This window comes from Melopsittacus undulatus, chromosome 2, assembly GCF_012275295.1.
Source record: "Melopsittacus undulatus isolate bMelUnd1 chromosome 2, bMelUnd1.mat.Z, whole genome shotgun sequence".
Taxonomy (NCBI): Eukaryota; Metazoa; Chordata; class Aves; order Psittaciformes; family Psittaculidae; genus Melopsittacus; species Melopsittacus undulatus.
This window is the reverse complement of record NC_047528.1, coordinates 102,863,497-103,151,854: the sequence shown is the minus strand read 5'-3', so window position 1 is coordinate 103,151,854 and position 288,358 is coordinate 102,863,497. Positions and strand designations below refer to the sequence as shown.

The 288,358-nt window shown below is 38.9% G+C and overlaps 2 protein-coding genes across 10 annotated transcripts; one reads left to right on the top strand and one right to left on the bottom strand.

The window, feature by feature from the left end:
- The first annotated feature begins 78,427 nt into the window (after nt 1-78,427).
- On the top strand, nt 78,428-236,450 carry ABI3BP (ABI family member 3 binding protein). Of its 5 annotated transcripts, XM_034074406.1 has the most exons (55): nt 83,220-83,358; nt 104,818-104,997; nt 111,424-111,492; nt 114,294-114,426; nt 122,951-123,132; nt 129,921-129,982; nt 134,206-134,257; nt 135,320-135,382; nt 136,460-136,555; nt 138,874-138,951; nt 144,139-144,219; nt 145,537-145,611; nt 149,717-149,791; nt 151,006-151,074; nt 154,269-154,337; nt 156,800-156,862; nt 157,965-158,030; nt 158,419-158,484; nt 160,671-160,727; nt 161,920-161,994; nt 165,672-165,737; nt 166,126-166,191; nt 167,839-167,913; nt 168,949-169,023; nt 170,904-170,978; nt 171,525-171,599; nt 172,724-172,789; nt 173,283-173,363; nt 175,836-175,904; nt 177,880-177,927; nt 178,421-178,495; nt 179,856-179,903; nt 180,401-180,475; nt 182,828-182,902; nt 183,662-183,736; nt 184,956-185,030; nt 185,709-185,783; nt 187,222-187,296; nt 187,940-188,014; nt 188,494-188,568; nt 189,711-189,785; nt 190,250-190,324; nt 191,430-191,495; nt 191,773-191,847; nt 196,038-196,133; nt 200,870-200,983; nt 204,232-204,315; nt 205,690-205,758; nt 207,014-207,226; nt 211,874-211,985; nt 226,166-226,245; nt 227,721-227,750; nt 228,738-228,899; nt 232,695-232,808; nt 235,141-236,450. In XM_034074406.1, the coding sequence occupies exons 1-55, from the start codon at nt 83,280-83,282 to the stop codon at nt 235,254-235,256; spliced, it is 4,590 nt and encodes a 1,529-aa protein (XP_033930297.1). In that variant the 5' UTR covers nt 83,220-83,279; the 3' UTR covers nt 235,257-236,450. The 5 variants fall into 5 exon arrangements, with proteins under 5 accessions (XP_030907125.1, XP_030907126.1, XP_030907127.1 ...); XM_031051265.2 differs by lacking the exons at nt 83,220-83,358; nt 157,965-158,030; nt 158,419-158,484; nt 175,836-175,904; nt 178,421-178,495 and adding an exon at nt 78,428-78,533; XM_031051266.2 differs by lacking the exons at nt 83,220-83,358; nt 156,800-156,862; nt 157,965-158,030; ... (1 more) ...; nt 175,836-175,904; nt 178,421-178,495 and adding an exon at nt 78,428-78,533.
- On the bottom strand, nt 236,133-268,830 carry TFG (trafficking from ER to golgi regulator). Of its 5 annotated transcripts, XM_005151583.3 has the most exons (9): nt 268,693-268,830; nt 265,352-265,432; nt 255,429-255,637; nt 251,282-251,365; nt 250,252-250,398; nt 248,761-248,928; nt 246,590-246,730; nt 240,154-240,243; nt 236,133-238,032 (listed from the first exon to the last, which is right to left on the bottom strand). In XM_005151583.3, exons 3-9 carry the CDS (start codon nt 255,610-255,612, stop codon nt 237,662-237,664), a joined length of 1,185 nt encoding a protein of 394 aa, XP_005151640.2. In that variant the 5' UTR covers nt 255,613-255,637; nt 265,352-265,432; nt 268,693-268,830; the 3' UTR covers nt 236,133-237,661. The 5 variants fall into 5 exon arrangements, with proteins under 5 accessions (XP_005151640.2, XP_030907132.2, XP_030907130.2 ...); XM_031051272.2 differs by lacking the exon at nt 265,352-265,432; XM_031051270.2 differs by lacking the exons at nt 265,352-265,432; nt 268,693-268,830 and adding an exon at nt 256,795-256,816.
- Nucleotides 268,831-288,358: the final 19,528 nt, after the last annotated feature.

Here is a 288,358-nt window from a genome sequence, read left to right as displayed (position 1 = left end):
GGAAAGGAGGAAGAAAGCTGTGTTAGGAGCAACAAAGTAAACAAACAGGTTATTTTTAGGTTTCTATTTAATGAAGAGGAAAAATATCCCATAATCACTTTGATATATGTTCAAGTCAATAAGCTACTCTTTTCTGAGTATCCTTAACATTGCTTTGGAGAGGGGAGGGCAGAACTTTGACCATTCTGCCCAGTGAGACCCTCTGAAACCTACCACTGCCACATCCAGAGATAAGGAGGAAGGATTAAGTCCAGTGTATGTATCTGGCAAAGAAGGTTAACTGGAAAATTTTACTTCTGAAATATTGGTGAGGGATGTGACCAAGCACAGCTGATATTTTGCAGCTTCACTGCTCAGCACCTATGCGGAAACTGTCTTCTACCTAGTACTCCCAGCTGTCTGTGAACGTACCATCAACCATTCCTCTCCAGATGGAGCATTGCACAGTTTCCTACTGTCATGATATAAAAACCCAATTAGGTGTGATGACCAGCATATTCCAACAAAACTTCACACTGTTCACTTTATTTATTCACTGTGTGCAAAACCCAGACTATTTTACAACATGAAAAACTTGATCAGGCAGATCATGGGAATATGATCCTTTTTTTGTGAAAAGCCAGCAAGAAGAGATCTGTTCAGTCCTATAATACAGAAAAACAAATACTCAAATTCTTCAATCTTTGTGTGACTCTCTCATGAATATTTTTAAAACCAGCTCTAGTTAACTGAGTCTCCTGATGTATGATGTCAAAATAGTCATGCACAGTCCCTGTTCCACTCTGGGAAATGGGAAACCTCAAATCTAGCAATTATCAGGCAGCTAATGGAGGACACATTCAGGGATCAAATCTGAAAACCAGAAGTATGCAGTTTGAAATATCAGACCATACAAAGCCTATGTGCAATTAATTCTGAAAAACACATCCTAGTACAGCAAAATACAATTACTCTTCGATGGGATTTTTCTAGGATCATAAGCTGTCTCACTCAGCCCCAGTTACTTGATCACTTCAGGACACTGTGCTTGCCTCAAAACCCTGCCATTCTGAGCTTTCTTCCCTCTACTTACTGGAAACTGTGTCAAAGGGCTTCACCTTGGAAGGGCCTAACTGGAACTTGTTTCAAATTAAAGCAGCGTTAAGCTCAGTTTACTAGCAACAGCAATATTAACTGCTTCACATAGTTGTCATCTGGATCCCACTTCAGGATGCTTTTGGGGGTGGGTAGAAGGGGCATAAGAAGGGGAGGAAAATGGGCAAAAGACAAAGGTTAGTTGAAGTCTGGGTCAGCAGCAAGTCAGAGACAAAAGTCTAAGTGAAACTGTAGAATGGAAAGCAAGCAGTCCTGTCCAGCTCCTGTCTGAAAGACTTACTAAGGAAGAGCAGGATAAAGGACAAAGGTATTTTCATAACAGGTGTGAAAGGTGCAGAATTCCTTGAGCTATGGAGGAAGCCTGGAGGGGCATCTCCACTGTGGGATGGGAGACACTAGTAAATACTCATTTCAACTTTGTGTCTGCTTGGTATGTGCACTGAAATATCTGCTCTCTATTTCCACTCCCAGAGCACGGTAAAACTGGAGTTAAAAAATCTAACCTCTGAAATGAACTACGAAATTAACTGGAGCCAAGGCAAAGAATACCTTCAAACAGGGGGAGGAAGGGCTGCAGGGAAGAGCACTCAAGTTTCCTACTAGTGCCAGAACTCACAATTTGAAATCTCTCTACTTTTCCACATTTTTCCCATGAATACATGAAGAAAAAACAAGCACTGTTTCATATTTTTCAAAATACAGTCTGTATTTCCTCAACTTCCCAGATTAACTTTGCTGGTTTTATTATCCCTTATCCATAATTACCGCCTACTCAGACACCTACCCCCAAACTCTAATGCTGCATGCCACTATGTCAAGCCTTGCATCTGTAGCAGCTTCCATATACAACTCTGACTCTACATTTCCTTTATCCAGAGGCTGAGAACAGAATGTCCTCCTATCAATCTACTCATGTTTTCATGGTCAATCTTTCTGTAATAAAATACTGCAAGAGCTTTTTCCAAAGCAGGTATAGTGTGTTTTGGTTTATTTTTAAAACCACAATGCAGCAGAAGACCTCACTAAAAGACAGGATTGTTTTGTCAATAACTATGTAAGATGCCAGATGTATGAAACCCTTCTCATATTCATTCCAATTCAAGGTAATGGTTGACACTCTGCACCTGTCAATGTGAGGAAGAGATACTAGACTTTGTCCACTTTTTATGGTACCAAAAGGTGACCAAATAGTCATGTGTGGAGTCTCATTCTCCATCCCAAGAAGCAAGAAGAGATGTATCAACCTACTTCAGTTACAAGGTTTTTGGTTAACTCAAAATGAATAAATCTTATTTGCAGCCGTCTTCAAAATACCATATGGACATAAGTGGTTATCCTGAGCATCAGCAAGAAAGCCAGAATCAATTGCAGCCTGCCAAGCAGCTGTCAGGAAAGCTGCCATGAAATATGCAAACCACAAGCAGTCACCACCACACTAAATGTGAAGACTACTAGCTTAGCTTGGATTCAGGCCCATGATCCAGGTAAAGATCCTGTGCAGGGCAGTACACAGAAGTTCAGTGCAGGGTAATTTGTCTTCTTGGGTAAGCTATTGTACATGGACTCTGAGGCCACTCGAGCTGCTTCCAGTCCTAAGCTAAGTCTGTACAGCAAAGCTGGCTCCATGCCCGCAGGAGGGGAGCACACAGGACAATGTAAGCAATAGCTTGATCAGTGATGATTTGTTCCCTCGATAAGCTACAGAGCTCTGGAAAACCAGACCGGTGGCAGCAACTGCTGGACTGGAAAGGATGGTCCCACATGGCAGTCAGCATCCACCTCATTGCACCATCACTGACAGTGGGTGTCCTCTCAACAAGACCCCTTATCTACGCCCTCCCATGAGTATGGAGGCCAAGCCTGCTTCACCAGTTCAGTTTGGCTGGGAAGTGGTGTGCTAGCTTTGGTGGGTGCTATAAGTTTGTGCGTACTCACTCTTGGCAAACTTACAGTGCTGTGCTGGTTCTCCAGACAGGGCAGGCTGGAAGGGTGCTGGGCACTGCTCACTGCCAAGGATGCTAACTGTGAACCAGCAGCTGCAAAACTGACATTTTCCAGTCTCTCCTGAGCAGACAGAACCACAAAGACAAAAGTGTTCTCTTGTTTCAGGGTCTGAGGACAGCTCTCCTCACATCTTACTACAGAAACTGCTTCCATGACTGGCTGTCCTCCACAAGACATTAACTACTAGTACAGTCTTTCTTTCTTAAAGGAAGACTGAATAAATGCAGTTCTATTCAAAGTGTCAGCATAAGCTCTGACAATTTTTTTGCTTTGTAATTATTTCTTAAAATCATACTGGAATGCTTAGGCCTATCTTTTAATAAGCAACATTAATGTCAACTCAGATACTGACATGTTTTAAATACGCGCTGCAAGGTGTTTCTGAAGATTAAAAGATTCTGGTTCTGTTTCTTTATACATAAATTGTATTTATGACTATGCTTTTATGATATAAAACATTCCCCAGAAGACAGAGTTGTTCAGCCAAAAAGTCTTAATTCAAACACTGGTGTTTTGCCGCTACCACTGCAATATTTGCTGAAGCAGAAGCTGTTTCAGTGGTGATGCAGCCATGTTAAAAATACTTCCTCTTTATGATCAAATTAAACATGCTTCAGCCCCAATTCTAGAGACAGTGTGTTGCAGTCAGGATGATTTCTGCAGAAAGCTGGCTGAATTTCCCCCTTCGGACATTTACTAGCCTGAAGAACATCCAGCCATTAAATCCATGAATGTGTCCTATTGCTCCAGAGTTGATCATGGGCCAGTCTCAAAATCTTGTGGTCTGGGTGAACTCCTTCAATGCTGATCTTTTCCTTAGCATCTCCCTCCAAAACTGCCACCCACTCAGGCAGTCACCAAGGTCCAACCCTGTATCTTAAACAAACCCTGCTCCCAGAGCCTCAGAACAGTCTCAGCTCAGTCTGGCAGATTCTTGCCAGCACTGCCAATAAGCACTGGCCATTATTCACAGTAAAGCATTCTTGTAGTAATGATTAGATATTATCCACCAGGACACCTCCCAGGTTATCACACTTAACTGCAGTTTGCCTCTCTGCAGAGGCTGCTAGTGGCAGTCTGTACCCGCTGGAGACTGCAATGAAAAGACCAGCTCATTCCACAGAAGTCCCCAACTTGCTCTCCAAGCACAACTAATTTTCTAGTAGGCACCGAATCTCAGGAACACTCACATAAAAAGAATGTAAACCCAACTACTCTAAGTTACACTACATCAGAACATTGTCCACATAAATAAGCATGGACATTAATGAAAGAGAGATGTCAACACCACAAGGTGTTGAAAATTATTTCAGGAATAATGAATGCTTTGGGGATTAACAGTACCTTATGGCACCTTTCACCTCCAACTTACTGGTACAAATCCAGCTAGAGCAGCTTGGATAAAAACCTTTACCATCTGGTGACTTACTACATTATGGAAAATAAACAGGTGTTTGTATCTCTCACACTCACACAAAATCCACCACCATCACTGTAAGTCTTGTTGGCTTTCTCAGTAGAGAGATCAAAGAAGGCCAGAATACTCTTCTCTCTCCCCACAACTAGTACAAATACTCTATTTATGTGAGGAGTGAGGACAGCTGGATGCCAAATACTACCACTGCCCACTATAAGAAATTAAAATATGATCTACCATGTTTCTAGCAACAGTGTTTTCCAGAGAATAGGAAGATTTATGGCTCTCAAATCAAAATTTCATCTGCTGCTCTCTCTTCCCTCCCCACCCTAAAGCAGCAAGTGTAACAATGCTCTCCTTCCCTACAAGATTTACCTTGCTTATATTCTTAGACCACCACTGCTATGACAGCTCTACTAGAAAATATTTCACATTTAGCATCCCAACAAGGAAGCCTGTAGTAATCAGCATCCATACTTCAGTGAGTCCATTTGAACATTATCCTTTCTTATTCTGAATGCTGAGTGCTGCTACTTGGTTTGTTTATCCATTTGCTCTTCTATGCTCCAAATTCTCCCTACAAGTTAGAAAGGCTATATTATTACTATTAGTAGTATTAGTATTGTATGAAACATTCAAGCAGTTACTATTAGTTTTAAAATTAATAGCAACAGGTAAAGAAATAACGTCCGATTTTCCTCTTCTCAGCTTAGGTGGTAATAACTTTTTGCATAGTAGAATTTACCAGCTCTTTAATACATGTTATCTTTGTTAGTGGCATATGGAAGTTTCTCTGAATAACTCGAGACAGGAATAGCCAGAAGATAGTTTGTTTGCCCTCATTAAAGCTCTACTTTTATCCTGCAGCAAGTAGTGGGTTTTTTTGCTAAGGCTGAATGCAGCTACTTTCACATCACATAATGACCAGGAGCACAAATCACATCAGAGAAATCTCTCAAGTTTCCTTGACAAATCTGCGCCTGTTGTTTTGTAGCCTCACAATCAAAAAGTATTCCCATTTCATTACCCTACATACACTTTGGATAAAAGTATTCATTACCCCACATACTACAGATCAAAGGCATGGGAGCACAAACCAAAGCCTTTCTACTATTCCTCCCTTTATTGTTCTGTCAGTATCATTAACACTCAACTAAGACAGAGCTAGAAATAACTGAAAGAGATTTGTTAAACCAAAGATCTTCTAGAAGCATCATCCTACAAATTATATTTGTCTTTTCATACACCAGTCATGCTAGCTCCCTGTCTCACCACCCGTTGTCTGTATACACTGTATGGCAGGGCTCCCCAGGGCAAATTTTCATGCATCTATAAGACTTTCAAGGTTTCTTTGAGCTTTTATCCTTTCTCTGCCAAATAAACACATACCAAACCAAAGCATTGGTGACCACTAAGTCACCAAATATCCAGGGCCAAAAGTTGCCCTATACAATGGAGAACAGTTTGCATCACTTCAAAATGACCAAAGCTCCAGGTCCTAGTTCAAACACAGTGTGCACCTAGGTCTCTGTAGCAACTTCTCCATTCACTTCTGGGTTTTGTATGCTTCTGATTACACAGCTGCTGAACCATAGGGAAATCCTGGGTGAATTAATGGCCAAGGTTTCAAGGGATGCTTTCTCTGAAACTGAGTGCAATGTGTAACAGTTACTCAAGAATTTCAAAAGGACCAGAAGTTTACAGACACAGATGCTGTCATGTCAGTCTCTGCCTGCTAGAAAGACTTAACCCAGTTTAGGATTTGCTTGGCATTTATCCATTTAAGATTTTAATCCACATCCTTTATCCTTTAGATTCTTCTGTGTATTTGTGGCACAGACAGAAGGCAAGGCTGCTTAATTTGAGCCTTGCTTTCAGATAACCTTCATTGTTAGTCCTGACAGGTTTCCTGTCTCTCATCAAAATGAACAGCTTCTCTTTGTCTGCTGGTGGACTGCTGCAGTGTGCCTCCCCAGGACAAGGCCAAAAGAAGCGCCAGCCATTTGACATATGTTTAAATGCAATTATAAGCTGGCTGAAACTGGACAGACTCCTGAAACAGAGGTAAAGGGGCAAAGTCTGCTTGAAAAGGACCACAAAACACCACAAGCTTGGACTGCTCTAGCAAAAGATAAGCCAGGAGCTACTGGAGGTACTAGGAGCCATGCTTCATTCCCACAAACCCAGCTCAAATCTGGCCAAACTTCTCTTCAGTTTTCATTTATCTTTTAAGGACAATCAGGAGAGCAGATGGTTTACCATTTCTGCACAGCTTCTGAGTAAAGAGAGCTGAGCTGATCCATTTATTTAAGAGTCTTATCTCCTGCCAGCCCTGTGTTTGGGAAACGGCATATTGCAAGGTTTCCCCTTACTACAAGAATGTTTTCCTGACAGGCCTGGAAAAAATTAAGCTTTCCTGTCAGTCAGATGAGCCCCTTTATCCCATTTGGCAACAAACCTTGGATAAAAATAGATTGCCATCTGACTAAGTGACTGCTACTGCTAAACCCAGGATACCATTCACGTCATGCTCAAATCCCACATTTTCAATATAACATCGCTCTTACATATGTACATCCACATACACATGTAGACAGGGAGAAAGAGATAATTTCTTAGTGCACGGACCAATCCCTATAAAGCTGCTGAGTCCATTTGGTCCATATTGTCAAGCTCCATCACTTGTAACAGTCTTTCAGGACAGGAGAGGCTGTGTGCAGTGTTAGATAGTTGCCTGCTGATGCTGATTATTCCTTTACTGCAGAAAACATCTGGTTTCATAAAAGCTCATTCTTTGTTGGAATAATGGTTGGAGGGAACTCATGGCCAATCACTGGTGACCTGAAGACATCTAGTTGATGGGTTATAAAAGTGCTATATAGCAGGCAACAGTATACAATTGAGGTCGTTGGCTGTTTTCCCCTAAAATCAAATCCCCTTGAGGTATACATCGGACTTCCCCACCTTCCCGCGTTATCCACCAGCTATATCCAGGTCCCTGAGCAAAAAGCAATCCCATGCATAGATTTGCCTTTAACTGAAGCAGGAATAACCCAGACTGTCTTCCCCAGCAAATTCTTCATGTGCATCACAGGAACTTTGTCCCCCTCTACAATATGTAAAAGTTCTGACTGGGCTGGGCCAGCCCTGTTGGCAGATCCTCTGGGGTTGACCAACCAGGTGGCCCTTGCTAAGTGTGTATCCCAATGTTTGAAAGTCCCACCCATTGCTCTCAGTGTAGTTTTTAACAGCCCATTGTACCATTTGATTTTTCCAGAGGCTGGTGCATGGTAGGGGATGTGATATACCCACTCAATGCCATGTTCTTTGGCCCAAGTGCCTATAAGGTTATTCCAGAAACAAGTCCCATTGTCTGACTCAATTCTCTCTGGGGTGCCGTTCACCGCAAAATCTGTTTCTCAAGGCTGAGGATACTGTTCCGGGCAGCAGCGTGGGGCACAGTGTGTGTTTCTAGCCATCTGGTGGTTGCTTCCAGCATGGTAAACACATGGGTGCTTGCCTTGGTGGGTTGGTGGGAGTGTGACATAATCAATATGCCAGGCCTCCTGATATTTATACTTCAGCCATCGTCCTCCATACCAAAGAGGCTTTAACCATTTGGCTTGTTTAATTGTAGCACATGTTTCACACTCATGAATAACCTGGGCAACAGTGTCCATCATTAAGTCCACCCCCCAATCACAGGTCCATCTATATGTTGCATCTCTGCCCTGATGGCCTGAAGTGTCATGGGCCCACCAGGCAAAAATAATTCACCCTTATGTTGCCAATCTAAGCCCATGTGAGCCACTTCAGTCTTTTGTTGGCTGTTCTGGTGTTCCTCAGTGGCCCAGCTCTTGGGTACATGAACATCTACATGGCGTACCTTCACCACCCCGTTCTGCACCCGGGCAGTGATATCTTGCCGCAGTGCAGCAGGCCAGATGGGTTTACCTCTGCACTGCCAGTCGCTCTGCTTCCATTGCTGCAACCACCCACAAAGGCCATTTCCCACCATCCATGAGTCAGTAAAGGCATAAAATACTGACCACTTTTCTCATTTAGCAATGTCCAAGGCCAGCTGGATGGCTTTCACCTTGGCAAACTGACTTGATTCACCCTCTCCTTCAGCAGTTTCTGCAGCTTGTTGTTGAGGACTCCATACAGCTGCCTTCCATCGCTGATGCTACCCTATAATACAGCAGGACTCATCAGTAAATAAGGCATGCTGCTTTTCACTTTCTGACAGTTTATTATACGGTGGGGTCTCTTCAGCACGCATCACCTCCTCCTCTGGTGACATTCCAAAGTCTTTGCCCTCTGGCCAGTTCATGATGACTTCTAGAATTCCTATTCAAGCTCGTTGTGTAATTAGCGCAGCCCACTTACTCCATGTAGCATCAATTGCATGATGTGTAGAGGAGACCCTGCCTTTGAGGAGGAGCTGTGCTTCAGTGCCAACCACTTCCGAAGCAGCTCAAACCCCTTCATAGGCTGCCAGTATCTCTTTCTCAGTTGGGTCATAGCTGGCCTCAGATCCTTTGTATCCCCAACTCCAAAAGCCGAGGGGTTGACCTCGAGTCTCCCCTGGAGCTTTCTGCCAGAGGCTCCAGGTAGAACCGTTCTCCCTGGATGTGGTGTAGATTACATCCTTTATACCTGGCCCAGTCCGGACTGGTCCAAGGGCTACTGCATGAACTATCTTGTGTTTAATTTGCTCAAAGGCTTGTTGTTGCTCAGGGCCCCATTTAAAGTCATTCTTCTTCCAGGTCACATGATAGAGAGGGCTTACAATCAAACTGTAATTTGGGATGTGCATTCTCCAGAAACCCACAACACCCAAGAAGGCTTGTGTTTCTGTCTTATTAGGTGGTGGAGACATTGCTGTTATCTTGTTGATCACATCTGTGAGGATCTGGCAATGTCCATCTTGCCATTTTATTCCCAAAAATTGAATCTCCTGTGCAGGTCCCTTGACCTTACTCCGTTTTATGGCCAAACCGGCTTTCAGCAGGATTTGGATTATTGTCGTCCCTTTCTCAAAGACTTCTTCCGCTGTATCGCCCCACACGATAACGTCATCGATGTATTGCAGGTGTTCAGGAGGTTGCTCCTGTCCCAGTGCCATCTGTATCAGCCCATGGCAGGGCTGTGTTTCCACCCCTGGGGCAGTCGGTTCCAAGTGAGCTGGACACCCCTCCAAATAAAAGCAAACTGTGGCCTGCACGCTGCTGCCAAAGGAATTGAGAAAAATGCATTGGCAATATCAATTGTGGCATACCACCTGGCTGCCTTTGACTTCAGTTCATAATGAAGTTCTAGCATGTCCGGTACGGCAGCACTCAAGTGTGGTGTGACTTCATTCAGGCCACAATAGTCTACTGTTAGTCTCTGCTCTCCTTTAGACTTTCGCACTGGCCATATGGGGCTATTAAAGAATGAGCAGGTCCTACTGGTCACTCCTTGACTCTCCAGTCTACTGATCAGCTTATGGATGGGAATCAGGGAGTCTTGGTTGGTGTGATATTGCCATCAGTGCACTGTTGTGGTCGCGATTGGCACTTGTTGTTCTTCAACCTTCAGCAACCCCACAACAGAAGGATCCTCTAAGAGACCAGGCAAGGTGGACAGCTGCTTAATTTCATCCGTCTCCAAAGCAGCAATACCAAAAGTCCATCGGTATCCTTTTGGGTCTTTGAAGTACCCTCTCCTGAGGTAGTCTATGCCAAGGATGCATGGAACCTCTGGACTGGTCACAATGGGGTGCTTTTGCCACTTCTTCCCAGGCAGGCTGATTTCAGCCTCCAGTGCAGTCAATTCTTGGAATCCTCCTGTCACTCCAGAAATATAGATGGGTTCCACCCTTGACAGCTTGATGGCATCAGGGTACATTGTGCACCGGTATCTGCTAGAGCCTTATACTTCTGTGGGACTGATGTGCCAGGCCATCTGATCCACACAGTCCAATAAATCTGATTGTCCACCTGGCTGGAGGCAGGGCCCCACTAACAGTCATCATAACGTTGGACACTTAAGTCTTGTAGAAAGGGATTATTCTTCTTTATCACAGGAGCTGAAGTAAAATCAGCTCTTTCACTTCATCTGGGAACTTGCTCACCAGAGACTGAAGCCACAGCTTTCATGGGATCACAGAATCCCAAAGGTTGGAAGGGACCTCATCCTTGACCTTTGCTCCCCTCTTCAATTCACGCACCCATTCCTCCAAAGCTGAGGTGGGCTTTCCATCCCACTTTGTCATGTCTTCTCCGTGATCCTGCATGTAAAACCATAGGGTGGCCTGTGGCGTATACTTTCCATATCTTCTCTCTTGAACAGTAGGACGCCTTTTGTTAATAGCTGAGACGTCTATTGGCACACATGAGGAGCTGGATAGATCAGATAGATCGTTCCTCAACTGTCTGAGATCCTGGGACAAGTTTTCCACAGCTAAAGTGATGGAAGGGGTGAGATTGTCTGCAAATTCTTGGAGTTTAGGAATCATTTCATCCACTGTTAGTGATACTATGTCATTTCAGGTTACTGTTGCCAATGAATGGGCATATGATGAAGGTGCATTCTGTGTGAGTTTTCACCACATGGGCACAATCGACTTCATCTGGGTCTATGGGTATACCCCCATTATTCAGCTTGATGTACAATAGATCATCTCTATGATGGCTGATTCCCTCAGAGACTGGATACCTTTCTCTAGGTACTCCACTTGGCCGAACGACTCATAACATTGTCCTTGTATGGAAACCTGTCTTTCACAGCTGCCAAGAGCCACATCTGAGGACTAAGGGACTTTTCCTCACTTGCAATTGCTTTGTCAATTCCCCCTTCCCTAGGAAGTGATCCCAGCTGCTCGGCTTCCCTACATTATGGTTCATGACCGTGTGCCCTATTGTCCCAGCATTGGAGCAACCATGTGATGATGTGCACCCCTGGTTGACACCTAAAATCTTTTCACATATTCTGTAACTTGGTTGAGGTCCAAGGTCAAGAAGTCACCTCTTCTGCTTCTTCTTTTTCTTCATCATGTGATGATGACACCTGATCAGATGCTATCCCGGGTAGAAAGTGCATTGCCATTGCTTCTTCATCTTGTTCCTTCATCTTTCTTGGTTTTTTTTTGCTTTTCTCCTTGCATAGAGGAGCAACCGATATTTGTACGAATTGGTCCTCTGGTTTAGCTGCATTATCTGTTGTCAGGGTTTGGGTAGCTGCTGTACTTGTCACTGGGGTTTGAGTAGCTACTGTACTTGTCGCTGGAGCTGGTGTAGCTGCTGTACTTGGAGCTGGAGTAGCTGCACTGCCATCAGATCCAGGGACACCTTTTTCCTTTTGAAGGTCCTGGATAGTGTTGAACAAAGCCCTGTAAGCATAGGCTAAGCCCCAGCACATTGCAATTATTTGTCCCTCTCTGGTATGCTATTCTGGTATGACCAGAATGACAACACACCTCATTTAAGTGTTTTATTAATTTTTCTAGATTTTGCACTTGTTTAGTGGTGAAATTCCAAAACACTGGAGGGGCCCAATGGCCTAGATACTTTCGATACTATCCCATACACCCTGCCACTCATGACTATCCAGCCTCGGGGAAAATCTCCTGGTCCTCCTATATCGTCATTTAACCCTAGACAAGGCCCAAACCCAACTCTGCTCAGCTCTTGATATCAGACGACATGATCGTGAGTAAAACACACTCTGTATGCGTGCCAACATGGTGATCCCCCATCACAATCAGCAGGCAGGTCTCAAGGGTACCCAAAGGCCATTTAAAACCTTCAGAACTCTCAAAGGATGCTGTAAACGGTCTGGGGTGGGGGGGGGACGGGACTGGGAGCATGATAGAATGTCTCCTTCATGGGTTGGCCACCCGAGGAGGAGAAAAAAGATGTGTAATTGTTAAACACTTCTATTATATACCTCCCAAAGTATAAAGGTGGTGATTACACTGGGAACATAAGCCAGATCAATTTCATGATCAATGATTCTATTGTATTACAAGTCATTACCTTAAAGTACAATGAAACAAGAACCTTAGCCCAAGTTCCACACTTGATAAACACTAACACAGCAAATACCAGCTGTAAGTAAGGTACGATATGCTGAAACTGTGAGATCAAGAGCAACAACTCTGAGAGCCAATAAATCAGCATAGTGATGAATGAGTATTAATCCAAGACAATAAATGCTTATCACAAATACGATTAGACATGCTCTGGTCAGATCTGTCATTATCTCAACCCCTCAAGCCCCACGATGGGTGCCAAAAAGAACTGTTGTGGTTTAAAACAGCAGTCTTACTCACTCACCCTTCGCTTCTTCTTTCCCCCCACTCCGCTCCCAGAGGGATGGGGAGGAGAATCGAAAGAATTGTAAGTCCCACAGGTTGAGATAAGAACAGTTCAGTAACTGTTCAGTATAACAATCCAGTATAATACAAATCACTACTGCTACCACCAATAATAATAATGATAAGAGAAATAACAAGGGAAGAGAATACGATACCACCCGCTGAAACAAGCCCTACCCAGAAGAGAATGTGCCCTTCTGAGTAACTCCCAGTTACCTCTCTGGGCATGACGTGCTGTGGTATGGAATACCTTTTTGGCTAGCTTAGGTCAGGTGTCCTGTCTCTGCTTCCTCCCGGCTTCACCTCCTCCCTGGCAGAGCATGAGAATCAGAAAGTCCTTGGTCAGACTAAACATTTGAGCAGTAACTAAAAACAAGTGTTATCAGTGCTGTTCCCAGCTGAAAGTCAAAAACACAGCACTGCACCAGCTACTAGGAAAGACTGAAAATGACTGCTACTGCTAAACCCAGGACACTAAGCAACTGTGAAACTGAAAGACACATGCTGGTATGCAACTAATCTGAATATTAGTTAACCACCTGATGCTTTTCCAGCAACACCTTATGGCTGCTGGTGTAGCATATCAGACTTCTTTCAATAGCACAGTAAAAAAAATTTGAAAGTAAACATTGGCTTTGTGTTTTTTTTTTTGTTTGTTTGTTTTTGGTTTTGTTTTTTTTTTGGAGTGGCTATACTATAGCTTCACTATTTTTACAGAAAGCTTGTTAACTCGTGACTTCTCCTGGAGTTCTGTGTAGAAATATTTTCACTTTTTGTGCTTCTCTCTCCCCTTTCACTTTTTCGGCAAAGTGAACAGGAAAAGGCAACAAACTAAAAAGGAAATATAGTTCAGAAGGCCTAAAAGATTTCTATTTAAAGACTGCTTGATGTGACGCATACCAGTCTGCCAGACTAGCATCCAGGAATTACTGTTCTTGGCTACTAGGTATAAACTGTGAGGATTTACTGAAATGCAAATGCTGGCATTAGAACTTGAGTCATAACTATCTCCTAGCCCAAGAAGATGGGATATGTGATTTGTTGACTGTAACATGTTCTCGGCTTTCAGCAGCATGAGTAAAAAGTGCAAGTCCTATTGTTGATTTTTTTGTTTTCTTTTAGCACCTTTTTTTTTGGGGGGGGGGGGGGGGGGGGTGGTGGTGGCCATACAAGTAAGAACAATTGGAAGAGTTTTATCCATTTCAAGCAGAGCTAAGCTTCTAGTTCAGACTGACCACTAACCTTTTTACTTTCAGTCTGAGTGACCATCATGTAGTGGCTGGGCAAAAAAATCTATTACAAGGAACATCTCCTGTCATCAGCCTGGGTCATTTTGTGATGTGATGTGGATTTCATGCGAGAAACTGATGTTCAGTAACTTCCATTACAGAACAGCCTAGGAAGCCTATGTGGCATCCTGGCAATGTATAAGCCCCTGATCAAGTAATGTAGAGCTTAAATTTGTCATTATTTCAAAAGGATGTGTTTGAAGTAGCACTTGAGAAAATGCCTTGCTGACATATGGATCTACTTTCCAAGAAGTTCTACATGTCTGTTGATCATTCAAGGCTAATATCAATACAGAACTATCATTTAGCTCCTACATAATGGCACAGCAGGGCAGTGATTGTTCCACAGCCTCATACTGGTTACATTTCTGCTGGTTTTCCCCACAATGCTGGCAGCCAAATTGTTCTTGTAACTGACACACACAAATATAAAAAAATAATTAAATAAACCCACAACATGAAAAAAACCCCAAACAACCAAGAAATTTTGCTGTCACATTGTAGTTGAAAGAACAGGAAATCCTAGTATGGCAAAGGACTCCATTATACATTTCTTGTAATTTAAAAATTACTCCCGTCTTTAAGCTTCACCCTTTATTATTAACCCAAGACATTTTTATGAGGCTCAGATCATATTTTTACATATTCAATGGCAATAAAAGGACTCTTATTCACTGGACTATTCACTAGGCCTGTACTACACAACAAAGCCCAGTGCAGAAATACCCGGCCCTTCTGGACAAAGTGGTGTTATACCGTGGCCAGACCGCAGATCTCACCCAGAGAGACTGCACTGAGTTTCAGAACAGCAAACTGTAACATCTGGGGCTTACTAACAGAGAGGGGTGCATCCAGCTCCAAAATGGGTATAGACTCCATCTGAGTGGGAACACTGTGTCCTCATAGCATGATACACTCCTGCCTACTGGGATGCTAGGTACACAGCCAGGCTCAGCAATCAAAGCCTGTCATTACCCCCATTGAAAAGCCTGCAGCAGCAAAGCACCAGACAGAAAAGAAACCTCGTGATTCAGATCTTAATCCAATCCCTCAAAAATAGGGATTAAAAGCACAGGCTTTCAGGACAAAATCAAACAATCTGTTTTATTGAGTTAAAACTTCATGTGAAGAATACACAAATCAGCCCTGGTTCTGGCCATCTGAAGATGCTCGAGTACTGGGAAATTTCTTCACACAGTTTCCAGTTGCACACAGGGACTGAGACTTCAGAAATACATGTCACTGTAAGTATGGTAATAAAGGGATGAAGTCCCACTACTGCTACCTCTCTTAATGACTGTCATCTCTTTTTGTTCCCTGCAGTTTCATCCTTCTGTCCTCCCTACAATGTAGAAATGCTGTTGTAATTCCCAAAACCACCACCGTTCTCACTACCTTCTCTGCTCCAAGACTGCTGAGTTTGCTTCAAATTCTTTTCCAAGGTTTATTGACCCAGCTTCTGTCTTCTGCAGATTCAGAGCTCTAACGTCTCCCACAATGAGATGAAGAGTCTCCCTCGTACTCGCTGAGCTTCATTTTGCCATAGTAGTTAAGAAAAAAGGAAAAAAAGCCTTCAACACACACTCAGCAAGCAGTATGTTTTCTCTCTGCAACTTCTTGAAGTATATTAAGCCCAACCAGATGTAGCATTTTTGACAGCCCATAAAACAAGTTAACTCAAACATGTTTACCCTATTAAAAAGAAAAAGTGTCTGCCTTTGCTATTTCCTGTTTTCTTCCCTTAAAATTAGCTGAATTACCCATCACTCTCACTATGCGTGCATTCATTAAAATATTCGCTTTGTGCTGGTATTGACACTGCATGGATCCAATTTCATTTATTCCGGTTAAAAAAAAAAAAAACAAAACAAGAAACACCACAAGAAACCCAAACTTAACAAAATAGAACTGAAGTCAATCCCTGCTTTGATTTCACTGAGGCTTTTCAGTGAGTAAGGCTCACCTTAACTGCAAGTTAGTCAGGGATGGTATGTTTGATAAATTGCAAGGACAGAACTAAGAAACACTCTTCATATTGGTGTATGAAGGTCAGCAGTGCATCCTATGTATATCAAACAAGAGATTCAGCTAAGGTGTAAACAGCATGGGAGCTCAAACCACTGTAACTTTCACACAAGTCAAAAGAAGGGCAGCACTGCTTTACCACAGCATTGTGAGATGTAGTGCCAGTGCAACATGCTTAGCAGTTTTGACCTACAAAGTCCTAAATGAACTGTGACTACTCAGGAGAATCCCTCGTCCAGCTGTGACATTCCTGTGAGTGACAGAAAATCTTGGAAACTTCTGTGGAATTACTCCTACCATGACAGCTTAAACAGAGGTCTTGGTTTTTCTTTTTGAAAGAAACTAGTTTTTTCAAACTTGTTTTTCTCTCCCACTCTAAGATTAAAATCAAGAAAGGCTGGAATGACAAGCACTTGAGAATTCTGGTATTAATGTATGCGTGTATTGTTGCCGTGTTATATTATTGGCCACTGGTTTGTTTCTGGCAGTTTCTGTTCCAATTATTTCTTGCCTTCCCATCACATTCTACATTGAGCAGTGTCACACATGTATATGCCTGGCTATCAGGAAAAACTTGTTTGTTAGAACAAATGTACACCTGGCAGCCATGCAAAATAAATTTACCTTGTAGTTTATCTGGACCTCTCTTCATTTGTGGTTACACAAGTCACATCCAACACCAGAATCTTCTCTAAATTATCTCTGCTACATTCATTGTGCTCCTCCCAATTCTGCTGTCAGAGGTGAAACACTTTGGATTTCAATTAGGGAACGAATCACTGAATAGCTCAAGTTGGAAATCACCCATAAAGCTCATCAAGTCCAAATCCCAGCTCCTCACAAGACTACCTAGAATTAAACCATCTGACTAAGAGCATCATCCAGATGCAACTTGAACTCTGACAGGCTTGGTGCTGTGCACACCTCCCTGGAGAAGCATGCTCCAGTGACTGCGCACAGTCTCAGTGAGGCACCTTTTCCTAATGTCCAATCCTGACTGTGTGTTGGAGACACTTGAGCACACACCTCATTCCTGCTGCTTCAATTATCCTTGAAACAGAAACAACATGCACACAAAGCTGGAGCAACAATGTGGTGTCCTCAGAATCAGACATTGACACCGAGGTGCATAGACTGGCCAAGCCTAAACCAAAAGGTGTAGTGTCCTGGTCATCTCAGCCTGCAGGAATCGTTCCCACCGAGGGAAGGTAGCGGCAGCCGCACACGTGGCACCTCCCACAGCCAAGAAATGGCGCAGGTTGCTCACGGGAAATTCACCCCTGGGGGTTGGGTCCAGCTAGACCAAGCCCTTGGCAGCCGGTCACCCCCTAAGGCCGAGCCCGCCGCAAGCGCCCTGCGGTGCCGCGCTCCAGTCGCCAGAGGGCGGTCGAGGCCGAGGAGCGCCGGGCCTGGCCGGACCGGCCGCCTGCCCGTGGGGCGCGGCACAGGGTAGGGAAGGTACGCAGTGCTGGTTAAGGGAGCTCCACGTTCTCGGCCACAGGGCTGAAATGTCTTTTCCACTGCAAAGTGCCGAATATACTGCATTACGTAAATACTACCAGCAATACTTACATATTAAAATACCTTTTAATAAATTTTTGTATGTAATTATAAATACCTACTATATATTTAATAATTTCTTATGAAGTCATGCTTTCATAGCAGTCAAAACTTCAACTCCCTATCCTACCCGCTCATTTGGCAATACCACCTGCTCCAGAGCAGTTTTTCTATAAGAAACTTTGGGCACCAAGTATTTCATGGCATTGAACTCCAGAGGTTATTTAACTTGGTAAAAAGTAAAATTACATGAAGTCTTTACTCAAGTCTGACTAAAAGTCTTTGCAACATAAAGACATGCAAAGTTATTACCTATCTTCCTACAACAGCCACAGACTACATACACTCCTCTACGTCTCCCAGCTCCAGATATCCCTGTTTCTTTGCAATATCTTCATTCTTGCAAGCATCATAACATTTCTATCACCAGTACTTAAGCACTTTTGTTTGTCTATGTCTGGGACAGAATTCTATTTAATTTGTTCTACGTGTGCAAAAAAGCACATCAAGCACTGCTGCTCAGTGTACACAAATGATCACATGGGCTATACATGCTCTTTTATAACACAGAAAATATTTAATTGAAAATAAACCTGATTTGCCTGTGAAACTTCATGTGGATAAGTTACTCAATGCATTCACCTGTGACAGCAGAATTGAAAGAAGTGCTGTCAAGTAAATACACAATGTCACTTTAAATGACATTTCACAAGGGAATCTCCTCTGTATGTGGTAATTTGTAAAGATAAGCCTCATCAGCAGCAGTAGGACAACTAAAAAAAGAATACAACTCAAAAAAAGAATACTAAGTTCATTTCCCTTGCAAGGTAGGAAATGTTTTTTGCAGACACCACAGTTTTCAGTTCCTCATGCCCAAGCTGTGGTATTGGACAAAAATCAGGGAAATCTCATCCCTCACTTCACTACTGCTCAAAAAGGAGAGGACAACTGCTCCCTCCAGTGAATACCATACATTTCTAAACCCTTTCAGTTAAACCAAAACTTAAAACATCCCATGCTCAGTCCTGAGTTACCTTGATATTCTCACACAAGAAGTAAAGGTTTAATATGAAATTGAATTAATATTGATACCACTCAGTTTTAGAAATCTTTTTTCTACATTCCTTCTTGTTGTATCTTTTGAAGATGTCACCCAAGTTGTCATAGATAGAGAAGCAGTGACCAGATAAATGAAAACAGTAATCTTAGTTGTGTCAATTAACCCAAACCAGTTTAAGCTTCATAGTTAAACTACTATTTTTCAGTCAGGTTTAAAAACTTTTCTTGTAAGCAGGTGAAAATGAAGTAATAACTGACATCATTCAGAAGAAACAAAGGACAACTCAAACCCACACATACTTCAGAAAAACATTAGGCATTTCTGATCCCACCAAAAAGAGGCTTTTGTCACTTTACTTGAAAAAACAGCTGTATTAGAATGCCTGGAGACAACACAACGCAAGAGCTAGATTTTCTAACTGTTTTTTTTGCATTAGCTCTCATTTGGAAACTTGGTCAGTTATAGCATATGTCTTTAATACTTAACAATCATTCTGTATGTTAACCCCTGGATAAGAACCCTACTCACATTAAGTCAAATCAGCAATGGTGTCACTTAACCAAGAAAGAATTTATAGTAGGGAGGGGATCATAGTTTAAGATTAACATCTACTGAAATCAAATGAGGCAGAGGAGAAATTCATCTTGCACACTAGCCTTGTTCCACCACTAAATAAAATGTCTTATTTAAGTTCAGACCTTGGATTTTATGCACAGCACATCATTGCATTTGTGGGTGCATGCTGTAATCCAGCACCACCCTAGTGTGCCCCTATGGCTGGAGATCTCATCACCCATTTCTCAGAAGAGTGTGCTAGCTGAGGTTCATCTCTGCTCTGCATTGGTTCTGCTCAGAGCTGGCATGCATCTGTCTGGCACAAAGTTCAGGCAAGGGCAAGCCTGCTAAATACCATGCAAATGACCCTTTACGTTCTGGTACGAAAGGGACTACACTTTCCAAGAACACAAGATGAGCAGAGTATCATTCTGCAGTAAAAATAAAAACAATATAGGTAGAGGTTTCAAGATAGCCAGTATATATCAGCTGAATTGCATTCATGATGGTGGACTGAAGATACTATGGATTAGAGTACATTTTATTCTACTACCATGCTGTATGACATTAGGATGGACTCCCACTGAATTTTTGCAATTGCTATTAGAATAAGAGCAAAACCTTACATAAAGTGCAAGTAATTGCCTGTGGCCCCAGTGGTTGACTAGAGGCTTAAACTGTGAGTGATGATTTTAGCTATGGGCTTGCCTAGCATGCTGGCTGACATTCTGTACTCCATAGAAAGTAACAACTCTGTTAGCACCTATACAGATCAGCTTCAGATGTAAACACACTTCCATTTCACTAGCTGCTCACCAGCTAAGCATAATGAGAAAGACAAATTGCTGTGGATTACGTTTAACTTTTTTTTTTTCCATTAATCTGTATTCCTAACCTCTCATACTTTCCTCAGGAATGCAGAGTTTTACCTCAAATGGTAACTGTGTTGAAAACTGTGCAGATTGCATCCTTCAACAATCAGTTGTAATATCTTTGAACATACAAGCAGCTTTGTTGTTGGGTCTTCACCTTCTCAGTTTTACACAGGAAGTCTGTTTCAGGTTTTAAGAACCTTGAAAACTTCCACTACTTCAAATGTTTGGCCACTCCTCTAACAAAGTTATTCCCTTGCCCAGTCCAGAGGGTGGTATTGAGAGGCCTATTGCTTACTCACTCTTCAGAATATGTGCTGACTCTTTATACGTACGCTGGGGGCAACCCAGTGTATGTATAAAAACCCAGATGGCAACCAGTCAATGTTGCCATCCTTACTGGAAGTACTACTAAAGGGACTGTTCACCTTTCCTGACTGAAGCTCCTAGTCATCATGAAGACAAGTGCCTTTTTATGACATTGCTTGTTTCTCTTCCTCTGCAAAGATAAGCTGTTGGACATACATCATTGCTCTGTAACTATACCAGTGCTGGGCTGATGGAGATCTATTCCACTTATATTGCAAAAGAGGAATAAACTTGTGTATATTGAGAAGGACCAAGTCAGATAGAAAAACAATCAACAACTAGACAACTTTTCTGTAAAAAGATATAATCTGTGCAGAATCAAACCCCTCACACTTTCATATGAACTGCTGTTGAGGCAGCTAATCTAAAGACACCAGCTTGGTAAAATGGCACAACTTGGTTTATTCAATGTATGCTCAAGTATACTATGCCAGTATCAATCCAAGTCCAACTGCTGTAGATAAAGTGTTCCTGTATTAACCATTATAAGCCTTTTCCAATGCAGCACATTTAGCCTGGCAAGATGCTGAGGGCATTACTGTAAGTATGAACTGGAAATTCTCCACCTAATATCGCAGCAGCCAGGCTTTTCCTCTGAACTTGATTTTGTCTATGTCACTTGCTCAGGAGGAATGGGTCTTAGTAAACACAAGACTCACCCTTTTCATTAAATATTGGCAATGTCATTTGGTCTTTTATGCTTCTGTAGAACATTAGCATTTGGATAAATTTGAAAAGGGTGAGGACATTCTATTTTGACTAGAAATGTAAAGAGGTATTACTTGTAATACACCTATCACAGGAGTATCTGAATGCTCAGAACCTTAGTAGACAGGCTTTAGAGGTAAATAAACAGAAAGGACAGTTTCCTTTCTTAGGCATGCCGTTTGGTTATACTACTCTCTTTACTCTGTCCTACAGATGTTAAGAAAGCAACTTCACAGAAATCCCAAGTGCAGTTGCTGCAGTAGTCCAGAATAATAAGCCTTCTGCAAGATTTATTCTTTTTAAATTGAATTTTCTTTGATCATGGTGCTTTACACACAATGAACTACAGATTGCTTGTCCCACAGTGGGAAGCAGGGAAAGACAGCTATTTCTGCCAATGGCAGGGGGGTTGGAACTAGATGACCTTTAAGATCCCTTCCAACCCAAAACATTTTATGATTCTATGACTCTATTTAAATCATTCTCTTCCTGATGGGCAGAAATAAAAGGTGAACTATAACATTTGAATTTCATTCACATTAAAGTTCTTGAGGTGGTGGCTTTGAGAGAGAAGTGCTATGGCTTAATGAGTGATGCAGCCAAAGTGATGCAGCCAAAACAAATCTTGGTTAGTGCTGAAAAAAATAATCCTGTCTGCTCCGAACAGGATCAGTTTCTTTTTTAAGTTAGAATAGTATTTTGGAAGCCAAACTACTTTCTGATTGACATACCACACCAAATACAGACAAATAAATATAGAAATGGGCTATTTAATCTGGAATATTGGCTGACAATTGCCAGCGTCAGAAAATCAGCAGAAAACTACAGAGACCTCACATTTCAGTGATCAAATCTGGGCAATATTTCAGGAAAATATGGACCTAGCAGTAAAAAACAGCAAAATCTTCACAGATACAGACACAGATCCCTGGTTGCTTCGAGTCCTAAGAGATAATCGCTATGTCAGAAAAATCTACCTTCAGAAGAACATTCACAGCTGTACAAATGTAAGGCATCTTGTATGTAGAAAAAGAATATGCTTTCATTATTTATGCTTCATAAACAGGAATGACTACTGAGAACAACTTGTTATTATGATTTTCCATAAGTCTGACAGCAAACACAATTATTGTCCTCAAAGTAAATTATTGCTGTAGTAACTTCCCATTAGATTCTGCGAGCATACTTAAAGAGAGCCTCTTTCCCTCTACATAGCTGCGTTACATTCAGTTTTAAGATGGCTAATATCTTAATATGACTGGCTTTGTTTTCATTATTTGAAAGTGTCAGTCACCATGTCTGTCTTTGGAAATTACACAAGGGATAACATCTGTTAGCACTGCTGTTCCAGTAAGAGTCATGGCCAACCAAACTCAGATGTATTAAAAAAAAAAAAAAAGTAACTCAGAACCAAGCTTGTGCTTTGCATTAAAGCTTACTGGAATCCTGAAGCCAATCCTTAATATTGTGAAAATGAAAGTCATGGCTAGGAATTTTCCTGTTGGAAATGTATGAATCACCTATGCAACAAAAACTTGACACACGTACTTGCCTATCACAAAGGTCCAAAACTTAACCAGGCACCCACTTAAAAGCCTGTACAAGTAATTCAAAACACCCAGTCAACAACCAAGATCAAGACTTGTCTGGTTGATTTAAATCTCAGGTCAGACAGCTAATGAAATCATGCTGACCAAGTGCTGCCTGTTTCCCTGTGTTTCCCTCCACCTCCCCAAATCCACATTGTTCTAAGCCAAGTCAACTTTTAAGTTTAACTAGCATAGTTATTAGATGTACTTTCTATAGTAGTAATATAACTATGTTTGTATCACTGTATTTTTAGGCTAGTTCACTCCCAAAGGAGGAAACAAATTTTTAAAACTAAGTAAAACACAAGAACCAGCTAGAAAGGGCTATGAAGATGAAGACAAGCAGCCTGGTTATGATTATAGAATGGGAGCAAAGGAAGGACATTAATAAAAGGGTAGTGGGATCAAACAGTGCCCCCAGGAATTGTTTTCAAAGCTGCATTTTGCATTAATATAAGCACAAAGGTTCCCATCTCTGAGAGTCTGTAAAATGGATGTTCTAGTAACTAAGACAAAATAATGAGAGCCTAAAGAAGAGCAGATCTGTAGAACTGAATTAGGAAAGCTGCATAGAATCATAGAATGGTTTGGGTTGGAAAGGACCTTAAGATCATCTAGTTCCAACCCTCCTGCCATGGGCAGGGATACCTCACACTAGATCATGTTGCCCAAGGCTCTGTCCAACCTGGCCTTGAGCACTGCTAGGGATGGAATATTTACCCCTTCTTTGGGCAATCTTTTCCAGGGCCTCATCACCCTCACATTAAAGAACTTCTTCCTTATATCTAACCTGAACTTCCCATGTTTAAGTTTAAACCCATTACCCCTTGTTCTATTGCTGCAATCCCTCATGAAGAGTTCCTCTCCGGCATCCTTGTAGGCCCCCTTGAGATACTGGAAGGCTGCTATGAGGTCTCCACACAGCCTTCTCTTCTCCAGATTGAACAGACCCAATTTTCTCAGTCTGTCTTCAGGGACTGGTTATATAAAGGAGAGATGACATATGTAACCTACATGTAAGGTCCTGGCAAAAGGTTTTCACTAAAGAAGAATACCTTAACTGTGAAAGTGAAGCTATGCTGTCAATCAGAGAGGCAGTGGATGAAAGACCTCAGGTTTTACATATGTTTCTGTGGCCCATTCATGAGAAACTAATGAAGTAATGGGGTAAGATTTCAGTACTGACCAAGGACACAGATCTTTGGTCTAAAGATAAATCTATGACTTGTTATGAGAGGAGGAAGCTGAATTTGTATTGGAAAGTGACACAAATTGAAGGAAAATACAAATCTCTGACAGAAGAGTGATTAGAGATGTAGAAACTCAAACAATACAGTCATAAGCTAAGAAAATGAATGCGACATTTCAGGAATACTATGCTGATGGTATTAAAATATACAACAAGGAGAAGAGTGGAACACCACTTTTAAATTTTTACCTGGAAAACTTCATGGGAAACTTTGAGAGTTGTTTCAGCAACACTAAGGGAAGACAACAGATTGGAACAAGCAGTCAGCCAGTAGTTCTGTGTATACAGAAAGACAAAAGACTGTCCAGTTGATACAGCTCTGTATAGACAGCCATGACACTCAGAAATAGATGATAGGAAGATATTCTATATTTCATCTCCTATCCACAAAGACATCCTGCACATGAAATACAAGCCACTATCTAAGTAAAAAGACATTGACTGTCTTAAAAAAGAACATTCATAAAGTCTCCATATTCTCTGTGATAACCAGATCCTGGCAGACCTCAAAAGAATTCAAGCTCTTTCGAAGGGAACACAAGGAAGGAAAACATAAAAAACTAATTCTTGCTGAAGTAGTGAGGCAAAAAAGTGGAAAATATTCTGCAAGAACTAGAGAAGAACAGACTGGCCAATAGCAGAATCTCAGAAAAGAGACACCAAACAGAAGAGGTGCAGGTAACATCCAGAAAGATTCAAGAGGGAGTAAATGAACAGGAATATCCATATGTCAAAATTGGGGATGAACACTGGTTCCAATAATACAAGAGATTCTATAGTAGCCTTTTGGGGTATAAAAGCACTATGTAAACAGACAGCAGAGGTCTGACATGAAGTCATTCAGAATTTGATACTATATGTCATTCTGTTTACCAGCTTTTTTGACAAAAAAAGCAAAACCCCAAAAATGTCTGCCTCAAAATTAACTCAAGTTGGCTGAGAATCCAGAAGGAAATACAGGCATGAGACATCTTGAATAAAAGTCTCACAAAGCAGATGGCCATTTTACACTACACAGTTTAATGTCAAAAGACTAAAACCATTGGGACAGATCCTTTCAAAACAAGTTTTTTTTTCTCAGTTTTCATTTTGACAAAACAAAATAATAATCACACTGTCCAACATTTTCTCATCTGAGAAGCCCAGTTTTCAACATCTCATGTTAATATTACTGTTTATAATTAAACAGTATTACTGTTGATACTTAAACCAAAAGAAGTAACAAAAACCGTATGGTAACAGGAGCAAATATGCATGAAATACAAGAAATTTGTTTATCTTTAAAGAACTGTTCAGGACATGAAAGTAATGTGAAAACTGGAGACATATAGGCCATGAACAAAAATCATATGTACCCCAGAAGAGTTAGAATAGATATTTAGTGTGTGAAAAAAAAATGTATTTAGTATAATTATCCTTAATTGAAATTTATGAAACTAAAATATGCAGTATAATTTAGCAAATTAATAATCCCAAACTTTAGGCAATAAACTCCATTCAATGGTTAAGTTTTACCAAAAGTCAGCAATGGTTTTGTTCTAAGAAAGCCCCGATACTCTTTAAGTAGGTAAGATAAACCCCTTGTAAGAACAGGATACTGAAATAAACTACTCAGCCATAAAAGGAACCCTAACATTGGTAAAACTACAACAAAGCCAAAATCTCTGAATAGGCATAAGGCTTAACATCATCATGTTTTTAAACTGTTTTGCTCTTCAAATTCAGAATATAGTGTATATGCATTTCACAGGCTTACGTTAAGCCTTCATGGCTTGCCATATACTATTCAATGCTTTGTATTACATGCCAAAGTGCTATGCACTGTATACAGAGATTAATTTGTCTATGACAGCACCTAATTATTCAAGATAGATGGGGAAGAGCAAGGAAGACGGTACATATCTCAGTGTACCTCCATGAATGAATGCATGAATGAACAGAAGCAATTAGTGCCTGCTTTTTTGTTACTCATGAAGAAGCTATGGGGAAGAATCATTATTTGTATAGTATTGGTCTATACTACTGCATGTTTTAGAACCTTAATGCAGATTTCCTTAGGAAAGGAAAATTAAATGGTACATGAATGGAAACTCCAAGTTATCAGTCCATTCCAACTAGCCTCACCACACACACTTCAGAAAAACCGCCACTATGACTACAGCTCTGAATACATTCATACAAGCAAAGGTTTCTAAGAAGGCTTTAGAATCTCATATTTATCTTAAATGTTTTTAGAGCACCTACTAAAGAGTCACCTATTAAAGCACTATAACACAGGGATAAGGGAGTAAAGGAGATTCTTGTCTTTCAATCTACCAAAGAGCTGCTTTTCCTGTCTTGCTGTCCTCCTGTACTGCTAATAATATTGAGGAAAAAGCTCTGTTGTTATTTAGGACCTATGTGTGTCAGACAGAAAACAAATCTTGGACCATATTAGTTCACAATCCTCAAGTGCCTTCATAGCTCTGACAATGCTAGGAAGTTACTGATTTCATGCCACAGCCATAGACCTGCTAGGGAAATACAAGAAAGGCTGCCTGCTGAGCTGCTTGCAAGCCCACAACCAACAGCATTTGCACTGGCTTACTATCAGTCCTCAGCTGCATGCTGCCTTTTAAACAGTTTGCCATCAGATTGTTAACAAGATACCCACCTGGGAGGAAGGTGAGGGCACCTCCCAGAGTTGTCTTTCTATTTTCCCATTAACACAACTGAAAAAGTTCGTGTCTTTCACCATGCTTCCATCAGACTTACTCTAATAAGGCTGTATTTGACTTGTCATTAGTTACCAAAATGAAGCTCTGCAGCATACTGCACAGCATCTGTGAGAAGTGATCTCCATACTGAAACAGTCCCCTCTATATAATCTTATTTCCATTTCTCAAAGTTTCCACTTGCTTGTTTCATGACCTCCAAAACTTATGAATACATACTTAAATGGCTACAGTTACAGACGAAACAATGAATTGTGAAGACAATTGGGCATTTTAGGAAGATAAGAAGTACTAATATTAGTCAGAGCTGGCCTTATCTGGGAGTGTTTGGCAACCCACCTGCTATTTCTTGCTTCTTCCTCAACAAGTAAAACATTGAGGAGGTTTTGCTAAGATAGTTGGAACAATGTTCTGGAATTCATTACTCTTCCCTGCTTAATGGCTTCTTTACTACATCAATTTACAAGTGGATGTATATTAAACAGCTCTAAAATTACAGCAGAGGAGCTTGAACATCAAGCTATGATATTTTTCACTTGTTTCTTAAAAGTCACAGAAAGAAACCTGCAACTGGAACTTATCTAGCAATGATAAAAGTTGGAGAACATGCACATAACCTCCAGTAAAAAATTACTGAGAGAAACATCTTTGTCAGTAAATCTATGCCCCAGATCAAGCAGCCAGACTTTCTAACATGCTCACCTCTGTGCATATCGAGTCTTTGCATGTTCAGTATGAATGCTAATTGTCATTCACCTGACTGTGCATGCACACAAGTATTCTGTCAACATACATGATCTTATAGCTTACTGGCTTTGAAATCCACTTCAGTTAATACATGAAAATACAAGTATGTTACACTCCAAATTGTTACCTGTTAAGTTAAACTGAAGCAGGTCTCATGGCTAATTCTAAACCACTTTTATCACCCACAAGGCACCAAATATTATTTCTTAACATGCACTTCTTGCTCTCTCTGAAATAAAATTGTGATTAAAAGGTTACCCCCAATTATTTTAAACTCTGTGCACTTTCAGTTCCATTCTGTTCTTATCCAGATGCCTCTAATTGTTACTGAGAGGACACATGGCTAAAACACAGAGCTTGTCAGAAGACTTTGATCTGATGTGGAACTACACTGTTCCCAAACACCTTCCCAAATACCTGGAGATGTGATTCCTGGTCATTTTTAAAGCAACCAAATGGAAATATCACAGACTCCTACAGATAATAACGATTGAGTGCCTGGTCATATTTAGTTCCAAAGTTAATTGTCCCTTCCATAGAGTTATTCTTAAGAATAGGTGCAGGAAAGTTATAAAGTAAATTTTAGATCTCTGTACCTGTTCAAACAGTTAATACCAAGTTTTCTTGAAAACCACTAGGAATAGACATTATGTAATTCCTTTTGAACAGCCAGATATCATGTTAACCCAATTTACTTCCATGAGACAAGGAAGGAAATGATTGTAGCTTCTGATTTTAGATAAAACTGTGCTGAATGCATCTCAAAATTCCCTTGGTATCAGTAGATCCCATCAATTTTTTTTTCTTTTTTTCTTATCTAGCACCATTCCTGCGCACACCAATATATTTAGCTATCTGCCACCCGTTTGTGGAACTGGGACCAAGAGGCCCACTGGCTGTAGTCCATTCCTGGCCAACTCAAGATATTTCAAATGTTTAAGCATCCTCTTGAGGACATTTTAGCTTACAAGCAGCTTTTTCCATACAGATGGCCTTTGAAAAGGCTTTAAGTAACATAACTGCAATACTGAGGTTTTGTTTCACTTAGCTAGAATCTAGATTTTTCACCATGGTGACTCTGGTAAGATGCCTTAAGAGTCAAAAGGTCTCAACAGTCAGCTCAGAGCAATGACACATTACTCTCCTTATCTGGGGAGGATGCAGCACATTCAGAATGGACCCAATGCATCACAATCATACTCTGAAGTCTTTTGTGCAATTCCAAGTGTAGATGTGACAGACTATCGGTGTTCACCTGATTTCAGGCTTGAAATACTTTTAAAAGTAAGCCAAGATAACTATGTCACAGTATTACTCACATATGTAAGTATGCCTCAAGTGAATCTTCAAATAAATTTCTTATGTGGCTGTTAGTGTGATTAGTAGAAGCATTTTATTGAAACCATATTGCTGAACCTACACTTGACAATATTTTTGATGCTGCAAGAGATATAAGACTTACAGCTGTTAACAGAAATGCTGAAACAGAAACCTGCTTGTAAGTGTGTCAGCTGGCTTACCGGATCAAATTCCAAGCAGCCAACACTTTCACAAGAGCAGCCTTTTCTGTCAATAAAGACTTCCCATAAAAACACTTTTAATAAGTAAGAAAAAGACAAACAAAACCCCTCTAAGTTAGGCTGACCTAGTTTGTACATTCTGAATGTTTTGGGTTTTGGCCTGTGTAGCCAGAATAAATGTTTTTTCATACAGGGTCAGTCCTGCATAGTTCATTTAACAAACTGCAATATCCCCATGCTCAAATCCTGCAGTCTTTCTGGAAAGACATGGATACTGAAAGAAGACTTCATAAATTTTCTGAGCTTACATATTATTATAAACTGCCAGAAAGTTGTTAAGCAGACCTTATTAAGAGACAGATTATGCATCTATTCTCTAATCCTACCTAGAAATTCTACTTTAAATAATTGTCCCAATCGCCAATCAGATTAATCAGGCAGCCTCTGATCATCCCAATAAAAACCCATGAATTGAAGGTCTGACTGAAGCCATGAAAGATTAAAGGGCTGAAGAGAATAGTTACATTGAAGGAGTTACTGCTATTTGAAAAGCTGGACCAAACAGCTTCACTACCATATTAAACAATGTAATTTTTAGTTTTCAGACCTCACCTTCTACTTAGGGCTACAGTGTGGGTTTGTCAATCTATTAGTCTACTTCAAAACTTCTTAATCCAACTGTGGGTCTGACAATAACCTTATAAAATATGTAAAATCCACCTATGAGGTATAGTGATGTCCAGTTAGTCTTCAATTAACAAAATCAGGATCTGAATTAGCCTTAGAACTTGATCTTTCTCACATGGACAAGCTATTAAGCCAGAAACAACATATTAGCAGTCTGTCAGTGACAATGCTACTGCTAGAGTCAACCTGTGCTAAGAATAAAACATTAGCAATACCTGAAGCCGTCCTTCTTGATAGACTAATAACTGCTGGTACCAAAAATAAAATTCCACACCCTTGCCCCCAATTGCAGATATAAAAGTTACATGGTTATATATGTTGTGCCCTTGTTTTTTTATACTTAGTCATTACATTCCTGTATATCCATGTTGAAGAAACAAAGGGGGAAAAAAAAGAAGCATCTCTGACCCAAAACAGGCAGGGCAGGTTTGGGCTGGAGAAGGATTGTGGGGACACTCTTGAAAGCCCTAGCCAAGCCCAGCCCATTCAGTTCGGCTTCCTTCCAGGCTTTGAATGCAAGAACAGCAGTGGTATGAGGTGCCCCACAAACATTTTTTCCTGGCACACAACCAATCCAAGTGCAGAAGGAGCAAAAGGGCCATTATGCAGCCATGATCAGCAGCAAACTGCTGCCTCTGTCTGGCACTATTTTTTGTCTGGCAGTTTCCTGAGAATCCATGCTTACTTGAACTGTATAGACCAAGTCTCCAGTCTGGAGGGTATGTAAAAAAAAGGTACCCCAAAAGCTTTTGAAACAGATGCAACAGCAGCTGGACTGCTAAGGCTTTTATGCTTCCTGGTGCAATACAGGGGATGCCTGCACCCTGACAGAGGAGGAGGGATGAGCACTCTCACTGCTGGCTAGATAGCTAATTCTCTTATTTGGCTCATTGGTCCATGATGGTAAGAGTTACGGGTTATAAGTTACAAAACCTTAAGACTTGAATGGTGACCATTCTCCAGCCAGCTGGTTGCTGTGCTTGGGATTGCCCTGATAAGGATGCAGGACCTTGCACTTGGCCTTGTGGAACTTCATGAGGCTTGGGTTGTCCCACCTCTCAAGCATGTCAAGGTCCCTCTGGATGGCAGGACTTTCCTCCAGCGTCTTGACAGCACCACACAGCTTGGTGTCATCAGTAAACTTGCTGAGTTGCTCCAATTCTGTCCGACCATCGAAGGCATGATTTGCCCTCAGTGAAGCCATGCTGGCTGTCACCAATCACCTCCTCATTTTCTATGTGTCTTAGCATAGCTTTCAGAATAATCTGCTCCATGATCTTGCCCAGCACCAAGGTGAGACTTGCGCAGTCTGGTAGTACCATCACATAAAATTAACCTTCTTAAATATTATAGTTGGAACACAAGTATTGGCTACTGGTCTTTGTAACTACACTTAGCACTTGATAATACATTCAATATAAGCAGAAAAGTTTCACTGGCTTAAACCAAGGACTTGAAGTGTCCTAATTACAATGGCTTTCTCAGCAAGTGCGAAAAACTTAAAGCCATACTAAGGTAAATCTTCTCAATTTACCATCATCATATTGTCTTCTAATGAAAGGACTTTATATCGCTTCTTTTGATTTGATCATATGCAGCCATCTTTCTGTGAACAACTTGTCAGGGCAAATGAACATGAAGGGCTATAGTAGAAGACAGTGAGATGACAGGACAATGCAAGTGCAGTAATACAAATTCTCAACAAGTTTAATAAATACTGCAGATGTTGGAATCTCCATTACTTCTTCCAAAATCCTGCCAGTACTGAATTTGTTTGCTTACCTTCCTTTTGTGCCTGCCATTGAATACAAGAGTACAGCTGCTCAGAAAAGACAGGGCTTGCTTTAAAGAAAACTATACCAGATGGGATGGACATTTACTGCCTTTGTCAAAACGAATCAGGTTTAGTGCAAGACAGTTTTCCAGATACATACATGGCCAAGTATACTTGGCGAGATACTCTTCCTTCCTCTATTCTTCTGTTGTAACTAAGCCAAATTTTACATAAGCTGATTACCGTTAAACAATTTTGGAATAGATTTCTGCAAGGTCATCTAATAAGAAGTTCTGCTTTTAATTTCCTTATAAATCAGTGAAATATCAGTATAGAGAAATAGGTAGCACTTAAATATATTTTATTATCAATACATGTTTAGCCATTATGGTTTTGCTAAATATTTATTCAAAGAAGGACTACTAGGCTCAAAAAAATGTAAAAATATTGCTGAAAATGTTTCCCTTCAAGTACTTGCAACATCTTTGGCCTGTATATGTAGCAAGACCTCCAATTTATTTATTTAAGGGCTGAGTAGAGGGAATCAGATTAATCTATAAATGATCTTCCCATAAACAAACATTAGCACTGTTAGCTGCACTTTACAGCTTGCTGTGGATATCAGAACCAAAAATGCTTCCATAAGGAGACTCAAAGTATTTATTAGTTATGAGCCCTATGATTTACAGCCTTCTATGGGAGAACTAACCATAAATACATGAGCAGTCCTGTTTGCATTTGTAGAGGGAAATACTATGTACAAATACATTAAGAGAAAAGGGGTCAATTGGAGAGATGTTGTTAGAAAAAGTTACTGAATCAGCACCTACAATGGCCATTTTAATTATTGTGGATTAGACAGTTAAACAGACCTTTTGTTTAACTTGTGTTAATAAAGCATTTCTTTACTGGTTGCTGGTCATACAGACTAAAAAGAAACTTTCCTAATTCCAAGTTGAGATACCTGTATTTGGAAAGTCACTCGGTTATAACAGCACTGAAAACCTTAGATGCAGCTTATTTTAAATCATGGAGCCAATCATGAAACTGAAATTTGCAGAATGGCATTTCTAAGCTTTTTACAGTACATCACTGTCTGTCAGGACATGATGTGGGTCAGGCAGGCAGAAGTAGAACATACCAGGACAGGATGTGCTACTGAAGCATAGGGGGCAAAAGTCAAAAGGACTGGAAAGCAGAGAGACATTCCCATTTTGTCTCTTTCCCCCTCCCAGCTATAAATCTACAAAAGTAGATATACACAAGCATAATTGAATTGAACTCAATTGTAAACCAAGGATTCTACTACTTCGAGCAAGTTTGGATTGGAAGTTTACTATGAGGCTGAAAAGTAATGAAATCGGGAAGAACTGACAATAATGTCTTTCCAAATTTTATCTGAAATTTAAATGGTAACCTGATGCCAATGGGGCAAGTCAGTAAGGAAGCAAAGCTTATCTCCAGGAACAATCTGAATTTCAGTAATTCTGAACTGACTTAATATTAATTTGTCCAAATTCTATATCACAATTGTTAGCCTAAACTGGTGCTAGGCATCACTATTACTGTGTCAGAGCATTAGTTTAGAAAATAAAGAAGATGTATAAAACTTCAAGAAGTCTAGTTATAGGCAATAAAATTGTCTGCCAAGAATAAGTATTAGTAAGTAAACTTCAAATAATTCTTTGTTTCATTTTAAGTAAGTTTACAAATCCAAGAATAATGACAGATACACTATGTACGGCCGTCAGATACAGTCATTACACCAACTGTAAACTAGTTCTTCATAAGAAGGTATGCATTTACATGCATGATCTACGCCTTACAATACCAAGACCTACATCCTGACACTTGGACCTTAAGCTGACAGAGCAAAAGCTTCAGATGATGAAAGACAGCCAAATGCTGTAACTTCCCAGGAAGCTGTTATTAGATAGACAGAGAACGACTGCTGGGTCTATAGCACAAAGCTGGATTCTGCATTATTACACTCATGCCATTCTACTAACTTACTTCAAAACTACCTGCCATAGAGAAAAAGACAGTAAGACTAGAATATAAACATAATTAAATATAAAACCCAGTTCTCCAGGGGTAACATCTGTGAAGTAAAGCAGAAGTTGAATAGAGTTCTGTTGGGTTTTGCCCAACAGGAAAAAGCAATTGTTATGTAAAACAAGGCAATGCTGATGAGATATGCAAGAGCACAGGGAAATTGCAACAGCAAAATAAATGATGGTCAAATATCCAAAAGCCTTAACCTAGGTCTTTCAATTTTGAAAAATAAACTTACTAGCACAATGTAACTTTACAAAGAAAATTATTAACCATATTTGTCCTTACATGCCTTTAAAGATAGCTGTCTCCAATAATACTGACTAAGCTTGTGTATTTTACTGTATTTGGACTGAGTTTTCAAGTACTCTCTTTATTACAATAAAGGAATATGTTCCTAAAATATTTGAAACTGAATCAAATAAATATGTTTTCATTTAGGATATTTACTGCAGGCTTTAAGGGCCAGTATTGCTCCCTCATTTCAATACAGGAAAAGGAATTTTTTGCAGGTTTATTCCCTTTTTCCTTTCTTTCTTATCTCACACCAATTCAATTGGTTATATAACTATTAATACAAGGCCTTATTCATGAAGAACAGAAACTAATCCCCAATTTTTGTTTCATGTGGATTTCCAAGCAGCATTAAGGGTAAGCATGTATCTTGAGCATGTCATTATGTCACAGCATTGTAAGAAGAAGAGAGAACATATAATTTTTCAGATTTCTTTGATAAGACTTGCTATGACCCTGTGAATATTACTTTGGAAAATTTGCTGTGCTACCGACTGTTTTGCAACAGAGATACTAATTTTCACTGAGTGACAATCTGCCCTACTCAAGGAAATATCCTCAGTTGCCTCTACTGGTGGTTAACATTTCATCAAACAAGGATTGCACTTCCAAACACTTCTGGGTAAACATTATTGTTTGACTTTCTGAAAGTGACTAATTTTTTTAAAGTTGCCTTTGAAGTTACACAGATTTCCATAAATCTCCTAAGCCAATACCATAGTCTGTTTCCTTCACACAAAGACCTAAATGGACACAACAAAGAGAGAGACAGAGGAATCTTCAACTCAATATTCATTTACCATTGTAGGGCCAGAAAACTATTCATATCAAACTAGCATTCAATCTCTTCATCATTCTGTGCCAAGCCTATCTGGGGGTAGCTTGGATGTATGGATTCCTAAAAACAAAGAAACAGGGAGAAAAAAAAATAAATTAAGAAGCCTAACTTCTTAGAAGTTTATGTTATTTCCCAGGTCATAATTTTATCTATTTAAAATCAGAACATAACTTGGAATGATAAGTAATCACAATGTTTGTTTCCATGAAATAAATACATCTTCTAGATCAAGAGAAAGAATCTAATAGAACACCTCAGAGGCTTATAAAGACATACGTCTGGTTTTGGTGCTCTCAGGATTCTTCAGGATTACAGCAAGACATTACTAAGTTAAGAAAGGCTGTAGATTTATTCTAAGACATTACGGGAATTGTTTACCATGTCATGACACAGAAAAGAAATATACTATAACAGTTACCTCACTGTCTTACCAAATTATTTTTAAATGAAACACCATTCAGCAGTAAAATCACAGTGAAGAAACAGGGCAGTGAAACCGGTCTTGTTTAACATCTTTGTCAGTGACACGGACAGTGGGATTGAGTGCACCCTCAGCAAGTCTGCTGATGACACCAAGCTGTGTGGTTCTGTTGATACGGTGGAGGGAAGGAATGCCATCTGGAGGGACCTTGACACGCTTGTGAGGTGGGCTGATGCCAACCTCATGAAGTTTAACCATGAAAAGTGCAAGGTCCTATACCTGGGTGGGAGCAATTCCAGGCACAGCTACAGGTTGGGCAAACAGGAAATTCATGGTAGTCCTACGGAGAAGGACTTGGGGGTGTTAGTCAATGAGAAAATTAACATGAGCCAGCTTCAGTGTGCGCTCGCAGCCCAGAAAGCCAACCGTATCCTGGGCTGCATCAAAAGGAGCATGACCAGCAGGTCGAAGGAGGTGGTCCTGCCCCTCTACTCTGCTCTTGTGAGACCTCACTTGGAGTATTGTGTGCAGTGCTGGTGTCTTCAACATAAAAAGGACATGGAACTGTTGGAACAAGTCCAGAGGAGGGCCACGAGGATGATCAGGGGCTGGAGCACCTCTGTATGAAGACCTCATAGCAGCCTTCCTGTATTTGAAGGAGGGCTATAGGGATGCTGGGAAGGGACTCTTCATTAGGGACTGTAGTGACAGGACAAGGGGTAACGGGTCAAAGCTTAAACAGGGAAGTTTAGACTGGATATAAGGAGAAAATTCTGTACTGTAAGGGTGGTAGGCACTGGGATGGGTTGCTCAGGGAGGTTGCGAATGCTCCATCCCTGGCAGTGTTCAAGGCTAGGTTGGAGGGAGCCTTGCGTGGCACGCTTTGGTGTGAGGTGTCCCTACCCATGGCAGGGGGGTTGGAACTAGATGATCTTGAGGTCCTTTCCAACCCTAACTATTCTATGATTCTATGATTCAGGTGGAAAAGAAAAATAAGTTTTAAAAAATCTATGTAGTTTCTTTTTTATACGTAGAATGAGAATATGCCTTTACATTTCAACCATAAAAGCACATGTATACATTCGAATTTCAAATACGGCCTGCAAATACACCTTAAAATGAAAAGAGGACTCTCAAGTAGGTGATGAGAAAGCAACTCCCCTATGAGGTGGCACATAGGGCACATCTTTCTGTTTTGTCACTTAACTCTTTTTACAATACCTGGTCTTAGTTTTGTTTCTACTTCCCGAAACCACACTCTAGCAGTATAAGTCTCTCTCTATCCCTACCTCTGGTTTTTTATTCTTGTTGTTTTTCTTTCTCCCTTCATCTCTCATACAATATAGTTGGGTTTTCCAAATCCCCTAGGCTTTGCTCCACCCCAAGCAGCTACTAAGCAACATGCTTATATCTCAGACTCAGCCTGGTTTCCATCCACAAGTAACATAATGGAAATTACCTTTCCTCTTAAAAAGAATGCAGAGAACAGCAACTACAACAAGTAAAAACAGTTTGGCTTTTTACCATTTGAAGCAGAAAGTAAAAAAGCATTTCAAAACAAGGGAAATCAGGAAGTTTAATATAAATAATACTCAGCTATATGGAATAAAAAAAGTAGGTACAGAATTTCCCAAGCATATCATAAACAATCATATTGCACTGATGCAATACTCAAAAATATTTTTCTGTTTGAATTATAACATCAACAGAAACTGGCATCCATAGTTATACTGTATAACATGGCATACAACATAGAAAAAAAAGCAACTTGTCACCCATTTTCCAAACTGAGTCCACCCTCCCCTGTTTCTACAAGAGAAAGAGAGACTAGGGAACAGTTTGGTAATCCTGAAACCAGGAAAATATTGTACCAATTAGAAAAGTAAGTATTACTTCCCTAAGGACAAAAAACCAGCACCAGCATTCCCTGCACTCACCTGTGCACCATGACTACCTTCTTCCCAGCATACGCTGGTGCAGCCATCTTGCATCACCACATAAAAACCCACTTCCTGCCACCTGGTGAGTTCTTCTCTTTCTTCTCCCCATAGTGCCTAAAGAATACCAGTGATGGTAGTTGCCACTTCACAGATATACACATCTCAAAACAAATGCAGGCTGTCAGATGGAGTCCTTCAGCAGCCAGCTATGAGCTGAGGAACATCAGTTACACAAGGTGTTAAAAAGCTCACCTTGGTTCTCATATTTATTATTCCCACCCAAGCCTGTTCAAGCTGTAAGGAAGATGTCTGTCAAAAGCATCAGGGAGAACAGAAAAAGGCCAGGCCTGCCTGATGGAAAGCTGAATCAGGAATGGACACAGGCACAGGCCAAGGGCAGAAGGGGAAGTGGTGCTCCCTGTGGATGAGCAAGATGACAGTGGGGCAGTGGGTGATCACTTAATGGAGAAAAGCTCAGACATAATTATGGCAGACTGAGGAAAACTTGTTTCAAAACTGAGACTGATAGCATGATTTTCTTATTTTACAAAGGCAAGTGGCCCTACAGAGCACACCCACTCCCTTTGGCAGTGTATGCTGCAGCCATGCTGCAAGTGTCCCCACTCGCCTGGGAAACGGCCATCCTGTCTGTCTCTCCACAGCCACCGACCCCACCCTTGCCCCTGTCCTCGGGGCCCACATTGCCCCCCCCCCCCCCCCCCGGAGCAGCGCTTACAGTTGCCGCTGTCCTGGGCCATGAGGGCAGTCACTGATCTTGTCCATGGTTCGCATCACACATGCGAACATATTAAGTGTGAGAAGGCTGTGAGTTTTATGTGGGCTTGTTTTTTTATGTTTTTTTTTTATGTCAGTACAGAGTTGTTTAATGAAAATGAAAGGCAAGCTATTGCTGTCATGTTGTTCATTTTATTTTCAACGACAAAACTGAAAAAACAGTTATCTGGAGTGACCAGCTTTTGGGTTCAACTACTCTGAGGGAGACAAGGCACTTGGAGGCTACTGTCTGGATGATGTTGCTTGTGTATTACCACTTCAATTAAGATAGCAGGGGAACTATACATGAGTCTCTGGTAAAGAGCTGAGTAGTGTTTCATAGGGGTTTAGATCAGGTACCGTGGGAACTTTCAGTCTTTGTTGTCTTAATTTAACATTACATAACACACAGATTTTTATTCTGGAAATACTATTTAAAATAAGGGTCACTGGCATACTAGCAATCCTAGTGTGCTTCCCTGGAAGTGTGAGGTAGGAGTTGTAGGAGCCTACATTTGGGTCTGTGTGAGGCTAACCACCCAGGGCCTCAAGATCTGTGAATATTCTCAGTGAAAAAAATTTAAAGTTAAAAGTGTAATAGATTGAAGTCTTCCTTCCTGAGTGTTATCATTTTCTAAGTGACATGAAACTAATACCATGGTGAAATGGATGGTAGAATCACCTAGTCTTGTAGTAGTTGTGCTAGAATCTAGAGGAAAGGTAATCCTGCTTTGTGAATAGAATAGATGAAAATAGTTTTAATAAATAAACCAAGAGCTGGAATGTGAGTACACTTGTGGCATAAGTTAAAATACAGATGTCTGAGCTGCACTGTGGTAGAAAGGTGTCATGCATTTTCCTCTTCTTGAAAATGGGGGTTATATTTCCCTTTTTCCAGTCGTCAGGAGCTTCACCTGACTGCCATGATTTTTGAAATATGATGGCCAGTGTCTTAGCAACTTCAGTTGCTCCTTTTGGACCCGCGGATGGATTTCATCAGGTCCCATGGACTTGTGTACATTCAGGTTCTTAAGATGGTCTTGAACCAGATCCTCTCGTACTGTGGGCCTAAGGTCTAGATTTTCACAGTCCCTGCTTCCGCCTTCCAGGACTTGGGTAGTGTGGTCAGAGCTATTGCCAGCGAAGACCGAGGCAAAGAAGTCATTCAGAACCTCAGCCTTCTCCAAATCCTGTGTAGCCAGTTCTCCTGAGAGCTTCCGGAGGGGGCCTACATTGTCTCTAGTCTGTTTTTTAGCCGCTACATTCCTATAAAATCCTTTCCTGTTATCTTTAACATCCCTAGCCAAGTTTAGCTCTAACTGGGCCTTAGCTTTCCTAACCCGGTCCCTAACTTCCCAGACAACATCCCTGTATTCATCCCAAGCCATCTGTCCTTGCTTCCACCTTTTATAAGCCTCTTTTTTTCCTGTAAATTTTTCTCAGCAGCTCCTTATCCATCCAAGGAGGTCTCCTGGCCCTCCTGCTGCACTTCCTTCTAGTCGGGATGCAACACTCCTGAGCTTGTAGCAGGTGATCCTTGAATATCAACCAAGAGTCTTGGGCCCCCCTGCCCTCTAGAGCTATATCCCATGGAACCTTGCTAAGCAGGTTCCTGAAGAGGCCAACATCTGCTTTGTTGAATTCCAGGGCAGTGAGCTTGCTGCACGCTCTCCTCACAGACCTGAGGACCTCGAATTCGACCGTCTTGTGATCGCTGCATCCAAGGCTGCCCTGAAGCATCACACTTCCAAGAAGCTCTGTTGGTGAGCACGAGGTCAAGCATGGCACCTCTCCTTGTCAGCTCCTGTATTACTTGCAGAAGGAAGTTGTCTTCCACACAATCGAGAAACCTCCTGAATTGCTTGTGACGGGCTGTACAGTTGCTCCATCAGATGTCAGGGTGGTTGAAGTTCCCCATGAGTACAAGAGCCTGCAAGTGTGAGGCTTTTCTTATCTGTCCATAGAGTTCTTGATCCACAGGTTCCTCTTGATCAGGTGGTCTGTAACAGTTCCCCACAGTAATGTCTCCCATCACTGTTTTCCCCTTAACCCTGACCCACAAACTTTCTGTTAACTGATCACCTGTCCCCAGACAGAGTTCCATACTCTCCAGCCTATCCCTAACATAAAGGGCAACTCCCTCTCCCCGCCTGTTGGGTCTGTCTTTTCTAAAAAGCCTGTAACCTTCCATTCCAACACTCCAGTCAAAGGAGCCACCCCACCATGTTTCTGTGATGCTTATATCATAGCCCCGTAGATGTGCCCACATCTCTAATTCCTCTTGTTTGCTCCCCATGCTACAGGCATTTGTATAGAGGCATCTGAGCCGAGCTCCAAATGAAGCCGGCTCATTGGCTGGAGCGGCTAGAATATCACTACATTGCTGTGAGCATTTATTATAGGTGCTGGCAACTGACTGGGTGTGTTGGGATGGAATGATGCTCCCCTCCCCCAACACATCTAGTTTAAAGTGTCCTTGATATGAAAAGTGAGAGATTCCGGTCCTAAGAGAACATTTTTGCTATTCTGGCTAGTGAAGGAAATAAGCCGAATGTGCTATTATTTACATACAGTTTTTGCAAGTAAATTTGATAGGACTGCTGAACTCAGTGGTGTGTTCTCCATTTGGTAGAGTATGCCAACATTTATACAGCTTATCTTGAAAATTGATTGTCTGTAATATGTAATATCCCTAATCTGCTTTGTGTCCCCTTTACTGGATAACTGAGGTATGGCTTCTGGAGTTGAGCTTTTGCTTCTGTATCTACAAGTAGCATCTTGCAAATTTTTGTTGTTGAATCTTTGAAAGGTGTCATCTAGAATTATATGGTTTTGTTAGTTTCCCATGGCTTCTATTCCATTACAGTATGAACAGCTGAAGGGGTCACTGCGCTGCCCATTTTATGGAAAGTGCTGTTTATGTAGAAGGGATGACTAACTGGGGTAAGTGCCATGCCTGAATGGCTGCAATTTAGTTTTAGGTTTATGAAAGTTTTACTTTCCTGTAAAACAGCTGCTGTTTATTGGTTTAGTCATTGCTATGTATTCTACTCATCTGTTCCTCCATTCATATCTTTACATTTGAGTCAGCATCCTAAGGGATGTTGGGTTTTCCCTGTGTGCTTTTGACTCTTTAACAATAGGATACTGAATGAACATAATCCACATTATTTTCACTTAGAATTGTGTACTTAGTTGTAAAAGTGCACATAGCACTTTTGTTAACAAAGAAGTTGGTATGGGATTTTTTCCTATTCATTTCTGTTTATCCATTTTGTGGCAATCTTGAGAAATTATTTTGTCATGTGGAAAACACAGTTTTAGAGTCAGAGGTGAACTCACTGTTTAATAGCCTTGTATACCTAATAAAGTTGACAGCTGTGTTGAAAGTTGCCTAGTATATACTGTTCTGCTATAAAATGACTGTTTAAATAAAACACTCAAAATCTAGTTAATAAGCAAACTTGAACTCATGCCATTAAATCTAGGTTGCTCTTTACTTCAGGTATATATGTTGGTTTCTGGGGAATGTCAGGACAACCATAATCAATGCAAAGTGTGCAATTGAATTTGAGGAGACAAACTTCCTAAACCAGAGACTTAGACTATCGACTACTGAAGAAGGCATGCTGGATACATATGTTAATTTGTTTATGGCATGGTAATATTTGTAAATAAACTAAATCTTTAAACCTCTGCCTTAAATATTTCATAAGAATATTTAAAACACAGTAAATGTGTTTCTCTTCGGTAGTTTGGGCAGCTGAGTTGCTAAACACATTGATGAAACAGGTGGGTTTTAACAAATTGTCACTGATCAAACCTTTTAAATATTGTGCAGTTAATTCTGAGTTCTATCTGCCATTTCCACATTGGGCTGCTAGAAGGGCTGGAACAAATGTTGTATGCTAGTTCTTAGCTTTGGGTCATAGAGGTCAAATACTATAAGCATTGCTAATTGTAGATGAAGATCTGAAGGGACACCAAATCATTTGATAAATTCCATTTAACTGCCAGTAAATACTGCTAAATTTCAGTTTTGTCTCAAATTGCATTTCATGTTTATCCTGAAAAAACATATAGTACACTTAAGTGCACTTCCCTGTTCCAGAAAGATGACAGTCCAAATACTTCATTAGAGTTAGCAGTTGTGAAAGTGGGCAGAAATTTAATGAATAAACTTTCAAGCCCTTGTTTTTCTACTTATTGACAAAATTCTGTGATTCTGTATGACCTAAACTAGCTATGTAATCTATGAGAAATACTCTTATCTGCTAGAGGCATGCAAGTAACAATTGCTAGTTTGAACATGGCTTTACTTGAACAGCTGTTAATACTCCTTATTACTACTATTTGTACTCTGAAATTGCCACTGCTGCCTCCTGACTCTTTTGCATATAGATGCTGAATTGTATGACAATTTATGCTAGACCTTGATGGAGCTATGCTACTGGCCTTGATGAAGCCATCTGATTTAAGCTCTCACTCAAAATACAGCTAAATTTGAGGTTAGTTTGTTGAGGATCATATCTAGTGACATGATAAGACAGGTTGTGTGGTAGCTTCTTTTACAGAAATACTGTAAAATGTTGCTGAGCCAGTTAGTAATAATACAGGAGACATGTATATGGAACAGAGTTTGTATAAATACAGAAAAGAGGCCTTCTAGAATCCTAATCTGAATAACTTTTCACATTCTATATTTTAGAATCATAGAATTCTAGCATTGTTCTATTGCAGAAAACAACATTCAATTTAGGGAAGAGTCTAGCATCCAGGCTTTAGCCTTCTAATACTTACTTAGGTCATTTTAGTGCTCCTCAGTAGCTATATAGTACCTGATAACAGAAGACCACAAGGTTGATGAGAGAGAAAGGAGAGCAAGTGCAACAGACATATTATATACAGCAAGTTTAATATTTATTAGGAGAAGTTTTGTGTTTTTTTTTTCTTTCTGCATCTACAGATTCTAATTCAACCCTGCTCAAAAGCTCAAACTGAGATCTCTCTAATTTCACCATCCTTGAAAGAAACTGTTGGTGGGGGTGGGGGCAGAATGACTGAGAGACTTTAGAGAAAAGGTTTTCTGTTGTTTTAGACAGGAAAAAGTGGTATGTCCTGGGTTTCCCATGAAAGTAATGATAGTTGGTTTCTGTTCTGGGCTGTTTTTGCATTAGAACAAGGAAGAGACCAAGGTTGTCTTCTGGGAGATTGTCTTGCTTCCAGAATATCTGGTTTGCTAAAGGTGTGAAAGGTCCAATTCACATCTTCTAACTTATTCTAAGAAAGTTAAGGCTTGTGCCATTGTGCCATTGCTCCCAAGCTATAAGGGAGCAATGTAGTTCAACGTCTTTTTGTTTGGTTTGGTATTTTTTCCGCCCCCCTGCTCTCTTCCCAATTCCAGAATCTGATGTAAATAGTACTTTGCTTGTAAGGCAGTGATAGAGCTTAGAAGGAGCTCCTAATATCTGTGAATGAGAAAGAAAACGTATGATTTGTCCTGATGTACTTTATAACTTACATAGATATGTCAGCACCAATTCAAAAGTGGGACAGTTGGTGAGAAGTTTCCTGAGGAACTATATGCTGCTAGACATAGAGGTCTATATGTTCTCTACAAGGCTCTTGGAACTGAAAGATACCACAGTTAGTTTTTAGGTGGCAAGCACAAATAGGAAATATTTGATTAAAAGTAAGGATATAAATATGTGGTTGGAATATTCATAATCAATATTAATGCACAGTGATACTCAGAATATTCAGTAGACACAGGCTATTTCCTGGTTTAATGTTCGAAGCATGTATTAATTACATAAAAATGCAGGTTTAATAAAAAAGACATCTTAGACTTTTATTCTCTCAATTTCAGGCAACTATGACATTGATTGCATAATATTTTATCCATCTTTACATAAGGTATCTATTTCTTGCTCAGCTTCACTAAGAGAAAAATCAAACAGGAAAATCCCTACATCACAGCTTGTAATACAAGAGGGTGAAATATGGAAGCCAAAATAGGAAATATGACTGGAATAGCTTTAATATACACTCTAAATCATAAGTAGTAATGATCCTGCAAGAGGGAAAATTTCTTGAATTTATATACTGTGGTTTGAAATGAGATTATTGTGTTTCAAATACCACTGGACAGAATTAAATCTAAACTCTTTTCTGAAAAAACAGGTTTAGATCCAAGATTAACAATGTTTTCATCTTGTTGTAAGTTCTTTAACAGGAATATTGCATGAGCTTTCATTGCTAGGCAGTCCAATCTATTTTAAAAAGTTAAGCTGAAAGTAATATGGTACTGTAATAGCAAAATTCCTTTGCATGTGGAGGAAGTACAATACTGGGGCTTTTTAATAAGGATTAACTTAAAGTAATCAACTGTTGAAGGGCTGCTTCTCCACACATAGGACAGACTGATTCTTGCAATTTCTGCAGCTGTTTTTTTCAGCAGATTTTTCTATATAAACAATTATGAAATCCCTGAGATATATCCCTAAATGCGTATTTTTCAGTGGGATGTGAGAGCTATTTCTATAGATGTTCTTAATATTGAGGAACAATAAAAGCTCTAAGGTGATTAAAATTTAATTAAATCTGTTTATAGCATGTGTCTCCTGACCTAATGGGAATCTTGTTAAATTGTACTTTGTGTGTGAATGTGCTGGGTTTGAAGCCAAGCAAAACTCATCAAGCCTGATGTGTTCTTCTGACCTCCTCAGGTCATGGCAAAATACTATGAAGTGCTTGTTGGTGACAGTGTAATAAGCTTCAGTATGTATATAGTAGAAAGAAATCTTATAATTTGTGAAATGTTGTAGTTGGATGGGATTCAGCATCTTTAACCTTTTGAGGGTTTTCCTGAGCATGTGCTTGCTGCTCCAGAAAACTTTGTGAATGGAATGATTTTCATAAAGTGCCAGGCAAATTAATTTCTTAAACGGGCAACAACTCAAGTTGTGCTCCATCATTACTTGTTTTCCAGTTGGCAGGAGGCACTAGAGATATGTTTGTTAATAGTCAGGTTTGACTGGTACTCTGTGAAAGGAGGTGGTATCTTGGTTGACAGTTTTAATACTTGATGTTGTCATTGATGTTTACTAGGCATCTGTTTTCCATCCTATATCCACTCTAGTGGCAGTCTTCAGCTTTTTCATGTGTGTGTTTCTCTGATGTAACTGCTTTACTTAGTTCATCCTCTCCAGCTAACAGAACTCAGTTTCTTTATTCTTTTTGGCAGAAAGAGCTAACTCACTAGCTCATATATTCTGGTAGAACACAGTGATATTTGATACTGGCATGGCATAGGATATGTTACTGGTGTATTTGTCTATTCAGTTACTATATCAGTGGTGTTTCAGAATGATTTGTGGTTTCTTTCTTGGATGAAATTTGAAAGATGATCACTTACATTTATTAGCAACAACATGATAAGGTTAATGAAGGTGATTGCAAGGATCTAAAAATGACTGCATAACTGCTAGACTGCCTTCTTTTAATAGTACTCAAGACAACATTATAATGGATTAGTTTGAAAAGCTGAACTTGTTTTATAATGTTTCTAAAATGACTCCAAAATTGAACAATTGATCTAGTGTACATTGCAGGGAGGTTTTGATGCAGTAATTTCTAGGTCACTTTCTACATTTGGCACAATGCTTTGAGGCAGAGCCAGCAGCAGTGATTCAACTAATGGAAATCTTTGAAAAGTTGGTCATGATTTTACTTTTTCTGTCATCTTGCTTCATTAACTGAAGTAACACAGGAACAACTGTGCAAATGCAGCTGTTCCTACCCTTAAGATGATGTAATATGCTTTCTTCAAGAGTATGGTCCAGTGGCAGAACAGAGCAAGATCCCTCTGACCACCTTGAATAGATTTTCAATGCCTTTTGCATGCTTCCAGAATCTGTAATTGGTAAGAAGTGTCTACAGGAAGCACTTCAACAGGAATGCAACATAGTGACATACCTGGGGTATGATGAAATTTTGATGTGGAGACATGCTGTTGAGTAATGATGGGGAAATTGTTTTCTGTTGTTGTAGTGACTACTGAGAGTTCTGATTTGCATTTTTCTTTGTACCCTCAGTAGAGGTGGGAAATCTAACTTTGTGAGCTGCTGAGAAACAAATATTGCCCACTTAACTTGTTTAGGGTTTTTTACTTTTTTTTGTGTGTGTGTGGTTTTTTTTGTTGTATTGTTTGGGGTTTTGTTTATTTCTTTTGTTTTTTTTTTTTTTTTTTTTTTAATTTGCTTTTTAAAATACAATAGGCTAAAAAACCCTGTAAGGATTAGTAGCAGGAAAGGTGAGGAACACCTAAGGACCCTGCTTGTTTCTATGCTCTTCTAACAACACTTTCAGCTTGTCTGTTGGTGCATAATCTGGCCAGTTCAGCTGAGAAAGCTTGTGCCAAATACAGAAAACATCTGTCCTCTGGGAAGTAATTTTGTACAAATATAGTACAGATGATTAATCTAATGTCTTTGGCATGTCCTAGTTGTTGATAGGGAAGATAGTAAAAGAGCCAAGTCATCTTAAGATTCTTCTTAATGCTTAATGTCTTGCTTCTGAGAATATCCTGCATGTTGGCACCCTCGTGGCTTTAATAAACTCAAGCTGAATTTACCAACTGCTGTCTCTTGGAAGAAAGTTTTTGGACATCAAAGATGTGACAGCATTGATACTTCTCACCTACAGATGGTATATGGTGCTTGGGGTAATACATAAACTGTGATGAGAAAGGACTCGGTTTTCTCCATTCTTTCCTTATTAAATAATCAGAGTTAAATTTACTCCAAATGTAAGCTATGCCTACATTTGGATTCCCTTATAGCCAAGAAAAACAGTCTGTAAAGCAATATATTACTGTCATCTGACCAAGATGTTGACAAAGCTGCATGTAAAGAAAGTTCATTTTGATGAATGACTTATGTCCAAGCTGTAGAAGTACTAGGAAGAATGAAGGGGGAAAAAAATAGTAGAAGCAGAGATATTCTTTGCCTCTTTCTATTACGGGTTGGTGCTTTTGGCTGGATTTAAAGTTGTTGTTTTATGGACTCTGGTATTTTGAGGGTGAATTTTGGAATACTTTACTCAACCTCAGGAAATAGATCCATGAAACCATGGATGTTGTAATATTTTTGGCTGTAATATATGAGTAGTAGAACTGGGGCTGTACTGTGGCAAAGGAAATGATAGATGTTGACACTAAAAAAATGCCACATTGGAGTAATAACATTTGCCATGTTTTGTAGATTGGAGTTTTTAATGTCCTGCTCTAAATAGAGTAAGCTGTGACATCTTTTTCTGTTTTTCTAACTTGCTTTCCAGTATCTTCAAAATCTTTTTGCTCAGTTTTAGGTAATAAATCAATTTCCCATTAAATTATGATGTGATGTACAGTGGTTGGGAAATACTGTGATATTTTGGGTAGGAGAATGAATTGGTGGCAGAGGGATTTATGCATATAGTGCATCTTTTTCTGTTTTTGGACACCGCCCTGTCACTAGAGCCAGTCCCTCAGAGTATTGATTGAACTGATGAAGAGCTTACTCCTTTTATTTTTGCTTTATAAGGTACATATTTGAGTATTGTTTTAAAGTTGCATAGGTATTTCCTTATAAAAACAATAAAAAAATAACATAGAGGTCTTGTTTTTTTTAGGAAGGACTCAAGCTCCCAAGGCCTGATGGCCATTTCTTACTGCTCTAAACTTTGTTCTCTTGACATGCTGAACTAATAGGAAAAAGTCCTGAAAGAATAAGTAGCAGCCTTAAGAAAGATGGGAGATCAGTCCAAAATGGAATGTCTGACTGCTGAGACTTGTCAGCTCACTGCCTAATGGCAAGCTTCCATTCACTCTGCTGGCTTTATAGTAGCTAGCTTACATCCCAGATAGAGCTGTACAATGCTCTTCTGATGCAGTGTAATGTGGTTCCAGCAATGGTCAGACTTCTTGACTCTTGAAGACCTCAATGACTTTAACCTTTGAGAGACTTGCAGCTTTCTACAGGCTAACCTGGGCAGTAATAGTGGAGTTTTTCCCTTTTTGCATGTAAAAGTTGCATTATGTATTGTGTTTGTGCACAAGTGCTTGTGCACTGATTTGGAGAAAATGTTTGAATAACTTAATCAAGTTCATTCATACATTGTTAACTACATCTATTTTAATGAGAGCAAATGAGGTGTGATCAATAGATATGGAGTATACTTATTGAAGAATACAGAAATATTCATATAATTAAGCACTATAAATTAAAAGATTGGAATAATTCAGCCTCCGCAGTTACTTGTTCACCAAATAATTGTGAACTTCCACAAACTATTAATGTTTGCTTTACTACACCTTGGAGTGTTTAAATCCCATTCAGCCTTGTAATAGCAATGAATATACATGTAACTGCATGCAAATACCAATTTATATCTAAAACCGCCTACTGATGGTATTTCATAGTCCGTGTAATGTCTGTGTGCATCGTTTCTACTCCCAGAGAGCAATTTTTCAAACTGCATAAATAACTGCTTCTAATGGTGCTGATATCTTTGTGGCTTTTACTAAGTAATCAAGAGCTGGGCCTTAAACTTGGCTCGCCTGTAAAACAGGTAGTGCTGTGATGAGATATTCTGGAAGTGCTTTTATTAACACTGCATGTATTCTGTCTGTCAGCTTTTCTGCTGTATCTTCTCAAGTGTGCATCTTCATGCATATGTATTTTCATACAAATGTCATATTCAGCAAAACATATTAATGGAAAAAGAAGCTAATCCATGTACTCCAACAGATTCCACCAGTCCTGTGTAATATAATTCAACAGACCTTTCAAATGAAGTGCATGGTCAAGGCCTGAAACACGGTTATATGTGATCTATCTGTAGTTTAGCTATTAAAATATATTGTTTCTTGTTTTATAGCTGCTCCTAAATGGCACAAACAGCACATTTTCTGTCTTCTGAGAATTATTTTAATCCTGAATTAGGACAGGATAGAAATTCTGTGGGAAATGGAGCAAAACAGATGGTTTTGGCAAGTCTGGAATCAATTTTGGCACAGTTGGGATGGCTTTGGGATTTTTTGTTTTTTTGGGGGGGTGGGGAAGTGAAGGGGTATTTTTTTTTGTGTTTTAGGGTTTTTTTATTATTTTTTTTCTTTTTAAGCTAGACTTCAAAAGCCTGGGATGCTGTCAAAAAAACCCAAAAAACAAAAAACCCCCAACAAAACAAAAAAAAACAGAACAAAACAAGACCAAACAGAAAACCCCCAAACATTTGAATGGTTCACTTTGACTTACTTTCCTGCAGAAAGATATGAGTCAAGCAGGGTATTTTATCTCTCTGATTCAGTAACTGAAATCTTTATTGTAAAATAGATTGACTTTGCCTGCAGACTTAACTAATTACATGTAGAAAAAACTGGTTATGTTCCAAGTAGGAAGTGTAATAAGTTTAAATTTAGAAGTGAAGTGAGTTGTCAACATTGGTGGATTGTAATGACAGGTGGCAGGAATCATGTTTTTTTTCTCTTTGATACATATTTTGTTTATTTTTGTACTGCTCAGGATAGCTTATGTAGATACAGTGCACTGAACAGATAAATCTCAGTTACTAGTTGAGAAGACCTTTGTACCACCCCAAATTCTGAGGAGGGTGCCAGCAAGCTGTTTAGATATCTTGGTATGCAGACCAGTTTTTAGTCTTTAGACTAAAACGGCAATAATAAACATCACCTATAAAGTTAAAAAAATTGTAAAATATAAAATATAATATGTTTAGGTTGCTGTCTTGGTTTTCTATTGGCTGCAATCTCTCATTAAAAAGCTATAGAAGATGACATATATCAATCCATACTTTTGAATTCCTAAAAGTGTCTCTTCACATAAAACCTAACTGAAAACTTTCTTCTTTACTTTCCAAAGGCTTGTGTTACCATAAAGGTAGAAAGAAGGAATGTAATCTGTGTAAATCCTGATCAGTGAATTGAAGAACATGTCTGGGGATAGCAGAACTTTGAGAGTTGAAAGCTATGTTTTTTTCTTACGACTAGACAGCTTTTCTGGGCTGTCTTATTCCTTTGTACAGATTGTATAATGCAAACCCCATGCAATAATGAGAATAATAATATGTTTGTAATTCCAAACTAGGTTAAGCTGATTATTGTGTGTATTGACTTCTACCAGTCACTGTAAGTATGAATACAAAACAGACTCTGATGGAAAAGAAAGGTATGATTAAATTTTTCCTGGGGAAGTTCTGCTTAGTTGATTTGCTCTTTGACTATGTAATGTTTTTATCTTAATTTCAAAAAGAGAGATGGGTGGATATGTTCTCCTTATCTGATACAAACAACAGCTGATAATTATTTTTGGTGTCTTGTTGAGTTTCACATTTGTACCTCTTATCATCTTGAAACTTCTGTATCTGGTTTTGCTGAAATTAACCTGTTTTTTCTTATGCTTAATTTGTCTTTGGGGCAAGGCTTCCCTTTTGTTCTGTTTTTCTGTTACTTCATGTTTCAGTTCCAATTTTTGCTTTTTTGGATAGTGCTGTCTGCTGTGGTAAGGCCACATGTTATGTTTATAAACATTATTTATTGACAACAAATCTATTTTGGTTTTAGATGTTCTGAAGTAAAAGCTGGTATTGATTCACAGCTTAGATTGAATGCATGTTTGTATATTTTGTGAGAAAAAAATGCAATGATTATTTGTAGCATTAGTAGATATTCTTTGCAATTAGATTACTATATTTTCTCCCCTTCATTTTATGGCCTAGGTCTTCAGGAATTTATTTCCTTTTAAAATGTGGATATGAACCTCAGCTACTTTTACTCTGTCTGACATAGTCTACTCTATTTTACAGCTCTGGTGTTCTCCAAGAACTTGTCTTTTGGATCTTTGGTCCTGGTGTCAGACTGAAAGAGTCTCCAGACTCCCTAGTAATTGACATTTTATTAAAATAGATCTCTCTCGCAGTGTGAAATGACCTGCACTGCTTTTCTGTCTACATTCTTCTCTGAGGTTAACATCTGGTTTCCAGATGCTGAGAAAGAATCAGGAGCCACAGGTTACATTTTGCTGTAGGTATCAACTACCTTTGACATTAGAAGCAATGATTAGAAGCAATTTTTTGATTCTTCCCCATCACAAAATAGATTGTCTATAAAAATGTAAATAATTCATGAATAGTAAACAGTACATTTACATACAGAATTGGTGTGTTCTTAGTAGTTTGATCAATCTAAGGTTATGCACGTGAAACCTGTTTGTTAATAACGCTGTAGTGGATGACTGTATTCTTCTCTAGAATCAAATTCCCTTTATGCAATTAAGAGGATTTTAAAGCAGAAGTTTAGACAGGAGGTACTGTGTGAGGTGGTGGTAGGCATCTTCAAGTCTTTATTCTACCCTTTAAAGTGTCTGCTGCATAGATGAGCAAACTTCATGATTCATTAATGACTTGAAGTACAATTATAAGGTGAGGTATTTTGGATGAACCCATAATCTCAGACTGATTAAAAATTACTTCTGTTTGTGTCTCACTTCTGGCACATGTCCTTGTCACTGGTCTCAAGTAGCATTTTCCTATGCATGTGAATAAGAAATTGTGATGTCTTTTAAAAAAACTCTGCCATTTATAACAAGCATGTAGTATACCCTGCTCTTTTGTTATTAGTGCACATTGTTTTTCTGGTTATTGAACAGGGTTTTTTTTCATTTTTGGATAAAAAAATTGCTTTGCTTATATTCTCCTTCTGTAAAGACCTTCCTGTGTAGGCAACAGTAGGCTCTGCATTATATTTAAGTTTCTCTTACTACTTTTCTGTGAATCTCTTCTGTGTAGTATTGATTTTATATAAGCTACTTTCTGCTATCCCTTTGTTGTGGTTTAAGCCCAGCCAATAATTCAGAACCACACGGTCTCTCTCTCAATCCACCCTCCCCGTTCCTCCCCCATGCTCCTGGAGGGATGGGGAGGAGAATCGAAAGAATGTAACTCCAATGGGTTGAGATAAGAACAGTCCAGTAACTAATGTATAACACAAACCACTACTGCTGCCACCAATAATAATAATGATAAGGGAAATAACAAGGGAAGAGAATACAACCGCTCACCACCCACTGATTGATACCCAGTACAACTGAGCAGTGATCTAAACCTTCCGGGTACTGCCCCCAGTTCTCATCTTGGGTATGACGTGCTGTGGTATGGAATATCTCTTTGGTTAGTTTGGGTCAGGTGTCCTGTCTCTGCTTCCTCCCATCTTCACCTCCTCCCTGGCAGAGCATGAGACTCAGAAAACTCTTGGTCAGAGTAGACATTACTGAACAGCAACTAAAAACATTGGTGTTATCAACGCTGTTCCCAGGTTGAAAATCAAAACTACAGAACTGCACCAGCTACTAAGAAAGAAAAAATGAGTGCTACTGCTGAACTCAGGACAGTATCCACCCCTTATTCCATACCATTCACGTCATACTCAGATCCCACATTTTCAATATACCATCACTCTTTTATATATACATATATATGCATCCACAGAGAGAGATATCATTCCTTAGTGCATGGACCAATCCATATAAAGCTGCTTTTTCCATCTGTTCCATGATGTCAAGCTCCATCTCCTGTAACAGTCTTTCAGAGCAGGAGAGTGTGATGCCAGGCCTCCCCGTATTTGTGCTTCAGCCATCGTCCTCCATACCAAAGAGGCTTTAACTGCTTGGCTTGCTTAATTGCAGCACGTTTCACACTCATGAGTAACCTGGGCATAGTGTCCATTGCTAAATCCACCCCTTGATCATGAGCTCATCTATGTGTTGCATCTCATGGCCTGAGGTGTCATAGGCCCACCAGGCTCAAAATAATTCACCCTCCCCTTCTGCAGTTTCTGTAACTTGTTGTTGAGGACTCCATACAGCTTCCTTCTCTCCCTGATGCTTCCAAAGCACTGGAGGGGCCCAGTGGTCTAGATACTTTCCCATACTCTCCCACACACGCTGCCACTCATGACTGTCCACCCTCAAGTGAAATCTCTTGGTCCTCCTATATTGTCATCTAATCCTAGACAAGGCCCAAACACAACTCCACTTAACTTTTGAGATAAGACAAAAACAGACTCTGTTTGTGTGCCAACATAGTGATCCCCATCACAATCAGCAGGCAGGTCTCAAGGGTACCCAAAGGCCATTCAAGACCTTCAGAACTCTCAAATGATGCTGCTGTACTTGTCACTGGGGCTGGTGTAGCTGCTGTGTTTGGAGCTGGAGTAGCTGCATGGTCTGCTGTGGTTGCAGTTTGAGTAGCTGCTGTACTTGTTGTGTGGGGTGGTGTAGTTGCTGTGCTTGGAGTTGGAGTAGGGCGTTATCTGTTGTACACAGAGTTTGAGTACCTGCTGTGCTTGTCACTAGGGTGTGAGAATGTCTCCCTCATAGGCTGACCACCTGTGGAGGGGAAAGAAAGATGTGTAATTCCTATACACTTCTATCATATACCTCTCAAAGTATAGAGGTAGTGACCACACTGGGAACGCAAGCCATATCAATTTCATGATCAATGAGTCTATTGTATTACAAGTCATTACCATAAGGAACACTAAAACAAGAAACTTAGCCCAGCCCCACCCAGCTGATAAGCACTAAGACAGCAAGTACTGGCTGTAAGTAAGGTATGACATGCTGAAACTCTGAAATCAAGAGCAACAACTGTGAGAGCCAATAGTGACAAGTGACTATTAATTTGAAACAATGAATGCTAATCACAAATATGATTAGACACACTCCAGTCAGATCTGTCATTACCTCGACCCTTCGTGCCCCATGGTGGGTGTCAAAAGAAACTGTCGTGGTTTAAGCCCAGCTGGTAAATCAGAACCATACAGCCTCTCTCTCACTCTGCCCCCACTTCCTCCTCCCACGCTCTTGGATGGATGAGGAGGAGAATCGAAAGAATGTAACTCCCACAGTGTCATGGTTTAAACCCAACCACACAGTCTCTCTCTCACCCTCTCCCCCTTTCTTTCTTTTCCCCCACCCCCTTCCCGCTCCTGGAGGGATGGGGAGGAGACTCCAAAGAATGTAACTCCTGCAGGTTGAGATAAGAACAGTCCAGTAACTAAGGTATAACACAAATCACTGCTACCACCGATAATAATAATGATAAGAGAAATAACAAGGGAAAAGAATATGATACCACCCCCTGAAACAAGCCCTACCCAGAAAAGAGCATGCACTTCTGAGTAACTCCCAGTTACCTCTCTGGGCATTACATGCTGTTGTATGGAATACCTCTTTGGCTAGCTTGGGTCAGGTGTCCTGTCTCTGCTTTGTCTCGGCCTCCCCTACTCCCTGGCAGAGCATGAGACTCAGAAAGTCCTTGGTCAGAGTACACATTACTTAGCAACAACTAAAAACATCAGTGTTATCAGCATTGTTCCCAGGCTGAAAGTCAAAACACAGCACTGCACCAGCTACTAAGGAGAAAAACTGACTGCTACTGCTAAACCCAAGACACACAGGTTGAAATAAGAACAGTCCAGTAACTAAGTTATAACACAAACCACAACTGCTTCCACCAATAATAATAATGGTAAGGGAAATAACAAGGGAAGAGAATACAACCGCTCACCACCTACTGACCGATACCCAGCATGACTGAGCAATGAGCTAACCCTTCTGGGTAACTGCCGCCAGTTTATACAGTGGGCATGACGTGCTGTGGTATGGAATGCCTCCTTGGCTAGTTTGAATCAGGTGTCCTGTCTCTGCTTCCTCCTGGCTTCCCCTTCTCCCTGGCAGAGCATGAGACTCAGAAAGTCCTTGGTCAGAGTAGACATTACTGAGCAGCAACTAAAAGCATCGGTGTTATCAGCACTGTTCCCAGGCCAAAAGTCAAGCCCACAGAACTGCACCAGCTGCTAAGAGAAAAATAGCTGCTGCTGCTGAACCCAGGACACCTTTCTTTGATATGTAATGCTTTAATCTTTTATCCAAACTTTCTCAGGAATCTATGAAAATTTTGTTTTCTATTAGTAATGTGCATTTGTTAAACTGAAAGTGTTTTTAAGGGAGATGATAGAGTTAATTCCTTAACTTCAAAAAAGTAAGGAATAATTCAAAATGACACATGCGTGTATTCAACAAATAGTTATCAATGTTTTTCAGTCTTCTAATGTAACTTATACTGAAATCATCAGTATTGTTGCTTAAAATGGTCGCTTTTATTGTTTTCTGGTTTAGGTAAATGATACTCTCAGACTTTCTTTTCAGCTTTCTTTGGATTACATTCCACCTCCCATTCCCAAAGGACAAAGTAAAACCCCACCTTGTATAGTTCTATGGGGTACGAAAACAACCCCTCTCTTCTTGTTCAGATCCTCTAACTCACAGCTTTGTGTCTCACAATCCTATTTTCTTTCTGTATGTTGGCTGTATTTTTTCTGAATCTCTTTACTGCAGACATGTAACATGGAGCCATTAAAGTGTGAACAATGTGTAAAAATACATTTTCTCATATCTACTCATGACTCCCCCACCTTGCCATGTATTTTTGTTTCAATGCATGGATACATGAGCAGAATGTATTTAGTGCATTCAAAACCATCATGGTCCATAGTACACTTGAATTCAAAACAGATGGGAGTATGGAGGAACAGCAGCTGGGGAAAAACTGATCTGAAGCACTCAAGATAACAGAGTACCAATGTACCTTTCTTGTTATGATTTCATAATCATAACAGCTTCATAAGGAAATGCAGCTGTTTTGAGCATGCATTTTGCTTATGTGTTGTCCATCAGTAGTTTTCTTTCATGCTTCAGCAGTGCTAAGTTTCTGTAAGATTCCTGAAATGAAGAGGTAAGTGGAAGAAAGAAATGTGTGGAAGGACTGTAGCATGAATTATCTGGATAAATTATATAAGAAATCTGAAATTTGAGGCCACAATCTTAAGGAAACTTCATAACCGAAGCTCTCATTTCACTAGGGAGCAGGCAACCCCCTGCCAGGGACACGCCTGCGTTTTGCCTCTTGTGCATAGCAGCGGGAGGAAAGGGGGTTTGGGGAGGGTGTGCCCTCTGGTCACAGCCAGCTCCTACAACTGACTGTGGGGCATAGCCGGACCCCGTGGCCACTGGTGGGCTGCTTCTGGGAAAACCTGTTTAAAGAAGGTCAGAGCATGCTAGCCAGGTAGAGGAGAAGGAGGGGGAAAAACCCAAACCAGCAAAACAAGGTAATGGAGGGAACCCCGAGGGGAGAGGACAAGGGGCCGGCACAGGGGAAAAGAGTAAGATGGAAGGAACAACAGAGAGAAACTGCTATATACATCCTATGTGGTTGAATCCCACATGTTGATTGAAAAGTATTTGGAGAGGAAGAGCAAATAGTATGATCAGTTTCTTTGTTATTTAATGCTTTCTGGCCTTGCATTTGGAGAAATATGAAACAATTGCTTCCCATTCATTTTTTGTATTCCACTAGTGATTTATATGCCTAGTGTAAGAACCTTCAGTGCCTGTTTCCCGTGCTGAAAAGTTTTGGCAGGTTCTGCCACCTCCCTTTTATTCAGTTTGGGGTGTGGTGTAGGGATCGGAACTGTGCACAGTTGTGTCAGTTACATGCTGGCTTTATACAGTAGCACAGTCATGTTCTTTGTTTCATTTACTCTTTCTTTCCTAATGATTTTGACTCATTCAGCTTTTTTTTTGTTGTTGTTGATTTGTGTAACGGGGTCATCAGCACACTTCATTGCATTGCTGTTTGCTTGCTTTTTCCACAAACTGACATATGTATATTTTGAGCAGTACAAGCTGAAGGACAGGTAGCTGCATATGGTAAATTAATTACTTTCTTTTCCCGTAAAAAATACAACCAACCCATGTTGTTTCTATTTCCAGGCTTTTTTGATTTTACTTTGAAGAGACACATATCTGGATATTTAACCTGGGGAAAAAGATGAACAGACTTCTTCAGGTAGCATTCTTTAAACAAGTTAAAATACACATTGAAGTATTAAATATTTTCACTTGATATCAGTAGTGTTCAGCTTTATGTTATTTAAATTCATATTCCATTTAGTGTAATTCCTATTTGTCATGTTTCTTGCATTCTGGTTTAATTCAGTATTTTTTTTAGGCAAGGTAAAAACTTAGTAGTAAATGTGCTGTTTTTAAAAAGACAGTTTAAAAGTTCATGGGGGTGTTGGCTATTTGGGGATTAGTATTTCTGCATGTTCTGAAGGGAGATAGTGTTTGTAGAAGTTGTGAACGCAGTGTACTCTGTCAGTGAGGGTGTGGTCTGTGGAGCACATTGCAGGTGCCTCTGGGAATTGATGATTTTTCGGCTTGTAGTAGTAGTTCTTTGGGAAACTGCACATCATACTGACTGTGAACCAAGGTGGTGCTGGCTGAAGAATCATGATTGCAGAGCTAAAGCAGCACTTGGCTGGTGGGCATGACTGGGGTGTTGCTCTCAGCTGGGTTTGTGTGATCTGTTTTAAAGAAAAACTCTGAATGGTGTTTCTTAAAACGTGTTCAAATTCGTTGAAAGGGCCCTATGTATTCCTAGAATCCTAAAAAATAGTTTAATTCATATGAATGTTCAGATTTGACATATAATATTATGATTTTAGTAATTCTCTCAAGGCTGCACCAATTCTACTTCCCTGCTCTATGGCTAGAAGACTTCACTCTTCACTCTAGACTTCACTCTAGTTCACAGAAGCTTTGACTACCAGCACTTACACAGCTGCCAACTGCTTTTTGTTGTTGTAAATCACTTAAACATTTTATCAGCTTAGAAGCAAAAGTGCACTGAATACTTAGGAGTCCTAAGTGAAGGGCTGTAGTGGCTTTAAGAGCCCTTTACATCAGACAGCAGAGCAACACAAGTCCTGCACCTGCTCCAGAAAGAAACACCTGGAAATGCAACTTCTTGGAGTTTTTATGTTCTTTTTTTTTTCTTTTCTTTGTAATGAATCTGTCCCAGTCCTAGATAGAGCCAAGTCAGCCAAAATGTATATATGAATTATGGATGTATTCGGTACTCATTACTGTTTTATCTAAAGGCAAAAACCTACCAAAAGCCTCACACCTATGTTTTTCCTTAAGAATTATAATGGGAGAAGTTGGAGGGAGCATCTTCGCATTTTTTTTTTTTTTTAATTTGGTAACACTCATCTGCCTAAAATTATTCAGGAGTGAAATGAAAAGTTTTTGAGAGTGAAAAGTAAAACATTTGTAATGTGGAAATGTTTAATTTATGAGAGGAAATCATTCCTGTATACCCCCAAAATAAAATAATTGTAACAGAAAGCTTGAAAGCAGAAATGGAGGTATAGGCATATTCCCTTAAATAAAGACTTGCTCTGTCCTGAAATCTCTTTAAGGAAATGACTTTAAATGGTGTACATTTTACCCTTGATCTGAGCCTGACTTCAGACTTGTTTTCTTTTGCTGAGGGCATATTTATTTAAAGGACAGGTGGGTTAGGAAAACTTTTGAACTACTGAAACCTTGTAGTAATGGAAAAAGTATAAATCATTGAAAAACTGCTCAGTCTAATTCAGCAGAATGTGACATAAACTTGTATTCTTCTGCAAGTAAAAGCGCCGTCCACATTAGGACATTTTGGAAAAACAGCTATAGCAAATACCTGAGTCTGCCAGAGCAGAAAATGAATTATTTTCGTATATTCTCCTTTAGTTGAACACCTGAAAGAAGACAAAGATTTGGTAAGCATAAAAACCTAAAATAATTAACTGAAGAAAAAAGCAGTTGTGCATTATGTAGAAAATGACCAATGACTATGGTATCACAAGTGGATCTGAATGAGCTCTGAAGCACCTCTGCTTGCCTCAGACTGAGTAAACCACCAGGCAATTGTCCAGGCTTAGCAGGCTTAGTGACTGCCTAGAGTAGGAAGGGGAGAAGTAAATGATGAGGCTTTTACTCTGGAAAGTACTTGGTCTTTGCCAAAAAGTTCTTTCTTTTCCCATGTGAAAGCTGGATAGCAATGGAATTATGTTGTCAGTGTTATAATTTCTGAATTGTGGGTTTATTCTAGTAATCGACCCTTATTAGTTCAGGACTGAAGCTGTTGGTACTGTCAGGAAAAATTAATGGAGATTTGTAGCTTTCTACTAGCAGCACTGATGTGAAAAATTTTTGGGCACTCTCCACTGTGATTTGTAGGCCATGCCAGTTGCTGCAGCAGTGATGAGGAAAAAAGAGCTGAGATCCTACTACCTGTATTTAAAGAGAGAATAGCCATGTGCAGTTAGATGCAATTAGCATTAATAATTCCAATTAAATAATTCAAACAATACTTATAATCAAATTTTGTTTATATCTAGATGTGTGTGCCTGTGGTTTATTACATGTCGTTAATGCAGACAAAACTGTTGGAAGTTGAGACAAGCTAAAAGGAGAGAAGCCCTATTTATGCAACCCTAGGGAGGGAAATCAACCTATGAAAGTGGTTATTGGCGTGCTTATTTTATATGCATGGATAAATTAGTGTATTTATTTGGAATTTTTAAACACACATTGTCATTCTTGCATGTAGTATCTTTGAAGACAAATGTAATTTTCTGAGTAAGCCTGTAAAATCTGTATGTTAAGTGGTACCTGTTTTTTTGGCAGATATGGTTCCCCCATGGTTTAATTTCTCCCTGAACATTTTGACTTTGTATTGAATACTGTGGCCAAAGAGCTTACCATTTCTTTTTAGTTGTTTAGACTGTTCCTACAGATAACTATGCATGAAAACTTTCTCTAGTCAGGATAGATAGTTCCCATTCAAAACTAGCAGAATGCAGCACTCTGCTCTCTAGGATATGAATGTTTCAGTGTGGAAGTGGCACTGATTTACACAACTGCTGTTATCTCTGCAAAGGGCAGAATAAAAGTTGTGGTGTTTTGAATTGATGCATATAGTTCCACTGCTGTGGACTTTTAATGCAATTTTTCTAATATCATGCACTCTTTAGATGAGCCACACTAGCAAGTTTCCCAAAGCAAAATACTTTTCCACCTTACAAAAAGAATGTAAACAGATAATAAAAATTGTTAATTTATTATAAACTGTTTCTTTTCTGTCATGCATATTACTTGAGAAGTATGAAAGCTGTGGAATTTTTGGTTTTTTCAACTTAACAATCGGCATAAAAACCAAACCAACAGATCCCTAAGCTGGGTGGGCAAAAGGAGACAAAATGTCTTCTGTGAATCTGCTTTACGCGGAGATAAGATAAATTTGCTCGCTTTACTTTAAAATCATTCTATGAAAACATGGATTTCCCAAATTTGTCATGCAGTGTTACTGAACAGAAAATAAATATCTTTTTCCATATTTTCTGAAGAGGCTGTCTCAGTATCTTACTAGTTATGTGTTTCTGAAGTGTTTGTAGTTACCAGCCCTGAAAGTAAATTTTGAAAGAAGCAAAACTCCTTCATATTTGTGCTCACCCAAATGGAGTCCAAGCTTCTGAGACAGAAACACTAGACTCAGTGATCACTTCTATTTAAGGTCAGATAACTTCATTTTCCTTATTTTGCCAGTCTAGTTTCTGTGCAAATCTTGACATGGGTTGAGGTGCTTTGCGACACCAGAACTGCAGTCCACAGAATGCAGTGAAAATGTGGGCCCTATCAATGACTAGTTCCTTTTCAGCATTTTCTTTAAGGAGTGCAGCTTTTTGTATGCTTGAACAGTTTTTTTATTTTTTTTTTTTTTTTATATAGGTGGGAAACTATTTAAATGTTATTCAGATGTTAATTATTGAAATGTTTTTGGTGTTTTTTTTCCATTTCAGCATACTTTTTTTTTTTTTGAGTGTTACGTCTAATAGTGGATACTATTTTTAGATTGCATCTGGGTCAACTGCCTGAGGACAAGCTGGCAAGAAGAAGAGTTTGATGCTAAACTAAACAAGATTGTTGACAGTCTGGTCAGATAAGCAAGCAGCCATGTCAGCAAAACAAAATGAATTTTCTTATCCTCTGCTTTTCTATCAAGCTTCAGCAGTATTTTAGTCTGTGTAATGAAGATTGTTTTGGTATTTGGACTTAACAAGTGTTATCGGTGAAGTGCCTGTGCCTTTCAAGCAGATAAGCATGGCCGGACTTTCCAGCTATGTAATTACTTTTGTTGCTTCTTTTAGGATTTATTAAGATGGACATTATCCAGTATTCTTCCCTTGGTTTTTATCTGCTTTGCAGAAGAGGTAGGTGTGCCAGAGGTATTTGCTAGAAAAGACTTAATAGTTAAAAAAAAATCCTAGACTAATGTAGAAGTTTATGGTGTTTTGTTGGGGATTTTTCGTTTATGTCTGTGTTTTGTTTTTTTTTTTTTTTTAAATAAAACTCTCAGCTTTTAGGCATTAATCATTTGAGACATTCATCTCAGTCAAGAAGGTAAACAGATGATCTAAAATTAGCTTCCTTGCTTTTGACAACTCTCTTTGTACCACTTGAGGATGATGGTGGTTATAAATCTCTTTTACTATATGCACTGTGCATGAGTAAGCCACAGGTTAAAGGATTGTGCAAGCAGCTTAAAGTCTGAAGTTTAGCCCTAAGTATGTTAATAAAAAATAGAACTTTTAGAATAATTTCCAGTAAGCTAAAATTCCCTGACTTTTACTGTTGCAATGCCAAATGACTTTAGCCTAAGATAAGAAAGAAGAGCACATGTAATGAAATGACCATCTAAAAAAACATCTTGTGGCTTTATGATCACAACTAAGGTAATAGAATTTACTAGCAGGCTTGACAAAATAATTTTCTTGTGGTATACAGCATTCACTGGAAATGTAGGAAAAAATAGAATTTTCTTTTTAATAGAATTTATATAACATAATGCTGAAATAAATGTTCATGAGCTTGAACAGGCATCCCCTTACTTTCTGACTGCATAACCATAAGATTTTACTGGTGGTGCTGCTTTCTTTCATTGAGACTATTTTTTTTTCTGGGGAGGACTGCCTGCTGGTTTTGTATCTTATAAGAAGAGAGAATCTTTCCTTAATTCCAGCCTAATGAGACAATGCTTCCTTTCTGTCTATACAGGTTGCATTTTTAAAGCTGGTTAGAAAATAGATGTCTCATTGGAAATATATATATCTTTAATGTATTTGGGGGAAGAAGAAAGTGATGAAGTTGTAGTGGACAGTTAAAACCACAGCGTTTCTTTGTTTTCAGAAAAATTCTGGAAAGATTTTAAATGGAGTTTTTTGATTGTTTGGCAGCCTGCAGGGAAAACTTATAATGGTAAGAACCATCTTCTCTTTTTTCTCCTTTTTGACATTTTGCACATCAGAGAGATGGGGCATGGGAGTGTTTTTGTGGGACTGATGAAATTTTCTAATATAAAATCTATCAAAAATCATTAGGTAGCTCTTTACCAACTGTTAATACCATGCATCATACAAATGGCATCATGCCATTGTGTCTAGCACAGCATTTTTACAGGTCAGGTTCTCCCACTGACAACTGGGAGAACCAACTTTTGATTGTTCTCCAGAAGTTTCGTTAAAATAGTTGGGAAGCTTTGCTATGTGTCTTATACTATCTGGGGAGCTACAAGAAGGTAGCATCTTCCTCTTCAGCTTGTTTGCAGTACTCCTGTGAGAATAGTAGTACCTAATCATTGCGAACATACAGGTTAGATACATAAAGGGTTCTGAGGACTCGTAGATTCTAAGTTCGTGGCTTTGCAAGCTAATACTAAGTAATTTACCTTTTTGTATAACAAAATTCCTGTCTAGTATCCTGTCCATTTATCTGAGAATTGTGCTTTTATTACCTCTGTGTACACAAGAAAATATACTGTGCATACCTATGTTGTTTTGTTGCACACAAAAATATTTTCATTTATATTATGGATTGTTACTTTCCAAATTTACTTTTAATTTGCCCATAATGTAGTGCTGGTATTTTACTATACTTTGAAATTTGTTATGGGGAAGCATGCGTTTCATCTGAATCAATAAATTAGACGTGATTTCCTGTATTTTATAATTACCTTATTTTGTAACGATTGCGTGGCTTCAGGGATAGTAACAGTGTAAATCAAAAATCCTAAGCAGGCATGTAATTAATGAGGTATGTTAAATAAATGGCCTGTGAAGCAGCTTTTGTAAGCATTTGGTAATGAGCCATGAGTTGCTGAGGTGAGTAGCCTGAGAGAGGACGCCTGCAACACTGGAGCACGGCAGGGAGAGATCAGCATCCAGGAACCTCACCTCAGAGCGGCAAGAGCCACCGAGGGGGGAGCTTCAGGTCCTAGACAGGACTTGCCCAGGAGCTGGCAGCTCAGCTCATGCAAGGAGCTGACTCAGCAGGGGCGGAGCCAGGAGGAGTGGCATCAACTGTGAGTGGTTAAAAACCTGCTCAGGGAGCGTGGTGACCACAGCGGGTCGAGGCAGCTTGCGTGGCAGTTCATGCGGGCGGGTGAGCAGAATGGTGAGTGCTTGCAGTACAATGAGGGCCCCGCCTGGGAGCTGTGCCCTGGCTGCCCCAGCTGCGACCAGAATACGCACCCAGACAGAGCCAGTAAGAGGGGAGGCTGTGATGCAGCACTCAGAGTGTAGAGAGTGCCTGCGCTGGTCTTGTGAGGAAAAGGTGAAGAATGGGCAGGGCTGTGCTCGCTGCTCCCTGATGGAGGTCCTCTTCTAGCAGGTGGCTGAGCTGCGGGATGCTATCAATAAGCCGCAAAACGTCAGGGGAGCTGAGAGGAAGCAGGACTGCTTTCTTCAGGCCCAAACAGTTCAGGGGCCTCAAGCTTCCCCTCTAAATCATGGAGGAAAGAAGGAGGCTGTTAAGCTGGGAAGCTGGGAATTAGTAACAAAAAAAAAAAAAAAACAAACAACAAAAGGAGGAAGAGAGCAATTAAAAGCAAGGGGATTTCTTCTAGATCTACTGTACCCACCCAGAACCACTTTGCTGGCCTGCAGGGGGCTGATGAGAAAATGCATTTGCATCAGAAACAGTCGGCTGGTGCACTGGTACAGAAGATCTCTACTGGTGCCGCCAGGAAAAAGCAGCAGGTTGTAGTAGTAGGGGACTCTGCCTTGAAAGGGACAGAAGCGCTCATCTGTCGGCCTGACCCGGTCGCAAGGGAGGTGTGTTGCCTACCTGGGGCACGGATCAGGGATGTTGCGGAGAGGCTGCCTGCTCTAGTAAGTCCCACAGACTATTACCCACTTCTAGTGATACATGTGGGTGCTAGGGATATAGATAGTAGTAGCCTGAAGAGTATAAAGAAGGACTACAGAGACCTGGGAGATGTGGTTAGGGGTTCTGGAGCTCAGATAGTCTCTTCAACAATTCTCCAAGACACAGGGAAGGACCTTCCAAAAGCTAGAAGGATTAGACAGGTCAATAAATGGTTAAAAGGGTGGTGTCATAGTCAAGGGTTTGGGTGTCTTGAACATGTGGCCTATTGGGGGCTGGTGGAGCTGCTCTGATAAAGGGAAGAGTGGTTTTGCTGGGAGGCTTGCCAGACTTGTCAAGGATGCTTTAAACTAGCTGTGTTGGGGGAGGGGAGCATCATTCCATCCCGACACACCCAGTCAGTTGCCAGCACCTATAATAAATGCTCACAGCAATGTAGTGATATTCTAGCCACTCCAGCCAATGAGCCAGCTTCATTTGGAACTCGGCTCAGATGCCTCTATACAAATGCCTGTAGCATGGGGAACAAACAAGAAGAATTAGAGATGCGGGCACATCTACGGGGCTATGATATAATATGATATAGTAGGCATCACCGAAACATGGTGGGATGGCTCCTTTGACTGGAGTGTTGGAATGGAAGGTTACAGGCTTTTTAGAAACGACAGACCCAACAGGCAGGGAGAGGGTGTTTCCCTTTATGTTAGGGATAGGCTGGAGAGTATGGAACTCTGTCTGGGGACAGGTGATCAGTTAACAGAAAGTTTGTGGGTCAGGGTTAAGGGGAAATCAGTGATGGGACACATTACTGTGGGGATATGTTACAGACCACCTGATCAAGAGGAACCTGTGGATCAAGAACTCTACAGGCAAATAGGAAAAGCCTCACGCTCACAGGCCCTTGTTCTCATGGGGGCCTTCAACCACCCTGACATCTGTTGGGGCAACAGTACAGCCTGGCACAAGCAATCCAGGAGGTTTCTCGATTGTGTGGAAGACAACTTCCTTCTGCAAGTAATACGGGAGCTGATGAGGTGCCATGCTTGACCTCATGCTCACCAACAGGGAAGGGCTCATTGGAAATGTGATGCTCCAGGGCAGCCTTGGATGCAGTGATCAGAAGATGATTGAATTCGAGGTCTTCAGGGCAGTGAGAAGAGTGTGCAGCAAGCTCACTGCCCTGGAATTCAACAAAGCAGACGTTAGCCTCTTCAGGAACCTGCTTAGCAAGGTTCCATGGGATATAGCTCTAGAGGGCAGGGGGGCCCAAGACTCTTGGTTGATATTCAAGGATCACCTGCTACAAGCTCAGGAGTGTTGCATCCCGACTAGATGGAAGTGCAGCAGGAGGGCCAGGAGACCTCCTTGGATGGATAAGGAGCTGCTGAGAAAAATTTACAGGAAAAAAGAGGCTTATAAAAGGTGGAAGCAAGGACAGATGGCTTGGGATGAATACAGGGATGTTGTCTGGGAAGTTAGGGACCGGGTTAGGAAAGCTAAGGCCCAGTTAGAGCTAAACTTGGCTAGGGATGTTAAAGATAACAGGAAAGGATTTTATAGGAATGTAGCGGCTAAAAAACAGACTAGAGACAATGTAGGCCCCCTCCGGAAGCTCTCAGGAGAACTGGCTACACAGGATTTGGAGAAGGCTGAGGTTCTGAATGACTTCTTTGCCTCGGTCTTCACTGGCAATAGCTCTGACCACACTACCCAAGTCCTGGAAGGCGGACGCAGGGACTGTGAAAATCTAGACCTTGGGCCCACAGTACGAGAGGATCTGGTTCAAGACCATCTTAAGAACCTGAATGTACACAAGTCCATGGGACCTGATGAAATCCATCCACGGGTCCTGAAGGAGCTGGCGAATGAGGTTGTAAAGCCACTGGCCATCATATTTGAAAAATCATGGCAATCAGGTGAAGTTCCTGATGACTGGAAAAAGGGAAATATAACCCCTATTTTCAAGAAGGGGAAAATGGATGGCCCGGGGAATTACAGACCAGTAAGTCTCACCTCTGTGCCTGGCAAAATCTTGGAGCAGATTCTCTTGGAAGGCATGCTAGGGCACATGAAAAGGGAAAGGTGCTTGGTGACAGCCAGCATGGCTTCACTAGGGGAAATCCTGCCTGAACAATTTGGTGGCCTTCTATGATGGGGCTACAAAAATGATGGACAGGGGTGGAGCAGTTAATGTCATCTACCTGGACTTGTGCAAGCGTTCAACACTGTTCCACAAGACATCCTTGTCTCTAAATTGGAGAGACATCAATTTGATAGGTGGACCACTTGGTGGAAAAAGAACTGGCTGGATCGCCACACACAAAGAGTTGTGGCCAACAGTTCAATATCCAGCTGGACACCATTAACGAGTGGTGTCCCTCAGGGATCGGTGTTGGGACCGGCCTTGTTTAACATCTTTGTCGGTGACATGGACAGTGGGATTGAGTGCGCCCTCAGCAAGTTTGACAATGACACCAAGCTGTGTGGTTCTGTTGATACGCTAGAGGGAAGGAGGATCTGGAGCCATCTGGATCCAAGGGAGGGACCTTGACACGCTTGTGAGGTGGGCTGATGCCAACCTCATGGAGTTTAACCATGCCGTGTGCAAGGTCCTACACCTGGATCAGAGCAATCCCAGACACAGCTACAGGTTGGGCAAAAAGGAAATTCAGTTCAGCCCTCCAGAAAATGATTTGGGGGTGTTGGTGGATGAGGAAATGAACATGAGCCAGCAGTGTGCGCTTACAGCCCAGAAAGCCAACCATATTCTGGGCTGCATGAAAAGGAGCGTGACCTTGTTCCCTACTCTGCTCTTGTGAGACCTAACCTGGAATATTGTGTGCAGTTCTGGTGTCCTCAACGTAAAAAGGACATGGAACTGTTAGAACATGTCCAGAGGAGGGCCACGAGGATGATCAGGGGACTGGAGCACCTCCCATATGAAGACAGGCTGAGAAAGTTGGAGCTGTTCAGCCTGGAGAAGAGAAGGCTACGTGGAGACCTCATAGCAGCCTTTCAAGTATCTGTATGGGTCCTACAGGGATGCTGGAGAGGGACTCTTCATTCAAGAGTGTAGTGATAGGACAAGGGGTAATGGGTTGAAACTTAAACAGCAGAGGTTTAGACTGGATATAAGGAAGAAATTCTTTACTGTAAGGGTGGTGAGGTACTGGAATGGGTTGCCCAGGGAAGTTGTGAATGCTTCATCACTGGCAGTGTTCAAGGCCAGGCTGGACAATGCCTTGGATGATATGGTTTAGTGTGAGGTGTCGGTGCCCATGGCAGGGCGGTTCCAACCCTAAGTATTCCATGATTCTATGAAATACAGAACTATGGCAATAATATTTTTCAATAATAATTTGAAATTTAGTGTTTTCTACTGGTTGGGCTATCTTGTATGATATATAAATGATGCTCATGATTTAGCCATTTCAGGAGTATGCTCGGGTTTTTTGGCTTATTTTTCTCAAGAAGTTTTTTTGTCTTTTATGTCACTTTCCCCTTGATAATTGGTTCAAGAAATTATTGGGTGTGGGGGTTTATCACTGAAACCTGCTGAGTAAGGTAAGGAAAGCTTGAAAAGCTGATTTCAGCCTTTCCCTTGATATGTAGAAGCCCTTTGTCCCCCCTGCTTTTGCTTCTGCTTGTGACTGATATAACCTCTTCAAAAGAAAAGATGTACAGATGATGAGCATTGGGATGTTTTGATGGAAAAAAGTAACCATAGCGCTAGATCTGATGTTTCATAATGCTAGAAAAAAGTGAAGGAAGGAGAATTTTTCTTGTCTTATATCAGGAGTAATTAATACACCATGTCTGCTAGTGCTATTTTTTAAAAAATATTTTTTCTTTTTTCTTTTCTCCACTTCCGAAATGAAATTCCAGGCTATTTTTTCTTATTATGTTTTTTTTAACCTCTGCTACCAATCATTTAAGACTGATAAAACATTCTTATTCCCAGTGGGATTTTATTTTGTGTTGATGCATTTACTTAAAAGCCAAACTGGTGCTGAAGGGTAAAATCAGTTGAAGCTCATTCAAGAGAGAATTTGGCCATATACATTACATATATATGAATTTGCACTTCTAGTTATTGTTTACAAATAAAAATATTTTGTAGTCTCTGAATAAGTGGCTTATGTGAAAGTAAGCAGCAGCTGAGGCAAGAAAAGACTCTGATTTAATGTTTTTTCAAAAAGAATAGGCATCAACATGAACTGAGCAATTACCTTATTACTTAGCCGGATGAGTAGATACCTGGCATGTCTAGAAGTGAGACAGCCAGTAAGCACATACATAGTTTGGCAACAGCAACAGAGCTGTGCTACCTTTCACAGCACAAATGTGAGAGTTCCAGCTTCATTTGAGAAGTTAAAAAGGATGAAAGGATGAATTTGATACTTTATGGTAGAGGAAAACTTCAGGAAATGAGAGTGATAGTGAGGTGGCGGTGAGATGGAATGTATGGTGCCAATTGTGCTGTGTTTGACTATTACTAGAGCAACTTCTACTACCCAGCCATGCATTTAATTTGGGGATTTTTCAGCTATTAAAGAAAAAATAAGTTTTTCTTGCTCGTGTTTTGAAACAAGCAACTATCATAGTACTTTGTTTTGAAAGAACTCTGTTGTCTGCCTTCCCTTTAGTAAGTGCCTAGGTCTTTTCAAAGTCTTGAATATTTGCCATTTATTCTTTCTCTGTGGTTACTTGAATGTAAAGATTCTCTGAAGAAAATGCTAACAGCCATACCTGCTGTATACCTGTAGTTTATTTTTCGTTCTAAACAAATGCTCACTATTTAACCCCAAGAAGCATGTTATTTTTCTACTGATTATTTTTTCTAATGATTATTTTTAACTGCTAGATAGGTTTGTCCACAGAATTTGTTGCTGCTTTACAAGTGCATAATGTTTGCTGTTCATACATTCTTTTCTTTCTTAGAATAGCTGCTAGTCTTTCTCTGCAGTACCAAGTGTCTGCCTACAAAAGCAGGTGTTTGTATTTAAAATGTTTGCCTGACAAAATTGCAGATGATTGAATCACACTGCAAACTTGGTAAGGTTCATGACTTACAATTGATGACAATCCTTATGTGTGGATTTTAGAGCTACTGAGTACCAGTTTAACATTAGAAAGATGTTTTAAAGCTTGGAATCATCTCAGTCAATACAAAACCACTGTTCTCAAAGCTCATCAGTGACTTGCAGCACAACAGCTGATGTCATAATGGGTGTGTATAAATAAATAAATTTTCCCGGCAAACAATCTAGTATCCCTATCTTGCTGCCTTTGTTTTCAGATTTCCTCAAGATGGTTACTGCTTTTTTTTTTTTAATTTCCCCATCATTCTGATTCCTGTAAGGAGCCTGCATAAGAGTCATGTGTCTGTATAATCTCATATAAGAATTTCTGGCATTTGTCTAGCTTAGTCACAATATAACCTGGATTTCAGGAGTGTTATGCAAAAAATGGATAAACAATATCACAGTTGTTATGTAGTCATATGGTCTCTAAGACAAGAGACTATTTCATTCTGTAGTCCTACCTCTTGTGTATTGCAAGCCATTTTCAATTTTGAGTAAAAGCCAAAAGCAGTGGTACAACTTGTGTGACCTTTCTTGTGTGGATACCAATATTAATTGTGTTAAATTATGTTAGTAACATAATTTAAATTTTCTAAAATTGCCCTTAATGAAAGCTTTTGGAATGGCAAGGTCCTGTAGAGGTACTGTTTGAATCCCAAATGGTGGTCTTTTTTTCTTCTTTGTAAGGAAGACTTGATCTCAGTGGAAGAGAATGGGGTTAGGGAACACTTAAACTGAATGTATGTATGTCCGTGGAGCATTGCAAAATGAGCCCATCAAGCAGGCTGATGAAGATGCAAGACCACTCCTGCATATCTTTGAAAGGCTGTGGTGATCAGGAGAGGTTCCTGATGATCAGAAGAAAGAAAGTGCCACCTCTGTCTTCAAGAAGGGCAAGAAGGACAATCTGGGGAGCAAAAATCTAGTTGGCCCCTCTCAGTTCAAAAGAAGATAGTGGAGGAAGTAATCTTGCAAATCATTTCCAGACTGTGAAGGACAAGAAGAATATTAGGAGTGTGCAACGTGGATTTACAAAGGAGAAATCATGCTTAATCAACCTGATAGCCTTCTACAATGAGATGACCAGCTTGGTAGATGAGGGAAGAGTAGTGAATTCTTACTTCACCTGAGTAAGGCTTTTGACACTGTCTCACATGAAATCCTCATAGCCAACCTGACAAATGTTAGATAAGTGGATAGTGAGGTGAATTGAAAACTGGCTGAACTGCTGTGAATTTTTATCATCTGGCCTTGAATCAGAGTCATAGCATCAATTAGGCTGGAAAAAGACCTTTATCAAGTCCAACTGCTACCCCAGGACTGCCAAATCCACCACTGAGCCTTGTCACTGAGGGCCTCATCTACATGTTTTTTGAACACTTTCCACTTCCCTAGGCAACCTGTTCCAATGCCTGATTTCCCTTTTGGGAAGAAATGTTTCCTAATATCCAATCTAAACATTCCCTGGCAAAGCCTGAGGCCATTAACTCTCGTCCTATCACTTGTTACTTACAAGAAGACTGACACGCACCTTACTACAACCTCTTGTCAGATAGTTGTAGAGAGCAGTAAGGTCCCTCCAAGCCTTCTCTTCTCCAGACTAAACCACCCCTGCTCCCCATCAGACTTGTGCTCCAGACCCTTCACCAGCTTTGTTGCCCTCCTATGGGCCCACTGCAGCACCTCAATTGCTCTCTTGTAGGGAGGGGCCCAGAACTGAACACAGAATTCAAGGTGTAGTTGTATGCACAGTTGTTAATTGGATGAAGGCAGATGGAATTAAACATTATATTCTAAACCAGGATAATCTTTATTGAAGTTTGTTTGGGTAATTTTGACTCTGGGCAGCTTGCAAGGTCAATATTCTAAAATGTTTAGTTTGGTCATTTTAAGTTTTTTTGGTGGAAATCCAGCTGCTATGCTAAATTTTTTCATCACAGTGTTAAAAAGGAAGTAGCAAAAATTTCATAACTGGACAAACCTGCTGTTGCCATAATGTCAATAAAGCAGAGCAAGCATAAAATGAATGCTTTGCAGCATGCAGGGGGCACACTGGTGTCTAAATGGATTTTTTCGATGAATGAAAAAGATGAAAGTGGTATCACCTAACCAGGTGGATAAAAAAGTTCCTTTTTCATGTCTTATTTGTGAAATGCTCATTATCAATGGTTTTCTTGTTGTTGCAAAAAAGATGGTGCAGAATAAGCTCATCCCTCAAAAGCTGCAAGCCACTGAATATATGCATCCTTAGCTATGGAAGATTTTGATATCTTTTTTACTAGTCCTCGTGCAGAACTGGAGGGGACTACATACTGAGGCTTTCAGCCTGTAAACTTCTTGCAGGAACATCTATCAATTGCTGTGTTTATGCAGCCTGTATTATAACTGGACTTATTTAAAACTTCAAGTCTCTTGTGTCTTTACAAGGATATTTTTTCAAAGGTAATAATCAAGATTGTAGCTTTTCTGATCCCCAATATTCTGAATACTGAACCACAACAACAAAGTTTGTACAAAATCAGAGTCCAAGTGGTGGCAAATAACACGAATGCTAAATGCCACTAAGTGGTGGTGCTGTAAAAATCAGGAGATTTGCCAAAAAGCATGTGAAGATTTATTTTGGCCAGCTCTCAACTTTGTAGAGTTTAAGTGGAATTTTGAATGTATGATGTTATGATGTTGATAGTTGCAAGAAATGGTATTCTTCATGTGGGTTCTGCATACTTGGTCCCTGGTTTTGGTCTTCATTATCAGGATTCCTTCGATCTTGTATAGTACCAGGCCTTTCTCTGAAAGGAGAGAAAGGATATCAGTTAACCTTTGGCAGAATAATTTATTTATTTTAAATAATTTTTCTCCATTTTAAGTTAATAGGCCATCTGATCATTTGTTCTTTTGCTTGAAAAAAGCTGCCTAAGGCTTTTAATGGCATACTTCTGGTTTTATATGTGTAAAGGTGCAATCCCATATGCAAAGACTTTAAAGAATAAATGGTATAAAAATATGTAGCATTTAAGAATATCCACGAAATACTTTTCAGTAGTTCTTTCTTCAGATTAATTCAGAAACTAATTTATAATGAATAATAATTTGACCAAAACCAGACATGCCCAGTGTTAATAACAAACCATCCACCTTCTTTAAATGTATTTGTTGAGAAACTTCTTCCACCATTGATGTAAGTGTGCTGGTATGAACATGACATCATTCAGTCAGGTACTGTGTTTCTTTTGTCCAGTTAGTAGAAAGCTGAAACACAGACACTTAGTGGCTTTCTATCCCATTTATAATCTTTCCCTTGAAAGATTGTGCTACCAAGATCTCAAGGCACTTGTTTCATGCACATTTTTATGTACTGATTTTAATACTCATCCAGCGATGCACTGCCCTGCAGGAGAGAATTTTACTTTTAACTTTGCTCTCAGTATTGTAGAAGATGAAAGCTTTCACTGTCTCTCTCCTCTCCCACACCACAGCTTGATTATGCATTGAGTAACAGTTGGCAGCTTTGTTAGTTGTTTTGAAAGCTAAAAAACTCTTTTTTGTACCATAGAGACTAAATGCTGTTTGGGAAAAAAATTGGTGTTTTATGCTTTGTCAGTTTATTGGCTGCTTTCTCACATGCTCTTCTGGAAAATCCCTATAGTTCTCATGCATTTCTTCCCACCATTCCCTTCCCCTACTTTCGTATTACAGGAGATACCTCCAGTTTTTCTATTGTGATGTTGCTTGAACCGCTTTGTCTTTTCACATCCAAATGCTGTTCCCAGAGGGTCATCTAGAAATTGTTCACCCTGACTCATATGAAACTGAGCTAAATCTTTTCTGATTAAAAGAGCTTAAAACTGTTTTTCTGAGAAAATAATGTCTGACACTGTAATTTCCATGTGAAAACATCTAACATCTGTGGAAATGTATAACCAATGCCTGAGGAATTTCTGTGAACTGAAGTCCATGTCATGTTTGACTTTTCTCAGTTCTTCTACAGAAGAAAAGATGAAAAGGGGGTGAGGGGAAGAGAAGTAAGAGAGCAGCCTCTGAACCAGGACTGAGCTACTGAGCTGGTTTTGGTTTCTGCATATGCTGATAGTATCAAGAAGCTGCCTTTCTTCCTTTCTGCTGTTTTTCCCTTTTTTTGGGGGGCCACACTACACTTGTAGCACGTTTTCTTCTTACTGGTTCACTGTGGGTGTGCCAACAAATTGAGTGTTTGAGTTGATTCAGTAGATTAAACTCTGTGTTTGTACGGCTTACACATCATTTAATGATACCACTGGTGCTGTGGGGTTTTCCCTGAAAATACTTTGACTCATTTTATAAACTGAAGGCAATTTTTTAGGGGAAGTGAGAGATGACAAAATAGCTCTTACAGGAAAGGCCTGTTACAAGAGGTGTACTTCTATACATGCATAGTAGATCACAAGCTTATTTCTGTTGACTAAATGATCCCTGTTTTCAGACTGGGCAGTAATTTGGTACAGTAGCAAAATTGATGTTAATAATTTAGGTCTGTAACATGTTATACCATTTCTGGAGTTCTCTTTGCTGACAGTTTTTGATGGCCTTTTATGTTCCAAATTTTTCATAATCTCCTAGTGTTACCAGAGTTGATACAAATTATACAGGGGAATGCAAGCTGTTCAGCTGTTTTCTCTTCTGATACTGTCCAAAGGCCAGACAGATCCCAGTAGTATTTGAAGTTTTTAGTGCTTTTCTGAGTTGGCTAAGGCAACTTGCATCCATAAGGAAGCATATACATGACCTCATTGATAAGTGATTTTGGAATATCATGAAAATGGGATCCATTTGCTTTGGACAAACCATAATTTCTGTGAATATAAATTATTTTGCACACCTGTCTCGTTTCTTTCTCATCCAATTAAGCTAAGAAAAGTATTGTAATCCTTTTCTGTCCTCAAAGAGTTTTCTTACCAAGTGATTTTCTTTTGTTCCTAAATTTTGATGGTTCATCTTACATCAGATCCAAAATATGAAATGCTCTCTATTCCTAGATTTTCACTTATTTTTAATGCTCTTTTTTCAAAATCATATTTAATGTCTGCTTGTGAAGATAACAGTGGGTTATGAGGTATCAAAATATTATTCCAGATTCATAGGTATTTTGCTGTGAGTGAAGTGAGGTGTAGATCTGGTTTAGGACTGTTTCTGCTCCTGATATGCAAGTGGAATGTGCAGCTTCTCAGGTTGGATTCAGAGATTAATTTTCTCACAGAATACTACTAAGTAGCTTTCAACCAAAAAAAAAACTGAGAATGTTTTTCCATTCCCCTGGACAGGGTATAGCAAGCTCTTTGTAATGTGGGATGGAAAGATAGCACTTGAATGAATCAAACTCCAGAATTGGCTTCATATTCTCTCTTATTTATCAGATAAAATGATAAAACTTGAAAATCAGTGCAGTGGTGAATAGCCATATGTTAATGTTTAGTCCATATGTCCTCAACTGCTATTTCTCACCATTAAGTACTTGTGCTCTTTCATTGGTGTAGCATATACAGAGCTGATTTAAAAAACAAACAAAACCCAGCTTGTGTGGGTTTTTTATATTTATGAAAATTTATTAAGTTATTTGTTTTTTATTTAGAATAAATGGAATTGGGCATCTATGAAGTGTTCCAGATTTCTCATTTTCTTGTTAGGGAATAATTGTATAATGCAGTGATTATGTGGCTTTTGTACCTTGGCAATGAGGGTTTCATGAGAAGTCATCTTATCCAGAAGACTTGCTTTTATAGTGTTTTGTTTTAATTTAAGAGCAGCTCAGGGTCCTCTGCAAACATGTCTGTGATGAACTGATAGCACCTGCACACAGGTGCCAAACATACACTGAAACACACATGATGCTCCAAGCTCTCATTAACCTTGTCTGCAGTGGTACCAAGGATTAATGGTTTGGAAGAAGCCTCTTGTCTTGGAGAATATCCTTATATTTTATGACTGATGCAAACTGGCAGAATAGTAGTTTTTGAAGTAGTAATGTATTTGTCTTGTGAGTAAACAGTAGTTCATAATTGAGGGTCATCTGGCATTTTGTGTTTAATTCAGGAATGTTACAAAACTGTTTTGCTTTGTCCTGTTGACCTCTCTTGCTTGAAAATACAGGAATAGTGATTTTGAGAGAAATGGTTTTGGTAATGGGTTAAAATTTAAACAGGGGTGGCTTAGATTGGATATAAGGAAGAAATTCTTTCCTGTTAGGGTGGTGAGGCACTGGAATGGGTTGCCTAGGGAGGCTGTGAATGCTTCATCCCTGGCAGTGCTCAAGGCCAGGTTGAACAGAGCCCTGGGTGACATGGTTTACTGTGAGGTGTCCCTACCCATGGTGGCGGGGTTGGAACTAGATGATCTTGAGGTCCTTTCCAATCCTAACTATTCTATGATTCTATGAAATGTAATCCCTTTTCTCTGCAGATAATATGCTTTGTCATTATGTAGGCTGCAATGGTTTAGAGTTGCTTTGATTAGACTTACAGTTGTAAAATATTTGCTCTAAGATCAGCATGCAAAGAATTTGGTTTTAAAGAGAAAATGTCTGCATGCAGAGTTTATTCTTTAATCTTGGGTTTAGTTTGCTTTAAATAAATTGTTTAATCTTCATATAATATGCCTTCTTTTTTTTGTCCCTGTGTACATCAGATAATTAGGACAACTAAAGATATGAATATGTACGTTATAAATTATTCTTAATAATTTTGCTATGTAGTTCAGAATAATGTAGTTAGGTTGATCATTAGCTGCCTTTATCAGCTTAAAATGAAGTGTAGAATTTATAGTGGCTTTTAAATGCTTAAATTGTTACAAGCAGTCACACTTCAAAGTTATGCACAGTATTCTGAAATAGATAAGCCTGCTGGTGTTGATTTTAAACTAACATAGCAAAATGCAGCCAAAAACTTTCTGGAAGATATGTTTTAGGCCCAAATGACTCATAAGGAGGGGGAAACAAACATGAATTATTTCCCTCCCATCTTTGCATGCATTAACCAGATCTCCACATCCTAGCCAAAGAAATAATTTTCTTATGCCAAGAAAATAAATATCCTTTGGTAAAACTAAGAATGTGGTTCCTTCTCCACTTAACTTTGAGATTACTTCACTACTCTTCATGACAGTTAACAGAGTTTTGCTTTTTAATATTTGCTCTAGTTAACTTTTAGGACTTCCCCTTGCTTTCTGTCAGAATGATTGATGTAAGGGAGAGGAAAATAAGCATAGCTCAAGGCTGCACCTGCTCTCCCTGGAATGGGCAGTTGCATTTAGTTCAGTGCCCCAAATGTAGTGAGCCAAACTAACACTTTGAGTTCAACTCTGGTGTTTTGGTTTGGGTTTTGGTTATTTTTTTGTGGGTTTTTTTTTTTCTCTGTACCAAATAGAGAACTATTTTTTCCACTCACATTTGGTCTCTTCAAAGACTTTAGTGTAATTAATTATTGTGTTGATTAGAGGGGTGGTTTCAGCTCAGCAGAGGGTGGAAGCCGTTGGGTGTCTAAAATTTGTCTTGAGGATGCTCCTTAGGGCCGAAAAGTGAAATCGCTGATACTGAGTATTGGAGTGGCAGTAATTTGAAATAAACTAAATCTGTAACAGAGAAATGTATTCATTTACAGAATCACAGAATCCCAAGGGTTGGAAGGGACTTCAAAAGATCATCTAGTCCAACCCCCCTGCAAGAGCAGGGAAACTTAGAGTACATTACACAGAAACTTGTCCAGGCGGGCCTTGAATATGTCCAACGTAGGAGACTCCACAACCCCCCTGGGCAACCTGTTCCAGTGCTCTCTCACTCTTGCAGTAAAGTTCTTCCTGATGTTAACGTGGAACCTCCTATGCTCCAGTTTACACCCATTGCCCCTTGTCCTATCACTGGATATCACAGAAGAAAGCCTAACACCATCATCCTAACACCCACCCTTTACATATTTGTAAACACTGATGAGGTCATTGGCTATACTATAATTTAAGAAACATCAGAGAAGTCTATCATTAATGCTTTATTGTTATCCTCTGAGATGAATACTCCTGCTGATCTGTGCTAAAGACAGACACCTCTTCATGGGAAAATTACCATTGACAACAACATTCATGTTCTAAATGTAAAAATAAACTTTCTGTATCCTATCCTGTGTGTAGTAAGAGACTTTAGATTTCACATCTGAGCTCTCTAATCTGGACTGTGATTTTATAGTATTTTCACAAATCAGAGCATACTGTGGAGAGACACTGAAAGAGACCAGGAGAATCTGACTTCTCCAGTGAAAGATTGTAATGGAATATTGAAAGACTGAGGCTTAGTACAGCGTGGGTTTATGAAGCCTGTCTTCCAAAGCAATCTATCTAAGATAGAACCAAGTGCTTAAATTAATCCAGAATAATTTAGGATATCCTAAATTCATTCTAATCCCAGGAAAACTGATACGTACTAAGATATTTTTGATTTGTATGATTACTGTCTTGGAGACTCATTCCTGCCACATACCTTGCTGTTTTGCTCATTGCCTTTGCCTGCATTTCAGCTTAATCAGATTCTGTTTAAACACTCAGTGATAAGTATTTAGAGGTACGATGGCAGGGGAGGCATAAGCAGAGCAAGGAAATGTTGGAATTCAGTTGAATTGAAGGAATGTTGCAGAGTAATCCAGTCATAGGGAGGCTGTATCTGTGTTAATTATCTCATGTAACACAAATGTGTTGATAGAAAAGATGAAGGTATTTTTCTGCAGATGGCAGTGTATTCAGTATTGAGTAGTTACGTATTGCTTCAAACAACAGGCTAGGTTTTTGATAGAGGAGGAGAAGGTAATGGTGTGGACTCTTCCAAGTTTTCAGGTGACACACAATTGGGGTGACCACTTGATATGCTTTAGGGCAGGGCTATTCTTGAGGGACCTAGGCAGGCTGGAGGAATGGGCTGACAGGAATATCTTGTTATTCAACAAGGACAACTGCAAAGTCCTGTATCTCTGTGGGAATAACCCCTGCAATGATACAAGCTGGGCTTTGATGGGCTGGGGAGCAGTTCTGCTGAAAAGGACTTGGGGATCTGGGTGGACAAAAGGCTGCACAGGAGCCAGCAATGGGCCCTAGCAGTGAGGCAAGTCAGCAGTGTCCGGTATGAACAGGAGCTTGGCCAGTGGGTGGAGGATGTAATTGTCCCTTGCTACTCGCCACTTGCTGGACCACATACTTAGGTTGTGTCTAATATTGTTCTCTCACCCCACCCCCACATACAGGACAGATGTGAATGAACTGGAGCAAGCCAAATGAAGGGCAGCCAAGATGGTCTTCACTTGCCCTGCAAAGACAGGCTGAGGAATGATACTGTGTTCAGTCAGGAGAACTTCGGTGAGATGTACAGCCTGTTAATAAAGATGTCACTGTCTGAAATCACAGGTGTCAAATGAGTGAGTGGTGGACCAGTGTGACAAACTATGTAACAAAATTTCTCAAAAAAAAAGCTGTTCTGATCATTTGACTGATTTCTTTCACTTTGTCTCTGATCCCATTCATTTGGAGATCTGGAACTCAGCTTGGGATCAGCATGTTGGAATGCACTGACATTGTCTCTCATTTTTATTGTATCAAATGAGATATGCCTTACCTTTAGACTAATAGATTAGTGTGCCACCCTGTGTTTTTGATAGCATGAGAGTTCAAATGTTTGCTTATCAGATTGACAGTGGGAGAGTGGGAAAGAAGAAGCAATTGCAGACTTTCAGAAAGTAGAGTTAAGATTTTTTTTTCCTTTTCTTTTTTAAGCAACACATCTGAAAGAATGTTCTTTGGCACCTCTCTTTTCCTGAAGGCCTTTAGAGGAGATCCCCTGACAGTTACAAGAGTCCAGTAACTGAATCAAACACAAAAGAATGATAATTATTATTAACATTTACATTTTTAAACAAAGGCGTTTCTCAAATAACAGGCAGCACTGGTGAAAGGTACAGTACCAACCAGCAATGCTGTGAAAAAAGACAGACCAAGTGTACTGAAAGAATGTCCTTACTCTTAGAGCTCCATAGAGCATTTTTATGCTTTTAAGAGTGAAAATAGGATTTTGATTTTAAAGATTATGCTTTACACATTCTTCCTGCTTTAAATTAGAACAGTAAGAAGTTGAGTCACCTTGGCTTTTGCTTGTCAAAATAATCAGGAATGACAGGTGAATTGGGACGGAGCCCAGATCTCAACAAAAGCATATTTGTATTTGGAAACAAAATGTAAACCCCTCTGTCCTGTTCTTCCCCCACACCCCTCTGACATTTTGTTTGCCTTCCCATACTCTTGTTTTCACTCCACTTTCTGGTCTGATAATTATTAAAATAGAACTAGAAAAACACAGTTTTGCTCACAGACTTGTTGTGCTACCATCTTGTTGAAATCTCTGTTTTTGAGATCTACCCCAGAGAGGTTCTGTTGAAGTTGAGGTAAAGAAGTAAGCTTTTGAGTACTCGACTTTGTTACTGAAGCATTAATTTGGTGCTGAATTGGAGGATTTAGGGATATGAGAGGTTTTACCTTCAAATTTTATCTGTTTGAGATTTTTCATAACTGCACTTGCCCCATTTTTCTTGCCTCTTACGGTAAAAGTATACTAACACAAAATTGTCATTAACTGGATCTTCTTTGTTTCATCTTTTCCTTCTGTGATGGGACAAAGGATGGTGTCCTGGGTTCAGCAGTAGCAATTGTTTTTCTCCTTAGTAGCTGGTGCAGTGCTGTGGTTTTGACTTTTGGCCTGGGAACAGCGCTGATAACACCAATGTTTTTAGTTGTTGCTAAATCATGTTTGCGCTGACCAAGGACTTTGTGAGACTCATACTCTGCCAGGGAGGAGGGGAAGCCAGGACACCTGACCCAAGCTAGCCAAACAGGTGTTCCATACCACAGCATGTCATGCCCAGGATGGGAACTTGGGGCAGTTACCCTGAAGCGCTAGATCACTGCTGGAGTCAGGCAGTGTATTGGTCAGTGGGTGGTGAGTGGTTGTATTTTCTTCCCTTGTTATTTCCCTTATCATTATTATTATTGGTGGCAGCAGCAGTGGTTTGTGTTATACCTTAGTTACTGGGCTATTCTTATCTCAACCCATGGGAATTACATTCTTTCGATTCTCCTCCCCATCCCTCCAGGAGTTGGGGGGGGGGAGGGGAAGTGGGGGGGAAGGGGGAGAGTGAGACAGAGCCTGCGTGGTTCTGATTTACAGCTGATCTTAAACCACTAGAGATAAGTAGTATAATTCCAGGTCTGAGTGGATGAAAGAAACCTGAAGAACTTCTGGGTTGGATAATTTCTGTTGTGAACCCTAACCCTCCCCTCCACCTGGCCGCGGCAATGTACAGATTTTATTTCTGTGAACTGAAACCAAGTGCTGCCTCTAGTTAAATGGAGATTGTGGAGCAGCCCTTCATCAAAAGGAGGAATCTAAAACCTGAACAGCATTACAGAAGCATCCAGTAGTGCATGATAGTGCTTGAAGTCCCAGTAGCTCCATCTGTTCCCATGCTTGCAGTAGTCAATATCCAGTGGACAGCAGAAGGCTGTAGGAAGAAGGAAAGCAGAAGCTGATTTGTTTTTCACTTTTTTGTGTAACAAGTCTCCTAGGAAAAGTCAGACCTGTAAGAAAACAAGTGGATGAAATCACTGATGACAAAGATGATGCAGAGTTAGATGATCTTAAGGTCCTTTCCAACCCTAGATATTCTATGGTTCTATGATTCTGTGCTGAGAGTGTACTGGAAAAGTGTAAGAGAATATTATATTAAAACTTTTTTGAGTCTTTGCCCTTATATCTGCTTGTCAAGCCTTAATTGCCTCTGATCAAGATGCTTGATAAGACAGAATGTGAAATGCATCATGATGTGGATTTTTCAAAGCTGGGCTGAGCAGAGCTGTTTTCTACAGGAATGTTCAGAGGGAAAGGGACCTGCATAGTCTGACAGAATTTCAAGGAGAAGGCTAAATGTCTCTATGGTCTACCAAAGAAGTGTTTGGAAAATGCACAGGAGGGAGAGGAAAGGTGTAACTGGCAGCAGACAAGCAAGTGGTTCTGAAAGCAGTGATGGGAATATTACTATCTCTTAATAAATTATTAATATGTTTCACAGAGATTTTTCTGGATAAAGTTGGCCTTTGTTTATTTTTGTTGAAAGGTTTTGTGTGATCTTTAAAGGGAAAGTGAATTTGCCGTAAGACAAACCAAGAGTCCACTTTACAGTAATACAAAGACAGCTGTGTGTGACCAAGAAGTATTTTTTCCCATTACTTCTCCTGAGAGACTGTTCCTTCAAATGCTTGATTTCTTTTTTTTTAATTTTGAAGAGGAAAAAATAGAGTGTGTTTTCTGGGACAATTTTGAAAACAGTATTCCACCATGAAAAGAACAATGTCACATTTGCTCTGTGCATACAGCTTTCTGTCATTTGAAACTCTTTTGCCATTATGTGTGGTCAGTGTTTTGGGAGAGTCCTGTCCAACTGTATGACCTTTTAAACATTGTACTTGTTGCATGTATCTGTTCATAGTGTTCACATTCAGGATGTGAATCCTCCCAAAGACCCTTGAGGTAATAGTGTTTGGGGATTTTTTGTGGTCTGTCAATAATATTGACTTCCAAATTGTTATTCCCAGCTTTCAGTTAATAAATCAAAAAACGATTCCCTTATGTCAGAATAAAGAGGGTGTGATCAGGCTGGAAAACATTTCCATTGTCAAAATTGGTTTTGTTATAGCTGTATGCTCTCCATATTGATTAGAAGAGCTTGAAATTCCTTTGTTGTTTTTTCTAGAACCATTACTCATCTTCTGTTTTGAAACTCTTTCTAAAGTACAGAGTACATGGGGTCTTTTAAATAAAGTACTAATCTGTTTTTTAAGAAACACTTCTGGATGCTTGAATATATTACCTTTTTATTTGAAATTACTTTGTTTCTACCCAGTGCATGCACTAATACTCTGACTTCTCTCTGCTAACGGAACACTGTATGAAAGTAGGATGATGTCAGGTCCCAGAAAAGTGGGGAGTGGAAACAGACCATACATTCTGAAGACCTTTGCATATGACAAGCAGAAAATATGTTTGGGTTTGGTTGTTGACGTGTTTTTTCATGGTGGTTTGGTGTTTGTTGAGGAGTACACACTGAATAGATGTAATCTCGTTGGGAATGTTTTCCAGATACTAACTCTAAATTCTTCCTTATTCCGTTGCAACCTCTTTCTTCTGCTTCACGCCTTTATTCCCACCTTCTCAGTTGTGAGTAGGACCAAATTCTGTGCTTGGTCAACTCATTTGAATGGAACAGCTTTAAATGAAATAATGGAATTTCCTGTTCATTTACAGTTATGTAACTGGTGAGAGGATCTAGCCTCTGGAAGGAGATGCATTGCCTTTTTGCTTTCACATAGGCACTGTGCTCATTGTTTTGCCAGAGTCTTATGAAAGGGGAAAATATAAAATATTTTTAAATTGCCAAATCGGATACAAGTGAAAAAATTACTTTTTTTTTTTTAACACAGATCTTTTACTGAACACATATTTATATGTTTATGATGTTGTGTCAAGTGGAAGTAGTAATTGTTTTGCCTGGATGAAAGCCATGTCTAGCTCAAACTAACCTTAAGCAAATTCTCAAGATTGCAGAAATACTGAGATCAATATAGCAAACAGTTTTCAGAGTACTGCGAGTGTTATTTTTGCATTTCAAGTCCAACTTTCTTGGATAAAACAGTGAAAATGTCTCTCACATCAGTTTTCAGTTAATAGAAGTTTTGATATTCCTGGTTTTATTTGTGTGGAATTTATATCATAAAACGGTAATCTCTTACCCTGGGTGATAGAAGGACCTTGTAATAAACCCCAGAAGATTATTGTAGGAGGAGCCTGATAATCCTTTTTTCTTTTTTTTTTAATGCTAATTCTCCTTTTCCAGTGGGAGTGAGTGATGTCATCCTGTCTCCTCCCACTGTGTAAACTAAGCTAGTGTCAAAGTGTTGCTGCCTCTTGCCACAGAGAGAACAGTTCACTTAAATGCAACTGCAGTACTTCTGTGTGTTACCTGTCAGAATCATTCCTAGTGCAAGGTTGGGTTTGTGACCATGATGTCAAGATTGGTTTTTCTCCTTTTCTGTGGATATATTGCACTAAACCTGGGAAATGCTCAGAAATTGCCAAGAGGCAAGTAGCTATGACAACTTTCTGGGGTTTTGTTTGTTTTGGTGTTGTGGGGCTTTTTTTTGTTTTTAATGCATGTGTTTTGGCATGGAAGTTTACTTTCAGCATGTTAAGAATGATAAAAAATAATGGAAAAGATGAAAGAACAGTCAACAGGGCAAGGTGCAGGGACAAGAGAGTAACTTTAAAGCCCTCTAATAAAATAAGCTCAAATATTTTCAGGTATCTTGTGACTTTAGTGAGGAGTTACCATGAAACAAAGTAACTGTATTTAATGATTTTGTAAGGATGTAGACAGCCTTGTGCAGGTTTGTGTTTCAAGATCTTAAAGAAAATGTGACTTAGAAGCATTCTGTGTTATTGTTGGAAAATTTCAGTTCTGTCTTGAAATAACTTTTATGCTTTCCCTTTATATCCATCCTTAACAATTCAGTAGGAATTGACTTTTGTAGGTCAGGTTGTATGCATTTATTAAAATTTCCACCCTCCAAACCTGTGTGAATATTTCTTTACCTATTCCTTTCTGCTGGGGTCTAGAAGTACAGTAGATTTGCAAATCTGGCAGGGATCTGTTCTTTTCTTTGCTAATGTGACCCATGTCACGTTGACATTTTATATATTTTTTATTACTGCAGGAAGAATAGTCATAGCTTGCAATGGTAAGAATATTTGTGTATCTAGATCGTAGTACTCTGGCATTAAAACAGCACTTTCACAATTGTTTCTGTACTGCATATATTGCTCTCACTTTTTAGAAGTGCTTGCTTGAGTCCATTGTGCTTTATAATGCGTTTTACAATAATGCATTTTACATCTGCAGTCTCCTGAAACAAGTAACATTTAGAAAGGGAGTTGTGATTTAGTTCCTTATGAGAACATTTATTAAGAAATCAGCACTTTAAGGGCTTCCTAGGAGATTCTGGTTCGTAGATGTGGAACCTAAAAGTGTTTTCAGGAGAAGAGGTGATTTTCTTACCTCTCACCAGTCAGTAGAGGAGTAACTCTGGGATGCGTTATTTCATGTCCTAAAATAACATTGCAGGAGTGAAGTCTTGTTTGCCAGATGCTGAAAGCTGCAGGTGGGAACTTCATTTGTTTTCTGTGAAATAGCTTTTTAAAGATTCTCACTTTGCATTGTTGAAACATCAGCCTAATTCTTTTGTTTGCAGCTGCCTGTAAGAGTATTATTTACATTGGTCTGCAGTGAAAAAGCAAATATACTAGTATCTAGCTGTTACCTGGAAATGTTCAGATGATTGTCTTTCTGTTAACACTCATTTGAAATGAAGTACAGATGTTTTTCACAAGCAAAAGCAGATTTGTGTCTTAAAGTATTTTTAAAATGAGGATATGTAGCGGTGGTATTCTGTTAAGAGGGCTAGTCTGCCCTGCTAAGCAAACTTTAATTCTAGTGAATTCCTGTGCTCTTTAAGTCATAAACTATGTAACTAAGTCTGTAACTCCTGCTCTGAGGGAAACCATGGAATCGATTTCATAACTTGAGGGAGAACAATCTAGCCAAACTTTTCTGGTGGTGCAGGTACTCCTGTGAACAGGTTATCGATGTAAGTCTTACTCTTCTTACTAGCACTTTGGAGTTCTCTCAAGTCTTCTCTCCAGGAGGTGAAACACTGATCCCTGGTCTTGTGGACTGGGATTTCCTTTCAGTGATCCAAGGTGGAAAGAACATCTTGCCTCCTGCAGCTGCAAAGGAACAGAGCCAGCACACCCTTTGGATGTCAGTAACTTCCAGAGCTGTGTGAGAGATTGTGTGCAAATATGCTGCTCAGGAGGCTGGAGCACACATGGTTTCCCTTTTCCTGTGTATTTTTATACTTTCACTTCCACAAGTGTATGTTTGACTACAATGACAAAGAAAATGTTATTGGTGTTCTCCAAAAGAGTGTTCTTTATTAACAAATTCAATTCTTTAATTATTTTGACTTCAAAAATTAGGGCACTGTTGGGGGAATAATTTGGAAACACTATCAATATGATTTAAGGAGTCAAAATCGTGGAAATATCAGTTAAGATTTCCAGTCGGAACTTTATGCTGCTTCTATGTATCCTACATTATAATAATTTTGCTTGCATAGAAAATGGGTCTTTACTTACATCTGGTTCTAGTGTGGTGCCCTAAATGCAGTTGTCACGTTTACTACAGTAAATGACAAGTGTTGAGGCAGTTACAAGTTGTGTCATAATTCTGACTCTCTGTATTAAAATTTTACAGATACAAATAAAGGCAATGTAATTGGAAAGGGAGCTTCATGGGTATTGTGTTTTACTGTGGAGATAGTGCCTTTTTCCTATTACGTTGTGTTTCATGAGTCTCTGAGGGATCAGCTGCTAAGAAAATTCAGTAGTGGGGGCCTATTGAGACTGTGAAGAGTCACAGAAGAACAGGGCAGGAGAAGATGGTAAGATTAGGGATGGTCTTTTATCAAGTGTTTGAGCCACTGTCCCTTTGACTATGTCAGCTTCTAAAGCTTTTTTTTTCATCAGAAGGGAGAGAGACTTGGACATTTTGTACTTACTTTTGTCTCTTCCATTATGCCACTATGCTTGTGCCATCCAACATATAATACTTCTGTTCAGCACTGTTGAACCTGAAATATTTTAATGAGGCATGGAAACAATTGCAGTGCATAGGTGTCAGAATTATAACTTGTCATACTCTAATTTTTTATGGTTTTGTATAACTGAAATGATTTATCTTTGAAGAATGCATCATTGTCTTTCTAGACAGGAATTGAGGACAGACAAAAAAGTCTTGTCTTTAGAGAACGAGCTGGTAAACAGACCATCCAGAATCTGAGAGACTGTCCTGGTTTGAGCAGTAGCAGTCATTTTTTCTCCTTCTTGGTAGCTGATGCAGTGCTGTGTTTTGACTTTCGGGCTGAGAACAGTTGCTGATAGCAAGTATGTTTTGAGTTACTGCTCAAATATTTGGTTTGTGCAAGGCCTTTTCTGAGCCTCATGCTCTGCCAGGGAGGAGGGGAGGAAGGAGAGACAGGACACCTGACCCAGGCTAGCCAAAGAGGTATTCCATACCATAGCACGTCATACTCAGGATGTAACCAGGAGAGACCTGGAAGTGCTGGAGCTCTGGGGGGATGGAGGAGGTGTCGGTCGGTGCTCGGTCGGGCAGGGTGGGGTGAGTTATGGGTTGGTTGCTGGTGAGATGTTGTATTCTCTTCACTTGTTATTGGCTTTATCATCATTATTTGTAGTAGTAATGGCAGTAGTGATTTGTGTTATGCCTTAGCTATTAAACCGTTCTTATCTCAGTCCGTGGGGGCTACATTCTTTGGTTTCTCCTTCCTAACTCTCCGGGAGTTGGGGGAGCGAAGGGGGGGAGTGAATAAATGAGCTGTGTGTGGACTTGATTTAAACTACAACAGAGACAGATGAAAGAGCAAAGCAGAGACCAAGAATAAACATGTCACAGGACAAAATCCACTAGATTGTAGACGGTGTTTCACTGGCATCTTTCCAGCTGGACCTGATACAAATGTTGTTGAAAGCAACAGCTGTGGAACAAATTCTTAATGTTTGGTAACAGCATTTCATGTTTTTGATTTTGCCACTTGACTTTCCAGAGGTACTGAGAAATACACTTTTTTTCACTATAATCTCTTTCTGATACCTTTTGTGTATCTTCATGTTCTGTTTTTCTTTGTTAGAGCAGAGAAGATTTGGGGGTTGATATCATCTTATAAACTTACAGTTAAAGGTCTGAATGCTTTTCTTTTTCTTTCTTTTTCTTTTCCTTTTTGGTGTCATGTACTCAAACTCTGTGGTTTTCTACTATTTGGATTATTCATCAGGTGGATTGCATTTAGGGTCCATCTTTGTTCTACTTTCCAGGACTCAGGCCTGTCCTGTTCTGTTTTCCAGGAAGAGCTCAGGAAACCTTAATTCACCTTATTCCTAGTTGCTGCCTTCTTAGGGAAACATTCCTATGGAACCACATGAAAGAGACTGATTTACAGACTCATGTAGGAAAAAACAGATCCAAACTTTTTTGTTTCTACAGTTATCAACTGTGGGGATAAGTCAGAAAAATAATAAGGTTTTTTGGTTTCTTTGGTAAGTATACAGGAATGTTAGAAAATACTGTAGGTAACTACTAGTTAATATTTGTGTTTATGGTAAATATAACTGACATTCCTTTGAGAGTGAATGCTGTATTTACAGTATACTTCCAAACTTTTGTTGACATTTATGAAAGGAATAGGCTAGTTTTATTCTCAGCTAAATTTGCTGGCTATGCTGTGTTATGTAATACTTCTTCCTAGGCAGAGGTTAAACTCGGCATGTGTTTTCACTTACTGGAGTCAAGCAGTTAAAACAATATTGAGTTATTTTAGTTTATCTCAGTTGCTATACTGCAACAGCCAACCCTTAGTCCTTAAACTTTTGTGTGCTGTCCCCTCAGCTCCCAAGAAGCACCCCTTTGGTAGCTGTAGAATAGCAGGGTAGAAATCATAAGGCAGGTAAAAATGGCCTGAAAGTTGGAGAGTTTTTTTAACCTTGAATAAAGCTGGCATATCAAAATAATCACAAAAGGAGTGAAATGACATATGGTTTATATGTTAATATGTTACTTTCTCCATTGTTTACAGAACATCTTTCTGGGAACTATTTTTCAAATTACACAATGCATTAACCTTTAAAAAACATATTCTAATGAAGCAGGTCCAGTTATTGAAGTTCTTTTTTTTTTTTTTTAGTGTCTGGAAAGAGAAGCGCAAAATTAATTTGATTTGTGCAAAATATTTCTTTTACGTTTAATGACATAAAGATGACAATAAAGTCCTATGAGAAATTTAACTGGTATAATAGAGTGGCAAAGGATTTCAATCAGTAGATATGTCATGACAAATTTGGCTTATTCTTCGCTGAAAATTAAAACAACCCATAAGAATGTTGCCATTATAGCAGCTCATTTAATCAAAGTTATTTTATCATACAGACAGTTGTGTCCTAAGATTGCTCAAAAATATATCAAAACTCAGTATTGAGCGTCAGACTTCAGAGTTCAAAGACAGTCTGTAATACCAGAATTCCATTCTTATACTGGCATGGGCAGTGGTGTGACAGTGTGATGATACATACGGTGGATTCTGCCAGAATTATATTCCACAGCATATGAACGCCTCTAAAATGATCTCACTGCTGGGTAATCTGTATAGCCTTCAGCCTCTTCATTTTAATTTTAATGTTCCCAAGTATTTCTCTCTGAAATTTTTCAGTTGTCTTCCATATAATATTTTGTATCTAGCTATTACAACAGGCAAGCTACATAATTTACCTGATGGGAGAGTTATACAGTAAATCCTGCTGCTACTATTTGGCCAGACCTACTGTACATGGATAGTATAGTCTGTATAGCTATTGACTGATCGTACTGTGAATGACTAATGGGTCTGAGGCTTCTTTGGAGTGCTTGGACTCACCAGGTGCATACTGTGCATTGCACGTGCAGACAGAGCTCTGTGTGCTCCAGGGGAAAAAATGCCTAGCAGTGACCTGCCATAGTCAAAACTGTTCATACAGCTCCTAGTGGATTTCTTTTCCTTCTGAAAATTCAGGTGCAGACCTGAATTGTTGGTAAGCAGTATAAGACTGTTGTTGTGGAGTGTTCTTGACTACTGCCTTTTGTGGGAGATCATCTGAGACTTACTTATTTAAATGGATTATGCATCAATGTCACATTAAATCTGGTGTGAAGAGAGGTGGGTATTATTGTTCTGGAAAGGCAGTGGCCTAAAATAGGTGCCATTAGCAAAACAGCCCAGTCTGTAGTTTGCTCCCAAGTGGAAAAGGGCAGCTGGAAGCAGGCTAGATGCCACCTGAACTCACCTGACAGCCATAATTTAAAAGCCCATAGTTAAAAACTGGCTCTTCTACAATAAGGCCAGCATGTATGTAATGCAAGTTTGCTTTTTGAAATATATTTGTCTTATTTTGTTGTGAGGATACTGTTAATGAAAATGATAACTGGCAGCATCATGAATGTGTGCCCTTTGTTTAGGCAAGGGCTGGGCCAGCTTCCCCAGCACAGCTGTTCCTCAAAACATTCCAATCATATGCCACTATACTCTGGCCAAATCAACCCTTTGTCTCCCCACTTGAGCAAACCAGTGATGGTTATGTCAAGGTGAAGGAAAAAGAAGTCAAGGTTTGAACCACCACGTGAATTTCTACTGCTGATGAAGTTATATGAATGCAGTTATGATCACCAGTATTAAATTATTTTGCATTCATCATTTAACGTAAGTGATGTCATTAAAATATGCAGATATCCAGGCAAGGTTACATAAGGATGGTCACATTAAATATATCAACCCAGAATCTTCACTTCAGAGTTGCTGAATAAAATGCTGGTAAAGAGTTGAGGCACTGACTACGGGAGATACAAGACGTAAAGGCAGGGAGGCAGGGAATGCTTTTTTATTAGTAGGCAGATAGTTTTCTCCCACTCTGGAGGGAGCATTTGCTGCACTTTTTCAGAGATTGGTAGACAAAATGTAACCTCTGTTTTGTAAAATACTTTCAAGTTGCTGAGATCCATCACTCTATAACGGTTTAATATTATTTAGAGTGTTTCTGGAGGGAGAATAAATGAGGCAAGTGAATGTACCATATTTTCTTACAGTAATTGTAGCCATTTTTTTTTTCATGGATCCTGTTTACCTTCAACAAATATGTCAAGACTGCAGGGCTCCGAGTGAATAAATCTACTTCAGTAAACCCCCACATAATGAAGTACCTAAACCTCTGCATGTGATTTTACTTATATTTATTTATCTGTATAGTGTGCAACACTAGAGTGTTACTGCTGTACTTAATAAGGGATTATAATTCAGTGCTGTCATTCAAACTGGAGATTCAATGGCAAAATGGATTCTCAAAGTGTGAGGAAATTAATAGGGTCATTTCTGCATTTCTGTGTAGATCCAAGATTTTGCATTATTCTTGAAATCTGCTTAGGAAAAGCATGATTCAATAAAGCAGTAAGAGATTGTAATTTTCTTTCCTGCCGCCAGCAGCTGTGCCATTAGTTTGTGAATCTATAAATGGCTGCAGACTGCTTGATATAAGTTTACATGATTAATGCTTTGGAAACCTGGCCAGTTTTAAAGGACTGGCAGTGTATATGGGATAAAATTTTTAAACTTGCATGGGGAAAAACCTTTTTTCCTTCTGTTGATCTGTTTGCCTCTGTTTTATATTAATTAGTCATTTCTTTCTATGATGTAAAATTCTGGAGTAATTTAAAAACACACAAAGCAGTGTTTGTTTCAAAATTAAAAATACATAAACTTGAAATGTCCCAGAAGGTTGTATTCTGTGAAGTGAAAGTATTTTCTGGCAGTCTTGATTCCCTCATTACTGCAGTTCAAACCTACATATGAACAAGAAAAATGTACAGCAAGAAAAATGGAGGAGTTCAGACCTCACCCTTTATCACTTTTCTTTGTACCACATGCATATACTGAAAATGAAGAAATTAAAAGTTGTAAGAAATTGAACTTTGGGACAGAAATAATAGGAAGAAATCTGACCTGGAAATTTTGGCTGAGTTCCATCATCTCTGGCTCACACAAACACTGAAGTGGTTGGCTTAAATGGCAGGGCAGAATTTTTATTTATAGCACAGTGTATGCTGAGGCATAGCTTCATAGGTAGAAATGGCTGTAGTCAGTTTTGAGAACCATGGGTTCTCTTAGTTTGGTGAAAAGCTGTCTTAGGTAAAAGCGAGAAGGTTGTGCATTCAGCTTGAATCAGTAGGTCTCCTTCCTTTGTGATGAAGCTTGTTAACAGCTATTTACTGTTATGAACACTATTATGAGCTTGCTCCACATTGATACCCTGCTATTTGCTCCCTTACTGAGTAAAACCAGCTTTAGCAATGCTATGACAAGCATAAATACTGCATCTTTTCCTCATAATTAAAACAAAAGCAGGAAGAAACACTGAAGGCAAAATCCGGCAAGTCTAATAAAAATGTTTCCCTGTTAGTGTTGATTATTCAGTACTCCTTAGTAGGTGGTAAATCTGCTGTGACTCAGTTGGTGATGGTGTAGTAGGTAATTTGTGTTGTCCGCTTATCAAGTCTTGTATAAACCCCATAAAGAAGATTTTCTTAAAAAGATGGAAATGATAATTATGTAAACTTTTTAAGCTAAAGAACTTGTTTTGGATTTGGACAGGTTTTGTTATTTTTGCTCCAATGAAAGGTTTATACTTAGACTAAACTTGCACGCAAGTAAGGAAGTTATGAGAGTAATTTCATAAAGACTGTCTAGCATGCAGAGGCATGCATGTGCACACAAAATCACTGTGGGATTCATTTTTGTTAATTTATTTGTTTTAGTCTTCCGAGTTTTTATCAATCCCCCTGTACTTTCTCAGTTGTAGTAACATGGTCAAATAGCAGTTGGTAGAAACATTAGTATGTTGTTAATGTACAATAGTGAATTCTTAGAAAGCGAAGTTTCTCAATAATGTAACAGATGTTTATTATGTTCCATTCCACTTGGAAGTACTTACAGAAATTAGCAATGAACATCAGATGCTATTAGTATATTCATTTTAATGGAATGGAAGGTTGTTTATAGTATTAAGGCTGAAGAAAAATTACAGATGCTCCACCAAAGAAAGGTGTCCTATTTCAGTGTAGAAATCTTGGGCATTGTGAAGCTTTTTTTCCATGATCTGGCTTTCCTAGGTTAATTGGGGTGTGGTTTTTTGTTTGTTTGTTTGTTTGTTTTGGGGTGGTTTTTTGTTTTGTTTTTATTTTTTTTTGTTTTTCCTCAGTAATTTGTTTTTGTAGTGTTAAAATATTTGTCAGTTGTCTGCCACAGGAAAGATAATCTCATTTTAAAACTCTGTAAAGCTGTTCAGCAGTGTCGATGTACTTAATATTCTCTCAAGTCAAAGAACATTCCTTTGCAATTAATCTTCTTACTGCACACTTGGTTACAAGATTAGTGATGAAACAAACATAACTTTCTACATACCATAAATTCTCCATGAACAATTGAATACATGCCTGAGTGAAGTAAAAGTAAAAATGAGAAGTCAGTTGTACACAGATTGTTTAGCTGATGGATCTGTGTATAGGTGCACATCCCCTAGAATTAACATAAGCCTTACTTTTATGTAGCTGATAGTTTTCTTTATTGCCATTTTTCGTTTTCTTTTAATAAAACACTGGATGGAGAATTCTTAAAAAAGCAAATATGAACATATAAAGATGGGCTAGAAACTGAGATTATTCCCCACTGCTTGCTTTCATTTCTGTAGATAAAAGGCAATGTGTTGAAATGGAGCAGGTGATGTAGTGGATATAGAGTTTAGATATATAGCCAGAACACATAAACTCTATATTGTCTGCCATATCCTGGGTAGGTAGGAAGGAAATAGATGGGAGAACAGATGAAACACTTCTTCAGTAGCAAGAGTAAATATTTGTGATTGATCTTAGTACTCAATCATACACATAGCTATTATTTTACATGTTGTATGCTTACTATAAATTTGTTTCCTTTTTTTCCCTCTAATCCATTGTTTTAAAACGATTTCATCTTTTAGCTTTCTGAAGACAAGTGAACAATGCCTCTGCTTCACAGTGCTGAAACAAAGAATTTCTGCCAAATTTTGGAATTTGATATTGCTTCCTAAAATCATCAAGTATTTATCTTATTAGTGGTTTCTATTTTCACACTCTTTAATTGAAAACTTACTGTTTGTTGCTTCTTTTTTCAGACATTTTCTTGAGCTGTGGAAGCTTCCCTTTGATCTCTTCACAATGTGGGGCAATATAGAAGGTGAAAAGGGTCACCTGTGATTTTTCTTAATACTTTACATTTTTTTTCTTAATAAGCCAGGTGATCAGTCTTAAGATCCATCTCATCTAATGGTACGAGATACATTTTCCACCTGGAAAAACTATATGCAGCTGGAATCAACCCTTATAGGACTAGACTGTCTCCAGCTAGTGTCATAGACATGTGTGAGGATGTTCAGTTTGGAAACCAAGAACTAGGTAAAACCACTTTATTTTGAGTGTTCTTTTGGAAACACTGAGCAATTCTCTTTTTTTTGCTTTTCGTTTTTGTTTGTGTCTATAGCTTTCCAAACTAAATAGGAAAAGCTGGTTAAAATCTTTACTGATAGACTTACATTGACAAGCCCAAGCTGCAGTTCTCAAAGCATAATAGCATTTCATATGTGACTATTGGTTTTGTTAACTGTCGTGGTTTAAACCAAGCACAGCTCATTCATTCACTCCCCCCCCCCTTTGCTCCTCCAACTCCCGGAGAGTTAGGAAGGAGAATCCAAAGAATGTAGCCCCCACGGGTTGAGATCAGCACAGTTTAATAGCTAAGGCATAACACAAATCACTACTGCCATTACTACTACAAATAATAATAATGATAAAGCCAATAACAAGTGAAGAGAATACAACATCTCACCAGCAACCAACCCATAACTCACCCCACCCTGCCCGACCGATACCTCCTCCATCCCCCCAAAGCTCCAGCACTTTCGGGTCTCTCCTGGTTACATCCTGGGTATGATGTGCTATGGTATGGAATACCTCTTTGGCTAGCCTGGGTCAGGTGTCCTGTCTCTCCTTCTTCCCGGCCTCCCCTCCTCCCTGCATAGCATGAGCTCAGAAAAAAGGCCTTGAACAAACCAAACATTTGAGCAGTAACTCAAAACATACTTGCTATCAGCAACTGTTCCCAGCTCGAAAGTCAAAACACAGCACTGCACCATCTACCAAGAAGGAGAAAAAATGACTGCTACTGCTCAAACCAGGACATTATCTGATTAAGTTTGCTTATTCTTTCTGAGTTTAGCATGTCATATACAGCAACACCTAAGAATTCTTATATATCCTTCAGATATTTAATTCCTTTATCAGCTGTCTGCCTCTGAAAAGTGGGGAACATACTCCAAAGTTAAACCACAGAATATTGCAAGTACAGTTGCCAGGTGCACATCCAAAGCTATTGATCCTTGCACTATTTGAAGTCCTGTATGTCTTGGATGTTAGAAGGTGATTTTGATCAGAGAACTCGGCTACTTTGTGTGATCGTAAAATGGTTGCAATGTTGGAAGTAAAAAACCATCATGACTTTGGAGAAGGGACTATCCTGTTCAGTTTTTTATCTTTTGTTGTATATTATTTCAACTATACACAGTGTAATGGGGATTCATAAATAGAAATTAAATCCCATTAGACAGTAGTAAGGTACTAAATACTTTCTTATAAGCTTGTGTATATTTAAAAATTGATAAATGTTTTGTGCTACCATGTGCATGGTGCCTGTATATACAGTGTCAATGTGATGGGCAAATTGTTTTTTTCTGTTTCCAGATGTCTTTGCAGTAAATAGATTATTATGTTACCTTATGATGAAATACTTGTTTCTGTTCAAGGATATGTTATTTTAGATATTTTTAATTTGATCTTCTGAGAACTTGTGAACTAAACCACAGACTAAACTGTGGTTCTCACAAGATGGGTATGTGTGTGTTTATTTTAATATTAAATCTTGACAGGAACAAACCATTCAAACTCACTGGTGTGTGAAGTGTGCATCAGTTTCCATCTTGCCAATTGCAGAAGGTAGCTGATGGGTATCGATTTCTGCATGTGTGTCTCAGTATAGTTTGTTTCCCTTCAGCTTGAAAGCAGATCATACTGTACAACTCATCTTCTTTTATTTGCCAAAGTTTTTCTCAAGTGTACACAAAGAACCAGAAAGACTTATCAGTGGGGACTTCAGACTTTTAACCACTAACTGCTGTTCTTTCAGCCCAGTTTTCCGTCTGTCTTGTCATCTACGCATCCAGTCTCCATGTCTTCAGTTTGGCTGGAAAGATATCTGTGGAGATAGTGTCAAAGTCCGAGTAAATTATATTCACCATTTTTCCCTTATACGCAAAGCCAGTAATTGTATTACAGAAGGGACACAGTCTGGCCTTGGAGAATTTGTTCACCCTTCTTTCAGAAGCAGTTGCAGTTGTAGTTCCAGATACTGTTTTTCATTATGCCTTTGATTTTTTGATTCTTCAAAAATGCATTGATACTTATAGATGAGAAGTGGATTGAGGGAGTGGTGATGCTGAACACTGCCTGCCATTGAATACGTAATGGGAGTAGTGTTAGGCACTGCCTGTTAATGAACATATTCTTAAGACACGCATTACTTTAAGGTCCACAGTCTTTAATGCTGATCACTTCAATATATTTGTAATCTGTGGCAGAGCGACACCAACAATCTGGATTACTAATTCCTTAGTATCTTGTTGAGCATTCCCTATCGAGAAGCTGTTGTTAAACAAAATCCATGCTTTTATTCAGGTGATCATCCCTAAAATATGACTACCCTGTATGCAGCCATGTCTGAAGACCACATTTCTCTTTTGGTGTTTGCATTACATGCTCTTTGAAAGCTTAAAAGGGAGTTAGGTCTAGAAAAGTTGGGAGACTTTTCTTGTTCCCCAGTCTTCTACATGCCTTTATTGTATATCTTTAAACAGAATATTTCAGTTTCTTTGGCCAAATTACAGGTTTTTTCATAGTGCAGCCTGGGTGGAGTTGCCTTGGACCTATTTCCTTGGACAGGAGAAGGAAGCACGATCGGAAAGACCAGCTCTTTTGGGCAAGATGCAGTCAATGTGTCATCAGCTCTATTCAGGTAGAGTTGCATTAGCCCAGAAAAAGACATTCCAGGCCCTCCTGGAAGAAAACAACAACTAGCTCTGAGAACGAAGCCAAGGGAACAATGCCCTGGAGATTGTAATTATAATCAAGCTTTGTCCTCATGCAAATAAGTGTCCATAATTTAAATTAAAATAAGGGGTTGAGGTTCCTTTTATTAATAAGATTTCTTTTTCATAGAAAAATAATGCCCCCCTTTTTTTTTTTCGTTTGGGTGCTACTGATTTGAAAAGGAGCATTGATAAGAAATAGTTCAACTTCAAGGAGTTTTGGGGGTGTTATGCATTTGAAATAATAGATAGGCTTTGTTCTGTCTCTATCCTTCAAAACTGTTCTTCAGTGTTGAATTTTATTTAAATTCATTAAATCAGACTTCATTTAAGTTAAAATTTTAGCAGTTAAATGGCTGAGTAAAGAAAGGAGTGGAATTTTCTAAGATTAAAGAGAAAGTAGTATCTTACGACAGCAGCCAGGGACAGTTTGTTCAAACTCTGTCCAAAGAACTCCTGTTCTCTTTACCATCAGAGATGCAGACTTCGTTATTCTCAAACAACAGTTTTATTGCTTGTTTTCAATTTTGTTCAGCATTTTAATAAATGACAGGAAATTACTAGACATCAGAAGTGTCCTGGTTTGAGCAGTAGCAGTCATTTTTTCTCCTTCTTGGTAGCTGGTGCAGTGCTGTGTTTTGACTTTCAGGCTGAGAACAGTTGCTGATAGCAAGTATGTTTTGAGTTACTGCTCAAATATTTGGTTTGTGCAAGGCCTTTTCTGAGCCTCATGCTCTGCCAGGGAGGAGGGGAGGAAGGAGAGACAGGACACCTGACCCAGGCTAGCCAAAGAGGTATTCCATACCATAGCACGTCATACTCAGGATGTAACCAGGAGAGACCTGGAAGTGCTGGAGCTCTGGGGGGATGGAGGAGGTATCGGTCGGTGCTTGGTCGGGCAGGGTGGGGTGAGTTATGGGTCGGTTGCTGGTGAGATGTTGTATTCTCTTCACTTGTTATTTGCTTTATCATTATTATTAGTAGTAGTAGTGGCAGTAGTGATTTGTGTTATGCCTTAGCTATTAAACCGTTCTTATCTCAATCCGTGGGGGCTACATTCTTTGGTTTCTCCTTCCTAACTCTCCAGGAGTTGGGGGAGGGAAGGGGGGGAGTGAGTGAACGAGCTGTGCGGACTTGGTTCTAAACCATGACAAGAATATAGATTGAATTTATGTTGTCTAGATCTTTCTTTGATTATATCTTTTCTTAAATTACTGCAACTTACTGGACAGGTTGTGCTGACACTGACTCAGCTACAGTGGGAGTTGAAAAAAGTGCTAATTTCAAAACTTCATAAGGCAGAATCAGTTAGTAGTTTCAGGTTATTGATAAAGTAATAAACCTTGATAGTAAGCCTCAAAATATTTTGTAGCTAGTTGGTGTTTTATGTAATCTGTAATGAGAAAGGTGATCTAACATTGACTGTAGCTACCTGACAGCAGGATACATGGAGGCATAGTTTCAGCAGAAGTGCACAGCAATATGACACTGGGCACAAGTTGGAACATGGGAATTTGTTTTTTAAACCACGAAGATGAGAAATACTGGAGCAGGTTACCCAAAGGCATTACGGAATCTCTGTCCTTAGAGGTGTTCAGGACTTGGCTAGACATGACCCTGAGCAACCTGATCTGATTAGGTCTGCTTCAAGCAGGGGTTGATCTAAATGATTTACAGAATTCCCTTCCACTGTAAATTATTTTGTGACTGTGGCTTTCTTAGAAGTGTTTTGTTTATTCTACTGCATAGAAACAGAACTGTTTTTAAATGTTTCACATTTTAAGCTATATTTGGTTTTGAGCCAAACAACCAACGTTTCTCCATGTTTGGGAGCCAAAGTAAATACAAAAATATGAAACAACAAAAATAAAAGTTGCATAGTGTTAGATTATCATTGAAATTTTGGCTGGTGATACAATGGCACTGGATTTGGAAAATGAAAGCGCTGCTGGGAATTATTTGAATGTTGAGGAGTGGTGCTCCCAAATAGATGTTGCTAATAAATTTTCTTAAGGCATACTTAATTTGTCTAACGCTCTGGGAGGCAATGCTGACTCTTGCCTTCATGCCCTCTAAAAATCTTTGAAAAGGTGAAAAACAAACAATTTCAATGTAAGGCAAAAGGAATTCTGGTAAAAAAGCCAAATTTACTGTAATACAGAACAGCTGTATTCACCCTCTAGTCTTGTGGGGCAGAGTCCAGGGCTTTTCACCCTATGGGTAAAAACAAAAAGTAGGACAGTATTTGATCATATGATGCCATACACACTTAAAGCACATCAGTAGAATTATAGAATAAGTGAAAGTAATACTTTGTCCCAGTACTGGTTTTGCTGAGCCTTCAGTGAAGCATATGAGGAGACAGCTCGAAATTTAAGTTGCCAAGATGAATTTATTTCAGAACAAAACATGGTGGCTTTTTCATTTGTGCTTCATTCTTTACATTTGTTGATATATCAGCACCTCAGGGTTGCTACTGAATGTGATAATTACTAGCTGATACATTATCAGCCAGCTGTTGACATATCTTCTGAAGCTGAAGAAAGAAATAGAATGCTCTTCAGCTGAAGATACTTTATTAGACAGGGCCAAGATATATTTTGGGGTTTGGTTAGAAACAGAAAAGACACAGTTAATCCACATTCCAGTCACTTCATCACCCAAGTTCTCTCATGTTCCTTGAAACAGAAAAATCAATTCAGCTGGCCATTTTAACTCTACATCTATAGTTATCAACAGTGCTGTAATGATATAGTGGCGTACTGGACACAGAATTTCAGAGGCTTTAAATCTCTGTTATTGAAACAAAATTCTGTTATATGTTCTTTTGGGAAGTGAACTTTTAGGTGGTTTTATTTGCTTGTATAGGTTGGAAATACTGCTGTCCCCAACGATGAATTACAGAACAAACACTGCTTTAATGCAACTGGCCCAGTGAACCATTTCTTTTCATCTCCTTAGTTATTTCCACTTATTAAGTATCAAAGGAATAATATAAATCTCTTCTTGGTAATTACTGTTTTGTCTCTTCAGTCTGTTTTGCAATGGTGATTTCATAGGGAATGTTAGACCTAAACCAAATGGCTTTGACTGAACTTTCAGTGTGAAAGTAGAAGTTAAAAATTGGACTTCTCTGTTTGCCTTGTGGCCAAATATGAATCATCGCTTAGAAGTAGCTAGTAAGAATCAGAGATGGTAGTAGTCCTTATGAATTCTTTCTCTTCCTCTGTTACTCCATGATTAAACTGATAAGAAAAAGAAGATACTTCACATAATCCCTGGTGGATCCAAAGCTTGAACAAGTGTCAAACTGTGATGCTCCTAGCTGGATTCTTCAGTCCATTTGTATCTATTCTTTCTGAAGAGTTATTGATGACTGGCTCCATTATGATGCAGCTGATTTATTAAGCTGTCTTTAACAGTCTTTCCCCTTGTAAGAGTGCTTTCCTTAGAGTGATTCTAATACTGCAAGTGATCTAATGAACTCAGTGTAGTGCTTTTAGTTCAGGTATGTTGTGTGCTGTTTGTCCTGCTAGTTTTGGCCATCAACTGACTTTTGTTGAAGAGAATACTTGCAGATGAGTGTGGAATTTCTGTTGGCAAGCATGAAGGGAAAGATTGATTTTCAGAGGTACCTACAGGTTGCAGAGACATGCATTTGGAGAGGGCCTCAATGTGTAAGAATCATGCTACAAATACGAATACTTAAGACCAGAGTTTCAGTAACATGTGCCAAAAGCTAATAAAAGTGAATATGCATTAAGGAAGGTTTACCCTTGCCTCGCTCTGTGCTTGCTATTGTTCTTTTCTGTTTGTGAGGTATTTTCAGAATCTCTTTATATTGGAATTAGAAGGTGTTTAGTTCATCATTCAACTCTTTCATCAAGGAGACATTGGAATAAAGGTATTCTAAAATGATAATATGATAAAGTTATTTTCTCAGAATCAAATGCATTCTTATCACAGGGTCGTAGCAGTTGAATTCATGTGACTTCCCTTGACTTTTCAATCATATTTAATGAATATCTGAATGGTGGCCAAGATAGAGCTATTACTCAGAATGGGAATACCTGCTTTCCCTGTTAGTTGTTCAGAACACAAGCAAAATCTGTTTTGCCAATGTGTTTCTGAGAGCAGTCCCCATTTACCAAACTAATTGATGTAAAGTCCTTTACAATTGTACTGCTTTAGGCTTGCACTGTCTGCAGCTTGGCAGTGTCTGGCAATGACTGGCAGACTGTCAGTGTCTTTAGAGAACACAGGGTGGAGGTCTCCTCATCTAGCTGCAGAGGCCCCTCTACTGCTGTGTACTCCTCTTGGCTGCTCCAGCGATTACAAGAGACCATATGGGCCTTCCTCATAGGTCTTAAAATGAGTTGCAATTTCTTATATTTTCATGGGAGGCTGTTTGTTTTTAATTCAGACCAACATAGTGAAGTTACAGTCTTCTGCACAAAACTGCCTTTTCCTTTTAGACTCAGGAAATGCTTGAATTTGTTGATAAGGATCCAGGTCTCCTTTGAACTCATGTGACCTCCTTGAGTCTGGAACATTTTAACTGTTTTTTTTATTTTTTAAGCACTATTTATTTATAATGTACTCATCTATAAAAAAAGGGAGGGTTGATTCACATTCTTTAGTGTTTGTATTTTTATAGAGTGTTGCTAAGAAGTATACTGTGTGTAGGTGGGCACAAAACTGGGGCGCTGTAAGAGTGCAAGGGCTTCTGGGAAGATGTTGGAGTACTGATCTTTTGACAGGAAGAAGATCTGGATTCGTGACTATGTAGTACACTGACCTGATTTGGGGAGAGATGTTATTCCCTACAAAGAATCCATAGACAGTTTGTATTCCTTACAAAGAGTCCACTACTATGCAGGGGTAGCTCTGCCACAACAGGGAATACTTTCTGTGCTTGCTGGCTTCTTTCTGCCCTCAGTGTTGTTTGGTTTTATCTACTATGTAGCCTTTCACTATCTGGATCCCAAGTGCTCTCACTCAACAGCTATGATTCCCAGTAAACTTGGGTCCTTCTAAATTCAATAGAGAATCTTTGTTGTAGCACTTGTGGTAGAAGAGAGTAGGTGATTCAGTGTAGTGGTCTCTCCTCTTCAGTGTTGTGGTTTAAGCCCAGCCGGCAACCCAGAACCATGCAGCTCCTCTCTCACTCCTCCTTTTTCCTCCCCCCATTCCTGGAGGGATGGGGGGAGAGTTGAAAGAATATAACTCCCACGGGTTGAGATAAGAACAGTAACTAAGGTATAACACAAACCACTACTGCTGCCACCAATAATAATAATAGTAAGGGAAATAACAAGGGAAGAGAATACAGCTGCTCACCACTTGCCAATCGATACCCCGCCCAACCTGAGCAGTGACCTAACCCTTCTGGGTAACTGCCGCCAGTTTATACAGTGGGCATGACGTGCTGTGGTATGGAATACCTCTTTGGTTAGTTTGGGTCAGGTGTCCTGTCTCTGGTTCCTCCTGGTTTCCCCTCCTCCCTGGCAGAGCATGAGTCTCACTAAGTCCTTGGTCAGAGCAAACATGACTTAGCAACAACTAAACACCAGTGCTCACCAGCTGAAGATATACTGAGTTGGAAATATCCATTCCCAAAATTACTACAAAACCTTCCTTATTAGGAACAGCACTTGATAAGATCCAATTGATAAGGTTACTTTATTTAGTTGTAATAATTTTTTTTTCTCTCTTTTTTTTTTCATTTTTATCCTTGCTGCTGTTTTTGGAAGCTTTGTGTTGCTTTAGTTATCACTATCCCACTAATTCATAGAATCATAGAATAGTTAGGGTTGGAAAGGACCTTAAGGTCATCTAGTTCCAACCCCCCTGCTATGGGCAGAGACACCTCACACTAAACCATGTCACCCAAGGCTTCATCCAACCTGGTCTTGAACACTGCCAGGGATGGAGCATTCACTACCTCCCTGGGCAACCCATTCCAGTACTTCAACACCCTAACAGTAAAGAACTTCTTCCTTATATCCAATCTAAAGGTCTTTCGAACCTTGACGATTCTGTGATTATATGATTTTTTCCCTAAAAACTATGGGGGACTCTGCCACTCCATCCAGGCCACAAATCCACTGACAGCATTCTGTACTTAACAGTGAACTAGAGGAAAAGAGTCTACAATGTCAAGACAAAGTGGGGAGGACAAGGATTTATTTTTTATATTTGAAATTAATCTCCTTCCCTTATGCCTTATTCTCTATTTTAAAAAATACATTATTCCTGTTTACGTTCTGCTAGAACTGGCTTTGAGTTTAAAACCTGTCTTGTTGGTTTTGGTATGCTAGCTACAATGAAAAGGTCTAAGGTATCCTACCTCAAAGCTGTTGTTGTCTTGGGATCGCATTTAAATCACATTTCTGGTTTTAGAAACTTCACTGAGAGTTTTTAGCCTTAAAAAACATCAAGACCTCTTGTCATTTGAATTGACTATTTATGAATGAAACACAGTATCAATCTAATTGGAATCAAACCCAGTTGAATTCAGTCTTGAATTAGAATTAAGTCTTCAAATTAATGTAAAGTACAACTGAGGTATATAAGAACAATTGTGTTAAAAAAGAACCAAACCAAACAAAAACAAACTCTCGAATTTTTTCTAAATTTAAATATTTTTTAAATAATCAATTTTTAAGAGTTTTAATACAGAAATAGAATTATTATATTTTAATCAAGTGCTGTAAGTCATGCTGTGTTCTTAGACATATATATTCAGTCGAACCAGGAGACCATCTTTTCATTTATGCTCAGCTCTCCAAAGTTAGGTTGGAGTTTTACAGACTATGTGATTTTAATAAATCTAGTTCACTGTCAATCAGGGCTAATGTCTTAAACTTTTTTGGCATGGAACACTTTTTATTTGGCATCTTTATGAAGCATATTAAAGGGTTTTGGAGTCTTGGGCTTTCTTCCTGGTTTTTGCTATTTGGAACTTTCTTGATATCCGAAGTTGCATACCCACAGCAGCTTCATATACTGAACATAAAAGAAGTGAGGATGTTTCCCAGATAATGAGGCAACTGCCACGCCATTCCCTGTGATGGCATTGTATTGCTGAAAATGTCAGAGTTGAGTTTTATAGAAGTCTTGCAGTCTTCTGGAACCTGGAAGAGTTGCCTTTGGAAAACTGTGACTGTTTCCTGGCTTAGTGCTTTTGCTTGATCAGTCTTTAGATAAAAGAAGGATCTCATCGGAGGCATATGTTTTCCATCAGTTTTACTTGTATGCTGCTTTCTATAAAGGGAAAAGGCATAAAATGTTTGGCTTGGGTCTTTATATGAATATATTCAGCATGCAGACAATGGCAGGTGCTCAATAGCACTAATAAATCATTTTCACAAACTGGGGATTGTGGTCGCTTGGCAACTCCAGTCATTAGAATTTCTCCAAAAGAAAACAAGAGAAGGTATGGGGTGATACCAGACAGTGAATATGTACATGTCTAGAGAAATTTTGAATATCAGTATGCAGTTACAGAGAGAGTAAAAAAGGGAAAGAAGGGATTAAGAGTGCGGGACAGGAAAGGCAAAGTTCAGCATCACTCTCCCTTGTTAAGCAATAACAGATCATACATCTCATTGTTCTTCTTCAGGATTTAGCTCCTGAAGTAAAATGATTTTGTGCAAAATTCTGTTTTTTTTCTGAAAACTTAATTTCACCCCTCATGCTTGGAGAGATGCCTGAAAATCCGTTGTGAATAAAAATCTGTATTTTGAGAATGAGAAGGGGAATAATAACCCAAAACATAATTCTAGCGCTAGTGTCATAAGTTTTGGGGAAAGTCATTACTTCTTTTTTTAATCATTGTTGTTTAACAGTTCTGAAAATTTTATAAGCCTAACAATGACAACTGCCCAAATCAGGAGACAAGGGAATATTAAAACTGTATGTACAAGGAAGGAAAATCCCATCCTCCCTCACCCCACCAAGACAAGACAAAACGCCTTCGTGTATCCTAAAAAAATAATTGATTAGTCTGTTATGAAGTCATTCTGTGTTGTTCTAAGAAAAAAGGTTTCTTGGTAATTCTGAGTAAAGTATATATGCTAGTGAGGTGTTCTGCTGTAATTCCAACTAGAAAATTACATTTCAGCCCAATGTGGGGGGAAAAAAAATAAAAAAAAAGCATTGTAGCTTTTTAGTTACTACTTATCCTCTTCCCTAATTTGCCTGTGTGATTAGCTTAATGTTAAAAATCTGTGGTTTTTACTAACATAAAATAAACTTGATTTTTTTTTTTTTTACATATGGCTTCTGTGACTGGCTAGGTTTACCGTAAGTCCCACATTTAAAGATTTAAAGAAAAAAAATACTTGTATTTTTTTTCCTGTTACTTCATGCACTTCTCTACTACTACAATTGTAAAAGATATTTCACCTAATGATAATAGTAACCTAATGAAAAAATATATGTGTTGGAAACCATGATATTACATGACTGTTAGTTTTCTTTTTTTTTTTTTTTAAATACACTGAGCTTCCAGAAGAATCAATGTTTAAGCAATTGTTCAGTTGCTTGCAACTAGCAAATTAAACAGCCCTATATTGTTACATTGTCATAGTCTATTACTGATTATATGATTATGAGAAAATACATTCTGATCTTCTCTTATTTTCACTTCTTCTCCAGTGAAAAGGCAGAGTCTAAAAGTTCAGATCAATGCAACAGATGACACCATTTGCATGAGGTATCTTCGAGCAAGTCAAAACACCAGACTAGAAGGTTTTGTCCTGGGTTATGGAAGCAGTTTCTTTTCTAATCAGTACATTCCTTTACCTTCAGAAGGAAAAAACTACGTAACAGAACTTGGTAAGGCATATTTGCTTTGCATGCTATTGATGTCATAACTTATGGAGTAATAATATAAAACTTTGGGTTTCTTAGTTCTTCTTTTTATTGACTTGTTGCTCAGGTTTTCTTTGTGTTTGTTTAACAGAGTGCATCATCTTTCCAAATTCATTAATATTAAACACCACATTAAAATGCAGCTTTTACTGTACTTGCCAGGTGTGTAAAGAAAATGAGCTAAAAGAAGAACACCTGTTTGCTTTTGGCTCTGTTTTAGAGTGACTTTGGTGGCAGAGGTGAAGGCAGTGGTGACTGCTAGCACACCCATGCCCCCCATCCCCCCTGTTTCAGTGACTGACTTATTGACACAAACTGGAGGAATTGCAGGATGGTTTGTAATTTAAGGAACGATGGTTAGGTTTTATTCTGGCTGTCAGAGAACTTGACTCAGCACACACTTCATGAGGATGTTAGAAAAACAAGGTATTGTAGAGGAACAATAGAAATGCTTTCAAGATTCTTTCCAAAGGTACAAAACCCCTAGACCCTATTGCTGAAAAATCTGGCATTATCTTTGTACTCCGAGAACATCTCATATGTGATAAGGTTGGCCTACTGCGATATCTTTATATTAAACCAATATATTTTTGAAATTTCACACTAAAAATTGTGTATTCCATGTTCTAGATATTCTAGTGATTCAAATACCAATGGTCATTTTGCAAAAGGTCTTCAGTGGATTCCACACAATTTTCCACAGTCAGATCAACTAGATATATACAAAAATACTCACGTTCACTGTGAGAACTCCTTGATCATCTCATGCTTTGGCTTATCCAATTTTTAGGATTTAGCATTTGTTTGTTACTAAAAGGTATGTTTTTCCATTGGATTAAGAAACATTGCTTTAGACTATAACCTCATAAGGGAGTGACTAGATTCAGGAGAATCTCTGTATCTTGACAAGAGTGGATCCCCTGTTAGGATTAGAATTGTCTATTCCATGAAGATTTGTAGGTGAAAATGGTACAGATATGCAGTCAACTGTAGAACCTACTCAAAGAAAAAACATTATTTCGTTAATAATTTAGTAGTTTTAAGAAAAAATATAGACTTTGCATGTAAGTCACAATTCCTTCCCTAAAATGCATTAATCCTTTTAAATGTCCTTTGTCCTTTCTAACAGACAGCATAGATTCACATAGCAAAATGAAGTGCATTGCAGACATTTGCTTGATTTGGGTCTGCATGCTTGGTTTTGTTAATGGAGCAGCATAGTCGGTATTCCATTTGAGATAACTGTCCCCAGTTGGAACTGGAGTATGGGGAATGAAGCAATGCCTAACTTATGCTTTTTAATAGATGACATAATATACACAAAACCAGATATATCTGAAGCCCATGATTTTCATATTCCCAACCCAGTCACTGTTGATTAACATAAAATTCATTGTCATGTTTTTATGCTGGGTCACACACCTCTTATGACCTTGTTAACAATAAACTTGAAGTCAGCAGATTTATGAATTTATAAAATTACATGTGTATGTGGGCAAATTTTTCAAAATAAATTAATAGGGAAGTGATATTTTCTAAGATTTCCAGCAGAGATATATAGCTTTCTAGAAAGTGTGACATCCTCCTACGTTTCATCCATTAAAATGTTCAGCACCTAGCTGCAGTGATTCTTATCTTAAAATGTTTTTTTGATTCTTTTGCAACTAACAGAATAACCAAGCCAGCAATTGTGTAACATTATCCATGAACTGGGAACTGCCTGCAGAGGGCATGGACAAACAGAAAAGGATTCTGTTGGATTTCCTGAACTTGTAATGAGCTCATGCTGGCAAAAAAATCTTCAACAGCTTTGTGCATTGCTAGATATACGAATTCAAATCACACTGAAGCACAAATGACAATTATGAAGCAGCATCAAAGTCTGGTTCAAAGAAGTATGCCTCTATCGGGATACAAGATGTGGTTTGTGCTTAATGTACTTTATGACTTTACATGACAGTAAGCAACATTATTATTGATCATGGAAGGTATTCAGAGTGTGTCAAAATGTATCAAAGTGTAAATTCAGCTGGAGTAATAAATAAAGTGAATAAGACCATCCAAAATTGTGAGCTTGTTGTAAATCTTTGTCTAAATCTCTTCAGTCTGCATGACTCATAAAAAAAGATTATTTCCTTGAGAAATTTGTGCTAGTTTTTTTCTAGCTTGGTTAGGAAGACTGCAAGTCAGCCTCCTTGAATTTATTGATACTGTTGGAGAAATCGTAAAAGTTGGGTGTAGAAGGGAAAATTTTGTAAGAATGAACAGCAATAGGGTAACAGAGTGAATAAAATTAATTTCCTTCTCTGTTTCTAAAACCAGTTCAGAGTTTGACCACGCTTTTGCCTTTCCTTTACCTGAGCCAGCTTGTACAACGTAAGAAAGAATGTGCTGGCAATCCTGCTTTATAATAACAATAATAAGTGATGGGTGAATTTTGCATATATATATGTATAGATATCTATACATATATATATATGCAAGAATTCTAGTGCCACTCTGGAAACATTTTTAAAAGTGTATTTTAGGGATGTCTGCTTGCTCTTGGTGGATGAAGAACTGGCTGTATGGCTGCACGCAAAGATTTGTGGTTAATGGCTCAATGTCCAGCTGGAGACTAGTAATGAGTGGTGTTCCTCTGGGATCGATGCAGTCTTCGGAATGGTTCTTCTGTGGTTAAGTTGTAGACCTACCTGTGTGAACATGTAGTGTGTGTTTTACTCTGTCCAGGTGAAAGAAATACTGAGTGTTGAAGGAGTTCAGAAAAATATTTCATCTGATTGGTGACAGTTCATTGAGCTGTAGTAGCCTTGATGTTTAAAAGCTAAAACAAGATGACTAAATGCTTCTAATATTTTTGAGAAGTGGGTGGAAAGGGTGTAAGAATATATACTGAATGCACATGCATGTGTCTGCTGCATGTATCACATTCTATAGAAAGAAATACTATTGCATTACAATTACTAGTGCCTCAGGGTGTGACTAGTCTTCCCTTCTGCTTCAAAGATCGTTTCGTTAGGTCTGTGTGCCTGCAGGAGTGTTGTTCTTTGGTCCAAAGTGGCATTGCTTTAGTCAGCTGCACGTATTTAAACTTGGAAAAGCAATTCCCATGTTGTATTGGCACCTCTCATTGAATTGTCAAAAAAACCTATGTTTGAGGACTTACAGCACTAAGAATTAGTCATGGATTTGTAGACTCGCTTTTCTGGTAAATCTGGGCATTTTCCTGTAGTACTTCGTGGCAAAGAATTCAAGGTTGTCACTATTTGGTCTTTATTTCTGATCTGCAGCTTCAGGGGGTTTATAAAGCAATAGCTGTGTGCCAGCTGAAAGAGCTCTTATCCATTACATTTGTCATTCCAGCCTTAATAAAGGGGCCTGGGCAGTGACAGGTTAATCTTACATTAGCAGGCCTTCAAGAATGTGCTAAGGAGCAAAGAACTGCTAAGATTTTCAAAGCCAATTTGCAAATATATTTCAAACTCAACTTGTTAAAGTTCTTATTATTCTGTAAGGATCCTTTATTTATGAAATCGTAGATCCTTAAAATATGAGGAAAAGATCTGTATCTTGCATCTATATCATGTATCTCTGCTTTATACTGACATATGTTGAAATGATTTCAGGGAGCAGAATCTGAATTTGTGATATTTGAACATTAATCTTAATTATGAAATTACCATTTTCTTGCTGAACGTTCTTCATACAAAATAGGAAATACTCAACTGTAAACAACATTTTCTGTACTCTGTGGTTTGATCTGCTTTTACTTAGGTCATAATTTTATTTTAGAAATGCACTTCTCTAAATATATTTCAGTGTAAATAGTTGATGTATTCTGTGAATCATAAAGACACACAGTCAGAACCTCATATTTTTATGGGTCAGAGTGATCACCTCTCTGCTGCCTATCTTTTATTTCAGCAGTCAGTTTAATTTATCCCTTAAGCATTAAGATGGAGTAGCACAAGCTAAATTATGATTTTATTTAGGTTTCAGTATTTAACAGCATTTCCTTTTTCTTCTCCTATATTACCTCTCCCCAAGATTCCTGCTTCTTATAGAGAGGGATCCATAGAGAGGATTATGCATATATATAGGCATCATAAAGGAACACAGGAAAATAGTTCTTGCAGCTTGATAAAGTTTAATACATGGGTAAGGCAATGTTTTAAGCCCCTGAAAATTAACTGAGTTGTGGTAGCATCCAGTGATTTCAATTTTGTGGTGATGATCAACACATACATTTCTTAACAAGAGGACCAAAACAGTGTGAAAATTCAGTGGGCTTCTGAATTTAATAAAAATTTGAATGATTTCTCAGTGGTTCTGTTTAATTGGTAGACTTCAAGGTATCTGTTACACTGAGATAGACAGGAAATCCGATATCTGGTCCATAGATACAGATAAAAATATATGTGTCTAAACTAGTTATAGAAATTTTACACAGAGTAATCTGTGTAAAGTAGTGATGAATATAAGGTGAGCCAAATTCTGCCCATGGATATATCTTTGGAAGCTCTTATAACTTCTAGTGTTGCTCTTCAGTGAGAATAGAGCTGGGTTTTAAATAGTTCAGAAGGTCAAAACTCTCTGACATCTGATGTCAAGCATAAGGTCTTCCTAAGGATGAAAACTAAAATTACCATCTCAACATTGTTTTAATCAAAATATTTCTTATTTTAAGCTGCAGGGTGAAGTTATGTGCCTTTCACTGCCAGAAACAGGAATGTATCTGAGGTTGTGGCCTCTTACCACAATGTGCTCGGGTTATCCAAACTGCATTTGATGTCTCTGAAATGTATTAAGAGTTCATATAAGACTCGGTTTACTTCGTTTCATTATTTCCTATGAAGACTAGTATTGTCAGAAATTTTCCAAGCTGATTCACACTGACACCCAGCTAGCGATGACTCTCGATTCTTTAGAATGGCTGCAGTTCTTGTGTACTTTTAAAGAAACTGAGGCCATTCCCACGAGAATGAATTTAAATACAAAAATTTTTCTTTGGTAGGGGTTTTTCCCCCCCCCGCCCTGCTGTGTAATACAGTCATTTCTGTTAGCTTTTTGAAGTGAAGCAATTGAACCTCTTATAGGAAGTGACACAAATACATTTGGACAGGAGTTAAGAGATATATAATAATTTAAATTATTATTTTAATTAATTTTAAAACAATTTTGCAAAGGTTCATTTTTCCTGGGAGAAAATGAATAGGAGGTAAAATTAAAAGGAGTGTAAATGTCAAAAAGTCTGAAAAATGCAATTTGTCTATGAGATTAATTTATTGAATAAGAAAATCACTTAAATTGTTGCTGTCCTATTGCATGCGTCGTTATTTCTAGTGTAACAGTACACAGAGATTTCAGTCAAAGTCACAACCCTTTGTAGGTTTTACACAAATATAAGTCCCTTGCTCTTAAATGTTAGTAATAATTTTGTTTTCATAAAGAGTATTCGAAACTGTCAAAGCACCTAATAGTCTAATTAATCTCCTAAATTGTCCCTGGAAGAAGTATGTAAACCTAAGTATAAAATAAGCCAGTAACTGATTTGGAGACTGTGTTAAACTTATCTGACATCGTGGTGTTTACTGCCACCGGACAATCATGCAAATCTTGAATTATTTAGTATTGGTCTATTGGTGTATGCACACATAAGATATTGTTTATTCTTTTTGCAATAGGGCAGCTCTTTACTGAGAACCTGCTTACTTACAAACTTACAACAGGAAATCTAAGGTGTATAGCTTGAAACAGAGTATAGAAAATATTGTAGGAGAAGTTCCAGCACCTCCTGTCAGGAAAGTAGATATCTCTGGTTGTACTCTTATTAATTGATATGTTTTGCTTTTCTATTTTGATATCATTTTACTGTGAGGGTGGTGAGGCACTGGAATAGGTTGCTCAAAGAAGTGGTAAATGCTCCATCCTTACAGTGTTCAAGGACTGGCTGGACGGAGCCTTGGGTAACATGGTCTATGGTGTGGTGTCCCTGCCCAGGGCAGAGGATTGGAACTGGATGATCTTAAGGTCCTTTCCAACCCAAACTGTTCTGTGATTCTATGATGTCTTCCTCTTCATTTGGGTTTTCATTCCCATTCACTTTCCACGTAATGTCTGAGTTGAAGTAAGTGTTACATGTATGTCCTGTCACCTGTTTGTTGTGTTCCAGTCAAAAAGAACTGCCAAATCTTTTGTGCATGGGTGTATTATTTTTCCTAATGCTAGAGTATTTGTGAATGATTGGCCAATAAGCTTAAAGCAAACATGCCTGGAAATCACAAAGATTGGATAATGTGTCAAGCATTGACTGAATATTGGACTTATAGGTTAATCCCTTTCTTACATAAATATCACGTCTGTACTAATTGCTGCTTTCTTCATCTACAGATGCTGAGCCACGGTATTTAGTTTCAGTAAGACCAGCACGTGTTTCAAGTAACAAGAAATCTTGTTCAGGTATTTTACCATTATTGCATATCTTCCTTAAAGTAGTTGAAGAAAAACAGAATCTTTTACTGGGTTTCTCTGAAAATATATTAGTAACTGTAGATGCTTGACTGGGATGCACAAATTCCATAAGCAGGAAGGTAAAATGTAGGACAGTATTTCCTAGTCAGTAATTAGTCAAACATATGATGTTCAGAATCTGAAGAGGCACCTAAAAATTGTTCTTGAAAAAAGTTATTACAAATGAGAACTGGATTTAGAATACTAATTTCTGATGTTTAAAGAGGTCATAAGTGCATGCAAAAAAAAGTAAAAGTTTTGCATACAGTGATCTGGTGTACTGAAGCTAGTCTTGCTAAGGTATCAGTAAGGATTTCTTCATCCATGGACATGTTAATGCTCTTTGTTTCTCATTGGAAAATAGTACCATGTGTGTGTCTGGGTGTGTGTGTGTGTGTGTGTATGTATATATCTGTAAGTCAGTATAACTACTAAGTTTGCTGATGCATTGAGTTAAGGAAAGTGGGATGTTTCTAGTTAAAACTGTACATAGCAGAGTAGAAATCTAGATTTGATTCTCTGTTCCAAAGCCTTTCTGTATTATCTCAATTATGTAATTAAAATTGTTAGATTTTAATTCCTTAATTTAATATGGGAATGACTGTCAGGATCACTGAACTGTTGCAAGGAATAAACTGATATGTGTATATGTATAATCATACTATAATGTATTTAGCAGGGCCTGTTTTAATAGGACAAGGGGTAATGCTTTTAAACTTAAAGAGAGGAGATTCAGGATAGATATAAGAAAGAATTTTTTTCACTTTGGGGGTGGTAGGAACTGTAAATGCCCCAGCTCTGGAAACGTTCAAGGTCAGGTTGGACAGGGCTCTGAGCAACCTGATCTAGTTGAAGATGTCCCCACTCATTGAATGGGGGGTTGGACTAGTTGGCCTTTTTCTAGTTCCTGGTAACTGCTTGGAATTAATTTCTTGCTCTTGGTCAGATATAAAACTGCATGTCTGGAAAGATTTTGAAAGGTGAATTAGTTTTCAAATGCGACATATATATATGTATATACACACACATATATTAAAAAAAAGACCCACACAAAAAACTGAAACAAAACAAAACAAATCTTCCCTATCCCTCCCCCCCACACACACACTGTTTGGATGTTATTAATTTTTGTATCCTCAGTTGACAGAAACTGATTTGTGGAACAGGATTCAGATAATTGACTTTTCAGTCCAGCAGACAAAGATGTAAGAACAGCTGTTGCTTTAATGCTAGCTACATATACAGCAGGTCTTTTTAGTAGTGAGAATAGCTACACTGTGAAAATCACCAAGAATTGTGGTAGATTCTGAGTTGCTGCAATTTAAAATTTACAAATGAAAACTGGGTGCATTTCTGGAAGAGACACTCTAGTTCATACTGTGATTAATACAGAGCAGTTGTATGTTTTGTATTCATACAGATCAGCATAGGTGATCACCAAGGTAATTCCTGGTTTTACAGTGTATAAATCATTGCAGTCTCTAAGTGGGAACTAATGGCATAATAAGTCATAATCAAAATCATATATAGGTCCTCTCAAAAGCCAGTATGATTTCAAGTTATACGAGAGCTTGGGTTTTATTTTCCTTAAACCTCACATATTTTCCATGTTTCCTCAACAAGTGATCAAGAAAGAGATTTTGCTATAGACAGCAGATTTGCCAGACAGTTTGCTGAATGACCAAGCTGTTTGGTTTTACTTTTTCTTTAAAAATGGAGAAACAGTATAGGAACTAGTCCAGAAAACAAGAAAATTCTTCAGGCATTTGCTCTTTTGGAATTATCATATGTTCCACATATTTCAAATGGTAGAGAATGCTTTTTTTGGTTTTATCTGGGGAGGGGTGTCAACATACTCATCATCAATATAAAGTTAAAACCCCCACAGTTAACATTTCTAAATGCACACTTACACATTGGTTGAAAGTACAAATCAGAATTTCAGTGGGGCTTGTTACATGAAAAGCTATTAGGGTTCAAAAGGCATGAAAAGAAAGTCAGATCTGTTTCACAACAGTAAAAAATATAACCGTTAGATTAGTGGCTTATAAACTTTTAGGGAATTTGTGGTCACCTTTACATTTTGAGGTGGTACAGATACTTTAGGTTTTTGTGATATGCAATGTGTTGTGAAGAATATAGGAATTTCCTTTAATTAATCATCTTCCAAACACCAAGGGTTCTCCTTGGGCTTGTAGCAGTCCACAAACTACAGGTTCAAAATAGTTGCTCTAGACTAATTTCTTAATTTTCCTAATGTTAGCTTTTAAACTTTCTTTAAAGAAAGTTCTTTCTCTGTATGAGATTTGTGCTACTTCATACAAAGCAAAGGTAAAGTTAAGTATCACACAGAAGCTGAACATTTTCAGTGTAGTAGGTGGCTGAAAGAAAAAATGCCCTTAGATACAGACACTAACTCAGATCTGCCTAGACTTAAAAGGAATTTTTGTAGGTTCGATTTTACCCTTGATAAAGAATGCTGCAAAAAGCGTGACTTATCTGTGGAAGTAATTTCATTGCTACTAAGAATCCTGCCAAGAAGTTACTATTTGTGTCACATTCAAAGAGAGACTTCCTGATGCCCTAAACTCTGTGCAATGCTATCTGGGATGCAGTCCAAGACAGACAGTGCTTCAAACTTAATCTGCATATAGCTTATTCTTATGCTAAGCATACTGCAAAAACTTTACCCTACATAATGCAGGAGAAGGAAACTAACTTTTAGTTGGAACTACATGTTTGTTATGTAGGTCGGACCAAGAATCAAAAGCCTCTGCAGCTGATAGTTGGCACTCTTACCCCAACCTCCGTTTTCCTCTCCTGGGGCATCCTAGTCAACCCTCAGCATGACTGGACAGCAACTACAAACTGTGCTAGTGACAGGTAACATAACTGAAAATCTCTTTTTATTATGATCATAGTTTAAATCGGTGTACTTATGTGGTGTGGCTGAAATGACAGTGGAAATTAAAAAGTTGGAAGCAATATTCTGAACATGAAGTAACTTTTCTCATATACTTAAATTAGTTCACAAGGTTTTCCTTATCTAGAGTGCAAATTTATTCAGACAGCTAAATGCTGAAGTACAAATCTTGCTATTTCACACTAGATCTTTGTTCTTAAACCAATACCCTTGGCTCTTCATTTGTGTCTGAATCCATTGAAAGAAACTTTGTTAAATCATAGAAAAAAATATTGGTTTAATGTTGGCCAAGGAGAAGTAAAGTAAGTCTTTTGTTGTACTATGCCTTGTTTTAATGCTATTTGGCTTTTGTTTCCTGTATTTGGTCTTATCACTTCACTGCTTTCCTGGTGCTGATACAGTACAGCTTTCATTAATTTTCCATTTTACTTAAAAGAATATCTCTTCTACTATAATATTTTTTGTGTTGCTGTAATTTATTTAATGCGTGGTACAATAGGTATGAAGCTCAGGAAGACTCGCCAAGTAGCAGTTTCAAGAGAAGTCATAGTGCTGGGTAGCTTCTCAGCACACCATTACATTTTAGGCAATTCTTGGCAGATGAGTAAAATTCATCTGTTGCCATTATTGAAATTGTTAATACAGGTGTTTCCCTGCTCTGTCATTTGGTGTTCTTTGTATTCTTCCTTTTATAACCAAAGAGATTTTTTTTCTTCATTTATGCTATGTGAAGCTCCGTTCAACTCAGCAATGTTTTGTAAAACCAAGAAGAAACTTTGTGCACCCATGTTTGGGATGCATCTACATCTGGTTTGCAACTATCATCTTTTGTTTTTCTAATGTATCTTTGCATTATTGAGAATGTATTTTTTGTCATCTTTCTAATTTTTTTTCCTAATTTGTATCTGTCTAATTTAGACATGAATCTGCTTACTTTGGTATTTATAATGAAACTCCCATGGATACCATTAAACTCAATATCAAATGTAGATTATGGTAAGAAAAGTACAAGACTTGAAGTCAGATAACAGATTCATCAATATTTGTATCTGTTGCAGAGGCAGTCCACTTGATCCTTTTTCACCTGGCATGTTCTTCTTACTGTGACATGTTGAAATCATCCTTAAGGCTGTTGTATAGCCATGACCTGTAATCTTTGACGTTGGTAGTATGTGGCATATATGACCACTTATTTTGGTTAATAACCCACCAAGTTTTAGATTTGTAACTCTGCAGGACCTGAAATGGAGTCTCTGTTCTCAGGCTCAGATTCTACCATTTCTGGATGGACATTAGGCTTTTGTACAAATCTTGCATAATGTAAGCTAGTTGAATATGTTTCTGACTCAGATGATTAAAACCACATGGAACAGCATGGATATACTGGCCAAGATTTTGTCTAGTGAGAATCTGACCTCAGCGGGGTATTCCTTAAAAGATCTGGTTTTGTGAGGAAATAACTTTTGAATACAAAATTCCATGTTCTCAAAAAGCAATGGTATCTTTTATCACTTCAGTCAAATTATTGCTTAATTATTGTATAAGTAAGTAACACATAATTTCTCTATTATTCTGTACCTATGAAGTACTTTACACAAAACCCCAATGAAGAAAAAGTTCCCATCCCATTTTCTGACAAACCATTCTTTGGTTGCTTAACTCTCTAGAGATTAAGGGCATAAGCCAATAGAGTGCTATGTATTTGCTGAAAATAACTCCAAACCCTAATTCTTTGTGGAAGCAAAGATAATCACTGCTAATTGTGTGAAATTTTAAAACCTCCTTGAAGTGGCTATAATCCCTGGTCAGAGCCTTAGCACTAGAACGCAGAAAAAAACAAAAAGGCCAACAGAAAACCTCAAGCGATTAGTTTTATGTAGCTGATGAAAATTATGTAATACCAGAAAGACTCCACCAATATGGAGTTAGCTTTCTCCACATCTTCTGTTTTCTGATGCCAGTATGAGGAAGTTAATAACCTGCTGCACAGTCACTTTTCTCTTTTGTATATTTCCGAAGCAGTAGCTAAAATTCTTTCTTCTCTTTCTTTCATTGTTCAAACAGCCAGCAGTGGACAGATCTTTCATAATAAACATGCTGTGGCTGCTTACTGTCCATTTAGGTCTGAAAAAGAGAGTATAGACTGCTGTATAAGCTTCTGGGGGCCTTTGCTTAGGTTAGAGTAATTCTACAGATCCCAAAACAGAGCAGGGTGTTGAAGAAGCGGACTTTCAGTTCTTTAAGAGGGAGGGTTGGGGGAAGGAGCACAAGATATTTTTTCCATGCAAGACAAAAACGGGGTTTGTTGAGAAAAGACTATATTTTACTCTATCAAGTGGATTGTATAGAAGAAAAAACATGCTTCCAAATAAATATGAAATAGAAATTTAAAACCAGAAGGTTTATTTTTTTTTGTGAAATACATCTCAGTTAAGAACTTTGACAAATTTGCATTTATATTGTTGTCATGGTTTAAAATCAAGTCCGCACAGCTCGTTCACTCACTCCCCACCTTGCTCCCCCAACTCCCGGAGAGTTAGGAAGGAGAATCCAAAGAATGTAGCCCACATGGGTTGAGATAAGAACAGTTTAATAACTAAGGTATAACACGAATCACTACTGCTACTACTACTACTAATAATAATGATAAATGAAATAACAAGTGAAGAGAATACAACACCTCACCAGCCACAGACCCATAACTCACCCCACCCTGCCCGACCGAGCACCGACCAATACCTCCTCCATCCCCCAGAGTCCTAGCCATTACGGGTCTCTCCCGTTTACATCCTGGGTATAACGTGCTATGGTATGGAATAGCTCTTTGGCTAGCCTGGTCAGGTGTTCTGTCTCCACCTTCTTCTCTGGCAGAGCATGAGGCTCAGAAAGTCCTTGGACAAACCAAATATTTGAGCAGTAACTCAAAACATACATGCTATCAGCACCGTCCCAGCCCAAAAGCCAAAACACAGCGCTACACCAACTACCAAGAAGGAGAAAAAATAACTGCTACTGCTGAACCCAGGACAATTGTTTAAATTTGTTTGCCCATGATTTAAATGTCCTCATGTCTGAATATTTGCAAGGAGTACAGATTTTGTGTTTTACTTAATTTGTATCTGAGGCTTAATAAAAAAAAAATTAAGAAAAATAGAGAGGGAAGACAGAAGAATCCATATTTATTCTTTATGTTGCACAACACACAAGTAGGGCTTTTTAAACCCTAAATTCAGAAAGGTATGTACATGCATCTCCTTTTGTGTCTGTCCGCAAATCTTTGTCACTGTGCAGCTGCCAAATTAATCACAATATCTGTTGCAAATGTCATAGAAACGGTACTTTAAACTCATCAGAATTCCTTAAGGAAAACCTACTGCAGCAGATAACTGGTTTTCAGATGCTTTTGAATTACTGCTGTGGGAGTACATGCTAAAAGCTTGTTTAAACATGGAAAGATATGTTGGTGGTCAGCATCTTATTCTTCAGAACCTCTAACTATTCATTTCAGTTGTTCTACTAGAAAATAGAAGTGAAAAAAGTGAATGTTAGAGATCATGTAAAAGTGAAAACTAAATTAGTGCTTTAGAGACTTAACTGATAACTATTAGTGATGTAATTCTTTCCATCTTTTTATACATTAAAGTAAACTTGGCAATAAAAAGGAAATGGTATAATTAATTTCATATGCCAATTTGCGAAACACTCGGTATATGAAGAATCATAGTTGGAACAATTTCTTTTAGTACTTTCTAACGCTAAATGCTTCTAATGAAGTCTAACTATAAAGAAATAAATATGTACGTGTGTATGTCTGGTTACATTCCTGTGCACTAAAGTGAAATAAGTTTTATAATCTTTTACCTATGGCAACAAAAAATCACAGAACAGGAATGTTCTTATATCTCCAAGGCTTAATTGTTTGTTTGCTGTTATGTGTGACTAATGATTAAATTGTTTGGAGTTTTGGTTTAGATATGGTTCCAAATAAACCCATGATATTTATACAAACTGAATTACTCTGGAAATCTCATAAAACCGTCTGCCTTATAAGATTTCCAGTATCTAACTTTTGTGCCCAAATATTTGCCTGTACAAGCATTTTCTGGGAATCTGGCTAAGAGTTTTGGTTAAACTGGAGAAATTGTAGTGGAATTATCTAGCCAGTGTCATGAAAACTTAATGTTTTGCTTATCCATCATAGAATTTTGCTTCTCTTAGTAGCAATATGTGAGCAGTAACTGGATTTTATTACTTTCTCATGTTTTCAGTTATATATATTGATTGGTTGATATTGTATTTCTTTCTGAAAGGAAGGTTTGAAAAAGGAAGAAATCAGAATGATAACAGAATTTATCGCTAGAATGTTCTCAGGCAGGCACTGAAATTGAGCTTTATTTGACAGCTTGTTGGTCAGGTTTAACAATGAATTGTTATCCTTTGATGACAAAACTTGGCATTCCTGTTTTCATACTTTATAAACAAATGACTGAATTTCCCCAAAAGTGCATGTTGTTTACAATTTGGATATTATTAATACTCAAACAATTGTGACTTGAAACCTGGTAAATGGAACTGCATTCTGGTTGCTTTTATTGAAATTGTTGAGGAAATTATGTCATCACACTCAGTGTTTTTAGTATTGGTTTCCATTGACAGGCTTCCATAGAAATAATTACACCCTTTTTGAAGTTTTTATGGTCTTGGAAATCTTGGAGTTGAGAGCACATTTGTTCTATGCTATATGATTCTATTTCTAATGGCATAGTGTGGCACATCTTGTCAGATTTTTAATAGTTTTGAATTGTAATGAAAGATATTTTTTGACATGCAGGTGTTCTCTGTATTTTAATTATTTCATTAAATTCAGTTATTTAATTAAAAAAAAACAGGGAGAAGGAAGCTGCAGGTATGGAGACTGAAATATAATATTTTCAACAGTAGAAGCAAGTGGAGTGGACACTTAAAAGCCTATTCATTATGGGCAAGTTTTTGGTCAGGTTTTTTTCCTCATAATTTCAGATGCACCTATTAATTTAGACTGTTCAATAACCAAAATGGATCAGTACACTGGTTTCTTTCCATCACATACAATCACTTCATTTCTATCCCATTCAACTAGAGCACGTAGGAAAATCTAGGGACAAAAATTAAAACAAATAAAATTTCCTCTTTTGGGCAAACTGAGAAGGAAGCTTTTACTACTCATGATTCACATTTTCACCATAGATCTATCTACCTATTCTAAGCCACTTACCAAGAGACTATATGAGGTCCAACAAGGTGCATTTATGTTGCAGATGGATTTGCTTATTAATGTTACATCCTTTGCAAAATAGTGACAGAGATTTCAAGTTTTTCTTGTCTGTTAATACCTGTGTGATTACGTATGAACAGATTAAGAGGATAAAGGAGAAAAAAAAATTCATTTTGATGCTACTAATAATTTCGTGTTAAAGATTCTTTGTCAGTCCAACTGATAGATAGGCATCTGAAATGTGAGTAGATCACAGCCCACTGAATTAAGGATGCAAATTATTACTTGGTAACCCAGGAATCAATAAGATGAGAGAGGATAGTCACTACTTGTCATATTTCTTTCCTTTCCAAGTTTTGGGTTAGACTATGGTTTGTTTTGAGTGCAAAGTAGTAAAGCTGATGAAAACAGTTACGTAAGGCAAGGTAAATATTAATTTCATAACCTGGTAAAATACCTGAATGAGCTGAATTGTAGCAGCTAAACCAGGAGAACCTGTATTTTTGATGCCAAGAAAACAAATTTGACTATTATGAGATAAAATATGTAAACAAAGTGAGTCTTTGTGTATGAAATTATTTTCCATGATTTGCACTTTTCTTAGGTTGTGTTTTAATAATGAAGGAGGAATTTCTGTGTCCTCGACAGTCATTTTCTACATATGCGCTACTCTGGAGATGCGTTTCTGTAGCTTTGGCAAAAGCAGCTTTATACATTGGCAGTATTATGTTTGGTTCATAAAGTCATTTTAATCTGGACCTTTGATACCTTTTGAGTTGACTACAGGACATTTTTGTTGTTCTTTTAAAGTGCCTCCCTTTCTCTACATGTATTTTCCTATATAGAATTATAGAAAGGGTTGGAAAAGACCTTAAGATCATCTAGTTCCAACCCCCCTGCATGGGCAGGGACACCTCACAATAAACCATGTCACCCAAGGCATCGTCCAACCTGGCCTTGAACATTGCCAGGGATGGAGCATTCACAACCTCCCTGGACAACCCATTCCAGTACCTCACCACCCTAACAGTAAAGAATTTCTTCCTTATGTCCAGACTAAACCTCTGCTGTTTAAGTTTTAACCCATTACCCCTTGTCCTATCACCACAGTCCCTAACAAATAGTCCCTCACCAGCATCCCTGTAGGCCCGCTTCAGATACTAGGAGGCTGCAATGAGATCTCCATGCAGCCTTCTCTTCTCCAGGCTGAACAGCCCCAAATTTCTCAGCCTATCTTCATACAGGAGGTGCTCCAGTCCCCTGATCATCCTCATAGGCCTCCTCTGGACTTGTTCTAACAGTACCATGTCCTTTTTTATGTTGAGGACACCAGAACTGCACACAATACTCCCAAGTGAGGTCTCACAAGAGCAGAGTAGAGGGGCCGGATCACCACCTTCGACCTGCTGGTCACGCTTTTTTTGATGCAACCCAGAATACGGTTGGCTTTCTGGGCTGCAAGCAGACACTGAAGCTGGCTCATGTTCATTTTCTCATTGACCAACACCCTCAAGTCCTTCTCTGCAGGGCTACTCTGAATTTCTTCTTTGCCCAACCTGTAGCTGTGCCTGGGATTGCTCTGACCCAGGTGTAGGACCTTGCACTTGTCATGGTTAAACTTCATGAGGTTGGCATCAGACCACCTCACAAGCATGTTGAGGTTGCTCTGGATGACATTCCTTCCCTCCAGCATATCAACAGAACCACACAGCTTGGTGTCATCGGCAAACTTGTTGAGGGTACACTCAATCCCACTGTCCCTGTCACCAACAAAGATGTTAAGCAAGGCCGATCCCTGAGAGACACCACTCGTTAATGGTCTCCAGCTGGACATTGAGCCATTGACCACAACTCTGCATGCGGCCATCCAGCCAGTTCTTTATCCACCAAGTAGTCCACCTATCAAACTGAAGTCTCTCCAATTTAGAGACAAGGATGTTGTGTGAGACAGTGTCGAACGCTTTGCACAAGTCCAGGTAGATGATGTCAACTGCTCCACCGCTGTCCATCAGTTCCGTAGCCCCATTATAGAAGGCCACCAAATTGTTCACGCAGGATTTTCCCCCTAGTGAAGCCATGCTGGCTGTCACCAAGCACCTCATTGTTTTTCATGTGCCCTAGCATGCCTTCCAAGAGAATCTGCTCCAAATATAATATCTGGCTTAAATCTCACAAGCCAAATTCTTCTTTTTGCTTCCTTTTGCTCTAAACCTCTGGTGGTTTAGAGTTGTGTTTGATTTATGGCCTTAATTTGCTCTATTGATGTGTGGAAAAAATGCAGTTGGATGGAATTAATTCTTTTTTTAGCTGATGTAAATGTAAGATGGATATGGACAAGGGATATGGTTTATTAAAGTTGTGTGTAAACGTTTTCAGTAATACTTGGATTAAAAAGTTGCCAAACCTCTCTGCGATTTTTTTCTGCCCCACTCTGGCAGTGATTCAGCACGTAGAAGGAAAGCAAGATGCTAGCAAGCAGTGGAGCTCTTGTGCCATAACTCTCATCATTTATGTCTTCATTTACTGGTCAACATTGCAGTCATACTTTTTTAGAGAGGTGCTGCTTGACTGAATTGGGAAATTTCTGTAAAATATTTTTATTTTCATAATCTGTCAGCATTTCATCATGTTATTAATTTAAACTGCTGAATGTAATGTTTTGGTTTACTTTCTTGTTTGAAGTGTGGAATAATGGAATCACAGAATCGGATCACATTTATAATATAAATGCCAACTATTACTGGCTTTTCATTTAGTATATTTTAGGACTAATTCTGAGGGGAACACTTTCCCCTGGGTGGATATAGAAGATTTTGGGAACTTGGTTAAGGCTTTCTTACTGTCCTTAACTCAACTCATGATTCCGTTGACTAGTTCTGCATTATTTCAGAATCAAAGGAACTGCTTGCAAAATGAGCTAGCAGTTTGTGGTCAGAACCTCACACATATGGTTGTTTGTGAATAAAGAGACTTGTTTTGCTCTTTGTATAACAGTCGTATTGTTGGGGCCTGTATCATGGGGAATATACATATATCTAGAAGATGACTGGGCTGGCACTGCATTTTCAGGGAAGGTATTCTGGCTTTTCTGACATTTGATAACCATAAGGATCCAGAAAGAACAAGAACAATGGTGGGTAGAAACTGTTTTAGCAATTCCTAACAAAAATGGTTGTAATGCATTTCTTTGTGTCGAATACTATTTTTTATTTTATTTTTCTGTTGAACAGGTTCTATACAGTTCGCTACAGAGAAAAGGGTAAAGACAAGAAATGGGTTTTTCAGCTTTGCCCAGTTACAGAGACAGTGGTGGACAATCTGAAGCCAAACACGCTTTATGAATTTGGAGTTAAAGACAATCTAGAAGATAGTATTTGGAGCAAGACTTTAAATCATAAGACAGTTCTGTCTAGTAAGTATTTGACATTAAATAATCAAACAGCTACTCAGTTTGACAGTATTTTCTCTTCTACTGCAGTAGAGTAAGCTACTGATCAGGTTTAAATGCTATTACTTATGTCCCTAATAAATTCTTTAGGAATTGGTAAAACTAGAAATATTTGAAAAACTGCCAGCTACTCTGTGAAGAGTTGCTCTCTTTTCATTGCAAATAGTAGACTATCTGTGGCAGGTTGGGCCCTTTATTGCCTTGCTGGAAAGTTGTATTTGAAGCTAATTTCCAGGCAGAGAATTACATAAATTGAGTTTGAAACGTGCACTGTCATGTATGTTTTTATTTGGGTTTTCATAGAAGCTGCGTACAGCATCTCTGGCTGTTCTCTCAGTCATATTTTAAGCTTTTTCTCCAAAGTCCTGAGACAATGCAGGTAAACTGACACCAAATTAACCCTTTAAACATCATGTACTGCTGAAAGAACCACTGCTATCATTGGAGGAAATAAACAGCTTCCCCCTTTTAACAAGAGGAAGAGGTGTCTTCACAGATGCTGTCTGATTTAATTTATTTTCCTCAGGCATTTACATAAAGGTATTAGCAGGATGTTGGTCAGAAGATGCTGCAAACACCTGTGCTTGGTACTTCTATCTTGACTCAAAATGTGAAAAATTGGAATTCTCATGAGACCATTATTCATATGAAGTTTCCATTTTCAAGTTGTAGGCAAGTTACACAGCTCAGTATACTTGAGGAAAAAGGATAAGAGCTTGTAACACTGCAAAAGCCCTCATACTCCCTAATAAAGAACTTTGCAGGCCTTCTTCATGAATTAGAAAGCTGTAAGTTTTAAGTACCCGCTCAGTACTCATAGATTCATTTTTGCAGTCCAGAATAATGCCATTGTTAAACCATGAACTTAATGTGGAGAAGCATGGTAGTCTTTTCCCATACCTGTCTCACAAGAAGGAACTGCTGTATAGCTCTAAAGAGGGTTTACTAAATGGCTTGTTTTCCTACATTTAAACATTTTAAAGTAATCTGTATCTCAAGGACTAGACTATATTTGAGCAGGAGGCAGTGAAGATATTCACTTTTTGTGTTTATAGTTAAATATAGTGTTCAAGAGTAATTGAAATGTCCACTGGCATCAACAGACCTTGTGTTTGTATAGAATGTATTTCTAAATGCTATTTTTTACAGACTATACATTTTTAATAGGCTAGAAGAATGGTTCTTGTAAGTTATGGAGACAGATAGAGTTTGGTTAAAAAATACTTTCTGGTAAGAGTTCATATTCTATGTAGATGAGATTTCTTTTTGCTAGAATGTAGACTTGTGTATTTGGTGGATGCTTCTGAAACAACTATATCCACAGAGCTTACTATTACCCTGTATGTCTGCATTCTGTTCTACTGATAAATTATCTTCTAATCAGAAAGTTCATAGAATCATGGAATCATAGAATAGTTAGGATTGGAAAGGACATCAAGATCATCTAGTTCCAGCACCCCTGCCATGGGCAGGGATGCCTCACAATAAACCATATCACCCAAGGCTTCATCCAACCTGGTCTTGAACACTGCCAGGGATGGAGCATTCACAACTTCCCTGGGCAACCCATTCCAGTACCTCACCACCCTAACAGTAAAGAATTTCTTCCTTATATCCAGACTAAACCTCTGCTGTTTAAGTTTCAACCCATTACCCCTTGTCCTGTCACTACAGTACCTAATGAATAGTCGCTCCCCAGCATCCCTGTAGGACCCCTTCAGATACTGGAAGGCTGCTATGAGGTCTCCACGCAGCCTTCTCTTCTCCAGGCTGAGCAGCCCCAAATTTCTCAGCCTGTCTTCATATGGGAGGTGCTCCAGTCCCCTGATCATCCTCATAGCCCTCCTCTGGACTTGTTCCAACAGTTCCATGTCCTTTTTATGTTGAGGACACCAGAACTGCACACAGTACTCCCAAGTGAGGTCTCACAAGAGCAGAGTAGAGGGGCAGGATCACCTCCTTTGACCTGCTGGTCACGCTTTTTTTGATGCAACCCAGAATACGGTTGGCTTTCTGGGCTGCAAGCAGACACTGAAGCCAGCTTATGTTCATTTTCTCATTGACCAACACCCTCAAGTCCTTCTCTGCAGGGCTGCTCTGAATTTCTTCTTTGCCCAACCTGTAGCTGTGCCTGGGACTGCTCTGATCCAGGTGTAGGACCTTGCACTTGTCATGGTTAAACTTCATGAGGTTGGCATCAGCCCACCTCACAAGTGTGTCAAGGTCCCTCTGGATGGCATTCCTTTCCTCTAGCATATCAACAGAACCACACAGCTTGGTGTCATTGGCAAACTTGCTGAGGGCACACTCAATCCCATTGTCCATGTCACAACATAGATGTTGAACAAGACCGGTCCCAACACCGATCCCTGAGGGACACCACTACTTACTGGTCTCCAGCTGGACATTGAGCCATTGACCACAACTCTTTGCATGTGGCCATTCAGCCAGTTCTTTTTCCACCGAGTGGTCCACCTATCAAACTGAAGTCTCTCCAATTTAGAGACAAGGATGTCTTGTGTGACAGTGTCAAACGCTTTGCACAAATCCAGGTAGATGACATCAGCTGCACTACCCCTGTCCATCAGTTCCACAGACCCATCATAGAAGGCCACCAAATTGGTCAGGCAGGATTCCCCCTTAGGGAAGCCATGCTGGCTGTCACCAAGCACCTTGTTGTTTTTCATGTGCCCTAGCATGCCTTCCAGGAGAATCTGCTCCAAGATTTTGCCAGGCACAGAGGTGAGACTGACTGGTCTGTAGTTCTGTAGTTCCCTGGGTCATCCATTTTCCCCTTCTTGAAAATGGGGGTTTTATTTCCCTTTTTCCAGTCATCAGGAACTTCACCTGACTACCATGATTTTTCAAATACGATGGCCAGTGGCTTTGCAACTTCATTCGCCAGCTCCTTTAGGACCCGCGGATGGATTTCATCAGGTCCCATGGACTTGTGAACGTTCAGGTTCTTAAGATGGTCTCAAACCAGATCCTCATGTACAGGGGGCCCAAGGTCTAGGTTTTCACAGTCCCTGCGTCCGCCTTCCAAGACTCGGGTGCTGCGGTCAGAGCCTTTGCCAGTGAAGACCGTGGCAAAGAAACCATTCAGAACCTCAGCCTTCTCCAAGTCCTGTGTAGCCAGTTCTCCCAAAAGTTTCTGGAGGGGGCCTACATTGTCCTTAGTCTGTTTTTTAGCCACTACATACCTATAAAATCCCTTCCTATTATTTTTAACATCCCTTACCAAGTTTAGCTCCAATTGGGCCTTAGCTTTCCTAACTTGGTCCCTAACTACCCTGACAACATCCCTGTATTCATCCCAAGCCATCTGTCCTTGCTTCCACCTTATATAAGCCTCTTTTTTCCTGTAAATTTTTCTCAGCAGCTCCTTATCCATCCAAGGAGGTCTCCTGGCCCTCCTGCTGCACTTCCTTCTAGTCGCGATGCAACACTCCTGAGCTTGTAGCAGGTGGTCCTTGAATGTTAACCAAGAGTCTTGGGCCCCCTTGCCCTCTAGGGCTATATCCCATGTAACCTTGCTAAGCAGGTTCCTGAAGAACCCAAAGTCTGCTCTCTTGAAGTCCAGGGCAGTGAGCTTGCTGCACGCTCTTCTCACTGTCTTGAGGACCTCAAATTCGACCATCTCGTGATCACTGCATCCAAGACTTCCGTGGAGCATCACATTTCCAATGAGCCCTTCCCTGTTGGTGAGCACGAGGTCAAGCAGGGCACCTCTCCTCGTCGGCTCCTTTATTGCTTGCAGAAGGAAGTTGTCTTCCACACAATCGAGAAACCTCCTGGATTGCTTGTGCCAGGCTGTACCGCTGCCCCAACAGATGTCAGGGTGGTTGAAGTCCCCCATGAGAACAAGGGCCTGTGAGCGTGAGGCTTTTCCTATTTGCCTGTAGAGTTCTTCATCCACAGGTTCCTCTTGATCAGGCGGTCTGTAACATATCCCCACAGTAATGTGTCCCATCACTGATTTCCCCTTAACCCTGACCCACAAACTTTCTGTTAACTGATCACCTGTCCCCAGACAGAGTTCCATACTCTCCAGCATATCCCTAACATAAAGGGCAACTCCCCCTCCCCTCCTACCGGGCCTGTCTTTTCTAAAAAGCCTGTAACCTTCCATTCCAACACTCCAGTCAAAGGAGCCATCCCACCATGTTTCGGTGATGCCTACTATATCGTATTATATCATAGCCCCATAGATGTGCCCACATCTCTAATTCCTCTTCTTTATTCCCCATGCTACGGGCATTTGTATAGAGGCATCTGAGCCGAGCTCCAAATGAAGCCAGCTCATTGGCTGGAGCGACTAGAGTATTACTACACTGCTGTGAGCATTTATTATAGGTGCTGGCAACTGACTGGGTGTGTTGGGATGGAATGATGCTCCCCTCCCCCAACACAGCTAGTTTAAAGCATCCTTGACAAGTCTGGCAAGCCTCCCAGCAAAGCCACTCTTCCCTTTATCAGAGCAGTTCCACTAGCCCCCAGTAGGCCTGGCCTACAACTTTGGGCCCCATGTTCAAGACACCGAAACCCTTGACTATGACTCCACCCTTTTAACCATTTATTAACCTGTCCAATCCTCCTTGCCTTTGGAAGGTCCTCCCATGTGTCTTGGAGAATTGTCAAAAAGACTATCTGAGTTCCAGAACCCCTGACCACCTCTCCCAGAGCTCTGTAGTCCTTCTTTATACTCCTCAGGCTACTACTATCTATATCCTTAGCACCCACATGTATCACTAGAAGTGGGTAATAGTCTGTGGGACTTACTAGAGCAGGAATCCTCTCTGCAACATCCCTGATCCGTGCCCCAGGTAGGCAACACACCTCCCTTGCGACCGGGTCAGGCCGACAGATGAGCGCTTCTGTCCCTTTCAAGGCAGAGTCCCCTACTACTACAACCCACCACTTTTTCCTGGCGGCACCAGTAGAGATCTTCTGTACCAGTGCACCAGCCGAATGTTTCTGATGCAAGTGCATTTCCTCATCAGCCCCCTGCAGGACAGCAAAGCGGTTCTGGGTGGGTACAGTAGATTTAGGAGGAAGCCCCTTGCTTTTAATTGCTCTCTTCCTCCTTTTGTTGTTTTTTTTTTTTTTTTTGTTACTAATTCCCAGCTTCCCTGGTCAACAGCCTCCTTCTTTCCTCCATGAGTTAGAGGGGAACCTTGAGGCCTCTGTGCTGTTTGGTCCTGGAGCAAGCAGTCCTGTTTCCTCTCAGCTTCCCTGACGTTTTGCAGCTTACTGACAGCATCCCGTAGCTCAGCCACCTGCAGGAGGCAGGTTTAAGATTCAAGCCTTTCATATTATCAGTGCATAGTAAGTAGATAAAGAAGCTGCAGGCAGTAAACAAAGAGTAAACATTTATTATGCATTTGTAGCCATCTTCCTGCATAGGAGCTTACCAGTAAGAAAAACTGTCAACTTTTTAACCTGTTTTAACTACTGTCATGTAGCAATTCAAGTTTCTTCATATATTAAGAAGCATTTCAACCTAAACCACACATTCTTCACTATAGATTTTCATTTCTTACTGTAGAATATATAAATGACTATAAATCGAAATTCCTCTTGCATGTTCTTGTATTTATTGACTCCATAGGCCAAATTTTTCTTACATAATAATCATGTTGAGAGGAATTGGGAGGAGAATCTGGTTTTAATTCATTATTCAAGGAAGACATAAAAGGCATGGCAAAGGTTCAACATTTACTTAACCAAAAATTACCAAAGGAGATTAAAATATCTTATTTCTGACCATCTTAGCATGATTTTCTCATTAAATCAGTGTGAAACTTTTGTCGGCTTTCCCTTGTTGTTAAGCAAATAGTTCCTGAGAAGTATCAAGCACTTTGAAAGATTGCTTTTTCAAGATAGGTTGCCAGCTTAAATGTGTTTCAATTTATGTTTCTTTATACTTGATCTTTTCCTAACATTTATCTGTTTTGGATGGAATTATGAAGAAATACAGTAATATTTAACTTGTCTTGTCTTTACATGCCTGTTGACAAAATGAGCAGTAAGGTGTAAAGGTGGAAGATGTAGATGAAGTGTGAAGTATCATGTTAGAATATAAGAGCTGCTGGGAAGGACTGTTTCTCCTGCGTCTGCATTACAAGACGTTTCTAATACTAAGAAGCTAGGAGTAAAAGCATAAGAGAAAAAATTCAGGTATTAAATCCCTGGGTCACTTTGTTTATATCCTGAGATAAAGGAAATCATGTCAGACCCAAAGGGAAGTGATATGCCTATGCTGTACTGCCAGTGATAAATCTGTATTTTTTAGAAGAGCACTTAAAGAGCACAAAACTACTGGAGACTTTCAAACATGCTGCTTTTAGCCAGTCCTAGTACCAGCCTGAGAGATAGATGCAGAAATTCCCCTTTCAAGTTTCTTCTTTGCATATTAGTGTTGTGGTTACATTAAATTTATTCAAGAAGGCACCTCTGAGTTCTTCTTAGTAAGGCCCAATGAAGACTTCAGTTCTCCCGCTTACTGCTGTAGAACAAGAAGAATACTTTAATTTGATCTCTGTCAAAATGTGAAAAGGAGGTTTTGCAGGTGGTTTAATTAATCTGGAGAAATGGGACCAAACAAAACTGTTACACAGTGTGTTTTTATACATTGTATTTAAGCCTTCTAACTTCCTTAGCTGTTGAAAAAGGTGAATAAATTTGTTTTTCTTTGCTTTGGACAAAACAAAAAGTAATAGTTCTGTGTAATTATCTTTCTGTTAAATCAGGCAAAAAGGTAAATGGACAGCTCCAGAATGTGTACAAGTTGGTACCTAATTCCCAGACACAGGTATGAGAAAGAGTCTTTTTATTTTATACCATGTTTGTATTTTGTATGGTGAAATGTTTGCTTCTCTGTTAAAGTGAGGAAGACATTTTGGCCACAGATTACCAATATAAAAAAAAAACCCTATTGAATCTAAAACTAGGTAACTCTATGAAGAAGTGTTTATATGTGTGAATTGATTAAATGATTGAGAACTTCAGCTGAGATGATGACATGTACTGATTCCAATTTAACAAACATGGAGCTGATGGCTTTCTGTGTGTGAATTCTAAACATAAAAATTTGCCTTTGTACTAGTCAGGTTTGTTAACCTTTGGTATTTGTGGTGGACATTTTATTCATAATTTCTGTGCATTACCACCTCTACTATGAGGTTAAAAATTCTTCTTATTTCCTTTCCTTAGTTTTTCATCAGAGTGCAAATTTCAGAAGCTAATCTGTGTTTTGCTTTGTTTTGTTGCTTTGTTGTTGTTTTGCTTTGTTTTCAAGGTACTATCCCTGACTAGACTATGGGATAACTTCCCGAGGAAAGTTTTAGAAATCCTTGTTGCTTCAGACATTTTAAAGTGTTGACTCATGAGTAATGATTGTTATGAGGGAACAATATGTTTCTTCACAATTCCTATCTGCCTAATTTTCCAAATATATTCTTGGTAGGCAATGGTCCTGTATGGTTTCTCACTGTTCTTTCTTCATATTGTACAATATTGTAAATGGTCTTTAATTATCAGACCTGTAATTTCTTCATGAATCAAATCACACTCCATTACATCCACTTTCTTACAGAAATAATTAGGTATTCATTTAGGACAGTAATACTTTGATTATAGCATTACATACAGAGTTAGAGCAGCATAATGCTTAGGTTATTGGAAACACATTTGTGTCTCACATTCAAGACAACCTCTTTTATCTGTAAGTAATATGAAGCCAATTGATTATTTTTTCAAGAAGGTGCTCATCTCATTATGTTGATGATAAAATCAACTTTACTGTATTTCCCATTGGTCTCATTAGCATATTTAAAGTTACACACAACATCCCAAGGCCAGGTAAATTCATTCTGACATACAGAGTGCAAGCTGAGTTCCTTTATTCTTCTTAGCAAACCCTGTGTGCCAGGATGCTGACTCTGTTATACTGCTTCTGTGGAAGCAGAGATTTTATTTATGCAAGAGAAGTCCTGAGAAAGTAGGCTAAAACAGTTTTCCAAATATTTGCACAGCTCAAGCATGAGAGGAGGACTGAATCCAACATCTAGTCTTTTTAGTTAGTTTCACAGGGCTTAGCTCCAGAGCAGCACTGCTTTATCACCCTCCACAGAAATATGAAAACATTTCGTAGATTGTCCTAAAAGTTTTCTTATCCTTCTCACTTTAGTGGTGCAAAAAGCCAAAAAACTGAGGCTGGGAAGCAGATACTGGCCAGCTCTTAAGTTACATTATTATTTCAGTTTCAACAGTATTAGGTGGGGTATATTTCAGGGGTGCAATCACATCATAAGTGCAAAGCCAGCATGAGTGATATTTAGGTCAAGCTTTGTTTGTGCCTTATTTTGCTCCAGAGACACAACTGGCTCCTATCAGCATGGTCCAAACTCTTCTCTGTGAAGAGACATTTTTAAAGGGTGTTTATTAAAGCAACATTACAGATCTATCTAGTCATTCTCTTTCAACAACAGTCACGTATCAGCTTGGGTTTCTTTTGGCAGGTTCATCTTTTAAGTTTGACTAAGCTCCTGGGGCTGTGTAAGCTACAACTACTGAGAGGAGGGAAGAAAAGGAAAGTTCTAGAGTCAGTCATTCATTTTCCTATAAATAATGGGTAGTGGTACTGTGGGGAGAATGCAGTAGAAATTTATTTCCTCTTCTATCTGTTTTGGTTTCTGTAATTTCATGTCAGTTTGAAAGGTGGGGTCCTATTGGATATATTTATTTATTTTTTTCCCCAGCCAAAAAGCAGGACTCATCGCTTCTATCAGTTGTCAAATTCTAGAAGAAAACGTGCCCACCCTTCAGAAACTTAATCAATCCAGGTCGATCATAATGCTTCCTTGAGGATTCTCTTAAGTGTGTGCCAATTATTTATGGATATTTGAGTATGAAAGGCAGAAAGAACAAGTATCTCTTAAAGTAATGTTGCCATATGCTGTTTGAGAACTTCAGTCCTTTATATTATACCATAGGATTATGGTCAAAAGTTAAGATGCCTGATTTATAGTATAATTTACATTCCTAATTTTCCTCTGAAATTAATAAATACCTTACTTACCATCTTACTTCATTCATGGAGATGCCACACTAATTTTAATAACTACTGTTCCTAATACCTATATACTCTATGTTGTTTGTTTGGAAAATAAAGTAATTATATATAATAGTGTTATTCCTACAAATGACATGCTGATGTTTCTGAAATTTTTTGTTCAAGTAGTAGATTTTATTAGACATAGAAATATCTAAAATAGGCTCTTTTTGCAGACTGAAAGAGGATTGATGAAACATTGGTAGATTTCAAAAGCAACACTTGCAGATTCATTAAAGTGAGCAGTGTAATAATATCAGCTGTGGAAATAGATTTCATGTCACTACAGATTGAGAGCTGTTTATTTGATTTTATTTGTATATTGGTTGTAGGGCTTCTGGTGATAAATACAGTAAAATGAACACCTCCTTCTGATAAATGCATTTCATCCCTCTTCTCAGTCATATGAAAAGCAGAGTTACTTCTAAAGCTGATCATCTGCAGCACGCTTTTTTTGATTTGAAGGCACAATAGAAATATAAACCTTGTTTATTAACAAGGTTGTTTGTTTATTAAGATTAATAAACAAACAATAAACAAAGGTTAAGAAATAAAGCAAAAGTAACTAAAATGAAAAATAACTAATATAAAAGGAAGATTATTTTTTATCCTTCATTAATGTCAATGATTGAAACCTCCAGTTAATTTCATATCACGTTCATGCCAATGTGAAACCATTACTAAGCAGCAGAGAGCAATACCTCCCACAGAATAAGCTGCCTCTCTCCATTTCCCTGAGGAAAGGGCCATCCTACTTCTTGAGATTTGTTTTCTTCCAGCTTCTTAGACTTTGCAATGTGCCTGATGTTTACCCAGCCGTTGCTTTTATATATATATATATTAGAATAGAGCAAAAATAGTAAACCTTAGGTAAGTTATTAGAGCTTTGTCTTCAAATGCTTAATTTTCATGGAAGTGTACTTTCATATGGAATAGACCAGATGTCATGAAATCCAAAACGAACATTAACTGATTCAGACATTAGCAGTGTACATTTAACACAGAAGGGTAATTGTCTGAGTTCCTTTCATTCTTGTAACTCAGATAGAACTGGAAAAAAAAATCCACTTTAACTGTATTTATCAGTTTTGTATTGCTGTCATTACAGTCTACCTCTTCTCATTGCCCAAGCGTATTATTAAGCTTTCAGAAGTTGTGCCCAGTGCCCATGTGTGGTAGTGAATAGTGATATATAATCTTTGGGATCATCTGTTTTCTTCCTTTTTATAAATGTGGGGTCCATTCATGTGCTTCTTATGATTGTGATATTAAATGCTGGAAAAAGATCCACACTTAAGCAAAAAGTAATCTGGGTCAAAGACAAGTGACCAGCAGAAAAGTCCAAGTATTTAGCTTAAAAATGTGAGAATATGGGTGGCTGGCCAATTATACCTTGGAAATAATTTAATCAAATAAAATTACTTTGAGTTAATCTACTTTAAGCACCCAAGAGTGCTGACAGTTTACAAGTGCTCATCTGTTTCTGGAATAGTTTGTGTTCAAAATATATATTACTGAGAAAATATATATATATATATATATCCTGTGACCAAATTTGTCTATGTGTATGTTTCAGATGTTTTGTTGTAGTTAAAACTTCAGCATTTCAAAGTCTTCTGGTCTATTCCCCAGTGAGTGCTCAAGAGATTCTTAAAAGAAAAAAAGATTTGGGATTCCTAAGCTGTCAAACACAGTGGTTTTGTGAAGTAAAATATCTCAAGCTGAAAAAGAAGAGATAAAAATGCTGTATTACTATACTAGCCCATGGGAATTGAAGCAATAGTGGCCAGGGCAAGAGCCATATCCAGTGTTAACTTGGGGCAGGCATGGTATTGGATTGGAGCCCTCTGTTTTTATTACTAGGAAAGTTCAATTCTGGCAGTTATCCCAAGGCTTTTTTTTTTTCTTTCCTCTTCTCTCAGCTTAAACTGCGTGATAATAAGAGGTTGGTTCCTGTCACAATAATCAAACAAGGTAAATTTGTGTGTATGTGTTGTTGGGTTTTTTTATTTGATTCTTATGCTGTGCAAGAGTAACTTAACATTAAAATAAAAAACAAACCAAACCTCTGAACCTCTGACTTGGATGTGAATGTCATGAAAGTTTCCTTTTAGAATAGGTGGAACACTACAAATTACCATGTCTTTCATTTACAAGTACTATTAACCTGTTACTTGTGTTAATAAAGTGAGCTACTACATTGCATTATAAACAGTGACTGAATTGAGTCATTAAGAGCATACAGATCAGTGCTGATTTTTCAACTGAATTGTCTAGGTATGTTGATCTCCCAGATAGTCAGGTGTGAGGAGCAGCAGTATGGATAAGATCCATACTACCAACTTTTTTTGTGGGTATCTTCAGCTAAGTCATCGACTTAGACTCCCTTCTTCTCCTTACCCTGGTCAGTGGAGATATTTACAGGAGGCTTACACATATTGTCCTTTAGAAATGATTGTTTCTCTAGTAGGGAGTGGTAGCATAGTAGTAATCTTTGAAAATTAAGTACTGAAAGATAACTGGTAGAAACTAAACTGCAATAAAAACTTGGTCACAGAAACTGTACAGAGAATAATTTTAATTAATAAAATCAAGCAAATTGTCTTTGAAGGTAGTTGACTGTACAGGAAAAGGAAAACACTGGAGGGTAGAGTGAAAGAAAAATACAGTATTACCACTAAAATATGACTGTATTGGCATACATACATCTTTTTTTGAACACTTGTGAAAGGCAGGGTAATGAGATGGCCTGGAGCTGGCCCTATATTAATATAAGCATAGAATGTAGTTTTTCAGCAAGGATATAAACCTAGGGGAGAGAGAGGTGCATAGTTAAGAGGTGATGTAGAGGAAAAACGGGTTGAAGTTCCTTAAATTCAATGTAAATACAGACAAGATTAGGATGGTGTCCTCATCTCCAGTTATTATGTCAAAGAAAGATTTTTGGAATCCTGAAACTTGTCTCATGTATGGTCTTGTTTCTTGTTTTTTGGTCTTTAAAATTTGTGTTCTAATATCCCTATGTTGTCTCCACAGTTATTCAAAATCAGACGCAGTCAAAAACTTCAGATAGTTCTTCGCTCCCAGGAGCAATATTAGGTGACTAGAAGATATTTTTATTATTTTCCTCATCTTTGGCTGAAAATTAGAACTGTGTAAATACTTTTAATTTTCTTGATCTTGATAGTTCTTTCCTTGCATATCAAAGGGTATTTTGCAGCTGGCTCAGACAGTATTTGTTGTATCTTACGGTGGTACCGATGGTTCAAGGATGATGCTTCCTAAGGGAAATATAATCATGATGTTCTCATAATATTTAAAAGAAGATATTATCATTGTTTAAGCCAAGAACTTTCATACTTAAATAAAGTTCTGCAGCAAAGATCTTACTGAAATAAGGGGTTCTTCTTTTTATTTCTTTTTGATTTTAAGGTAGTATGAGAGCATACAGACAAACCTCTACTAATATATTAGGCTATAGTTATGTGTATTGTAACTTTCTTCGTAGCTAGAGCTTAATGTTAGATCTCGGCCATAACTGTTTCTCTGAAGGCATTCATTTTCATGCTTTCTGTTTGTGTTTGACCTGTAAGAACAGATAGGGAAAAATAAAAAAAAAATAGGGAAAAGACTATCATAGGGAAAGGACTGTCATAGTGCTTAGTGTGGTGAACTACTGGTCTGCCTGAAGTACATAGGAAAGGCTCACAGGATCATGTTTCTCGTGACCAGTTTATTCCTGGATTTAGGAAGGTGTTTAGCCCTTTATATATATGGACATACTTTAAAGAACTACATAACTTTGGCTTAAGTTTGCTTTGTGAGAGTTTTAACCTATTTCTATGGCTCAGATACTCACTAACCATGTTTGGTGCTGTGTCTTCCAGGCCCACCAAACAGAATGTCCAAGCATTTGTTATACAGCAGAACTCCAGGGTTGTGTACCCCAGGATTGAATATTTTCAATTCTGATTAATTGTGAAATGGTAATACAGTGAGTGTTATAAAGGGGAAATAGCACCAAATAGGATTGATAATTACTGAATATGACTAACTAACATTGTACATACTCAGACTAAACTCCCAATGGTTCAGCAGTACTTGCTCAGCTATCTCAGAGGGCAGACTGTATTTTTCATCCTTTCTGGAATTAATGACGCTCATCTTTCTGTGCAGTGCATCTTATTGTTCCGGGTCTCAATGAAACTCAGCAGAAGCTTTCCCCTCTCCTGCCAATAGATGACATACTTCAAGCATCCACAAAAAAAATGGGTAAGCAGAAATGAACTAAGCTTGCATTGTTCACGAGCAGTATCAGAAGTGTAATAAAGTGAGATCATATGTACAAAAAGAAATGTCCTTCTTTTTCCTCCTTTACCTTGCTTTTTTCTACTTGTCTAATTAATGTTTAGCTTGCACTTATAAAAATTAATAGGAATCTACTTATTTTAAAGCATCTGAATGGGTTTTTAACATATTTCACAGCCATTTGAAGTAGCTTTGATCCATGGAGAAGAGGAGGAAACTAGTTATTTTTATGTACTTCAGGGGGTTTCTTTTGTTTCACAGTCTATCCTTTTTTTTTTTCTAGGTTATATCTTTCAATATGTGTCTTTAAAAATGGAAGTCTGTGTGTTCATTTCAAAGACCAGATTTTCAGTGAATTTTAATTATATGAGTCCTGGTTTGAGTATATGTGAGAAATTGTATCATGAAGAGACTCTTATTTATTATCTGTAATTAAATCAATGAAAAATGGTAACCAGAAATTAGAACATTCCAGTACAGGTTTCATGTGGATCTCTTGAATATGCCTGAAACCCACAGGAACAAGATTAATTGAGGCTCTTGTTTAAGATCTGCAAACTAGCATACAACTATAATCACACACTGTAGTAATGCCTCCAGTGCATCTTTCACAGACTAGAGTTCTGGAGCTGGTGACTTTTGGCTTGGCTTAATACTTAACTTGAACTCCAAACAACTGAGTCAGATTTTATTCTTTTTTTTTTTTTTTCCCTTTCTTATTTCTGCTTTGCTTAATTTATTCTGTTGCTCTATTGATGGCCATGGCACATTCTCAGGCTGGCTTGCCTTGTAATAATTAAACAGCAGTGCTTGTTCCTGTTAAGATACAGTGTGCATGTGAGGGTAGCGTTAGATAGTAGGAAAATATTTGAATGTGTTTGAGTAAGAAGCAGAAATAGTATTATGGAGGAAAACAATACTGTATTTTCAGATAGGTCACAAGGTATGAGAAGGTATAACGTCATAAGAAGTATGTACAGTAAAAATGGCAGAATGTGACAATGAGCAAAAGATGGGAATAACAACAAAGGTAACTTCAGTTGACCTAGAGATATCAAACTTCTTCAGCAGGCTGACTGTAGAACTTGGACTTCTAAATTTGAATGCTCAGATATGTCTAAAATAGATAGCTGGTGCAATGCCAATTTGGAGCTACTGGTAGTTTACAGAGACACCTTTGTGAAAATAACCAGAGCAGACAGATGATGTTTTGTTCTGTTCTATTTACTATGTATTCCTTAATAGAGAATGTGAAGTACATTGGTATACACAGAAATACCTACTGGATTTCAAAGGAGTGTAAAACAGGGAAACATCATTGCTTGTAAAGCAAAAGTACTCTGAGAAAGAGTTTAAAAGTATAATATAGTTGACAAGAAGACATATTGTCCAAATCTATACAGATACCTTTCACTGATGCCTGAGAATGATATATGTCTACAATAAAATTCAATAAGGCTTATCTGTGTGCGGAGTTATTACTAATTATAGTTTGCTGACACACTGCAACTACTCTAATTCTGTATTATTTAGAAAAGTCAAAATAATGCATCAAAGAATACCATACTGATTGAATTCTTAAAGTTTGGGGTTTTGTTGGTTTCTTTTTCTATAAAAACTAGTAAAAATCTTACTAGCCTTTTTAAAAGAGTAGTAGTCCAGAAAAATGCCACGAAGTGTCTTGCCTTAGTCCTCAGTGGAAAAAAAAAAAACCACAAGTGTATTATTCAAGTCAAAATTCATTAATTTTCCTTATATCCACTGCTGGAATATCTTTCTATCTGTTGAAATAGAAGGCTATTGTCATACTACTGTAATTTTTTGAAATAATGTAAAGGAAAATAAGTACATGACTAGTATGGAAATTCCATTGTATTTGAAACTTTATTAGACTATTCTTTTATAATGCTTAGAGCTATATTGCATCTTTGAATTTTGAAAAGCATTTTTGCTGTTAATGCTTGAAATGATAGAAAATTAAAACCACTGAGAACTATTTTGCCCTATGAAAGTAATGATTCATAAGGCATTAAATTTCATGCTGTAAATTTTATTTTTAAGGAATCTTTTAATGAACAAAACAAATTCAAAAAAGCATGTTTAACATACCTAGACAGATGTTTCTACTGATTATACAGTGGAAGTTCATTGATTTCTAAAGATATTCAGCTTTCCACATTTGTCCATTTCATTTTACTTTAGCAAACTGAAGTGTTACAAAAATAAATCTGTAGTAGAACAGAGCAGATTTTCAATTACTTTCTTACATTTTGTCCTTTTAGCTAAGAACGAAACTCGAGTGTGGCCTGCTGAATCCAAAACACCAGCAGTTCAAGAAATCTCTCCAGAGTCACTCCCAGGTAATGAATATTCTGTTTTTAGAAACTGTGGAATAATTTTTCCAAATATATTAGCTAAAATTAAATTAATCTTTGTGTTGCTCAATCTGCAGTTAAAGGCGGTAATGGGAAAACAGAAGGATAATGTGGCTAAATTAGTAACCATGAGTGGCAGGTGTAGATTAAAATCTGAATGAAATCTGAATTTGAGGGGAAGGTTGTTAGGTTTATAAAAAAACTTACAACCATATCTTTGTGGGGTGCCAGATACCTTGAAATTATGAAACATGGCAAAACGAGTTTTCTGGTGATGCACCTTGAATGTCTGACTTCCATGAAATATGTTGTTGTGGTTTAAACCAAATTATCACAGTACTCTCACTCACTCCCCCCTTGCTCCCCCAACTCCTGGAGAGTTAGGAAGGAGAATCCAAAGAATGTAGTCCCCACGGGTTGAGATAAGAACAGTTTAATTGCTAAGGCACAACACAAATCACTACTGCCATTACTACTACAAATAATAATGATACAGCAAACAACAAGTGAAAAGAATACAACACCTCACCAGCCACCGACCCATAACTCACTCCATCCTGCCCGGCCGAGCACCGCGTGCTCCCTCCTCCATTTTCCTCCAGCGCTCCACCCCCTCCAGCTCTCTCTCCCAGTTGCATCCTGGGCATCACGTGCTATGGTATGGAATACCTCATTGGCTAGCCTGGGTCAGGTGTCCTGTCTCTCCTTCCTCCCGGCCTCCCCTCCTCCCCGGCAGAGCACATGCTTAGAAAAGGCCCTGAACAAAAACACCCTCAAAACATTCTCACTTTCAAGCAACTGTTCCCAGCCCGGAAGTCAAAACACAGCACTGCACCAGCTACAAGGAGAAAAAATGACTGCTACTGCTCAAACCATGACATATGTGAAGAAGCAAATTAGGGATAATATTATGATTGTGCAAAATGCATGTGTGACATTAAGATGGAATGATCACAGTAGCAAGCTCAGAGGCTTAGAGTGTAACAGCATGATGATCCATTTAAGTTCAGTTTTGAACACATTAATCTTGACCACACTGTCTTTGTGGACTTACTGTTCTTATTAAAGTAAATGGAAGCTGTTCACATACATGGGAAAGGGATATAAAATTTTATCCTAGACTCATATTCAAGATTATATGACTCTGAAATGTATCTTGAGTTGCATATTTTAAAGACTGAAGTTTTTTATCATCTACTTGTGGCTGAAACAATATCATTTATTTACTCATGCTAATTTCGTATACTGTTCAAAAACATAAACTGATATTTTAAAACTCGCATGATCTACTGGCTCCCTTTGCTTAGGAAGCAAGTTACTGCAACATAAACTACTTTATCAAGTCATGTGACAAGTATAGCCCTATGGCTTAACATTTGTGATCTGAGCAGAAGATTGGACAGAACTAGTTTATTTTGTGTCAAATGATGAAGAGATACTCTCTATCTACTTTATCAACCCACATTCTAGAATTGCTTAAGTAGTCATATGCCTACCTTCATTTTTTATAGTCTGGCTTTTATCCTATAACTGAGACTTCATTATGCTTGCTGTCTTGATTATGCTGTCATTAGAGACAATAGTTGACTTCTGTCAACTTCTTTGCTGAAAGGGAGAAAGGAGGCTTAAACAGTGGCAAGACTTAAAATTAAAGAGGAATTTGTGGAAACAGTATAGTGATGGTGTGCTTCAGTTCAGCTTAGTCATATTATGCTGTCTTGCTGGCATTACACTATTCCATCTAGAAATTATTTCCTGGCTGGTTGAAATGACGTAGCACATTATTCCTTTGATATCACAAAATTCACACAGATACTGCTGTTAAACATGACTGTGGTTTTTTTTTTCCATAAGTATATTAAAGATACAATACTTTATGCCATCAGACCAACTCAGTCTTTAATTAAAGCAAACAAACAAGCAGACAAAAACCCTCCCAAAGAATATTTGTGAGTAAAAGAAGTGTGGGATGAAGTAATGCACCAAACTCATGTAATGATTGGCAACCATCTTTCAGACAAAACAATACATCTTTTTTTTCTTTTTCTGTGAGAATGTTTGTGGAATTTTATTTTTCATTCAGCAGATACGTGTTTGCTAAATTCTAGTTTTAACCATCAATTACTTGCTGCAGAACCTTCATATGAATAGCTCTTTTCTGTTCATCCTAATTATTAAGAGGAAAACAAAGATGCTCCCAAAGGAATTTATTCTCAAAGGGGGCTCTGAACTTTAAAAGTTTAGCATTTGTGTAACAAGCAGATTGCCTCACATTTGAAACTGTAGATACTTTTTAAAAAACTGTAAAGATTATTTTTTTTCAGAACTTTTTGGTTTACAGTTTGTGGTCTTAAATTCTGCAGTTATTTTACTGAATTAATTGCCTTGTCTGAGTGACTGCAATCCACAAATACATTTCACAGAATTTGCCATTTTGTGAAAATGAGAACCGAAAGATAATTTATAATTGGCTCTCCTGCAAAATTGTAATCCTCAGGCTTGCATTTATCTAATCAAAATACATCACTCCTTGTGCTGGAATTTACTGGTTAATTAGGTAAATGGTGTGAAATGTGATGCCAGAAGTGATGTATCACCTGGGGAGGAGAGAATCAGTCCATTCCATTTCCTTTGTGTTCTATAATGATGTTTATGTACCTGGCATGCAGTATTTCTAACCATAAACACAGAATTATATGTTTATTAAGTTGCTGGTGTGTTTCATTATGCATGATAATTGAGCAAGCACTGTCTTTTTAGTGCCAAGTGACATAGAAACTTTTGTTGCAATTTAATATATTTTTACTGCTATCATACCGTTATTTGTTTACTGAAATGTTTAGAATAATTTTCATCTTCCCCTCCATGCTTCCTCTGTGGTTTTGTTTCCATCCCTTTTGGTGTGGTGACCATTCCTTTCAGTCATTCTTTCTTGATCTCAGTGCTGATGTAGGAGTATGCCACACTATTTACGTTAAAGAACGTGTTCACTGTGGTTACAATATTTCAGTTAAAGAGGAAAAAAAAAAGTGGCAGGAAATAGAGAAGTGAAAGTGAATCCTTTAAAAGACAAAGTAAGTTCTTCAAGTGTAATTTCAGTCTGGTCATTGCATATGCAAAAATAACTTGAATACTTAAGCATTTGAGCCAGACTTCAAGCGAGAGATCTGAGCACCAGCATTTTGCAAGGATTGTATTTGAGAGACAGGGTGATACATAGGCACAATTAATTGAGTTTAGCAATAGGATCTACTTAATTATATTTCATCCAGTCTTCACTATTTGAAAGTTAAGGCATAGCTTTTATTTGCTATGAAAGGTTTAAGAACTGGTGCCAGAATTGACAATGGAACACTGATTTAAAAGGAGCCATGTGCTGTAGCAGCCATTGTGTCATCAGTCATGCAAGAAGGGAAGAAAATGAATTATTTCAACAAGCTGAAATGTTCAGTGAACTGGGCCACTCTTGTATTCCACTGGGCCTTTGTCAAAGGGAGTATTTTGTGGTGTGACATAGTTCAGTAACTGGGTTTGGTGTATTTGTCAGCCAGGCATCCCATCATTTTCTTAATTTCAGGCCTCCCCTCCCTTGGCATGCACTTCCATGGAAAGACTGGTTTGTGAGCTCTTTCATGCTTTGTTTTTTCCAGGCTTGTTACAATATTTTCCACTTAGGGCAAATTTATTCTTAACACAACAGCACAAATTCAAAATGCTTCCTCTCCCTCCCCCCCTCCAATGTTTAAAATGCTGTCTAATGTAACTACCACTACTTTTTTTCTCTCAGATGAACTGTGAGCCTTTTCATTAACTTCACAGCAAAACTGAAGTAAAATAACAAAAATAACAGCACAGTTGTCTAGGACATGGAAGAAGTATTTTAAACAAAAAAAAATCTATGAAAGAGCAAGCTATTTCTTCATGTAAAGAATTATATCAGAAATCTATCAAAATACCATTGTCAAATAGAGAATAGGCTTGAAATGAAAAGTTATTTAGAGTTAATGTTTAGTGGCAATAATTCATTTGTTGACATGTTTCCCGAGTTCTGCGCCTCCTATTGTCCTGGCTCCTGAAGGCTTCCCCTTGTGTTCATGTGGGTTATGAGAAGGAGTGAGATTATTGCTTCCCTCAGAATATCTCAATTCTAGTTGTGGATGAAAAGAGGAACATGAATGAGAAGGTCAAGAGGAGTTAGAAGAAAAATGGTTTAAGAAATGTTGTCTGAATGCAGTCTTGTTCTATTCCATGCTGTGACAATAAAGAGGCATTTCTCTCTTTACATTTAAATCCTAAACTTTCTGCCTCTTGTACCTTTTTTTACAAGAATGTCTGATGTTATTTCATATCATCCCTACAATGTTCTGTGCAGAACAGAGAGCTTGCTTTCTTTTATCCCAATTGTAGGCATGCTATTTTTTGTTCAGCTTGCTCAGATAAATTAGCTGACAAGAGACATGCCATCTGACCTCTAAAAAGAACCCAAAGAATAATGAGTTCTAACTTTCTGTATTAGCTTTTGGTGGTTTTGTTACAGTTTTTGCTTTGTTTTGTTGTTTGAGTTTTTTTTTTTTATATGGTTGCATTTCACCAATAAGAAATGCTAGCTTTTGAAGTACTGCTGAGGTACTTTGGAGGTATGGTTTGTTAACTGTTTCTGGATATTTTCTGGATGAATTTTCTTCCACAGCTTCATAAGGATAAATTACTTTAACTTCACTGTAGAACAAAATATGCCTTCCACTGCAGTGGAAGTAACAGCACTGTAACTGATGTAGTAGAAGCTGCATTTGGTCCCAACAAGGCAGCGTCTGTGGAGATTCCAGCTTTTGTGGCACCGAAAAGCAGAAAATAGTGTAACACTTGTAGACGTAGTAGCGTTTATGTAACTATGCAGAATGTGGAAAACGGCATGTTTTCTTTAGGAAATGCAAGAAGAACCTTATAAACCTACATGATCAATTTTTGCTTAAACTATGCTCAGTAGATTGTGGAAAAAGCATGGAGACCATGCTGGAAAAAACAAAACTCTCCTCTATTGTGTCTCAAAATTAAAATGATCTTTTATTAAACTGAATGAATACTGAAACTTTTTGCTATATTGATGCTGGTCACCAGTAAGTAAAGAAAAGTTTAAGGGATTCTAAAGTAAATAAAGCTTCTTTCTTCTAGCTCAGGCTGAGAAAAAACACGGACCTGAGGAATTTAAATCAACACCTAAACCCAAATTGGTGCAAACTCAAAACATACTGGGTAACTAATTTTGATGCTTTTTACCTTGTTTGTATTTTAAATGCTTTTTTTCCCTTCAGCACACTTTTTCTGCTACTTGCTACACCCCCTTTTTATTGACTCCAAAAAAAGTCCTAATTAGTGGTTTCTGGTTCCCTTTGTGTTTCCAGCAATTCACACATGAAATGTAAATTAGGATGCATCTAGCTCTGGCTGAACTGTGGCTGTTATACGTACAATTATTGCTAGCAGATTTGGTGGGGTGATTCAATGCTTTCTGTCTATGTGGTCTTATGATTGACATCACATAAAATTTCCATCAGTAAAATTAACTTCAGTGATTAAAATGAAATAATTGCCTCCTTGCTTTTCTTCTGTTGACAGGTTCATTTAGGTAGCACCAAAAGTGATGAAAAAATAAAATTTTGTATTGCATGTGACATGATATAATTGTATTTGTTCCTGGAGGAAAAAAGAGCTTTACTGATTTTTTTCAGTGTCTCAGAATGAGAGATTTCTGATCAAAATAGTAGTATGGTTAGTTCTGGGATTTGAACCAGCATCTACTTACTTATTGCATTCAGAATTCTAAATTCTCCAATGCTGATTTTGTTGCCTGTATTTTAATCCCCAAATAATGTAAAATTCCAAACACAAATCTAAACTTGAGGTTGTATTTTTTTTTTTAAAACTTTGTTTAGATTTCTTTAAGGCCCAGATGGCGTACACACAGGATGATATACAGTAAAGGAAAAGATCATCAGCATTTGCAGGACTGAAATACAGATCTTCCAATTAAGAGGACTGCTAATGCTTCTCAATAAATGTATTTTTACTTAGTCCTATTGATTCATGTTAATTACATATTCTCTTGTCTTTTTTTCCTTTACAGTTGCAAGTGGATTTTCAGTAATTCCTGAAGCTAAATCATCGGTCAATCAAATTTTCTAACTTTGATCAATTATTTTTTTTTAAGGATAAGGAACCTTGCTTGTTTTTCTGCCACGCTTTTAAAGATTAAAATACACAATTTAAACAAGATGGGTCACGGATTAATTTCAAACAAAGTGATCATAGTTAGTGATGGATGTTCATTGTCAAATCCCTGTGATTGATGGATCTAATATTACGATTAGGGAAAAGATTATTTCTTTCCAAAATTCCACACACCTTTTTAAATGAGAAAGCTATGTGGATTTCTTTTCCTGGGTTGGAACTACTTTTTTTTACATATCATTAGTTTCAGGAGTGAGTGGTTTATAAGCCAAAGTATAGATCCATGATGTGCCTTATAATGTTCTTAATCAAGTAAAGTCTTGATTATTTCTTTTATTATAGCTTCTAATGAAATACAGCCTCTTCCTTCTGGATCCAGAATCTCTGATGTTCCAAAAAGTCCATTGACAGAGCTCGGTAATTGCTTTCTTTGTAAACTTCAGCAGAAAATGATCTAATTCTTTTGTTTCAGTGGTTAGTAGGTTTTAATTCTTCAGCTGCAATAATATTCTGTCCATAAAATGTGGTAGGCTTTAGCTTTATCTTCACAGAATTTGCAAGTTTCTTCTTTTATTATAAGCCTGGTTTTGCTTTATTGTTGTGACAGGTTGCTTCAGATTAATGCTTCATTTTAAAAGCCAACAAACCAAACAAATTCTTGTGAGAATGTGGGATATTTTTTTATCTACAGTATGATGATGGCAATTTATACTTAGCTAAAATCTGTACTTTTAGTTTTCTAATGTTCTTAGAAGTCCCCTACACCATGAGCTTCTGACTGTCACAGTTGGAATATTGTTGCAGTGAACATGAGTTCTGTGGGTTTTCATGTAGTTTGTCAAATACATGTATGTTGTGTTTAAATAGTAAATAATAATTTACTTGTAATAATTTACAAATAATTTGTAAATGATGTTACGGTTTAAATATGCATAAATCTGCTTATTTCTCAATTCATCAGTTGTTTGTTGATGAACTTCAGAACACTTTGGAAAGGCCTGATGTTTGAGAAAGTATGGCACTACTCACATTTTCAAAATAGTTTTACCTGTATTAGGGTCAAAATGTTACGGTCAGAATCTTCTTATGGGCAAAGAGGGAACACACCTTAATGGACTATATAGTTCAACAATCATCATTAGTTTAGATTTGATTCTTAGAGTAAAACAAAGAATATTAATGAAGGTGAAGTACTTCCACACAGAAAGCCTCAATAATAGCAGTAACATAGTTATAACAGTAACACAAAACCTTAGCTTCTACCCTTTTTCCTGGTGTTTTGCTTACTCTCCCACTACACCTCTGGGTCCTAAGCTTGGTGCATTCATGCTTGTGTTAGTGATGAGTGGTGATGTTTCTGCAAGTTATAAGCATCTGGAGTCCTGTGCTGGGAGGAGTACGGCATTCATGTTGGTGACTTCTTTCTCTCTCTCTCCTCTGCTGAGAGACACCTTAACATGTGATTTTAGCATATATGGTACCTTTTGTGTATGTTAGATGCTATTTCTCTGTTCTCATTGTTAACCCAAAGTAAGTTTTGTCCAGCTTCAGGTGTTCAGTTTTTATAACAGATCATCACCAAGTTGTTTATGGCATCGGGTCTCCGGTTCCTAGTCCCCATCTCTTATCATCCCATGCCTGTACTCTTCTATGCCATTTCCTATGTCTCCCCCTCTCAAGACCTGTGCTTACATAACAGACCTCTACTTCTCTACAAAGTCATTGTGTTAGTCCTAAATGTCTCATTCTACTGAAACTGCTTGTTGCTGTTATCTATATAAATAGCTATTACACTAGCTAACTGGAGTGACCTTGAATCAGTGCGGATTTATATTTCAATGTTAATCAAGAAGTAACTATGTAATAGTGCTGGTTTATTCAGACAGCATACTTTTACTTACTGCAGTCTGCCAAATTTAAAAATAATTTCCAGGAATCCTTACTTCTTGAAATGAGTGTTTGAACCAAATTCTCAAGAATGTGAAAATTCCTTTAACTATTTTTTTAATTTACCACAATTTTTAACAGCTCTTTTCCAAATATGTTTGAGGGGATGGGGGTACATATTTGTTTTCACTGTGGTGAAAGAAGTTTGGTCAAATCCAGCTAGAGGCAGCACTGGAGAGAGAGAGATGCAATTATTTAAGTACCTGTTTGCTATAATGTGGCTGAAAACCTGAAGATTATTAGAGATGGGCATAATAACCTAATCTGTGTTTGTCTCAATGATACAGGTAAAATAGTAACGGTTGAGTCACAGTACATGTTTCATTCAAGTATTTATTCTGGTTTTGTTTTCATGTCTTCCATTTTTGCCAAATTGTTTCACTTAGGAAAAGTGTTTTTTAATTATGTGAAGCTGGGCCCAGCCATTGGGTCAGCTGGAGCATCTGTGCTACCCATGAAGTCAGTACTGAAGTCAAAGATATTTTGTGAGAGCTAAGGTGGGGTTCATATGGATTCGATTTCTCTGCACTCTGCCTCTTCATGACTTGATGACCTACTGTCATAAAATCAGCCCAGAAAGCAAAATGTAATTTCTGAAGTTTAAGTGTGTGTGACCTGTATTCATAGAATCATAGGATAGTTAAGGTTGGAAAGGACCTTAAGATCATCTAGTTCCAACCCCCCTGCTCTGCCTAGTTCCCCTCATGGCTTTTTTTTTCTATTTTTCTACTTTGATTGTACCAGAGGGAGACGTCTCCTTTGTTTTATAAACTGTCTGTGTGGTTGGTGTATTTTGAATTCAGTCCTTTTGGAAAAGATATCTTTGTTAACATGCCTTTAATGCTCTGATGTCTTTGGGAGATCTTTCATAGTTCTTACTGGATATAAATGCATCAATGCAAGCTTTTTGCCAAAAGCTGTGAATCTTACAGCTTTATTTGGTAGTATTTTTTTCTCTATAAATATGGAAAAGAATAGTTTCAGTTGGAAGGACCTACAATGATCATCTGGTCCAACTGCTGAGTCCAGCTATATCAGGGTAGTAAACTGGGATCATATTTGTTAATGTGATAACCTGGATTGAAAGTAAAGAGGAAAGCAGATCCAATACATTAAATAAAAGTCTGTCCATGTTTTGGGTTATATTTATATTGCCTGTGTTAGAAATGAACCCTACACCTAGTTGTCTGAATGTTTTTCTCATTCCCAAGCATTCAGAGAAGTTTATTTTAAAAATTCTTGTATAACTGCTTTTCAGAAAAACTCATCTTGATAAAGATCTACTAAAAACAAAGATGGAAATTTTCTCTTTCAAATACATCATAACCTAAATAAGCATAAGTGACTGGTGCAGATAAGTTTATGGGAAAGAATGGTACTTACTGGCCTGTACACACATTTGAATAGGATATGTTTCTTAGAAGCAGGACAGTAGTGCAAAACTGGCACATGGTGGAAACACATTCATGATGGTCTATAGATAATGATGCCCAATTCCACCTTGATTCACTGTTTTCGTTAAAGCACACTTCAGGTTATCCATACTTCAAACTGAAATAAATGTAAGGTCTTTGTAATGGTCATCATTACAACATAACAGTTAAAGGATGCTGTTTACTTTCATGATTTTTTCACTGACTTCATTGTACTCTCTGGTTTTATCTTTTCCCATTACACCTCCTTTTAAAATAGTTATACATAGTATAATAGTAAAAAGTATATACAGACCTGTGACTGATGTGAAGATATTACAGTATTGTGTTTGGGTTGAAGCTGCTCCTTTGTGAAGAGAAACATCTTAAGTAATATGGATTCAGCTCTATTAGATAATGTATGCCAAAGCTTGATTAGGGTAAAAATCAGTAGAAAAGAGACCTTCAAACTAAACAAAAAATTGCTCATTACAGTTAAAATAAGATTTTTGTACCACTTGCAAGACAAGTGTCTGTCTTGGTATCATGATAATTTTTAATTTGTTTCATGTTTGCTCTTAGCTACTCAGAGTCCAGCCTTGAAATCTGTATCTCTACCTTCTTCAGAAACCAGAGAGATGGAGATGGGTAATCAGCAGATTAGTTCTGTGACTTTTTTTTTTTTCAATTTTCTTAGCATCACATAGATTTGCAAATGGTAATTTTCAGATCTGCTTTAGTATCTTGGCTACCAACACTCACAGAGAGCTGCTTATTCACCATTCTTGTGTCTGTGTAACCAGCTGAAAAACATATTTGTTACTGGTTTAAAAACTGCTTAAAGATAGTGTTGTCACGTCTCGCTGTTAGCTTATTTCTTTGTGTATAGCTGAAACTGGTCACAGAAAATTTAATAAGATAAAATTCCTTGCTGATAAGAATTCTTTCAGGCATGTGGAATTGAAATTTCAGGGCCCAAAGTCTGTATTGCAAGCCGTCCTGTCTTCTTGTCACGACACAATTGTCTTGTGTCTCAGGCCATCTGCCATCTTTCTTAGCTTTGCATTAGCATCATCTGAAGTTGGACAGCCTTCACTAAGCTACTTGATGTTAATCCATTAAATCACAGGTCTCAGCATTTTAAGCTCAGATTCTTTTTTCAGCCTTTGAGGAAACACAGCCTATTTCTTCAGGATCCAGAGCATCTTGTACCACAGAAGTGCAACCAACCAGATCTGGTAACAATTTCTCATAAGATTAATCCTCTTGACAGATAGGAATTTTCAGACAGTGCCTCTCATTAAACAGTTTGTTCAGTCTGACAGTGTGTTCAGTAAATGAATAGTAAGTGCAGGTATGAAAGTGCTGTATCAAATAGCAGGTTTATTTATAACATTTTATACGACATACCAAACTAGTAGTTTGGAGGGTTCTACGTGTAGTTTGGCTACAGCCTGTAATTCTTAGCTTTAAAATTCAATTGAACTTACTGTAAGTGCTGAATTTAAATGGGCCTGTCTGCACTTGAGTTTCGTAAGTGTAATATCCTGATTTGCTGAAGTACTCAGTCTTAAAAAAATGCATGGAAACTACAGAAATTCCAACATCTTTTAAAAACGTAGCTCTGTTGTTTAGCCTTTTTATGTAAGCACAGGCACAATTATAAGTTCCCAGATTTCAAAACTAGCACTATGAAAACATGTCATTGAAGATTCAGACACTGACTACTTAGTCCTTTGATAATTTCTGTGACGGGTTTCTTTTATTTTATAGATGAGTTTGTAATAAGTCATTATTTACTTGGGGCCACTGACACTTATCCAAAAGAAGAAAAAAAGACAAAGTAAGATGAGAGCCAGTTGGGAAGATTTCACTTCATTAGCATGCAAATAGTGTGATACCTGATGAACACGCTTTTGAAAGAAATTAATTTTTGAAGGAAACCCATTAATAAAGGAAAAAAAGATTGCAACTATCAGCCATTCTCATGTTTGACAGCAGACATTTTGTATGCTTCATTTGGTGAAGTTCCTGCTTTGTCATAATTTTCCAGTTTCAGCACCAGTATGTCCTCCTTGATTCTTGGAATTCTGAAAAAAAAATCCATGCAGTCCCAGTTTGCTTATATTTGTTTATAATTTGTTCTTTTTTTGAGCAGCTTTACATTTTTCTTTTTAACTCTGTAGTTCAGCTTCTTTTTGTGTGATTGTGCTGACAGTTTGGTAATTTGTTGCCTTATGTATCTGTGCATTTATGTATGTTTTTGGAATTTTTTTTCAAGCCATACTTACTTGGTTATTGTATATTTCAGAGTCTTATTTTTCTGCAGAAAACACAATGTGCTAAATATTACCTAGAAGTTTCTTCTGCTCATAAAAGAATATGGTGCTGTTGGATGATGGTTCTTACCACTTCAAAACAATACATCGTGATTTTTGTTTTTGTTTTCCAGCTTCACGTGACTTTCTTCATGTTACTTCTACTCCCCAGATTTTAACAGCTTCAGAAATACAAGGCACTGGTAAATTATAGTGCTATTATTTCAGAAATTTGCCCTTCTGTTTGGTTGGTTGGTGCTACTTCCATGTTGATGATTTCAGGCAGTTATTCCTTATTGCTTGCAATGTGTGTTGCCCTGTGTGTTCATTTCTCAAGTCCTGTAACAGCATCCTCACAACACAGGTTTAAAGCAAGACTGCCTAAATAATGTAGTATTGACAAAATGATGTGTCAGGAAAAGGTTTAAAATTTGCTAGGCTTAAGACTGTTGCAGTTTTTTACTGATGAAATTGTTTTCATTCTCTTTCTTTCTGTCTGTTTTTCAATGCCCATATACATTTTTGCTGTGATTTTTCTGGTGTATTCTCTTTAAATAAGAAAGTAAACACATCTCAGTCCAGACCTTTTCTGACTAAGGTATACTTTGGATTACAGCTTTGGAGATAGGTAATTGTTTTTTCTGTAACCTTTGATATGTGAGGATGCTTAATTTTTTTAAGCTTGAATATGAACAAGTATGTGCAGAAGAGGTGAGGATAATGAGGAAGGGGTAGGAGGTGGTGAAGGGGGAAGGAAAGCAGTTCCTTGCCCAAAACTTTACTGTGAGTAATGCAACTGTAGTTTATTAAGTTCTCAGCTGTATAACCTACTGGTTCTTGGCATTGCAGTACAGTTTTCCAGAGTTCAATTTTGCTGCACTGCATCTTATTCCCAGGTAATGATTTTTAAATCAATTTAGTTCATTTTGTTACATGGGATACCTGGAACAGAAATTGAGAGTTGAGTTAATGAAGACACTTTAATCTCCCCAAATCACATATTTTTCCTAAATTTTCTGAAGAATTCTTAACTTCCTGGAAAGATGTGTTTTAAGGTACAGTCAGTTGTACAATTTTTTTTTCAGGTGCTATTTTAGTACATATAAAACTATATATGAATTGTTTATCAAACTTCTTGTGAACATTTGCACACATGCAAAAACTAGAATATTATCTTCAGCTAAGTAGTTAGTGAAGGTATTGAAAATACTTAGAAAAAAAGGTTAATTTCATAAAAAAATAAACAGTAATTTTAAAAAATACTCTTTAGAGCAGTCAACAGTAAAATTTCTTGTCTTCCTTCTGAATTTATTTACATGAAGTTACTTCTCAGATGTATTTACTTACCCCTTTCACATCCTGCTGCTGGAGATAAACTGAGTTGGAAATACCCATGACCAAAATCACTACAGAACCTCACTTATTAAAAGCAGCACTGGAAAAAAATGATAAGATGACTCTATTTAGTTGTATTTTTTTTTTATCCTTGCTGCTGTTTTTGGAAGCTTTGTGTTGCTTTAGTTATCACCATCCCACTAATTCGTAGAATCATAGAATAGTTAGGGTTGGAAAGGGCCTTAAGATCATCTAGTTACAACCCCCTGCCATGGGCAGAGAGATCTCGCACTAAACCATGTCACCCAAGGCTCTGTCCAACCCAGCCTTGAACACTGCCAGGGATGGAGCATTTACAACTTCATTGGGCAACCAATTCCAGTGCCTCACCACCCTTAAAGAACTTGTTCCTCATACCAAATCTAAACTTCCCCTGTTTAAGTTTTAACCCATTACCCCTTGTCCTATCACTACAGTCCCTAATGAATAGTCCCTCCCCAGCATCCTTATAGTCCCCCTTCAGACAGTGAAGCCATGCTGGCTGTCACAAACCACCTTGTTGTTTTTCATGTGCCTTAGCATACCTCCCAGGAGAATCTGCTCCAAGATTTTGCCAGGCACAGAGGTGAGACTGACTGGTCTGTAGTTCTGTAGTTCCCTGGGTCATCCATTTTCCCCTTCTTGAAAATGGGGACTATATTTCCCTTTTTCCAGTCATCAGGAACTTCACCTCACTGCCATGATTTTTTAAATACGATGGCCAGTGGCTTTGCAACTTCATTCACCAGCTCCTTCAGGACCCATGGATTTATTTCATCGGGTCCAATGGACTTGTGGTTCTTAAGATGGTCTCGAACCAGATGCTCTCCTACAGCAGGCCTACAGTCTTCATTCTCACAATCCCTGCGTCTACCTTCCAAGCCTTGGGTGGTGTGGTCAGAGCCTTTGCCAGTGAAGACTGGGGCAAAGAAGTCATTAAGAACCTCAGCCTTCTCCAAATCCAGGGTAGACAGTTCTCCTGATAGCTTCTGGAGAAGGCCCACATTGTCCCTGGTCTGTCTTTTATTTGCAATGTAATTCATAGAATCATAGAATAGTTAGGGTTGCAAAGGACCTTAAGATCATCTAGTTCCAACCCCACTTCCTGTTATCTTTCTCATCCCTAGCCAAGTTTAGTTCTAACTGGGCCTTAGAAATTCTAACTGGATCTCCTTGCTACTTACTGCTGCCACTAACCAGGATCTCATCTGCACTCATCCTTCATCTTTGTAGATGGAAGACTGGGGTCATAGATGTGGGTTTCCTTTAGTTGATTGAGTTTGGTTTTCTCATTATTGAGGTTCCCAGCCATGGACCTGTCTTTCTCAGTTTGGGGTTTGGGTTTGGTTTTTTTTTGGAGGGGGAGGGGGGTTGTTTGGTTTGAGGTATTTTTTATGCTGGGAGAACTTAAATGTGAGAGAGAATTAAGCACTCAACAGACTGTTTTTGTGTAATCTTGTGAAAAGTTTGTTTTGACTAGCTTTTACATTGGCTGACCCACTGACGGTTTTCTGGATCAAAAGGTGTTTCCTTACTACTTATAATTCTTATTATGCTAAGATTGTTAAGTAGTGATAAGATTTCTTTCCTAGTAATAAGATATTAGGAAGAAGTTCTTCACTGTGAGGGTGGTAAGGCACTGGAACAGGTTGCCCAGAGAAGTTGTGGCTGCCCCATTGCTGGCAGTGTTCAAGGCCAGGTTGGATGGGGTTGGAGCAACCTGGTCTAGTAGAAGGTGTCCCTGCTCATGACAGGGGGATTGGAACTAGATGATCTTTACAGTCTTTTCCAAATGTAACCATTCTATGATCCTCTTTAGTATGAATAATTCAGTCATGTGGTTTCCATGTTGAGTCCACACCCCCTAATGGTTCATAAGACATAGTAATGCCTAGCTGATTTGCAAGCAAATTTCCCTGTGCTTCAGTTTTACCAATGCAGCATTTGTCTGCTGAGTCCTGTGCTATCCATAGTAGATCTGAGGCAATTAAGCCTTTTAATACAAGATTCTTTTTTGATTTAGGTGAAAGGAAGCCTTTTTCTTCAAGATCCACAACATCTAGCATGCCAGAAATGTCACCGATATCAGCTGGTAATGATATCTCTCTTCACTGTAGTTCTGATATCTGGTCAGTCTCTCAAAGTCACAATGATGCTTTCCTAAATGGAGAGTTTAAGTTGCTCTGTGTAAAAGCGTAACTGGAGAGATACCAGTTACATCTGCTGCAACATTTGAGATACTGAGAATGAAAAGTTGGAATGATAAGATTATTTTTTTCTTATGTTTGTAAGCAATTGGCTAGATTGTCTTGTAGGGTTGTCCTTTTTTTTCGGAAAGGATTGTATGTTTATGGAGACCTGTTATTTGGAGTGGTTAAGTGCTAACATATCAAATCTGGTACTTTTATACATATCTGGTTCTTTTGTATTGGATACAAAAGATTCTCCATAGATGGAAACAGATTTAGGTGCTGTTCTTAAGAATACTCCATGAATTTTTAATCACAGGAAATGCCAGTTATTGATTTGGTTAGTGAATCATTAAATGTTGCTAGAAGAGGGTAATATAGAAGAGATTGGAACAGAAAGATTTAAATGTCCAAAGACTGGCAATATCAAGAAATCCCTCAGAAATCACTAGGCACCTTTTCCTAACTACCGTCAAATTCTTCAGCCTTGTACAGCTTTGAAAACTGTCACTAATGGTCTTCCCTCCCTTACATCTGGAGTCAAGCCCATGGTACAGCAAAGATGTGCAGTGCACATGAGTACCCACAGACTCAATTTTATAACTGTTTAAGGTTGTGCATTTTCTCTGTGAAAAATTACAATAAGAGTTCGAGGAAGTCACTGCAGTGATGTACAATGGGATGATGGGCTGCAAAATTGTAAGTGGTTGAAAGATGTGCTAGAATTCTACAACAAAATTGGTTTTGGTTCCTTGTTTGTAGGCATTTATCTAGAGAGTCACTGTGGTTACTGCAAGGGCTGAGATTTCTGACCCATAAAACAAAAGATCTGGTTGATGCTAGAGCAAAGCGAGACCAGACCTTGAATTCTTACAATCGAAAGTGATGGCTTTCTATATATCAATATAATAGCACATTCAAATTCAATTATTTATTCTGCATGCTTTGCCAATAAAGAAAGTTATACTGCACTGTTTTCAAACCAGAGGGATCAATTTCCCAACACTTCCAGTGTTTGGCAGAATTGAGTCTTGAAGACTGATTAATATTGTGCTCTACAGAACTACTCAACCTCAAAAACTAATGTGGTTATCCAAGTAAAGAAAACCACTTTCAACCTAGACTTACTTTTTCCTTTTAAAACCACAATGTTATTACTTGTGCAGAGACTGCTTATTTCATTATGACTTTCATATTATGATTTAGCTACACAACAATTAGCCTTCAAGTCTACATCTCACCCTTTTTGGAAACTAGACAAAAAGTGATGGGTGAGCAATGTGGGATTACATTTTAGTTTTCATCACATTGCCACTTGCTTGCTTTTTTTCTTCTGTGAGCACATTTGCTTCTGAGTCTAAATGGCAAGCCTGTTAAAGAACTGTTTTGTGTCTACCACTCCTTGATCAGAAGCTGTAAAGGATTTTTGGTACAAAGTGGTAGAAGACCAGTCTTTCATACCAACTTGTACAAAGATCATTTCCTGTTGTTCCGTTGAAGGTTCATACAGATTTTGGTTAAGAAGGCACAAGTATTTCTTCTAGTATTTGGCTCAGCTCTTGATGAAAATCATGAAGTTCACCTGTATGCATCTTTCTGCAGAGAAGCTATTGTTTCTTTTTTTCCAGGCATATGTTACTTTAACCCCAAAGTTCAGATTTTTAAGGATAGTGAAAAATATAGTAATCAGAGCTAGTTAAGTGTTGGGTTTTAGTTTGGGGGTTAGGGTTTTTTTCAGATTTAAAATAAGGTGGTCATTTCAAAAACTTGACAATATCTTTGAAGCAGGCAGGGATTCTGGTTACATATTTGTTTACCACTTCTCAGTTAATAGTCTGAAAATATTTAAAAATCAGTTGGGGATTTGTTATTTACTGCAGTTAAAATGCAGCTCTGGAACATCATGACCACCATTATTGTCTACTAGGAACAGTGTTTAAATAGTGGTTGCGGTTTTTGGTTATAGAGAGTGACAAAAAAATTGCTGTATGATTTATTTGGTAGGAAAAGTATACCTGATAAGCCAAAATTTAAATACTGGTTTGTCTGGGTGCGATTAAAGTGTTAGTGGTCAGTCATTTCTTTAAATGGTGACAATGAAATACTTAATTGTTAAGCTTCTCAATCCCCCTTTGTAATTTTCTGCTTTATAGGTCTAGTTCACTAAAAGGCTAACTGTATTCTACACTAACTCAGTTAGGCCACCCTCGTTTAAGAAACCAATAACACTGTAATGAATGCAAATATTTATGTAAAAGCTAAATAGAATATGGGTTTTGTTCGTTTAAAACTCTGCACTGACACTGCTTTGGAAAAAGAATGTTCATCTGTAATATCTGAAGGCAGTTTTCTGGTTTAATCTTAGTTACCCAGAGACCAAAGCTGAAACCTACCTTTCCTTACCTTGCAAGTCAAAGAACATTGGAGGGTAAATATGGTATTTTAATTTTTTTTTTCCCCTGCATTCACTTGACAAAAATTTCATCTGCTTTGAGCACTACTAGGTTTGTTAATGCACTTTAGCTTGCGAAAACACTTGCCATACTAATGTTGTGATTCTGATGTTTGAACCTATGCTTTTTACCATCACGTTTTGCAGGGACAGGGGTGAAAAAGTATTTGTCCTTAAATTCCTGTGTGTCTGTAGATGCAGTTTTTATTTTGAAATTTATTTCTAGAATGAAAATTTCCAATATATCAGCAGCATAGTTTTATTACCTCTTAGTCTTGCTATTGATGTCGTATAGCTGTCTCATAGTTTACTTACAGGACAGAAATAATTTTTCCCTCTTTCATTCAACAATGAATTTCAAGCTTGATGAATAAGCATGTTATGTTTGGACCTGATGATCTTAAAGGTCTTTTCCAACATAGCTGCTTCTATGATTCAGTGACTAACCTAAAGAAAGGATGGGAACTTTTATATAACATAGGGAAAGATGATGCCTTTCAGGGGAATGGTGAGAGCATACATAGTCTGTTCTTTGTAAAAATAATAATAATATTAGTGACAAGAATAGTAAGGAAAAACCTTGTGGCAAGGTTATTGAGCTCTAAAGCCAGTTGGGGTTATGACTGAGTGTTCAAATGATAATGTGCAATTTATTCCTTAGAGCTGGAATAAGGAAGAACTTAGAATTCGTAGTTCCTTGCATTTGAGATGTACATATGACCTGTCATCTTGAATTCTGAGTCCAAAAGTGGGTCTCCTTCCTTCATGTTCAGTCTGCAACAACTGGTCTTGTGACATCTTTCAGGAAAGTGTCGAAAGTGTGTTGGTAAAGTAGACATTTAGACGTTTTTCTGATGATGGAGAGTCATCTAGTGACTGAGTTTAACAGTACTGTGGTAGTTGCAACCACGGCAAGACAATTGCCTGCTGATTTGATCACTGAGTCACAAGGTACTGCAAGGAGAAGGCATGTGTTAACCTAAGGATGGACCTGTGGGGTGCTGTGAACTAGTGCTGCTTGTGCTGCTGTGGCAAAACCGTGTGAGTGTCTCAAGGTCATTTCTGTGTCTGACCACAGCAACCCAGAGACCGGAGCTGAAATCCACCTCATCTGCTTCATTGAATACCATACGGACTGTGAAGGGTAAATAGTCAGTGTCAATAGTTCCTTTCCTGCACTGATTACTTTGGCAATGCTTTTCTCTGCAGCAGCGAGCCAGTTCAGATGTTTTGGTGTCCAAAAGAGTGGGTCGATGATGCGGTTGTTACTTTATGGCTCCTGATTAGAAATTGCTGCATTTGTAAGCTTTCCATTGCTTTTTCTGAGATTCCACTTCTAGGTTTACTCTGTTGCCTCGGGCTACCTATGCCAGTTGAAACACGGCATCACGCAGCTATGGGGAGTGATGCTGTGACATGGAAGCCTGCTCCAAGCAGGTCCACGTTTCCTTGTTTATAGCTCTGTCTTGATACCAGCCATGCAACACCAGCCTGTGTGAGGACCTGAAGGTGGTTTCTGTGTTTGATCTTAGCTACTCGAAGACCAAGGCTGAAGCCCACCACTCCTTCCTCCCTGACAATGCATCAAACTGTGATGGGTAACTAGCAAAACCCCTTCTTTTTAGTTTTCCCCTTTGTCTCTTCCTGTCATGCCTCCCATCTCAAAACACCTGGCAGCCGTCTCATCTTCCATGGAGAGTACGAAGACTTGGTGCAGCTTGGCTTGCCAAAGCACTCACCTCACTTGTTCTGTGATTCTGTTATTTCATCCCATGTTTCTCCATTTCTGACAAGCATTTTCCGTGGGAACCGAGTGTCAGCTTGCATAGAGAACATATTATTGCACGTTGCCTTCATCTGCCATTGCCCTGCTTCATTTGTTTTGGTAGCAGACCTTCCTTTCTCTGACACATTCAAATACGACAGTGTTCTTAAGGTGCAAATCCTGGCTGTGCTGATCTGGGTTGGCTCTGTGATTCAGCTGCCCACCAGTGTTTGCAGGTCCAAGGGTGCAGCCATTGGTTGCTTCCCTGCTGACTTTGAAGGCAGCCCATTGTCATCTGCCCACACCTTTACATTGCCATCACCTGGGAGTGGGAGCGTTCTGCTCTACTGCTGGTTTTGGGATCTACTGGGATCAGCTCTACTGTTGATTTGATCACTGAGTCACAAGGTACTGCAAGGAGAAGGCATGTGTTAAGAAGGGATGTAAGGTTGTAAGGACAATGCCTCTTTTCAGCTTCTGGTGAATCACAGCATGTTTCTCCGAGACACTGGCAGCCTTTGTTGCCTAGCCATGCTGCATTTTTTGCAGAACTGGTCACAGTGCAGATGGGAAGTGCTCTCTCAGGAACTGTTGTTGTGCTTTTAGCCAAACTGTTGTTTCTCTGGGGCCTATGTAAGGGTGAACCATAAGTGTATAGTTGAAACTGCTGTTCACAGAAAAGCTGTATTTACGTAAGCATTGGATATGGTGGTTGACGACAATGGGTTCAGATGCTCTTGGTGATAGCTGCTTTCATGCTGGCAGGTGCGCAAGACCAGCCATGTGGCTTGGCAGTGAGTTTTGGCCCATGAGGTAACAAATCTGTGGCATGAGCAGTCTGTTAAGCCCCCAGACTTGAAACTGGAAGTTAATCTTGCAATGAATATTGAGTTTCTTGCATTGTTATTGTGGCACTTTTGTCTGTAGCAGTCTTGCTTTCCTATCACCTTAGATGTGTCACATGCTTCATGGTGTTTTCCAGGGAAGTTACATTCCTTGCCTGGCATTGCTTAAAGGGTTTTTCTTAACTTTCTTGTTTTCATGGTGGAGAAATTGGATACTTGTTTTTATAATAAGACTCATAAAGTTACTGGTGTAAGTGTATTTCCTTCCCTTTTGCTGTCTTGTGATGTTGTCTGGATCAGTTTCTACATTGTTTTAATTGTGCCAGTTTTTAAAATTGGATTTGTTTCAGTATCATCATCTAGAAAGTTTGCTTTTCCTTTGCCTCCCTTTGTGCAGTGTTTTTCCGCATTGGTAGTCCTACATTCCTACTGACCGTCAGAGGTTTTTTCCATTTTACTCATGACATTCTATTTCATTTTGTGCGTCATATTTGTGTGTGTTTTCACATCTTTGTACATTAACCTCTTTTTATAAAATTTTGCAGACTATATTTGTATGTTTCTTCAGTTCTTTACTATTCAGACACTTAACCATCAAGTCTATGTTAGCAGATGATGCCATGTTGTGATGGTTCATCATGTTAAAAACTGCACACTTTAGGTATAAACTGTAAAATAACTTCAAGAGTAACAGGTCTATATTTCGCTGATCAGAATGTTTAAAGTAGAATAATACTGTAAATAATGTAATATTATTTCCAGCCTGGGTTTTAAGCTCACTTGCACTTTTGTACTCTTATTTTGTTGATGTATTATTAGTAGAATAGGTGGATGGATTCCTCTGAAATCAGTTTGGTCGGTTATCCACTGTATCCAGGGCAGAGTAGCTGCCCAAGGCACAAAGCAGTGGTTTATCAGACCTTGAATTCTTTGGTGTAAAATAGATGTATATTTTTTGGTCCTTTCAAGTTGTACATTCCACCTCAGTGCTGATGATTTTTTATTTTAATAAGTCCAAGACCTCCTAAATGGATAGCTTCTTGCATATGTTCCTGTATTGGTTAAGTGCAAATTAGGAAACACAGCTACAGAAAAAGTGAATTTGTTAGCAACATATTTGTGAAAGGCAATGTGATCTAAAATCCTAACAGATGAAAATATGTCTCTATTACAGTAACTATTCAAGCACCTTTCAAACCTATTACACCTGACAACGTTGAAGTAGAATCGGGTAAATGATCATTAATGTTTTTTTTCATCTGGAGAATAGCTTATTACAACATATGTATATACACTATGCATGTTTCCCTAGTCTTATTCATTAAACTTTGGTCAGTGGTCTTTTTATTTCTCATCACAAATAAATTTAGAAAAGTCTTAGCTTTTATCTATCACAGTATTCATACTGAACACAATCATCATGCAGCTGTGTTAATATTCCATGTTTGGTACTAACAGTTATCCTGCCTCAGTATGAATGCAATATTTTTGTATCCTTTTAGAGCTGAGAACTTAATTTTGTCCAAGGTCATTTCAGTCAAACCATCTTCACTACGTGGAAAACTTTTAGCAGCTAGTCAGTGTGACACTACTGCTCTCCATGGCATGTTCTCTCAGAACTACCACTTCAAGAACTCTCTTGATATAAAAATCGAGCTACATAGATTTCTTCTTGCATGTTCTCTGATTTTAATCAGTCATAAGTGCTCTTAACATCAAGAGCACCTATTCCAGTTTTTTCTATACCACTGCCTGTAGAAATAGAGCATGTTTCTTTCATGCTGGCTGCATAATTTTTCTAATGGAAATGGTGGTCTTAGTTATCTGATAGAATCTTCATTTTGTTGTGTTTGTTTTGATTAAAATATTGTCATAAAAACATCAAGTTATTTTTAAACCATTTTCCACCAAAGGGTGGTCTTTGTCAGTAATCCTGTTTATACCAATGTAGCTTTGTGGCAGTGATGTAAGATCAGAAGTCATTATCTTTAAGCAAAATGTGTCTCTTGAGTTTCTTTTGCAGTACATACATGTCAATTTTTTCTTTTTATTAAGCAAGTCGAAAACATTCTACTCTGACTGAATAACTGAGGAACATACTTTTGTATTACTGTAGGCAATTTTATATAGGTTTAGTTCATATTTGAAATTTTCTCTACCTAAGATCTTCCAAAGGATACAAATTCTGTGTCTTGGAAATGTAACAGATATGAGAATACCACTCTGATCAAACTCATGTTGTATTCATGCCATAGGAGACATCAGCTTGTTTACTGTTCTATCAGTCATCCTACAGCTGACTCTTAATCCATTTTCTGTCTGGATTTTTATTTGTATGGTTTCCTTTTACAGAACAACTTCTGCATAGTATTTTAGTGTCTTTGATGCCACTGCACGTTTTAAAACTCAGATTCTTTTTTCAGCTTCTGATGAAACACAGCTTATTTCTTCAAGGACCACAACATTTGCTATCCCAGAAATGCGATCAACAAAATCTGGTAATGACGTTTCTTGAAAATGTAATTTTATTAGTGTTAGAAATTCTCACAAGAAATGTCTTGCTTTTGGTTGTATTGTTAATTTACATTTCTTTACCTTGGGTTAATATTATTACAGGAAGAAGGTGATACATTGCTGCATTTGGGATTACAATATTGAAACAGTTGGCTCTTAGGATTCTCATGACAGAATAATGGAGTATTATAGCTTTTTTATTTTTTTTTTTAATTCTGTATTACACACAAATTATAATTTTTCTGGAAGTTTTAAGAGATGACTCAGATTATAATTGTTTACTTGTAATTTGCTTCAATATGGATTTACTCATACTATAATTACTGATTTATATTAATATTTAGCTCTGCCCCAAGTCATTTATCCTGATTTCCAACCCTAACTGTTCTATGATTCTTTGAGTCTGATTTTGCAAAAGTGCCATATCAACAGATTCCCTGAATTCAGTGTAACTACCAGCAGCTACCAGTGGGTAGTTATTCAAATAAATAAATGATTGTACTATTTCACTCATAATACCCTATTTGTGTAGTGTAATTTCCCTAAAACCCTATGCTTCAAAATTATGATTACATAAATAATTATTGTGATAAAGGGTGATTTGACAGGTTCAAGCTGAACATAGTATTTGTTTGGTTAGGGTTTTTTTACAGTAACTGTTCAAATACCTTCGCAACCAAGTAAAGTGGAACTTGGTAAATTACTATGTTTTCTTGATGTCTAATATGATAGTTTCTCAGACAAGCACCAATATATTTTCTTTTAATGACTTCTGGTTGTGAAAACTTACTCTTTAGCCTCTTTTGTTTTGGGCTTTAGGACAAATTCTAAAGCATCTCAACAGTTCATGTTTTACAGAACACATATATAGTGTGATCAAGTTTTTCGTGATTCTGATGTTTTTTCTGTCTTTGTGTGAATGGAATCGTGTCTTTCTAAAGCTGAGAATTTTAATACAAGTTCATGCTGCTTCAAATTGTTTGCGCTGTAAATATTCATTTGTTGGAACTCCCTTCAGCATCCATGATGCCCTCCTCAGTTACACTGTTTCACTGATTCTGTGATATTCCTTTAGTTTGATACCATCTGCTTTTGTTATGCAGGGAACTATTCCCACATGACTTTCAAAAATGCAGGCTAGCTGGATTTAATGTGTAATCCCACATTGTATCGAATATGTTTAGAAACTAAATTATAAAGTTTCTAACTTTGATGTCAAATAGTGGGGTTTTGTGTGCAGACAAAACAATGCTTCTTTTAGTTTGAGCTGTTTATTTACTCTGTCTCTTTGCCTAAAGAGGTCATCTACAGGCTTTTTTCCATGCCGGATGTATACATTTTCCAACTTCATGTGCATTAAGTGAGGGGGGGAGGTTCAGATTGAAGTGAGCCCTAATTCATAACTTATGCCTAATTTATAACGTGAAAGCATGCTGTATCAAAACAGCATTAAGCATTTGCAGCTCCTTATTTAAAAGACTTATCTGGAACATGCAAACTAGAGTGTGGGGCAAGGGGGGTTCTGTCAGCTGCTGCTCTTGGACAGAATTTTGAAATCAGATGCAATCAACTGGTCTTGTAGTAAATGTGTCAAAATTAGTTGTCATGTATCCAAAAAAAACCCCAAAACCATCAACCAGTAAGACAAAGAATAGAGCAGGCTACTGCAAATATCTGTTAGAGTTATCTATACAAGAAATCTAAAATAAATGTAGAACTTTTGGACCTGCTAATAAAGGGCCAAAGATTATCTTACCTAAAGACTGAGCTCACTCATTGTTTCAAGGTTGTTTTCATATTTGATCTTAGCTACAAACGGACCAGGCCTGAAATTCACATCTCATCCCTCTCATCCCTCTGTGGAAACCAGAGGGAGCACGATGGGTAAATAGCATGTAATTCCATTAGCTTTTCCATCCCTTGCCATCACTTCCATTGTCTGTGGATAATGCTAAGATTCATTCTGATATGTTGCTTTGAAAACTGCTTAATGTTAGTCTTGTTCATCTGTCCATCCACAACTTAGCCATTTCTGTCTAATCAAAGTTGAAAAATAACTTACCTCACTGACTAAATAGTCTATGAAAACACCTCTGCTAGCATAAGTTGCCTTTAATTTTCTTCTGGTAGTTGCATTTTTTTTTCAAAGCATAAGTACTTAAAAAAAACCCAAAACCCAAATAAACCCACAAAACCAACCAAACTCCTCCCCAAAAAAACATTGAGAATTCTACCTAGCATGAGATAGAAGAATTGACCCTACTTCATTTCACAACAGTTTCAGTGTTTATGTTGTTTATTTGACACCACATTTCACAGCTCACCCTTAAAGCTGCTGCCATCTTGCTTGATCTCACATTGGTGTTGTCTTGAACTGCCCAACAGCTGCTGTCAAAATACTGTGGCTCTGAAGTCAGTTCACATTTTAACTCCAGGTTTACTTTCAGCTTTTGATGAAAAGGAGCACATTTCTTCAAGATCTGAAATGTCTGGCATCCAAGAAATGCCACCAGTTGTACCTGGTAATACTTGAAAATGTTATTTTAAAATAGAAATTCTCACAGAGATTTCATCTTACTTATGGTATATTGTTAGTTAAGTTTAAAATTAATCAGAATAACTACAGAGCTGTCATAATTCATTTGCTCTCTAGAATACCAGACCAAATACTCTCGTCTAATTTTGGTCATCATTCTTAATATATTTACAAGTCTATATTGCTGTGCTTGATGATAATAGGCTTTGATGTGTCGTATTACATCTAGTAGTGTTCTCATGTTTTAAGCTGCAATACTGCATATGGGTAAGATTGAAAGCTAATATAAATTTTGTTTAAACTCCTCAATGAAACTGTTCTAATGGTTGAAAGTGTTGAGTATGTCCCATATAAATAACAGAATCAGTAACAGCGGATATGTAGGCTTCAAAATACTGGAAAATGGACCCTTAAGTCCTTTCATTTGAATATATTTAAAGCAGTTATTTAAGGTAGACATTTTGCTGCCAGTAAATGCAACAGCATATGTCCAAGCCTAAAAGAAATAAAAGCTTGATTATCACAGGTGTAAAACTATTTAAACTAAACTGCACGACATTGCAGTTAAGGAAAATAGTTGCAACTTGATCTTGAGCTGGTGCGTCTCTGGTAGACAAGATGCTTTTCAAACACACTTTTGAAACCTGTTATACCAGACTCCAGTAAAATTAAACTGTCTGGAAGATGGTATTTTTTTACATTTAAATTACACTTCTTGATACATCCTAATTTAATTATATCATTTTCTTGTTCTTCCTTGCCAATGTTTATTCTTTAGGATTCTTTTACTTCCTATGTTCAGAAAATAAGCTAAAACTTACCAGTGTCTTATAAAATGATACTGAACAAATACAGTTTTGTCCATGCTTACAGTTCTGCTTTTACTGGCTCTATATGAAGAAATATTTAATTTATTTTCAATAATAATTCCATCCAGAGTCCGTTTCAAGTTGCTGCTAGTGCTTGCTAGCCTGCTGATTTGATCACTGAGTCACAAGGTACTGCAAGGAGAATGCATGTGTTAACCTAAGGATGGACTTGTGGGGTGCTGTGAACTAGTGCTGCTTGTGCTGCTGTGGCAAAACCGTGTGAGTGTCTCAAGGTCGTTTCTGTGTCTGACCACAGCAACCCAGAGACCGGAGCTGAAATCCACCTCATCTGCTTCATTGAAAACCATACGGACTGTGAAGGGTAAATAGTCAGTGTCAATAGTTCCTTTCCTGCACTGATTACTTTGGCGATGCTTTTCTCTGCAGCAGCGAGCCAGTTCAGATGTTTTGGTGTCCAAAAGAGTGGGTCGATGATGCGGTTGTTACTTTATGGCTCCTGATTAGAAATTGCTGCATTTGTAAGCTTTCCATTGCTTTTTCTGAGATTCCACTTCTAGGTTTACTTTGTTGCCTCGGGCTACCTATGCCAGTTGAAACACGGCATCACGCAGCTATGGGGAGTGATGCTGTGACATGGAAGCCTGCTCCAAGCAGGTCCACGTTTCCTTGTTTATAGCTCTGTCTTGATACCAGCCATGCAACACCAGCCTGTGTGAGGACCTGAAGGTGGTTTCTGTGTTTGATCTTAGCTACTCGAAGACCAAGGCTGAAGCCCACCACTCCTTCCTCCCTGACAATGCATCAAACTGTGATGGGTAACTAGCAAAACCCCTTCTTTTTAGTTTTTCCCTTTGTCTCTTCCTGTCATGCCTCCCATCTCAAAACACCTGGCAGCCGTCTCATCTTCCATGGAGAGTACGAAGACTTGGTGCAGCTTGGCTTGCCAAAGCACTCACCTCACTTGTTCTGTGATTCTGTTATTTCATCCCATGTTTCTCCATTTCTGACAAGCATTTTCCGTGGGAACCGAGTGTCAGCTTGCATAGAGAACATATTATTGCACGTTGCCTTCATCTGCCATTGCCCTGCTTCATTTGTTTTGGTAGCAGACCTCCCTTTCTCTGACACATTCAAATACGACAGTGCTCTTAAGGTGCAAATCCTGGCTGTGCTGATCTGGGTTGGCTCTGTGATTCAGCTGCCCACCAGTGTTTGCAGGTCCAAGGGTGCAGCCATTGGTTGCTTCCCTGCTGACTTTGAAGGCAGCCCATTGTCATCTGCCCACACCTTTACATTGCCATCACCTGGGAGTGGGAGCGTTCTGCTCTACTGCTGGTTTTGGGATCACATCAGGGATGTAAGGTTGTAAGGACAATGCCTCTTTTCAGCTTCTGGTGAATCACACAGCATGTTTCTCCGAGACACTGGCAGCCTTTGTTGCCTAGCCATGCTGCATTTTTTGCAGAACTGGTCACAGTGCAGATGGGAAGTGCTCTCTCAGGAACTGTTGTTGTGCTTTTAGCCAAACTGTTGTTTCTCTGGGGCCTATGTAAGGGTGAACCATAAGTGTATAGTTGAAACTGCTGTTCACAGAAAAGCTGTATTTACGTAAGCATTGGATATGGTGGTTGACGACAATGGGTTCAGATGCTCTTGGTGATAGCTGCTTTCATGCTGGCAGGTGCACAAGACCAGCCATGTGGCTTGGCAGTGAGTTTTGGCCCATGAGGTAACAAATCTGTGGCATGAGCAGTTTGGTAAGCCCCAGGATCTGAAGTCAAGTGCAAGTTAGTAGTTTAATGAACTGTATTAATGTATCGTTCTTTACTAATGTATGCGTCCCACTGAGATGTGGTTGGATCGTAGAGATGTGCTGTCAGTGTTTCTTTGTGTCTCCACTGAAGAGGCAGAAACTTATTCTGAAGTGTGTTTTTATGGCACTGGAGAAATGTTATATTTCTTTTATCTGTGTGTCGTGTACTTTAGGATCTTTTCCAATGATTCTGGGGTTCTTTATGTATATTAATCCTTTTATGATCCTTCTGCCTTCTCTTTTGCAAGAGAATATTTTCTGTGTTCAGAAATTGTACATCTCTGTTACCCCTGTTTTTAAATAATGTTTTCAAACTAAATTTTTGTATATATCATCTTGTGCTGCAAGGCATAAGCTATCTTTCTTTGCATTTCCCCCCTTTTTTTAGTTATTTTTTATGTTCTTTTTAAATATTTTTCCATCATGGTGTCTTATGTCTGATTATTTCTTCATGTTTCTTTCAACAGCTTCTTTATCATTTACATCACTAGTGCATCTTTGCACATTCACATTAGAAAATTCATTCCATCTGCACTAGAGGTTTTTTCCTGTCTCAAGTCCCTAGTTCCTTAGTAGTGGCCTGAAATTAGTTCAGTCTGTAGGTTCAGATGATGCCAAAACCAATTCTTTGTTTTGTTTTGTTTTCCAGCTTCACTGGACTCTTATCATCTTACTTTCCCATCCCAAATACCTGCATCTGCAGAAATATCAAAAATAGAGACTGGTAAATTGTATTTGTTTCTTCCATAGCTTAGGATTTGTATGTGTGTCAAAGATGTTACAGTTACATGCTGTTTGCTCTGGTTGCTTGGTGTTGTCTGCAGTGTTAATAGTTAGGCTATATAGCTACATGATGATATTATGTGTCATAGGATCAAATATGAAACCCATAGGAATCAATATTTGTTTGGGCCATTTTAATCTGTCAGCTATAAGGTCCACCAGTTATATACAGTCATTATCAGTTATGAAAACATATTCTTGACTGGGACGTTTTACCCTGGGAAATATTTTGTTTGTCATACTATGCACATTATTTTGCAATTTTCTCTGTTACTAAGATTTTTGTTCAAGTTATGTTATTATTTCACATTGGAACTTTTCTGACTGGGTTCATATATATCTAAGATTCAATTTGTATTCACAGCCAAGATATTAATGTGCAAAAGATGTGAAGGAAAATTATCCTAAACCTGACAGTCAACATTTCAGTAGTATTGTTTTGAATATTCTGTATTACTTCCTAGCTCTTCACTATGTTACAAAATCTATGTCAATTTACGTTATGTCAATTGTATAAAATACCACAATTTATTTTTAATGACATGATGTGTAGTAGTATTCTAAAACCTATAACTCAAAGTACTAACATCTGTTCAGCTGAAACAGGCAAAGTGTTGGCAATAGGAATAGCTGGTTGTAGAAATTCGTATTTGCATGTACTTTAAATATGTAGGTCTCTTTTGCAGGTGATGTCAAATCACAGTGTCAAATCTATTGGGAGTCCTGTTATGTCTGTTAGGGATGTGTGACTTTTTCAAAACTTTAGGATTTTGTTCATTTATTTTCAAGTTGGAAATCTTTTGAAACTGTAGTATAGTGGTGTTGCTATCTTGCACATCAATGTAAAGCAATCTTTTTCTGAACTCTCCTCTTTCCCAGCTTCCGCCCTCCTCTCCCACACCCTGCTTCCCCCCCTCCCCACCATGTCTTCACTAATATAAACCTATCTCTCAAGGTTATTTAACTTTTTCTGCAGTTACAAGTTCAGCTGACCTGGAAAAATCTGTGTCTCCACTTTCCAGAACTCCTCATGTGCTAACAACAACTACGGGTAATAGTAAAAGCTTTTCAGTTAAACCACTTCTGGTCTTTCCATGGCAATTTTGGTAATTCTGTTCATACCAGATATTTTGATCATCTGCCATATTAGTTTCCTGCTTGAGTCATGATAATCAGTATAGAAAAAGTACCCTTTTTTACTGCTGAGAAACTCACTTTGGTAGTGTTTCTGATATTACATTTGTCTCTCAGAATGCTACTAGGGCTATTATGAGAATACTTAAATGAAGTAGTATTTTATTTTTTCTAACTATTATGCCTTAAGTTTGATACAAATCTTAAATTGTTTTTTTTTTCTTTCAAGCTTAATTGGTACACTCTGATGGATAAGCACATTCGTATACTGTTGTTTACGTCAGCATAGTAAGCTTCTTAGTATTTCTTATTGTGCAGTGGAGTTTGGTTTTTTTTATTTTATCATTGTTTTCTATGTGTGTATGTACACATACATTAAAATTCACTAACGAATCTTAACAGAAAACAAAGTACTGAGGAGAATTAAGACAGTCTTTTTTACATAAATATATTTGCAGTGTTTTGGGGTTTTGTAGGTTATTTTTTTTCCTGCCTTTTTTGGAACACTTCATTCTTAACAAGCATGGTGTTAGAAGTCCTTTGTTCTTTTACCTTTATATTTTCTGGGCTTAAGCTTTAAACTATGTGGGCCATGCTATCTAAAATATTACTAGCTTTGGTTGGGTTACACTTCCGTTTTATTTGTCAGCTCTTCCTCTAAACAATACTGCTCCATTGTCAAGGTAAGGCATGCTTACTGTGGGTTGATCTCTTCACTGCAAATTTAAATATGTTATTCTTCACTGCAAATTTAAATATGTTATAACCAGTAACATTTTACTTTTTTTCTAAAACAAAGAACCTATGTGTAGAACTAGTAATCACAGGTACTGTAACATGGGATTTTTATAGCTTTCAGTGGTATTCAGCTGTTCTTTCAAGCCATATGACAGCTAGTAAGCTTGAAATAGCAGATGCTAGACCAGGTACTATAATCTCTAGCTTGCTCTTAATTCGGTAGCTCAAGCCATGCTCTTAAACTCACTGAAATGAGTTCACTGGTAATCCTCGCTTTCAGTGCACATTTGGATAAGACCCTAACACCTGAAATGTGAATTTAGATTTCTGTTAATGGTTTAAATTGGTGCGTTTTAACACTTGCAATGCATATGGCAACTCATAGTCACTTAGTTCTCCTTCAGTATTTTGAAAACTATGCCAAAGATAATTAAGGAAACAGTATTTATTATTCAGTAATGATGATGAAAATACTTCCATATGTTCTGTAGGCTGCATTCTTCTGCTGTAGCCTTCTTATAAATATGAAGGAGTGAAACTGGATATTGAAAGGATACAAACCATGAAATCAGTTAACAGTTACAGACACTCAGTGCTTTTGGACTGAAACCACAGTTGTATCACTTGTCAACTTTCTACTCCAAATTTTGTTTGTTTTTAATATCTGATAATTGATTGTTCAACATGTCCTCTATATTAAATTCCTACAATCTACACCATACTATCTCCCTTAAGTGGCAGGTGAAACCTGAAAATTTACAGATGCTCAGTTTAAAATCTTACTTGGCAGTGGCTGAGATCCAGACCAGTTGCAGTGAAGGGAGGAGGAAATGAACATCCAGTATTTCTACATTTCACAAATATGATGATTTATAGTCACTGAAGCTCTGTGGAGTTCAAAAGACAGAATTTCTGTCTAATCCATACTAAAATGATGTGTCCAAATATAGTTTAAGAATTTGTTGTTCTTGTAGAAGCAAATTTGGTTTTGCTTATGAAGGAAGAGTTTCTTCCATTACCTCATTGCTCTCTTATGACTGTCACCATTTTCTCCAACAGCAACAAGTAAATCCATTCTGGAATCTTTCACATCTAAAACTTCTCATCCTTTTCAATGGCCAAGTGTAACATTAGGTAATATTGTTGTTTTCACCTAGTGAAAAGCTCCGTGTTTGTTTTGAGCATTTCATCCATATGAATGCATTTCTTCTAGCATTTCATTTCACATGCATAACCACTCTTCGTCCTGGTTATAAAGTTTTGTTCTTCCATTGTCATTAGACTTGTTGTTCTTGGCATCTCTGAATGAGAACATAGTTCAGGATGGTTTTACTGTCCTCAGAGAAGTAAAACTTGCCTCTTGCACGAAAAACACCATCGTCCTGCTATTAAATGTTCTGTCTATCTCTTTTACGTTCATGCACATGCATGTGCTGTCTTTGTCTGGGATATGTAGAGCTTTCATTGTGGAAATTTTCATTGTTTTGGAGACATAGGATCTATTTCTGATCAATGCATGGCATTTCAATATTGTCTCCGTTCTCCACTGATTTAATCAGGTGTCTTTGACATTCCATATTAAGTCGTTTTTTCTTCAGTATAAACTTATGGCATGCGGTGTTTGTTGTGAGAAACCCTTGTTAAACAATTGTTGATTGCCATCTGAGCTCTTTCTTTCAGCTACAAAAGAAATACCGCTTATTCCTTCTAAACTGAAACCATCTGCTACCCCAGAAGCACAGCATGTGAAACCTGGTAATTTTGCACACCATTTTTATAAGTTAGTATGCAGAGAGATATATTCACTACAAATAATCTAAGCAGAACTTCCTAAAGGGGACAGGATCTTTGCATCTTGACTAACTCAGCATTCTAAAATCAGTCATTTAATGTCTGACAAGAGGAATGAGAGTCAAGCTCAGCAGTTCTACTCATTTGGTTCCAGTGATAAAAATATAAATAAGTTCTCTAGTTTTTAAACCTTCTTAAAGGACTTGAAGGGAAAAAAACTACTTCTGAGTGGCACAGAAGTACTTTTTTATGTCATGTATATAAAAAATATATGTGATTATTGTTTCTATAATCTCTTTTGCAGTCCCCATCTTGCCTTTTCACACAGGCATACTATGGCAAAGATGACATCTTTACTAGTTGCAAAAGTTTGTTGATTGAACTAAAGTACTACTCATGATCAGTTAGTTCTCCTGCAGGGAACTCTATTGAAAGGATTGCCATTTTACTGGAAATTGGAGAGCTTTCTCATAGGAGAAGGGAAAACTTTCATATACATGTGATTCATTCTTTGGCCATGGGAACATTATCAATGTGTCATGTATTTTTTTTCTTTTCTGCTTTTTGATCAAACAATAGATATCTCTACTAATTTTCTTCTTTTGGGGGTTAAAGGGAGCTGAATTTATGTCCTTTACTGATTCAGATACTGGATCAATAAATATTATGGTGTGAATTACTAGAGCAGTACTAAAATATTTCTGTTCTCATCTCAGCAAGATTTTGTCATTTAGAGGTTTCCTCTGTGGTATAGATTCTCTGGTATTTCTTACAGACTGCAGTCTTTTCTTCAGTCAGAGCCCTCGTCTGTTGACTGAATCAAACAATGGATTAAATATGCCCTGAGGACATAAATATGGGGAAGTAGCCTCAGAAGTAGACTCTCACACATAGCCACAAGCATACCATGTGTAATTTCATAGGAAACAAACTTAAAAGGAATAAAGGGTATTACGTGTAAGAGCAGGACATAGTTGCATGCTTATCTAGCTGGTTTAAAACACATACCCTGAACCCTTGTAATGCTAAAGTTTACTGCTAATAAGGCTGCTGATCTGTTTGATCATACTTGAATTTTTCTTTTCTAGCCCCTAAACCGTCACTTTTGGAGCCTAAAGCTTCTCAGACTGTTGAAAAACCAAAAACAACACTAGGTAATACATAGTTTTGTAGCTGTTGGCCACTCTTCTTTGCAGTCCATGTTTTTACCAGCAAACTACCAGTAATTTCTTTACAGTGTTGAAAATACAGGACATTTTTGCTTACTTTTCTACATATGTCTTTCAAATGCTTAAAACCAACCTGGAGTTCAAAAGAATAAACAGCATTATTATTTTACCTGTTAGGTGTCTTGTAATAATGAATTGCTAACTTAATGAGAGGAACATTTTGATGTGATCGAAAGCTACAATTGTGTATTTTAAATTTAATAACTGACTACTACAGCAAAGAACAAGCAGGGATTTTGCTGTGTGGTAGTGAAGTCTTAGAAAGATTTTTGAGTAGCCTTCTTAGCAAATCTTAGCAAATTCACCATTTGCATTTGTTTCCAGTAGCCATGTGTTGCTTCATTTCAGCCATGAAGAATGTGATTTTCATGTGATACAGTAGAAAGGATAATGTTGTAATGCAGTGTATTTCTTTCAGCTCCTAAAGAAGCAAAACTTAAACCTTCTGCATCTAAACATAGACCATCTGGCAGACCCAAAAAGCCACGAACTAAACCCGGTAACTGACTTCCATAGCAAATATTTGTTATATCACTTAAGTAAGATACCTCAGTTTAATTCTATTCTCTGTGAAGCTCAGCATTCAGAAAGATAGGCACCGAGGTAGCTGTGCTTGTTGAAGAGTATTATTTTTGTATTGAACAAAAAAATTCTGAAGCAAAGCCAGAAAGCTTTTAACTTTTATAGCCCAAATCACCAAGTCTCATGGCCTGGCATTGAAACAAATTGTTTTCCTGCTTTTTATTTCAAAATAACAAGTTTTCCAACTTAGTGCAGCACAGATACCAGAAAATGCAAAATCTCCTGCTTTGTTGATGGTTGTAGCATCTTACTAGAACAATAAGATTTGTATTGATTCAGTGATCATTAATGCATATGTAGACATACCTGAAACTGTGAAAATAAGAGTAATTTCTGCTCTGGAATTTAGTAAAGGCATATTTTATGAAAACAAATGAAATTGCACCTTTGCACTGGGGTTGAATTTGATCTATGATGTATATCTGAGGTAAAAGACACCTGGCACTTTCTGGACCTGAAGAATAAGTGAATACAGCTGCAAAAATATTTCTAGTGCTGCATGGTGTATAATGTAACTAGAAATCTTACAAATGCATAATTGTATATTGTAAGACTGTATTACTTAATCCTGGAAAGGATCGGGCAATATTAGTAGATTCTTTCCAGATTTCCTGTGAAGTTCTTTTGCACATAAAAAGAATTACTCTCTTCAGACCAAATAATTCCTTGTGGAACTTGTAACTAAATGGTTCTTATGACCCGGAACAGTCTCAAAATAGTGTGTAAAATTAGTTTTTCATGGTAATTACAACTCCTACAACATTTTTACTGTAGGAAATACAGTATTGTATTACTAGAATAATTACTGTGCTGTAGATGTCTATGTCTGAATATAGATTCAAATCCTCCACGTTGTTTTCTGAAACAGCAGAGAGAAAAAAAAAACAAAACAGACCCTCATTTGGAAACTGTTGTATAAAATTGTGTTACAGCCTTGGACTGCCAAGATAAACACTGTATGTTGATGTTACCACCCTGAATGACCATATAACAAGTTTCTATGAAGAAGGTGGCATGATTCTGTTTTGTACAGATGCCTCTTGTTTGTCCTTTCCCTATTAGTGGTTTCACTGATTGGTCAGATGGAATCATAAGAAACACTTTTTAATCATAATTAAGCTTGTAATGATCTTCCTGTAATATTTGTGAATCTGGCATTTGTTTGATTGGAAAAATGATTATATTCTTGTTCAGAAATTATTGAGGCACAAAATATGCAGTGGGTGGGGATAACCTTGCTTTTGGATAGGTGGCAAAATGGTGAAAGAGCAAGGATCAACTCTGTATTTCAGGGCCACTTGGGAGTTCAGTTTAAATTCTTGTATCATGACAGTGATTGTCACCTTTCCATAACAGTGAATCTAAATAATGAAAAATATGTGCCAAATTTATACTTGATTGCTGACTTACTAATGACTGTAAACTTCCACAGTCTTAGCATAGTACTAAAAACAGCATAATGTTAGATAGACAGGTGCATATATGTAGTTTTTCCTTCTACAGTCTTCTCTCCCTTACTAGGACTATGAGGGTCCTGGAAGGACTTCTAACATGCATCTTCAGAAGTGCAGTCATACCAGAGAACCATACATTCTCAGCCTATGAAAACTCTGCTTGATAACTTGGTGCATGTCTGTCTTACTATTTTCTGCCCTTCAAAGTCTAGCTTACCTGGCTGCTCAGTGCTTATAACTCAGTAATCTGATAAATTGTTCAACTCTATCAAGAGTAACTTTCATGTCAAAGTCCTCTTATATTGTCTGGGAGTTATAATCAGATGCTATACTTTCAGAAGGGTCAAAGGAATTCAAAGTAATTTTATTTTCTCCCAGTGTTATCCTCCTCTCATCATCATTCTGAGAAACCCACCTTCCAGCTCTATCTTTTAATCTTGAAAAGTGTACATCAAATGTGAATATTTTAAATGGACTATCAGTAACAGACTTTGAGAATCTCTTTAGGATTTTCACCTGAAATATTTCACATCTAACCTTTATTCTGGAAGAACACTGTGGAAGAAATACAGGAAAAATAATAGATTTACCAAAGAAAGTGGATTTCTCTGGTACTCCTTCTTTTTAGTGGTCTACAGCCCTAAAGAATAAAAAAAGATTGTCAGGAGAACAAGATGAAGACTCAGGGAGCTCCTCTGCCAATGGTGTTCCTTTAGCATAAATGCACTTTTTCTTTTCAAAGAGCAGCAAAAGCCTCACAGCATAGCTATTGTTGCTTAAAAGCATTCAGTAAATATATTACTTTCTCAGCATTTCCATTTGAATAATGGGGAGAAGGCATATTTTAGTTGGGAAATGAGAGCAGGTGAGGCATACTAGAAGTTGAGAAATAGATATAGATGCCTCTACTTTGCTCAGGATTCTCTTTATTCCATCATCAACTATTCTGGTGTCAGTCACTACTAGGAGTCCCTACATATATGAACGTCCAAAGACTGCAGAGGGTAATGATTACAAGTCATCTTTAGTCATTCTTCTTTTCACTGGGTTGATAATATGTGCAGTTCAAAACACCATTTCCTATAGGCATCTTGCTTATTCATATGTGGTCCAAACCCAACAATGGAAATGTACTCTTGGTGCTTTATTATTTTTCCATGCCTCTAGCATGGAGATACCGCCTTCTAAATGACAGGATATCACTTCAAAGTTATCTTATTAGAAGCTTCAATTGCATTAGAAGAAGAAAGTGTAAGAATTATTACAACAGTAAAGCTTTTATTAAATATAAAAATAGCATAATCTAAAAATCATATTTCAAGTACAAATTGCTGAACAATTTATTCAGAAGGGAAAGTGCTTTGTTGCACATAAATGAGCATTGCTTTCATAATTTGTCAAATTTATGGAAAATATTTAATCTTTTCATTTGATCCATGGAAACTTGTGTTCAGTTGATGAAAAAAAAATGTGTTTTTAGTTTTAGTGAGGAGGAAAGTTTATATAAGGTAATACATGATAGTTACCTTTTTTGGTACAGGTACTATATTTGGTGATATGTTTATTAAGTATGTTTTAATGTAGACTAAGAACAAAAATGTCCTTTGCAGTGATTCTTGAAATATTATATCTAATTCAAACAGTTGAGTCACTGTTTGCAATTACTGTGCAGATTGTACTCTGCGAAGTGCTTTAAGATGTTTTAAGAGGTATAGCTTTGCTCTTTAAAACCTGAACGAAGCTAATTACACATATGATACTTTGCTGGACAAAGATGGCTTTAAGTCTATGCTTAAAGTGCTTAAATGATTTGATTAAATAGAATAAATTTGTTTTCGTTAACTAGCAACAAATCACTGCAGTTGGAAACAGTAAATCTAAGTTCTACTTCATAAATGACTTTCAAAACTCTTCCACTGACCTTGATTTGCCAAGGTCAACATTAGATAATAGTGTTTTCTAAGCATTGTTTCTCAGCTCCCTTTTCTTTGGCTTTTGGTTAACATTTTCAAAACTAATTTTGCTGTAGAATAGCCTCCAACTTTTTGATTATCCCTTTCTTCAAAGCCTCCCTCTGCTTGTTTTGCCCATAACCAATAACACTTAATGCATCAAACCCATAGCATCACTTTTTTTCTGTATTTACTCATTGATATGTACTGACAGTAACTTCTTAGACTTTATTCATTGCTAAATGCGAATGTGATTCTTCTATGGTACACCATTTAATTTCAGCTTAAATATTGGTTTTTACAAACCAGTGTCCAAAATCACAGTCCACACAATTTGAAGCCCAAATCATCTGCTAAGACCATAACTGTCAGGCTAAATCTGATAGGGTAGTTCTTTTGAAATTGTCTCTTGAAGCTTGCTTTTTGTGCAGAAAGTAAGAAGTGTTTAAAATGTCAACTTGTTTTTCCTGGAGGAGGGAGAAGGAAGTCTTTCATTATTTTGGGATAATATTTATACAAAGAGAAATCAAATTGCTTCAGAAAACAATTTGGAGACACTTATTTTCATTTTTAGTATGTTAAGTATTTTTTTAAGTACTCACTGCTTTTTCAGAGGCAACCTGAAAATAGAAATGTCAACTTAGTGGAAAATTTTAACTGTTTCATCATGGGCAGCATGCCACTTTCAAGGAGTAGCAGACCTCAGTTTGAGGATACCTTCCATTTTTGTACATCAGGAGTCCCTTGCTCCCTTTAAGATATGTGATCTCTTCCCTTGCTTGTTCTAGGCTTTGCTGATTTCAATTAACATTTTTGCTTCTGTTGCCATCAAGTTTGTGCTATTATGTTCTTATTGAACCTGCGTTATTACGAAGTTCAATTGTCCATGGTTTTAAAAAATTAATTTGAAGATCTGTGTCACTGTGGTATAGTATTAGCACCTGCTTTTATACTTCCCAGTGGAGCAATTTTAAAGTTTTTTTTTTAGTTCTTCCATGCTTACCTTCTCACACTGTTTCTGTTGCAGTCTTGGAACCTATTACACTTAGAATTGAACCACCAAGGTCAACAATAGGTAATGATGTTTCCTTGTCAAGCTGTCATATTTGCTTTTTTCATCACAGAAAACATCACCCAAGTTTATCACCTTATGCCTTAGGATTGTTTCATTAAACTCCATTTTTCTTCTAGGTAATTCTCGTGCTTGACATTCATGGCAGTTGGGTTTTTTGCTCTCTTCAGAGTCGGAATGTCTCTTTTTTTCTTTTATTTTTTTTCAAGAAAATGATGCTGGCAGCTCTGGATAACCTTTCTTATAATTCTGATTGTCTGTGCTTGCCCCAGCTTTTTGTTTTAAAAAAAATAAAATCCAAGCTTCAAAAATTACCAAAATTCCACTCTCTTGCTTAAATTGCTATAAACACATGGAGAGTATTACCTGACTTTCCTACTTTCTATGAAGAACTATTTTTCTCTGTTGCAGGTGTGAGGTTTGTATGTTCAACATGATACCAGATACTAATTACTGTGCAATTTAAGCAACTTATTACCCACATTTTCTCTTCCAGCTCCAACAGAGACTCAGCATATTCCTTCTATACCTAAAACTTCACCCAAAACTCATATCCCACAAGCCAAAGATGGTGAACTTCTTTGTGTGATTATTTCTAATACAGTTTATGTTGGATTGAAATATATTTATTGAACAGCTGTTTAGGTAACAGAGACAGTTAAAACATAACGGGGTTCTGTTCTACTGTCTGTTCAGTGATTTGCTTGCAGTTTTCAGTAGTAGTAGCATTCACTAGATATTTTTCATCATGCAGAGGAATAAATCTCTGCTACTTCATGGCAGCAGAAAGAGAATATTGTTGTTAAACTCAGATTACAGTGGTAACTAAAGGAAATACCTAACAATTGAAGTGTGTATTATGGCTACTTAGGTGGTACAGTTCTTTCTCACACTGCTTTGTTTTGTTAGAATAAATACATTTTCCTTTTAAGTCACAATTACTTACTTTCACTACATTATTATTTCCTGCATGAGCAAGTAAATTACTTGGTAAATAGCTACTATTTGTTTATAAGTATTGGTATTTTTAGCATTGATTATCATTTATGCTGTATTAAAAACAAAAATGGATTTTTCTACCGTGTCATTAAATGTGAGTGCAGGTAATGTCAACAGAAAATTACAAGGTTATTGAATATCAATGTAAGTTATCTTTTGGTAAATGTGAAAAAAAATCATGATAATCACTTTACTGAAGATCTGTAAATTATACATAAAGCAATACTTTTGAAATCTGATGTCATGTATTAGATATTATTTCCTCATGCAGAAAATGGTCAAAATCCTTATTCTCTCATAATCTATAATACACAGAACTTTTTTTACAGCACCATCCACTTATCTTGTGATTGTCTTAAAAGATTTGGTAATTGTCACCCATGCAGAAGAATTGACACAGAGAGGGGTACCATTTCTATTATGCCTCTGCTTATAATGAAGGAAATGCAAGAAAACAGCATAAACTTTAAATCCTTATGCCCCTTAAATGCCCAGTTTAATTTTAGATAAATACCAGTTTATAGCTGAAGTTCATGATCATGCAATGCAATACACTGTAATGCTCTTTAATAATATAGCATCCAGTAAACAAGCAAGTGGTCTCTGATTCCAATCATATATATATAAATTGCATTTGAAATACACCACAAAGGGAATAGATCTGTTTCCTTAAAAGGCCATGTGAATAAGGGAGTGATGTATATTGGATATCTCATTGAACCCCGAGGGAGAACTACATTCACATTATGTTTCAGCTTGCACTTCTTTGTGAGAGACTTCATTTAATATAATGGGTTTTGTATGAGGCAGTGTACATAGTATATAATTCAAAATACAGTTATTGAACAAGTAATGCTAATTGTAAATGCAGTTACTTCAATTTTTGTTTTTATGGTTTTTTTTTTTGCTTTTATGTTTTGTTTCTGATACAGTCCTGAAATCTGTAACACTTAGAACTGATCAACTAAAACCAGCAATAGGTAACACCTTTACCTACAAAGATATTTAGCTTTTTTCTCAGTATACACCAATCATCATAAATACATCTTCATTGTGCTTCACTGTCATAATTTTTTGCTATTAAATTTAGTCTTTAGGTTGGGGAGGGGTCTGTGTGTGATTTTACACTAACAATTCATAATCATCTTGTTTGGTTTTTCTTACACAAATGTGTTCTGTAAAGTGGATGGAAGCACAACGATCTTCCTTTGACTACACGTCTCTACTGAGTTTCTGTCCTGTGCTGCTTCATTGTTTAAATTTGTCCATCTGTACTGGCCTTGCTTTATGTTACCCTGCTACAGAGGTTCTCCATCAGCACTATTTCTCTGTGTACCAGACATTCATACTTCATTTCTCATACAAGCTTTTTGTGTTTCCAGAGGGTTCCAGAGGCATGTATTATTTTTTACTATTATTCCTTGTTAATCTCAATTCTTGAAAGATTTTAATAGTTGCTTTTTTTAAAAAATTTCAGTTCCAAAAGAAACACAGCATTTTCCCTCCAAACCTAGAACATCACCAAGCTCAGAGGTGCCACAAACCAAAGCTGGTAAGTACACTCTTTCTTTTTCTTATTAAACTTATATGTGTGTCTTACACTACTGTGGAGCTTCAGATAAACATGTATCCCTCAGGTGCATATGTTGGAGACTATACACTCAGGGGATTTATAATCAACCAAGCCACTGCAACAGTGGGCATTTTCTGTGCAGTTGTCAATGAAAATAGGTCTTTTCTGTGTGAATTTGGGTTTGGGAAAAGTGAAGGTGAGAAGGAGGTGTGTCATTGCAAAGAGGAAGGATTTTTTCTGGATTTCTCAAATTGTGTACTTGTTTTTTCTTTATCAGGCACAGTTTTTCATTTATACTTTTCAGTTCACTTTTGCACCTCCATTATGAAGTTAAGAGATTTAAGAATGTGTAATACTTTCTATAATGTTGTTTACACAGCTTGGTAGAGAGCATTATACAACCCTGAGCTAATTAAAGATGAAGGAAGAAAGTTACACAACTCACACTAATAACTGTATGAGATAGTGTGGAGGGTCGATCCTAGTCATTAGCCCACTAGCCCCTTGATCATTCCACCTTGGAGAGAATCAGAAGAGCAAAACAGAGGAAAAAAAATAATTAAAAATCCCATAGTTCAAAATAAAGACAGATTCAACAAGGACAGAGAGAAAACCAAATTGATACAAAGGTAACCACATGCTACATTCCACCAGCAGACCAGTGTCATTCTAGGAGCAATGGGCCCTTTGGAAAGTTTTGCTGTTAAGCATGACATTATGTGAGGTGAAATATTCATTTGGTCAATTTGTTTCAGCTATTCCTGCTGTGTCCCCTCCTAGCATCTTTACCACCTCCAGTCTATTTGCTTGGGGATAGAGTTAAAAATGAAGAAGTCCTTGGTGCTGTAACAAGCACTATTCAGCAATAGCTAAAACATTGGTGTGCTATCAAAGTTCATGAATCCAAAATGGAGTACCACAGGAACTGCTATGAGGAAAGTAAACTCTGTCCCAACCAGACCCAGTACAGGTTTCCAAAGTATATGCAGTATTAGATAGCGCTGCTGGAGAAATGGGCAGAAAAATGACAACTAAGTTTCCTTTTCCCCCCCAGTAAATCTGTGCCTATTGCTTGAATCAAAACCTTGACATAAGTCAGGAAAGTGCACAAATTTGAAGATGAAAACCCACCCACAATTTCTTTGTGGTTTATTATAAAAGCTTCAGATTGATATTTGGGCCCTGTTCTGTATTACAGCTATTGCCTTGAACCAGAGGCAATTCTGAGGAGCATAATACTGACATGTGTTGAGTTTCAGAGAGGAGTGACAGTCTGTCATTGGCTGTAACAGGATGGTTGTATGATCATTGGGGAAGTAGTCATTGTTTTGATTATTCTTGGATAATACTTGCTTTCATTGTTTTTTGGTTGGGTTTTTTTTTATCACACTAATGAAGTTCTGGAACCAATCACATCTAGAACTGAGAAACCAAAATCAACAGTACGTAATGATATTTTTTTACTTTAACAGCTATGTTGTCTTTCCTCTTCAACAGAAATCATTAAGCGTAGACCTGTAAAAATTTGTCACCTTTCTTTGTGTGAGCCTTAATAATTTATCAGTCAAGATTCTCTGTTTCTTTTCTTATTTTCTACAAAGCAGTTGAGGAGGATCCTTTTCTTTCAAGTTGTTATGCACATAACATAGGGCAGCTTCCTTCAGTATTTAATGGTAAGAGGCAGAGGGCAGATCAGAATAGGATTTTAACTTGTATGTTCTCAGTCACACAGTAGAGGTGGCACTGTTCTCATTAGTCATACGGTTTAGGTGAGCAGAGCTGCATGTTGCAAGTTTTCTTTCTCTACTTCCTTTCCCCCACCAGTTTTACTAAATAATATATAGTCCTTCATAGAGGACTAAAAAATAATTCTGTTTCATTCAAGCCTCAGTTCCACTGCCAGTTGACCTTTGGGTCATATGATTCCTTGAGGCAGATCCCTTTGAGTAAGGCATTTTTATCATTTGAACCTGGTACTGTGAATCATTCCAGTACAACCTCCATTACAGTCTAGTGGTGTCTTTGTATTTGAAGCTACTTGTTTTCTTCTGTTATTTTAAGTCCTCTTCTTAAACAGAACCAGTAATTCTGTCACATGCTTAGTTGATAGTATGCCTCAGAAAGTTTTCTTTTTTCTCTGTAGACCAATTTTATTTAAAAAAGCTCTTCTCTTCTGCACCACTCCCATAGAATATCTTTGGTTTAAATTTTTGGTCTGGTTTGAGGTTTGGGTTGTTTGGTTTTTTTTCTTTTTTTAACTGTTATGGGTGGTAGTGGACACTGATACCTCAGAAAATTTTAGTATGGTGTAACCTAATTTCTTTCTTTCAGCTCCTAACAATACACGTCATGGGACTTCTGAACCTAAAACATCACCCAGTCCACATGTTCCTCCAACTAGAGCAAGTAAGCTTAATATTTTGTCTTTTACTGCATGAAATTTTTATCAGTTTTAAAATTGTCAAAATTTACTAGTTCTCTGAAAGTACACAGGTAATTACTGTATATGCTGTGGTTTACTGTCATTATTGGTTTTGTTATATAGCTGTTACGGAACAAGATAATCCGCTAAATATTATACATGTCAGTATCTCATAGGGAATGGTAGGGAAATTAGGGTTAACAGTCATATTGAGCCTTTGCACATCAGAAAATTAGTGTCATAGTTTCCACAAAATGTGGCAGAAGTATTTATATTTTCCAGTTACTTATTTACAAGTGTGGAATTATGCAACTTTCTTGTTGCTGAAACTTTGAAAATACTTTTGTCCATTTGAAAATTAGTGGTAAATTTCCACGTTTATTCTTTGCTGGAGGTTTTTTTAATGCACAGCTGAGTAAAATAAGCAACGGATTTTTGGCATATGAAACACTTAAGAAGCACAACAAGGTTAAGTGTTAGAACTACAGCAGTTTACTCTGTAGAAAACTGTGTGACAGAGCTGAAAGGAGTGGAGAGTTAATTCAGCACTGCACTGTAACAGTCACTTTGTCATTAGTCTCTGCATGAGCATTGTCAGGAGATCCCTTTGTGATTGCTTTCAAACGGAAATACTTTCTAAAAATTTTTTTTTTATCAAAAGTGAATCTTCTGTCAGGAAAATCAAAAGGTTTATATTGAATTGTTATTCTCAGTAACATGCTCAAAACTTTGCACATCTACAGGTCCAAAAGAAAGTCGGCGAGTGTCTTCCAAGCCTAGAGCATCACCAGGTCTGGGCATAACATACACAAAAACTGGTAAATACACTGTTGTTTTGTTGTGTTTGAAAATCCAGGGTTTATTTTGGGTTGTCTTTCCTCAATGAATCAAGTGTTGATTAACATTTCTTATTACAGACAAATAGGTTTTCTAATGATCACATGTTTAAAGGAAGATAGAGCTGATTTGTATTTTTAATGGCTGAGTTTTGATGAGTTGTGTATGCTTTTCAACCACATGACGGCTATCACTGATGAATAATCTGCATATCGTGGTAGACAACATGCAAACATTATAAGAATGTTCTTGGATGAAATTTCATCTTTTGTGGCAATCAAAAGTTCTTAGAGAAAAACATATTTGAGGTCCTTTGTGTATGACTCTAAATATCTACATCAAACCATTTTTATGTTTGTGTGCCTTGGTAATGGAATTTGACCCTTTAAAGTATATACTTAATAGGGATTTTAATAGTTTGGTAGTGAAGCACCAAACCTCTGTAACTCCTGGTGGTTGTGAAAGCATCAGTTGAGCCTTCCTTTTGAGTGAGTATATGTTCACTAATTCCACCAATAAATAATAATTTTTAAAAATAAATTTAAGTTTGTGTTCCAATTTGAAATCAGTTATGTAAAAGGGGTATTTTTACCCTTTTGCACGTACTTATTGCTAATTCTGTGTATGTTCTTGTTTTTATGAAGTTTTGGCACCTACTATATATACAATTGAACAATAAAAGACAGCAACAGGTAAAGATGTTACCTTGGGCTGGTCATTACTTTTTCCCTGCTGCTCCTTGGACCAATACATATTACTAGTCTGTTTTTCACATGCCATCTTAATTTTACTGTGTTCTAGATATTGAAAGATTCCTAGCTGTTTTGTTGTCTTCACAGTAAGTTTCTTTCATTCTCATACACACTGTAATTCTTTGACACTTGTAGGAGACAAGCATGTCATGGGTATTGCAGTTGTGAGTTCTGACATACAGAAGGAAACATGTCTACTGTAGTTGTCTGTGTTCTTTCAGGTTCTGTTGCTTGACTCCAGATTTTGCTTACTTGATCAATTTTCCACCCATGTTTTAATTCAGGATTTTCTTTTCTTTTGAAATTCCTCTATGCATCTGACACTCAATTTTTCAGACTCACGTAAGGATCTTATTTTTCATTGCAAGCACAAGGCATGCAGTGTTTGTGAAATAAACCTGTCTACGTCTGAAGACTATAAACCCTTAAAACAGGACTTTCCTTTCAGCTCCTCAAGAACCACAACATACTCCCTTTAAACCAAAAGCAGATCCCATTCCAGATGCTCCACACAGGAAGCCCGGTAAATTATCAGATTTTTTTGTCAAGCTGCAGTAGATAATGGAACACTTTCAGGAGGGTGATGGAGGGAGTTAGCAGTGCATTTGCCATTACATGGGTATCCAGGTAACTTAAAAAAAATCTGCAATGCTGCAGTTAACTCATACCATTGATGGAAACTGCAACAATTCAAGATTATTATTTTTTTTTATATTATGTTGATGAAGAAGAAATGGTAGTGACCTGTATGTTTAAATCAATGATAAAAAGTTATCCACAGCTTGTATCCATGCAACAGACTAGTTGTTTGCACCGTGTTTTGAATCTGTTGTGAGAGAAGCCTCTTAAAGCTGTTGCAGTGGTTTTCCTTCATATTCATATATTCATCCAGATCAGGCTAAGGATTCCCTTCAGTTGTATTTGAGTTAGGAGACTCCCCACCATAAATGTGACTGAACTGTATAAGACAATCACTGATTTCACCAGATGGCTATTATTCTTGTTTTCTAAATATCTATAAAATAAAACCCCAAAACAACTGACCTCTCTATAGCCATAAATCTCTGAGGGTAAATGCCCATTGTTGTTTTAAAACATCCCTTTTCTGGTGTATATAGTATAGTGCTGAAGTATTTTTGAAGGGGCAGGAGGGAAAGGGAGAGTCTATTATTCTGAGCATTATCAACATTTCTTCCAACAGAAATCGTTCCAGCCTTCCAAGAACCAGATACTACTACTATTCCTCACGTTCCTGAAAGAACTAAGGCAACACTGGGTAATAATGTGTATTTCATAAAAAATAATCTATTTTCTATTCTTGTTAAAGAAGATCTTCTTAGGGAGTGTTCATTACATACGTTAAAAACTAATGATGAAGTTTTGCTCTGCTTCTAGATGCTTGCCTGCTGGTCTTGACAAGGGTAATAATGCATGAGCTCATTTAGTTTTGAAGGTTCTTTTCCTCATCTGATAGCCTTTCCAGTCAGGATGGTGTAATTCTTGAAGATGTTACATATTTTGCAATAAAAGGAGACTTTATTTAAAGAGTATGTAGTGAATACTGTAACTTCCGCACATGAGGTATGGATACTGTCATCCTAAAATACTTCTCTGTTTCACTGTAAGGAAATTATAAGTTATCAGCCACAGCATAACATATACCAAAATGGACCAGATATGTGACCCTCCATATCAAATACTAGTTCTTAAAGCCATCTTCTCTGCTAACTTCTAGTCATGCACATTGGGAAAACTTGCTAAATTATATGAAACATTAGATGAGAATTCTTTATTCTTAAGTGTCAGATGTGGACCAAATAAAGATCAATAAATCCAAGCAGTATTGGGCAGCAGGAGTACTGCTTGAGCAATCTCTATTAATAATCCCCAGTTTCAGAGGCCAACACTGATCACAATTTTCTGAGAATGAAATGGTATCACTAATGAACTATTAATAGGCATTCAGTAATCTTTGAAGTATGCATTTTCTTTCTGAGGAATAGGAAACGAAAAAAACTTTTGTGTTTCTATTTCGATATATATCCCCTGTATGCATGAATTACTTAGGTTAATATTCATTTGATATCTCTGTATAGCTTTATGAAGTTTACATGCTCTGTTGTATCTGGGGCTACCTGATGCAATATTAATGTGCAGAAAATGGTTCGTCAGAGCTAGGAGGGTGAAGAATGCACAGGCTAGGGCAGATAGTTTGAAGATCATTTCCACTGGTGTAGATTAGACTACCTGGTGCCAAGATAACTTTTTCCAATAAATGGTTCCTACATGGCGACAATTTTAACTGGGCAGTATGAAGACAAGATTAAATAGTTCCCACATAAAACCAAAGGGTTTAATTCATAAATCAAGTCCAATACTAAGGGTCCACTGAAAAGCAGATCCTGTCCTCTGATACTCATGTATGGCAGATGTGGAAGATGTAAGATGCAGCTATCTATTTTCGTTCCATTGCTGTATGCTCTTCATGACTCTATTATTCACTGCTTTGTCCAAAGCTATGAATTTGCATATAATGACGCCTGTGTCAGTGGCCATTTAACTTATTTCCCTTTCTTTCCAGGAATTCCAGCTGTTTGATTTACCCTTGCATAATTTGCCTTATTACAGATCAGATCCTACTTACATTCCTTATGTGCTATGAAAGAAGCTTGGGTTTCAATTATTGTTATGGGTGCTGTTTGTTTTAATTTCAGCTCCAACTGAAAAACAGTTCATTCATACCAAGCCAAAAACATCTGAAAAACCAAGAGTGCCGCACACCAAACCTGGTAATGGAATCCTTCCTTTAATTTTGTGTGTTTGTGTTTAATAATTCCTTCCCTTAGCCTTGGGCTTTGTTCTTTTTAGTGGAATTGTTCATAGCTGGCTTTGTGCTCAAACAAAGGCATTACACTTAATCCAAAATATGCCGAAACTACACTAAAAGTAACACGACAATTGCTAGTATGCATCGAAAATTATTTTCCTCCTTTCCGTTAAATACAGCAAATGATGACTAAAATGTAGTAGTGTGGGTGCTGACAAATTTCAGTGGCTGGATAGACCGTGCTCTCTCTGATTACTTCCTGGTAATCAGAGATGCAACTCTATAGGCACTTTTTTGGTTTCCATCCATAAAATGCAACAGAACCCCTTTGCAATGTGCTTGTACAGTTGACAACTGACACTATCCTGAAAGAAAAGAAGTCTTTAAAACAGTTACAGGGGCTGAGTTTCTTTGCATTTTTGTTACAGAAGGAATGTACAGAAGTTAACAATATCTGTTGGCAGCTGATTTTTAAAGTATTCTGCTACACTTTAGTTTGGGGCATTTTTAAAGTTTTAGAAATAGAGCATTTCTAAAGTAGCATTTCTACTTTGTTTCTATTACAGTTTAATATTCTAAGATTCTTCACATTCTCTCCTTAACAGCAATACGTCAGACAACTCCACAACCAATTATTACAAAACCTTCTACTACCACCGAGCATTCAAGGGCAACAATGGGTAAATAAGTTTTCTTAATATCAAGACACGGATATTCTTAATTTTTCAGTGATGAAATCCCTAGACAACATGCTCCAGTGTGGTACTTTGTGACATCATTCGACTTATACTTCATTCTGCTTGCACACGTGCATGTTTCTTAATACAGATGAGTTTCAGTTCTATCCAAGAAGTAAAGCAGAAATAACCTACAGCTCATGTCTGGTCAGAAGACTGTATTCGTCAAATCTCCAACCAAATTCAGTGGTCTAATTTTTCTTTTAGAGCAAGAATTTTAACCTCTAACTCAATTTATCCTACAGCAATGTGCTAGGGCTTTCTGTGGTTTGGATAGTCATTTTATTTCAGGTTCCAGAAAGCCATGAAATTGTTTGGGTTTTTTTTCAGGCATTTGAGGCATGAATTCTCTGTGGGCTAAATATGACATTGGATCATGACTCCTGAAAAATACAATAATAATCTTTTTCCTTTTCTTTCAGCTCCAAAAGAAACACTGCTCATTCCTTCCAAACCCAGAACATCTGTTGGGCCAGAAGTACCACAGTCTAAAGCTGGTAATTTAAAGCTTTTAACTTTAAAAGTGCTATTGTGGCACTGCTTTAGTTACACTGTCTTCTGTCGTTCAGTACTGCAGTCATGTGACATCCATGATTTGTGGAGAGAAATTAGCATAATTGTTCAGCTCAGAGTATGTTAATAAATTATATCAAAGAGAATGCCCATGAATTGCATCTATTTTCATGGGGAGCAGAAGTTGGTTGGTTTTCTTGAAATATGTGATGAATTAGATTCATTTTGATAAAGATAATCTGCTGTAGCCAGCTTCACTGTGTTCTTTTCTTTTGGGGGATTTTATTACTCTATATACATTTGCTTCAATATCTCAAGTGCTTTTGAAACTAGGGTGTCAGAATTTTAATCCAAGATAGCTAGATGCTAAGAGTATAGATACCTTCTTTTATCAGTGATTTTTGCAGTAACTACAGAAGATTTAGGGATGCATAGTTATAATCCAGTCATGTCATAGCTGACAAGTGCCATGTTTTGGTACCACTAAAAAATTAGTTTTAGGTAAAGAATTTTAGAAAACAGAATTTATAGGTTTATTCTTTGATTTTGAAATCATTATGATAATGCATATACAAAATTGCTTATGTTAAGAAACTTGTTAAAAACAAATGGCACTATTTAGCTACTGCTGTTTATGCCACTAAGTAGGTCTTTCTGGCTTCCTTATTTCAGCATTATTTCTGAAAGAGAAAGACATACATAATGTGTACCTCTGGCTGCCAGTCTCTCCTTTTAATCCAGTAACTTAGATATCTTTCACTAAATTCAATCATATTTGATTCAGGGAAAAATATCTGAAAGATAAAACCACTACTATAGGCTTTTAGAAAATTTTTAGGAAGTGCAAATTAATATAAACAGAGTGAGAAAAACCAAAGACTGTCAGAATTCCACCTTCAGGGCATTTCTACTGAAGCTGAGGGGAGGCCAGCAAAATAGTTGCACTGTGTGGCTGTCATCATGAAAATACATCCAGCCTAATCAGAACATGTATCTGTCTCACATCTGTTAAAATTGTCTTAGTAGATGTGGCAATAACTCTTTAGGAAACAAAGAACACAGATCCTTAATGAAATCCAACATTTTCAATTTCATTTCTCACAGAGCATTGTTCTATTTCTTGTAGCTCCAAGAGCAACACACCCGGGATCAATTAACCTTGTAACAGTTCATGTTGTTGATGGATACAAAATTACTTTGGGTAATGAGAATATAATGTCACTCTATTTTTCATAAAAATTGAGTTCCTCTGCTTTTGCTATATGACTATATTTACACTTTAATCAACAGAAACACCTTAATATATCTTCATGTTGTGTTTACTTGGTAGTCACATTCCACTGCATGTAAAAATGTTGCTGGTTTTAATTTTCCAGCCATTTCTTCTTTCATACAATTCTTTCTAAAAATAAGTATTTCATGTACAAGGCTGAGGAGACATATGTAAAGGCATTACCAGGTCATCTTTTATTCTGTTTGACTATATCTTCCCAGTCTTGAAAAGTCTTTTATTTGTATAGAAGCACGATTTTCAGACAGGTTTCTAGCAGTGATTCTTTTTGTTTATAATCTGCACAAAGATGGTTTTTCCCTTTCCCCCTGTGGTGTCTTATATTTAAAAGGAAATAATTTGCATTTGGTAAGCTAAAATATCTCCACTTTCAGCTCCCAGTGAAACGTACCAGATTTCACCCAAGGCCAAAACTGCTTTGGCAACTGAAATTCCACGCTTCAGTACAGGTAATTTTTAAGACTTTCTTAAGTTGTTATCTTGAGAGTCTGTAGATCTTAATTAAAATCAGAACAGTTTAAGGTTTAATGGTCTGTTCATTATTACCTTTAAACTATTTCAAATATATAAAATGAAAATTCATTTTTCCCCTTATCAAGTTGGGTTTTACTCATTGCTCTGAAAATCAAGGTTTAATCAGTATTACCTCAAAGATGATACAAAGATTTGAACATTATTACTGCTGTGTATTGGATCCTCAGATGTATAGTGTTGCAAACATAGATGAAACTGACTTTTGCCTTTTTCTTTGTAAAACAGTAAATCTAAATCTGTAACACTTTTACCCAATTTAAGTGTCGAAAACTAGTAATATATTCTTTCCTGCATAAGTATTTTCTCTGACACTGCATTAAGTGTTAGGTATAAAGTGGTTATTAGATTTGAATATCAAATAACCAGATCAATTTATTTAAAATATTGACTTACAGAGGTTGATAATTTGGCACAAGATGTCAGTGATTACTACTTATGCTTTCAGTGTGATTCACACAAATTCTGTAAAACCTACAATGTCAAAATTATTTGGCAAATGAAAGGTGACAATAAGGCTAAACACTTATGATTTTAACCTTGATGATGACACTATGTTTCAGCAGCCTTACACGTTGTCTGCACTGAATACTTCCAGTTGTTTTCTCAGTTTTTGATGTGTTACATTTTTATCTGAATATTTGACCTAGGGAAGGTTTGGTTTGGTGTTTTATTTTGAGTTTTTTTGTTTGTTTTTTACAGAACCTAATTAAATGTCTTAAGGCCATGAATACCTTGCAGAGCTAACTGTATATCCATGTACAGTTGGATAACTGGCTGTCAATATTTTATACGTTTTCCTAAGCCTAAACATAAATGTAGCTGGTCAGGCTGCATAATGGAGTCATCTGACCACTAAAGAAACTAGCATTTTCATTGTGCGTTTTAGATTGGAACTCATACAATTCCCATACATCCATTTTGCTGTATCACACCAGTGCATGGGCCTTTTCTGGCAAATTACACTGCCGTATTGATGTTCTGTTGGCACATAACATACAAACTGAACATTATTTCTTTTAGCACCCTATAAAACACGTTTCACTTCTGCAAGACCAAAGCTATCTGATAAATCACAGACCAGACAAGGTAATAATTTTTTATTCAATTTAGGATGGGGTGGAGGTTAATTATTTAGTTAATTAATTTCACCTATTCTCAGTAGAATTTTGAGTGTTGCTGGGGAAAGAAAAAAAAATATTTTTCTTTCAATTAATCAGTCTAGAGGTAAAGCCTTTCCAAATCAGAAAAAAAAAGAAACCAAGTGTTGTTCTTCCTTCTCTAATGTGGAATTGGTGGCATCACGTAAAAGTGTGTTGGGTTTTCTTCTCATGGAACTTATTTTCTTTTTTAAACTCTCTCACAGTTCTTAGCAGAACCACACTAGCACCAGCTAGAACAAAAGCATCTGGACTGCCAAAGTGGATTGTGCCAACAACAGGTAGAGCTGTAGTTTTGGGTGGTTTTTAACTTGTCAGTAAAAGACATGAATCATGTTGAACCCTGCAAAATATTTTATTGTATTTGATTACTGAAATTAATTCCTGAGGAATATGGGAAAACACTTTGTTGAAAAGGGTTACCCAGTTGCTTAAGTCAAAGTCAGAAGACTTGGTAAGAGAGCCTTAAGGCCAGTTATCTTGCTAGCTACTAGCAATGCACATGGTATGTTCAAGTTAGACCTACTCATATTCAGACTGCAGTATTTGGACTGTACAGTATTCGGACTGTGCAGTATTCAGGCTTAAATACTTCAGCATGAAGAAAGTTCCAGGTTGGTGAATGATAGAGCAGAGTGAGAGCTAACACTTCAATTTACATGTCCTTACACACACAGATAACACACATCCCTAACCACAAAATTTTTTTCAACAAACCAGTATTCTGAATAAATCATTCATCCTTTTTCAATTGTACTTAATTTTTTTATCCAATCAAAAAAATGTTTTCGGTGCTAATTTAGAATAAACCCCTAAGTTTTATTTAATAAATTATTAATTTATTCTGTCAATACAAATATTACTGTTTTTTTAATACAGCAAAGGTTAATTAAATAAAGAATTTGGGGATTCTTCATCAATGATGCAGGCTTAAAAAATAGTATAGATAAATAAAATGCATATTCAAAGAAAACTTTTGGCTGTTCACCCACTACTAACAGTGCTACTATCCCATATTATTGTTCTGTGCTAGCTAGGTTAGGATAACCTGAGCAATGTGCAGTCTACTTTAAACATTCCTTTTTTGTCTGTATAATGTTTCTTTGTACTTCTTCCAGGGTATCTTTGGCAATTTAATACATGTTGACTTCAGTATGATTTGAACTACTCATTCCTGTATATACTTCTGAGAAGCCCACCATGTTTGTAGAAATGCAAAATCTCTAAAGAGGTTGTATATTTAAAGTTGAATATTTAAATTAAATTTGAAATAGCCTGTTTAGAGCATGACATACACTTCTGTATTACATACAGAGTGCGTGTCTTCATTGGAGGTATGTGCTCTTTGACCTTTTATAGTCCTTCTAATAAATAAAATGAGCCCATCAAATTCCAGGACATCAGAGACAGTATTAAATAACCTGTATCAGTAGTTGTGGGTTAGAAAGTTTTATTCTTTTATTGTGTTGGCAGTCTGCTTATAAGTGAGCTTTCTATTGTCTGATAACCAAAATAGGCAGAACTCACACAGATCTCCAGGAGTAGGTGGCTTTTGAAAGCACCTTATGAAATCATGCACAAATGCACAATTATGTTAAGCAGTATATTATGCTTTTCCCTTTTCCCATATAGTAGTAACCTTTGCAGAGGCATTTGTAGATTAAAAAGAAGGAAAAAAATCATTCTAAGTAAATCAGCAGTAAAATCGTAATAGTAGACATATAAATTCCTAAGTGTAGTTTAGTGAGCTTAATGTTTTTTTGGGTGACTGCTAAAGTATTGTTTTAAGCAATCTTGTTTCAAACGCTCCTGTTGCAGTTCCCACTAGTTCTCATTATTTCCATGTCTTTATAGTAGTGCAAATTGTCAGGAAGAACTAGAACTTTGTTGTGGTAGATCATGTCAAAGATCATCACAAGATTACTGCCTTGCTGTGCATACCATGTATACTAAAAGGAGAATAAGTGCCTTTTAGAATTCTTCTGGAAAATGATACTTCAAGCAATATTTTCCATTGCTCTTCCAACCTTCCTGACATAGCATAGCTCTCTGTGAGTCTGCACCTTTCTTCTCAGTAGTGCAGGGAAATCACCAATGAATTTTATACATTCATGACATTGAGAGAGGACTGCAGCTTTTCACGATTTCTCAGTCTACTTTCCTTGGTGATCCATAAGTGGAATCCCAAGTCTTCTGTAAAGCAGGTACATCATAGTATTGTGATAAATGCCTACAGGACTCTCTGCTCATAAAAAGCTTTTCACAAAATGAGGGAGTTTAGGTGTACCTCTCTTAAGTGATGTGCAATTACATATTGCAAACAGAATTCCTGAATCTGCAGAAGAGACTTGGAAAAGAGAACTCAACTAACTCTACTAACCTAAATCTTACTTATTTTTCAGTGGGTGATATCTTATAAATATTTTAACATGTTAAAGTATCCAGATGATTTTTCTGTGTAGGGAAATTGATCTCTTCCATTATGAAAATGATGTCTTATTTTCTGTGGTTAGCTTATCAGAACCCTTAACATGTGATCAGATTACTTTATTGGACTTTAAGGAATAATATCTTTTCAGACTTACTTTTAAACATTACTTCATTTTTTTTCTTTCTCTGAAGAAAAGCACATTTACTGAAGAGCCATGGACACTTGTTTCAAGACCAGTTCCTTGCTGGGCTGGCACTGCTGTTAAATGTACTCCAGTTCTTCCTGATTGTGCAAAGATGTTTCCCCCCATGCAGAGTATGCTTGGCAGCTGCAAGGCCCAGATGATAAGCAGTGGAATTTGTTTTTTCCAGCGGCAGCACATGGAATTGTGACTGGTTTCCTGGCAGGCTTTTCAGTCTCCTGGCTAGCTATAGTGCCAGATGGTAAACTTGACTGTGGGAAAGAGGCAGGGATCGCCTCCTCATGACTAACATTCCTTCTAGTTTTCAACCATGTCATTTCAGCCATTTTATTTAGTTTGTTTTATCGAGATGGCTTTTCATATTTCTCTTAGTGTGTATAACTGAGTTTTTTTTGGGGGGGGGTTTATTTAATCTTAAGCATTTAAAAACTGCTCCTGATCTATTAAGTTTCCAGACAACCATCAGCAAAAAAACTTTCTTGTTTGGAGTAACATTTCCATTTCCCTTGTGAAAGAGAGGTTGGGTTTCATTATAGTCATCCAGCCATTAACTTTGTGCTAAATTTTCTTTTTATTTTTGAAAGTGTGGCTGTATAGTCAAGTTCTAGAGAAACTACAAGTTTTAAGGTATCTCAGTTTGCTTTACCAAAGGCACTTTTTCCAGTTCTTCCCTTAAAATGATCCACCTTTCTAATTGTATGCCTGCTATTAGAGATGCAGTAGTTAGTTTTAAGGTGCTCCAGACCCCCGTGAATGTTTTCAGGAAAAAAGATAGAAGTAAATGAGACACAAACATACATGAAAATAATACATGGCATTTTCAGTTTTGTTGAAAGCTTAGATGAATGTGGTAAGCCAAAATGCTTATAAAAAGCAAATTATGTTTGCTAGCACAAGGCAAATACTATGATAAATATAGCAAGCTGCTTGATAGAGGAGGGACCTTCAGTGAAAACACAAACTTTTATGTAACTTCAAAGTGCATGAGTTATTCAAAAAGGAGATTTTTTGTCAAGAATTAAGTGTTGTGGTTTGAACAACATTTTCCCTGAAACTTTCATGTATTTTTCGTTACTACTTTACTAATGACAGAACAGCATTGCCAGTTTGGGAGGGGAGAAAGCAGCAGTTCTATACCAGCCGTAGTTGATCTTTTTAATGCCATTTACTTCAGTATTTTAAATATGACTTTATGTAACATTTAAGTAGAACTTTCTTTTATATACAAACTTGATTTTATAGAATCATAGAATAGTTAGGGTTGGAAAGGACTTTAGGATCATCTAGTTCCAACCCTCCTGCCATAGGCAGGAAAACCTCACACTAAACCATATCACCCAAGGCTTCATATTTTATGTACATTTTGCCTCCACTACTCCAAATACAGTGTATGTTTGGTTCAGAATTGCTCTAATCATTAAAAATGGAGGAAAACTGAAGATCTTATTTATGGGAGAAGGAGAACTTTGCCCTTTGCAAGTATCAATGGGTATTTTATTTTGCATGCTGAAAAAATAGAATGTTCTCTGTACCCATCTTTCCACATACAATCTTGGTTTAACTGACCTGCTCTCTCTTAATCTTACTAATGTTCTCTTTCTAAGCAGATTTTTTGGAGTAATCCTAAAAATATAATTGCACACTTGCTATACCCAGATCATTTTCTATTTACTTGAATAGGAAGATAACGAATATCAGTAAGTAATCTCTAAAACAAAGGTGGGTCACTAGTTTTGCACTTAGTGTTACACAGAGTTTGAACACATACAATGTATCAGTGTTCCATGACTTGGGAGACTGCACTGTAAATATTTATTTAATTTCTTTTTTTTTTCCAGATGAGGCACATACACCTGAGGATATTGCCAGACAAATTGGCATTGATGTACAAAAACCTTTGGAATATATTGATAACTGGGAAAAGGCAGTTTCTGGTAAGGTTAATAAAAGAAGACAATATAGCAAATTTTAACAGTTATGAAAGAATAAAAACATGGCCATTCCTACACAAAAAGCACCTCCATTAAAAAGAGAAACTATTATTCATTCTCATCAATACACCTTTTCGTGACTTCAGGATGCTACTGAAAAAGATAAAAGTAAGAATATTTCATGGTCACTACTTAGTCACTAAAATACACCAAGTATTAAAAACCACAGCCAGCAATGTTATATCCTTACGACACCCACAATCACAGAATCACAGAATCCCAAGGGCTGGAAGGGACCTCAAAAGATCATCTAGTCCACCCCCCCCCCCCCCCCCCCCCCCCCCGCAAGAGCAGGGTAACCTAGAGTACATCACACAGGAACTTGTCCAGGCGGGCCTTGAATATCTGCAACGTAGGAGACTCCACAACCCCCTGAGCAACCTGTTCCAGTGCCCTGTCACTCTTAAAGAAGTTCTTTGTGATGCTAACGTGAAACCTCCTATGCTCCAGTTTACACCCATTGCCCCTTGTCCTGCCGCTGGATATCACTGCAAAAAGCCTAGCTCCATCATCCTGACACCCACCCTTTACATATTTATAAACACTGATGAGGTCACCCCTCAGTGTCCTCTTCTCCAAGCTAAAGAGACCCAGCTCCTTCAGCCTGTCCTCATAAAGGAGGTGTTCAACTCCCTTCATCATCTTTGTGGCTCTGCACTGGACTCTTTCAAGCAATTCCCTGTCCTTCTTGAACTGAGGGGCCCAGAACTGGGCACAATATTCCAGATGCGGCCTCACCAAGGCAGAGTAGAGGGAGAGGAGAACCTCTCTTGACCTAATAACCACACCCTTTCTAATGCACCCTAGGATGCCATTTGCCTTCTTGGCCACAAGGGCACATTGCTAGCTCATGGTCATCCTCCTATCCACCAGGACCCCCAGGTCCCTTTCCCCTTCACTACTTTCCAGCAGGTCAACCCCCAACCTGTACTGGTACATGGGGTTGTTCTTCCCCAGATGCAAGACTCTACACTTGCCCTTGTTGAATTTCATCAAGTTTCTCCCCGCCCAACTCTCCAGCCTGTCCAGGTCTCACTGAATGGCAACACAGCCTTCTGGTGTGTCAGCCACTCCTCCCAATTTAGTGTCATCAGCGAACTTGCTGAGGATACTGTAAGCATTGACCTTTTTTCATACTAATAGTTTCTACATAGCAAAGGGAGGATAAGGCAAATGCATAACCAATTTGTCTTCCCATTTATGATGAAGTTTTGTTGAATATCATAGAATCATAAAATAGTTAGGGTTGGAAAGGACCTTAAGATCATCTAGTTCCAACCCCTCTGCCATGGGCAGGAACACCTCACACTAAACCATGCCACCCAAGGCTCTGTCCAACTTGGCCTTGAACACTGCCAGGGATGAAGCATCCACAACTTCCTTGGGCAACCCATTCCAGTGCCTCACCACCCTAACAGTAAAGAATTTCCTCTTATATCCAATCTAAACTTCCCCTGTTCAAGTTTTAACCCATTACCCCTTGTCCTATCACTACAGTCCCTAATGAAGAGTCCCTCCCCACCATCCTTACAGGCTCCCTTCAGATACTAGAAGGCTGCAATGAGGTATCCACGCAGCCTTCTCTTCTCCAGGCTGAACAAACATAACTTCTTCAGCCTATCTTCATATGGGAGGTACTCCAGTCCCCTGATCATCCTCGTGGCTCTCCTCTGGACTTGTTTCAACAATTCCATGTCCTTTTTATGTTGAGGACACCAGAAGTGCACACAATACTCCAAATGAGGTCTCACAGGAGCAGAGTAGAGGGGCAGGATCACCTCCTTTGACCTACTGGTCAAGCTTCTTTTGATGCAGCCCAGAATTCGGTTGGGTTTCTGGGCTGTAAGCGCACACTGCCGCCTCACATTCATTTTCTTGTTGACCAACACCCCCAAGTCCCTCTCTGCAGGGCTGCTCTGAATCTGTTGTCTGCCCAACCTGTAGCTGTGCCTGGGATTGTTCCAACCTAGGTGTAGGACCTTGCACTTGTCATGGTTAAACGTCATGAGGTTGGCATCAGCCCACCTTACAAGCATGTCAAGGTCCCTCTGGATGGCATTTCTTCCCTCCAGTGTATCAACCGAACCACACAGCCTGGTGTCATCTGCAAACGTGCTGAGGGCACACTCAATTCCATTGTCCATGTCAAGACAAAAATGTTGAACAAGACTGGTCCCAACACCAATCCCTAAGGGACACCACTCATTACTGATCTCCAGCTGGACATTGAACCGTTGACCACAACTTTTTGCGTGCGACCATCCAGCCAGTTCTTTATCCACCGAGTGGTCCACCTATCAAATAGTGCTCTCCAATTTAGAGACAAGGATGTTGTATCAGGGTTGTTGGGAAAATTAGTCTTGGAGAAAAAAGCCCTAACAATGCAGCTGTTATAATTACAAGTTACAGGGGTTTTTATGTGTGCTATACCAGGCTTGTCAGTTTTATTTTTCTTTCAAGTCTTGCAGTTATATTTTCAAAACAATCAATATATTTTTACCGCCAAAGAGCTTCCACAAAGAGGCCTTAAAAAACAGACTTCCTGTGTTTCGCTTTTTCCTAGTCAGCTTCTTGAAAATTTTGTTTCAACTGAAAAGTTGTAGAGGTTTTGTATACCACATGTATATACACAGACATACATACAGACATGCAAACAACCTTCCATGTAGAGAATTCCATTGTTTCATAAGCATCACCAAGAATAGAGCTTGCTTAGCTGTGCTTTTATACTGTCATAAAAATTGACCAAAAAGAAAGTCTTTTTGGTTTTACCCACACTTACACCACTTAAAAGAAATTGAAAAGATAGTTTACAGCACAGAAGAATTAAGCTTGTGTGCTAAGAAACTGCATGCACTCCTTTTTCATGAAGAGGGGCAGAGTCAAGGAAATACCTTCCCAATACACAAACAACCCCAACATTAAATAAATCCTAATAGTTTACCACTCCTTGCAAGATTCTACACTATCACAAAATTCCTAAATTCTCTTGTGTGGCCTAGGTTACAGGCTGAGTCTACACACTTTATTAATTAGATCTGGTATCATTCCAGACCATTACCCAAATCACTGTGGGATTTGTAGAATGGAAGAGTAGGGATTACTGTTTTTCCAGTGTGCCGTATAGTAGATTCAAGTGTGATACAGTCCACTGAATGTGACGTTTTGGCTTGCATGTAACTATTGTAGTTGTGTTGTTCAGAAGATGAGGTGGAAAACACTGATGAGTAAATATTTGCATGTTTTCACCAAGTAAATATCTTCTACAATGCTGTCCTCTATGGTCAAAGGGAAAATTAATCAGATACTGCCATGTAGTAGTATATACAAAAATTCAGTATCCATTTTTAGGTCTTTAGGCATATTTTTTTCATCTCCCTCTGGGGATTAAGAATGATCCTATAAATGCTCTTGAAACCTATAAATGCTCTTTGAAACCTATAAATGCTCTTTTCAAAACCATTACATCTTCCTGAAATAGCTAGAGCATTGTTTCCTGTCTGGATCTGAGGGATTAATAAAAAAAATTAAAAAATAGTTTACAAGTGACTACAGAAGTCCAAAAGGAAAAGGGAACATGCAAAGATGGACATATTACTGTTTGTATATTTTAAATCTTTCTAAAAAGGCTCTCCCAGTGAGTCTTCAGATCTGCTCTCTTCTTGTCCACAATCATGTTATTTTTTAGGGTAAAATAAGGTCTGATATGTAGGACCCAAAGTACTTTGTGTAGCCAGTAACTCAGTATCAGGCAACTTGCATATTTGTTGACACTGGCAGCATTATAAGAATTACATTATTCTTAAGGATTTTCCCCTGTAAGGTACAAGAAATCTTTTGTTACATAAATGTGTTGCACATATCTCCTTTTCTTCAGAAGTGCAAAGGCAAATAATGAAAGAAAAATCTTTATCTTTCCTTTGTATACTAAAATCCTTCAGAATTGCATGGAAAATATAGGCAATTATATGTTTTGTAAGTATGAATTAAGAGGCTTAGGTTCTCCTTTCAGGTTTAGGTTCTCCTTTCCTCCTCACTGTCAAGGGACTTTGCCAGATAAATTGAATAGATATTGGCTGGAAATGCAGATTGAAACAACATAGTTGAGGGCTCCAGGATTTTCTAATAGTAACAGCCTTTATCTATATCAGTGCGTGAAGTGACAGCAGCTTCTTCATTTTTCAGTTTTGTACAGCACATGATAAACTGTCCTTAATGACAATTTCCCTTTTGCTACATCTTTTGCTTCAAGCTGAGCATGACCAGTTTTATCTGTTAGAAAGTATAGAAGATCAGAAATCTTGTGGGTAGGATACTGGAGGTTTTTCTGAGTACAGTGAGATGGTATTTATTGTGGGAAGAAGTATCTTATTGTCTGCCAAAGAATTACTGTCGACAGAAATTAACTACACAGAAAATGAGTCACTGAAACACTTGTACAAAATCCCAAAGTTGCTACATAATTTCAGTGTAAGCTTGATTTGACACTCTATGGCACACACTTCCCAAAGAATTTAAGGCTGAAAATGCAATTCGTACAACAGCTTCCAACCTCACCTCTCCACTTCTGATACTAAATCATACACGAAACGTAGTTTGAGGTCAGAATATAACTTGTAATGGGTTTGTGATTTTATGAAATTTGAGGTTAAATAATTAATAATTGTCTTGTCATTTAGTAACCACATCACCTGGCCCTCAGCATCCTCCTCTGCCTCCTCCTGTCAAGCCTACACAAATGCGAAGAAAACCTCTGCCTCCAAACACTGTGACTGGTAAACCAGGGATGCCAGGTATCTCAGCCTTTTCAGCATAAATGTCATATTATGTGTGAGAGAATACTGAAGTGACTAGCAGGGTATAGGAAAATTTTACAGTATAGATTATTTTTCTTTAATCTGGGATATCTGTAGAAATTAATCTTCTGTAACATACAGGTCTTGTGTCTTTTGTCTTCATACATAAACTCTGTTTTCCTATGCTAGTTATGTCAAAATCATCCCTAGCACGGGAGCTGAAAGGAAAGTAGCATAATGCAAGTCAGCCTTTAAGATCAACCTTAAGAACATTTCATATCTACTAATAGCATTTGCAGTTACTTAATGTGCATGTCAGATGGGAGATATTAAATATTATGCTTCAATGCATACTCTCATCTGGTTATTTGTAAAGAAATTCTCTCCCTTATATATAATTGATGGCTTGGCTTTGCGAGTGAAGATTTTGGGAAAGGCTTTAACCACGCTTACTTCAAGCACGATGACCAAGGTCAAGTGGGATATGCAAATCTTGTTTGAAAAGGGTGCTTAGGCAGTCAGGGAGTGTCCGACCACAACTGTCATCTCCTGAGTAATCTTGACCTACCCATGCGCTGGTCCGACCGCATGCAAGGTTGGATCTGCAGCTTCCCCTGCACCATGTCACCTGCTGGTTCGACCTTCACCTGTCCATACCAACAAGTGAGAGCAAGCCCTTCCAGCCTGCACAGTGGATTGTTTAGGTGAGGTGCAGCTTGCACAGAACTGGCCTCCCCCTTTACATTTGAGATTTAAATGCCACGGCCTAGCAAGCTAGGATGGTGACAGTAAAGTCTGCAGGTGGTAGGTTTTATAAGAGTGTCCTTCTCTTAGATGGAAGACCAGACAAGGCTGGATGAGCTCCATCAGCCCGGGTTTGAAGATAGGAATTTTCCTTCTCCTATGTTCTGAGCAAGACTGTAATTTCTTGGGTCAATCTCGAGTGACCACTAACACGAGCCCACCGAGGCGCCGGCGGTGCTGCAGTGTTGCTACATCTAGGTGGGATTCTGTCTTAGAGGCGTTGAATTCACCAAGCATTGTATTGTTCACCCACTAATAGGGAACGTGAGCTGGGTTTAAACCATCGTGTCCCACATATATGACACATCCATTAACCCCCACAAATAATGAGCTAATAGGCACCTAGAAAACTAACTGCATGGGAGGCAGGGCAAGCTGAGTTATTTCATGTGCAGAGTTTAGCTTAATTCCTATGCTACAGTATTCCTACTCTTGGTATCAGTATAAGAGCACATTGAAAGCTTCACATTTCCTGTTTTATTTTAATTTTATACTGAAGCCGATACTCAGTATCCTAATGTATGTTTTGTCTGTGGATTCTATATAAGAATTCTTAGGCTCACATTATTTCAGTGTCGTGGTTTAAACCAAGTCCCCCAACTCCCTGAGAGTTAGGAAGGAAAATCCAAAGAATGTAGCCCTAACGGATTGAGATAAGAACGGTTTAATAGCTAAGGCATAACACAAATCACTACTGCCATTACCACTACAAATAATAATGATAAAGCCAATAACAAGCGAAAAGAATACAACACCCCACCAGCCACCAACCCATAACTCACTCCACCCTGCCCGGCTGAGCACCACGTGCTCCTTCCTCCATTTTCCTCCCGAGCTCCACCCCTCCTGCTCTCTCTCCCAGTTGCATCCTGGGCATCACGTGCTATGGTATGGAATCCTCATTGGCTAGCCTGGGTCAGGTGTCCTGTCTCTCCTTCCTCCCGGACTCCCCTCCTCCCCGGCAGAACACATGCCTTGAACAAAAGGCACTTGAACGAAAACAAAGGCCTTGAACAAAAACACCCTCAAAACATGCTCACTATCAAGCAACTATTCCCAGCCCAGAAGTCAAAACACAGCACTGCACCAGCTACAAGAAGGAGAAAAATGACTGCCACGGCTGAACCCATGACATTCAGGTAGTCAGAAACTACTATCTCATTATGCTCAGCATCATGAGAAATGCTTCCCTGTTCATATTTCTCTCTGTAGTTTACTGGTAATATAAATGTCTCGACTCTGTTGTATTTCTTGTTGGCTTTTTTTGGTTTGTTTCATTTGGGTTCTTGTATGCTATTAAGGCACTAAAGGCCTAAGTAATTCCCTAATATTTTTTTTTGCAGCAGATTAGAAGTAAGAATCTTCAAGCTGGATTAAACAAAATGTATATTTACTCAACAGCAGAGCCAAGATTGAAATGTTATGTCTATACTTGCTGTTGTTCAATGATGTTTCCTTACTAATAGAACATAAGATATTGTTACAACAGAACATAAGATATTGTCAGTCCTAAGCTGTAGCATTAAAAATAATGTTGACTTGATGCATTTTATTTTGCTTTTAATAGGATATATGCTAGTTTTCTACATAAGGTGTCTAATTAATTTACCTGTGTTTTGAAATTTCACCCTTTTTCCATACACCAGGGGTCAGGTTATGTGGTATTTTACCTTCCTAGGCATTCAAGATGGAATAAATTGGTTAGGTGATCTGGTTCTTCCTTGTGGGGCTAGTGGCAGATTTCCCTTTCTCCCTGTGTTCACTAGTATTTTATCCAGCTTAGTTTTGATTATCATAATTGAGTTTCTTCTGGTTCCCTGGAGACGCTTCCACAGTGTTAACAGGAAAAATTTACCTCAATGTTCTTGGATTTTCCCTTTCATAATTCCATCTTGTTTCTTTTTCTCATTATTGCTGTGATTAATTCCTTATTTGTATCTTTCTTACTAATGCAGTGGGTGAGTATTATGGGAAGGTTTCTATGCCAACATTAAAAGCCTCCTGGATGGAAAAAAGGAAACAAGAGAGTTCTAGAACCTTTGTGAAACTGGCCTCTAGTGAAAGTCCTAATAAATTTTGTCTTTAATAAGGAAATTAGGAGAGAATCTTTATTATGAGAATGTTAATAAATTTTCACTTTGTGAAAGAAATTAATGGACAATAGGGATTTTAGTTGGTTTAGACTTGGTTCACCAGAGTTCTGCCTTCAGTTACCACATTCTTCTGTATGCAGGGAAGGTAACTACATTATGATTATGACTTCACAGTCATGCACTGGTTATCTGGTGGTATGTGCATGTTTTATGAATGCAGTTCTTGTCTTTTACAGCTATTTTGAAAATAATCAATACATCTTTTACCATAGAATCATAGAATGGTTAGGGCTGGAAAGGACCTTAAGATCATCTAGTTGCCACAAGTTCCTCTTTCTGTCATTATAGCTAAACCCGCTGGACCAACAACACCTGTGAGGACAGGAACGTCATATAAGATGCCAACAGCTTTTGCAACTCCAGACTATTATAGTAAGCGTATTAAGACAGTTCTGGTTTCTTTTACTTTTTCTTCTTTTCTTTTTTTTTTCATTTACAGAAAGATTTTCATGTTTTCCTTTGCTTCCTTTCCCTAAACTGTATTTATGTATTGTATATTTAATATAAGAAATGTTCTGTCTGGGTCAAATCTCATTTTCTTTATGCCACTTTGCAACTTTTCTAATTTAACTGAGTTCACCTGGCTGTCTTCTGATACACACCTTGGTGAATGAGAGCATGGTGACCCATCCATCTTTGTAGAAATCAATATATGCTTAGTAAGCTTTCAATACTATTCAGTGGCTACTTTAAACCTGTGAAATGAATAGAGAAAGCACTTCTTTTCCTAGACATTTCTTTTTGCACAGATCTTAGGTTCAAATTGTTACTTGACAGTGACTGACAGTGCTCCATATCTGATCAAACTGCCATCATTTAAGAAGAAAAAAATATGTGATGGCATAAACATAGTGGTTAGTTGTTAATTCACTCTTCATAAATTTACAACTTTACAAGTTTCAACCTAAATCTCCTCAAAGTGGCATACAGGAATGAGTTTGATGGAGGGTATGTTTAAATTTTTTGAGCTAAGATATGCAGCTTTAGGTGTATTCTCATGAATTATGCTGTTTCTAGTTTTCCTGGATTTATAGTAATACAGAAATTTTTGTCTCCTCATAATGGTCATGAACTTCCTGTGACACTTAGCGCTCAGTAAAGCATGCTGGGTACTAGATTTATGAAGAAATGCTTGTGGACATGTGATTTGTCTGTTGAAGTCCATTGTAATATTTGAGTTGTTCATTATATATATATATCTGTAATGTTCAGTATAGTGGCTACTTAATACAACACTGGTATCATGAATCCTGACAGCTTTAGCACGTTTCTGTTCACCAGTGTATTTGGCTTCAGTTTCCTTCAAATTCTGTAGAAGTTGTACACTCTGGAGACAGAATTTTTTATTTCCTCATTGTTATTTTTGGAGAAGTTCATCTGCCAATTTAACAGTGCTACATAATCTGTGAATAGGAAACAAGCTTCCAGCTGAACAGCCACTATAGTGCAAAAAGATCCTTTTTAAAAGGTCAAGAGCATTTTTCATGTACTGCATAAACTGAATCAAGTAGCAGTCATTAAGTCTGTGGTTGGTTATGGCTATCTTTATACTGGCAAGTAAGTATGGTGTCTACTTGGCATCACAGCCAAAATGGAGTCCTCAAAAGGAAAAGACAGATCTGGCAGCAAAGGTCTACCGAATAGCTTTACATGATGTAAAATGCCAAATGAACTGTAAAGTGATACAGTTCTAACACTGAAAAATCTTATTTATTGCAAATTAAATTATAACTATGTTTCCCACAGTTGATGTAACTGTCTTCAGCTCAAGTCCTACATCAGAAACAGATTCTTCAGGCAAACCAAGGTACCAAGGTAGGTTTTTAATACCTATGGTATTTTTATTTGGGAGAATATATGAAGGCTGACCTATCTTGCATCAAAATTAGCTTGTTTGGTTATTTAAAGGCCAAAATACCGTTTGATTCTCTTTCACTTTAGGATCAGGTGAAAGGACTGTAGTGCAGACCATCAGCATATTCTTGACTAAATTTTAGTTCTGCTTTCTTCTCTGCTACCACCTCCTAGTTTGCAGTCTTGCACACAAACATGTTGTGTCTCTTCCTGTACACTAGCAGTAGTACAACTGCACTTTTTTCACATTCCACCAAACCAAACAAAAATCATCCTGTGGACTTGCAAGCAATCCCAGTGCAACTTACCATAAGAGATGTCTACTCACGATATATACGTCACCTCTCATTCAGGCTGTTCATACTAGATAGTCCAAAATGATAACATATAGTAGACTAGATGATAAAGTTACTGCTGTTGTAGTAACCTAGAGATAACCAAAGTTACTGCTGTTGTAGTAACCAAGGTGAGATAACAGAAGATGTGCTTTAGTACTAAAAGATATTTCAGGCTTTTTGTTGGTTTTTTTTTGTCTGGTAAAAGATAATCTTCAGAAATGCAGTATCTTTCTTCCAAGAGCATATTGTTTACAGTAGAAGTTTTAATTTTAGAATGAATGTGTTTGTCTTCAGTAGTCTTCCTATATTTGATGCTGAGAACAAGGTTTCCCTCAAAGTTTGTTTTAAGCTTTGGTCCTGTACCGCAGAAAATGTTTAAGATTTTGACTGTCACTTTAAAAACTGCAAGTTTAATGATGGGATGACTCTGGACTAAACTTGCTACTGTTTCTGGTAAAACAAAGTGATGATGGGCATTACATCTTTGTATTAGCATAGCACTCAAAAGCTGCAAATGGAATTGTAGTGTCATTTTACTAGAGAATATTAATAATTAATTATCTCATTTTATGACAGATGTTAATTCTTTCAAAGAGTGCATATCAGTCACTAATCACTTCAGAGTGATAATTCATCAGTGGTGCCAATGAGAGGGGGGTGAAGGCAATGCACATTCCAAGTATAGCAAAAATAATAAAACCAACAAGTATCTTAATATTGAATATTTGTTTTTCATTCTTAAACATTTATGTTTGACTTGGAGCACCAAATAAAAAATCTATATCGCAAGATGGAAGTTGTGACGGAGGTGAAAAATGGCATTGGCATTTTGTAAAAATACCTTGTATTGAATAACGGCCCTTTCCTGTTACTCTTAGCCCCCCATGTCAAGTACATGAAGAAAGATGATGATGTGCCTTGCTCGATCACAAGCTCTCTTGAACATTTTCCACAAGAGGAAGCTAACAGCAAGGAAGAACCTACTCGTCCTCCACAAAATCCTCCAACAAACCTCACAGTGGTGACTGTTGAGGGCTGTCCAACTTTCGTCATACTGGACTGGGAGAAACCAGACAATGACACTGTTACTGGTTGGTTTTATTTCTTTCCTCCATTGTATCAGAATACAGTATTTTCAGCTTATTTATACTTTCACAGTGGTTTTATACCATTTAAAAGATACTTTAATTCCAAGAGAGTCCCAGTGCCTCTATTTTGTGCTACTGTAAACTCCAGTGTGGGTAAGACAGTGCTACTAGATTAAAACAAGATTTTCACAACTACATCATTGGTGTCAATGATGACACAGTAAGATACTTAAGTAGTATGACTGTCTTGATGATATAGTATATTCTCTCGCTTCTCTGTGTGCAGAATCTGATAAGATCTAGTCAAGAATTTCTAGGAATGTGACAGTAGTCTTTATTACATAAATGCATATACACCATGTAGACACATCTTTCTTGACTTGAGGATATTGTTCATCAGTGGGACAGACACAATGAAACTTTGCATCCATTTAGTAAGTCAGCAGAACTCTGCCAGTATAATACTTGCAGTACTCACCATAGGGTCGCCAAGTTATCTATGTTAAAATAATCTGGTTTTTTTCATTTCCAAAGAAATGTTTTGTATTGAGAATAAACCCTTGTGAGTCATGCAGGAATCAGTACATAGGTAAGCATGCAAGACCACCATTCATAGTTTTTCTGTCATCTTCTATGTTTCAACACAACTTTACCAGATTAACAACTGAAAATTATGGTTATTCTGGTCTGTTAGGAAAATGGGCTTTTTTTTTTTTCTTTTTACACTGGACATAGAACTTTGATTTGCAAAATCGCTGGTTTATCACAGCCACGAGAAAGTGGATTTGGCTGTGTTCCTTTACAGGGGAGTAGAATAGGTAAGACTAGGAACTGTGAGGACTAAGACTTGATTTTAGCCATTCACTTTAGCATTTAAGTGGGATTTTTTCAGATGTTGTATATGCATGTCATGAGAGATTTCAGTGCAGGGATATAATTAGGTGACTGTCATAAGCAAGCTACTCTCTTCCCCAGATTAGTCCTTACTTAACTTTCTAGGAATAATTACTAGGTTTAGCCTCTATTCTTTCTTTTAGAATTTGTCCAAAGGGACACTCAAAACAGAAATTAACTTGCATTTCTTTACTTCTGGGAAAGAAGAAGAAATTTAGCATTTCTGGTGGATTAAAAGGGGGATAAAAAGAGACTGTAGGCGATTTAAAAGTACCAACAATAAAACAGAATGATTACTTGGCTTGTCTTCCACAATGTGCTTCATCCTGGAAGAAAAGGAAGTGTGAGCTTATTGGTGATCATAGAATTAGGCTGAGTAAAGGCTTTCTGTGAACACTTCATATTCCAGGCAGTTCTGCAATGTTTCTTTTCATTAAAGTAAAAGCCTTTTTGCTGCTGTTGTCTCCTCCACAGACCAGTCCTTAGCTTGATTAGATTAGATAACACCATTTAGTCTGCATGTTTTCTTGGAAGTAGACCTGCCATTTTTCTTGAGCATGCTAATGAACCCACTGCAGCACAACCATTTCTATTGCAAAAATAAAAAAAAATGTCTTTGCTATAGCTGGTAAAGCTGTCGGCACACATCATCTAATGATGAGAGCAAGGCCTAATTGCCTTCTGATACTATTCATTTTCTGTTCTAATTCATGTTGTGAAATATAGAGCAAGCGATATGCACAGTTCATATGCAATATGAACCTTTTCTTTATTAACTTGTAAAAGTTAACTTTCCATTAAGTTTCTTCTCTTCTGTAAGAGTATTCTGTGATAACTGAGACATGTGGCAATCCCTTCCCCATACCAGAAAAGATTAAAACCTTCTGCAGAATATGTGACTAATATTCATTTTGCCTCAATGAGAGAAACTTTAGTTTTCAATCTATCTTCCTATCTAGATGTAACAGCTTTCCCATAATACCATCTTCATTCTTCTTCAATGAATACAAATGTTTGAACTCTGTGGTTTACAAATAAACTTACTGAGCTTGTCTCCTTCATTTTAACTTCAAAAAATTACTCTGTTAATGACTCATCCAAGGACATTTTGTGAATTCAAGAGAAGGCATTGAATCCCATTTTCTGAAAACAGTGATTACTTCATATTGGCACCAGTATGACATTACTTAGTTAGACAGGCTAAATCAAGTTTGCTGTCATCTCTTTTTATTTTTGTAATTTCTACATGTTTTTTCAATCATCTGAGTTAGGCATCACTTTTTTTTTTTTAAATGTACTGTTTCAGATAGAACTGTGGAAACAGAGAATGTCATTTACTGATTACTTTGCTTGACTTTCAGCTGTGTTCAAGGGGTTTCATTGTACTGGCATTCCTAAAAACAAACAGTGATCAAGCTTACGTCCTTATTTTCGTAAAGGCTGTAAAGGTCAGGAGCAAAAACTATTTTGCTGATTCTCTGCTTCTCTTGTGTTGCCACAGAAATGTTTGTTGACTTGTGCACCAAGACTCACGCACTGAGTAACATGCAGGTACTAGATTGCTCAACAGTGCTCTGTGTGTGTGCGTGCATATGTTTGCATGTCCATTCACATGTGCTGTGTATTCCAATTTTAATGAATTAAAAAATTCACATGACATATTGACTTGGGGCAGGCAGAACCCATCAAAATGAATTCCTGTGAAATTTCCTACTCATACTCTATCTGGATGTACCTAAAGCAATGGATATTCGCATTCCTTTCCATGTTTCCTAGTAAATAAAATTTCTCAAATGCAGCTTAACTAGGGCAAATAAAGGCTTTTTGCATAGTTTGGTCTTTTTTTTCCCATGGTTTACTCAGCCCTATATATAAGGCTATATAGGAAAAAGTGTTTGTTTCCAAAAGGAAATGCACAGAGAAAAAAAGCCAGATATGTTTTACAAAGTATGTACAAAATGGATACTATTAATGCCTATGTCTTTGATCATTACACTGTGATCCCACTTCAAATAGCCTAAAGTAAAAGCACCTCTACTTACCCACCTCACCCTCATTCTTTTGAGATGCCCATTTCTGCAAGTCTGTGAGTTTGTTTTTAAAAAGCAGTGGTTGGTCTTTTGTAGTTCATGGGTGACTATTGTGGGGGAGGACTTCTGAACATGGAAATTCTGAAATCTTCAGTATTGACAGTAGTTCCTTCCTCTGTGTTAACTTTCTGACATAACTTAAACCCTATTTTAAAGTTTTACATCGCTCTGTATGTGTTCTAGATAACTGAGTCTACTACAAGGTAAAGATAAAAAGATGCAGTGTAGAAGTCCCTTTTGGAACTACTGCAGTAAATCTGAAATTCATATGTGCATACATGTATATAATTGCACAGATTGAATTGCTGTGGTCTAAAGCTTGGAATAGTAGAGCATAATTTGTCGGGCTGCTTTGCACTTCCACCTAATTGCACTGTCTTACATAATTTACTCCAGTGGTTTTGATGGCTGCTTTTTGCATAGAAGAGTGTAAAGAAACCTATAGCTACACAACTGAGATCAAGATCAGCTCAATTTTTGTGTGTATGCTCATTAACATACACATCTCCTGCACTTACTAAGAGTGAGGATCTGAAAGTCCAGCAACAATTAAGAGAGGCTTTTATTTTTTACCTTTTTAATACTGAATACTATTGCAGGTGTTTTATCTGTGTTGACAACAAATGGCTCTCCTTGTACAGAGAACTGAAAATTTTAGGAAAAAAAAAACAAACAAAAAAAACCCTACAGCTTGCTAGCATTTAGCTAAGAGCTCAAAAATTAATAGTTTCATTAGAAAAAAATCAGGAGAGGAGTTTTCTAGAGGTTTTGTAGCTGTTGATAGATGGTCTCTGTCTTTGGACTCACAATATTATACCAATACCTGCTTTATTTATTGTGCTGTAGATCTAAATGCTCATTGCAAATGTTCTTTGAAAACATTCTTCTTTGCTAGCTTACAATTAGTAAAGCTGCATTTGGTTTTAAGAAGGGGAAAGGAAGGCACTGGAGACATGAATTTCTTTACAAAGAGAGGAAAATAAGCAATATACTCAGTGTGTTTATTAATGAATTGGGACAAAAATTGCTGTTAGAGACTGTGTCTCGGACAGGGCTATGACTGAAGGGGTACCTTCTTCCCAAATATCTGTTGTTAATTCCCTGTTTAGTGCATGGCTTGTGCCTCATGATACATCCCAGTGAGATGAAAAGAAAGTAGTTAGACTCTATAAATCATATAAATACAGAAATATATTTATACAAAATTATTTCATTCTAAGATGGCAGATTCCCTAAGTGCACAAACCAAGTTATTTGGGCAGTTTCCTTTGGAAATCTTAAGAATATTAGGTCTTGATTAGGTCTTAATCAAGTTTTAAGCATTTAGAAACTCTAATTTTTGAAACTTTTTTATTCAAACTGCAGAATACTTATTTGTGTTTGGAATTTTGTCACTACGGTACCTTTGGGCGTAGGTGAGAGGTAGAATACCTTCCATCCCATAACTGAATTTTAAGGAAGTATGAGGGGCTAGGCAATTGGAAATGTGGAACTGAATCTCTTCTTCCTAACAATTTTATCACAGTAATGTCCAGACTGATTCACCCAAGTTGTCCTTACAGCCTATTAGAAGTAGGAGTGGAAATCAGATGAGAAAAGAGAGAACAATGAAAAAGCTCAAGTAAGCTGTTATTTAAGCACATTTTTCTGTACTGTATTTTTTCAGAGTATGAGGTTGTGTCAACTGAAAATGGAGCAACTGATGGTGAAAAGGAGAAATCGATTATCACTACAAATCAAACTCATTCTACTGTGGAAAACCTAAAACCTGACACAAGGTAATTAAATAAAATAATTTTCTAAGTTAATCCAAGTACTTGTGACTGTAAGCTGTCTGCCAATTCAATTGAAAATCCATATATATATAAGACCAAATTGGGTTTGCTCCTGTTCTGATAGGAAAAAAGTATGCTTTGGTTTGCTTTCTTGTAAATTAACAGATAATACGCATTTGAGGAATCTTTAGGAAATTTCCAAGAGTATGGCCTGGACAAACTGCAGAAGTGACCTGTTCCATCAGAAAGACATTGGATTAACAGTCCAATGTAAGAAAATGTACTGCTTTTTATCAACATAGCTCTTGAATTTGGCAGATAAAGAAACAAGGTGAACACAAGAAATATTAACCTCATATGTGAGATAAAGATTTATATGCACAGTTGTCTCTTTCCAGGGTTTAAGTATACTTTGCACAACTGGCTTGTTCTGCTTGCTTATTTAGAGATGTTCATCCAAATACTGCAATGCAAGTTGAGCACTGTACAAAGTTTGACTATGCATGGCACATGAAAATGAAAGATGCATTTGTGCTGTGTTTGTAGTTTTCTTTCAGTGTCTCAAAACATCTGGAAAGTTAAAAATGGATCAGTGAATTCCAGTTGATGGTGTGCATTTCATACAGTCCAAATAAATATTACAATTCTTTAAAAAAAACTTTCTCTTAAAAAATTATTCTTCTGGTTTTGTGGTAAAATTCAGAGATGGGAGAAACCACTTGTTCTTTGTGTTGCTTATTGATTGCATCAGAAAGCTAATGAATGACACATTTTTCATCCTGTAAAATCATCCATTTGGCTTTCGTGATGGATTTTTCTGTTTCAGATAAATTGCCCTTTTCTGTTACTGCCCTTAAATTGGTAACAGTTTAAACACAGCACAAAATTCTGCATATAACCCAACTTGAATCTCTATTTTTAGGCAGTGTGTGGTTTAATCTGGGGTGTTGTTTCTTAGCTCATGTACTTGAGGAATGAGGAATAGTTGCAGAAGGTGGAGGGGAAATGAAGAGAACTGGAAAAGAAAGGCTAAAGGAAACTGTGTTACCCCAAAAGAACTTATTTGACAGACTCCAAAACTCGTAAGAAGGGCTAGCATTTCTGTGTATTGCATCAAGAATATCTGTTTTGCTTCTTAAAGGCATGTGTCTTGTGAAATGGTGAACTGAAGCTAGGTTGTTCTGTCTTATTAAGAGGCAACTAGGATATACTGGCAATACAATAGGAGACCAAGCATCAGTTTCCTTAATCAGCTGAGAAAGCTTAGTGAACACAAAATGCTGTAGGTGCTGCTAAGCCTGCCAGGCTGCACTGTTTGTGTTTTCATTTTAGTTCTGAATAATGCTTTAAAGTAATACAGTTGCATCCTTGATAAGAACTGTGTGTTATTAGTGAGATTCTCTTCCATTACACACTCAAACTCTGTGTCACATATGGTAACAGAAATGGGATGAATTTGGTTAAATGTAGAAAAAACATGAAAGCAAAGAAAAAGTCTTGATATTGAGAGAAAAGTATATTTAGATTACTATTTGTTCAGAAAGGAAGCAAGATGAAGTTAGGCAGACCTAGCTAGAACTATTGGAAGAGTCATAAGGAAGGAAAAAGCAGGTGAGATGGTTTTTAACTTTAATTAGTAACAATTCCATCAATCACATGAGAGAACAGTTGGGTTTTGGTAAGCAAAACAAGACAAAAGACAGTGGAAACTGTGGAGAAAAGCTGTCTTTTGCAGCAAGGATTTTGGAAGCTAGACATGAGATCACTACTGACTGGTGGAGACTGACTTATGATGTAAAAGCTATTATTCCTCTCCTCCCCAGCCTCAAAAGGGAAAGACAGTGAAAGTCTGTCTGGATTCAGACTATTCCCGAAATTGTAAACCTTTGACAGAAATTTCAGTGGTGCATGTCCTTTGAATCTCACAGGATTTAAAGGACGTAAAATCCTTCTCATAGTGGCTCTATTCAATTAAACTCCTGTTTCAAAATGTATGTTTCCTAATTTTGAGGACACCTTGAAGGCTTTGGCAGCAGCACAAGAGAAGGTTGCTGTTACCATTTGAATCCAGGTTTGTTGGCACACTAAATTAGTGTAAAATAAGAAAGTTATGAAGACAGCTGGCATCACGTAAACAGTATCAGTGTTGCAAGGAATGGTATAACAAAATCTCCTGTCTGACAGGAGCCAATTCCTCAATAGATGAAGAAATTTGACCTGTGGACAAAGCTGACTGAAAATAGGAGTGAAAGAGACAATAAAACACAGCTTGGTAATTAATTGGGTCCCTGAAATGTCTACAGATTCATCAAGTAGGAGATTAAGACTGGGAAGCAGACTTTTCCATAACTAGCCTTAAAGGAAAGAGCTGTAGAAGAGGTGGAGCTGGAAAAGAAACTTAGAAGAGAATATAAATCCCTTTCAGAAAATGATCAACATTTGCAAAACTACCGGCAAGTATATGGAAAGAGAGCTGCTCAATAGCAGAAGGTGGATTAACTGTGGAAGAGCTTCTTGGCCTTCAAGCACTTTGGAGAAGCTAACAAGCTGAATTTGAGTCTATTTTTTCCAGCTTCCCTGAAGCCATCAGTGAGGCTGCTCTGAAGGTTCAGTGCATCCAGAACTGAAGACAGTTCAGGATGGATCTAAAACAGACAGACCTAAGCAGAGACTTTTCAAAATGAATAAAAATGTTTGTAAATGTGGTATCTCAGGCTCCACGAGTAAATTCAAACCAGAAAGATCCTATAGCAGCAAGATAGTTCAAGTCTGTAATTCTGGATGTATGCTCCTGAGAAGCAGTATATGACAAAGACAGTCTGCAGTCAGGTTGCCCAAGGTCTATCATCCTGTTGAGGTAAATCAAGTAGGATATGTTAGCCTTGCCCAAAAGCTAAGGAGTTAATTACCCACATCCAGCAAGAGGGAAGCAAGACAAACAACTCCTCAATGTGAAGAGAGCAGAAGGAGCAGCAGGGGAAAATGGTGCATCTGTGCCTGCTAGATCATGCTGTTTGCTTGCTTTTCTTTTTACATTCTTCTTTCAAATTGGTCATACTACTACACCTCCGGGAAGCTCTGCAGTAACCCAGACCTTCATATTCCTTTGAGCTGGTATTTGACAAGGCAGCTTTGAAAGATTAGATTAGTAGCTAATAGCCAGACTCAGATTTCTATTTAAGAAATTTGGACAGTGTTAGGGAGGCAGCAATGAGAGTCTCTTACAGTCTCTCATGAAAAATTGCATGTATAACTGCAGCTGCCCGTAAGTACTAACATAAATGTTAAATGAATACAAACTCCTCTGAATCAGAGGATTATCATGTAGTATTCTGTGTGTCAATTTAGCTGACTGAAAGGTGACTAGATACATTAAAAATGCACTGGCTGAAAAAGAAAAGGAGTTCTGACATTCAGTACAGTTATCAAGTATTTGGTTTTAACAGACACATACCATGCTAAAATGGAAACGAAAATGGACTTTCATAGGCCTACAAGTTGTGAGGATTACTTTTAAATTAATAAGGTTATATATATTAACGCAGTTGGTCATATATCTTGATTGTCTTACAATATATATGCTAGCATCAAGTTCTTGGTGACTTGACTGCAAGATGTCGAGAGTGTGAGAACAATGTAGTGATCTGAAAATCTGTCTGTAAGGACATACACCCTTTAAAAGTGGGGCACAGTCAGCTGCTTTGCAACAAAACTGCTTTAATTCTTGTTGGTTTTTTTTTATGTTGCTGTTGTTGGGTTTTGGGGGGGGTTGTTTTTGTTTTTTTAAGGTTCTAAAGGCTCCAGTACAACTTGATTTTGTTGGAGTGCTAACATCCCTATGATTTTTTTTCCCAAGAAAAGTCATGCTGTATCCATGTCATTCTCTCATAGTAAGGCATGCCTGACAGTTGACAATATCACATTTATTAAAGGATTTTTCCTTATAGAATGGATATATATTGGATATAACTGGTGCCTGACAAGGCAAACATTTTCTTGTTTTATGAACATCTTCTGCTTAAGCATTTCTGTTACAGACACACTGCTGTGATCTAATAATCACATATTCACAGCTGTTGTATGTATGTATGTATCACAACTTTGTGATGTAGTTAGCTTTTGTTACCTTTACATTATTTCTAAGAATTTTAGGGTGGATCCAGGTCACATTTCACTCAGCCCTCTTTGCAATATCACACTTAAACACACACCAGTTTTTCTGCAGTTTTTGCCATCTTCATTTTACCATTAGTCCTTTACTTTTTAAATGAGTGAAATAGTTAAATTCCATTCATCCTTCTTTCTTGTACTTAGTTTGAACCAAGCACTGAGGTACTCAGTTTTTACTGTTATTCAAGCAGTGAGTGTCTGTAACTACTGTGCTTGTTGATTGACCCTGAGCAACCTAATGTAGCTTTAAAATAAGCATGAAAAGGGGCCTGGACCAGATGACCTTCATAAGTCCCTTCCAACATAAATTATTGTATCACAGTATTTTATGGGTAGCTTCAGATCTTGTAAATCTCTATTTTGCCCATTTTCTTTAATGCAAGCCAAGTTGCTTTTGTATGTTAATACAAATGCCATTGATTTCTTACAAAAGCAAAATGGGAGAAAGGGATGTACCACTATGAATTAATCTGTCGATTCAATTTTTCATCCTCCACATTGAGTTTCTGTCACAGTTTGGGGGGGATATATACTATTTATTCCACTTGGAAAATAGTCAAAGCTACAAGACTGATCATTTTGGTCACAACAATTACAATCTCGCTTCCAAGCAGTCATATGAGGAGTGAGACCTGTAATAATTAATCTCATTCATCATACAGGTCTCTTTTTTTTTTAGTTTCCTCACAGTGCTGCTCACATTGCTCTCAGTGGAACTCCTGGTTTCATTGGCATGCTCAGGACTTTGTGCTCTTTATATGTTCTTAGTTTTACATTATACTGCGCTTAAAAAGAAAGTATTGCAGTAATTTCTCCTGTGATAATAGTCAAGCAAGACCTTCCATGTGTGATTCAAGGTAAGGTCATTATCCACAATTTTCAGTATTTCCCTCCTTTAAGTGCTTGTTTGTAATAAACCTTGAGTAGCCTGAAATAGAAATGGGCTTCCTGTGGGTTTTATTTTCTTCACTCTGTCTCCTGTGTAGCAATAATGGTGCTTATCTGCATCCTCTCCTTCACCGAAATCAGTTTCACTGTCCTGCACTTTTTTCATGGACCTTTCCTAGACTAGAATATTAAATGCAGATGTTGTTATTTTTTTTGCTTCCAATTCTATTTTCACATTTCCAAAGGAATTTTAAGTTGGGGGTTTTTTTACTAGTTTTGGAGTTTTCTCACTCCTGAAAATTTGTATTTTTGGGGGTTTTTTAAGTCTTCTAGTTGTCTGCTATAGTATCATTTTAACTTTTTGTGTTATTTCTCCTGTTTTTTCTGACAAAATATGTAGTTTTTATTTCTGTATCCCTGCCCTATCTTGAAATACATTTTTTTATTAGGTGTACATTTCCTCTTTCATTCTGGTGGCTTGTTTAAGGGCAGTTCAGTTCATAGCACATACCTCTAGCGTCCAGGGAGATTTGCGGCACTAATTTCTATACAAGCTTTCAAAAAGGTGTCTGAATAGCTTTGAAAACAGCTCTCATTCATGTTTGTGTTGGCAGTAATTGTAAGGTAGTAAAGAAAAATAATAAGACTGCAGTCAGAGATGTGCCAGGTTCAGTAAGCTGTTAGAAGATGTGTCCCAACAGCCTGCTGGTGTAGCTTTTTAATAGAAAAAAAGTATCAATAAGGAAGAAAAGGGCTGTGATTCTTGCATTGCACAGCTTTGTAAAACCTCCCTTCAGATACTGACCCTTTGCCTGGTTAAGCAATTTGGTGATTCCAAACTACTTTTCTCCTTTTTAAAATAATTTTGGGTGGTCTCTTGGATTTTGGGGTTATATTGTTTCCCGAGGCAAAGTATATTTCCAGCCAGGAGGTCTGTTAAGGAACATAAATAATAAAAAATATTTAAGAAAAATAAAATCCACGGCCTCCAGAAAATAAAAGCAAACAATCCAACCAACCAGAACTGTGCAGTACATGTGAAATGTGTAGGACATATGCATGTACCAAACTGCTTTTATAATGTGTGTAGATGATGTCCTTCAAAATTTTCTTTTTATACTTCTTACAAAAGGTATAAAGCAAAAAAAGAGAATGTTGCTATAATTTACTCAAAATACCAGGTAAGTCTTGAGCCCTCTACTGAATAAATTTTTTGTGCACTTATACACAATAATTCATACCATAGGAATAAATAATTCACAATAACAGCTCATGCTGTTATTACCATTATATAGTATCGGTTTGTATTGCAGTTAGCATCTAAACTGTGCTAATCACATACAAGTTAAAAAAAACCTACTGATGCAAAGAGCTTAGCTTTTGTTAACAGTTAAGAGGTGGGCACTACAGTGAAAGTTGCAATGCAGAAAAATGCAAAGTGACAAAAAAAATCCTGGAGTTTTTTGTACTAATTATTACAGTAGTAACAGGCTTTTGTACTAAATTGCTGTCGATGAGAAGATCATGGGTAAGCATTTCTTGTTTCTCCTGGCCCTTCTTCCAACTTGATTAGGAGAAGGACTCCTCAAACAAGCCCAGTACTCCCTCCTCCACTCCCTCCCTCCCGTTTCTTAAACCTAGTTTTATTTGCTATGTCAGATCATGCTGCTATATAGAATCATAGAATCATAGAATAGTTAGGGTTGGAAAGGACCATCTAGTTCCAACCCCCTGTCATGGGCAGGATACCTCACACTAAACCATATCATCCAAGGCTTCATCCAACCTGGTCTTGAACACTGCCAGGGATGGAGCATTCACAACTTCCCTGGGCAACCCATTCCAGTACCTCACCACCCTAACAGTAAAGAATTTCTTCCTTATATCCAGACTAAAACCCTGCTGTTTAAGTTTCAACCCATTACCCCTTGTCCTATCACTACAATCCCTAATGAATAGTCCCTCTCCAGCATCCCTGTAGGCCCCCTTCAGATACTGGAAGGCTGCTATGAGGTCTCCACGCAGCCTTCTCTTCTCCAGGCTGAGCAGCCCCAACTTTCTCAGCCTGTCTTCATATGGGAGGTGCTCCAGTCCCCTGATCATCCTCGTGGCCCTCCTCTGGGCTTGTTCTAACAGTACCATGTCCTTTTTATGTTGAGGACACCAGAAATGCACACAATACTCCCAAGTGAGGTCTCACAAGAGCAGAGTAGAGGGGCAGGATCACCTCCTTTGACCTGCTGGTCACGCTTTTTTTGATGCAACCCAGAATACGGTTGGCTTTCTGGGCTGTGAGCACACACTGCTGGCTCCTGGTCATTTTCTCATTGACCAACACCCCTAAGTCCTTTTCCGCAGGACTGCACTGAATTTCCTTTTTGCCCGACCTGTAGCTGTGCCTGGGATTGTTCCAACCTAGGTGTAGGACCTTGCACTTGTCATGGTTAAACTTCATGAGGTTGGCATCAGCCCACCTCACAAGTGTGTCAAGGTCCCTCTGGATGGCATTCCTTTCCTCTAGCGTATCAACAGAACCACACAGCTTGGTGTCATTGGCAAACTTGTTGAGGGCGCACTCAATCCCACTGTCCATGTCACAACAAAGATGTTGAACAAGACCGGTCCCAACACCGATCCCTGAGGGACACCACTACTTACTGGTCTCCAGCTGGACATTGAGCCATTGACCACAACTCTTTGCATGTGGCCATTCAGCCAGTTCTTTTTCCACCGAGTGGTCCACCTATCAAACTGAAGTCTCTCCAATTTAGAGACAAGGATGTCTTGTGTGACAGTGTCAAACGCTTTGCACAAATCCAGGTAGATGACATCAGCTGCACTACCCCTGTCCATCAGTTCCACAGACCCATCATAGAAGGCCACCAAATTGGTCAGGCAGGATTCCCCCTTAGGGAAGCCATGCTGGCTGTCACCAAGCACCTTGTTGTTTTTCATGTGCCTTAGCATGCCTTCCAGGAGAATCTGCTCCAAGATTTTGCCAGGCACAGAGGTGAGACTGATGGGTCTGTAATTCCCCGGGTCATCCATTTTCGCCTTCTTGAAAATTGGGGTTATATTTCACTTTTTCCAGTCATCAGAAACTTCACCTGACTGCCATGATTTTTCAAGTATGGTGGACAGTGGCTTTGCAACTTCATTCGCCAGCTCCTTTAGGACCCACGGATGGATTTCATCAGGTCCCATGGACTTGTGAACGTTCAGGTTCTTAAGATGGTCTCGAACCAGATCCTCTCGTACAGTGGGCCCAAGGTCTAGGTTTTCACAGTCCCTGCGTCCGCCTTTCAAGACTTGAGTGGTTCAACCAGAGCCTTTGCTAGTGAAGACCAAGGCAAAGAAGTCATTCAGAACCTCAGCCTTCTCCAAGTCCTGTGCATCCAGTTCTCCCGAAAGCTTCCAGAGGGGGCCTACATTGTCCTTAGTCTGTTTTTTAGCCGCTACATACCTATAAAATCCCTTCCTATTATTTTTAACATCCCTTACCAAGTTTAGCTTCAATTGGGCCTTAGCTTTCCTAACCCAGTTCCTAACTTTCCAGACAACACCCCTGTATTCCTCCCAGGCCGCCTGTCCTTGCTTCCACCTTTTATAAGCCTCTTTTTTCCTGTGAATTTTTCTCAGCAGCTCCTTATCCATCCAAGGAGGTCTCCTGGCCCTCCTGCTGCACTTCCATCTAGTCGGGATGCAACACTCCTGAGCTTGTAGCAGGTGATCCTTGAATATTAACCAAGAATCTTGGGCCCCCCTGCCCTCTAGGACTATATCCCATGGAACCTTGCTAAGCAGGTTCCTGAAGAGGCCAAAGTCTGCTCTCTTGAAGTCCAGGGCAGTGAGCTTGCTGCACACTCTTCTCACTGTCCTGAGGACCTCGAATTCAACCATCTCGTGATCACTGTATCCAAGACTTCCGTGGAGCATCACATTTCCAATGAGCCCTTCCCTGTTGGTGAGCACGAGGTCAAGCAGGGCACCTCTCCTCGTCGGCTCCTTTATTGCTTGCAGAAGGAAGTTGTCTTCCACACAATCGAGAAACCTCCTGGATTGCTTGTGCCAGGCTGTACCGTTGCCCCAACAGATGTCAGGGTGGTTGAAGTCCCCCATGAGAACAAGGGCCTGTGAGTGTGAGGCTTTTCCTATTTGCCTGTAGAGTTCTTCATCCACAGGTTCCTCTTGATCAGGCGGTCTGTAACATATCCCCACAGTAATGTGTCCCATCACTGATTTCCCCTTAACCCTGACCCACAAACTTTCTGTTAACTGATCCCCTGTCCCCAGACAGAGTTCCATACTCTCCAGCATATCCCTAACATAAAGGGCAACTCCCCCTCCCCTCCTACCGGGCCTGTCTTTTCTAAAAAGCCTGTAACCTTCCATTCCAACACTCCAGTCAAAGGAGCCATCCCACCATGTTTCAGTGATGCCTACTATATCATATTATATCATAGCCCCATAGATGTGCCCACATCTCTAATTCCTCTTCTTTATTCCCCATACTACGGGCATTTGTATAGAGGCATCTGAGCTGAGCTCCAAATAAAGCCAGCTCAGTGGCTGGAGCGACTAGAGTATTACTACATTGCTGTGAGCATTTATTATAGGTGCTGGCAACTGACTGGGTGTGTTGGGATGGAATGATGCTCCCCTCCCCCAACACAGCTAGTTTAAAGCATCCTTGACAAGTCTGGCAAGCCTCCCAGCAAAGCCACTCTTCCCTTTATCAGAGCAGTTCCACTAGCCCCCAGTAGGCCTGGCCTACAACTTTGGGCCCCATGTTCAAGACACCCAAACCCTTGACTATGACTCCACCCTTTTAACCATTTATTAACCTGTCCAATCCTCCTAGCCTTTGGAAGGTCCTCCCCTGTGTCTTGGAGAATTGTCAAAAAGACTATCTGAGTTCCAGAACCCCTAACCACCTCTCCTAGGGCTCTGTAGTCCTTCTTTATACTCCTCAGGCTACTACTATCTATTTCCCTAGCACCCACATATATCACTAGAAGCGGGTAATAGTCTGTGGGACTTACTAGAGCAGGCAGCCTCTCCACAACATCCCTGATCCGTGCCCCAGGTAGGCAACACACCTCATTGCAACCGGGTCAGGCCGACAGATGAGCGCTTCTGTCCCTTTCAGGGCAGAGTCCAATACTACTATGACCCGCCGCTTTTTCCTGGCGGCACCAGTAGAGATCTTCTGTACCAGTGCAGTAGCCGGCTGTTTCTGGTGCATTTCCTCATCAGCCCCCTGCAGGACAGCAAAGCGGTTCTGGGTGGGTACAGTAGATTTAGGAGGAAGCCCCTTGCTTTTAATTGCTCTCTTCCTCCTTTTGTTGGGTTTTTTTTTTTTTTTGTTACTAATTCCCAACTTCCTGCATTAACAGCCTCCTTCTTTCCTCCATGAGTTAGAGGGGAAGCTTGAGGCCCGTGAACTGTTTGAGCCTGGAGCGAGCAGTCCTGCTTCCTCTCAGCTTCCCTGACATGTTGCAGCTTACTGACAGCATCCCGCAGCTCAGCCCCTGCTGCAGGAGGACCTCCATCACGGAGCACCGTGTGCAGCCCTGCCCATTCTGCACCTTTCCCTCACCAGACCAGTGCAGGCACTCTCTACACTCCGAGCTCTGCACTGCAGCCTCCCCTCTTACCGGCTCTGTCTGGGTGCCTACGCTGGCCACCACCGGGGCAGCCAAGGCAGAGCTCCCAGACCGGACCATGGTTATAGGGCCAGTGCTCACCATCCTGCTCTCCTGCCCGTGCAAACATATATAAACATACTACATGCAGAAACAGAGAAGCTCAATACATTGAGACAGCCCTGTGTGATATGGTCATCTAACCACCAGCATCTCCCCAGCAGTGACCTGGAATCACAGGACTGTACTCAGCTGCTCCAGTCCTCCTATTATGGTGAAAATCTCTCTTCACCTATTTTCAGTTCTGCAATCTTCAGTCTTCTCCTTTTGCATGCTTTGAAAAATGCAGGAGCAGCTGCGTCTGCCAAAGTTCCATGTGGAACAGTGATTTCCTATGGTGGAAAAATATGCTCTGCACACTAATAGCAGAAGTCAAGTCCATTTAATCTGCACAAGGATTTTTATTGTCTTATGCAGTTTGGGAGGATTTGGGAAGCCTAGTCTCTGAACTTTGTAAGATAGCAATCTTGTAGGTGTTAGAGGGTAGCAGAGTTTTTGTCATCATAGGCTACATATGTAAAGATACAATATAGACTCCAGGTTCTCGTGAATAAGTCTAGCTAAGAGATAGACATGGGATAATCATTATATAACTTTCCTATTTCCTTTTATTAACTTTGCCCTACATACTTTCATGAATCTCTAAGCATTTTTTCTCCTCCCTTGTGGTTTGTATAGACGTGCATAATATGAAAGCAGGTACCCTTTTTTAGCATTTTATTTTTATTTTTCAGATATTTCACCTGACACACAAAAAGGGAGACTTTAAATATTTTTATATGAAGAGAACCACACCATGGCTTTAAAATTACAGTTAGATCTGTAAACTCTATCAAATCGTGACCCCAGTCTGACTTTTCCTTTCTCTCCCTTTCAGTTTTCACTCCACTAGTTACTTCTCTTCATCTCCAAAAGTGGTTTTTTGTTGTTCTTGTACAGTTGTAGCCACTGCTATTGTTTCAGGATTGAATTTGGCAGAGGAAAGGGGCCCATGATAATTGGGCATCTGTAAAAATACCTACCATGAAACTATAAAATTTTATAAATTTTAGTTTGAAACAGTTCATATTTAAAATTATTAATAAGAAGCTTCCCTAAACCATGAAGCTAAAATTTGGACATTTCTTTATTACTTTCCTTTTCTGTGATTTTGTTTACAAGAACTGAAATCTCTGTATGTAGAGTTCTTTATTTCGATTATTTTCCCAAGTGTGGGAAACAGGAAAACTTCTTCGGAGTCTTTTATCTCTAGACATGCATTAATTTGTACACTGCCCAACATGTATCCTCTTTATTACTTTAAAATACCCAGCATATCAGCAAATCTTCATTTATGCTTCAGTGATTCTTCAGGAGGAATCTCCAACTGCCCTGCTACAGTGCTCTGTATAACAACCTTTCCTACCAGATGAGAATACTGCTTGACCAAAATAGTTACTGTACTGCATGTGGATATTAATGGCTCAAATCCAATTTTTAAAAACATGTATTTGTTTAAACAAGTTGATCATGAAGAAGATTTTGTGTCTAGAACTTATTATTTATTTAATGTCCCCCTTCCACAGTAATCTGAGTTGCTCAAAGTGGTCTTGTGGCACGTTTGAATAAATAGTAAGATTACTCCAAATAGACTATTTAAAGCTCAAAACAAGCCCATCTTTCATTTAGAAATACCCATGAATTATCCACAAAGCATCTGTTCAGCATACCAAATTTTGTGAGTATTTCCCTTAAAAGAAAACTCTAGAAATAAAGGCAATTGCTTATGTAAGCAATTTCAAAGTTAAATATTGTCTTAGAAGAACTGTAGATGGAAAACAGTTGCTTGGTACTGCATGATTAGTCCACTGAGGTTAGTTAGCTAGCTGTTCACATTTTGCAGGAGCCAAGAAGCAATGAGAGGTAATCCAAAGTTTGGATTGAATTATTCTGTCTCTTGCAGGGACTTGCAAATGGAGTTTACAAATTTCCAACCATGTGCAGAGAGTGGTATGTTTTTTTTCTTTAGAAAATTGCTGTTTGGAAACAGTTTCAACAATACATTACAATGCTGGAATCCTTCACAAGTTATGAGCTGGATATTTAATTGCACACTTCTGGGATTCTCATTTTGCTCTGTGTTTAGTCTATAAGTTGGGGCCCATTTTACAGGCCTACAGTCCTCATGATTCATGTCCTATGGATCTCTTTCACTGATGAATAAACACTGTGTTAAGAGATATTCACCATGTGCCCACTCAAAGCACATGAAAGTCTCTACAAGTGGCATACGTTGGACAGATCATTGCTTACAGTTCTTGGGGAGGGTGTGAAGAGGGTACTGTTAGCTGGGTGTGTATACATGTTACTCATCAGGGTGCCTTGGCATAGAAGGCATGCAGGTCCTACAGGGAGGCACTGAGCCATTGCTGACTAGTGAGAAAATCCCAGGTGCTGCCAGCCTGCAGCCAGAAGAGCTGAGAAACAGTCGGCTGGAGTTAGTATCTGCTGGAAGGGGAAACAGCCTGTTTCCAGGTCTGCCCTTGATGCAAGATCTTAGCTGTGCCCAGTGTCCACCCTTGTAACTTTTCTGCCTCACCTGTCTGGTGTCTTCTGTGTAACATTTTTTAGCTTTGCAACTGTCTGTCAATAGCTGTTTACCTAGAGCTGAGCTGCAGTAGGAAGCTGTCTTGTCTTGCCTGTCCATGACTATAATAAAGTATTAAGATAGGGGAGAAGCTTAAGCAGGGAAGTCTGGCTTGGGTTTTCTTCTTCATTATATTCCTTTTTCATAGCACTGTGTTTGACTTGTGATGAAAAGAGATTATGAGATATCTACAGTACAGACGGGTGTGTGACATGACTATAAAGAGATAAGAAAGAGGTGCTGCACAAAATCTCTCATTACTTAATATATTTACTACTAATGTATATTCAAGTAATTGGATCTTTGCCTTGGCTGAGCTCCTATCCTGGAAGACATGCCGTTTCACCACTGGTCCTGTCTATCACTGTTGGTGGGCCTGAGAAGCATTGAATTGGAGGTTTGTGTTCTTATGAGTTAAAAAAAAACAAACAGGTAGCAATGATGTGCTTTATTCAATCTCTACTTACCAGATTGTTTCTGACCTCACCTGAACTGCTCCCTTTGCGAGAGCTGAAACTGCATGTGTGAGAGGAGACCAGCTTAAACCAGTGGTGCATTAAATCAAATGTTAATATTACATGTGCAAATAATTATCAAAAGGACTGGTAAATTGTGTGTTCAGAGAGGCCTTATACAGTGAGGACAAAGACTGGTGCTATTTGCCTCTGGGAGAACAAAAAGGCCTCATTTCTTGCTCTGAAAACACCAAAACAAAGTGTGTGTTGGCAGTTTTCTTGCTCCAAAGTCTGAAAGAATGCTTGGTTTGCAAAATTATTATCTATTTTATTCCATAGTTATGAATTCCACGTGAAGCCTAGAAATCCTCTTGGTGAAGGTCCAAGTAGTAATGTTGTGGCATTCAGTACTGAATCAGGTGAGAGCTTCCAAAGGTCTAACTGTCATTTACAGTGGCTCTAGTATTCAAGTTTGGGGGATATATGAAAGGCTCTCTTGCTTCATTTTGTGTATTTGGTCTTGCTCTTCACTATCTCCGGACTGGCTTTTTACTACTGAACATGTTACAGTAGTGCCTGGAAGGTCAGCTGAGATCAGGGCTGTATTGTGTAAGGATGTAAGATGGACAGACTGCAGGAGAAACAAATGAGCACAGACAGTTTGGTGTTTGTTATGAAGAAACCTAATTCCTTAGAGAAGACTCAGTCATTTAAGATTAATATCCCTGACCTTTTTGCATCTATCAAACTCATTAATGACTTCTGGATGGGGAACATAAGGTTTTTCTTTGGTCTGGTGTGTTTATGGGCACCTTTGTTACCTGTTCAGTAAGGCTGCTATATAATAGTGATGTCTTTTGGCTAAAATAACGATTGAAAAATAGCAGTTGGGAAAAGTTGATGTTCCAGTATGTCCCCTTCTGTCCTGTTTACTCACCTGTGAAACTTTTAAAAAGGTGTATACAAGCCTGTTTTGACCATAGGTGGTTCTCAAGTTAAGTCCTGTCTGACTCAGAGGTGAGAATTGGAGACTGCCTTTGCTTTCTCTGTTCCAGATTCCAGTAAGGCTAACTACAGTTGACTTGTTGACTTTATACAAGCATGATACCATCTTCTGTGTAGAAGTGTTTATGGGTTGGTAGTACTTAAGGACTGTATAAAACAGAAAATTTAGCCTTTTTTTCAGTCCACATTTTGAGACAGGGTGTAGTAATATTATAGTCCTCATCTAGTGCTAGATCTAGTCCTCATCTAGTCCACTGATGATGGGAGTTCTGGCTGAGCAAGGGATTAGTCAGGGAGGAGTTCAGACTATGCCACACATACTTAAAAATTGTGAATGCTCTCTTTGTAATCCTAAATTATTAAAACTGAAAAAAATGTTTGTGCCAAGTGTAGTTTTCATGAATGACAAGGCTTATGTTCTGTCTGCTATTTAGCTTGGACAAATTATGTGGTCAGTTTTATTTTTTCTTGATTGCACACATCCATTTCTCACTTTGGGGCTTTCATAGCCAAGTTTTGTGTGGCAAGTATTACAGAGGGGTCCTTTTTATTATTTTAAGTTTTGGAAATGAAATTTTTAAAAAGATGCAATAGGATTGGGTTTTGCTGGTTATGGGTTTAAGTTCTTGTTTCTACAAGAACTGTGTTTGAGTGGAATTGTCCCATAGGTGAATTTTTTAAAAGCCCATTGGTACTGTAGTTTCACATAAAAATATATTCCCTTTAATTTCATTTGGTACAAAAATCAACTTTTCTTCCAAAACTCTTTCTGTTTCACAAATTACAGCTTAGGTCAGCTGTAGAAAAACAGTTACCAATGCCTTTCCATTGAAATACTGGGAAAGTTTGTTTTACAGCGTCTAATTGAATGCTTGTTTTCTTCCCCCAGCGGACCCAAGAGTGAGCGAGCCAATTTCAAGTAAGCCTTTTATGTATAGAGTCTTCTGATCAGGAAGTTTTTCAGAAATGAGATAGCATAATTTTATGAGGGGGCTGGCTGCCCTGCACCAATTAAATGAGTGATGGAATCAAGCATTCACACATTATTTCACTCTTTCCACCCATACCCCTGTTAAGGAATTCATGCCAGGCTGCTTGTTTACCTGAGTGGAACACAACTGACGTGATGCGGTGCTTCCATGGCAGCTGGGATGGCTTTAAACCAATGTACACAAATGAGCCAAGGACAGCCTCATATTTTCTCCGCCTTGTCGCTAAGGCAAAAGAAAGCTCTGTAAAATGAGTAAGATACTCCATGCTTTTTAAGTGAGTTAACAGAGTACAACTCAGAGGATGCTATTTATCTGCCATTGTGCTTTAGAAAAGTTTTCTACTTCTGAAGGCTTGATCCAGCTCTGCTTTAGGATACTTAGAAGAGGCTCTTGCATCTTTTGTGGGATCTTTTGAAGAAAAGCTGAGATCGCTCAAGCAAATTGGGCTGCTTTTTGCATTTGTAATGGGCATCACTTCGACAAACACTGAGACACCCATTTCTTTCCATGTACTTCATTACACTAATTTTTATGTGTATTTTTGCAAAATCACATACAGTTTGCTGTAAGTTGACTCTCCTGACTTGAGCACACTGAAAAACAGTGACTGTATCATACACCTTATGAATGAGAGTTTTGCCAACACACAGACACTGTCCCCCTAACAAGATCCTAGTATGAGCTCATTCCAAACTGGCACCACACACAAAGAGCAGCAGCAGTTCCCTGCATCAGTCATATCTGCAGCCTTTGGTGCTTCCCTGATAAATCTTTCATGTTCAAAATGCAGGTGACTGGTGCCATGGTACATTCTGCTCCATGAAGGTTTCTAATTCTATTTATTTGAATGTATTTGTTGTACATAATTTTGTGTGCAGCATCATACTTCAGCCTCTTGTTTTCGTCTTCTGCAGTGGGAAAGGATGCTATCTGGACTGAAATCCCATTCCATTCAGACACCTATTCAGAATGCAAAGGGAAACAATACGTAAAGAGGACTTGGTATAAGAAGTTTGTAGGTGTGCAGCTGTGTAACTCTTTGAGATACAAGATATACCTCAGTGATTCACTTACAGGTAAGAGACATTCAAATCAGTGTTGTCCACATGACACACTTCTTAAAGATATCATGGTTCCAGAACTAAGAGGTTTAACATAGACCAGCTCTGCTGAAGTGTGATCATGTGTGTTAAATCAGATCCATAGGCAGACTACTGAGCACAGTAGTTTGCTTGTGCTCAGTAATCACTGATGTGTTTGATACTGAATTATCAGACTCAAGAGTTACTTGTCTGTGATGATAATTTGATTTTATTCATCTGAGTACCTGTTAGTATCCCAGAGGTCATACAGAAAATTGAGATAGATCACATCTCTGCCAGTGAAGGTGCCAAATTCGTATTTAAAGGGTAGCTTGGAGTAGCTCTTAATTAGAAAATTAGGGCCTCATTTGAGATCAGGACTGAACTCAAGTCATTCCTATCCTATTTGATAAACATCTGGTTACTTCATTATTTATAAATAAATATCTGCAACTCTGCTCAACAAGGGTTTACTTACCTGTGTTGACATTTTTATTTTGCTATTACATTCCGTAGTTTTGCTTATAAGCTCTCTCCTCTCCGCTCCACCCCTCTGCTGCCTTCTGTTGTATTACTAACAGCAGCCTTATCTTCTCAAGTTTTGTTCAGTGTCTGAAGCCACTGGAGTGTGATGTCTTTAAGATTTGAATCAAGTGACATATGCTGTGTATAAGCTGGGGAGACAGCCTATAAAGTGTTTTTCTGAGTAGATGATAGTTCAGCAGAACTTTGTGTCTCATGTAGATTGTACAAGCTATATTTAGAAATATGTTAACTTCTAATAAAACATCCCAAGATCCTGGATTTCTTCAGTCTTTTATCAGAGCTGCATAGACAACTCTATCACAACAATAATAGTATGTCAGCCAGAGTAGGAGGAGTATGTACAACTGTGCACAAGAAGTATCTTTTGAGTGCAAGTTAGAGGTAGTACATTCCTTACTTTGAATTACACTAACTAAGAGAAACTGTGGCTTTGTAATCCAAAGTTGCCCCATCTTGGAGCTCAACACTTCACAGGAGCAGGACTCTGCTCTCTGTACACAGGAACATGGAAAGAAAAGAGTAGGAGAGGGTAAGGTAGCCCATGCCAATACAGTTTTAAACTGTACAGTCTTGCACCTGCTACCATGCTCCCATGAGCAGACAAGGAAGAAAAGCAAGTACAATACCTCATACATAAACAATACTTTGGCAGTTATGCCAATAAAAGAGACTGTTTTGAACAGAGAAATCATTTATTCAACTGTTGCTGTACTAACAAACTGTGATCAAATGACAAACACTGGCAATGAGGCATAGCGTATCACTAAACTAGCCAGTAGAGGAAATAGTGCTAATCTAGCAGGACTCAATTTTAGCCCTAAATCAAGTGAGTTAATACTGCAGTGAAAGCTACTTCTCACTCTTAGAAGTACAGTTTAACGTATTAGGAGCCCATTTTCCAGTTTTCATTAGACTGTTTTTGTTCTTGCTGGAAGGGTGGTGATTTAACTTGCTGGAGAAAGATGATGGTAGCCGTGTTGTATTCATTATACTTGCTAAGCCTGGTTCTTGCACTTGAGTTGTTACAACCAGTGCTGACCAGTTGTCACAGTATTTGAAAGAACTGAAATATTTATGATGAAGGAAAGCCGTTTCCCCACCCCACCCCCCATTTCCTACGTGAGACTGCCATAGCATGGCATAGTATGTGAGTGAGGAAGTTTCCAGCTTGAAGCCAGACTCGTTCAGATTTGCTTCGCTGTCGCACCTCATCTCACCATGCCCCCATGGCCAGGGGATGAAATCCTAACAGTGCCAGCCAGCAGTGAGGGGCTGCGCTGAGGTCCTCAGTTCCACCATACACTGAAAATACCTTCTGGAGCTTTGCTGTTTAAGCAGCACCGTGATCTTGAATTTTGGGTGCATTGTGCAGATGCTGTTGTACAAGGCAGCCAACAACCATATCACTGCATACTGATTTTAGCATGAATTTCTATGTCTAGAGTTGCAGAATTCATAATGTATAAAACAAAGATAGCAACTAATTTTCTTAAGACCACCCGTATGAGAACACTGGAAAAAAAGAAAAATTTACTTTATGCTGGAATTGCTATCCCCAGATGAGAAAGATGAATCCAGTCATTTGTCAGCTAAATGTTTTTTAAGTGTGTTTCTTTATTATGGAAAGAGTTGGGAAGAATTTAATAGTCACTCAGAACATTGTTAATTTACATACAGAAATTGTTGGAATTATGCATAGGTTACACTGTGGGCCAGGAGAGTGTGTGCATATCTGAAAGTTATGGTGCTTGTGTTAGCCATAAAAATATCTGATTTATTCAGTCTCATGAAGAAAAAACTGATCTACGCTACACATGCCAGGACTGTTCTATAAACTAGCATCTACTGCTGACCTCATTTAACAGTCCTCCAGAGCAGTCAGTGCAAGCATTCCAGAAAAGCAGGCCACCTAAAGTAAAAGGTATTTATTAAGGGGAAGAAAAAAAATAAATTCTAAGTGTGACCTTCAACAGCCATGGAAAAAAAAATGGTGTTTTGGGCAGCCTGAATGTTCTTCATTTCAAACCAAAGAATTGCTGAAAGGAACTCCCTCTGACCAGTTCTCCTATGGAAAAAAAAAACATGCCTGCAGCCAGAAGTGGATAGTCATAAATAATTTTCTAAAGCTAGGGAAGAACTGTGTGCACAGACACCATCAGCTGGAGGTGAGGATTCTTGGCAAAGCACTGATCAGCTCACAAAAATATGAGAAAAAGAATGTTTATTGGTAGGCTGCTACCATTGCACTGTAGGGAGCAGTAACATAAGCCATCTCACCACCCTTCAAATGGCAGACGTGCAGATTCAAGACACCCAGCATCTAACTGGACTTTCTCCTTAGTTCATACTTGAGTACTGAGCCTGTATCTAAAGGCTCCCACCTTTCCTTTCAACCTCACAGACAAAGGTTGAAAGTAGTAAGAACAAGTGCTATGAAAGGAGTTTAGAGAAAAAGGTACATTTATCTGAAAGTGTTTCCTGCCAGGGCTTGGGAAGAGAGTGCAACATCAATTTCTCTATCATTTGAACTAAGGTATTACTAATGTCCAGCAAACCAAATCAGTCAGTAAATACATCTCCCTGGCAGAACTCCTTCACTGTGAGTCCTCTTGTTAACAGGGTAAGCACAGCCCACAGTGTCAGCACATGCTCCATGTGGCATTTGAGACCTTGTTTTCTATTCAGTTGCAGTCAAGTTAAGCAATCCTGCAAATAAATACAAGGGCACACTTCATGCTCTGAATAGCAGTTATTATACTGGGGTCATCTATTTCTTAAAGACTATCACTTGTGCATACATGTTGTAAAAATGTGATGATTTATAAAACAGGCTTGGCTATGTTATGAGGTGACACAAAAACATCTTTGAAGGTACTGGGGGCTCTGTGACAGGAAACCAAATCTGCCTTACATTCAAATCACTAGCAAAACTTACCTTATATTTGGTAGTATCAGGATGAGGTTCTAGGTAATAACAGAATTTCACTTACTGTATGAAATGTAAGGTGGGGAAAAAATGCATTCAGGTATAGATTTTGGCCATGAACTTGGCACTTTTCTCTATAGCCAAGAGCACTGTACTTGGAGTATGCACATAATATTCAAATTACAGCTACAGATCCTGTGAGGAAAAGAATCGTAGCATTCACCTTGGCTTCCCCATGGAGCAAATTGCACAGCTCATGGCCTCCAGTGGTTGTTGGAAATAGCCCTCACTGAGCATTGCTGCTTGTTTGCTTTCAGGAAAATTTTATAACATAGGAGACCAGCGGGGCCATGGAGAAGATCACTGCCAGTTTGTAGACTCATTCTTAGATGGAAGGACAGGACAGCAAGAAGATCTGCCGGTCAAAGATGGTAATTTCTTATGCCTCTCTCTGTAGCAAACCTTGGCAATTCCTTTGTTTGCATGTTTCTTTTTCCTGTGGTGGATGCAATGCCCACTGCCAGGGTGGGTGATATAAAGGGAGGACTGACTTTGCAGGCAGAACAGGCTTGAGAGGCTTTTGAAGATAAACAATGACTTACTAAAAGACGGTTATGACTCTGCCAGGTAGTAAACAGCCTCCCACTCATCTCAAAATATATCAACAGATTATTCACAGTTAGTGTTACATACTTAAACCCAAACACAAATTTGTGTTTGCAGAGAGGCATGAAGTGTTATGTTCAAACTAGCAAGGTTGATTTAAACTGCAGTAAATCAGCAGCTGGGCATTAAACAGTTTTGTTTAGTCCTAATGAAACACCAAAAGGTTATTACTGGAAAACATAATTCATGCTGCAGTAATTCTGCGTGCACTCATTTGAACTGAGTGCCTAGAATTCCAGTCTGGTATGACTGAGCATGGAGCTGGATGTCCTAAATGCAGCCTGCCCCATGCCTGTGGCTATGGTTCACATGCTGCTGAGGCTAGACCATAAGACTGTCCTTCTGTCAGCTGAGCACCTGCTTTGCTTGCTGGCAGCAGTGTTGCTGTGAGGGGTTGCATACCCTTGAGGGGCAGGGACACAGGCAGCATTGATGTGCATGGCTGAGTGGGTCAGTGAGTATTTTACAAAGGAAGATAGCAGAACGGTTTTTGGTATGGTACAAGTGTGCTGTCCAAACCTTCCTGAAGGTTGTGCTTCATCCTGAAGGTAGTGCTTCAAGTCTTATGAGCAACAGCTGAAGGATCTGTTTCTTTAGTCGGGAGAAAAGGAGGCTCAGGGGGCACCTTATCAGTCTCTACACCTATCTGAAAAGAGAATAGAGCAAGGAGGTGGCTGATCTCTTCTCCCAAGTAACAAGGACAAGAGGTAATAGTCTCAAGCTGAGCCAGGGGAGGTTTAGATTGGATATTTGGAAAAATTTGTTCACTGAGAAGGTGATCAGAGATTGGAACAGGCTGCCCAGGGAAGTGGTGGAACCACTGTCCCTGGAAGTGTTCAAAAACCATTTAGATGCAGCCCTCAGTGACATGGCTTAGTGGGTGGTCTTGGCAATGCTGGGGTAATGGCTGGACTTCATGATCTTAAAGGACTTTTCCACCCAGTTGATTCTATGATTTATAAAGCACCTTATGGAAGTACAGGAATGTGCCGACTTAGATGAGGAAGACTGAAGTGCCAAAATCTCTCCCGAGTTTTCCTGAAGAGAGTTAGGTAAATGAGCTGAAGGGGGTTTGCTCATGGGATTTTTTACTTGGAGAGTTGTGTTTTTTTTATTTAAGAAGGCTTTGCTTCTCCTTTCCCCATCAGTGTTGCCCATTGGTAAAGGTGTTTTGTTTGTTGTAAGGGATTGTCTGAATCCAATCTAAAACATCTTTTAAGCTGGTTTTTTTTCATTTAAGTGGATCTGTGCCAGACATTTAAAACTGATTTGTCTTCTGCAACTGGATTTATTGAGTGGATTCATCAGCTACATTCATTTTGTAGAGACAAATTAAAAAAAAAAAAAACTAAGCAACAAACCCAACAAAACACTCAACCAACTGAAGCCCCCACCTCTGCCATAGCTTGTCTTCTAGTAAATGAACAGGACAGAGGGAAGAACACATTATCTATTGTGTGGTTCCTCCCTGGCTGCAGTAAGATGAGTTCTGTTCAAACTGGAATTAGCTACACCCATTTGCCCAAAGTGCAGGGTGAATCATGACTACTGTTGCATATTAGTGGCAGAACAGTCATTTGTGTGTGTGTGAGCACAGGTGCATGCTTTAGCCACACACACATTCCTGATGCTCAGGTTAAGTTCAGTACTAATGGCTCACTTCAACTGTTTGACTGGCAAGCGTGTGAATTGTCATATGGAACAGTTGGAATATGTAGTCTTTCCTTCACCTGGGGATGGGGCGATAGTGTGAAATATCCCGAGCTGTCAGGTTTTATTTAGGTTTACTGCAGTGTCAGGGCTGCTGCAGTGGGAACCATTTAATCATTATAACTGTGTGAGGAGGAACCATCTCTTGCTTAGAGAAGTTTCCAGCAGCTGCAGCCAAGGGGGAACTAAGGCAGGAGTCCTGGTCCAGCCTTGTCAGCACCACCCATGGGTGAGCATGGGGCAGCATGGTGCTGTGTGTGGCAGGCAAGCTAACAGCTCAGGGCCTAGTGTAGCCCTTACTTGAGCTGCACACGGACATCACAGGGTAATCAAAGGAAAGTGACATGTGAAGGCTCTACACAAACCCAACCTTGCTCTCTGTTGTAGGATTTTTCAGGGCCGTACGTCAGGAACCTGTCAAATTTGGAAAAATTGGCGGGGAGACTCACATTAACTACGTTCGTTGGTACGAGTGCGGAACATCAATCCCTGGGAAATGGTAGATGTGAACGTGGAAAGAAGGCCGAGCACTTCCCACCTGCCTGACTGCCCAGCATGGGCTCAGAGATGGCAATGTCCACAGTACACCTAGCACTGCAGTGTGTTTGCTGATGTGCAAGGGTTTATACAAGTCTAATGCCAATACTACATTAATTGTGTACTAGTGTAGGCTGCTTACTGTATGTAGTTATCCAGTTTTACAGACCTTTTTTTGGATTTAAAAAATAAATTCCAACCAGGCTAGGGCCATGTTGTAGGATACTGTGTAGGGAAGCTGGCTCCCTATTCCCGAGGTATGGTTTATTTGGTATTTTAAAAGATGCAGTGTGTATATTATTTATCACAATGTTGCAATAAATGTTTAAGGCACAGTTATGGCAGAGTCGGTCATGGAATGCAGCATGCTTTAGTTCTTAAGTATTCACTGGTCTTCTACAACACAAGTGCCATAAGCTCCCTGTCCGGATGGATCTGTCATAAATAGAGAAGACACTACAATTGTTAATATCCTGCAACCAGTAAACTTGAATCGCTGTCTCCTTACTTGTACAAACAGTTTATATTCCTGCCAGCACACAGAGGAAGGTTGCTCTACATGCAGCTTTGCATCATCAGGTTGGTGGGTTTTCCAAAGGTTCCAGCACCAGAGCACATTCAGCCCCTGGCTGCAGAGCTGGACTGCAGTGGGTGGTTGGGCTACCTGAAAGCAGGCAGGTGCCTATGGTCAGAGAGTGACAAACATGGAACTGCCCCTCAAGGCTCCAGCTTTTCATAGGAATGTAGTTTTTGGAGGCTGAGACTTCCTGGCTCAAAAGCTAAGTGTACATACAGGGGGCTTGGAAAGAGAAATGAAATGGGAAAATAATAAGCTATTGTTGTTACAGCATAATCAGGTTTATTTAAAAGAAGAAAGTGTTCACTGGGGACAAAGAGGAAATAGTGATAACTGAACTTTAAAAACTGCCTTACAGTTAATTAAAACCTCTCCCAAAGCTACTTGTACTGCTTGACCATTTATGAACTAAAGAGATGTAGGTTTTTTTAAAGGTGTTATTCACTACATTACTAAGGTATTGAAAAAATATGAACAGGAACAGCCAGATATATATATATAGTAGAAATAGTCATTTATAGAAAATGCCTTATAAAGTACATTGCAGGTACACTGTACTCCTAATAAAGTATTTTTTAATCAAGTGGTTTTCTTCAGTGTTTTCCATGAAAAGAAATACTAGCTCCTGTGGCAAATGCTGCTTACTTCAACAAGCAGTTGGTTCTGAACTGGTGTGACCAGCCCCTGCGGCATTAGGGCTGAGGAGAGCACAAACAGCAGGAAGTACAGCTTACAGGGGAACAGGGAGATCCTGAAGGGAGGAAATATATTCACCCCTTAATTCCTAAGTTGTCTTTATCAGAGTTCAAGCAGCTTACTCCAGTTTTGATTTTTAGATTCCCTGCTTAGTTTTATGTATTCCTAAAATCCATAAGATGGAAAATATTAGCTGAGAGAATGCTTTACCCTCTGCTGTCACATGTGCCACTGAACTTGCTACAGCTATTGATCTGCTTGTTCTTGGCTCAGAATCAAGTCACTAGAATGGCATTCTCAAATTTTTCTGGGTGGCAAAGAACCTGTGGAAAGTTGTTAATTTTTAAGTGTTCTGTTTTAAAAATATGTATTTTGCCTAAATTTTCATAGCAGTAAAGCAGTTCTCCCCCTGCTCCTGCTAAAGCAAAATTGGTAAGGGGCTTTAAGAAGTGCATTGGTTCCTACTCATTTGGTACATGGGCTACATGGCAGTTAGTAACAGCAGACGGAGCAAAACCACCTACTACTGCGTAACCTTTGCAAGAGCAGGCTCTGTGGACAACCCTTCTCCATTTACACACCTAAAACTCGTCTCTTCTCCTACCAACCTGGGCACCGTTGATCTTCACCTTGGTGGCTGCAGACCCACCATACTCAGTTACCGTGTTCAGCATTCCCAGTTCTCAAACCAGGCCCAGGCATTTAACAGATTCAGGGGTTTTATTAGTTTTCCATGTGAGCATTACAATTTATAATACATCTAGTTTTACCTCCAGAATCAATCTAATTTAGTACATCACTGGCATTAGTAGAACCAAGCCTGGTAAGTGGGCTACCGTTCCTGTCCTTCACAAAAGGCAAGCTAGAATGTCAATCACTTTACAGACACTTAGGAAGTGCTTCCCCAAAACCACCCAGCCCCAAATTAAATGAGGAAGCAGGTACAATTTGAAGCAGGAAAGATTGGTTTGGTTGTTCCCCTCCCCCAGCAGAACTGAATTAACAGCTACAGTTTTGCCTTGTTACAGTTTTGGAACCTCAGCTGAAATACCTGGAGTAGCTCAGGATGGAGTCACAGGTGCCCAGGCCACTACCAACTTACCGGTAGCCAGGTCCGGGCTGGGCATAGCCCTGGGGGCCGAAGGGTGGCCGGCTGCGGGCATAGGGGTTGGGCCCACTGGGCGAGGGGCTGAAGCCGGGCCGCGGCTGGTAGGTGCCGGCCGCTGCTTGGGAGCCGGGGCCGCCCCCGGTGTAAGGGCTGGGCTGGGCGGGCGGCGCGGAGCCGTATGCCTGCGGCGGGTAACCACCCCCCGCGAACTGCGCCGCCGGCGCCGCCGCCGGCACCTGCTGCGCTGGGCCCGGGAAGGCGGCGGCGGCCGGGGCCGGCGCCGCAGCCGGGGTCGCAGGCTGGGTGTAGGCCGGAAACTGCTGAGCTTGCTGCGATGGGGGCTGCGGCTGGCTGTAGCCTGCTGGAAAGGCAAAGAGCAATGCGGTGAGAGCGCGGCGAACCGCGGCACGCGCAGATTTTGTTTTCCACTTGTTTAGACTGACAAACACAAAACAACGCAGGAAGCACAGGGAAGGCAAACCAAGAAGCAACTGCAATTGTTCCTGCCTTGCACATAAGCACACTGCCTGGTTGTCGGGACCCTACCCTGGCAGCACAGCAACACTGAAAACAGTCACTATAAAACGGTTTTCTCATGACTGACAAGAAATTAAAACCCCAACAAATAGTATTTTACCATCACATCACATGAAAAATAAAAGTCGTCATTAGCAAATGAGGCAAAATGTAACCCTTCCCCCAAATAAAAACTCAAAACTACTCTGTCATGAAAATATTGTCAGGGTGTAAATTTAAGTCATGCCTTTGATCAAATTACGTGTTTTCAGTTCTTTAGAGCTCAATATGAGAAAGTTGTGCAGAACAGAATACTTCAGCACAGAACTTCCATTTAAACATGTCCATCAAGTCCCAAACTTTATTTTTATGTATAAAAGCAGCTTCCCAGAGGAAATTTCCCTTATTGAAAGCTTCAAAATGACACAGCTTCTTTTATGAAGAAACAGCTACTTTTATCCACCATGAAACACACCTGCAGCTACTTGCAATGAAACCTCTCCAGTGACTGGAATCCTGTCAGCATTAAACACCAGACACACAAATTATTAAGAGTGCACAGCCCTAAATGGAAAGAGTAAGGATTGAACAATGCACTGGAGTAAATGAACTCACCTTGAAACCCAGATCAACATTTACTCATGAGATAAACCTCTAAAGGGTCTGGTTTTACTACCATGAGTAAATTGCCACTTTGTTCCTGGTTGATGTACAAGAATGGGAACAGATCCCATTCTCGGGGCACAGGGGTTTCAAAGGAGACAATACTCATGGGAACAACAGCAAAATAAACAAGAAACCCTTTGAGGCAAGATTTTCAAAAGCTGCTGTCGCTAGGTCCTCCAAAGGAAAAAGACTGTTTCTGAAAGATCAGGTTAATTGTGAACTAAGATATGAGAAGCAGAGGCACCAAGATCAGTTGTGGTGGTGTTTCATTCTTAGGTGAGGATGACGTAAATTAGAATGCAGAATCTCACCCTGCACTTCAACTTTCACAGGAACTTCTCCAGTAAAAGAACAGATTAGGTGATGGTAGGATATGACTAGAAAACAGATGGAAACTACCACCTCAGTTTTTAAGCCTAAAGAACACCAGACAGACCCTTCTACTTCCAACAGGCTTGGTACTTCTTAATTACACTTCACAAAGTCTGTCACTGTCTTCTAATTATACATGATAGGTGAGGGGGGTGAGAAATCTGCAGGGAACAAGGTACCATTTAGAAATCCAAATTAATCAGCTCTCACACAGTGCACAGGAACAAGGGTGGAGGCCTAAACCTTCAGTTCCAAGTTTTCTAGGGTTCTTCTAATCCAAAATAAGTGAATGTATTTCTTTATGAAGAAATATAATTTTTTAATAAATAAATTTAAAACTTTTATATTTAACTGTACATAAACCACCAGTGTACCAAAAGTTTTTAGTACTGCTGCTAAAAATCTACTGGCGCCTTTAACTGAGGCATCAGCAAAATCAGCAACTAAAAAGCCTATCACCTGAAAGTTTCTCAGAAATTTACAGTACTTATAATAGTTAAGGAGTTAACGACAGCTATAATCAGTGTTCATCACTCCGCTAGATTTTGTACATGAAGATCATTCTAGATGCAAGAAATAAGGGCCATCTTTATATACCTGTGGTTAGCTAAATTGGGATCTTTCAGATACTTCCCAGAATCCCAAGACTACAGAAGTTAATCCTGACAATGGCTCGTACTTCAGGTGATTAATTATGCCTACCTTTCTAACAACACATTCTGCTGATTAATAATGAAGTCCACATTGGGTCACAACCAAGTAGGATCAAGACACCACAATATCAAATGTGTATTAAAAATATAGCCAGCTACAGTGTTCTCTCCTAGTGATTTCTGAATTGTGCCAGTTCCCATCAGAACCATGGGTACTGTGGCTGCTCAGCACCCTGACCTGCCCCACCGGCTCAGGAACTGAGTGAGCTGCTTACCTGGGTACTGCATACCATACTGCTGCTGAGGCTGAGCCTGCGGCTGCTGAGCAGGATAACCAGGCTGTTGGTACTGCTGATACATCTGACCTATGGATTAAAAACGTATTTAGTTGAAGGCCAGCACCCTAGCTATGTTATAAACACACAATGAATAACATCCTAACAACTAAAAAATCACAGAAATAAACCCTCTTACAACATGTAAAAATGTCTTTTCAAGAAACCTGAACATGGTGGGTGAAGTTTAAAAACATGTGTTCCACCTGAGTATTAGCTGTAGCAGTTACCAACTGGAATCTATCTACAGATTTTAGCTTCTGAACCATGCTGATCTAAAGATTAAATGCTGCTTGTCTATCTCCAACTGAATAAATAGTTCTAATTCAGCACATGAGACCATTTCACATGTTCATAACCAGTGCTACTCTGGTGGGTAACAGAGGAGGAACCTCTGAGCATCTTGATAACTGCTCCAGAACTTGCATGGTAAATTAAAGTACTTCAAAAGTTTAATATGTCCTCAGATTGTTTATATTAGGTTTTTAAGACCATTTCTGCATCCAAGCACTATAAGCAGAGTGGTACGTTATGTATTCTGACCACATCTTCCACTGGTATTTTAGTATCTGACTTGCTGTAAGCCAAGTTTTCTTAAAGAGAGCTGGGGCATACACCCTAAAGCAGAAATAAGATAATTCTTAAACTTGATTATTCCAATTCAGTGTGAAGTTTTCCTAAACTCATTGTTCCAAATTTTTTGGCAAGAAGAGGCAGAATATTTGTTCAGACTTCACCTATAGGCCTTGTTCAGGCTTTATGCTTCTGCCTTTTTTCAATTTAGTTAATAGGCACAGTCACAGAACAAAAGCAATTATTTGCCACAACTAAAGCTCTGCTGAGCTGGAGCAGACATGGAAAATTCACTGTTACTCTAGCAACTTTAAGTGTTACTCTACTGCTATTCATTCTGGAAAAAGCAGCACAGGTATAAATACACTGTAAAGCCTATCTTCTAAACTGCACCAAGACAAATGCAACTCAGCTCTGCTCCAGGTCCTCTCAGACCCTGTGCACACTGCTTTAAAAGAACTCCATATTTCTTTTTTTATCTGGGTTACTCACAGCTTGAAGGCAACGGTATCTTACATTCACACTAAAGTGATCAAAATATTATTTGGTATGCAGCTATTGTGTGATGAAGAGAGTGATAAACACAAGGCTTGAAAGAATTTAAGCCTGTTAGCTTGATAATTAAGAATGAGAGACTCAGAAAGCATGTTTTCTGTTGCTTAAACTCAGCTGTGAAGAGGATGTTCTGGGAGAAGCGGCAAGAGGCTGCCTATCTCAGGTTACCTACAGGAAAAGGCAATGACCACACTGGCACCTGCTGGACGCTCCGAGTAAAGTGCTGTGAAAGACAGCCCTGTAAACTAACTCCCTGTCACAGCAGGGGGATTTTCCAAAGCTGAGAAGGTTGCCTGTCTTCACCAGAGTAGAAGCATTAGTGAGGACCAGAGAAGTATTCCAGTGTCTTTGTTACAGCCATGAAGGTAGTCAGGGACCCAACTGGTCCTTAAACAGTTTTCCCTCTCACTGGAGCTCTACTCTGAAGCCAAGATGAGATACAGCATCAGTGTCTGGTTTTCTACTCAAGCAGCACTTACTGCAGTCAAGGATCTGTCAGCATTTACCATTGTTCCTGTGCACTGAAACAGCCATTTTAGTCTGATTCAGGAAAAAAGACAAATAGGTGTATTCACACAATATTCTCTTCCCTAGAGATCACGAAGTGCTTACAAGAATGAATTTTGCATCCATTTCAGCAAAGACTAAAAAAAGCATTCACATCTGTACAGAACTGGTTTTATTCAGTGGGTGAATTTAGTGGCACAAAAGGACAGGCATGCCAAATGAGACAGCACTATGCTCAAATGCCTTTTTCAGTATCATCTGTTTGCAAAAATCCCATTACAAATAATGCCTGGCATAACCAGAATAATTGTCACATGATGGGCATCGCCATTTTACTTATATCCTCAAAACAGAACCATAGAATCATAAAATAGCTAGGGTTGGAAAGGACATTAAGATCATATAATTCCACCCCCTCTGCATGGGCAGGGACACCTCACACTAAAACTATGTCACCCAAGACCCTGTCCAACCTGGCCTTGAACACCACCAGGGATGGAGCATTCACAACTTCCCTGGGCAACCCATTCCAGCACCTCACCACCCTAACAGTAAAGAATTTCTTCCTTATATCCAATTTAAACCTCTACTGTTTAAGTTTTAACCTATTACCCCTTCTCCTGTCACTCCAGTCCCTCTCCAGCATCCCTGTAGGACCCCTTCAGATACTGGAAGGCTGCTATGAGGTCTCCACGCAGCCTTCTCTTCTCCAGGCTGAACAAACACAACTTTCTCAGCCTGTCTTCATATGGGAGGTGCTCCAGTCCCCTGATCATCCTCGTGGCCCTCCTCTGGACTTGTTCCAACAGTTCCATGTCATTTTAATGTTGAGGACATCAGAACTACACACAATACTCCAAGTGAGGTCTCACGAGAGCAGAGTAGAGGGGCAGAGATCACCTCCTTTGACCTGCTGCTCACGCTTCTTTTGATGCAGCCCAGGATACTGTTGGCTTTCTGGGTTGCATGCACACACTGCTGCTCATGTTCATTTTCTTGTCAACCAACACCCCAAAGTCCTTCTCTGCAAGGCTGCACTGAATCTACTGTCTGCCCAACCTGTAGCTGTGCCTGGGATTGCTCCGACCCAGAGCAATTGCATCAGCCCACCTCACAAGTGTGTCAGGGTCCCTCCAGATGGCATTCCTTCCCTCCAGCGTATCAACTGAACCACACAGCTTGGTGTCATCGGCAAACTTGCTGAGGGCACACTGTCTGTGTCACGACAAAGATGTTGAACAAGACCGGTCCCAACACCGATCCCTGAGGGACACCACTACTTACTGGTCTCCAGCTGGACATTGAGCCATTGACCACAACTCTTTGCGTGTGGCCATTCAGCCAGTTCTTTTTCCACCTGTCAAATTGATGTCTCTCCAATTTAGAGACAAGGATGTCATGTGGGACAGTGTCGAACACTTTGCACAAATCCAGGTAGATGACATCAGCTGCACTACCCCTGTCCATCAGTTCCACAGACCCATCATAGAAGGCCACCAAACTGGTCAGGCAGGATTCCCCTTTAGGGAAGCCATGCTGGCTGTCATCAAACACCTGTTGTTTTTCATGTGCCTTAGCATGCCTTCCAGGAGAATCTGCTCCAAGATTTTGCCAGGCACAGAGGTGAGACTGACTGGTCTGTAATTCCCTGGGTCATCAATTTTCCCTTTCTTGAAAATGGGGGTTATATTTCCCTTTTTCTAGTCGTTGGGAACTTCACCTCAGTGCCATGATTTTTCAAATACGATGGCCAGTGGCTTAGCAACTTCATTCGCCAGCTCCCTCAGGACCCTTGGATGTATTTCATCAGGTCCCATGGACTTGTGCACATTCAAGTTCTTAAGATGGTATCGAACCAGATGCTCTCCTACAGCAGGTCTATGGTCTTCACTCTCACAGTCCCTGCGTCTGCCTTCCAGGACTTGAGTGGTGTGGTCAGAGCCTTTGCCAGTGAAGACTGAGGCAAAGAAATCATTCAGAACCTCAGCCTTCCCCAAACTCAGGGTAGCCAGTTCTCCCAAAAGCTTCCGGAAGGGGTCCACATTGCAAATAAAAGACAGACTAGGGACAATGTAACTACAGAATCCCTTCCTGTTATCTTTCACATCCCTAGCCAAGTTTAATTCTAATTGGGCCTTAGTTTTCCTAACCTGGTCCCTAGCTTCCTGGACAACATCCCTGTAGTATTCCCAGGCTGACTGTCCTTGCTTCCACCTTTCATAAGCCTCTTTTTTCCCTTGAAGCTTCCTCAGCAAATACTTGGAAGATGGGGCAGAAGCACAGCTTGGTGTATTTGGTTTTTTTTTTTCAGAAGTGAACTAGTATTTTAAAACTAGTTTATAACAAGAACATGCTCTGTTGAAAACCAGACCATCCTGCTGAAAACCTGATCATCAAAACTTAGCCAAAGATCTAGCTGGGACATGGTCCTGCACTGGTTCTCATGGGACAGCACAGGTCTCCAAATTACCACTGGACTGCACTCCTATCAGACAGTGAAGTATGGAAAGCTACTCCCTGTTTCAAAGTAAAGTCTTTGAACACTTTAGGTAAAAACAACTTAGTTAATTAAAAATCAAACCTCAGGTTGATAATTACATACATATTACCCAGCTTTGGTAAGAGACCACTATTTACCATGCACATAAAGGCACAGCATAAGCGCTGCTACTAGTATTGCTGATGAACAAAGTGCAATAATGACTTCTGATCTCTTCAAGAACTGAACCTATTTTATTCATAGAGTGAATCTAAACAATACTTAACATATTCAGTGGCAATAATAAGAACTGCATAAGCTGCAGACCAAAACCTTCACAATTATTGTGGTTGCACTTTTATCTAAAAATAAAAAAGGACTTGGGCAAAGGCATAGCTCAGTTCAGTGTTTAAAAATACAAAAAAAAGCACACTCTACTTTCCTCAACCCAAGTTCAGAAAAATCATTATATTTATCTACTCTAAAACATAAGCCTGAAACATGAGCCTAGACAACTTCTTTCCCAAGTATGGTGAGTTTTGCTGAAACAAGTAGTTTTTCCCTTCCCTGATGTTAGCAGCCAGTCAGGATTTCAACCTAGTGCTGGTAGTGCTTTAGAGCATTTATTTCAGTCTAGTTTAACACTGACACTTAAAATCTTGTACGTTACTGTACAGAAGTAAAAAGACTAAATTCATAAAATGCAAGTTCAGTAACTGAGGGCATATATTTTTTTAATATTAAGTTTACTTGTTACTGACAGAAGAACTGTATCTTTAACCTACAAAGATGTCTCTTGATGTTTCTTCATATCACCTGAATAATTCATATGGAAACAAGGGGGGTGGGGAAAAGCAAAACAAAACCCCAAAGCTGAAAGCAGCAAAATAAGTGTTTTATAAGCTTTACTGCAACCAGCAGCATTCATACCTGCTTAAATATTATCCGTAAATAAGAACTGTTCAAATGTTCTGCAACAATGTCAGAATGTTACAGTGCCCTTCAGCCAACACATTTCAAGTGACTGTGGATACTGTGATCCTCCTCAGTAATGCCTCTCAAGTGTCCCAGCATTACGCCACTACAGAAAGCATCAGAGGGTTGCAACTTGTTTCTAACACTAGCACAGAAACAACTTTACGTTGTACATCGTACTGAGGTAGAAATACCAAAGTCATTCCACAGACAGTTTTCTCCAAAACTATGCAGACCTGAAGGCTTGGTGCTCTTCAGAAAGATCAGTAGAAAAATGATGCCCAAACATAGCAAACCTATGAATAGGTTTATTTTTAGAAGAAGAAAAAAACCATGTAAAAAGGCATAGTATAAAGGAATCTGCACACCAGAGTTAAGACCTTAAGCCTTAAAGGAGAGGCAGCTGAGGCTCTCAAGGGTTACACAGAAAAACTATAAAGCAATGAGATAGTCCAAGCTTTAATCTGACTAGCACAGAGCTGTACATAGAATCATAGAATAGTTAGGGTTGGAAAGGACCTTAAGATCATCTAGTTCCAACCCCCCTTGTGAGGGACACCTCACACTAAACCGTATCACCCAAGGCTTCATCCAACCTGGCCTTGAACACTGCCAGGGATGGAGCATTCACAACTTCCCTGGGCAACCCATTCCAGTACCTCACCACCCTAACAGTAAGGAATTTCTTCCTTATATCCAATCTAAACCTCTGCTGTTTAAGTTTCAACCCATTACCCCTTGTCCTGTCACCACAGTCCCTAAAGAATAGTCCCTCACCAGCATCCCTGTAGGCCCCCTTCAAATACTAAAAGGCTGCTATGAAATGAAATAGTGACTCTGGTCACTCTCCCATGAAATAGTGGCTCTGGTTTGTTAGACAGAAATGAAAAATAAATAACATTTTTAATTCACAGAAGACAAGCTAACAAACTGTTAGCTGAGTAAAAGCTTGTTTCAACACATAGAGCATGACTGGAACTACGATCTTCAGCTGTATCGTGCAGCCTACATAAATCTGACTTACAGTAAAGTGAGCACAGATGCAAGTAGAAAACAGTACCATGAAAATCCTCTTCATCTTACATCACCTACCTTTACAGAAAGCTATTGCTCCATCTGTTGTTTCTATGCTGAACAGCACTTCAGGAAAAAAGCTTTTCTGCCTATTGGAACAGATGATTTTGTAGTTTGGTATTGACTTTGGGCTGCTAATATGAAGTTATAACTGCTGATCTCTCACATTCAGACACCATCGTTCATGCTTTACACAGCAAACATGCTCCTTACCTTCCACCTGACCAGTCTGGGGCTGTGTGCCAGTGTAGGGTGGCTGCTGTGCTTGAACCCCAGGAGGGTGGGCGGCAGAAGAGGAGGAAGCAATGCTGTCAGGTGTCCCAGATCTCTCTTCTGCGGGGGCACTGGGTGGTCCTAGAGGAGAAAGGAGAATATACAGCACTTCAAACTAACAGAGTTTGAATTAAAACTCTTGCACAAGACCATTTCTTCACAAAGTTTTTTTTTTCAGTTTTCTATAGATTTCCATCTGAGAGCCACACCCAAGCTAGAACTGCACGTATCTGCGACACCTAAACTCTCCTGTGAATATATGGGGGGAAATTTTCAACCTGTCTTTAGGCAACTCAAATTTCATCCTTCAAGGAACCTGACCTATCTGTGGGATAAACCCCTCCATAAATATGCTTCTTCCACTGCTTCAAGCATTAACCTTGCATATGTCCACTGAAGACTTACTATGTTTGGACAGCACATGCACCTACATACCTATTCTTTCTCGTCTGGAGCAAAGGTGAAAGGCTGTGTGAAACTGCTCAAATGTACTAGAGTTTTACTGTGGTCCACACAGATCTTCCTGGCTCCTAGCCATATGAATGCTACCTATGAGACACTACTTTAAAACACATGCCTAAAGTTAAGCACAAGCATTAGAACTGCTGCAAGTTCACTTTTAAGAACATTCTATTTACACAATACAAATACAGATCCAACAAGGCATTAATCGTGTTTTCATGGTACCCTTATCAGGGAGAAAAGGAATCAAATCTGCCTATTTCTGGTTTTGCCTTTATATACATAACTGCAGGATTATAGCTTTAGAAATGGTATTTCTTATATCCTGCTTAATCCTCTGTGAAGTTCTTTATACATTCGAAGTATGGTCAAGCCCACTCAATCAGAAAAATTTATGGAGACACATAAACACTGAAGCTGTGATCAAAGCATGAAGTGGCACTGAGGCTTTACAACAAGACAAAACTACTCCTTCAACAGTAAGCTCCAATTTTACACTGGTTGTACTGAATGCTCTATTTCATCACTACATTGTTCAGAGACAACCCAGTGTAAGTTTTCAAAAAACATCAAACCTTTACCTGGTTTGTGACATAACTGTGTTGTGACAATACAAAAAAAAATGTGCCATGAAGGAACAGATCATGCAATAAGCCTGATCCACAGACTAGTACCCCAACCTGAAGACAGCCACTCTGTCTGTGGGCACAACTTTGGATCCTGCACAGCTGCAATCACACAGTGCAGAATCTTTCCTTCCACCACACACCTTTGCCAAGGCAGCTATACTGCAGAAACAAGCTCCGGTTGCTATTCCTTTACCCACCTGCATCATTACTTCATACGTCACGTAAAATTTATTTGCTCTAAAGTTTAGAGTACCTAGCACATACCACTAAAAGCAGTTTCATCTTCAGGTTTCAATGCTACAATGAACTTTGTCAGACTCACAGATTTTCTGAAAAATCACTTCTCTATATTCTGTGTCACTCCCAATTATATCCTACATTGCTTTTTTAACTTCAGTTATCCTGTCTTGACTGCATTCAGTTTAGCATAATCAGTTTTTCTATGTTTAGCATTCTACTACTAGGTAGGGCCAGCAGTCATGCAGCTCTTCAAGAATAAACACAGTTCAGACAAGAATATTATTTCTTTTTGTTAACAGTAAAAAAGTTAACAATATTTACTTTTGAAATGGAACAGAGAAAAAAAGCAGGGTCATACAAAACATTCCAACTGACCCACACAGCAAAACACAAGCCAAGAACATGAACAGTAAGGTCAAACCCAAAGCAGAGCAGTGGATACTCTTTTCCTATCACTGGCAGATACCACTTCAATTAGTCTACACAATAAATAAATTTAAGTAAGTATTTATATTTTTTCAGTACAGTAAGTAAGCCATTTTCTACTCCAAGCTAAAGCACACTGCTAAAAACAAAAGCAACATTTCAACATTTTGTATACAAAAGTTAGCAAACACAGTTACAACACCTTAACATACCAAGTTTTGGAATTCTGAAAAGAAATAGCAAATACTGAAGACAGCTTAATATATCCAAAATAAAATACGTTGTTACAAATCAAGATTCGAGTCACTGATTACAAACAGGTTTTGCTTTCCTTTTTGTAAGACATATTTTTACCTGACACCTGATCATCTGTCAATCCAAATGCTGACATGACATTCTTGCTGATTTCATCCTGGTTCTTCAGTGGATCAAATGCAGACATGCTTGCCGCTATGACTTGAGTAGATGGCTTAACACTAGAGTCAGCAGCAGCAGGCTTTTCTTCCCTCCCATCTACAGCATCTACAAAACGAAATGCTCCGTTATTAATTCCCAAGATCTGAAATACAATCGTATGTGTGCACTGTACTACAGCAACTTTGAATTGCATAGTTTGGGATTGAGGGAACATTTTAACTTTTGAAATGCTTATGTCAATAAAATAGTGATGAATCAGTGTTGTATCTCAAACTGTGCTGAATCAGAGAGTTTAAGTTCCATCACGCAGTTACTTGAAGACACACTGACACTGCGGAATATCAGCATCTTGTATCACTCTCAATTCAAAGAAACAAGGTTCCTGCTTCAAACATACTGTTGTGGTACATCCTGCCTACAGATAATTCAAAATTAAGATAACTTATAGTACTTCCAGTTTATTATAGCAGCTTTTTTTGTTCTATCCCCTTCTCCCTGAATTCTTCCTAAACTGAGAGGTAAAGTTTATCATTTTGCAATTGTACACCTATCAGTGAAACACTCAGAAACCCCTTACATAGTAAGGTGCCACATTTTCTCTTAAAAACAAGTGCAGACAGAATTTAGACTGGCTAGCTTTGTTTACACTCTAAAATACAAAAGCAGCGCTTCCTAAAAGAAAGGTTGGAGTTCTTGGTTTGCCTCTTTACTCAGAATGCTGTACTCCATGACTTTGTGCCATTGTTTTCTGTGCCCAGATTACCCAGAATCTGCACACAGAGGTACAGTTTTTACAGTACAACAGCCCTAAGCTAGGAGACCACTGCCTCATAACTGGGAGAATCGTTTCCCATTCTGCTCTCCCCTATAAGCCTTTCCCATCCCTACCTGCACACTTGTGCTGTTTATCCTGAGACAGCTCTGATGCTGGTCTGAGCTCAAAATATGTGGATTCAATTTCCTAACCTGGCAAAGAAAGTAGATATAATTTTCACTGAATTCACTTTTTACTGTTTTAGTGCATCAAATTCTCCCAGCAACATGACAAGGTAAGCACTAGAGCTAGTCCAGAGCAAGCAGTGGGAGTACTAAGCTGGGAGCAAGAACTCTTCAGCAACAACAAGCTGTTAATTCAGCTCAAAGGTCTCTCAAAATGTTGTGACTCACAAGTGTTAGTTAAAGCATTTTGATACATGGCACAGAAACTCAAGACTTCAGTTTTATTCCCAAATTAGCTTAGTGCTTTACTCCAGGTAATTTGTATAAAAATTCTGTCTCTCAAATAGAAAGCATTAAATATTATGTTCTGAACCATCAAGCAACAATTACAAATGATCACAACCAATATTCAAGACTCAATTTTTTACTTTGTTAAACAGCACCCAGCTCTGCAAATCAAACCAAACAATGCTTTGCCAGGCTACCTACCACTGTCAGGCAAGTTAGTGGAAAGGCCTGGTTCAGCTGGTGGTTCTAAACAGTCCAGTAAACGATTTACTTTATTGCGAAGTTCTATCAGCTCTCGACGCAGATATTTCACCTGATTAGATTCTAAGGGTCTTGGTTGTCCGTTCACTGCAAAACAGCAATTAGATAAATTTAAGTCTGCAGTAATATTTTGAAATCCAGTTAAAAAAATAAAAATCCAACTTTTACTTGCTTGTAGCATCATCATCCTCTGTGGAGTTTAAAGTGACAAACTCCAAAGTTTAGTCAACACAGACTGAACTCATTCGGGAGTTTACTGTTCCTTTAATATTATCTCAGTTCAGCATAATCCACAGTACCAGAACTGCAGAGTAAAGTCTTCTGCATTGTTTCCTCATTTCCAGGAACATACTACTTGGTTGCAGAAAGCCGTCCCTTTAGAAAATGCCTTTAGAATTAATGTAAAGTAAACACAACTGCTGCAGTTCATGAATAAGGTCAGTGTCCAAGTTAACAGCTGCTTGCTATTCCTTGGAACTATGTGCTAATTTACCAATAGTAGCTTGAAAATAAAGGACTATTTCATACAATGGCTGACAGATAAATATTGAAGTCTATTCAGCTTTAAGCAACTAATGTTAGTTTTTAGCAGTGTACTAGTAACAGTGCAGAATGACCATTATCTTAGATTTCTCATGCACCTGTGAAGAAAACATCAAAAATGCTAGAGTGGGGTTAACACGGAAAATAATATCAAGAAAAAAACAATACGTGTGTGTGTGTATATATATATATAATATGCATATAACATACATTAAGCAAGCTTATGAAGAGAAATAGTTTCAGTTACCCTAAGTTCAGATGTCATATGAAACAGAGAAATTAATATCATGTATTAAGACCGTATTTTTAATTTACTGATTTCATTTTTCTAAGGTGAAAGCTGAAAGTTTTTAGTACCTTAGAGTGAAGTCCACTGCCAGAATTTTAATAAACATTATTAAAAGAAGAGACAAGCTTCTATACTTACCAAACAATGTCAGCTTAAGTATCCTACTGCATTGAATTGCAAAGGAAAGATCTGAGCTATCAAAAATTGTTATAAGATCTCCATCTGAAAAGGACATGAAAAAAAGTTACATTAAAAGCAAAGCCTTTTAACTACTGACCTTCATGGCAGGGCAGAAGTGTTACTTCATTACTCACAAATAATTTTCCCTATTTGATTCTGAAGTTACTAGGAAAAAAGTTTATTATTTTAGCCCAAGAATCAGTGTTCTGGGAACTTATCCACAGAAAGTAAGACAGAAGCATGACTGGCTAGAAAAGTGAGTCTTCTGACATTATCCCTTTGAAAGTTTCATAGAACTCACCATTCTTGTCTGTTTACATACAGGATGAAACAGTGGAGCTACAAGTTTGCGTAGTCCAACACCAGAAAGAATGATGCTGCCAGTTAAGTTATATGCCTGTTCCAACTGGGTCCAAAACTGTGCTGTTCATGTACAGACAGGAGGAGGCTGAAGGTACATGGCACAAGGCAATTCCAATTCAATTTTTAAAATACAAAATACGCACACTACCAAGAGAAAATTTTAAGTGACTAGAACATTTTCTCAGGTTTTACTCAGAACACTGAGGTGCAAGACTGAATTTCAACAATAAAGTTCCAGTTAACAGTAAAGTTCCAGTGTAAAATTGTACAGTAGAAATATCTATCAGCTTTATACACAAATAGGAATGAAGACATGAAGATGTCAAAGTAGCCAGAATAAAACTTTTCTCTCAAACCAGGAATCTGACATGAAGCCTCAATGCTCATTTATTTTTGCGTGCCAGGTTTCAGAGCAACTCCCATACCAATGCATACTAATGAATGTGCACATTGCCATCAGTCACAGGAACTGTATTAGAACTGTATGGGATCCTTTATTCTTAAGATACAAAGGGTTGTGCATAAAGCACTGAATACCTTTAATACTATTAATACCCAAAAGAGACACCACGCCCCCATTAAGCCTTGTCTTTGACAATTTTTATACTCAGTCAAGACAAATCCACATGAACATCTTTTACTTATTCAACAAGGTTACAGATGACTATTCTCTTTAGCAGGACAGATTTTCTGCTGGTTTAACATATGCAACAGATTATTAATAGATTACATGAACACAAATTAAGTAGCACAAAGGAAAGAGTGGGAAAGCACTATGAGGAATGCACGTGTAGACATGTAAACATGGAAAAGAGAAGGGGATAGCAGGACCACTTCCTTCTGGAACAGCTTGGCAACTGGAAACTGAGATGAGACCTTATCTAGTGAAGCTTTACATTCAGAAGCAACAGTGCTAGATGACACATAGCTTGGAACAAAGCTGACACCAGGCTAGCAATGTTCCTCTCTAAAATTTTGTGGACAGACACAGAAACATCTTTTTAATTACAAATTACTGCCTGCAAATTCTGAGCTATTCCTTATGGTGACAAAGCTTCAACTGTGTAAAAGTTATAGTCAAAGTTTTCAAATAAACGAATGCTTCAGTACAAATAGTCATAATAGACATGATAGCAAGCTGAAACAAAAGCTTTGTCTTCCTTGTATTTCCTTTCTTTTTTTTCCCCTATTTCATTTGGGGAAAAACAAAAAATACCCACTGCCAAAAAATGTAGTTTTTCTTCATCTTGGTAAGTTTACCAAAGGTAGAGACATTACTGATTAGCAGTATGCGTTAATAACTCATTATTAACTCTGAGACAAAGGCATCAACTTCTACTGCAAGGTGATCAAGAACAAGAATGAACAGGCCGACCACACATTAAGCACTAGTTTGAAATTCAAGCCTAACTTTATAAAGAAAAGTAGTTTCTATTATTAGCTCCATAGACCCTGTAGCATACATAACTTAGTAACACAGTGTTTTAAGATGCAGTTCTACTCTTTGATTCATGTTAATTCACTGCTGGCAGTCCTCAGTGGTTTGCTTGGGTTTGGGGATTTTTTCAGACATCAGGTTTTACTACGTATTCAAGAACCTTAAGCAGTACATGAAAATGTTTTCACACCTAGTAGAACAATTTCCTTAATTCAGAAGTCTGAAAGATGACCAACTTGAATATAAAATCTAACTCTACAAGGCAGTAATCTAACACAAACTTCTTTTCCATAGTAATTAATAAAAGTGTCATGTAACCTAAATATAACTTAAGAATATGCTTCCAACTATGTTAGACTGCAAATCCAGAGACAAAAGGTTTGGGATTTAAAGTTTTATAGTCTCCCCAATTAGGCATACACATTTGGGGGAAAAAAAAAAAAAAAGGAAAAACCCCAAATGTGTTAAGATTCATGGATCATCACAGTGTGATGAAGATACAAAGCCATGGTATTTTGCCAAAATTTTAAGTAGAAAATCCCACATCCAGGCCTTTATATCACTAGCTTCACATGCTACAGCAACAAGAAACAAAGCCAGGAGGGACAGATTAAGCATTCTTCTAAACACCTAAAGAGTGTGCACATGAATTCTGAGAAGATTCAGATCGAGGTTGTAGAAGTAGTGGAAATCCTTAGACCACCTTAAGGTATCTCCTCACAATAGATGAGGACAGACATTCCTCCAGGTCTGGAGGGATAAATAACAAAACAGAAATAGCTACAATGTATACATTTCAATGCTTCTAACAACTGAAATAGATTTAAAGAATCTTTTATTACTTGAAACAAAGTCAAGAATACCAGAGTCCTCATCTGGCAGTCAAACTGAAACCTAGTTCTGTTAACTTTTTCCTTAATCACTTGCAACCTCCTCTGGTAGTAACAATGTTTAAACCTTCTTAGTAGTGATGATCAGCCAGGATGACATACACTGAAATTTCACATCTCGGTGGAGATACACTGAAATTTCACATCTCGGCGGAGAAGTAGCACATTCTGAGAAAGCTAAAATTAACAGTAGGAGGCCTCTCAGCTGTGAAAGACAACAGAAGAATAAAACCATAATGGTGTATGATGGAGACTGTAATTATCTTCTTCAAAAGAAGAGAGAGACAGAAGCATACACAAAACCAGAGAACTATACTTAAAGAACAGGAATTAGAAGCTTTAACCAAATGAAAAAGCACCCATCTATTTACTTTCACCTTTCCTCATTCCAGAAGGAAAAAAGAAATTGATAATGTGGTAAAAAGAAAACAAATACTACCACAAATCTATTGAGTTCTTGTGTAGCAATCAAGACCCAAAATATTAGTTCTTCACTGTACATCAATTTTGTTGAGCAGTGTTTCTCAAAAGCTTCATGGACCCAAAAACACTGTCTCCGAGTCACTCAAAGTGAAATTTTATAGCCTAGATGTATTAACAAAAGTTATTTAAGGACCACAGTCAGTGCTATTAAGAACCTGAATGCTTCAGAAATGTAGCTTTTTTACTGTACACCAGCAGAATCATCACACAGCCTTTGAACTGACTAAAAGACTGGGGATTTTATTACTTCATTCTGACTTTCATTTTATGAATAACAACATTCTGACATTCCAAGATGAAAACCCTCCAATCTACAACTCTCTTTCTACACATCTCAAGCAAGGCCCTTTTCATTCTGCAGCTCTTCTTATGGTTATATTTAAGATTAATGATCAAGATTTTTTTTGTAACAAGCAGATGTCCATGTCCAACAGATTCAAACATTACTCAGGCAAAAGATTATTTTTAATAAATATTTCAGGTTAAAAGTGCCTTGTAATCTTTACTGATGGGGAAAAACATAATTAAGAATTACTACTACAGAAGTGAAGTTTTCCAAGACTTGTAAGAGCTTGCTTTAAGTCATATGTGTTTATTCCCTCCTCTACTTCAAACCCACTTTATCATTGAAAACAGAAGAGAATGAGTAGGCAGAAAACTGTGATAGCACCAGCTTCCTGTAACAGCAAAAACTGAACTTTCAGGTAGTACTTCCTCCATTATTTCTGAAAGATCAGCTATGTTACGACAGCATAAGCACAAGAAATGCAGCTTCTATTATCTGACTCAAAGAATTTCACAAGAAATCACTTGCAATTGCCAATGAATTTGGACAATTCTGAAGAGGTGAATTTCAGAGTTTCTGTCCATAGATACATTATACTAGAGCAAGAGAAGTAACTAAACCTTAACAGCAGTCATCAAGTATTACCTTCATCTTTGTATTTTATTGTGACTTCGTCATTGCTCAGAAGTTTTCCTCTAAAAACTCTCTGCATCATTAGCACCAATTCATCATAGGTGATATCTTCATTATGAATAGGAATTCTCCTAATATCTTCCCCAAGCTGAGCTTTGATGATCAGCTTCCCACTTAAATCCAGCTGCCCATTCATGGTGAATTCCTTATCACCTGCAGACCTGTTAACAATAAAACATTAAAAGCATTTTAGAAAACTAAACTGTACATTATTTAAATGTATCTGATGACAATTATGAAGCTTTCCATCTTTGGAAAGCATTACTGTTTAGCTCTCCAGAGAACCCCTATTAGACACATTCTATGATGCATGAATTTCTCAAACAATAAAGTGCATTAATACTTAAACTGAGCTTAAAGGCAAAGAACAGCTCTGTAAGATCCGTCAAATGAATGGTTATCACAGTTCCCAGTGCTCAGAATTTAAAAGTTTTTTTTTTTTTTTAAGTCATACAGCTTTTAAATGTGTGTGACATCTAGAAATTTCAAACTTGAGTGGGTTTTTCTGTAAGGTATCAGCCGTAAACTGTCATGAAAAACACCTATAAGAGAACTAATAATCCCTGGGATTTGCTTTTGAGATATATGCATACATCTGTCATGGGAAAAGTGAAATTCCAGCAAACGCTGTCAGCCTTACAACATTATATTGGTTATATTATCAACTCTTTAAATTATTTTTACATTCCCCATAATTATGATAACCAGCAAAGGGCGCTTTCTTTTCTTCCCCATTTAAGAAAAGACCGCCATAATATAATCTTTTATGCCAATGATTACAGGTAGTATGGGGGCTTTACTAAGGAGATCAAGTTGAATCATGCACTATTTCATGAACAAATAAATGAAGAGCTAAATGATGGTTTATCATAAGCATGATTAGAACACATTGAGGGTTCCTCTCCCAAAAGGAAGATGATAAAATTTTTCCTTTCTTTGAAATTTTGACTGAGATGTTTTAACAAAGATTTTAGATTTTTAAAAGCTGCTTATTAAACCACATATTAGCTACTCATTAGACTGAGAGTCACAGATTTGTTATGCAAATAGTCTGAACAGTCATTTACACTCTGTGGTTTAAGAGAGGGGGACAACCATCCCAAAGGAAGTGCAAAAAAGCCATCTTGTACCAAAGCAGCACACAGCATATACTTCAGTTATATCTTTAACACTTTATGTAAGACAATTGAAAAACTATCACTTTGTATAAGGCATCCCTCTTGTTAAAAACCACAAAGACCATATGTTAAAAGAAAACCAGAAACTTGAGAGAAGCTACTCAGCAGAGGAATGAAAAATAAAAATAAAAACCACAAACATCTGGATAGCTAGTCAAATGTCCACTTCTTTCTTCACTGTTTTGGACAGGGCCAAAACAATCGATCTGGAATAAGGAGCAATTAAGGAAGCAGTTACTTTAACATCTGAAGCATAAATATTGGAGATCTTAACTGCAGGCAGCCCTACGCATCAAAACTGGCATTTCCAAAGCCACATGCAGTGAAACATGCTGTTCGCTCTCTTACGCAAAAAGAATTCTTGGTAGAGATATGTAGGTATCTCTCACCTACCTTTACCAATGTTGTAACATAGTGCTTTATGAGAAAACTGAATTCTGCTTTGTCAGTCTATTTTTAAAGTACTGCACTGAGATTTACTTCTTTCCTACCAGAGAAATAGGACACTCAGCTAAAACCTTTAATACATCATACATTGACGCATCTGTATATGTATATCTGCTATTATGATGGCAATGTTTTGCATTAAAAAGATGTAGTATGATGTTATCTCTAGATTGCAATTCAATTTCTGGGGGTTTGGATCATGAACTTAATATAAAGCAAACATTTCATGCAAATCCCTTTGATTAGCCTAATGGCATATGTCCTGGCTTCAGCCCACCCAGCAACCCAGAACCACGCAGTCCGCTCTCTCACCTCCCCCTGTTTCCTCCCCCTGCTCCCAGAGGGATGGGGGGGAGAATCAAAAGAATGTAACTCCCACGGGTTGAGATAGGAACAGTCCAGTAACTAAGGTGTAACACAAACCACTACTGCTGCAACCAATAATAATAATGATAAGGGAAATAACAAGGGAAGAGAACACAACCGCTCACCACTCACTGACCGATACCCAGTCCAACTGAGCAGTGATCTAGCCCTTCCAGGTAACTGCCCCCATTTATATACTGGGCATGACTTGCTGTGGGTCAGGTGTCCTGTCTCTGCTTCCTCCCAGCTTCCCCTCCTCCCTGGCAGAGAATGAAACTCAGAGTCCTTGGTCAGAGTAAACATTACTAAGCAACAACTAAAAACATCAGTGTTATCAGCATTGTTCCCAGGCTGGAAATCAAAAACACAACACTGCACCAGCTACAAAGACTGAGAAAAATTACTACTACTGCTGAACCCAGGACAGTATCCACCCCTTAATCCATACCATTCACACCATGCTCTGATCCCACATTTTTCAATATACCATCACTCTTGTCTCATAAATATATATTATACATCCACACACACACAGATACCATTCCTTACTGCATGGACCAATCCCTATAAAGCTGCTGAGTTCATCCAGTCCATCATGTCAGGCTCCATCTCTTGTAACAATATCTCAGAGCAGGAGAGAGCGTGCAGTGTTGGATTATTGCCTGCTGATGAGACTGGAACCAGTCTGGTCACTACTGAGCTCGTCTGGTTTCGTCAAAGCTCATTCTTTGCTGGAATGATGGTCAGAGGGAAGTCAGGGCTAGTCGCTGGTGACCTGAAGACATCTAGTTGATGGGCTATAGAAGTGCTACATAGCAGGCAACAGCATACAATTGAGGTCATTGGCTGTTTTCCCCTAAAATCAAATCCCCTCGAGGTACACAACAGACTTCCCCATCTTCCTGCATTACCCACAAGGTATATACAGGTCCCTGAGCAAAAGCACTACCACCAGTGGGCTTGCCTTTACCTGAAGCAAGGATAAGTGTCGTGGTTTAAACCAAGTCTCCCAACTCCCGGAAAATTAGGAAGGAGAATCCAAGGAATGTAGCCCCCACGGGTTGAGATAAGAACGGTTTAATAGCTAAGGCATAACATAAATCACCACTGCCATTACTACTACAAATAATAATGATACAGCAAACAACAAGTGAAGAGAATACAACACCCCACCAGCCACCGACCCATAACTCACTCCACCCTGCCCAGCCGAGCACCGCGTGCTCCCTCCTCCATTTTCCTCCAGCGCTCCACCCCTCCAGCTCTCTCTCCCAGTTGCATCCTGGGCATCAGGTGCTATGGTATGGAATACCTCATTGGCCAGCCTGGGTCAGGTGTCCCGTCTCTCCTTCCTCCCGGCCTCCCCTCCTCCACCTGGCTGGAGCACGTGCTTAGAAAAGGCCCTGAACAAAAACACCCTCAAAACATGCTCGCTATCAAGCAACTGTTCCCAGCCCAGAAGTCAAAACACAGCACTGCACCAGCCACAATAAGGAGAAAAAATGACTGCCACGGCTGAACCCATGACAATAAGCCAGCCTGCCTTTCCCAGCAAATTCTTTATGTGCACCACAGGAACTTCATCCCCCTCTACAGTACATAACAGTTCTGGCTGGGCGAGCCCTGTTGGCAGATCCTCTGGGGTTGACCAACCAGGTGGCCTTTGGTACATCTGTATCACAATGCTTGAAAGTTTCCCCACCCGCTGCTCTCAGTGTAGTTTTTAACAGCCCATTGTACTGTTCAATTTTCCCAGAGGCTAGTCCGTGGTAGGGAATGTGATATACCCACTCAATGCCATGCTCTTTGGCCCAAGTATCTATCAGCTTGTTCTGGAAATGAGTCCCATTGTCTGACTCAATTCCCTCTGGGGTGCCGTGTCACCACAAAATCTGTTTCTCAAGGCCTAGGATAGTGTTTTGGGAAGTGGCGTAGGGAACAGTGTATGTTTCCAGCCATCCGATGGTTGCTTCCACCCTGGTAAGCACATGGTGCTTGCCTTAGTGGGTTGGTGGGTTGCCAGGCATCCCCTCATATTTGTACTTCAGCCATTATCCTCCATATCAGAGAGGCTTTAACCACTTGGCTTGCTTAACTGCAGCACATTTCACAGTCGTGAATAACCTGGGCTATAGTGTCCACTGTTAAGTCCACCCCTCGATCATGGGCCTATCTATATGTTGCATCTCTGCCCTGATGGCCTGAAGTGTCATGGGCTCAGGTCAAAATAATTCACCCTTATGTTGCCAATCTAAGTCCATCTGAGCCACTTCAATCTTGGCAGCTTTATCCACTTGTTAGTTGTTCTAGTGCTCCTTAGTGGCCTGACTTGGGTACATGAGCATCTATGTGGCCACCAGGTTCTGCACCCGGTCAGCGATATCTTGCCGCAGTGCAAGAAGATAATCTGCTTCCATTGCTGCAACCACCCCCACCAGGCATTTGAAACCATCCATGAATCAGTATAGGGATAAAGTACTGGCCACTTTTCTCGTTCAGCAATGTCCAGGGCCAGCTGGCTCGGACCTCGGCTTTGGCCTTGGTCAAACTGACTTTGGATGGCTTTGACATCAGCAAACTGACCTGATTCACCCTCTCCTTCAGCAGTTTCTGCAACTTGTTGCTGGGGACTCCATACAGCTGCCTTCCATCTCTGATGCTTTCCGAAAATACAGGAGGACCCATCAGTAAACAACGCATATTGCTTTTCACTTTCTGACAATTATATGGTGTGGCCTCTTCAGCACGCATCACCTCCTCCTCTGGTGACATTCCAAAATCTTTGCCCTCTGGCCAGTCCATGATGACTTTTAGAATTCCTGGATCACTGGGATTTCCTATTCGAGCTCATTGTATAACTAGTGCAGCCTACTTGTAGTAGATACTACTCCATGTAGTATCGGTTGCATGATGTGCAGAAGAGACCCTGCCTTTGAACATCAAGCCCAGCACAAGCAGCCAGGGTGCCAGGAGAAGGTGTGCCTCAGTGCCAATCACTTCTGAAGCAGCTCAAACCCCTTCATAGGCTGCCAGTATCTCTTTCTCCGTTGGGGTATAGCTGGCCTCAGATTCCCTGTATCCCCAACTCTAAAAGCTGAAGGGTCGACCTCGAGTCTCCCCTGAAGCTTTCTGCCAGAGGCTCCAGGTAGGACCATTATCCCCGGCTGCGGGTTTACATCTGGCCCGGTCCAGCCTGGTCCAAGGGCTCCTGCATGAACTATATCTCACTTAATTTGTTCGAAGACTTGTTCTTGCTCAGGGCCCCATTTAAAAATCACTCTTCTTCTGGGTCAAATGATAGAAAGAGCTTATAATCAAACTGTAATTTGGGATGTGGGGTTCTGGAGAATGCACAACACCTAAGAAAGCTTGCGTTTCTTTCTTATCAGTTGGTGGAGACGTTGTTATCTTGTTGATCACATCTGTGGGGATCTGGCAATGTCCATCTTGCCATTTTATTCCCAAAAATTGAATCTCCTGTGCAGGTCCCTTGACCTTACTCCGTTTTATGGCCAAACCGGCTTTCAGCAGGATTTGGATTATTGTCGTCCCTTTCTCAAAGACTTCTTCCGCTGTATTGCCCCACACGATAATGTCATCGATGTATTGCAGGTGTTCAGGAGGTTACTCCCGTTCCAGTGCCATCTGGATCAGCCCATGGCAGGGCTGTGTTTCCACCCCTGGGGCAGTCGGTTCCAAGTGAACTGGACACCCCTCCAAATAAAAGCAAACTGTGGCCTGCACTCTGCTGCCAAAGGAATTGAGAAAAATGCATTGGCAATATCAATCGTGGCATACCACTTGGCTGCCTTTGACTCCAGTTCATAATAAAGTTCTAGCATGTCCGGTACGGCAGCACTCAAGGGTGGTGTGACTTCATTCAGGCCACGATAGTCTACTGTTAGTCTGCACTCTCCTTTAGACTTCTGCACTGGCCATATGGGGCTGTTAAAGGATGAGCAGGTCCTACTGGTCACTCCTTGACTCTCCAGTCTACTGATCAGCTTATGGATGGGAATCAGGGAGTCTTGGTTGGTGTGATATTGCCATCAGTGCACTGTTGTGGTCGCGATTGGCACTTGCTGTTCTTCAACCTTCAGCAACCCCACAACAGAAGGATCCTCTGAGAGACCAGGCAAGGTGGACAGCTGCTTAATTTCTTCCGTCTCCAAAGCAGCAATACCAAAAGTCCATCGGTATCCTTTTGGGTCTTTGAAGTACCCTCTCCTGAGTTAGTCTATGCCAAGGATGCATGGAACCTCTGGACCAGTGACAACGGGGTGCTTTTGTCACTTCCTCCCAGTCAGGCTGATCTCAGCCTCTAGTACAGTCAATTCTTGGGATCCTCCTGTCACTCCAGAAATATAGATGGGTTCCACCCTTGACAGCTTGATGGCATCAGGGTACACTGTGCACCGGTATCTACTAGAGCCTTATACTTCTGTGGGACTGATGCGCCAGGCCATCTGATCCACACAGTCCAGTAAATCTGATTGTCCCCTACCTCCACCTCGCTGGAGGCAGGGCCCCCCTAATAGTGATCACAACATCGGACACTTATGGCTTGTAGAAAGGGATTAGTTTTCTTTTCCGCAGCAGCTGGAGTAGAATCAGCTCTTCCACTCCATCTGGGAACCTGCTCACCAGAGACTGAAGCGCAGCTTTCATGGGATGATCATCCTTAACCTTTCTTCTCCTCTTCAATTCATGCACCCATTCCTCCAGAGCTGAGGTAAGTTTTCCATCCCACTTTCTTATGTCTTCTCCATGATCCCACAGGTAAAACCATAGGGTGGCCCATGGCGTACACTTTCTGTATCTTCTCTCTTAAGCAGCAGGACACCTTTTGTTAATAGCTGAGACATGGGCTGGTACACCTGGGGAGCTGGATAGGTCGGACACATCATCTCTCAATAGTTTGAGGTCCTGGGACAGTTTTTCCACAGATGAAGTGACGGAAGGGGTGAGATTGTCTTCAAACTCTCAGAGCCGACGAATCATTTAATCCACAGTTGGTGGTGCTACGCCGTTCCAGGTTATTGCTGCCAATGAGTGGGCTTATGATGACGGTGCATTCTGTGTAAGTTTCAGCCACATGGGTTGTGTACGTTTGACTTTGTCTGGATCTATGGGTGCATTCCTATCATCTGGCCTGTGATCGATCATCTCTATGATGGCTGATTCCCTCAGAGACTGGATGCCTTTCTCTAGAGTAGTTCACTTGGCTGAATGACTCATAACATCGTTCTTGTATAGAAACCTTTATTTCACAGCTGCCAAGAGCCACCTCCAAAGGCTGAGGGACTGTTTCTCTTTTGCAATTGCTTTGTCAATTCCTCCTTTCCTAGCAAGTGATCCCAGCAGCTTGGCTTCCCTACCTTCTAGTTCATGACCATCAGCCCCATTGCGCCAGCATCGGAGCAACCAGGTGATGATGTGCACCCCTGGTTGACAGGTAAAATCTTTTCGCATATTCCGTAGCTCAGTTGAGGTCCAGAGTCAAGAAGTCACCTCTTCTTCCTCTGATTCATGCAATAATAACTCCTGATCAGATGCTGTCCTGTGTAGTAAGTGCATTGTTTCTTCCATTTGTCTTCATCTTTCTTGCCTCTTTTTTGCTTTTCACCTTGCGTACAGGGGCAACTGATATTGGCACAAATTGGTCCTCTGGTTTAGCTACAGTGATTATCACTGTGGTTGCAATATCTGTTGTCAGGGTTTGGGTAGCTGCTGTTCTTGTTGCTGGGGTTGGTGTAGTTGCTATGCTTGGAATTGGATTAAGCTGTATTGTCTGTTGTAGTCAAGAAATTGGGTAGCTGCTGTACTTGTCACTGGGGCTGGTGCAGCTGCTGTGCTTGGAGCTGGAGTCACTGCAATGTTTGTTGCAGTCAGAGTTTGAGTAGCTGCTGTACTTGGAGTTGGAGTAGCTGCATTATCTGCTGTAGTCAAGAGTTTGAGTAGCTACTGTATTTGGAGTTTGAGTAGCTGCATTGTCTTTTGCTTTGCCATCAGATCCAGAAACATATTTTTTTCCTTTGAAGGTGTAGATAGTGTTGAACAAGGCTCTGTAAGAATAGGCCAAGCCCCAGCACGTTGCCATGATTTGTCCGTCTCTGGTATGACCAGGATGACAACACACCTCATTTAAGTGTTTTACTAATTTTTCTGGATTTTGCACTTGTTCAGTGGTGAAGTTCCAAAGCACTGGAGGGGCCCACTGGCCTAGATACTTGCCCATACTATTCCCCGCACCCTGCCACTCATGACTATCCAGCCTTGAGGAAAATTTGTTGGTCCTCCTATATCGTCATCTAGCCCTAGACAAGATCCAAACCCAACTCTGCTTAACTTTCGAGATCAGATGAAATGGTTGTGGGTAAAACACACTCTGCATGTGTGCCAACATGATGATCCCCATCACATTCAGCAGGCAGGTCTCAAGGGTACCCAAAGGCCATTCAAAACCTTCAGAACTCTCAAAGGATGGTGTAATAGTCTGGTGGGGAGGCTGGGATTGTAAGGGATTGTCTCCTTCATAGGCTGACCACCCGAGGAGGTGAAAAAAGAGGTGTAATTGCTAAACACTTCCATTATATACCTCCCAAACTATAGAAGTAACGACAACACTGGGAACGCAAGCCAGAATATTTTTCATGATCACTGAGTCTATTGTATTACAAGTCATTACCATAAAGTACAGTGAAACAAGAACCTTAGCCCAGGTCCCCTAGCCTATAAACACTAAAACAGCAAATACCATCTGTAAGTAAGGTACAGCATGCTGAAACTCCAAGATCAAGAGCAACAACTTTGAGAGTCAATAAATCAACATTGTGACGAGTGACTATTAATCCGAAGAAATGAATGCTTATCACAAATACAGTTAGACACATGCCGGTCAGATGTGTCATTATCTCAACCCTTTGTGCCCCACATTGGGCACCACAAAGAACTGTCATGGTTTAAGCCCAGCCAGTAACCCAGAACCACACAGCTGCTCACTCACTCCCTCCCCTTCTTCTCCCTGCTCCCAGATGGATGGGGAGGAGAATCAAAAGAATGTGACTCCCACAGGTTGAGATAAGAACAGTCCAGTAACTAACGTATAACACTAAACCACTAATAATAATGGTAAGGGAAATAACAAGGGAGGAGAATACAACCGCTCACCACCTGCCGATCGATACGCAGCCTCACATGAGCAGTGAATGGGTAAGTTCCCCTGTTTATATACTGGACATGACGTGCTGTGGTATGGAATACCTCTTTGGTTAGTCTGGGTCAGGTGTCCTGTCTCTGCTTCCTTCTGGCTTCCCCCCCTCCCTGGCAGAGCATGAGACTCAGAAAAGTCCTTGGTCAGAGTAAACATTACTTAGCAACAACTAAAAACATCAGTGTTATCAGCATTGTTCCCAGGCCAAAAGTCAAAAACACAGCACTGCACCAGCTACGAAGACTGAGAAAAATGACTGCTACTGCTGAACCCAGGACAGCATCCAAAAAAAGACAAGCAACTACTGAACAAAACTCATTCTCCTAACCAGACAAAACAGGAGGTAGGCAGATACAGCCTCACTGCAGAGAAAAGGGACCTACAATTAACACAGCCATGTGGCTGCTGAGACATTACAATGAAACAGTGAAGTTTATAGTATCATTAACGCTAATACATTATTCATGTTTTGCAACACAGGAGTCTTGACTGCGAGCACATCAACTCAGTCTAATTAACACTAAGTTGGTTGTAAAAGCATAGTGCTTTGCAGAAGTTGTTTGGTTTTTTGTTTATTTTTCTCTATTGAAAGCATTTATTAGAAAGACAGAACAGCAGCCATGCATAGGTTTTCTTTCACCTCCTTTCCAAAAATATACAGTTGCCATTACCTTGTCTGTCTTACTGATGCTGGATTATTGGGCAGATTTTCCACCTCACTTGAGAACTGAGTAAGGATAAGCCGCCACACACTACCAGTGCCAGAAAACAGGAAGATACATAGAAGTGAAAATAAAAACATTATTTCATTTCAGTTCCTTAGAATTATACATTTAACATCAGTCTTTCACTTTAGAACATTGCAATGAATATACACGATTAAAAAGTCACTGTTTTATCCATAATGTAACAATCACATTTTGAGTAGCATAGCGTTTGAAGTTTAACTAAAACAGAGATCTTGAACAAGAGTTGTAATTTCATAATAAAAGCTTATTTTTTCTAAATTTTGTAATTGCATGTAGGAATTTCTAACAGTAAGGTGTCCCTTTACAGGACAATGCTCTTTGGCAGTCTCAAAATACTCATTTGTACAGCCTTTTTCTTAAAACTCCAGGTTAAGAAAAATAAACTTTCATTGATTTAGCAGTACAAAAATCTGGAAACTCATTTCTTTGCTTAAAGATGAAGCATTTGTGGCATTAAGTAGTGTGTCTTCAAGGAAACTCTGCAATTAGGACAAGAAGAAAGGAGTTAGTAATGCCACCTTCCCACAGGAAAAGCCACCAAACTGCGCAAGAAGGAAATGCAATCCAAAATACATAACCACTTTAAACTATGATCTACCTTGAAATCAGCTTATGTTTTTTTTTTCTGCTGGAAAGCCAACATGATGGGTTGCATGAAGTTTCTGCAATTCACCTCTTTACTACAAGTGTTTAATATCCAGAACTATAAGACAACGATTTCGTAAACAGACCAGTCCAATAGAGAATGTAATTCTGCTCCTCCCTCCCAAACAACAGGAACTAGTTGGCACTCTTCTCCTTGCCTCTCATTCACATGCATGACACAATTTCAATCTCAAACACCCATGATACGATTTTTTAATCATTCACCATAAAATCAAATCCCCTTGAGGTACACATCAGACTTCGCCATCTTTCCACATTACCTACCAAGTATATCCAGGTCCCTGAGCAAAAGCAATGTCATGAGTGTGTTTGTCATTATCCTGTGCGGGGAAGCCCCATTGGATTTTGATTTTCCCAGAGACTGGTGCATGGTAGGGGACATGATATACCCACTCAATGCCATGCTCTTTGGCCCAAGTGTCTATAAGATTGTTCCAGAAATGAGTAAACATTACTCTACCAACAACTAAAACCATCAGCATTGTTCCCAGGCTGAAAGTCAAAAACACAGGACTGCACCAGCTACTAAGACTGAGAAAAATGACTGCTACTGCTGAACCCAGGACAATATCCACCCCTTATTGCATACCATTCACCTCATGCTCAGATCCTACATTTTTCAATATACCATCACTCATCTCATATACATATATATATATAAATCAAAGATGAAAAGTAGGTTCCTCTCATCCACATTAAACTGGCCTCCACAGCTCTCCTCTTTTAACTTAACTGGAAGTAAACTGGGATAGATACATGACATACAAGTCAGATACAGACATACAAAACAGAGACATGACATACAAGACAAGCAAATCCCAGAGAACAAAGCCCCTCTCCTCTGGTTTTCACAGGTTGGCAGCTGCTCCCCTCATTCTGGGCATGAAATGTTCACCTTTAAAAAGAGCTGTACTCACTCCTGGGTGGGAGAGGGTAAGACTGTTGTGACATACTAACCAGGTGAACAGGAAGAGACTGCTCTTCTGTTTCCTCACTCATCTTGTATGAATGAGTAATGAATTCTCTTTCACCCAAATCTCACTACAGCTCCAGATAAAATTTACTGCAATGCACAAGTACAGGATACAGATAATGTACCTAAGAGTGGTTCAACTTAAGAGAGTTCATTTAGCCACCATCTTGTGTTGTTTAAGCATTACAACTGGGCACTGGTATTGCTTCTTTAGCATTACAGTGTAAGGTACTTGGAAACCGGGACAGTAAGAATTGAACCTCATCTGTAATTCCTAAAGATACACATTTCTATGGACATATCTGAGCTCCTGTGGTCTTTCAACAGACTGAATGCATCATTTGTATCTTTGTGCAAGGAAACCTACTACTATAATGTACCTGCAGACCTATGTCTTATTTACCAGTATTACTTGCAGAAATCCACTGTGTATCTACCAGTGATTATGAAAAGGTTGCATTTAAATGCACTTTTTTTTGTCCAGCTGTTCTTCATTCTGCTTGAAGGCATTTAGATTTTAAGAGACAGATTCTAAACACTGCAACTGGTTGCAGCTGTTACAGGAAAGTATGTACAATCTTCTACTTACTAAATTACACAGCACTCAAGCTTTTCTTCCCTCACTGTGACATAGCTGAATGGATGAATCAAGTTTTTCAGCAAAGACATCCAGAATACACAAAATGAGCTTTTTGACAGAACCAATCACTGTGTCTACTTTATTGAGGGGAAAACACCAAACAGAATCAATGCACTAGCATTTTCCTGTTTCAGAAAGGCTGTTTTTCGTAAAAAACTGACATCTTTCTATCCTTCCTGAGGTACCACGTGCATTTTGGAGGCACAGATTGTTTCCTCTCGTCTCACTTTCTATTAATACCACGCACCAATCTAAATGGTGTGTGTGGACAGCAACTGCCCAATCTATGTCAGTCACTTCATGATCCTTCCTTAAGCTGTGACATCATAACCATGCTGGATTTCACTACCCTTTTTGCATTTCAGCTAAGAAAATCAGCCTTGTCTAAGCAAGGGAATAACAGGCATTCCTGCTTCACTTTCCCCTCTGTCAAAACAAGGAAAAGAACAAGGTGAAGCACACAGAATCAAGCAGCACTGCATCCCAAACCCCACTAGCCAGAGTGATGAGTTTTCTCAAAACAAAGGTCAAAGGGAATGGGAGCAGAAAGAAGAGCTCTTTTTTGTTTTCTCCAGCTCTGAAAAGCATAGGACCGACTCAGTGGGGAGCAGAAATCATAGCTATTCCCTGTCGGTAAGCGAGGAGTCTGCAGTTCCTCTGGCTCTCAAAGGGGACAAGGCTTGGTGAGCAGGGGTTGACAATCAAGAGCATTGCGACGTGAGGGAGCGACGGGAGACCTCTGCCAGCCCTCACCCCGTGTCCCCAGGCCGAAAACCCCGGGAGGCAGTTCCAGCCTCACTCAGACACTCCCAGAGGGAAGCAAGGGGTCTCCCCGCCTCTCTGCCAGGGACCGCGTCGCGCTTGGAACCGAAGGGCGGCGGCGAAGGCTCACCCCTAGCCCGCAGCCACCCCTCCCGCCGCCTTCGCACACGCAGCAGCGACTACCGCGGCAACAGCGCGGGGTGAGCAGCCCCATTCTCTTACTCTGGCTTCTCCGCGGTCCCGCTGGTGGACACCCCCCGCCCCGACAGAATCGGACCCCAGGTAGGGCCACCGCCGCCCGTACGTGGCAGGGAAAAGAAGGGGCTGGACGGACGGCTGCAACTGCCGAGCCTGCGCGAGTCACCCGCATGCGCACTCCAGCGGCAAGCGCCGCAGCACGCATGCTCCCGCAGCGCGGCTCCGCCTCGCTCTCCCGTGGACCAACGCGTCAGCCCTGACGCTGGCGGGGTTGTGGTAGGGCGAGAGGTTGTCTTTTATGGGTGTCAGGGGGATCGGCCTTTCCCCCTCCCCCACCGGGCCTATCGCGTGCCTTTGGCACCGAGATAGCGGATGGTATGTGTGAGTTGGGTTCTGGAGTGAAGCCTCTCTGTGAGAGGGCGTTTGTTTTGAAACGTGAGCTTGGACCCGCAGAGGATGACGGTGCAGGGATGAAAAACCGGACATAAAGTTCCAGAGTGCTCGTCAGATGCCGGCAGCATCACACTGAGAGTGTGTTCGTCCCCGATCAGTCGTTGCCCTGACAGACTGTCCTTCCAAGCTCTCACGGCTATCCCCCTTGGCCTCCGCCTTGCATTAGGAGTTTGTCTACCTGAGGGAGAAAAACAGGAATCTGAAGCTGATTTACTGATTTTTCCCTACTGAGGAGGAGGGGTGTGGTTCAGGAGGTTGATAAATTTTAGAAAAGATTTTGAAATAAGGTTATTTTCAATGCAAAAAGAAAAAGTGTCTTTGCTTCTAAAAATACAGGAAAGCAATCTGGAAAACAGGACTTTTCTATCCTTTACTGTCTCTGCCACTCATATTTCATACCTTTGTACTGATGATTCAGCCCTTCTCTAGTGTTTCCAAAGTGTTAACGAGGAAACTTTATGATCCTTAAAGCCTACACATCACAAAGAATACCAAAGTTTGCTGCATTATTAGGTTCAATATATTCCACATGTAGATAAGAACTGTTGTTCCTGTGAGAATTAAGCATATATCATGAAAAAGATCATATTCCTTTGTCCGATTTTTGAAATCAGGATTCCCTGGATTAAAAAATAAACAAAAAAAAAACCAAACAAACAAAATGTATTTTGTGTGATTTTTTTAATGCTGAAAATGTTTCATGTTAGGTGAAACATCTCAGTGTTGGCCATAACAGCATTTTATTAACATCTGTTATACATATAGGATGTTTAATGTAACTAGTAAAATGTAGCATCAATTACCCTTCCTAGATAACTTTAATTACCTTTGCTTTTTATCAATCAGTGGTGATGAGCTTCAACCTTGTATCTGATGTGAGTGTACTTATTGGAGACTTATCAATGATAGAGAACACTTAATTTCTGCTTTATAAGGAGAACATGGATTTTTAAGATGCAGAGAACTTTTCAGGACAGCTGAAACACTTCTCTGGAGATATTCAGAAAGTTTTATAGAAGTTGCCCACTGTATTCAGAGGTGTTAAGTGTTCAGCCACTGCATTTGATCATGCCATGACTTTATTTGGAGCAGCTTGGAAGTTCTCAAAAGACACCACATTCATTTTCAGAAAAAAATGAAAGCAGGAGGTAAATCTGACCACACTTAACCAGATTATTGAAAATTCAACAGTGTTTTCTTATTATTAAAATCAGACATAGCAAAACATACAAACATGAGAGGACAGAATAAAGAAGGTTTTTTTAAAAAATTGCGTGTCTAAATATCTTATTTTTTTTTCTCACGCAGGCAAGAATGGGATGAGTCAGCATAACTATTTCCATTTGTTGTACAAGATCCCACTGCAGTGAACCTTACCACTTTGCTCAGTCATCAAGTGGGAGGAGCTGCTTGCACTTCATGCACCGGTTGTACTCAAGCCAACATGCACTTCTCTTGCTCCTCACTTCAACATCCAGAAACTCTTCTCTCCCTTTGACATTGCTTTCAACCTTTCTGTACTGAATAGTATCAATAAAAGGTGGGTGGAGAAGGGAGAGGGTTATATTTACTTGTAGCTTAAGTTTAGAAACCAAACTCTTAATGCACAGGTCAAGAGACCTCTCTTCTAAGGTCCCCTTAAAACCAAAGGACATAGAGACAGAGAAAAAAAAAAAGTCAGTTGAGAGCAGAGTGCTAACACACACTCCAGCTGCTACTCTGGTAACACCAATATGCCTCCAAAAGCAAACAGTCTTCCTATCACACATCACTGGGGGTGATGTGGTAGGGTCTATGTTTCATACTTACAAAGAACTTCTTTTCTTGCCTGTTTTTTCAAGCATCTCACTCTTTTTTTTTTCACTTTGCCATATGAAAACAGAATATTTTGTCTAATTACAATTTATAATAAAGATGTTTTAGCTAAGAAATGTAGAAAACCATTGTAAGATACAGATTTTCTTCTGGAAAGACCAAGCCAACATATTACTGAAGTAGTAAATAGAATTCGGGCCCAGAGCCTATAAGAACTGTAAGAACTGTGCTATTTGCTTGTTTATATTTTGGTTTCTAATTAAATTAAAACTGTTCTTACAAAAGGGAGAGCTACAGTGCATAGGCTAAATAAACATGTTCAACAGGCCTGAAAAATGAGAAGGGCATAAATAGCACAATTTCTGTACACCTGTACTGTAATATAAAACTGTAATAACCTCAGGTCCTTTGAAAGACCTTCCTCAGTGACATGCAGCACAAGTAGCAGCCAGAGAATCTAGCACTGCACTATGGGATAACAATCACACTGTCTTGCTAGTGTGTGGTCCTGCTTTTGACTCCTGGTGGTCTTGGCTTATGATCTATTTCAAGCTACCTGCAGTTGTAGTAGTATAATGTCATTCAAGATATCCGTGAGATCTACATAAAGCAAACCATGAAAAATGCAGGATTATGTTTCACAAATTACAGGTTCCTAACTTTAGTTAAGGAAAGTAGACAAGGAAATATTCTCTGATAAAGTCTGTGTTGATCAGAAAGTTTCCTGTGAGTTTTTCAGGGTGTATTTTTGAAACGCAGTAAGTTTTTGAATGCAGATACTGGGATACCCTTGGCACCCAAATAAAAGGAAACACCTTGGAAACTTTGGTTTTGAAGGCTGGTGTTCTGAAAGTGTGGAGAATACAGATCTGAAGTCCTTGTAAATTAAAAAGTGGAGTTAATATTTTCCTTTTAAATCCAGAAAAGATTAGTCAATATTATTTGTCTTGAAAAGCAACCATGAAACAATTTTCAGTAACCCCTAACAATGACATTAATACCTTGAAATACAAGAAGTACTTTGAATAGTAAAGATATTCCATGTAGCTATGGATTTGCAACTATAGTTGCCTCATTTGCACATTATAATGGATTAGCTATGTGTCAGGATCATATACCTCTGCTACGTAAGATGAAGGTAAAACCTGCTTGAGCATGCTATAAGCATTACATGTGGCTGGTGTGTCATGTCAGCACTTCAATCAGACACATGGGTAGAAGCAGGACTTCAAAATTTCTGTACTTGTTCTATTCTTATAAATTCTCATTTCAAGAACTAATTGGGAGTATCTTGGGGTTAAAAAAAAAAAAAAAAAAAAAAAAAGCTCATAGTTCTAAATAAAAGGATCTCTGTTCCCTGATCACAATTCCAGGAACACATGATCAGGATGGGCCTAATCCATTCATCAGTGTAGTAATAATCACTTCAGGACTTTTCGCACAGAGAGTTTGCAGATCTGATCCACGCTAGTGTACAGGCGCTCAGTTTTTCTTAGATTAAACTGGTAATAAACATCATTTCGATATGGGGGGATTTTCACATATTTCCAATTAGCTATTTTGTAGAATATATTCAGTAGTGTAATAATGAAGGATCCATTGATCCACGTACTTTGTACTTCATATGCCATATATGACTATAAAGCCAATAATCCAGCAGGACTGTGGGCAGAGGCAGGTGTTTTTCTGTAGGCTTTTATCCAGGATCATCATGAAAAGTCTCAGGCAATGAAGTTCTAATTACTTCCCTGAGAGTCTTTCCCACAGCTGATAGAGAAGTTTTTTCCTGATATTCATTCTGAATATGATTTTATCTATGATCAGATAGAAGATATGCTACTCAGACAGGAAGGTCCTTTCAGGGGTGACTTTGAAATAAAATCCCACATTGATTTGTACAACAGGAAGAATTTTATGAGTGACAGAGCAGGAGGATAGCATCCCTTTCTGAACAAAAATTCTGAATCCCTGTAACTGCTTTCGAACAAGATCCCAGGCTATACTAACTTACCAACCTATAGAACAAATAGATCTGACTCTTTTTTTTTTCCATTATCTCTGTTATTAGGCTCAGAATTACTGTATCAATTCATGTCAGTCACTCCTTGCTTTTGGATGTATGCAAGGCTCTGGCTTGGGGTCATGAGGAATTTCAGAGATATCTAAATTAAGAATTGGAGTCCATATGTGCAATGACTATATCTGAAAGTGTTTTTTACTTAGTTCACAGAAGCAGGTTGTTGAAAGCCTTAACTGCTGGGAAAATTTCTCCAGCACACAACAGACTTGTGTTGTTGTGCCAGTGAACAAGCTATCACTTTCAATGCCATATGACTTTAAATCTTACCCCATCTGATTACTGACATGGTTATAAGGAAGTGTTCAGGCAGGGGCTTCATGGCTCTAAGCAGCAGGAAGTACAGCTGTGCAGAAGTGAGTGCTGACCACATAAATGTCGCCAACAAAAAATAGTGCAGTAGGACAGCCACAGCTGTACACCAGGAGTCTGCGGGAGGATCTACCAAGTCAGATGTGAGTAAGGTGTTACTGATGGTATCATAAGGAAGGTATTGCTGGTAGTGACTGGTTGTACTGTCACTGTGATTCCTGGCACTTCGGTTTTCAATTTCAGTGATGAAGATGATGTTAAAAATTAGCATAGAGGAACAAGAGACTCACATTCACATCACAGATAACTTTCAAGTTTTCCTATTGGTAGGAATATAGGAGAAAAAAAGTAAAGTAAAATAATTAAAACTGTAAAATGTCTCTTCATTTCAACTGATATTAAAGGCAGGGTAGAGTACGTCTTTAATACAGAGACAAAACAAAGCAATAACCTGTTTGCAGAATTTTACACCATCATTACTGTCAGACAACTTAATAAATCCATCAGTTTTGTCCAGTTTCAGCTAGAACAGAGAATACCCAGTACGTTTTAGGGTTAGGCTTTTCCACCAGCAGTTGGGATGCATTTTCTGTTTTCCACACTGCTCCTTTTAGAATCCTTTTCTTAAGTGTTAAGAGGTGAAATAGGATAAGACAAGTATTTCTAAACACTCTTCAAGGTCCAAGAGAATAATAAACCTCCACTTCCAAACTCTTTCTTATAAATGCCTTTAAAAGGCAGTCTGGAGGCTCCTACAGTCTTAAATACATTGACCTTCATGGAATTGCTCCAAACTTACATTAGTGCAAGCAGAATGAGAAGCATGCATTCATCTACAATAACTACAACTCTGTTGGCAATACTTTGCTCCTTGTTCAAGGGGGAATCACACGACACCATTTATCACAGGCATGTCCATCAAGGAAATCTGCTGCAGTTGTATTTGAATTAAGTCACTCACAATAAAACTGTAGCACAAGCAGTGCACATAACCTACCTTGCTGTATAATCATGGTGCTTTGAAATCATCTGTTCCCTACAGACAGTTTATAAACAGAAAGCAATAGGGTATAGAAACTATCAAATAGGTAACAGAAAGCCCTGTCAAAGCAATGGAAAGATTTTTCTTGTCAGCAGCCATGCCCAGTGTTTCCTATGAAAGGCTTGGCCTTTCACCATACTGGAGTATTCTGTACTCTGTGGTACCATTTATTTTCAAAGCTTGCATTTTTGAAAGTGGATTTATTGAATAATAAATATATATGCATATATATGTATTCTCACATTGAAATATTGACATAAACAGGTTAAAGTTTCATCTAGGTGACAAATATGTTCCAAACTCACTATTCCCTTTGTTTTTCTCAAAATACATAAAAAGCAAAATATTGTAACTTAGAATTAAATACTTGCAGTTTTACATCTTCCCTCTTACCTACTGAATTTTTGAAACAAAATGATAATGTTCACATCAGCCATGGACAATCCAAGAAATATACTCCAAAGGCTTTGCATATTTATGTTTGATCTGAAAGGCCTAGGAAGCAAATTGCATCAGTTATAGGATGAGAAGAGATAGATTTCTCTCTAAAATTTGTGTTGCACATAGAAAATAAAATGTTTTAGTGAAGTTCTGACTGCCAGAATTTTCAGATCACATAGAATTATTATGGACCTCAAAACTAGAGAAGATCGTGCAGAACTCCACACAGACTCCACAATGTCAGTCAATATTTAACAAAATAGCAGATTAAAATATTCAGAGAAAAATACAAGGTGACACAGACTGAAAAAAGTAGCTTCAACTTTTTGTACTGATGTGCATTGTGAATTTTGGCTTCTGAGGGTAAGGCCTACAGTAAGATATTACACAGAATGCAAATCAAAATCAGTCTTTGTTTGTATAGTGACAATAAAGCAGCAGGTAAATATAAATGTATTTAGTGAAAAAGCAAATAATGTTATATTTGCATAAATGGATGGGAATCTTCTCTATAATATAGTCATTTTGTGCAGTAAGGACATGCATAAGATAAAGAGAAATGCAGAAACAAGTAAATATTACAAATATAGAAATGCTGTTTTCTGGAGACAAAATAAAAAGAAGCTTTAAAATCCTGACACTGCTGAAGTCAGTGGCCATAGATGTGATTTACCCAGGGAGTGTTTTGTTTAGAGAAGCTGAAACAAATATTGAAAGAATAAGGAATGTTGGAGACAGTCATTCCAGAATAGCCTTGTTAATACAAGAGGGCAATAGTTGAAACTTACTGGTAACAGATAGATTGTGTTTTATAAACATAAGCAAAGGAAGTAGTTAATCCTAGGTACTTTTGAGTCATTTAGCCAGCCCAAGGCAGTGTCACAGCTAGTTCAGATCCCAAGCTCTCTACTATTGGTCTTGGGGCACTTTTGGTTCAAGATGTACATTCACTTAACAATCAGCTGTAGCAATAGAGATGCAGAGCTGGAGACTACCAGAGCTGAGCAAGGGGAATGAGTTGTGCCAGCCCTTCCCTGCTGCTGGGGTGCCCAGCAGGTGGGCACAGCCACAACGTGTGTCAGAGGAAGCCAGGCTGCTTAGCTTTCCAGCAGCCTAGGCTGCTTAGCTTTCCAGCAGCCTAGGGACAACTTGTATGTCCCAGTGCCAGCTGTGCCACAGGTCAAAAACAAGTACATGGGAACATCTTAAATCCTGGGCCTTCTAGCTCGGCACATATATGCCTTTACATTGGCATGCTGGTAATAACACTTGGAAACAACCAAACAAATGAAAGAGAAAAAACACGAACTCTCCTCATTTGAGGTAGCACAACACCCTACCATCAGAACAGCAAAATTAATCATGTGATTACACCTGCATCTCAAGAACTGGCCTCTTCCTTTTCTGCAGCCTGCAGTGCCTCAGTCATTGACAGTATAGTCCCAAAAGACACAGGCATGATAACACAGCAACAGTTTGAATATGTTTTATTATAGATTGGGAATGCAAGGAGAAAAAGTGGTTACAGAAACATAAAGAGGTATGCAATGGCAAATAGTGTGTACTGATAATTGTCCTCTGAAAAGGGAGCTGACAGCTACTTAGGGATTTACAGGGTTTCCAGTAAACCTTATGAACGATATTAATAACAGCGTAATTTGGCATTTTGAAGTTACTTTTGTGTGCCTTTCTCAGTTAAGATTGCCAAAGAAATTAGCCATTTCTGTAAATTATTCAGGTAAGTACAGTTCAGATGCACACAGACCAGTCATTAAAAAACTGCCAAATGAATTCTGCATAAGCCAAAGAATAGCTCTCACATATTAGTAGCATCATATTACTGCCAACTGAATATGAATCCACACTGGAATGGGAAGTAAACAACGATGAACGCCATGAACTATCCTCTCCTGTCCTGCAGCATTGCAGTGCTTGTGCACTCATATGTCAAACTGCATGCAGTCATTTTGAGACAACATAGCTCTACAGGGTACTGCAATTAAAACAGCTTTTTAATAAGCTATGAGCAGCTTGAAATAGAAATAAGTGGTGAAAGCAACTATTGATGGTACTAGGTAATTCAATTAAAAATGAGGGATAAAAGCAGGAGTAAAATCAATTAGAAGTTTGGTTTAGCAATTTCCTTAAAATTTACATGTGTTTTCCAGATCACTTAAGTGTGTGGATCCATAATGGTGATTAGTGATCTAAGCATGTATTTGAGCTTAAAACCTTGTTAAATATTATAAGAAGAAGCCGTTTTCTGGAGAAACCATTCAAAACATGAGTATATATTATCTAAAACTTTGGTTATTTAAGCAAATGGGCACTCACATAGAGCATTTCTTGCAAGAAAGCAGCGACATCTGGAATCAGTTCCTGGGTAAGGAAGTCAATATAAAATGCACAATGATTTTAACTGGAAACAGGAGTTAGAAGATGGCATGAAAAATTAACACTTCCCACATTGATGGGTGTGTTGGGCTATACCAGTCATGTTGACTTTTTATTTATTCCAATAATTATAATAGTCTTCTGGAAAGAAAAATTGTCCTCTAGCATCCTAGCTTTTTAAATTCTTGCTTTAGGACTAATGTACCCAAGGACAAATCCGCTCTGGTATACCTATAACTTTTTATGGAATACAGTTTTGCTTGCAGACATCCTAGTTTAGCAGTACTGAATCAGTAACACCAGGTGTTAGACACTAAAGATGAAAACTGTTTTATTCACTTACATCACCTATGCATCCCACAAGATCTCTCAACAGCTTATTGACAGAAATCAAGGCAGTATGCAAAAGAAAACCCTCTGCTTGAGTGTCTTTCTCTAAGGTCTGAAGACAGGTAGTAGAGCAAGAGAAGCCTGTGGTTCAGACTTACCAATACATTTTTACTTGGGGCTTACCTTGGGACTGAAGGCTATTTCGGTGCTGCTGGTCCTTCCACCATCAATGTTGCCAGAGATAATTTGTCTAGAGGAATTAGAGCGAGTCTGATAAATCCTTGACTGGAAAAGTTTGTCTTTCTGATACAGGGCAAAGCCAACTCTTCCATTACCTGATGAACATTCCCAAGGCAAACAGAAAAGAAGGTATGAATAGCATATATCAGAGAAGCTGGTGCCTTTGTAGAAGCCTACACTATGCTGTTTCACACATCCAGTATTTACAGCAGACTTTTGCTTAGATGTTTATTTAGAATCCATTTAAGAAAAAAAGAAGAGCTTTTTTTTCCCATGAATCATAGGATCATAGAATAACTAGGGTTCGAAAGGACCTTAAGATCATCTAGTTCCAACCCCTCTCCATGGGCAGGGACACCTCACACTAAACCATATCACCCAAGGCTTCATCCAACCTGGTCTTGAACACTGCCAGGGATGGAGCATTCACAATTTCCCTGGGCAACCCATTCCAGCACCTCACCACCCTAACAGTAAAGAATTTCTTCCTTAGATCCAGTCTAAACCTCTGCTGTTTAAGTTTCAACCCATTACACCTTGTCCTATCACTACAATCCCTAATGAATAGTCCCTCCCCAGCATCCCTGTAGGCCCCCTTCAGATACTGGAAGGCTGCTATGAGGTCTCCACGCAGCCTTCTCTTCTCCAGGCTGAACAGCCCCAACTTTCTCAGCCTATCTTCATATGGGTGGTGCTCCAGTCCCCTGATCATCCTCGTGGCCCTCCTCTGGGCTTGTTCTAACAGTACCATGTCCTTTTTATGTTGAGGACACCAGAACTGCACACAATACTCCAAGTGAGGTCTCACAAGAGCAGAGTAGAGGGGCAGGACCACCTCCTTCGACCTGCTGGTCACGCTCCTTTTGATGCAGCCCAGGATACAGTTGGCTTTCTGGGCTGTGAGTGCACACTGAAGCTGGCTCATGGTCATTTTCTCATTGACTAACACCCCCAAGTCCTTTTCCTCAGGACTGCACTGAATTTCCTTTTTGCTCAACCTGTAGCTGTGCCTGGGATTGCTCTGACCCAGGTGTAGGACCTTGCACTTGTCATGGTTAAACTTCATGAGGTTGGCATCAGCCCACCTCACAAGTGTGTCAAGGTCCCTCCGTATGGCATTCCTTCCCTCTAGCGTATCAACCAAAACACATAGCTTGGTGTCATCGGCAAACTTGCTGAGGGCACACTCAATCCCACTGTCCATGTCACCGACAAAGATGTTAAACAAGACCAGTCCCAACACCTATTCCTGAGGGACACCACTTGTTACTGGTCTCCAGCCGGACATTAAACCGTTGACCACAACTCTTTGCATGCGGCCATCCAGCCAGTTCCTTATCCAGTGAGTGGTCCACCTATCAAATAATGCTCTCCAATTTAGAGACAAGGATGTCATGTGGGACAGTGTCGAATGCTTTGCACAAGTCCAGGTAGATGACATCAACTGCTCCACCCCTGTCCATCGTTTCTGTAGCCCCATCATAGAAGGCTACCAAATTGGTCAGGCAGGATTTCCCCTTAGTGAAGCCATGCTGGCTGTCACCAAGCACCTTGTTGTTTTTCATGTGCCCTAGCATGCCTTCCAGGAGAATCTGCTCCAAGATTTTGCCAGGCACAGAGGTGAGACTGACTGGTCTGTAATTCCCTGGGTCATGCATTTTCCCTTTCTTGAAAATGGGGGTTATATTTGCCTTTTTCCAGTCATTGGGAACTTCACCTGACTGCCATGATTTTTCAAATATGATAGCCAGTGGCTTAGTAACTTCATTCGCCAGCTCCTTCAGGACCCGTGGATGGATTTCATCAGGTCTCATGGACTTGTGTACATTCAGGTTCTTAAGATGGTCTCAGACCAGGTCCTCTCATACAGTGGGCCCAAGGTCTAGATTTTCACAGTCCCTGCGTTCGCCTTCCAAGACTTGAGTGGTTCAACCAGAGCCTTTGCCAGTGAAGACCAAGGCAAAGAAGTCATTTAGAACCTCAGCCTTCTCCAAATCCTGTGCAGCCAGTTCTCCCGAAAGCTTCCAGAGCGGGCCTACATTGTCTCTAGTCTGTTTTTTAGCCACTACATACCTATAAAATCCCTTCCTATTATCTTTAACATCCCTAGCCAAGTTTAGCTCTAACTGGGCCTTAGCTTTCCTAACCCAGTTCCTAACTTTCCAGACAACACCCCTGTATTCCTCCCAGGCCGCCTGTCCTTGCTTCCACCTTTTATAAGCCTCTTTTTTCCTGTGAATTTTTCTCAGCAGCTCCTTATCCATCCAAGGGGGTCTCCTGGCCCTCCTGCTGCACTTCCTTCTAGTCGGGATGCAACACTCCTGAGCTTGTAGCAGGTGATCCTTGAATATTAACCAAGAGTCTTGGGCCCCTCTGCCCTCTAGGACTATATCCCATGGAACCTTGCTAAGCAGGTTCCTGAAGAGGCCAAAGTCTGCTCTCTTGAAGTCCAGGGCAGTGAGCTTGCTGCACGCTCTTCTCACTGTCCTGAGGACCTCGAATTCGACCATCTCGTGATCACTGCTCTAGATTAATATATACTACTGGTAGTACATATTTATAATGCTAACAAGATGCAACATCAGGATGCAACAGAAGGGTATGCTGCTTCCGTTAGCGTTTTGGGGTTTTATTGTTGGATTCATGATGTGGTGCTGCCACCTAGTGAGCCCAGAGATGCTAGTTAATGGGAGGAGAAGGAGGTGTTTGTTGAGGGAAAGACGGCGGAGGGAAAACTGCATCCTCATGTAAGGTCGGCAGAGTTCCGTTTATTGATAAGCATACACATGTTTTTATAACATACTTAATTAGCTCATACATATTGCAAAAGCTGAGCTCATGATTGGTTAAGCACAGGTGTGAGAACTTGACCTCATACGCTTGCCAACAGTTCACAGTTCCCAGCACTTCGTGAATCCCCAGCTTCTTTTTATCCTGCTTACTGAACATTTTCTTTCTGCTGAACTTGCCAGTAGCTTTCCTCCAAGGTCACCATGTCCTCAATTCCGCACTCTGCTAGCCACTGCTGAATATGTGGCTCCACATTTCCCCCGTTTTCTTGTGGTACAGCAACCCCTGCTATTTTCGTAATTTGCTTGGTAATACATGCCATAACAATTTTAAAGCCAACAATCATAATAATGATAACAAATAACAAGCGTAACCCTTCTTTGAGCAGTCCTTGTAACCACCCTGAGATTCCCAAACCTCGTAAAAGAGCAGAAAGATCCCACCCATTTTGTTCCTTCAAATCATTTAGATGGTCTCTCAAATCTTTAATGCGAGCATATATAGATTGAGAGTGATTGCTTAATTCCATACAGCACATACCTTCAAATTCTTCACACCCATGGCCCTGTGCTAAAAGCAAAAAATCTATGGCAGCTCTATTTTGCAATACAGCATGTTGCATGCTAACTGAATCTTGAGATAATAAATCTAAAACTTCTGAAGTTCGATTAATTTCATTTTTTTGTCCAACAAGCCATTTGTTTTGCTAAATATAATGCTTTTCAAGCTGCAGCTCCCGGAAGGAGCACCGCAGTTGCAACACTTCGAAATTCTGACCAAAAAACAGGATCGCCTATGCCCTCACATTCCAGGTCATGTAAATCACGTTCGTTTCTTTTGCGAGTCCAATTTTGTAGCATACTTATATTGGGGTGAAATAATACCAATTTCCCTAGATAACATGGTCCTCCCTGTAAATTGCTGGGCACTCCGTTCCAAGCTCTGTCTCCACAAATCAAAAGTATTCCTGGTGGCAGAGCATGTGGTCGGGTAATGTTGGTGGCATTACAATTTGAGTATAATGCTTGATTAACATCGTTCAAGGTTAAAAAAGAATTTAAGGTATGAGGTGTGTTCCATTGATTGTCATTTCTTAGTATAAAACTGAACCATCCACCTCCTTGTGTACTATTGGTGGTGTTTAAGCTGCCAAAAAGCTCTAATTCCTGTGGTTCCCCATACAATGTTTTATTCAGATTTAACACTATCTGACATTGCCAGCCACCGTCTTGTTTTGCAGCCGTGTTAGCAGCTGGAGGTAAAAAGGCCTTCACTGTGGTAAAATTGAGAACAGATACATTACTTACAAATGCTTTAAACTCATTGGGCTCCCATGTGGGGGTCCCTATCAAACAAGTGCGGAATGGAGAAGTTACAGACCCTAAGGCTAAACAGATAGATGATTGTCTGGTTATATTAGCTATCGTTACCCAGATGTTTTCCCTGGGGGGCTTCAGAAACAACGGATTCGACATCATTCCCATCATGAATGTCATCATCATTCCGATTCTGAACACTGTCACTTTTAGGCGTTGTGGCATGGCTAATCTTGACCCACTTGGCTGGAATCCACCTTGGTCCTGTGGGGGTAGAGACAGCAACATAACCTTGGCCCCAATATAATACTGGAACCGGTCCCTCCCACAATCCTGTTTTGGGATTCTTATATTGAACTAAAGGTTGTTCAACCTGCTTTTCTTTAGGTTCTTGATGAAAATGTGTAACAGCTGGAGGGGTCATTGCATCCCCAAATACACACAAATGGTTCATAACAAACAGAGTTCTTGCTAATTTCTCATAAACATCCTCAACGTCCTGTTTCCTCACATAACTTTTCAATATTTGATGCGCTCTTTCTACAATAGCATGTCCTGTTGGAGAGTGAGGTATACCTGTAACATGCTTCACTCCCCACTGTTTCAAAAATCTCTGCACCTTCATTCCTACATACGCTGGTCCATTATCCAACTTAATCTGTTGCGGTACTCCCATAACAGCAAAAGCACTCGTCAAGTGTCTAATCACATGCAAAGCCCGTTCTCCAGTTTGTGCAGTTGCCCAGAGAAACTTGCTATAAGTATCTATGGTAACATGCACGTATTTCAATCTCCCAAATTCTGAAATGTGTGTAACGTCCATCTGCCAGATTTGGTTTGAGGCTAATCCTCTAGGATTAACTCCTATTCCTAGGCCTACTCCATTATTATGCAAACTACATCGTGGACATGCACGGACAATATTTTCTGCTTCTGTTCTAGAGATGCCAAATTCATATTTTAACCCATTTGCATTCTGATGGAACAATTCATGTGCTAGTCTTGCTTCCTGAAAGGGGTCTTTTGGTGTCAATGCAGGTAGAGAAACAAGATTATCTGCTTTTCGATTTCCATAACATAGTCCCCCTATGTTTTGATGACTCCTAATGTGCATAATAAAATAGTCAGCTGTCCTGTTTTGAACTGTTGATCGCAATTGTAAAAACAACATTCCCAACATTTCATTCTTAACTTCCTTCACACATGCATTTTCAATTCTCTGTACCACTCCTACTACATACAATGAGTCAGTAACAATATTAACAGCCTGAACAAATTCACTTAATACCCAAACAACTGCCCTTAGTTCCAATGTTTGAAGGGTATCCCCAAAGTGTTAAACTGCTACCCGTTAAAACTTTTACATAAACCTGACAACAAAAAATATACAGAACACTGTCTGCCCTCATCACACACACAGACACACACATATATGCACATGGGATCCCACAAGCACACTCCACACAACTACAATATTTGAAACACAAAATCCATACAATCATTACTCCCTCTACACAGTCTCACATAGAGAGCATAACACAAGGACCTTGTGAAGAGTATCAGGAAATCAGCTCCGAGAAGCATCATTGCAGTGTGGGGTGGCAGGCTCAACCTTAGCGGGTGTCCCCGCAGAGGCTCTGCCTCCCTCACATCACATGAAGCTTGGGCTTTTATACTAACTAATATGCACACTCGTTCCGACACAGGTGGCCAGCCTATGTTGGAAGAAGCTGCCAGCAATATCTATAAAGGTCTGCAAGGGTCAATAGAAACATGGACATACTTATATTTACCAACTTCTAGTACATGAGTATCACAGAGAGACTGTATCAACACACACACCACAGGAAACTGTGCAATACATCCACATCCCCCACCCATCTCACTTCTCCCTTTACAGCTACCCATTTATCATGAGGATATGGGGAATATAAATCAGGCTTCTTTTCCGGATGAATAGGCTCCAGGTCAAGAGCACCATCCAGGTCAGCATCAGCATTATCAGGTGTCCGAATCTCAGGATCAGCAACAACAAACTGATGAACGTGCACAGGCTCCTTCTTGGGGTCAATAGGGCTCAGGTCGAAAGGATCGTCTTCATCCCCGTCCTCAGTCTTCGCTGCTGCAGCGGCAACCGGAGGAGGTTCGGGGGGGGGGGGGGGGGGGGGGCACGCTGGTCTCCATGATCTCATTTTTTGACTTTAACATCTCTAAAACAGTTCTCCAAATGACTAACAAACTCTTCACAGCTTCATTGCCTTTCGTGACTGCATTCCACAGCTTAACTCCTGCCCCATTCCACAAAGATATCTCTAATCCGGTAGACTCATAAATCTCTGTGTAACGTGTCTTCGACCATTTCAACATTAAGTCTGTCTCTTTAAGGGTTGCTACCTTCATCTTAAGAAGGACTGAAAACATCCATAAATCAGAATTAATCTCTGTAACTCCTCGTTGTTTTAAAAACTGAGTTAGTAGCGTTAATGCCGCCTGTCGCTCCATCTACCTCAGTACTAATATAAATCTAAATCTACACAAAAGAGTCTTTCAAACCTTGACGCAGCTATCAAGTCTTCCGGCCACGGCGTAATTCGCTCGTGGGGTCTGGCACTCGATCAACAAGTGCTTCGACCAACCCCTAGCCTGATTCCAGCTTCAGGGACCCAGGGAACAAAAGAGTCTTTAAAACCTTGATTAGTGCAATCAAGTCTTCCGGCCACGGCGGAGTTCGCTCGTGGGGTCCGGCACTCGAAAGTGCTTTGACCGACCCCTAGCCTGATTCCAGCTTCAGGGACCCAGGGAACACAAAACTCCGCTTTCTTTCCTTGTAATTCGAAACCGTCCTGCGGATCACATCGGGGTGCACCATTTGTTGAGGGAAAGACGGCGGAGGGAAAACTGCACCCTCATGTAAGGTCGGCAGAGTTCTGTTTATTGATAAGCATACACATGTTTTTATAACATACTTAATTAACTCATACATATTGCAAAAGCTGAGCTCATGATTGGTTAAACACAGGTGTGAGAACTTGACCTCGTATGCTCGCCAACAGTTCACAGTTCCCATCACTCAGTGAATCCCAGCTTCTTTTTATCTTGCTTACTGAACATTTTCTTTCTGCTGAACTTGCCAGTAGCTTTCCTCCAAGGTCACCATGTCCTCAATTCCGCGCTCTGCTAGCCACTGCTGCATATGTGGCTCCACAGGTGTTAGTGAACCAGAGTCCAGGTTTAAAAGGATTTTATGCCTTTTAAATATCAGTATCTGCTTTGAATCCAAGGTCATGCTAAAAGTCATAAGTAAGAATAGTGAAAATATGCGTTCATGATGTACTGTTTGTTCATGGTGTATATGCACATGTTTTCAAATCAAATAATATAATCTCTTGGGATAATAGACATAAATTTCTTTCCTCCCTATGTAATGCCTTCACCTTTCTTTCCTACCATTCCAAGCTTTATGAACACTTCAAAGCTGCATGAGTGAACTAATCTTGATTTTGATAGCTTCTCAACATAAAGATTTGAGAACAGCTCAGTTATTGAAGCTACTTATTTAAGATATTCATTGACTGGATTAGATAAGGTACGACTTGATACACTGTTTAGTTTGTCTTCATAGACTACAAAGGAAATTCTCGTGATGATAAGCAGGTTTTTCATCTCCTTAAGTCTTACTGTTACCTAGCTATACCTTCATATAACATAAAGCTAAAGCCTCATCTTTTTTTTGTTTAGACTTTTAAGATACTGTAGACATTTACACTCTACAGTGCTAACTGACTCAAACTGGACACAGCCAGTGCTTCTAGAAATTCTTGTTAGTATCTCCAGCATCAGATTTATTTATTTTTTTTTTACATTTATTCCAAGCTGACACTATATACAGTATACTGAAGTGAGGATAGGTTTCTCAGTGCAGGTTAAGAGTGCTGTGTTGAGAAGCACAAATATTCCAGATTAGATTTCTCTGGTGGCTTTTCAAAAAATCCCATTCTGGTTATTTAAGGAATAGTGAAAGGTGTACAGAAGCTTATAGACTCAGATGCTCAATGAACTCAAGACAAAATGGAGTTATTTCACAGCAAGGTTTGAACAATGAGGTCAGGCTCTTCTAGGTGCATGGTTTTAGGACGAGCAGTAATAGAGACAAGTGGCAACATGGGAAATTCCAATTATATAAGAGAAAATTCTTTCCCTCAATGCTGGTCAAATACAAGCAGGTTTCTGAAGGAGATTGTGAATATTCAAAATGAGCCCCTGAGCAGCCTGGTCTCAGCCTTGTTGGTTTAGGGGACCTCCAAAGTACCCTTCCAACCCAAGCTACTCTGGAAGTCTATGAAATCATTCCCTAGGGAGAAATTGCAAATACTGAATACTTGACACAAACAGAAACAATTTAGACCACCAATTTCTTGCGTATTTTGATCTTATGTGAGAATGTTATAAAAGCGGTGACTTTTTACCTTCTTCATTTTCTTTCTGTTGAATGGCATTTTCCTGACAGATTGAAACTCTGAACTCCAGCAATATTGCAGCTATTGCAAGTAACAGTGAAATCCTCACCTCCATGCCAGAACAACTGACCACAGAACATTTATGCTGCTGCAAGCATCACAGCGCAGGTTATAAAAACACCCAATGTATCAGAAGACTCTCAGGTGAGACTTACTAAGACTAAAATAAGACTTTTGTGGGTTCATATTTGGGATATCAATCCTCTCCCCTCTCTACCAGCAGAAGGAACAGTTCTGAGCTGAGTGTAAATTTGTTTCTTACCAGCTGTTTAGACTGTTAGATATATGTTAGACTTGCATATACCTGAAATTTTAATATTAGCATTGTTGGATGTTTATCAGGTAATCCTTACTGTTTAAATTAATAAAAGTGTGGTATTTATGAACTTATTGGTGCAAAGTCTGGGTTCTCTCAAATGGCATCCTGTGTTTGGTGTACTCTGTAGTGCGTACTTTCAATCAATGCTTATGGAGTGTTCTTTGTCCATCCACTATGTAGCACATGGGATGATTTATTTTAATTGCATTTGAATACTGCCTTTTTTCCCTTCTTGTATCAGGTATCTGTGGCAGCAGTGGCTACAGTAAGTCAGCTCTTGGATGACAATGAAACAGAATTCAACCAACATAATCTTGTTAATGTTACAACAAGGTAACTTTAGCTTTTGCCATTTTTTTTTAGATGTAGTAAACTGCATTTTTCCTTCTGTTACAGGATGAAAGCAGTTCATGGACAAGTGAAAATGCTTTTAGTGTTTCAAGCCCAATATGGAATTTTATTGATTCAGGAGATTTATACTGGCATAAACAATTCTGGATTGATTTTTCTGCTTTGGAGAAAGGATAAGAACAGGGAATGAGGAAAAGTTCCTGCTGGATAACCAAATCAGAGAGGAAGCTGGAAACTGGAACTGTAGCTATATCTTAACAAATAATGGTAACTTTTTTTCCACTCTTTATTTCAATACAGCCTCACAAAAACAGTGGAGGAATTTTCTTTGACTGGCAACATCTCACAGACCAATTTTGCAATCCAGTCTGCTCCACTGAAATTAAGCTCCTCTATAATTCTGTTTTCAGCACAGAGGGGTAACTCTGTGTGTGTTGTTGGATTAACCTAGAAAAGGCAGTATGTATCATAAATTCTAATGCACCCACTGCAAATTTTTGCAGATACAACACTGGGATATTATCAGCCAACAAAACTAGAAATACAGGAAAATGTCCCTGGGCTGATTGCTGACACCAGTACTGAAGTTCATATACCATTTAACATTATAGATCACAGTAAGTTCTTTCCCCTACTGAAAACTGTGCCTGGTAAAATTTTGAATGAATATCCACTAAAAATCTCCTTTGGAAAAAAAAAAACCCAGACAGTCCAAACTCTTAGCCTATATAAACAATTACATTCTTTTTAGGCATAGTGATGCCATATGGTACAAGAAATGCACATGCTGAATGAGATGTAATGGCTAGAATGCTTTTGGTGTTTGGGACTTTTTAATTTGTTTTGTTTTCTAAAATTGACAATGTAATGAAGCTTTGACAATACCTCCACAGACATCAAGAGTTAGTACATATTTATTTTGCCTGAAATCAAAATATCAATCATTTTAACTAAAATTACCATTACTGTGTCATGGGTTAAGCAGTAGCTCATGCTCTGCCAGGGAGGAGGGAGAGATAGGGCGCCTGGTCTGGGCTAGTCGGGGAGGTATTCCATACCACAGCACGTCCTGCTCGGGGAGGGGACTGGAAGCTGGCCGGAAGGGAAGGGGTTAACACTCCGGGCTGGGCTCAGGGAGGCAACTGGAAGCTGGCTAGGAGGGGAGGGGGGAGCTCTCTCTCTTCTGGGCTGGCCTCCTGGCGGCGGGTGGTATCGTATTCTCTCTCCCTGTTTGTCTCCTCTAACATTGATTTGTTATTGGTACCGGTAGTTATTTCTGTTATACCTTGATTG

What these genes read in the sequence shown, in the direction of transcription:
- ABI3BP (XM_034074406.1), top strand. Translation starts at nt 83,280, where the DNA reads ATGATGTCAAGATTGGTTTTTCTCCTTTTCTGTGGATATATTGCACTA. An exon ending in TCAACTAAAACCAGCAATAG is followed by an intron (nt 179,904 to 180,400) that starts GTAACACCTTTA and finishes AAAAAATTTCAG; the next exon opens with TTCCAAAAGAAACACAGCAT. An exon ending in AGACAATGACACTGTTACTG is followed by an intron (nt 207,227 to 211,873) that starts GTTGGTTTTATT and finishes GTATTTTTTCAG; the next exon opens with AGTATGAGGTTGTGTCAACT.
- TFG (XM_031051270.2), bottom strand. An exon ending in AATAAAATACAAAGATGAAG is followed by an intron (nt 251,366 to 255,428) that starts GTAATACTTGAT and finishes TGTCCTTTTCAG; the next exon opens with ATGGAGATCTTATAACAATT. An exon ending in CACTAACTTGCCTGACAGTG is followed by an intron (nt 248,929 to 250,251) that starts GTAGGTAGCCTG and finishes TTCGTTTTGTAG; the next exon opens with ATGCTGTAGATGGGAGGGAA.